The sequence below is a fragment of the Aythya marila genome (genome assembly GCF_965140915.1).
Source record: "Aythya marila genome assembly, chromosome: 11".
NCBI lineage: Eukaryota > Metazoa > Chordata > Aves > Anseriformes > Anatidae > Aythya > Aythya marila.
Window position 1 is genome coordinate 1270967 of NC_139052.1, and position 275536 is coordinate 1546502.

The following is a 275536-nucleotide window of genomic DNA, read 5'->3' on the forward strand; positions in this document are numbered from 1 at the left end:
GACAAAAGCAAGCATAGATAAGTTGACCAAAGATGTACAAATGAGAAAATAACCACTCTTTGAAGAAGTAAATAATATTTTGAGAATTCTACAATGGCCTCAGCCTACCACAGTTCATACAGCTACGCTTAAGGCCTAAGGGCCTGTTAAAAGGATCCACTACTGCTTGTCTCATCAGTGAATCTCACCTTTTCCTCCTCATATTAGTGGAGCTCAAACAGGTATCACAGAAGGCATTGTATTGTAGTTCTTTAAATCTCTTTACAACCACTTGCAAATTGCCCATCCTGATCGTACACCCATAAGGCAGGATGCTCAGTAACTGTAACTCCTGTCTAGTGTTCCAGATCAACATTCTTCCAACAGGACTTTGACTAGATTTTCAGTCCCCAACAGAGTTTAGTTTGTTGTTTTTTTAACCCAACAGTGCAAGTAGAAGACCGTAACCAAAAATTCATTGTATTCTGAAGACAATACTGCACCTGGTCAAGCCACATTGGGCAAAGAGCATGCCAGTGTCCTACTTCACACCCAAAAGGGTTCTCCATTTTCTCATCATGATCACAGTGCAAGGCCCCAGCCACCCACAGAGGTTTAAGACTGGGGTAACTTACTGAGCAATTTTCATTGCACCTTCAAAGTTCTACCAGAAGCCATCCTGGCAAGGCAAAATGATGGCTGTCCTTCATTCTCAGAAACCCTGGATGTCCCTCATCCTTTCCCTCTTTTTCTAAAATTCTGTATAGTATTTCAAGTTCTTCCTTCAGGCAAAAACAGTTTTGGCAACTGACTGGTAGTCTGCAAGTAACAGACATGGCAACAGATAGCATGAATTAACACTAAGTCCAAGATACGGTGTAAACAGCAACACCATTTTAGCTATTATGGACCCATTTAACCATATCTGTTTGTCACCTCCCCTCTGTCAGAGGTCCCCATCTCATCAGCAAAGCTGAGAGAACAGAGTTCAAGGAACCCTCAACCTCTTCAGCTCAAAGCTCAGCAGCATCCCTCTTGGTGTTGACCTCAACTGCTGTGAGAGCAGAAAACATTCTGTGCCGTTGCAACCCATGGCCAAACCCAATACATTTCAGCTTGCACGCTCTACAAATAATGACAATAACCCACAGCTATGCCATTGCTGGAATTTCATCAGAGGAAATTCAGTTTCAAGCAAAAATAAAGCACTAAAGTTGTTCCGTAACAGAGTAAAAAGCAATGACAAAATTCTACAGTCTCCACACAGTACAGCAAAACACAAGATCAAAAATAAAACTTAATTGCAAATAAACACCCCCACAGCAGCCTTTAAAATTACACATCTTAATCACTGTGAGAGAGACAGCTGTTCTAAGTCAGGCTGGGGTGGCAGCAGGGAAAGCTCTATTTTAAAGCCACATTTTTCTCCTAATAAAAACACTCATTCTATCACCAAAACTTCAGTGCAGAGAATTTTATGGATTAGCACCCCTAAAAGAAGCTCTGTATTTCTTTCTATGTACCAGCAGCTGCCACTCTTATTCTCAATTTAGCAAAAAGGCAGATAATTTCAGTTTATCTCACTATTATTTTTCAAAGCCAGCAGATATGCCTAATGGAGAACAGCAATAGTCAGCAGTCAAGAATGCAGAAACGTTGACCAAATAACTGCTTATCTCCAGAGCAAACAACACATTCCCAGCACCAAGGCAAACTTGCTGACACTTCTGTCTTTTCTAAAAACCTGACAGGGGGAAGTGTTGGTCAGCTGAGGCCTTTTTCCTTGATGACAAGATGTTTTGACGAGTTCTCTTACCTGCTATGCAGAGGCTTCCTGACTACCTTACATGTAGCATAGAACCAAGCCCGCCTCACGGAGGAGCCAGGCCGCTCACAAAATCAGTCCTTTTCTGCACTACGATGCAGGATGCAATTGTAACCATTATGAAGTGCTGGCTGTATAAATAACCAGTTATGATCAGACATTAATGTGATGTAACTTCAAAAAAAAAAAAAAAAAATCAACTCTCAATTTGTGAATGGGTTATATCAGAAGTCATTAACTATTACTTTTTTTACTGTTATAACTGAAGATACAACTCAATCTGAATTTAGTAATATTTATAAAAGGCAAGTAAACAGCGCTGGGTGCAAGGGGAGTCTACACTATACCAACACGCACACACGAACATCGAACTTTCTAAATATACAGAACATTGCTTTTACATATTCATAAGAAACCCGAGTATGCCTATGCATATGTACAATCGGAAAAGGTATCAACTGAAACATAAACATGGCAAAGTTTTCCGAATTCCGGCAGGTGTTTAACAAACAATCCTTTAAGTCTATTACTATTAATGTCCATGACTGGGGGAGCATAGCTGGAGTTGGGAATCCTGGTTGAAGTGCTCCCATACCTTCTGTGACTTTTTCATTGGTCACACATTTTTGCCCGGTGACAGCAAACACCCAGAGTCTTCCATGTATACGGGCTGGAGAACAAGCAACCCCAGACGGCATGGCGTCTCTTGAATCACCCTTCTTTGTTCCCTCTAAACTCTTTTACATTCCTGATGGCCTCATCGGTAAGTGTCTGATGTTATCACCAACCATGGGGCTTGCCGACCCCCATGGCCACACTCCCACATCTCCCCCTTCTTTATTAATATCAACCATCTTCTTGACGCAAATTATTACCCCATATATCTCAGTACATATGCATTCTCATTCAAATGGTGATTATTAAGACTAGAAGTGCCGGACAGAAACAACGAAACCCCAAATTGGGATGTTTTTCAAAACACTGTTTTTCAGAGTGCAACACGCAGCAATGGTTTCACTGCCACCTGCCTGCACTTCAGAACGTGACACAGCCAGGAGACACTTGCATACACGCTAATCTTTCAAAAAATGTCATTAGGAGAGGGTTTGGGACAAAATTTGGAGGAGCAGAGAGAACTCCTACAGCCCGCAGCGACGTGCGGAGAGAAAAATACATCCATCCGCGCGGGGAAGCACGAGTTGTGCAGCCGCAAGGCGGCAGGTTCCGATGTCAGCCTACGGGGGGAGTTCGCTTGGCTTGAGGAGGAGGAGGAGGAGGCGGAGAACTGGTACCACGGTTCCTGCAGGGGGCAGCGACGTAGCCGAGCCCCGCCTGCCGCGCACCCGCCATCGCCTTCCCCGGCAACCCTGCAACCCCCGCGGGGTCCGCCCGGCCCTCGGGGGCGCCGCCGCCGCCGTGCCCCGGGGCTGCTCTGTGCCGCATGGCAGGTACGGGCCGTGCCGTGCCGGAGCCAGCGGGGGGTGTCGCTGCCCCCCAGCCCGCAGACCCCCGGCCAGCGGCGGCGAGCGCCGGGAGCCCTGAGGCGTTGCGCCGCCGCCATGGCGGCCCGTCTGGTGCGGCTCCTGCGGCTCCGTAAGGAGAGGACGGAGGGGAAGGGAGGGGGGCTGCGGGGGGGGGGGGGGGGGGGAGGAGGCGGGGACTGAGCGGTTCCCGCCTGGCGTTTTCGCGCGCTTTTTGCCCCGCCTCACGAGCAGCTCGTGTCGCCCCGCGCAGCCATGCCCTGCTCCCAGCCGGCCCCAAGCAAGAGGCACGCGAGCTCGGCGCCCGGGGAGCCCTCCGCCAGGCTCCGCTTCACCAGGCTCTCCGAGAACGCCTTCGCTCCCTCCAGGGGCTCCGCGCGAGCCGCGGGCTACGACTTGTACAGGTGAGGGTCCTCCCCTGGGGAGCGGCGAGCAGCCGCCCTGCGCCTCGGCTCCCTTGTGCCCGGCCCCCTCCCCGCATTTCCAGAGCTCCAGCCGTGCCGCAGCCTCCAGGTCATCAGGCAGTAGCGCTGTCAGGGTTGGCACGGCAGCACGAGCTCCTGCTGGCACCAGCACTGGGCGCTTTCCTGTGAAATAAAAAAATAAAAAAAAAAAAAGTCAGCACTCGTGGGTTTGGTCTGCCAGAGCTCGTTGCTTTGCCACTCTCCTCTTGGCCGCTGGGTGCTGTGGCCAAGGGCGTTGTGGCAGTTTGATAATGGCGCTCAACAGGAGCCCTGGTCACGGCTACGCAGGGCTAGGTTTGTTAAACTGGTAAGTGTTGTTCAGAGGCATGCGTTATGTCTAGGAATGTCTACATGTGGTTGTTTGCATTGCTCAGTGATAAGATACAATCACTAGCTATATCTGCGCTCTACTCTGCCTTCTTCCAATTTCACTTAAATATCCATCCTGTCTTTTTCTTTCCCCTTAACCATCAGACTTCCTCTCAGAGGCTTTATGCGTCTCTGTGCTCTACCACGCTCAATGCTTTATATTGTATTCCACTTTTCTAGGTTTGTTTTTGTCTTGTCTAGTGGTGTACTGTACACCTGGAAAAAGACAGCTTTACAGAAAACTTTTTGTTGCTTCCACATGTTTAAAAATAAGTTCTTCCTGTGATATATGGAGTAATAATTCATGTCAAGAAGATGGTATTAATAAAGAAGGGGGAGATGTGGGAGTGTGGCCATGGGGGTCATGAAAAGGTGTTTGAAAAGGACTGCTGTGGGGCAAAGGGTATAAGAGGGGAGCCTGTCCTCAAGATGAAAAAAGGTAACATGATATAATGGAGTTACGTCATCAATCAAGAAGCAGGAAAAAGGAATGAATAGGGACAGGCTAGCAGAATGGAGACCAGGATGGGAACAGGGACATTGATTGCCTCATGAAGATAGGTTCAGCCAACCTCAGCAAACCACTCAAAGAAGCTTGTACAGAAAGCCACTGGAAATAGGCACTGGAGCTGGAAAGAAGCTAAAGCTGAGAAGTGGAGCTGCACACACAACTGCCCCTCACTGGTAAGCAGTTGTGCATTATGGAGAATCATACATCCTTAGAAACAAAGAGTGTCCTGGTAACCTTACAGCTTATTCTCTTTATTAACAATCAGACAGTTTATGATCCTGAAATATGGGGCCAAATTGTGACTTGTTGAAAATGGACTCTACAATCTTATTGATTGTGGAGTCCGTTTTCAAAGTAGGTATATTTATTCAGCGCTGGGCAGCATGGAGGGTAGTCCCACCAAAGTTGTGCACACCTGATGCAGCAACTTGCCTTGGTTTTATGCCATAAAGAGTTACATATGCATGAAGTTTCACAATATGCCTATACATATTCAAAATCCGTCCCCACTTCATATTAAAATTAGTTCCAAGGAGTTATTTCCACAACTCTTCCCATCTGCGCTTGCGCAGTGTATTCTGGCGGTGGTCATCAGGGGTCATGGGGATGAAGATTGATGACTTCCTCGTCACTGCTTGTTGACCTCTTGTCTTTGTGCAGACTCAGTTGCTCCTTGGCTCTTGTGCATTCGCAGGACCAGTTTCTGCCACTTTCTTAAGATAGGCTCACGCTCTTATTAGGAGACTGACCTTGGTAAGGCGCCCAAGGCTTCTTGCTTTAGTTAATTTGCACAATGCACCATAGTTAGCAAAGACACGAAGTAGCATCCTAACTTAATGCTGTCAGTGCTCTATCGCTACTTGATAAGATTCTCCTAACTCCCTCTCTCCGTTGAGGTCAAGGTGTGGGACTCTACAACTAAAAATGACAAGGTTGCAGTGGGATTGCTCAGCACCTGGTGAGCAATCTCTGAGGCCTTAAAGAGCCATGTGGAGCCACAATCACAAACGTGTGGCTTGCCGATAGTAAGGGAGCTGCGGGCTCCTTTACTGATCCGACTGCTACGCCATGGGCCCCTCTGCTGCTACAGCCATCGCAGGCCTTTGCTGTTATGCCCCCTGTTGACCTGGACGTGCCTTTTGACCCAGGCCCTATTGGCCTTGAAAAGGAGACAGAAACGTTTCCCTCTGATCCGGGAAGAACAGGATACATAAGGCCCAAAGGATGAGTTGCTTGACAACTTAAAGCGAGACATTGTTCCCACGACTAGAACTGGAATTTTCTGGTGTTTGTAATCAAGAAAAGGAATGGAAAATGGAGACTGTTATGTGATCTGAGAAAAATTAATGAAGTCATGGAAGACACGGGAGCACTTCAACCAGGATTCCCAACTCCAACTATGCTCCCCCAGTCATGGACATTAGTAGTAGTAGACTTAAAGGATTGTTTGTTAAACACTTGCCTTTTAAAACTTTGCCATGTTTATGTTTCAACTGATACCTTTTAGTAGATTTTTAGGTTATAGTTAGCTCACCTGATGTAGGAGGCTTAATCAGAAGAGAAACTCCTTAAAGTTTCTGCTTTGGCACACAAAATTGCACATCCTTGTTGACCTGGTTAATTTCAAGTTAATGTCTATGTTTCCTCTCTCTCTTACTAGTTAAAAACAGTTAAGAAACAATCTCACGATTATGCGGTTCAAATGATGCTACTGAAAGCTAGCACTGTGAAAATGGGAGCATCTTGTATTTTATACAAATATTGTCGATCTGTAACTTTCTTGTATAAATTTCACGGTAGGTCATGTTCTCCTACATCCCAGCAGGAGGAATTCTGGGTAATTTTGTACCTTAAAATACAGAGGTGTCTTTTTTCCATATTCTATATAAACTAGTGTTTATTTCTGTAATGCAGTGCCTACGACTGTGTGATACCACCTATGGAAAAGGCTGTAGTGAAAACAGACATTCAAATTGCTCTTCCTTCTGGTTGCTATGGACGAGTAGGTAAGTAAGCAGGCCATGAAAAAACTGCAGTCACTGCAGAACAGGTTTGACATGATTTTTACATTAATATTCTTGTTTTCATATATTTTATGTGTGCAGAATAAATCTCACATCTATGTGTTTGAGCCTAATAGTAGACATTTGTGAAAAACATTTAGTAGATATAACAATAGTAGACATTTTTGAAGTTCGCTAGTAAGAATGTTCATAATCTGTATACAATGTCATAGGCTATGCAATAGTTAATTATTTCTCTGCAGTTTCAGAATTCAAATGACAAAGACCAATAAATAATGGATAAATGGAAAATGCACCCTTGACTATTTAAAAATTAACTCTGAGATAGGAGAGTATGGTAGTATTTTACTACTTTTAGTGACAAAATAATTGAGAGAATGTGTACAAGGTATTATGTTATGTTTTGTTCATTCTTTTTCTGAATTACATATTAGTAAAAACATAGTAAAAACAAACAGAAAAACAGCTACCTCAGTGGAAGAACGTGCTCAGAGTTTGCTGTTTCCTTTCATCTAAAAAGAGAGTGCACGTGCATTTATTTTAATCCAAACAAAGAATTCTGGAGAGAGTAATTTTTAGCACCTCATTAAAGTACGCTAAGATATATATTAAAAAAACAATTGCACATCATTTAATGTGTATAATATTCTTAGTAAATTGCTTGTCAGATATTGTTTTCCATCATAACTAAAATGGATTGACCTAATAATCTTCTGAGATTATTCCAGAATAGTGGAAACAACTAAAAATAAACCAACACTAGATAGTCATTGTCTGCTCCAGCATTCTTTGGAGAAACCTGCTCTGCAGTTGATGGTCTAAACAAGGATATACTTGCATCATTTAAAGATTTCAATCTTAATGTAGCTTGTAGCAGCTGCTTTTTAAATATATACAATAACACGTACAGTAGTTCCCGTAAAATCACATTTATTTTAGAAAGACCATGGAAACAGTTCTTGCTGACACAACTTCAAGCAAACACACTAACCTATAAATGTTTTATAAGAGTTTAAAAACAAAATTAATACACTTAAAATTATTGTTTTCTAGCACCACGTTCTGGCTTAGCTGCAAAGCACTTCATAGATGTTGGTGGTAAGATTTTTGTTATTTTTACTATAACTTCGTAAATCTTGATTGTTATAAGTGCCTTAATTTAACATTGTAATATGTGTAAATAAGTAATCCTGGCTTCATTAGTTGTCTGGCAAAAGGAGATAATTGGGTAATACCCCAGTGACCAGTAAATCACACTTACTTTAAAACTTTATGGTTTATTACTGATTTTCCTATAATAACCACAGAGCACTCATGTAAGCAGTGCATGGCATAGCTGTTATTTTGGGGTTTAGACATTAAAATGATTTTTTACAGTATGTTTTCTTCATTTTCATGAAATACCTGTGTGTGATTCTTTTCAGCATAGTGTAAGATCTAAGTGAATTAAATTAAAGCATATAGATTTTCTTTTATACAGAAGACACAGTCATTGTAAACAAATAAAATGATAAAAAACACTGGAATACACCATTACTGTGGGCAGTTCTTCACTTAGAGAAAATTTTTCATTAGGTTACAAAGAACCTAAAACTTTAGTTTACTCTTAGTGATCAAAATGCAACAAATATAAAGCAAATAAAATTTAAACTAACTTTGTATGTTTATTGATTTAAAATCTGAAAATCTTTTGAAACAAGTGAAGCAAATCCCACTTTCTACAGGTCTTTCCTTTTTTATCATCTTTTGCAACAGATGTGTTTTAAACAGGTTGTCTTTTAATATGCTTTGAACTTTTCCTTAATCTTAATTAGAAATTCACAGATCTCTAAAAACAATTATTATAGGTGTATATACATAAAACCAGAAACCTTTATGAAAGTCTCAGAATCACACATTATAAATATATATATACACTAACACTTTTTGATCTGAAAGTTAAACTAGGAGGTACTCAAAGGAAATAAAAAGTGCTTAACAGGATGACCTGTTCAGTTTTTCAAAAAACAAGAGTTTAAAAAACACAAGTTAATGATTACTAACAGTTAGTAGAGGACCTTTTATGGAGAAAAAAACAAAAACAACAACAATTGCTATATCATTTTAATTTGTTCTGACTAGGTACATTTCTGACAGTGAAAGCCATTACCCATTTAAGTAAAAATACATTGTAAGAAGTCCTGCAAGTCAAGGAGGAAAAAATGGGATCATGTAAGAACACGTTCAGAATTCACATCTGCTAGGTGTGGCTGCTTTCCAAAAAAACGATGTGCCAAAGTTCTGACAGAGTAAGACAGTATGTCAGACTGCCAATTCTAATGCACAATTTTTCCAAAAATGATTTAGATGATTTCCACCCAATAAACGTAATTTAGAAGAGAGTCTTAGTGCTCAGCAGTGTGTATAATTATTGCAGCTTGGTGTTGTGGAATAACAGAATGCCAAGGCAGAAAACTTATTGTTAACTTTTTTTTTTTTTCCCCAGTATGCCTAGTACGTACAGTTTGTTTCTGACCCGATGCAGAAGGAGGACTGTTCATAACTTATGTTGCTGACCAGTTCAGACACAGAAATATTCATCAGTCTTCCGCATTGAATTATCAGACAGTTTTCAATTCCTAGAGAGCTCACCTGTCTTTGTTTTTACACGCTATTTCATTTCTTTGGGCTGGGTCATCTTCTCCAGTGGTAAGCTTGCTGAAACAAAGAAAACAAAGAAGGAAGCCTGAATTTTAAAGTGATATTTACAAATTTCAGTTTTCTCAAATTAAAGTGGCCACTGCTGAAAAGCCACTTTTAAGAGAAACTACCTAATGTTTAAGTTTGAACAATTTTCAGAAGAATTTTACTAGCTTACTGCCAACAGTGGTTAAACACATGGCAAACTTGTAGTGACTGGTGTTAGAACATGATATATATTCATTGAAGGGCAGGATTCTCTTACAAACATATTCAACTTGATCTAGAATTACATATTTGTGGGGAGGGTATGGCCCTTGGATAGCCAGTCTGAAAGCTACGATGAATACAGGAAGGAGTTATGGCAGCCTGATTTCTAAAAGAAATAATGTTAAGATAGGTGTAGAAATAAAAAAACTCAGTGTTATCTGTATGCTTTTAAATAATAGCTCCATAGTATTACCCCAAAACTCATTGCCAGTCTCTTTAGTAGTACTCAAGTAGGTGGTCAAAAGAAATTGGTGTCTGTTCATGACAAGCTTTTCAGCCAATACTTGTAAAATAAATTTTAGTGCCTATACATAAAGCTGAGATTCTGCTAATGCCATTGTTTAAAAGTCAGGGAACACATCTGACTAGATGGATTGTAGATTAGTATATCCATTATAGTCAGTATCACTCCTTTCAAAAAAAAAAATGGTTTGAAGTTTGAGAAAAGATAGAATACTAACATGCAGTTAAGCTCCAGATACTCCAACACAAGCTAAGTTTTAGATACTGTTCTTTTTTTTCCCCTCCAGAAAATGGTAAGAATGACAAGTAGACCAAGAAGCATCATTAGCAGTTAAGCACTAACCAATGCATCAAGTGTGATTTTTGTCATTATGTAGAAATAAACTTGTTTTCTGTCAGATAAAGAGGTAGAAAAGTTAAATTAAAATGCCTTTAAGTTGCACCAATTGTTCTTCAGACTTTCTTTAGATAATTCCAGCAGAAATGTGACAGTATTTTCTTGCCTGTATAAATTTAAGGGTATTACTTCAATTGATACATTCTGTATCACAAAAGCATATCTATTTAAATAGAATTAGACTTTAATAATCACTTTAGAGTATTGTGTTACATCAGAACAGATTATATTATAACAAATAAAACTAGCCCTTGATATGTTAAACTAGCAAATTCCATTATCAGTCTCTAATTACATTATCTGTCCCAGCATATAGTCTAGAAAAATGTTTTCTTAGCTGCACAGAAATGTTTGAGAATGGCTTGTCAAATTAAGGATATATCCAAAGAGCTAATCATCTTTTAATGGGCATTTATGAGCATATGTACACAATTTTATCTGCCAAGCATAAACTCTGACTTTCAGCTCTTCAGCTGATTGATGCACATCAACAAAGGCACCAAAATAATGGGCTACTGACCACAGAACTTGAGTGATGCTTAAAACAGTTTGGACTGGTGTTAACAATTGGTTGAATCTCCCTTTGTCATGCATATATGTAGTATGTATAAATTATATGTGTAGCACTCTTACTAACACTTTGTGTCACCCCTAGTTTAGGGATTATGTGAGGATTATAGATTATTTTGTGTTTTAAAAGGGGGAAGGTAGACTACATTTCTAGAAGTTAGAAGCAGTTTTCACGGTATTTTATAGTTCAGCTGCTTATGCACTGACACAGGCATAAGGGTTCAGTTTTTAAAGGTTTTAAATATTGATTTGTAATACTGAACTGTGGTAGAAAACGTGCAAGAAACCTCTTAGATGTGATGACCAATGTAAGTGATGCATTGTGATGCTCAATTTAGCTGATGACTTTCAGAAAGTTGGTCTAACCTAAAACAAACAGTGCAGGACTTGTACCTGTAGCTTCAGTACATCAAGCTCTTTGAATCAACCAAACCAAATGCTATATTCAGGATTTATTTATTTTTTTAAAAAACTTTGATTCTGGAAAACGTTCATACATAGCAACCCCTAAGGTTTGTTGACTCTTACTTCTGACAGTACTCTGTAGGTAGGATCCCTTTAAACAATTGCACACAAATATCAGTGACCTAACAAAAAAACCCTGCATGTTTTGCTGATTTTCCAGAACTCAGGGATACTCCTGGTCTTATTAGCAGCTTAATTAGGCTGCTTTTCAGAAATGTGGTTGGATTAACCCAAAATATTACATGGGAAATAGAGCTCCGTAGATACCATTCATACCAGAACAAGTGCAGAGATGACACAATAACATTACGTACAGTATATAATGCAGTGCTTTCACACAGCTGAAGAAACAGAAAAAACGTTCAGTTTGTATTCTTATGTGTTGTGTATATGTTGAGCTTCAGCAATAATAATTCAAAGTAAAGTATAGTCATAGTACAATTTATTTTGAAATCTATGATCTACGGGTAGCATTTTGTATGTATGATTCCTTGAATGCCTGGGAAGGACATTCATTTTACTATTTCTGCAAGTATTATGCAAAATACATACTTTGGTCCACAGGGAAATCTAATTTCAATTTTTTATATTAGAAACATATTTCCTGTATCTGAGAGGGGAAAAGAGAACCTGAATGATAATTCTTATATATTAATAAATAATCTGCTGAACTACCTTTCTAAAGATTACAGAATATAGAGTTAATAGTTTATATATAATAGCAAGCTTTTTATACAGTATTTACACTTGAATGTAGCTGGATTTTCCTCCCCTGGATGCTCCCATTGCTTCTGAAACGAAGGAATCCGCCCTGGTATGCACCTTACCCTCAGCCTTTCACAGCAGAAGAACAAGAACTCAGTTCTTCCCAGCCTTTGTGCTTTGCTTTGTGCTTTTAATCCATGAGAAAGGCCTTAGTTCCTTAAAGCTTCAGTTCTTTTAGCTTGCCTGAGATAAGGGACTGGAATCCATGTAAATCCATAAGTTCCTAAATAAAGTATTAGAGTTAAGAAAACAAATTTGTGCTTGACACTGTAGGAGCTGTAGTTAGCAGAATAAATGGAGGCTAAAATTGGTACAGCTGTCTTGATTTCAGATAGGGTATTGCAACTAAAATTAGTAGTACAGTGGCAAAACACTTCTTAATACATGATGGTGCTTTTCAATTCTTTTTGTAAGATTAACTAGCAGTTTTAGTTGTGTCAGTGTTTTCATATATCTTGTTTAATTGCATGAGTAGTATAAAGGATGTCATTATGAGATACGGCATTCACCGAACTAATCTAAACAAGCATTATTTAAAATACTGACAACATTTATTAACAGAGTATCTTTCTTAATTCTTTGTCAGCTGGTGTCATTGATGAAGATTACAGGGGAAATGTTGCTGTGATACTCTTCAACTTTGGCAAGGAGACTTTTGAAGGTATGTGTTGAGCTAGACAAAGCCTGTTTTCAGCCATCGGATGGGAAATGAGAAACTAATTTTGTTTAAAAGTCTACAGAGAGATAAAGTTACCTGAGAACATTTTTACAATTAACAAAAACACGTAAACTTAATGTCCTGTTAAGGAAACCTGAAAAGTTTCTACTATTAAATTAGGTGACATGCAGAAAAGAACTTCTTAGTTAACCTGTAGATTCATGAGCTTTACTGAAATACAACTTTGTATTTTGGTTTCTTTCTTGTTTTAGCAAAAAAGATTTGAGATAAAAAGTCTGTGATTCTGGGAAGTATGAGTAATAAAGATAGAATTTTCCCTTAATCGTGCTCTCCTTTTGCAAATGCAGTTTTAAGCCTCAGGACCCAGTTAAGATATTGCTAGTGATCTGTGCTGTGAAGTGGCAGAAAAGGCTACAAGATTCTTACAGAAGTTCTCTGAATCAAATTGGTACTAATCAGAGTTTTTGTTTTCCTTTTATCAGTTCGGGTTGTTTTTTTTTTCCCCAGGGAAATTAATTCCTGTATCTAGTTCACAAGGGAGCTACATCGTGGAACTTGCTCACAGCATCTGCAGTATTTATGCATAATAACACTTAAGATGCCACGGTGTAGCAGCAGGAATGAGGGGAGATCTCTTGAGCTAGTATTGCTGTTGAAACTTCATTTATGAGGCACAAGCACAAGTTTATCACATCCTGTATATTTCTGGGACTATTAATGTTTGCTTAACTAAGCTTCAGATAAGTATTTACACTTAAATACATTCTCATACTCTTAGAAAGGGATTGTCTAAACTATTTGTTTGCTTTTTTAAAAAAAGGAAATTATAATAATTTAACTTTGTTGCAGTTAAGAAAGGGGATAGGATTGCCCAGCTCATCTGTGAACGCATTTTCTATCCTGAGCTAGAAGAAGTTCAAGTAAGTTGACAGAAGGAAATATTTCTGCTATCTTCAAGAATCAGTAGCTTAAGATAGTTGTATATAAGCTGAAATTTATGGTTTATGTAAATACTTTGTATTAAAACTATTTTCAGTGTTAGGCAGCAACACTATCATGCTCTTTTGAATAAAAATCTTTATGCTTTGCATGCACTTACCTGGAGGATGTTTTTTTGTTTGCTTTTTGTTTTTTATTTTAAGTCTTCAGAGGTAGAAGGCACATGAGAAATATTTTCATTTGGTATTTGTTTAAACTTGCACAGAAAGTATTCAAAACTCTCTCTCTCTTAAAATGTTTTATTTTAGTTTGAGTTATAGCTAGCAAGAAGCTGAGTAAATATATCCTCCTCTATGGTGGATGATATCTGCTGTGTAAAAATTAAAGGCAAGTTAAAACACTAAACCAGCTTATCATCATTGATGTCTTTCAGGCTCTAGATGATACAGAACGTGGCGAAGGTGGCTTTGGTTCTACAGGAAAGAACTGAAAGTTATTGTAATATGCTTTTTGTGTTGTTGCTTTTTTGTTACTCCTAAATATTCATTTGAGTTAGGAGTGGGATTTAGATGTACATAAAAATAACCTCAAGTTTTATACAACATTTCTGTACTTGTTCTCCTTTCTAGGTTTATAGGCAGTTAATTCAGCTGCATTATGGGGGAAATGTGCATGAATGACTTGATTGATTGGTTGATGATTTATTTTTTGTAGCTTTTTGGTCCTCAGTAATAAGTACTTGTTTGTGCTGATTATACTGCAATAAATCTAAAAATAATTTAACAATGTGATTTTATTTTACGCATCTTTAGTTAACTTACCTAAACAGAAATTGCTGATTGTTACCTTGTCAGTTTATATTAATCTTCCGAAATCCAGTTTTCATGTATCTCAGTATTTCATGCTGAGAGCTCATTTCATAAAGAATCAGTGATGATATAGAATATAGCTACCGGTATGACTTCCTGCTCTGACCTAAATCAGAATAAGGTGAAGATATTTACTATTGCATCTTCTACCTGTCAAAAATGCATGTTTCTGCTCAAAGCTAATGTTCTGGCTTTGATCCTTAGCTAGTCCTCAAACAGTCATTTTTTCAGCTTTCTATTAATAGAGCAGGCAATATAATGTTTGATCTAAGTAACACAACTCATCTGGAAATTATTTCTCTATAATAAATAAATGCTATGAAATATGCTGCTTGTTGATATGAATACATGAATAAGGTACTGAATAAGGTACAACATGAATAAGGTACTGTATGAAAGAATGATTCGGAATTACTGCAGCACTCCATAAACTGCCTTTTTTTTTTTTTTCCAGTGGGCATACTTGTTGCAGTAGGTATCTTTACCAAAAAAGGCTCACTTATTTTGAAAAGTAGTATATAGTTGAGTTCCCTTTCATCAGTCTCCTCAGTCGCTATCTAGAGAAGCGTGAAGCATGTAACAAGTTTCAGATGACTGCAAGGTTTTTGTCAGTAGGGTTTCTTGGGGGGGGGAGGGGGGGAGAGGGGAGAAGAGGGAAGTAACTGAAGCACTGGAAATGCTTTCAAGCTCATCTCTACACCAAACTCCTCCCTGTATGCATCAAACCACTGCACTAGATAACATTCTGATAATTCCTTTAATAGAGTTGGGGTCTTGCTTCAATATGAGTAGCGAAGCTGTAGAAGATAAATACTTCCTACAAAGTACCAAGTTACATACCAGCATATTGAGTGTTCTGAAATTGATACTTATTTTTAAGAGTCCTTCAGACTTTCATTTACAATAAACATGGGAAGCAATGCCCTCCAGATTATTTTAATGTTTCCTTGTGAGTACCTGTTAGAGCAGTTTAGTTTTTTTATTATTATTTATTTTAGTTTTCTTTAAAATTCCCCTGGCTTTTACTCATACGACTTACCCTTTCCTATAAGTAGGGAGAAGATAGACTAGTAATTTTTCAGCAAAGTTTAAACTTCATAATTTTAAGCTTTAATTAGCACATTTGATCCTGTTTTCTTAAACATTTTATTTTTTATTTTTATTAATTTCTATACTAGCAAAAGGAAGAGAGGACTACTAACCTTGTTGATCTGGCTCACTACTAACAACTAGTTATAAATTAGTTCTGTAATTCAGTGAAAAGCTGGCTAGGTTTGTCTTTGACTGAATGACATGCATGATTAAATCACCTCACGAGAAGCCAGAAACTAATGTGCAAGTCTTACATCAAAGATATATAGACAGATTCTTCTCCAAAATCTGTCACTGAGGAGTGGTTCCCAAGGCTCACTGTATGAGACCAAAGAGATGGAAAGCTCTGAAGCAACTTGGAAGTAAAATGCTATTTGAAAAAAAAAGAAAAATAAATAAAATGAAATTAAAATGCTATTGGACTGCTCTCCATTGTCTCACAAATAAAAAGCTTTGTCTGAACCTGTTTAAAGTTTACACTGTTAACTACCGGTTATTTGTAGAAGTGGCAAAGCTTGAGGAATGATACTGCAGAATCTCATTGTGTAAAAGGAATGTGGACCTTTTACAATGGGAAATAATTAAATAATTTGGGGGAGGGGGAGTTCTTGTCTACTGCAGAAAGTGGCTTTTTCCTGCAGGGAAAGGAAAAGGATATTGCTGCTAACAGTCTGCCTTCTTTCTGTTAGAAATGAATTTGACTTGTTAAAAATAGAGATAGATCTGACCTTCAATTCCAGATGAATTTGGTGGAGAAGGCTAACCTTTGAATTCAGATTCTTGGGTCCAGCTTCACCACCATCGTTTAGGCACCATTGAGATGTGAGAGGGTTCAGTTTTCCAGTTTGAACTGAAATACATACAACAACTTGGAAGGTTACACATTCCAATAAGCTGATGAGAGTCTTTAAGGAAACAGATGATCACTAAATGATTCCTACCATTTGAGCTCTCCACTTAAGGCTAAAAGCTTAAGAGAAAAATTATGGTAATAACACCATTTATTTCTAGTCCTTTTCTTGTTTCCCCGAAGTATTAACCTGGTCTTTGGTGGCTCTGAATTCAAGCACTGCTTCCTTAGTTCAGCTACAGTTATATTACTCTCTGTGTCACACTCAGTTGTTTTTGGATCTATCTAATGTTTTTCAATAAATCAGCCACTAGATGGCACTTAAAGTTTGCTTTCTTTTCTACTTTTTTTTTTTTTTCTAGAGGTATTTTTCAGAGATCTATTCATCTGTAATTAAGAGGTGATGACTCCCATCGGGACTAAGTTGGCGGAAAGCAAGATGCAGCAATATTTGAGTGAAAGCAGGCAAAAGTATAACCATTAAAGGGGGAACAATGACTGTAATTTAAATAAGATTTGGGTGGTTGCAGTGTTTGCATAATCCCTCCTGGCATGCAAGAGCAGTAGAGAAGCCTGTGGCTTTGCTCTCCTGCTGTGTTTCAACAAAAATGGAAAATTGTAATGAACAGCAACATTTTTCCTATCTTTAATGTTCATTCTGCTCTTATTCCCCCTTCCTCCATTCCTTTAAGTAGAATGCAGTTTACTTAAGGATTGCATTGTAATAGTAGTGTATAGCTTGATAAACTGTATTGGGATTCTCCAAATCAGATGCTTATTGCCGCAACTTCAGGACAAATTAAAACTTAGTTAATGCATGTTAACCCAGTAAAGGCAAGTGACATACAGTAATGTGAATTAAGGGAAATTTTATTAAAATTCCCTAGACAAACTAGGTTGCTACTCTTACAATAGCTCAGTCCACTACTCTTGTATTCCCCCCCCATATATATTTTTATAACTATCATTGTATTTTGGCTTAAAGATGGTTAAATAAGTTTCAGTATTAAGTAAACTTCTATGACCCTGCCTATTTCCTGTCCTGTCAAACCTTTCCTTGTAAGAATAACAGTGTCCTTTTATTTGGTGGAGTGTAGCATGATGTTTTTGGCAGGTCCAACATTTTTGACTTGCATAAATTTGTGACCTCAAGTGCAAGAAAAGTGAATGCTTGCTTCAGTGCCTCATGGTTTCTGCCTGAAGAGAAAAAGTGTCCACATCGCTAATCATTACAGTTTCTGAAGGAAAATTATCAGCACACTTATTCCACCTGATTGCACATGACTGCACTTCCAAAGAAAAGAATCTGCAATAAAAATGAGTATTTTGTACCTAGTTATGTAAGGTACCAAAAGTCTGGAAATATAGGGCAGACTGTACTGACTTACTGATTTCTAGAATTGGCACACAGGGCACTTCCCTCACTAACAGCTATTTGGCAATCTCTACCTCAGTAAGGATGTTATTCTGTAAAGTGTAAAGTGTAAATTTGGATCTGCTGCTGGGCAAAGAATGTCATTCCATGTTTAAAGGTTGTAGGATCAGGTCTGAAGTGAATTAACGTAATTATTTTCCTAATTTTTCCCTCCATTAACTGTGTGGCTATTTGGCCCTTTACTACTGAAGTGGTGTTTTTCCCCTTCTCTATTAGAACACAGCAAGAAAACCTTTTGCCCTGCCAAGTCTGAAAACCTGACAAATTAATTTTATAATTCAAGAGCCCTCATCCAGAAAGCAACTACTGTTTTTAATATACAAAACTATGCTTAGTTAAACAAATGTGAGCTGTGTATGCACATTTGCTTGTTTCACCATAGACTTTAATATTACTGTTCTGTGACATCAAAAAAATGATGACTTTTTAGAAGATATTTGTATAGTAAATTTTGTAACAGATACTAGAGTTTTGTATCAATTAATATTGCTTGTAGCCTTAACATTTAAAGCTGGTGTCCTTGAACTGAAGAAAGTTCTTTTGATCACTACTGATTACTGCAAAGGAATTTGTTTTGTAAAAGGAAAAAGAAAAAACAAATAGTCATGAAAGTATTGTCTTTAGCCAGATTTTTTTAGCGTGAGTATTTTGTGGTTTATGGATTCCTAGCTAGTCCAAGAGGTTGTCTCAAGTCGACAAGACAAAATAACTATGTGTCCTAGTTGGAAGAAAACTTCTCCCTTTCATTTGCAACTAAGCCTGATTGTGCGTACCATGTCTAGAGAGCAAGGCAGCATGTATCTAGTGCTGCCTTGCTAAAACCCCTCAGTCATAACCATAATGTTCCTGCTTGTGCCAGCTTGCACTTCAGTTGCTGATAAATTACAGGTACATTCCCTTAGGATACAGGACAGCATCAGGGAAGCCCACATGTCAGGTTTTCACAGCAGCAAACACAAAATGTAAGCATCACTTTCCTATACTTCCACATAGAAGTTATTGCTGGCAGTGAGTCCAAACTTTCAGGGCTATTACAGCTAATTCAGGCCATTCACAATCTGCAATATGGCTTTTTTTTTGTCCATCCTATCCTATAACAGTGTATCATAGCAATATAGGCTGGCAGTGGTCAAAGAAAAGAAGGTATTATGTTTGGGGGAAAAAATAAGAAATAATCATATTCTTACCTTTCTTCTCAACTTGCCTTAAAACATTAACAATGTGGGAAAACTGAAAAAGGAGTTGTGACAAAGCCGGGAAATCATGGATCCAGCAACAAAGAATTCATTGCACTCGTGATGTGAAGAGGAAGAAACAGCTGTGTAAGAATGGAGTAAAGGCTCCCATTTGTCAGCTTGGTGAGACTCTTTGTTTAATATTAACCATATTAATGTCACTTATAAAAGTGGATAAAACCCACTGCCTGGAAGAGTGCTGCCAAATGAAAAACCAAAACACTGCTCAGGGGAGGCAACAAGGTACTGTGACTTTTGTCAGGGTGTTAGTCCTCACCCAAGTGCAGCCCTCTGCATCTTTTTCTCAGTTTCTTGCTAAGAGAAGCTGCAGAGGTCTTCACATTTCTATTATTTCTGGAACCATAACATAGATTGTGTCCTGCCCCCAGGCCACCTGCACAGAGCTTTCAGCCTCCTGTTCATAGCTTTCCCAAATGCCAGCTGAGTAAGACTGACTTATGCAACAGGCAAATCTAGGCAACCTTTCACCACTGTATTTTGAGCAGGCTGGAAGTCTGATGCGTGGGAGAGTTAGCCATCTGGTTTTATTTGGAAGGCCTTTTATGGAACAGCCCAGACCAAGCAGAAAAACACATCTCATGTTCTTGCTTGGTTCCTACAAGAGGATTCTGGGCACCTGCTTACCAACAGGACCTATTCATTTTTTCATCACCATTTCCCACTAATAAAGTTGACTTTAAAAGTTACCAGCCCACATTAATAATAATAATGAATTGGACTTCACATTAAATTGTTTGATTAAATATTATTTAATAATTACTATTAATTAAATTAATGGACTTTAATAATAATAATGAATTGGACTCCAACTCTTAAAGTTTACCCTTCAGAAGTTCAGAACACATACTGAAGCCATAGCTGTGTATGTATTAAGAAAGCATGCAAATGATCAGTGGTACCAGGATTGCATACAAGCTAATTAAAAATTATTACTTATTTACAATTACTCCAAGAAATTTTGAGTAGCTGCCAAAATACTAAAACAGCTGGATGAGGAGAAGAATAGGGTCCGCCTAAGCTGGCGCTCAAATTCATACGAAGCAATACCCATAGTTGTCTGTTACCTTTATCACAGCGTTGGGCTAGTACAAAACAATGCACACTGATAAAGCTGTTTGCTAGCAATATCTGCCTGACAAATAAGGTATTCCACCAGCTTCCCTTATATTTGAACTGTAAGGGAATACCAAGTGCCACTAGAGCTACAGGTCAGCAAAACCTGATGCAATGCTGAAACCAGAGCTGTCTGGCTGTGGTAAGATTGCTCAGCATGACATGATTCCTTGGGTCTCCCTGGATAGCAGCTTTCCCCCTTATCTCTTTGCTCATTGGTTTCTATGTTCTGGTTTGGCAAACTTTGAGTTTCCAGGTGTACTATTAGCTAGCAAGCAGTATAAGGGGTGTTTGAATAGTTCATTGAAAGATTCATGTGCGACTCACTTCTAATGAACAGTAGAGGAAGTTCTATTTAACCAATGCAAAGGAAGAGTGCACACAAATTAGGCATTAGAAATAAAATTAGGTCTAAGAGCAAACTCCTGGTTTAGTACTCTAAAGAATGTGCCAACAGCCCAAGGAAAACCTTTTCGTTACAACCTTTCGTTACTGCCTCTTCTAGAGCTGCTCTACAGTGAAGTACATTATGTAGTCTCACTAGCCTGCGCATGTTCCTGGTCTGTTGCTGACAAAGCTTTCTTATTATATTACTGCATTACACAAAGCCATCTGCAAATGCTAAACAAAAAGAAATTATATCCAACTGCTAACAAAGACATTTTGGGTATTCAAATTTTTTCCCCTCCTTCATACCCAAAGTGCCAGTCAGACAAACGCTTCTTCTGAATCCTTGTTCATTTTGCAGAGTTCAACTCAAACAATCACAAAAGGATACTAATCAGAGCCTTCTGTAGCTTTGCAGCTATACTCTGATAGCTGTCCTGCATACTGAATAGGATTTTCAGTGGCTACGAACTGCCAAAATACAGCCCTCATCAAAATGTTAAGGGTAGTGGCATTCCTTTAGAGCTATGTCCATAGTCAACTTCAATAGTCTATATGTACATAGATCTTCAAAAAAAGTCAGACCGTTGCTTGTTTTAATAGTCATGGAAGTATTTTATTCCCTTAGAAAAAGAATTGATTCATGTTTTCTTAATGCCCAATACCCAAGGTCAAAAAGCACGTTCATATATTTGGGCAGAAGCATTTCCTAGGAAGAGATCAAGATGTCAGAAAGTTATGATTGATCAACAGCAGGCACCCAGGGAATTTGAATGAAAACATTTAGGAGTCTTAAACCAATATCTGTCAAAAGTCCTCTATCTATAAATGTAGTTGTTTTTAGTAAGTATCTATTGAGTGGTTTTAATTCACCTAAAGAAAATATGCTGGAATAACTTCATGGGTTTCTGGAACATCACATCACTAATTGCCAAAGAACTTTGGCACAATTGAAAGGAGCAAGAGGCAGACAGAACACTTCAAACACTAGTTAGGGCAAATTGTGAACTTTTGCCAAGAGAAATGCAATTGTTAGGGTTTGTGCACTAGTTACTACTGAAAGATGACAAAAATCTGTCTAAGGAATAATTACCGAAAGAGACAGCTGTAGGGTGGGACACTGTTAGCCTCATATGATCTGTACACAAGTAGTGATTAATATAGGATTACATTTGAGATACGCTATAGTCATTAAGACTCAGGGACCTTCTCTCAGAGTTCCTTTCCTCCATCAAAATGAAACTTAGAATGCCTCTGTTATTTCACAAACTCAAAGTTACTCCTAAGGGCAAGAGCTAATCTGCTATGCCATAGTCTCCCAAGGGAAGCTGTGGAAACCCCTTTGGCTTGATACAGACAAAGAAGGGAAAAAGCACATTGCAGAAAACAATCCTGCTTTGGCAGATGGGCTGCATAGATGACCTAACGGGTCTTTTTCATCTATAATTTTATTCTGTGCTTTTGATGCTGAAGGCCCTGTTGACATCCACAGTGCTTTCCTGGAAGCTTCAATCAAGATCTGGTTTTGAACTTGGAATAGCTAACATCACTGAGCAACTAACTCTAGTATGAAGTGACAGGCAACAAGAATGCCAATGGAAACATGCCTTGTCGTGGTAGTTGGGTTTATCCTGGGCCTTAATACCAGGATGCCCTGAAACACTTGTATCAGTGTATAGTAATTGTAATGTCAGTGTTCTGCTTACTTCAGTGCAGAAGAAATGCAGCATGCAATCACTTATTGTACTATTTAACCAAGATTTTGTTTGAATTTATAAGCATTTCTAGTCTAGACTGAAGTACTCAGTTCATTAGGAGATGCAGGTATCCATCTACAACTCCTCAATCCAGCAGCAGTGTTGGTATTTCTTTCCTGTTCTCTGCCCACCTAAGTTAATATAAGAGGCCTTACCTCCTTTTCACTATAGCACATCCTTATGTAAAAACTGGTACAAGCTTACAAGAGCCATTTTATCACGTTTATTCCTTAGTTGAAAGACAAGACTTTATAGTCTACCCTGTTGCCATGGGAGTTACTTCTGGGCCCAACACTATTACAGTTATATCTCAAAGTATAGCAGGAAGATTCGTGATCTCTCTTGTCGCTGAGAACTTGGGAAGGTGACAAGGCTTGATTCTCAGTGTGAAATACACCTCTAGCCTCTAGAGCAAGACAACTTTGTGCAGTGTTTCTGCACATAGAGCAGAGCTCCTCAGCCAGCAGTCAGCTATCCAATAGCCTGGCAAGGTCTAAAGATAGTCTGCCAATACAGAAACTGAGTGAAAAATGGTAGAACATAGCCTACCGCAACCCAGATCTGAATCTGGAAATGTAGCCTGCAGAAGCATGGTGGTACCAGAGTAATATTCTGACTCAGCTAGAACAGTTTCTCAGATCTGAAAGAAATCTTGCCCAATGGGAGCTCACAGCAGGTCACAGCTCTGTTTCTCATGAGGTTGGCTACATCTGTTCCCTTTTATGCAAGAGAAAAGCTTCATTAGGACCCTGTGTAACCTTCTGTTGGGCAATACTGGGCACTCCTGGTTTCATCAAATGATGAATCAGTGGGTTCCATTATTGCTTCATACCTCATACAGTAAATTTTTGGGTGGGTTCTTGGATAACAATCTTGGCTCCAAAAAAACATTTGCTATGACAGCCTTGGAAACAGCCATACTGCTCTTTTGTAAGAAATGTCTGAAATACTGTATATATTTAGTTACATCATTAAGCATAAAATGAAAGCCATCTCTTTTGCTATTGTATAAAATAATAAAAAGCCCCACAACATACTGATATCTCTTCTAGAATTCAGGAGTTATATCTCTTGGAATTCCCCACTCAACCCCACCACACACAAACACACTCCACTGTGTGATTTAAGAAGGTATCTTAGATTTTACACCTTCCCATCTGCTGCAGAACAGCTGTGTTGAGAAGCCTTCTCCAGAGCTGAAAGCAGGGGGTGGTCCACAAAGGCATCCCCAGTACTTAGCAAAGCAAGCTGTGCAGATAGTTGAGGGAGAGTGGAATCTGCCACTTGGTAACAAAAAATAATAATAATAAAATAAAAAAAATGCTATTTTTAAAAGCTATATCAGTATTTTTTTGAATGTTTTATAACTTCAGTAAATTATTAGTTGGCTCTATCATAATCCAGTTCTCTTAAGTTCCTGCTAATGGCAGAATAAATTTGAAGTCTGGAGTGCATTAGAAAGCACGAAGAAGGACTAGACATTACGATAGTATTGATGGTAGCCTTGATTATTTTCAGTAGGAGAAATCCCGACTTTGCTGAAATCAGTGGCATTTAGGCTGGGATTTAACCACAGAACTATTTTTAAAATGAATGAATAAAGAGAAATATTTTGAGTCTTAAGCCCTCACCTGTTATCCTTCTTCCTTCAGTCTGGATTGAGGTGGGGATGTTGGACTAAAATTCTGGTAGTTACTCTTAATCTAGCTGTAGACTAAATACAGCACAAGTGTAAGTGGACACGAGGAGTAAGACTTGCTTCTACCACAAATCAGGATTAGTTTCTTTCACTCATCATCTCACAGCAGTCTTTTCCAGCGACCTATACTGTGGGTCCCCTAAAACTTTTAAGCATGGAATTGAAGGTACAGACAGGACATTTAATTGGCCCAAATCCACTCTCAGATTCATCATCTTGAAGCCTAAAATAGTCATAAGTAAAACAGGTAACTGAACATATCAGCTGAAAACCTGTTTAGCCAACTTGTCCCTCACTGTAGAGAAAAGTTATCGGTGGAGAAATAGGTCTGTCTGTTCCCATTCTTACCTTAATGTAATATTGCTACTATATTTTGTCCTCCAGAAAGCACTAGAGAGTGTGGCATCGCAGCTTTTTCTTCCCACTAAGTGCCTCATACAGATGACACACCCTAGCAGTGCTGGGCCTGAGCTTGGGAACCTCAGCCTGTTCCAAAAACCAGAATTCCCACATAACTACATAATTTGCTGCTATCGAGTTACTGGGTTGGCCACAAATTGACTAATGCAATACTCACTGAGGATCAGGAGGTTGTAGCATGAGTCTTTAATTTCCAGGAGAGGGTGATTTGTCCTTTAACATCATAAACACTTTAATTATTAACACACAAATGCACACTAAGTCTCTATCTAGCAGCCAGGCACAATACAAAAAGGGAATCTACTGGTGGGGATTCACAACCTTTATCTTGCTCTGATGTACCTAGACATTAGGGTCTTCTGAAATCTCTTAGCAAGATTTGTAATGCTAGTGCCACCTCAGCTGTGGGGAACAGGCCAAGGACAGGAAAGCAGCTGGGACTTAGCACTGCAGAGCATTGTTTGCCTTACTGTGACTGGGAAATATAATTCTCAGGTTGGCTACCATGCCTTCTCACTTGGTGTTTTCAGCCCACAAACTAGACAGTGATAGCTATCAAGAGCAATTCATTTTCCCCTTGCATGCTTCACCAGTAAAGAAAAGTTTTCCCTAAAAAAGGATATCAGTCCTAGAAAATCAAATAAATCTTTTCCTAATCTAGGATAGTCTTTTGAAGTGCTCCTTGAACCAAGGCTTCACATCATTCATTGTGATGTCTCAGTCTTTGGTAACCAAACTGATTTATAATCTGCAATTTATAATCTGCTGGAGCAAAAGAGTTTGCTCCAGCTATAACAACACCTTACATTTGAAGGAAACAAGACCTACTTACATATTCACCAGTGCAAAATCCTGGTAGTACTGATAGTGCTTTCTTCACCAGATCAGCTCAACAATCCTACAAGTCTTCAGAAAGTAAATGGGAGAGAACAAGCTACAATTATTGGCTGCAGATATTTACACCAGGTAGTGTCCTGCTAGCTACCTTTAATTGCCAGCATCCTCCAGCACAGGAGAGCTTCATAAACATTTGCAGCTGTTAACAGCCATTTCTTGCTTATGCATGTTCCCAAGGCTATATATATATATATATTCTTTATATATATATATATTTGTACCAAGCAGGAAAGATTCACTCTACAAAAATTTTAAAAACCACAATCTTTAGGTATCATGCTGAATATACAAAACAAACTTCTCAAACTTCTGCAAAATAAATGACCACCTAAGCTCATTGATTGAAAATTGCAGGGCAGGTTCATTAAATGTGTGCCTACCTCTCTGTTAGGGCTGCTAATCATCTCTATAACAATCTACTGCCTGAAAGATTTTTTCCAAATGTTGAACCATAAAATCTGAGCAAGTTATTTTGAAGTAGATCGTTCTCTGGATATTGCAATACCAGCAAGTTTTCCTTAGCATTTGATTTACATATTAATCAATGAAGTCCTTCTAGAGTGACTTTATTCAGTCTATAACTACAACTCACTCTAGGGGCATCCGTAAGAAAAGGAATTAATTTTGGAAAAGGTAATTTTTAATACCACTGGATTGTGGACCACTCTGTGGGTCAAAGGGAATTTCATTGCTCAAGATGGCCAAGTAAGTATATTCGGTTTCTCAAATCAGGCATAGATGACAGGGCCACAAGAGTTGTATGTACTCCCTCTAGACTACAAAGAATATGTTTCCTTTTGCTTAACCTTCATGCTCTCCTACTTTGCATTTACCTCCAGACTTCAGAGCAGGAGCCATTTCAAACAGCTGCTTAAAATAGACTGCTTAGTTATTTGAGCATCTTAAGCTCTAAGTGCAGTAAGCACAGGCCATCCTTATCCATTCATGCATGTGGCATCCATAGATGCTGACTGTTTTCTACATTAATGTCATGAAGATCAGGTGGAACTAAAAAGTCATACATGTATCAGGTCCCAGAGCAAACTGCAGACACAGGGTCTCTTCCTGCCAGCTCTGCAAAGGAGAAGGAGGTACCTCTTGTTTGCTACTTATATTAGACCACAGTGTATTAAGAGTTGTTAAAGATCAGTTTTTACTTGTTTCTATTCTTCCTAAAAATAAATATGATTTTATGCCACCTGCTTCTTCTGACCGGAAGGGGCCAGATACCATAGATTCCACTGAAAAGGCTGAAAGAGTTCTTGTGTTAGACTAGATGTTGTGCTTTTGGACACTTTCATTCCATGAACAGTGATTCTGAAGCCATACAACACTGGAAAACAACATTTGAAGTGACCATAAAAAGTGGAAAGAAACAGTGCATTCAAAAGAGCAAAAGGGGAAATAAAAACAATGGGAGGATTTTCATAGTCCATCCTGATATGTATTTAGCTTTAAGTAAAAACCTCTGTGGTATCCCATCACAAGGTGGTCAAAGGACTCTTTTTTTTTTTTTTTTTCCCCTAAAAAAAGGCATTTGCAGCACTTTAGATTCAAAGAAAAAAGAGCAAGAAACACTTTCCTGATTAGCCTCTATAATGAGGAGGAGGAGTGGAAAGGAACCCCTTCTAGGATAGTGATCAAAACTGTGGCAAATGCTGGACAGTTGAACTCTTTCAAGGTGACTATAATCCATGAGCCAAGTTCAGTACTCAGAGTTGCTTTCTCTGTATTAGTGCCTAAATGTTTCCTTGTAAAAGTGCAAAGCCACTGGTCAAATTGAGCCAAACTGAACCAAGTGGTAAATGTAACATCTGCTACACTCATATAATAAGCCTTTTAGGAAAGCAGGCAGTGAATGACAAGCTGGACTAGTAGCCACCCAAATGAAAGGATGTGGTGTGAGCTTTACCTTTATTAGACCTCAGCAATTGGGAAGGAGCTGCTACTGATGCTCTGCCTGTGCGGGGACTGAACTTGACTGAACCTTGGGTCTTACTAGACATCAAAAGTTCATGTATAAGCCATGCCTTTATGAGAATAGGCTGCTTTTATTTCAGATTTGAAATCTCCACCCAGTATCAGTGTTGAAAGACCTCCACTTATCAGAAATCTCACAGCACAATTTATATATGAGCTCACCTGTGATCAGTGGGAGGGCAACTCTGAAGCATCTGTCAAAGAAAAAACGTCACTTGAATACAATATGGAGAAAACCTTATGGTCAGCTTAGCAAATGAAAAGGTATGAGAAAGTCAGCAAACCAAAAAGAAACCAGTGAAATAACTTAAATAATAGCAATTAACTACCTTAGCTCCATTTTCTGCAATAAGATGTTGTCCTTGCTTGGACATTTACTTGTGTAGGTGGGAAAATATTGTCACGAGGGGTCACACGTGCTGAGGTGATGAGAAAGTGTATGAGCAAGAAGCAAATGGTTGTAAAAAAGTTGTATACAATATGACATAATGCACCAAGTCCAGCAAACACACCTGCCTGGGTTTATAGGAGGATAAAGCTAAAGTTATAGGTCATTTGAGTTCTCAAGTGACAGGTCAGATCTGTGAAGTGGCAAACATAGCATCATTATTAAAATAAGTGTTGGCAAGTATTATGGGTCTGCCCTTATGTTTAATAACATTTATAAGCTGTTTTGGATATCAAGTAGCTGTTCAGTCAGTCAAACACAGAAAAGTCTCTATGGATGCTGGGTTACTGGAACAGAGCTGAGGGTGTGATATCTCTCCATCCATAGAAATTTTTATTTGTTTGTTACTTATGCTCTGGCCCTCTGAGAGCTCAGGGCAGAACTCCACTAACCTATAAAATTCTTCTTATGTGCCAAGGTGTCTCCGTCAGCAACTTCAGATGCATGACACCTATCTCACACCCAGGCCCATCGGTATTACCAAAGTAGTATTCTCAGCACAGCTGGCTGAGCAGGACCCAGGCTCAGCTGAGCCAGCACCAGGACCCTTCTCTGCTCTCTGCCATCTTTTCCCTCGCTGGAGCTGTGGATGGCTGCACTGAGCATGGGTGAGCTCCAGGGGCACTTCAAGGATCGGGGTAAAACCTTGTTCCAGTGAAATCAGTGGTAGTTCAGCTACTGACTTTGGTGGGGCCTGACTTCATTCATAGAGAGTTGACTGTTATGATAGATTTATCAACCCCACAGGCAGCTCGTGCAAGAAGGGTAATAGATTTAGCACTCTTGCTTCTCAAAACAAATCCCCTGGCTTGGACAGAGGTCTGCAGAGAGCTGCTTCCTCTGGGCCAAGCCCTTTATCCAGGAAATTGACCACCGAGTACCCCACAGAAAGCCCAGAACTGACCAGGGCACCTCCACCACAGGAGGACAGGCTCCTGCTGGCACACCAGCCTGCTCTGGGAGAAGTCAGAAGCCCCATGGAGGTGTGGCCCCAGTGGTTCTGCATTGCAGCAAGACAGTCCCTCGAGGAATAGCAGCAAGGGTGGACTTCCTCAGCTTGCACCATAGCCAAGATGGCCTTCAGCAACCTTGGCTCAGAGAAGGCATAAGTCACCGTATGAGCCAGCATCAGTGCAAGCAAAGGGATGGAGTCTGGCCTGTTACAGGGCAGGGAAACTGCTGCAGTGGCCAGCACTGACCCTGCGCCACAGCTGCAGAGAGGACTGTGGTCTGAGTCGCCTGTCATATACTGCCCTGGCAGGATTTAAAAAGAAAAAAGCAGAGAGAGGGAATCCTGCTCTATTGTCCTTCTGCAAGTGGAAAAGAGCTGAATTAATTCAAACCAAACTCAGAACAGAAACTCCTCCCAGGCGGAGACATTTTTTCTGTCAAGTTTCAGCCTTGGGAGAATTTTTACAGCTGAGCAATAAACTCTTGAAACAGAGGTTAAGGGCCTCACTAGCTCCAGGCTTCTAACACAAGGAGCAGCACAGAGCAATGTGCACTCTTTAATCCACAGCAATGTGTCAGGCTGGCAGGAAGCTGGAGCTGCCAGGGGATGCAGAGGGTTAATCACCACAATTGCCCAACAAACATTTCCTAATATTGTCACTTTTTACCCCAAAGTTACAATTTCTCTGTTACTATAGAGGCAAGATGTTGATACTGGATTCATTTTCTGGGTTTTATTCCTTTTTGTCATTTTTCCCATGAACTAATAAGCCACAGTGGATTTGAAAGTATGAGCAAATATGAACATTATACAAAGCACTTTTATGTTCTATTGACATTTTCTTCCCACCCCAATAATTTAGAGCTGTTAACATAAAAAAAAAAAAAAAAAAAAAAAAAAAAAAAAGATGATCATACTTCCCATCACTTTCATTTCCCAAGTTTATGAAAGAAGAATCATGAGTAATTTCCCATAGTTATTGTTTGCAGCACAACACATGGTCTCAATTACCAGGATAGAGAGGGTATTGGTGAGGATAAGTGATTTATCTGTGCATTTCATTCAAAATTCATTTTCCATGCCATAGTTTATGTTACACTGATCAACCATCATCTTTCTTACTCACTTTATAAACATAATCCAGCTATTCTGAACAGGACACTGGGTCACAAGTGATCTGTTTGCTGACACATTTTTGGAGCTGTGAAGCATGCACAGAGTGACCCACAATCAAACCTACCTGCCATTACAGGAATCTACCCAAGGAGAGCAGATCTGGACAAACCTATGCTAAGAGTACCCAAAATAACTGTTGCCCTTCACTTTTATTCTCCTTTCCAAGGAAACAAAAAAGGGGAACAACTAGTATCAGGATCCACATCCACATATAACAGAATTCTGTGCATTCACATGCATTTTCTTTATAGCAGGTGGAGGCACCTCACTTGCCTTTAGACTAACGATGCCTTGAAAATGCCATTGCTGCATTAATGAAACAGCTGTCTCTGCACCCATAGCTTATCTCTGCCATGTGAGCTCTACCTCTGGAGTGGATGCACGAGAGCCTCATGGTACATCGCTCCTGCACAAGTAGCAGGCAGGTATCAGCATGTGACCATGCTGAACCAGCCTGTGCTATAAAGCTGCAACTCTAGCACAACCACAGCAAATCGGATAACAATTATTTTTTCTGGACTTTGTTCTTGAATTAGGTTTGAACAGTGTCCTACTGCCTGGCTGAGACAAGCTGATGGCATCGCTAAAACCCACAGCAAATGGAGTGCTCAGTTTCTTGCAGATTTTGCAGGGCTGGAGGTTTGGCTCTGTTACCATTAAAGCCAGGATTTCTCTCTTTCATCCCGCCTTCCTGTCTGCTACTCAAAGCAATGAGCTGCTTCTCTCACAGGACTGGTTAGAGACCATAAGGGACATGAGGTGTTTAATGCTTAGGGGCCTGCTGGAGAGGTTCCCTTGAGTAAAGCCTTTACCAATTCTCTATTTTTTAAATGAATTCTAGGCTGGTCTGTGGGGAACCCAGAACTGTGCTATTTGTTAGCATGAATGAGCCCAACACAATTAATTGATCTTTATCACCAGAGGGTTATGCAACTCCTGCCAGACTTGGCCTTCAACCTGGGCCCAGCGGTCATGTTGAGACCCCACAATTTCCTTCCATGGTTTTATCTGTGCTGTCATTGTGGAGAATAAAATGTTCTCGTTCCCAGCATATTTAGGGATATAGGAGTATGTAGTAGGCCTATGTATAGATCACAGTATGATCTTTGGTGAATTCAGCCTCATAAATTATGTAATCAAATTACAGGGACAAACAAACAATGGGCAAGTTCACGCAGATCTGACTTAGCTCTAATACAGTTCTATTTCCTAATAGGAAGCATCTTGTCCTTGCTCTGAGAACATGCACCATGGATATTTTTCAGCCTTTTTTTCCCCCTCTCTTCCCCTTCATTGCTGGGTGCCTCTTTCAGTCTTAATCCATGCAAGGTGGACGTGATACGGTGCTTGAAAATAAAGAACATGTCACCCCAGGAGTCTTTTCTCACACTCCTGTCCATCCCTCACCCAAAGTGTGCTGTGTTGTACAGCAGCTTTCTCAGCCTGAGTCTCCAGTCGGGATTCTCCAGCTCTGGCCTCAGATTGTCTCACTCCACAGCTGCACCCCAGGAGTAGAAACAGTTACTGGTTGAACACGTGGCAACCTCTTGCCTCCATGGTGATTTGACATTAGAGCTTTAGGGAAAGCGCTTCACATCTTTTATTGCAGCTACTTCTTTCAAGTGCTGTGAGAACACTTGAAAAAGTATTGAGACATCTTTTACAGTGGCAGATTTGAAAACTGCAGTTAAAATAATGATAGTGAAAAGCTTTCAGTGAAGGGGATTTATGCCTTTGGCAAGTACCATTTCAACAAGGGGAATGGGAAATCTGTTAAATTCTTTCTTGCTTGGTTACCCTTCTTTTGAATTCAGTAAATGAGAAATTGTATTTAAGGACTTAATAATCTATACTCAGTACTTGGGAAGGTCACATAGTGATCTGATCCTGACAGGCTTTGGGGATTTTTCTGTCTGGCTCATTTGGTAAATTCTTACCACCCCACAGATGGACTACACCCTCCAAAGGGGAGCCACAGTCCCACAGCCCCAAAACCACAACAGGCAGATTAAAAAAAAAAAAAAAAAAAAAAAAAGGCCTTTTTCCTGCTATTGCACATAAGCAGTTGCTTGATATGAAAATGCTTTCTAGAATACATTTTCCAGTTCTTCTCACAATATCACAAATATAACTACCCCCAGAAGGACAAATTTTGCACTGGAAGGATGCGCACCAAGTTTAGCTCTTCTTAAGGACTTTGCCTTACACATCAACCCAGTCATGCCTGGATTACATCTCTGTGCTTGGACAAGCTGAAATATCTGTAACTTTCCCAGCTAAGTAAGAGACTATGTATTTTTACTTCTATCTTCTCCAGTGTCTTTGATAGTGCAGAGAGGAGTTGGTAAGTAGGCAAGAGATTTCTGTCCCAGAGCAATGACCTCTGCTTCAGGATTCAGATTAGGTGGGTGAGCCTGAGTCTTTCCTCATCGATAAAAGAATGAGCACAGCAGGAAGGCAGCAAAGAAGGAAAATTAATTGTTTTCAGGACTGAGCACAAAAAGAAACCTGGCCATATACAGTTATTCAAACAACACGGCAAAGAAAGCCACGTTCCTCTCTGGGCATTTCAACCATCTTCCTTAGTATGCTTTTTGCTTGAGAAGTATCCTCATCGCCCTTTTGCCAGTGGACAACCTAGGCCAGTGACATCCCTGTCACTGTCAGGGGCCCACAGCCAGGCAGTTCCAGAGCTCCCCACTAGGCTCCACCTCCAGTCACTGATGGGACAGCGCCCCTGCTCTCCTCACTGGATCCATTTTAGTGCAGACATGGTACGAAAAGCCCTGTGGCCAGCTCTACAGTCCTTCCAAGTGCTCGTTGGTTTCAGAGTGCCAAACAATGGGGAGGGCTTTACATTAAAGCTGGTAGCCTTGTGGAGCTGGCTACCACAAGGGCAGGTGGCTGCGGATTCATCTCAAAAAATCCTTTAAAGAGCTGGCCCTCAGCTGGCAGAGCCAGCGCTGCTGAGTCGCTCTTTCCCTTTCTCCCTTCTCCCAGTTCCCTGTTGTTTCAGCTTTGCACTGATGTGGATGGATATAGACTGACAGTGCGGTTCCTTGTCTGCTCCGCACTGGCACTTTCTTTCTCCCTTCCTGCCCATCCCTCCAGTCATGTGTTTCTCAAAGCAGCAAGTTGTGCTATCACCTTCTACTCTGGACTCAGCACTTACATTCCCAGTTCAGCTGTTCATATTTTGCCTGACAGTTGAAGCCAGGTCCTGCGCAAATATTTTCCAGCTACAGTTTATGTTTGGCGCAAAAAGGATCTCATGATCAAGGGGTTTAATGATGATACATACTTTTTTATTTAAAAAGACAAGTTTATGTCTGGAGATCCCTTTAAAATGCCTGAATGAATCTGAAGAAAACTGCATAAGAGAATTTTCATCTCTTTTTCTTGTTAAAGGTATCTGTGCTGTGGACCACCTGGCAGGACTGGCAAGCTGAGACTTCTTAGACCCTCTGGACATCTCCAGGCTGGAGAACCAGTGCTGCAGTGCTCTGAATCTCAGGAGCTCATTGAAGCAACAGATAGAAAGTCTATTTCCCCATAAGCTTGGTTGCAAGCCATGTTTTAACACAGCATGGGGATGATGACCCTGGGCCTTGTTCCCCTGTATAGATTTCTTAGCCGAATTTACCCCTTAAGACACAAACATGCAGTATAGATTGGATCATTGTTGCACAAGTCAAACCTGAAGTCAGTACACTCCAGACTTAGGAGTTGTACATACAACCTCACGTTCAGAGGCTGGGGAAGGCTAAGTTATTTGGAGGACATACATGAGCAGGACTGGCTGTGTCAGACTGCTGGATGGACATGCACAGTGGACATGCACAGGGACAAGCACCTTCAGGATGGGAACAGCCCCGTGGCTGGTGGAGCATCACAGGTGTGTGCTCAGCGTGGTGCAGGGCTTTGGGGTCCCACCCAGTGAACCCATTTCTGCATTGTTTATTCGCAGGACGCACCTCCTTGTCCCAGCTGTTTTGCTTTTAGGGTCAAAATTCAAAATCAAAGTGAAACTCAGCCAAAATGCCAAGGTTTCCTGGTTACAGATTGAAACGAAGCAAAGACTTCACAGTTTGTATGGTTTCAACCTAAAATCATAAATCATCTCTTATTCACCTAAAATTTGTTCCAAATTTACTCAAAGCTTGGACCAGATTTGCCTGAAACTTGGCCCAGGATTGCTTGAAATTGAGCCCAGCTTCAGAGAGGTTCATGAACCTCAACAAACCTGGCCTGAGCCTTGAGTATGTAATGAAACCCAAAACCAGGGGAGTTTCACCTGTTTTGTGTTTGGTTATAGATGTTTCTCACGGCTCTAATATTTAGTATGATTAACATAACAATGCATTTATACAAAACTGCAAGCATACATACAACATTAAAAAGGAAGAGTTCAGACAGCTTTCCTACCTGTCTGAGCTGAATAACACAGTGTGCTACATCTATAATCAAATCAAGCTCCACACAGACGCTTAAAAAAATAGACTAAAATTCTTCTTGGTTGTCACAGGCAAAAAAAAAATCACCCTGAAGCACCTCACATAGGAATGATAGGAATAAAGAATCAACCTCCAAAGAAAACTCAGCAGTAGCCCTGTTTTCCTGGCTGGTTCATCCAGCAGCTTTAGCGACGAAAAGGGGAAGCTGGCAGAGCCAGGCCCTGCTCACCAACAGTGTCACTTCTGATTACCTCTATGCACTCTGATGACCTGGATGCTCACCCAGAATCCTTTTTCCAGCAGAAGACTACCAGGAACCACCATTCTGATTTTTTCTAACCAGTGCTGCAGCACCTGCAATGGCAGCATCCCATGTGGAGCTCTGTGGGGTAATGGCCAACCCAGAGGACTGGTGCTGGGACATTTTTTGCAGCTGGACAGTTCCCATGGCTTCATGCATGCCAGGGCTGTCACAGAAGATGAGCCCATGTAGCTCCATGTTCTCTGCTCTGAGGACGCTCCAGCACTTCAGAGCTGCTCCAGGCAGGACAGCCACGGCCTATAGGCTCTTCCAAACTGAAACATCTGGTTCTTGGTTTCTGCCCTGTAAAAGACGATGACAAACACATCCTAACCTCACAAGAGTGTAGTGAGGATCAACACGCATGTCTGAGGCACTCATATCCTAGAGCCTTGGGAGCCATAGAGAAGCTCATAAACAAACAAACCCACAGATGTGAGCACCAAGCCAGGGCGAGGGCTGGGCCCGTGCTGCTGCCACGCAGGAGGGAAGGGTCCAGCCCAAGAGAGGGAAGGAGAAAAACCCTTTCCTGGGTACTTAACAAAAGGTTAGCCCAAGTGTGAATTCAGACTGGAAGCACTGAGAGAAAGTTTTCCCTCTAGACTCTTTAGAAATAAAAATATACATTTTTACATACTCCTGTAAGCATGTGTCTGAGCAGGTTTAAGACTTGGCTATGTGCTAACAAGCAGCAAGAGCACCCAGTGGGCCTGCCTGCACCAGTGCAAGGCTTTGACCCAGCTTCACCAGCACGCTCCCAGTGCCCGAGCAGCCTCAGCCTCTGCTCCGTTAGAAATGGAAGGGGGAGCCTGACATTAAACAACACTGCAGTGACCTCTCTGGCCTAAATGCTGCTCCACTGAACTCTGGGGGAAGCTCTGAACTGAGGAGTTGGCTTGGGCACAGTATTCCTCAAAAGCATTTGTTACAAGGGTGTGAAGTATTTGGCAAGTTTTAAGGACAGCAGAAGTAGATGGCTGGAATTTGTCAGAGCTGAAGTCATCAACGTCTTCAAGATTTTGCTGCAAAAGAGATGGTCTCATCTTTAGGCAAACCAAACTGCATGACCCACTTGAGAGAGACCAGCCTTTGTTCTCGGTCTCTCTGGGGGCACCAGGGTCTCAGCAAGGCATTCCCTGAACACAGCAGCAGCACTGTGAGGTCCTGCCTCTGAACACCTCCAAGGTAACAGGGACAGCACAGGTCCAGTCTGTGGGGGAAGCAAAAGCCACGTGCATTGGGGTGTTTTGGGCAACTGAATAACTGCTGCATTCTCCTCCCTCTTGTTACTAATGCACTCACTGCAATCATTTGCTATTTACGTTAGCATAAGTGATGCGTTATTCTTCCCCCAAATAGAGCTGTACGCTCACCCTCTCTGAAAGTTTCCCTCTTTAGCTCTCACAGCACCCAGAGCAAGTGTGACTGTGGGCACTTGGAATCAATCATGATGCCCAGACCAGTGATGTCAACACACAGGCTTGTAGGCAGAGCCCCCTCCACAACAATGTGTAACTGCAGGAGCTCCCAGAGGGGCTGCATGGGTTTCTGCAGCCATCCAACACAGGCCACTGTCAACAATTAGAATCCCTGGGGTTTTTCTGAACGGTTTTAGCTAAGCATTATCCTCCAACATCATGAAAAAATGAGGGCTTATTCTGGGCAAATGTTCCAGTAGGACACTGCCAACCTGGATTTACTGGATTAGCCCACTGTACATTCTATCTTGGCCTTAGCTGCTGGCCACTCCCACAAGCATGAAGCCAACCAAAGCAGACTGAGCTTAAAGACTTGCTCCAGAGAGAGGGTGAAGTAGGCAAGATCCTGGGCTCAGACGTCCCAGCTTTGAGACGTGTGTCTGTCCTGTTACCTCCTGTGCTACCTTATGCAGGTCAGCTGCAGGACCACTGCAAAATGGGTACGCAGCTCCTGTGGCTCCACAGGCAGCCGCGGCCTCAACAGCTGCTGAACTCTGGCTTCCTTCTTTGCAACTCAAAATGCAGGATTATCTTGTCACAATGGTGAAGTTCAGAGGAGGGAAGCTTTCTCCTTCCCCTCCCATACCTACTCAGGAAGTAGCAGTACCACACTGCAACATAAGCTGTTAACCTTGCTCATTTATAACCATTCATAACCAGACTCATTTTGGCAGAAGCCATCAGACCCATAAGAGTACTGTGAGGTTTTGATGATTCCAGTACAGGATTAGTTTAAATGGGGAATCCTAATGATTCTTTCGCAGCTAACATGAATTTTTAAAGGTGGTGAGAAGGCTTTTAGAATGCCAACGCCTCCCCCTCCAGCTTGGTTTAGAGCAGCTGCAGGCTGCCTTGTGCTGCACTTACCTGTCGCAGTGCTGCGGGCAGAGACCAGAGGTGCCCCAACAGGGTCCCAGGAGTTGTAGGCAGCTGTTAGGTGACAGTCATAGTGCCTTGCTCCCCAAACAGCTGACACCTGTCTGTGCTCAGGAGTCTTGCCCAGATTAGCTCTTCCAAAGCACAAAGCTGAACTTGAATCACCATGCAGATAACTTATCTCAGAGAAAACCTGAGTGTGACCCGCTGGGACCTGCTGTAAGAAAGCAAACACTTTGGGTCCTTTGAAAGTCAGTGTTAAAAGGGAGACTGTAGAAATAGTCATGTTCTGCCAAAATACACGTTAGCTGTCAAATTTACAAGATACAGTTACAATACACAACAAGAATGATTTGATATGTACAGTAAGAAACCATCTTAGTTAAACAGTTAACCAAAACCTCTATTTATTATCCATGCATTCATGCATGGATATATCCATGCCAAGTCATATGCACAATCGCAACAGAGCACATGGTTATTTCAAATATTTATTTCCTCAAAGTTGAAAAATAGCCTTTAATTGCAAAAGCATACACATTGGAAAAGACCTCTGCTTTAGTCTACCTAGTACTTAGAGTCTCTCCGGGATCCCACTGCCAAATCAAATACAAGAAAATATTTTAAATCACACTTGTAGCTTACAAACCACTTTTTAATTGCAGGTCTCACTCAATGTTATCATGCAAGCTTTGTGCTTCACTGGGAATTTAAGAAAACTGCAGAAATTCAAGCTATTGTAAATAATTATACATATATGACAACTAAAACAGGTAGGCAAGAGTGTGCCTTCCATTTTTAAACCACTAAAAGAGATGCTGTCAATATTTTATAGCACAATATTGGAATTACTTGAAAATTGACTTTTAGTTGATAGAAAAATAGAACTACTTCAAATTGGTCTCCTCCCTGGAGCACAAAATAATGATACTCCGATTCTCCCTTGTTTCTGCAGCGTAACAAAGGTTACACTGCACAGACAACACTGGGACTGCTGGAACACAACACAACTGAAGGCTTCAGCACAATAAGGTGCTATACAGTAGCTTCAATGCCAAACTAACTCTGCTTGACACAGTCCTGACAGTTCTTTCTAAAACTACTCTTCTCGCTTCCTCTTAATGTTCATGGGCTGGAGAGAAAATACCCAAACCTTAACCAGAAACCATACAATCTTGCACACTGCCACTGGCATAAGAAAACACTCCCAACCTGCTGAAACTGAAGTGGCATGTACAACTGTAAAGCTCTGGTTATACTTTGCCATAGTTATGCAATATTTGGAAAAAGTACACTGTTCAAGATTTTGGCACACTAACAAATAAAATCCAGACATAGTCCATTACAAATATCAAAGTAACCCTGTGCACCAGCTCCTTTCCATATAGTTATATCTGTTATAGAAGAAATCCAAGGCAGCTGAAATCTAATTACAGAAAATAATACAACTCAGGGTAAATTGTTACAGTACATGTCCCTTTCAAAGTTGTTATAGCTTAATGTATGTTCCCTCTGTCAACTACAATGCTATCCAGTCACTTTCATTTCCCCCCCCTAGATTTTGTAGCATCAAACCTCAGTAGAACATCCTGCTGCTGTTAAAAGATGCATCACAGCACTTGCATATACAAGAACATGGGCATCACTGAAAAATTCCTTTGTTATTAAAGCCCACCTACAACTAGTGGTTGCTTTTGGTATTGGATTATCCCTTTTGCAATCAGTCTTGGATCATTTGACAACAGCTGTTGAAGTGGGGGTAAAAGAATGGAATATTTTAAACAAGTTAAAGCAGTTTTAGCAAACAACTTTGTTTTTTTTTTATTTATTTATTTTATTTTATTTTATTTTATTTTGTATAATGATTTAACATCCACTTCTGCACGTTTTGGCAATCAAGTTACTGATTGACAGGATTATTCACATCAAGTCATTGGAAGTGTTCTAACACACTTTTTGGAGCCACACAATTATTTTACAGAGTTCCACTGCTGCTTAGATTTGTGAAGGTTTCTGTATTTCTTCAGTTCTTCGTTTGCATGAAGAATGAACAAATGATAGCACCATGCCTTCAAGAAGAAATCACCTGTGCACAGATACACAACCAACCCTACCAAAAATGTCTGAAACATAAGAACTCAATTTATCATACTTTTAGCAAGAACACAAGGCCACAGAATAAACTAAAAAAAAAACTGTTTTATTGTGACATTTATGACATTGAACCCTTGTTGATATGAATGACTATGGGTACTCTTAACACATTACATAATGTCATGGTGTAGGATGGCACTGATTGTCATCTGACTTTTGAGAATGTTTAATGGTCCCTACTGACCTCAGTGCATTTTGGCAAGTCACAGAAACTTTATCATCAGGTTTGTGTATACAGTTAACAAGTAGTTGGTCTTATAAGCACCATTACAAACCCTCACATTAAGGGTATTATTAATCTAGTTTACAAATGCTTCATTGATAAAAATAACATGATTACAGTATACACACACTTAATTTACATGTAATGTATTATAGGCATAACTGAAATAAACTACTGAGCTAACTTTGGTTGATTGAAGTATTTAGACTGAATAATGGCAATTTTGGCTTCTAAGTTGTGTAAATATTACAGTGCATTTATAAATCTAGGTTGAAAATTTACTAGCACCAAATGGATATCATAAATGGCTGACCTAGTAAGTTGTAGTTGGAGAAGCAAAGTTTAAGAATTACAAAAATAGAGCTGTCCATCAGTTGAAAGCACATTCTTGTACCTCTGCTGAAATGATGATGTGTCTCAGCATCAGTGGCCAACTTCCAATGGTTAAAGTCCCAGTTTTCAAGATTCAACATATCAAGGTAGCTCAGCTACAGTTAAAAGCCTGAGAAAGTGGTTGTTTTGAGCTAGGGTATTCATCCTGTACCTTGTTTATGTAATAATATAATAGTGCTCATTCATACAAATGTACTCATGTACCTATGATATGGAGAATCTGATTGGGAGGAATATTCATTCCTACCTATCTATCTTTGGTTTAATTATTTGGTCTTTGGTTGATGAATTAATGAAGCAATATCTGAATTTTCATTTTCAGATTATCTCCCAGCTCACCACTGAGGTAGTCTTTGTCATGTTTCTCTTCAAGCTGGTTAAGTTCCTTCTTTTTATAGAGTGGAATACTAGTGATTTGTAATGAATAGTTTCCAGGCACTGGCTTCTTCTTTGTGAAATGAAGGTAACTTATCCCGTCCTTCTTATTGATTCTAAAGAAACCATCTTCATTTCCGGAGTCAATTAAATATCGGTTATGGTTTGTCAGTGTTGTGAGGGCAGGAAGCAGTTTCAGGATGCGATCTTTGTTACTGAGATCAGAGATGTTGATAGAAAAGACTGCTGCTTTCTCAATATCCCAGCTGGCAAGGCTGATTGGGGGCTCCGGCTCTTGCTGATCCTGCACAAGAACAAACAATGTTAGTTGGCTTTGTCAATGTTTCACAGGTGCCTGTGTGCGTAGTTCTTGCCCAGTGCATCTGTTACTACTGAAATAACTTTTAAAAGGACATTCTGTAACATCATCTGTCTAAACCACTCTTGGAGTGGTCAGAATAACGTACAGTCACGTATCCACTCTTCAGGGCAAAAGCACTCTCCTGCCTTCCCATGTTAGCAGAGAGCCACTCACTGAGCACTTAATGGAAATGGCTCGCTGGCTCCCAAATCCTCTGTATTCACATGTGGAAAATATGCTCTTCGGCATACACACACGAACAGAGTACACACAACAGCTCAGGGTAGTGATGGTGTGACATCATTTTACAAGAGTGTGCAGAGTCTCTTGGTTATATTTTGAATGGAATGCACGCATTTGCATACACAGACACATACTTTTTCCTACACAGTTAAGACCTGCCATGACCTGCTGCTTCTCTGGCCAGATCAGGGCAGGTCCCATCACCTTTAACGTCATTGTCACCACAGAAAGGATGAAGAACTGGGACGTCCAATGACTGTGAACACTTCTGCAAGCTGTTTACTGTTTGTAAAGTCTAAGTATAATTAGTGTGAACAAGGTTTAAGTCTAGTGACCTGAGTGGGACACTGCACTGTATGACTCAAGCAGAAATTTCTGACCTTATATTACAAGAAGTTAAAATAAGCCAACGTGGCACTCCTTAGGTAATGCAGGGAGTTTTGCTCAAGAGAGATTACAGTAACATGACACATTGTAGGACCATGCCTCTGCCACAACTTCTGCACTCACAGTGGGAGGGGTGGTGCTGGGAGCAGGCAGACTTTGGACACTTGTGCCGCAAGCACAGCTGAAGAACAAACAGCATTACAACCACCTCCGCCATATTGTTTCACTGCTGTGATCAATTCAGAACAAACCCCAGCTGGGGGAGTTACTTTAATCCCGTTTTGAGAAATGTTTTCTAAGAACTAAAGAAAAATATCTCCATACAGGATGAATGAAAAAGGGTGCTTGTTCTTCATATAAAGACAACACACGTCACTTGTCACACAGCAGACCAGTTTTCACCCAGATATAAGTGTGGGCATTGAAACCACTCACTAACTTTTGGTTGCTAAAAAAAAAAAAACAATGAAAACAGATAGGAAAGAGTACAGCTGGGTGAGCACAATAGATTTTAAGCATTTTACTGACACACAGTTACCCACTCAGAGGCAAATGGAAACTGCCACTGTCCCCAGGGACTTCCTAGTGATGGCAGTTGAAGCTCAGCCTCCTGTCTTTCCACTGGGACAAGCAGTGAGCACCACGAGTGACCCCGTTGACAGCTTCATTCGTGGGCTGGCAGCCCAGCCTGAGTGACTGCAAGGGTGTGGACAAGCCCCAGGAAGGCCTGTGGTGACAGGTCCTGCTAGGTGGGGTCCTCACCCTGAACAACAGTGCTGCCTTCCTGGCCACAAGGTCACACACATTTTTTTTATTTTTTTATTATTATTTTTATTTTTTTTTTTTTTACCTATCTGCCATCCTCTAACATCAAGAGCCTGCTTTGCTGGGGAGTGCATTAACCTCTATAGATAGCTGGGTGGGTTGTTTTACTGTTTGACGTGACAGGTAAAGATGAGGGTTGCAGAAGATGACCTTAGTCTAGTGACAGTGAACAATTTCAGAACAGCCTCCCCCCCCAGACACCTGTAGTCCAAAACCAGCTCTTTGGTCTACTTTGGGGTATATTTTTTTCTTGTGGGATTGTTTCTTGGCCCAAGTCCTTCTAAGATTGCTTTTCACGAGATAACACCAAACCCCTTCCCCCTGAAAAGGGTCAATTACCTCTGCTTCATTTGCAGTTTCATTAGTGCTTCTGCGCTTCCTTCCTCTCTTGGGATAGCCATTGATTTTACATTCATAGCAAGCTTCTGGAGAGAGAGAGTTGTCATCTACTTCTCCACTGAGTGAAAGTTCTTGCCCTTGACCTTTGCCTAGCCCCACTCCAGAAACACAGTGTCTGAGGAAGGAAGAAATCCAAAATTAATTATAGTGAGAGACATATCTTATCAAAAGCTAAATTTGGGGACTGCGAATGCAAATAATAAGCAATTATGTTGCACTCATTTCCCAGAAAAATTTTCTGCTGAATTCAACAGGCAAAAATCTCAATGAATCACAGTGCAACTGCCTCTTTGATTTCAAGACTCTGTCTCCAAGAGGCTTTGCCTAAGAGAGACCTGCCAATATTAAACAGTTTTAAAAACTCAGGTTTAGGCTCTGAGAAGTTCTTAGTTATTTCTGTCACCCAACCTGAAACACATTAAAACAGACCAATTTTCAGAAAGTGCTGAAAAATCTGAGAATTGGGGTCTTCCAGGCCAACTGAGTATCCCAAACTTTGAGTCACCTCTAAAATTTAAGCCACAGTCTTTCTGCATTTGAGTGCTTGGTCCTACATGATGCACAGCCCTAACACTCCCACTGGGGCAAGTGAAAATTGGTTTCCTTGATAAGGGAAACATTTATTTAAAAAATAATTAATATGGAACACAGATAAGAATATGGAACATGCAGGAATATAAGAGCATACAAAATTGTTGTTCCAATCAGTAGGTGAAACCTCCTGTATAATATCATTTGTCTTTGGATTTGGAGGGGGATAGGGTGGGCTTGTTTGTTTTTAAAGAGACAAGTGTACATCACAAATCATGGTGAGAGGTGTGAGCTTCCAAGGGGCAAGCTCAGGTAGCTTGTCTAGCTGCTGGGCTACGTAGGAGAGAGGTGAAAACAGTAGTTTAAAAGAGATTATTGAACTTTGTAATTGTGAGAAATTTCCTTAAACACTAAACCCATACAGCTCCCTTCTCTCTGTTAGCTCTCCCCTCCCCCATCTCTAAAACAGGCAGGTGGATCCGTCTCCTGAACACCTCCACGACCTTGTCGACCTTTCAGTGGTGACAACCCGCTGGTTCTGCTGCGCCACACCACAGAGAAGGGAGAGAGTTATGTCTCCTTTATGTCTGTTAGGTTAAAATGAGAATCCCTTACCCTTGTCCTATTCTGAAGTAACCAGGTGGACATCCACAGACGTAGCCACCTTCAGTATTTGAACAACCATAACTGCATGGGGCTTGTGCAGAACCGCATTCATTGATATCTTGGCAACCTCCACTAAACTGTTCATACTGAAATCCGGTAGGGCACATACATTTATAGCTTCCCAAAGTATTGTGGCAAGATGCTCCTCCACAAATGTGTGCACTGAGACATTCATTTTCATCTGGAAAGGAAGCAGAACATACTATGTTAACTGTTTCTCAGGCCCAGCCCAAGCTACCCCTTCAGAAAGGCTGTGCTCGACTTGCTAAACCTGCTGCCCCGTGAGATGTGCAGAAAGGAAGGGAGGACAGGGCTCGGCCTCACCCTGACTACAGCCACACAACCCAACAGCTGGGCTGCTCTAGATGCGTCATGCCACGTCTGCTGGTGCTGAGTGGAGAAGCAGAGGAGGGAACTTTTTTGTTCCAGAAACAATTGAGAAGGATAAAACATTGTACAGGTGACACTCTGGTCTAGTAATCACATGCTGATAATTCTATTCAGCATTAAAGGGAAGAGTAGGGAATTGAGCTCTGACACCTTTTCCAGGCACTGAAAATCCCTCCCTACATGCAGTTAAGTACAGGTGAAGTGCAGGAACTAGTAGTAAAGTAAAAATAAAAGCAGCTGAAGATACAAAGGACTGCCACAGTGAGACAACACTTTTCCAAACTTTCCAAGTGTGGCACTGTAGGAGTTTGAGGTCGGCTCAGGCTTGCTTACTGTAAATGGATGATTTGTTAAATGCAGTTGGTCTCTGATGTGGCAAAATCGCTTTGAAATGTTCTGAATGCTGTTGTTCTCCATTTTCTGTGATAAAGCAACTGCACATGCTTGGGTGCGTGTACACATGCATAAGAAATGTCATCTGGACACTGCATAGATAAAAACATCAAGCCCAGAGCAGCATTTCTGACCTGAGCATCCACATGAGACGGAAGTACTAATTCAGAGCATCATTGTCTCTTCCCAAACAATGTGGCTGTTCTTTCTTTGTTTAAAAGCAGTGCCTTTACTTTTTGCAGTGTGATTACAGAACTGCCTGAGCAGAGAATGCAGTCACACACAGCACGAGGCATGGGAGGAACCAAAGCATTCTTCAGTGATTATCTAAGTCTGTGTTGCAGCAACATCAGAAGTCCCTGAATACTTTATTAAATAAATTTAAAAAGACACAAACTGTTTGCAGAAGTGGGATTGCCAAGTAATAGGAAAGAAGTGTCACAGAAAAACCTATTACATGAATTTTTCCCCTGTGATATGCGCAGGAGATCTTGATAAGTATTTTAAGCACATATAATTACAGATGTTATGATTTGAACATGTGGAAAACTCAATATATTGCAACCTGGGGCTGCATTCTGTATCACCAAAGCCCAGAGGAGCTTTGACATTAAGGTAGAGTGATGTCTCAATATCATACCTAACACAGCTGAATCCATGGCAATGAAGCACACCATAAGCACTTGTTTGTGCCAGAGTGTTGCTGCACCAAAAGACATACTCTACAACAGCTGGAGTGTGGACACTACCAACTCTAGTTCCAGTATTTTGGGTGACCGGTGGAAGAAAAAAAACATGTAAAAAGGAAAAAAAAAATGTACAGGAGCCTTGGACTCTGTGCTAGCTGTGCCATCAGGTGCCAGCCTTCCTCTCTGGTGCTCTGTGCTCCAACACATGCAGCTCTGTCACGCTCAGCTCCAGCAGGAAGGAGAGGTGCCATGAGCACACAAGGAAACCAAACCTCTTGCCCTACAATGCTGGGTTTCTGCCTGGACTACCCTGTGTCCAAGAAGGTGGAAGTACTAGCCAAGTCTGTCCCCATTTGTGGCACCCAACCTAACTTTCCCTAGTGAAGTCTGGTGATTAGTATTTGTTGCACAAAGGTTGAAGCCCTTCTGTCTTTGCATTTTGAAACCGATAATCCTTGTATGAAATCTAAACAGTAGTCAATAGTCTCAAAAAACAGAATAAAAGCGTGGGCCTGGTCTGGAAACCAGGCTGGAAATACACGTAGTTAAATGCTGTCACCCAAGAAGACGTCGAAACAGCAAAGATGACTTGCAAAACTAAAAAGCTGCACTTTTTCACATTACACAATGTCCTCCAACAGTCAGAATCAGTAGTACTAAAAATGCAGGTTCCTTATTACAGGCTTATTTGATATTTTTTTTTCTCATGACAATTATTAGATTCTAATTTGACCCTAAGCTCTGCTAATTTAATTATTATTCAAGGCCACCCTATGTTTGTACTCCCCGCTTGTTCTTTTGTATGTAATAGGCATTAAGTGCTGGAGCACAAGCAAGCAAACATCACAGCAAGGGCTGCATAAAATGTCAGGAATTTTGGTAAGCATAATGAGAAGCAGAGACCTCCCTAGAGCACCACAGTGCTAACAAGCTACGGCATTTTTATGTTTCTGAAAGCAAAGAAAGCCAAACAAAGAGTTACAGAGCTCTTTGTTCTCACAGAGGTCAAACACATCTCCAGCTACCTACATAAGATGAACTTGTATGAGGCCCATTCAATGTCCTACTGCCCTTCACATGCTGCTAACAAAGGTAACATGTATTTCTATGTATGAATTTTAAAAAGTGACTTGCCAACACATTGGTTCCATTGGTAATGCTGGAGATATCCTTGCGGACAGCTACACCTGTATCCTCCAATTATATTTTGGCAGCCATGCTGACACCGGTGGTTTCCATCACATTCATCAACATCTAAAAAGGTGAGATACATTCTGAATTATGGGAGAAAAGCTCAAATTATTCTATATTTGAAAAGTATGTTACAAATAATTGTGTATATGTATAGGTATATTCAAGGATCTTCCAAAAACCCTGACCAGCACACGAACTCACTTCAGGCCTTTCAGGTTTGGGTTTGTAGCTCCACATCAAGTAAATTAGGGCAGAAAACCACCCAAAGATTAAATACAGCCACAATTTTCATAGCTACTGCATTCTGCTGTTGAGCAGAGAGAAGAAAGCCATTTCTATGTGAGACCAACAAGGCCTTCCTAAGGGTCCTAATCTCCACAGCAAAGAATTCCTTGCTTTTCCCTAAGCAAACCCAGGAATCCCAGGATATCTTTTTTCAAAGCAAACAAAACCCTGTTCCTGTAAAAGGCTCGAGGGACCCAGAGAAATATAGCCACCAGCCCTTGAACTCTTCTCAGCAGGTCACCTTGGAGATGCAAGACTTCCTGTCCTTGGTGAGCCCCTCAGAAATCCAGGCAGGATTCAACAGAAGTTCACTGAACTTATGGTTCTTAAACTAAAACATTCCAGACTAAATTGAAGTCTCCTCAGAAGATATCAGCTCTCTAGCATCCTGCAATATATCTATTTATTCAGGCCCATTAGGGGAAATTGTTATAAACTTGGATACCCCACCCTCTCTTCAGTCTGCACATGCTTACCCTGTAGGTTTTGGTGCTTACTCTGTATGTCCCTCCTTGGATAATAGTAGGATAAAAGAAGATGAAGGAAAACAAGACAAGATCAAGTTAAATGTGTTGTACCTACCTTCACAGCTAAGCCCAGTTTGATCTAGTGAGAAGCCACGTTGACATTCACAAACAAAACTTCCTGGTGTATTCTGGCAAATACCCTTCGCCCCACACAGGTTGATTTCAGTAGCACATTCATTATTATCTGAAGGAAAACAAAGCCTAAATGTTACTTTGACATGAGGCATTTCCACGGACCTAACGTGTAACTATTTAAAGGAGGACTATAGAAACAAATGTTTCATGCTTATTTTTTAAAGGAGCCTCAACGTGATGTCTAATGTGGGCCTGCAATTAACTACAGGAAAAGAACTGATTTTTAATTTTTATTGCTCCTTGGGTAAGAAAGGGTAAGGCAAAAATTACAAATCAGTGGTCTTACTGTCTAGTTCTCCCACAAGTGCAAAATTCAAAGACATGGTTTAAGAAAACAAAGGAAGGTAGGGAGGACCTCCACCTCTGTTCTGTGGGCCTGGGATCAGAATCTGGCCTGTTTCCATTTGGTTTCCCAGGAAGCTTATTTCGTCTTCTTGCTACTTTGCTTCTGGAATAAGAAACAGTAAGAAATCCCAAATCTGTGTCTACATTCTCACATCACTTACCAATGCAGGCTGTATGGTGCTGAGTGAATCCAGGAGGACATTTACAAGTAAAACCCCCAATAGTGTTGACACAAAGGAACTGGCAGTTGTGCTGCTTTGTAGCACATTCATCAAGATCTAAAAAACAAGCAAATATCTTTCATTTATGTTCCCTGGCAAGGATGTGACAGTTCATTTGGACTTAGAAGAGATTGCAAATAAATAAAGTATCAAATAAAGGCTTTTGAATCCACACCTCACTTTTCAAGCTGGCTTCCAGTACCTCTTACGCGGAACCCCACATGTTATGATGGGATTTCAGAGCTATGCTAATATTTGCGATAATGCAGGACTACAGACACCACTCTCATCTGCCTGAAAGGTGCTATTATATGTTAAATGCCTGCTCTAGATACAGTCAACAAATGCAAAGTCACAGTCTTGATCAAAAGCAGTGGCAGATTGCAAAATGATTGCACAAAAGTATTGCACTGAAGCCTGCTATAACTCCAAAAGAAATATTTAAATACTAATGACAAAGTATACTGTCATTTCCCACGCCAAGTTTAGAATTGCTGCTCAAACTTGTGTGGTTTCAGTCAGAGCTTTGGTAACAAGATACAGAAATAAATTAAAATATAATGAGCATTTCAAAATCTCTCCTGCAACATTGTCCCCTATTCAGCCTGCTGCAGAGGTGGTTGGTTAAAACTCTGTTGATGCTAGACAATGCACTGCAAACCACATCCATCTTTGAACTGCAGATCATTAGAATTATTATAATTAGCAGTCATAAAGATATATTTATCATTGAAACACATGGCTTAAATCAATATGCTTACCAACATAAGACCAATCATTTATATCATTGGTTCAGAAGTCTTTAAAGATTGACTACTACCAACCTGCAAAATGCCTGTGGTTCCAATGTTCATCCAAGTTAACAAAAAGTACCTGAAACACCAGCTCCATTCTGCACAAGCTATTTACACTATTTATTTATTTTTTTGGATTGGTATGAATTTCTGCAGGTTTTGTGTTTTTTTTTGTTTTTGTTTTTTATATACCTTTGCAGCTTCTCCCATCTTCTTGAAGGATGTACCCTTTTGGACATGAACACTGGAAGCTCCCCTCTGTGTTTTTGCAGATGAAATTGCAAGGTTTGGGGGACTCGTTACATTCATTCAGGTCTGAAATAAGCAAAAACATATCTCCACTGTGACAAACAACATTCATGATGCTTTTTGAAATGCTCCAAACCTCATAAGGAAAGACATTTTAATTTCCTCATTTTTTCAAAGTTTTTGTATTTCCTTCCACAAGCCATGCCTTGTATATAAACTTTATATGTATACAGCATAATAAATTTTATATACATACCGCATAATGAAAAACCCACCTATGCAAAGAGTGCCAGTTATGTCTGTAGTGTAGCCCAGGTTGCAATGACAACGGTAAGATCCCCTTTCATTAATGCATTCCCCATTACGGCAGACATCATGAATAACCTTGCACTCATCAATATCTGCAGTTAAATGAAGGTTAGTTCACAAGAGAACACCATGAAGAGCTGATTTTGTAAAGTTTGTAAAGTTCTAGTAGATTCTTGCAATCTGACATAAAAAAGTCCCTACATTAAAAAAAAAAAAAAAAAAAAAACACACAAAAAAACCAACACATAAAATAATGAAATATTGCCCAGATTAAGGAGAAATATTAAGTAGAAAAATATGGAATGGATCATTAATCTAACTTTCAAGCACTATGAACAAGTTTTAAGTGTAAGTAAAACAACTGGAATTGATCTACATTAGCCTCCGTAAATCAAACATCACTTTACTTACATGTACACAAGTAGTTCTTAATCTGTACCTACAGCACAAACAAATGTGAGCATGCAAATTCCCATTTGAGTGTGTGTCAATCAATGTTTAACTATGCAAAAAGCAAGATTTTCTAACATACTACTCAATAAATTGCATAAGACGGTGTTTAATAGGTAAATTGGTACCTGCTCCATTAGACATATATCCTCGACCATGAGGACAAAGCTTCTTAAAGGCCACAGTGCCTGGGAAGGGGCAGACCTCACAGTTTGGCCCCCAGCCTCGGCCACCATCACAGCAGCATTCAGACTTGGTGACAGAGTTCCTGTTGCTTGATCCGATTTGACACATACTTTGTAAGACTTCAGTGAAGCAGTAGCCTTCCCTGTTGTCTGGAAGACAAATTATGCATCACAGAGAATACTAATGGTGATGACCTCCATAGGGTCATGAGATATTAGGAATTTAGTTAGAAATATAAAAGAAAGGGCATACTTCACCCTGGGACTGTGGAACTGAGAGTGAAAAACTACCAGCAGTAAGAAAGAGAGCACGATGTCTAAGGGAAACAAAGAAGACAGGAAATTTAGCAAAAGGTGGAAGACAAGTTACATTATGCTCATAAAAAGATACACTTCAGTTTGATCCCAGACAAGAAGGGCTGGCTGAAAATCAGAACTAAAGAAAAGGCAGAGCAATTCCAAGCTGACTGACACCACCGAACAGTCAGCTTGCACAGCAAGCCAACCCAACCTGACTAATCAAAGCAGTTAGCAAGTGAACAAAGAAGTTGCAAGAGGACACCTACTTAAAAAGGCCCCTTCTAGAAGGAATGTAAATTGAAACACAGGTTTATTAACTGTTACATTTCTAAGTATAAGCTCCTGAGTACTTCCACAAAATGTAGTAACTCATTAAGCTGTGAAACAGCCTCAACCAATGGTCGCCTCTGAGTGCCAAAAAAAAAACACCTTACAACCACAGATAAAGTGACTCCCAGAAAACAGAATTTCTGCAATCGAAGTGATTGTTCATAAGGGTGTTACTGTTAGACTTACCAAGGCATTCTTTCTGGCTGTCACTGACGCTGAATCCCTCATTGCATTCACATCTGTAACCTCCCACTGTGTTTACACACCGGCCATTCTCACAGATCCCAAGTTTGGTCTGACATTCATTCTCATCTGTGTTTTCAAAATGATATGAGAAAAATCATGTCTATTACTGGATTGAAGCAGGTTATAGAAGTTTACATGGAGTTTTTAAGCTGGGCATTCTGCATTGTTAAACTTGCATAAATATTTTTTTTAAAATAAAAATTCTCTTTATTTAATTTTCAGAGGAAAAAGAGCTGACCAGCTCACAACGTTATATATTTTGTTACTAAATTTTCTCTGCAACATACTTCTCACTGGTTTTCAAAACTGTTCCCAGTTATAGCTGTACTTCTTAATGCTATCCAAAGTTTTAAACTAATTCAGGATCTACACTCATTAACAGAGATAAACAAGCTCACAGCAGTAAGTAGGAAATCCAAATTTCCTACTTACTGCCCAGATGTGTGAACACCTGAACAGTAAAGGGACACATATGGCACTGGTGGATCCACTACGCAATCCACTACTGGTGGATCCACTACGCAAGTAGTTTCATAATTCTTCTCTTGGGTTCTTTAATACTTTGTTAAATCCAAAATCATCTGCTCTGCTGAGGAACTGTCTGTATCAAGAGCTTCAATGCTTCACACTTACCTACACAGCCTTCCCCATCTGGTCTGCGCTGATAACCTGGTCCACAGATACACATATAGGTACCTATTAGGTTTTTGCACTCCATCTGTTTTGAGTCACAGTCATGAATGCCTTCTTCACACTCATCCTGATCTAAAACACAAGGTTTAGACATTATAGTATAAATAGATGCTCCTGAAAATTCACAATAGTAAATACTGACTTTGGAATTTTAATTCTAATCAAATTCTACACACACTTTTATTATGCAAAACTATATACAAGATGTAGTACAGACCAAATTCAGTTCTCCCACATGCCCTTTTTACTGGGGCAAGACAAATCCATACCATCTGAAGTGACCTCACTTTATGTAGATGTATAAGATTTCAGGCAGGATAGGGCTGATACAATCAACTGTGTAATGCAAACTGCAAGCCATAGAACTTCATCCCAAATTCCTTCTGACTTAGTTAGTTCCTGAGGTTAAAACTCTGTACCACTACTGCAGTGAGTCAGGGCCCTACCCCTGCAGGAACTTAAAATCATTATCTTGTAACTGTGAGAATCTGGTAGGAGTTTTACCTCTGCACATTCTCCGGTCTTCTCGCAGAACGTACCCCGCAGGGCACTTGCACTCATAGGATCCGTAAGTGTTCACACAGCGGAAAGCACAGAGCAGAGGGTTCTGAATGCACTCGTTGACATCTAGATTCAGAGCAGCAAAGGCCACATGAAGTGAAAACATGCTTTTGCAATATGCAGCAGACTTGAACATGTAGGCTTTATTTATCGGCAATACCACAGAACTCCGTTTAGCAAGGGCTAAATTTTAATTGTTGAGGACCCACATTTCTACTCATTTCTGTAGAGAAGCAGGCACCAGACATGCTAGGATGTTTAAAAGATACCTGAAGTTTCAATATCTTCAATAGCAAGCAGCCTATAGAAATAATTTCCAGATCTCTGCTGCCAAAATACCATCTAACTTAAAATTGCATCTTTTCCGCTTCTAGGCTCAATTTTTATGACTGGTTATTTTTAAATTCTAGATTCACTATTTCAAATTCTTCATACACTGAATTCCATAAAACAATATTCTCACTAGAAACATGATTTTGAAGTGCATTTACATATGCTCTGGGCTACTAATTACTGCTACATAACAATGTTTATGCACTTGCTAACTCCTCCTCTGCAATTTGAGCTTTGAACCAAGTTCCACAGGGAAGTGAATGAAGCTCTAACTGTATATAAAACTAACATGAGCTGACATAAAGATAGAAGCGTTCTTTTGTATGAGCTTGCAAACAACTAGATTGTGGCAGATAATTTAAGAACAGCTGTGTCAGGTCAGATGACAGTGTCAGAATGTCCTAGGACATTCTTCTCTCTGACTATAATGGGAGGGGAAGAGTATTGAAAATAAAACTCATACCATGTATGCAGAGATCTTTCCCCTGATACAGCCTCCCAGTTTAAGGACTTCCACAGCCAAAATCCACATCCATACTATCAAGTTTAATTTCCATTGATGGATTACCACACAAATTTGTGCAAACTCTTTCAGGATCAATTTATACTTGAGGCTTCACTAATGCTCTGCAGCAGAGTTCCACTACTTAAATAAGTACTATGCATACAAAAATGTTTTCTTTGGTTTGTCTAACATGTTCCTTCTAGTTCTGGTACCTTCACCAGTTGTGGCTTTATAAATATAAATCATTTAATCATATTTACCACACTGAAATATTCTAGTCTAACTAATTTTCTGTGTGCTCCTTCTATAACCCTGATCTTCCTTATTCCTCCCTTCTTTGTGCACTTTCACTTTTTTATGTCTGAAATGAGAGACCAAAGTACAAAAAATATTCAATGTAGGGGTACCATAGTAATTTTATATGGTACTGTGTTTACACTGTCTGTTTGCTCCCTTTCTTTCCTTAAAAACAAACAAACAACAACAACAAACAAGCAGTCCATTTTCTACTTTCACTTTTGCTTAACATTTCAGAAGTCACTGACAGTCTCTCTTTACTCAAGGGCCACCTGGGAGGTGAGCAAAACCCATAGAAACAGTAAACAGCATTTCTGGGGACTGTTCTGGAGAGACCATACTCCCAGATGCTCCCTTCTGGGCGATCGTTTAGTAGATAACACCTGAAAGCCTGTTCACCCAATCTCCAATAAGAAAAAGGTTCAGTTCAAGGTGAGTACGGGAAGGAGGAACTTGCTTTCCCTTTTCAGATAAAGACACATTGCTCCAAACGGCTGTATTTTACTTTTTAAGCTGCTTTACTCTCGTCAGTTGTTTCTGAAATCAGGAAACTGTTTCAGCACACAACTGCAATGACTGTCCTTAACATGTAGGAGTCTCACCTTCACACGTCATCATTGGTCCAGGCTCAAATCCATCAACACAGGTGCATTCAAAACCTCCCACTACATTCCTGCAAGTTCCATTTCCGCACGGATTTCCAACAGCACATTCATCAGTATCTGCAAGCAATTAAATCAAGGCAAGAATACACAGTTATTCTCAAGTATAAGGTATAAAACTCTATGTCATCAATATGCAACCAAAAAAAAATAATACAAAATCCAAGAACTCACTTAAGTTACTGCATTACAGTCACAGAATTCTGTCATAATTTGAGAACACTGGAGGTTTTCTTGGCCAAACCCCCATCCAGTGGAAGACCTACTTGGAACAGGTTGCACAGCCCCTGCCTAGTCAGGTTTTGAACATCAGCAGGGATGGAAACTCTATGTTAGAATAATGTATCTCCGTTATGTCTTTAATGCTTAACAACTCAGCAGATTCTTTAAAATGGAAGATGAACCAGCTGTACTTACCCACACATTGAGTTTCCTGTAGGATGTAACCATATGGACATTCACAGCGGAAAGACCCATCTGTGTTGATACACTGCCCAAATTTACAGTTATCTGGATCAAGGCACTCATCCACATCTGAACCAGAAATACAAACAACACATTAAGAGCAGTTTACTTCATGTGGTTTTAGACTTCTCCCAAAGAACAATGTTGTTTTGGCAAGAAATATTCCTGAGATCACAACAAAAATACAAATATTTGAATTTTGATTTACTAGGATGAGAGCAAAGAATTCAACTTACAGGCTGGCTTTCAGAGTACAAAAAAGAAATTCATTCTAAACATCATATAAAAAAATTGTCTGGGGAGGAAAGGCATAGGGAGAGGAGTACATATGAAAAATAGTGGTCATCCACTGCTCCTTAAATGAAAATTTTTGCCAGGGAGGCTGAAATGTGTTGGGTGAGAACAGAATGTACTGATGGCATTTGGGAAACTGTGGTTTGTACTTCTGGGGCCTCTGAACAGGCTACCCATATTCTTTAAGAAAAGGCAGGTATGCTATGTGATCCATTCTCTAGATTCACAGAATCTAGAATCTTTCACAGAAGTTTCCTAGTAAATTTGCTCAGCTTAAATTAAAAAGCCAAAGGTTTTTTAACTCTAGTTAAAAAAAAAAAAAAAAAAAAAAGTTAAAAGTTAAATTTCTGACATAGGACATATTCAGGCTTGAATTTAAAATTAGTATAAATAAATGAGAAGAATTATAGAAGTTTCCAAAATTTGTGTATTTGGAAATAGTTGCAGAGATGTTATTCTCAATTTAAACTGAGAACGGATTTTGGGTATAAAATGTCATATTGATACAACAGCATTAGCAGTTCAGGCACTTACCCAGTCTTGCATCACCAGGTCCAACAAGGATGCCTATTCCAAATGGACAAATCTGTCTGAATGCCTCTGTGCAATGGAAAGAAAAAAAAAAAAAAGTTCAAAGCACATGATAAATTCTGTCTTGGAGATCAGCATTAGCCATAAGCTATGCAATCACTCATACCAAGTCATCCTTCTCATGGTCAGATCCAGAAATTTAGTATGTACAATTTAAAATGCATAATTTACTTTAGTCTTATATTAATGTGAAAACTGTATGCTTACTTTACATTCCACCTGATCTCCAGTATGTATATATGTAAAATTCTGTGAATAATCAGCATCGTTCAACTTGCTTTAAGGAGTAAAGTAACGCAATATTTCCACTTTAAAAGTATCAATAACAGTGACTGCATTCATTTTTATTGTAAATTGAAGACTTCCTACATTTTCTGAACAAAATACAATCTCATTTGTAGTCACTAGTTAGTAGCAATAGTCTTTTTTATAAGTAGGCTAAGAGTATAATTTCTGGGTTCAGCTTAGAGTGAAGTTACCACCCAGTTTCTAAATCCACAAGGTTTTCTGTGCAGTTTTTGAAGATTTAAAGATGATGTAAATCTTTAGAGAATGAGTTGTTCCCAATTTTTTTGTTGCATATGGCATGTAGTTCCTTACCTATGCAAATCGCCTAATATATTCTGGGCCTTACAGTAAACAAGAAATCATACATTTCCACTCTTTTGGACCAAATTACAATGAGGATTTTGTAATCACAAAGGCTCTTCAGATTCATAAACTACTTTTGGGCCAGACATGCACACACACAAAAAAAAACAACAAGTCTTTCAAATTGAAACTAGCTTTCTACCTCTCTTCTCTAAACTGTATCTTCAGCAGATGGATGGACACATGCCTGTAATTCAAATCATCTCAATACACTGCTGAGCATCTATTCACTACTAACCATGCTCAGAACTCTTCATAAGATACAACTTTTATTTGAAATTGCAGTAGGCTGCAAAGAGGCAGTAAAAAAAAAGTTCAGCAGTAAAATCCAATCTTAGCCACAACAGATGTTATATTTTCTTTCGTTGAAATACATTAGCATACTGTTGCTGAGGTTGAACAAAACTGAGCTAAAATTGTGCTGAGCACACTTGCGCTGAAAATAACAAAGTGACTGGCATGCTGTTGCTCTCTGATTGGGAAACTTATCCCTGTGCTACTCAAAACCCACCTACTGCCCAAGCCTTCAGAAAGAGACTTGTCTATATGCTTGAGTTTACTAGCCTGTATAAGATGGCATGCAGTGGAGAACACGTAAAGATAACAACCAAGTACTTATTTAAAAACAAAACAAAACAAAACAATGGAAACACAACTAATTCCAGTGTCCACAATATGTCAAGACATAAATTTCCCTCACTCTGATATGTTAATACCATTTCTCTTTCAAAAGATAAGAAAAATGCCCTTGATCTCGTCATTTGAGAGCAGCCTGGACTGCAAAAAACGTTATGTGCTGACACTTCAAGGAAATGTTGTGATGTATATCATGCTTTTCCAGCTGACTGGTTCAAATGCTCCTGGGGCAACTGAATTAGATTTGCACAGGCATTATGCCTAGAAGGAGTATTGCAACTGGCACATTTGTTTTCTCTTTTCTTCTCTTGGTTTTTGTGTGGATTGTCTGCAAAACATCTACATGACATATTAATGAAATGAACTGTATTAATGTATTCCTGAAACTAGTAATGCTGTTAACCGCATTTGTCAGTATGAATTAAAGTGCGTTCAGCAAATTGCACTACGATGGTACAAAGGCCTGTTGAGTTGTTTGACGCTTAGTTACTCACAGTCTTACAGAGGATACTCACAAAAGAAAGTATTTCTTTAGCAACAGTCCAGGAAGGCTTTCCTTCATAAGGGCCTCCGTTTTGTCATTCTCTGCTATTTTTGCAAGTCATTCACATTGAAAAGATTGCCAAACAGATTTTTTTTTTTTTTTTAAATAATAACATGAAGTCACAAAATTTAACATGGTGGTTCAGATGAGGAGCTAATTCTATTGTGTTTTTTGTTTGTTTGTTTGTATTGTTTGTTTGTAATTTAGATTTCATCTTTATGGCACCCCTTCCTGTACTTGTAATTAGATGAATTCCATTTGCATCTTGCAGGTATTTCCACATACAGCCTCCTACCTTCCTACTGCAGTATGTGACACCTCCAGAGCAAAATACTCACCAACTAATTATACTAACAAACCTATAAGGAAACATGGAATATGGTTGAGAGATGCTTTTTGAGACCTCAAAGGCATCTACTTTAGAGATAGCAATGGCAACCTCTGGAAAAATATTTTTCTTAATTCCTTCTTATAAGAATCACAATCTTCTTTCAGTTCTGAAAGGCTATCATGATACTAAGGTCACCTAGTCAACAACACACCATCTGCTTCCTCTGGGCAGAGTTCACAGGGATCTCCCCACCCTTGTCCTTTCAAGGCACAGCAACACTCTTGTTTGGAGTGGTTTCGGGACTTCGGCACAGAACATTTTCCATCTTCAAATTTTGTAAAGCAGTAACTCACTCTCAGATCTGCATAGAGAAAAAGTTGTTAGTCTAACTTTGGCAGTTTTCACTTAGAGAAGTTAGTTGCAAAATTACATGAGGTCTCCCTACAGCCCCCCCAGCAAAGCACCCAAATTCCATCTGATTTTAAAAAGGACCATTATTGCCTCTGACAGGAGAGGCTCTGATGGGAACGCTCTGATGAGGGAGAGACTCCTTCCATCCCAGTAAAGGAAAGCTATGGGATAGAGTGTCCTATCTCAGTCAGGGAAAAGGAAAAGATTTTCTCATATTTCCAGCAGAGATGAAAGGGCTGTACTCCCTTCCTATCTTCACTCCTTTTTGTAAAAAACAAACATTGACTTATTTATATTTCATTATGAGTAAGAATCACTTAAGTCAAAAGATTTGAGTAAACTTGCAATGATAATGCTGTGTAGTATTAAACTGAGGGGCAATGTACAATAGTGCTTTCTGTATAATTCTTCCCAGAGGTACATGGAACAAAGAAAACTGGCCCTGTGGCACTACATTTTACTGCTTTAAGCTGGGTAACAAGGATGCTGGAGTAGGGCTGAGATCAGAGACCACAAGCATCCAGCAGGCAGAAAGCTGGCAGCTCCCTGGCTTGGCAGGGGAACAGCAACAGGCCAATTGTGGAAGCAGCTGCTCATCCAGTTTTCTGGCTGCAGCATCAATGCTGGGCAATGTCCAGACTTTACAAAACTCCTAGGTAATGGGAAGTTTTAAACAAAAGTTTGTTTTGCCCGAGATACTTGAAAAAAACAGTCTTCTTCAGTGGATGGGGAAAAACACAGTTCTTAAGGTTTGTTCACACAAGTATGCATTTTCCTCTACTATTCCATGTGAAACAATGGTTGGCTTTTATAAAGAAGAAGATAAAGCTGCATACTTTTTTTGTGATTTTGTTTCTTGTTGTGTTTTTGTTTTTTAGTGTTTTTCCCTACCTGGAGAGAACAATAACCTCAGGGTAAAGAAATCTCATTTATACAAGCTACAAAAACACAGCTAAAACAGCCATGCTACTTTCTTGAAGTTGAGGCAAGTAACTATGCCAAACTGCATGGTGGTTTGGAGACCTGGATGAATGTTTACTGCAGGTTCCACAGATTCATTTAGCCCATTGTGAAGTGAAGAACTCACTATGGTGTCAATAAGCATCACCATTATGTGCCAAGCATAACTACAGAGGTCCTTATAGAGGTCTTACTCATCAGCAGTTACCGATGTGCACACTGTGTATGGGACATTTAATGATATATCTATTTAATAATTTCCAAAGTATTTAAAATAACTCACTCCCTAATTTGCTGTGCTTATTCTTTATCCACAGAATAAACTAACCTGTGGCTTTTCATTACTAGATGTTCAGTTCTCAGCATTTGACCTGTCTCAGTGCCTCTGAACAGTGTATGTACTAATGCCTGAAGCCAAAAGGAGCTTCAGACTTTTTTAAGTAGATGGGTGCTTATCAGCCATGCCACACCACTTGCAAATGTTTTCCATCTTTTTTCCATCCACACATTTGCGTAGAGGAATAGTGTATAACAAATGCTATATAGAATTTGATAAGTGCTAAGAACAGCCTTATTCCTGGAAATGCTGTTTGTAGCACTGCACTGCAGTAGTCTCCCATGTTCATGCTTCTACACCATGTCAAACATGTCACAGTCTATACAGAATCTAGGTAGCCTCAACATTTCTTCCAGGGGTGCAAGAAAGGGCTACAGGGCAACATAATTTTCTCACTTAACCTGGTGCATTTAACATAATCTTCACCTCTTTTATTGAAATGTTCTCTTTGATGACAAACAGATGTTAGAGCAAGACAGAACCTGGCCACAGCTGAAGAATTACCATGTTTTTCTTGTGAAAAACATTGTTTGAGTCCAGAGTCTCCTTATTATATTAGAAACAGGCAGCTAACAAGGCTTTTATAAAACAGAAAACAAATTCTGAAATGCCAAAAAAAAAGAATAAAATTACCTTGGCATCGCCTTCCTGTGGAAGACAACACAAAACCTTCTGGACACAAGCATTTGAAACTGCCTGGTGTGTTGCTGCATGTGCCCAGGGCACAAATTTCTGGCTGTTCTACACACTCATCAATATCTGTAAGAAAAGTAATTACAGAGATGAGAAATAAAAATGTCTGCACTGGCAGATGTACAACATAAAATACAACCTTACATCAACAGTGATATCTAACAGATTTGAAAACACTAATGCCAATAGAAGAACAGACAGAAAGAGGGATGAGAAATCCAGGCACAAAATCTACAGTTAGTTTTCAAAACCTCATGTGGTGGGCACGCCTCAGCAATGTACCATCAGCCAAACAGCCTGGGATCAGATTTTTCTTGGGATCTGATAGGGTAGCTCAGGTTCAAATAAAACTGTGTGAGATTTTCTGAGAAGCAAGTGACTTATCAGTTGCTACAGTTCAGAACTGCATACTGCCACAAAAGAATAAACATTACGTATGTTTAGATGCAGAGAACAGTGGTAACAACAGTGAGTAGCTAGAAAAACAAACAGATAAAGGATTGGTCTATACACACCTTCACATTTGTCATTTTGCAGGACATATCCAGGAGGACAAATGCATCTGAATGACCCATCCAAGTTCTGGCACGTGCCCGGTGAGCATTTTCCAGGATCCAGTGCACACTCATTCACATCTGAAAGAAAAGAGAGACAACAGCAATTATTTCAAATATGTTATCTCCACAAATCTGCTGTAGAGGATGCTTTACTTTTGATTCCATCAAACTAACGGTGGAACTTTCCAGGAGCAGAAGTGTCTTCATCCACTTGCTTTTCTTCAGCTAGCTATAATGACATCAGTTTGACAGTTCTCTCTGACCTCCTTCACTTTTCACTCAACACTGTCATTTCAAGGTTTGTTGCACTTTCTTTTTTTGACCCTAAAAGAAAGTACTTACCAACACAAGTCCTTCCATCCAGAGCCACCTCATAGCCATCATTGCAAAGACACTGGAAAGATCCAATCGTGTTCACACACTGACCATTCCTGCAGAGCATCCCATTTCCACTTGCACATTCATCCACATCTAAAATAACATTGAAAGATACATGAGAAATACTTGCACCAAGTACAATTGCATAGATAAGATTTCTGTTTACACTACATCGCACAGTAACTGAGAATTCATCAATAAACCCTTGTTTCAAATGAAAGTGAGGGAAAAATACTCCTATTGGTCTACGTTATAAAATTGTCAAAGTGAGAGTTAAAAAGAGAATGGCATATTTCACAAGAAAACATTTAAGTGCTTATAGAAAAGCAAGAAGTTTACAATCAGAAGCCTTTTCAGACCAAAGAAATAGCTTTTTGTCTTTAATCACATAGACCATTCAAAGTGCAATTTTAACACCATAGAAATGATGGTACTAATGTTAATTTTATTAGAAGCAGAAAGTCTTAGAAACACTTAACTGGTCTCAGCACTCCTTACCTATACAGTCATTGTTATGTGAGAGGATGAACCCCAAATTGCAGCGGCAATTGAAAGAGCCAATGGTGTTTCTGCAGGTTCCATTGCCACAGGCATCTCTCTCACACTCATTGATATCTACAAAGGAGAAAAAGCAAGCAGCAAGAATTTTAATCTCTAATGGGGAAAGGAAGGCCTGGAGCTATCCCACTGGCATGAGAAATAATCTACTGCCAACACAGAGCAAATAGAAGTAAAAAAGATTTTCCTGTCTTCCAAAAGGAAGATTTTACATGGGTTTATGTATTTGATAGCAACATATGTAAAAATAGATCAAGTGTCCAATGATAATTTATTCTCCTAAATCTATTTTGTATCTATCTCACCCTCCCCAAGGGATTTCTAATTTATCTTTGATCATAAACATCCTGAAATCTCATCCTATCCACAACAGATCTAAACTAACAGCTACAAATGGGTTAAGTACAGAATTTCCTTCTTTATGAAGATGCCTCTGTTTCTGAAAAGGGCACTTTTCTGGCAGGAAATCTACCCTTCGCTTATTCTATTAACGAGTAGGCTGTATACAATTTCTGTATTGCAATATTCATCTATTAGATTTCTTGTCTAAGGAATAAATGAGACAAAATGCTTCAGAAAATTCTAACAAGGAAGGAATATTTTCCTGAGGAATGAAAGCATCAACAGTTCATTAGACAGGATATATATTTTTAAAGGTTCTATCTACAGTAACGAGATGTTCTTCTTTCATTATCAGCTTATCATCTCCATTTACCAGGTATGGTGTTTTCACACCATTGCCAGTGGTAGATGGCTCACAATCAGTTCTTAAAGGGCCACTCCTTATGATACAGAGGATCGGCTTCCATTAAGATAGTCATTAGTCTAAGTACAACTTAATTGGATATACTTGCCTATACACATTGTTCTGTCATCGTTGGTCTTGAATCCGTTGTGACAAATACAGTAAAAACTTCCGACAGTGTCAATACACTGCCCATGGCTGCAGATATTGGGAATTTCTTGACATTCATTCCGATCTGAAAACAAAGAGGCACATTGAAAGTTAAGGCCTCTAAACTACAAGGCTAGAAAGATGTATTAGCATCAACCATGATATTTAGAATTCAGTGCAGGTCTCTAATTTAAAGTAGTATTTTTAATTTATTAATAAGAGAAACATTACTAAATAAATCTCTGGAAATGGGTAATTTGCTTGTAAACTACCTTTACAACATTTGTGGAGCTAGAAAAAGTCTAGTGTAAAAATGATATTGCTGAAACACGAATTCTTGCTGAAAGGGAATCATGTCACTAAATTGTGATTTTCAAATCACTGGATTTGAAAAGCAGATTTAATGACATGAAATTGTGTCAGGAGATTTCTGAGTGTTCTACATTGATTTCACAGCAGATGTGAAAGCCTCACATATATATATTTATATCACAGTTTGTATCCTTCTCGTGAAAGCAGCTTATTGCTTTTAGCCATGTTAAGCGCAATGCTGCTTAACTGACTTACTGAAATCATACAAAACTGAGATTGAAATAAATCCTACGCTCTTTTCACTGAGCTTACAAAAAGATAAAAATGCATTAAAATATTAGGCACTCTGCAGAGATAAAATGAGCACAAGTAGCACCTGTGTCTTATGCAATGTGATGGTCCTGAAAATCAGACAAACAAGGCATGATAAGCTGTCCTGGATTCAGCTGGAACAGAGTTAATATTCTTCCTAGTAGCTGGTATGGTGCTGTGTTTTGGATTTAGGATGAGAATAATGCTGAGAACATGCCAATGCTCTGGTTGTTGCTGAGCAGTGCTTACACTGAGTCAAGGACTCAACTTCTTACACTGCCTTTGCCAGGAGAGAGGCTGGGGGTGCCTCACAAGGAGCTGGGAGGGGACACAACCAGGACAGCTGACCCAAAGTGGCCACAGGGATATTCCATACTGTATGGCATCCTGCTGAACAATAAAACTGGTGGGGGGTTGGCTGGGGGAGGCAGGAGTGGGAGTGGGGAGGCCACTGCTCAGGGTCTGGCTGGGCATCAGTCAGTGGGTGGTGAGCAATTACATTGTGCATCACTTGCTTTGTACATTTTTTTTTATCATTGTTATTTTTCTGTCACATTAAACGGCCTGTATCTCAACCTGTAAGTCTCCCTGTTCCTCCTCCCCCCCCTCTTTTTTTTTTTCTTCCAATTCTCTCCCCCATCTGTCCAAGGGCAGGGAGTGAGCAAATGGCTGCATGGTGCTTAGCTGCCTGTCGGGATAAATCACAACAAAAGCTCAAACAGCAAGAAGAGTTATGCTGTATGTAGCCAGAAAATATTTTGCCAACAGAAGCATACAATCACCTGTATAGTTCTGCAGAAAGAGATGGGGAAAACTATCCTGCTAGCATGGGATTTGCTGCCTTACAATAGCAGGGCATCTATTACACTAGTTCAACAGCTACCCGTTTCCTGCTACTCTTGTTATGAATACTTCCAGGCAGAATGCAGGGTTTTATCAATAGTAAGCGAAACAAAATGTCAAAGAACAAAATGTTTGCTGTCTAGCAGAATTTTTCCATAACAAATCAGAAACATGAATAAAATGAGGTCTTTTTGTTGACCTCATCCACCAACAAAAGCTGGTTTGATTCAGTATGCTTCCTGGCATTTTGTCTGCTGCATCTCCAAAATACTGCAACTGATATGCTCCCATTAGCCTGTATTGGAGTCTAGTTGATTTTAGTGTTCTGTAATTTTATTTCAAATACAATCTAAGCAAAACATCTAAGATGCAGTTTCATAACAAACTGCATTGCAAAAGTGCAAGAGTGAAATTGTTCCTAACTGCAAAGAATTGCGTGTACTAAATCTTGTTTTCCTTTGTCTGTTCTCCACACTCTGCTAAGCACACAGACCATCCTGATAGCTCTCATCCCTAGGATTACTGTACATCAATCAGCTCCATTAGTAACTTTGGATGAACATTTACTGACTACTAAGCTCTGCCAATGCTATTAAGGATACTGCTGCTAACTAGAATCTAAGGAAGGAGAAAGGAAACCAATGCTGGATAGCATGCTGATATAAGAATTCCTAATTTTCTCATCTCAGAAATGTAGAGGGGAAAGAAAAACTATGACTCTCTTTAGTGCTCCGTGAACAGTGAATTCAAAGTCCCAGGGAAAAATCACTTCTTTTGGGATAAACAGACAATAGAACAGAACAGAATGGAATAGTTCAGTTGGAAGGGACCTTTCAAAGGTCATCTAGTCCAACTGCCTGAGCACTTCAGGATGAACCAGAAGATAAAGCAGATTAATGAGGGCGTTATCCAATTGACTCTTTAACACTCACAGGCATGGGCATCAACTATCACTCTAAGAAGCCTGTTCCAGTGTTTGACCACCCTCACAGTAAAGAACATTAGAATTGTTTAAAAACTGGGAGGCAGAATTGTCTTAATTGTTTATAAGAAAAAATACTCATTATACCACGATAGATAGCACCAGAAGAGTGCTATTTTTATAAGATAAATTAAATAGTCATAGTATTGTTGACCATGATACAACCTAGTTACATACAATAACATACAAGCTACTGGGGTGTAATACTATTTAATGCAGAAGCATGACTGATCCAGCATTGCAAGGTGCTTATCACTATGCTCTCAGCAGAGCAGTTAGGATTTTCCTTTCTTTGCTGGATCAAGTATTTTATCAACCACCTTTGACTCTAATTGTTACACTTTATTTTCACTAAGTATAAAATAAGAGCAAAATACAGGGAAGTATTACTTTTGTGCCAATTCATGCTGGGTTATTGTAACCCGTATCAGAACCTTCCCTGGCTCTTCCTGTACTACGGTCGAACACGTAAAAACAACAATTACATTGGTAATGTATTGCATATTTACATATGCCACTGCATAGCTTTACAAAACAAAGTTTTAGTTCTCATAGTAGAGTTCAGGTTGCCCCTACACCCTTTTCCCTCAAGGGTCTCATGAAACAATGAAAAACTGCACTGCAGGAAAAAGTGCACTTCCTAAAAACTCAAGTACTCAGAAGCGCAAACAGAAGGAAAATGTTACCAATTTCCTTTGTAATTATTATATTGTTCAGAAACGTATATAATATTTACAGCTCTTTAGCTCATAGCACTCTAAAATCTCTGCAATTCTTCAAGTAATCAAGATAACACCAATGCCTCTCTGGACTATGATATTAGAAGAAAGACCAACTAGATTAGAGAACTACAGTCCCAGTCAGGGAGTATCTAAAAATAATGTTCAGGGGCCAGTTTAAACCCACGGAAAAGTTAGGAAGTTTAACAGAAAGCTTTTTAAGTTAGTTGTTGCATATGGCTTAGGTAAGTCCACCTTATCAGCAGAGATCCCAGCAAGCAGTGATTTATTCGTGAAAAAACATGTGGCAAAAAAAGTGCTAAAACACATCCAGAAAATAAAAATAAATGACTTTATTCAGATGAAGGGGAAAATATCACATTCTCTGTCAGCAACTAAATTTTTAGTGTCAGAAAACAGCTAGTCACAAAGTAGTGAAGCCAGACATGACATGGACTAAAGAATCACACACAGAGTCACAGAATTTCTAGGCTGGAAGAGACCTCAAGATCATTGAGTCCAACCTCTGACCTAACACTAACAGCAGATCTTTGCAGTTGGTGGTATAAAGTGGAGGTCAAATACCTACTCGGGTGATTAACTATCATTTATGCCTTTGCAGGATGGGCCCATTACTCTTCCGGGAATTAGCAGAATGTTTATGGGATTTCCTAAAAGTCTTTAAGAGGAGGGTTCTTGGAGCCTAGATCACCTCCTAGTATAAAAAATACATCTTACTGAAAAGGAGATATGCTTTTTTAAACTTGTTTTAAAAGGTACTACTTTCTGCAGACATTCATTCATGCAAGGCAGAAATACTCACCAGTGCAGCGTCCGGTTGATGTGAATCTATAGCCAGGTTTACAGTCACAACGGTAGCTACCAGCTGTGTTGACACACTCAGCATTTTGCTGACATACTGGTCCATTTTGGCATTCATCAATATCTGTTATACAAGAAGGAATTTGACTGTTATGGTAAATTGGTACTAGAAAGATAAGAAAACCACATTGTTTTTAGTGTAAAGGAGTACTGTTTTATTAAGTATAGGTATTTCTTTTAATTCTGAAAACATCAATATACCCATTAAATTAGGTACTTGGTTAAATTTAGATGTCTCCTTGAAATGGTCCCTAATCTGTATGTTCCATTTGTAAAACTTATTCCTGCTTAGAAGACTGATATAATGGTTTTCTGAAACTATTGGAGTGCACAGGAAAGGACTGTTGCAACCTTCCACTTGGATAGACTTCTGTCAGACTGCGATCAGAATAAGGAAGTTGCTATGCCCACGTAGATCTGCAGGTGGAAATTATAAGCATCCCCCCAGTCGTAACACAGAAACAAGATCCATGTTGGACGTTAGCAGCTTACAATATAAATATAAACAGCAACATAAAACTTCAGGCAAGGAAAAAAACCAGTTTTCCTTATTTAAGAATGTGAAAAGTAGATGAACATGAATGACAATTTTTTCTTTTGTGATATTCGCCTGTACTTACAATTTGGGAAGATCAGTTTTGGATTATTTCCTGTGGATGGCTGCATATTGAAGGCAGCACACTCACTTGGGAGAGCTGTACTACCACATGCAATTTCTACCAGCAGCAGCACCTCAGAGACCAGTGCAATGACATAAATACATGCACCATTCTAAATCTGAGAAACATAGTCATAGAATCATTTACTAGTTACCCAGCCTAAGACAGTATGAGTAAGAATCTGACAGAACAAGTTAAATTCATGGTCAGAGGCAACGAGGTGTGAAAATAAAGCATTAGCACTGGATTTGATTATGTTTTTTAAGCTTTGAAGATGGAATCACAGAAGTAGAATTTTACTGTGGATGGATTGCTGCTAGCCCCCTCGTTCTCAGAATATGGAAAGGAGAGAGCTGTTTTATAGGTTAGATGGTATAACCAAGAGATAGATGTATAATAGCCCTCTTAGAGAAATACACAGTCTAAGAGAGGTGATTCTCACAATCATGTTCTAACAATAGATATTGACTATAATAAATCAATATTATTCTGGAAAAAAAAAAAAGGCAGGTGAGCGGGGAGAGAAGCAGGGCTCTTAAATGCAATTTTATTCTCATTAAACAGCATTCACAGCACTGGATGGCAGAGCAGAGGCTATCCTCTGAATCCATTCAAGCTTGGGTCAAAGTCAACACAACCCTCATTGTCACTTGGGTTTCTCAAAGCTGCTGCTAACAGAGAACATTATTTCCCTAGAAATGTAACATTTCAAATAGAAGCTGCCTACAGAACATGCTTGTACTTGAAGCTCCTCAATACCTTGCTTTTAGTATCCATTTTGTCAGCAGTCATAAACCACACCAGGGAATGAAGCAACTCATACTACTGTCTTTGGTTTCACCATAAAAATGACTAATAAAACATTAGGAAATGTTTAAATTGCCCTCCCCCCCCCCAGCCCCCCCCAGGAAAAAAAAACAAAAACAAAAAAACAAACAACAACAACAACAACAACAACAAAAAACAACAACAACAACAAAAAACAAACAGAAATCTTTGTCCCATAAGAAAAAATATCTTGGAATAAAAAAATATTATTGTGATTTGACTCAGGATGACTACTCTTGTCTTGGCTTTTCTGTCAAATATGAAAAACAATGTTTCTTCCCATGACTGCTGACTCATGCTCCTCCAAAGCCTAAGACGTCTGATAGAAAATCTGGTATTTTCTATGCAAAAAAAATATTATAAAAGTCTTAATTAACACAGACTTACTACACTGACACCAGTAATTTCCTTTGCTAAGAATGACTTGCAAGTATCTCAAATTTGCCACTGTCTGAATTGTCAGCTGGTGAAATACCATTTCTCTGAATGATATCAACACTCTACCTTCGCAGATCAGTAGCTTGTCATTGTAGAAGAAACCCACAGGACACTCGCATCGGAAGCTGCCAACCATGTTTATACAGATGCCATTTTCACACACTCCAGGAATCTCTCTACATTCATCAATATCTGCAAGAAGATTTTTTTTTTTTAATTCTTGTAAACAGCACTTCATAAAATCCTTTGCTGAAGAACATGTCCTCTTGCATTTATCCTTAATAGAATCATCAAGCGCATGTGATCATCAGAACTTTTCCAACTGCAATAGATTGCAAGTCGTTCCAAACTATGAAAATGTAAATGTTTCCTGTTTCCTCAGATCCTGACTCTTCTCTGTAGCGAAGACATATCCTGCCACATGGGAAGGCAGAGCGCAGCACACACCCCTCCTCATTTCTCCCATCCATAGCACTGGCGAACCTGCTTGTCATTCTGAGTGTTACAATGAAGTTATTTGGAAGAGCCAAATGGAGAGAGTTTAACTGCTTTGAAAATGATATTCCCCACTTCACTAGAAATATTACGATTTAACTAGCCAAACACTGCATCAGAGCAACAGATTAATCCTAAAGCACCTGATTACTGCCCGTATACTGCCTCCGTTTGTTACATGGCACATTATCTGCTTCTTATTTGCATTCTTGTGTGAATAAAAACAAAATAGAGTCCCAGTAGGGTTTACTCAGACTTCAGTCTTTGAATTTCTCATTCTCTCCCTCTTTTTGTTTTGCAATTCGTTACTCACCATTCAAAAGTTATACACAATAACATATGTGAGAAATATTCTAGTTGAACAGAAAAAAGGATTTTTCTGTCAAACCAATACACAGGGGAACTGGTATGAAATGTCAGAATAAATCTCTGGTTTAGTCCCAAGGAAAGACTCCTAATTCTACTCAGAACAAATGCTGATTGGCCTTACTCCCAGACTTTGTAGGCTTGGTATCTGTGCCCTGCTCATGCAGGACTGATGATAATTTATTTAGAGCTTTATATTGCCTTAATAACAAGCAGCAATAAACATTGCTGCTAGCTAGGAGGAGCTATACGGAAAGCTTGCAGGCTCAAAATTCAACAGAAGGTTGATCTCCATTACACTGTTTGGCTTTTCTTCCTCCCATAAAAGAAATAATTGGGAAAAGAAACATCCTCCCTTCCTTGGACAGAGGTAGTATGGAATTTAGTTCAAAACAGAAATCACAACTCACCAACTGGTAGTCCTGTATATATATCAATGAAGAAGCCAGGCCTCTGACTTCCACAGAGCGTAGAGAATTCATCTACAATAGGAGACCAAAGCAGCAATTACAGTATTTTGAATTAATCAACAGTCACAAATTCACTACATCCTTTGCCCAAAGAAATTTCTACTTTTACCCTTTCAACATCTGCAGGGTATGTAGAAGTATGCAGATGCTTCCCTAAGGCTCACTGTGTGACGTGCTTAGTATGTACTTGGGTTCTCATTCAAAGGCCACTGAAATTAGCACATAAAAAGATGAGGAAGGTTTGGGCTCACATCCTGGCTTTGCTGTGCATATGTTTATCTCTGTGCATTACAGTTTCTGCACACAAGTCCAGATCTGAATTTAAAAAAGTCTGAACCATAAGTTGGAACTTATCCAAATAATTGTCTAGGAAGTTTATTCTTATAGCTAACCACCTCAAACCAGAGTGGGATATCCTGGGCTCAACTTTGCAGAGTCTTAAGTCAATGTGGAGGCTTCCTGTATGCCCATACAATTAGCCCAGAAACTGCTACATCTTATTGTAGCTGCTTGACATGGATCGTTCTCAGAAGAGACAAAGGTACCTCAGCAGTCAAGGCACAGCACAGCACACACATTTGTTGAAGCAATGGCAATAAAAATCCGGTCAGTGCCTCAGTACTTGATCAATAATAGGCATTTGCCAAGAGATGGATCAAATTATACAGCATGAAGTCTCCCAGAAAATGAAACTGTCACAAAAGAGGCATGGCCCAGCAGTCTGTACACATACCACTCCAAAAGGATTTAAACATATGCTTTCATTGTGACTAGGACTGATCACATCCAGGCCAAAAGAGGTAAGTGATCTCTTCATTTTAGATACACAAGAGCAGACAAAGTCATAGCATCTCTTTCTCTAACAATGTTACACCTGCTAATAGTATTCCTGTTACCAAGGCTTTCAAATTGCTTCCCAATTCAAAAAAGTACCGGTGCTAGGTATAGGACACTGTTCACAAGGCTTATTCCATGCACGTCCAATGTTGTAGGAACAGCAGCACATTTTCTTGGTCATATTAAAGAGTAGCTCGCCATCACAGGTTTGGTTATCAGCATAGTAATTTCTGTAGCACAGACTTCTTCTCATATCTGTGAAAATGAAGAAAAAAAGGCCAACACATCAGCAACTTTTACAAAAGATGGTGAACCTGAAGGGTTTAAGAACTATTCTTCACATACATACTTTTTAGATGCCTGTCTAGTAGATGTTGTGGTACTGTAGAATACTACATAAAAATTTATCCCTACAAGATTACTTTAAAAGTATGAAAACTTGTCTGCAATACAAACATTTAAGAGTCATAAACACTGCTGTAACACTGATCAGAATCATTAAAGGATTCAGTATTGGCGTTTTGCCTAAAATTGAAAAACACGAGTTTGTTTGTGGTTCCTCCTAAAAACTGTGCACAGGTTGTGATTTCATTCTGTGAAGCCTGAGTCATTTTAGTAGCGTATCACCTGCAGAAGCTTTTAAATGAAAAGCTGAAATGATAACTGGAAAGGATGAACACACAAATTATCAAATCAAAATAGAAATTCTGATGAGATACTAAAAAGTCTGTAATAAAAGTGATCTACCTTGGTTTATGTAATAAGATGAATAAAAGAAGGTAGATCTTTTATTTAGTTAACTCTTGTTTAACTAAATTTAGAGGAATAATTCTGATTTGTGCCAGCTAAAGCCCTGGCCCAAAGCATGAATATAAAGCTTAAAAAAACCCACAACACATACCCATACAGTTGTTCCCTCCATTGACTTGCATGTAATCAGGAGGACAGATGCAGGTGTAGTTCCCAACAGTATTGTAACATGTGCCAGGTCCACATATGCCAGGTGTATCACACTCATTCACATCTAGAAGAGAATAAAAAGGCAGTGAGTGGCCATAGCAGTTTTCTCATTGTGCTTTCAAGAACGAAAATGTCTCAGTAACACCTGAGGTTGGAAGGTACTAACAGAGGACAGCTGAAGGATCGCTGAACAAGATCATGGTGGAGCAATGCCCACACAGTGGAGGAGTTTGTGGCACATGTGGCCACAGAGAGTCCAGCTGTGGTGTGAAGATGGGGACTCTAATGTGTCTAGGCAGATCAAAGACAGTAATTTGGTTTCTGCAATTGCCACACAAAAGTAGCATTTAAAGATCTCATTCATTCCGAATTCCCAAATCCAGACAAGAACCAAAGCTGTTTACTGTGGAGTGCCCATCTCAGTAAGTAATGATGCTAAAACAGACTGATTGGAGGGTTCAAGTCTGTTTTGACTGGGAAAAGTGAGTAACTTTCCCAACTCAAGATGTCACCTTAATTTCATCAAGACATCAAGATCACATGACATCTTACGTGATTCATCATCACGTAGATTTCATCAACATTTGCTAAAATAACAACAGAAAAAGTCCAACTTGGTTCCTAAAAATTCAACAGTAGTTCACTAACCTTAACATTTTAAACAATCTTTGACACATCACTAAGGAAAAATAAAAAGGTAGATCTCCTCTTTAACAGGAAACCATTTGTTGAGCTACATAAGCACAATATGCATGAAGCACTTTGCTTCAGACTTAATTTAGAACCTGAACCTTTTATACTTCTGCAGTCCCTGGAATATCATAAGTACTGTATTAACATTATTAACAGTCTGGAAGGCTGAAGACAGCATGGGCTTTGGGAAATTTAAGGATTTAAGAGGTTGCCTGAAGTTTTGTATCCAGTAAAACCTGATAGTTTCAAGCAATGTGATGAATATATACTACGGACAGTGCTGGGGGAAGAAAAATGTTGTGCAGTCCAACAGATATTTTCAGTTGGACATTGAAATCAATAGGAGCAAAAATAAGCAGTGGATAAAAAGCACAAAGACATTGTAACCAACCCAGGAAACCAAGGGGCAAGTTAGCTCTTTATCTGGCTACCCATAAACCATTCTATTACCCATTAAAGGACAGCTTTTTTTTTTATAACTGGTTATTAAACTATATTTTACATATAAATGGTTGTTTTTTCTGTCTTTGACAAAAATATTATTATTTTGAATATAAATTTGTATATATTTCAACATGGTCAAGAAAGAATTCTCTCTCTCAATGTAAGACTTCAATCTGTTTCAACTTTCCACTGTAAAGCTGCATTGGTCTGCTTATTTTCATTTTCAAAGACAGATCAGTTCTGCTACATGTTGATTTGTCGTCATTTTATATCAATAAAAGCTGAAGACTAGTTAAGTGAAGGCTACGTACCATCACATACTCGAGTCTCTTCATTCAAATAGTACCCTGATGGACACTGACACTGGAAGCTACCAAATGTATTAATACATTTTCCTCCTTGGCAGAGCCCAGGCAGTTCTTGACATTCATCAATATCTGTTCAAACAAATTCAGAGACATTATCTCATTTACACTTTTCTATTAAAAACAACACTCACTCAAGAGTTTAATAATTTTAGGCATGTAAAAATAGGAAAATGTAAATATTACCCTCTAATATAACTGTAATAGGGTTTGGTCGGAATCCTTCTCCTCCAGGGCAAAGAACCTTATATTCAGCTGAAAACAAAATAGATTTATGAACTTAAGATAGCAGAAACATTTTCAGCACAATTATCTTTGAAAATTAGTCAAATTGTTACAGATAATATAAATGTAAAATAACCAGACATCAACATTAAATTTTACTCTATAACATCAACTGCTATTTCATTTCATAATGTTAATTTTTTTGTGTAACAGCAAACTTGCTCAAAAGTGATAATATTCTGTCTAGATAACTGAAAGACTATTAAAGTTTTTGATTAAGACTGATGAGGTTCTTCAAAGACCTCTTTCCTGCAGGTATCCAGTAAATGATCACATTGTATTGTTGTGTCTAACCCAGGAAAGCTGACTTACTTGTGTTCACAGGTGGGCACTGTTCACAGGGAACTCCCCAAGCTCTGCCCAGAGAGCAGCAACAGGAGGCCTTAGAAACACCCACTCCAATCTCATTGCTGCAGAAGGTGCCACCATTATCTCCACGTGTTTTAATGTCCAAGTAACAGTTGCCAGATCGTGTATCTATTCAGAACACACATTAGCAACAAACATTTTAGGAGAGGGGAAATCACAAACAATATCTCAGGATGAGGGATAGCCTCAGACAACTCTAATTTCTTGTGTAACAGCTAAAGAAAGTGACTTGTGTTGTCCAAGAGAACCCATCTCTTCCTGCATGGGTAGGACAGTGGTGCCACATCTCTTCAGCCAGGCCTTTTCTCATTTTGATTTACATTGTCATCCACATTTGTACACCCTTCCAATTTCAGAAATACACTGCTTTCTCCTCTCTATGAGATTAACATGCATGAAAGCATCTACTTGTTAGGATTTTCAAATACATTTGAATTTGAGGAGCATCCCTATGCCCTCTTAAACAAACAAAAGCAAAAAAATATCAGAGTAACGAGTAGTCAGAGCCTAATAAAACAGCATTTCCATTGGTCATGAAAGCTGTACCTATCCAAGCTGCACTCAATTGCTCAAAGAGTGTAAGGTGGCTTTATGCCATAACTTCATTTGCCTGCCATCTTGGGGCAAGCTGGATGTTGGTTTAAGCTTGCTGAAATTTAAAATCATCTCATGCCTGCTGTAAATTGTGGACAGCTCTAACAAGCCCCAAGGGCTTGGTTCTGGCAGCAGGGCATTGCTGGCATGCTGCATCACTTCAGGCGTGTTCTCACTGCACTATTACAAGTTGCAAAACTATTAAAACAGGCCAGGGGCAGTGGGCTGGGAGTTGGTGAGTCTGTTCCAGCCCTCTTCCATGACCTAGGACTTTCACAGAATCACACAGATGACCTAACACTAACAAGTCCTCCACTAAACCATATCACTAAGCTCTACATCTAAACATCTTTTAAAGACCTTCAGGGATATCTACCACTTCCCTGGGCAGCCTATTCCAATGCCTAACAACTCTTTCGGTAAAGAAGTTCTTCCTAACATCCAACCTAAAACTCCCCTGGTGCAACTTTAGCTCATTCCCCCTTGTCCTGTCACCAGGTATGTGGGAGAACAGACCAACCCCCATCTTGCTACAGCCTCCTTTAAGGTACCTGTAGAGTGTGATAAGGTCGCCCCTGAGCCTCCTCTTTTCTAGACTGAACAATCCCAGCTCCCTCAGCCGCTCCTCATAAGACTTGTTCTCCAGACCCCTCACCAGCTTCATTGCCCTTCTCTGGACTCACTCAAGCACCTTGATGGCTTCAACCCCCTTCTTGGGGTTTTTGTGCCCCAGGTGCAGGTCCCGGCACTTGGCCTTGTTGAACCTCATACAGTTGGCCTCAGCCCATCGGTCCAGCCTATCCAGATCCTCCTGCAAAGCCTTCTCACCCTCGAGCAGATCGACACACGCACCTAACTTGGTGTCATCTGCAAACTTACTGAGGGTGCACTTGATACCCTCATCCAGATAATCAATAAAGATATTAAAGAGAACTGGCCCCAGTACCGAGCCCTGGGGGATGCCCCTAGTGACCGGCCTCCAACTGGATTTGACTCCATTCACCACAACTCTTTGGTCCTGGCTATCCAGCCAGTTTGTAACCCAACGAAGTGTACACCAGTCCAAGCCAAGAGCAGCCAGTTTCTTGAGGAGAATGCTGTGGGAAATGGTGTCAAAAGCCTTACTGAAGTCAAGGTAGACCACATCCACAGCCTTTCCCTCATCCACCAAGCGCATCACTTTGTCTTAGAAGGAGATCAGGTTCTAAACGGTTAGCCTTGCAGCCTCTGTGCAACTTCACTTGTAAATAAATATGAGTGGTCCCTTACCAACACAGCCAACACGGGTAGGATTCAGCTCAAAATCTGGAGGGCACTCACAGGTGTAACTACCAGCAGTATTGACACATGTGCCACTGATGCAGGTTGTGGGATCTGCACATTCATTAACATCTGCAAAAAAAAACAGCAGGTGGTAAGCAAATACTCCAGGACAGTGCATACCATAGATATATCAGGTATAATATGCTGACCACCACAAATCCATTAGTTACCAAGTACTGATCTCCAGGAAGTTCTCAAAGTAAATACACGTCTTAGAAGTAGAACACTAGCCTGAGATTAATTCATCATTGCACTAGGAAAAAAGTATTTTCCCTAGAAAACCAATCTATCAATTCACATAAAATATTCAAAAATACTTAAGGGAAAAATACATGACATCAGCTTGCCATCCAGTACTGTGAATGGAAACTACAGGGTGCAACACATCTCTGCCTTGAAGATGTAGACAAAGATGTTATCTCTGCTGTATTTCTCCCTTTCTTCTCTGAAGCCACTGGGAAATCAGAAGTTGACAAAAAAGGTGAAAGAGGAATGTGGAGAAGGCTGCCAGTCTCCATTTGAGTATAATTTCCACTGACATTTCTCTCTGCGCTATTCAGCAGATTTTCTTTATATTCAGACTGATTTGTATAGCATTTTAAAATAATTTCCTAAGGAGCAGATTATAACACTAATAGAAAATTAAAAAGCGTGTTGTTTGAAATCATCTTTACCTGTGCAGTTACCACCACTTCTGTCCAGTTCATAGCCCACTTCGCACTCACATCGGAAAAGTCCAGGAAGGTTATGACAAGTACCGTAGACACAGATGTTAGGAAGGGAGCACTCATCAATATCTGATAGAGAAAGAGGAATGGAAAAATATAAGATTTCTTTATCTTTTTTAATATAGATACAGAAAACTACAAAAAAGTTCAGAAAACATGAATCTGGAAACCGACTGCTCCTGTGCACTATATGAGACCAGACAAGAATAACATGCAAGATTTACGCTTGAAGCCTAACTAATCTAATCTATGGCCTTTTTTTTTTTTTTAATGCAAAATACTCTTTCCAATGTCACTAGAGACCATATAGAAACAATCTGAATTTACTCATGGGCTAACCTGACAAGTAGCAAAATTAAACATGGCAGGAAATATGCTTTAAAAATGAAGTTCATCCTAAATCAGCAGCCATCTCCAGAAAGCTGAACTTCAGCAAAATAAATTAATAATAATAATAGGCAACCCCCCCCCCCATGCTTGTGCACAGAGGTGAATTTGATGCTCATCTTCAGGTTTCTGCACTTGACAGATCTTGAGGTTAGCACCTTAAGCTCACTTCTATGTGCTGTTTGTCTAAATTATTGTATCTGATTCATTATTTACTGAATGCTTTATGTATTAGACAAAGAACAACTAAATGAAAAAAATAAAAAAAAAAGTGTGTGTTTACAAAGGACCTTAAAATACTGTGTTTTGTGTACACATCCGAGACATCAAGGGAAGTCTGTTTTCACAACGGAAGCTAAGCTCTATGTAAGATATTTAAAGTTAGCTAAAAGGTCTCAAAGTAAATTATTGCATGAAACACTATGAAATGTAATATTCTTTTAGTTTATGCACAAATTCACTCTCGTAAATTAATTCTCTTGGTAGATTACTAAAAAAAAATACACAGAATACTTTTCAGGGGAAAAATCCTATTTATAGTGATGTAATTATGAACTCCCTCACATACTAGTTCTTACGAGTCATTAGTATGTCAGATGATACAGCTGCTGCTTCTGGACTGACTGAAGTGATAAGTGCTATACAAACTGGCTTTCATATATCATTACCAAATATATGCCCTTACACACATTGGTAAAATAGGTATTCCTTGGGTTTTGTAAATCTTTTCATATAAAAAGCTCTTACTGAAGAGTGGTAACCAGATCAAAAAGAACAAATACTCTCGGGATTTTTTATTTTTTTAATTTTTATTTTTCCATGGTCATATAAATTTTCTGTAAGGCTTCAATCTCTGATTTGGCATTTGGCAGAAACCCTCAAAGCAGGCTATATTAGCTACCAAACCAGTGTTTTTCAGCTTCATATGCACTAAGGCAAAGTAACTGTTTCTGTTTAACTGTTACAAATAAAATGAAGAACTGTGTGCATACTGACCAAGATGAAATGGCAGTTGACAATGCCGTTTGGATCAGCAATCATGTCTACTAATAATACGTGGAAAAACAGTTTCCAAAAAGCTGTCCTTTCTCTATACAATAGGTAAATGAAGACCCGGAGGTCCATAATAAATACTAGCATCCAAGCACATAAACAGAAAAAAAAAAAACAACTATTGACAGTTTTCATGCAGTTCTCAATAAAACCGCAACTGCAACCAATTGTAAGACTTTTCAAACATAAATTATTATTAAGGCTGAATTTGTTGAGTGTTGTTTAAAGCTTACAGAGAATTACCTTCACATGCTTTCCCATCCGGACTTGGCAAAAATCCCATATCACATTCACAGCGATATCCTCCCGGGGCATTGAGGCACTGCCCATTTTCACAGAGATTTAAGTTTTCTGAGCATTCATCTAGGTCTGTAAAAGGAAAAGAAATTGGAGGTTTACAGTAAACATGGTTTTCTCAACAACATTTATTTCAGCTAACTATGCAGTGTTCCAAGGATTTTAACTATTCTCTTAGCTCTGAACACTTGCAGAAGAAACTACACCCTACTTATAATCAAAAGAAAAATTAGCAACAGGTACAGGCTGCTAAAGTAGCTACAGCTAACAATGGTTGGAAGCCATACACACAGTCAAATTTAAACTCAGAATAAGAACATGAATCTTGTTATCGTTATCATTTCTATTACAGCAAAGCCTAGATACAGCAATTGAAATAAGAGGTTTACTGTGTAATGAGCAAACATATGGTAGTAGACGGTCTCCATGCCAAATAGAAAACACTAACAAAAGTGGCACTGAAGTGAAAATAACTCGATCAAAACCAAACTGCAGTTTAACAGCTGATAAGAAAAACGGCCTTGCTACTGGGCTACGCTGCCCTTCAGATAGATTGTGGCCCCTATTTTCTAGCTGACATTTTATACATTAACAAAAGAGCCTACTTGCTGCAACAGAGTCTAGCTGTCAGTGTGAGTTTGTTGCAAGTCCGTGGCTGGCAAAGCAAAGGTAGTACCTATCACAGTGAATGCTGTATATTTTGGAAGAGAGCTTACAGAATATTTGCATACCCTAGTTGGAGCCCCAGCCACCTCTTGCATCCACGAACAGTAAGCTTTCCTTTTTTTTTTTTTTAAGGTGTTCAACTGAACACAGAATCTCTCTAAGTGCTCTGAAAGATGTAGTTTATAGACTCCTAGAAATCATCATCTAGGAAATTAACAAAAAGCCCTGCAGGTTATGAAGGCCACTAAGGAAGCTGAATCAGATTCAAGACTAAATTATACACACTCCATTAAATGGAATCCCAGGGCTCATTTATAAATTGGAATTATTCAAATTCTGCCTTAAACCTACTGAGCCAGATTCTCAGATGCAATGAAAACTACTGTTGTTGATAAAGCACTACTAATCTGCAGCAGCTGAAAATCTGGCCCACCAACTGTCTTCCCATTGCTTTATCCTCAACATGATCCCCCTGCATTATCAGCAATGCTGAATTCCTTAACGTAATAGCAAGGTTGTGAAAAAAAACAAAACAAAAACATTTTTTGGTAGTTTTATAAAACAATTTTAATAACGTACCCTACTATTTAAATATTAATGTTGGCAGCCAGTGGATTGGGTTACTAATTGGATAAATTATATGATGAAACATTGTTTTAGTAAGTTTGCCACCCACTCCTACTAACAAGAAAAGCTCAATGAAAACTTACATTTTATCAAAAGAAAAAATTGACTGCTTTAGGTATAATACACAGTATCTTTAAAGTTGTCACAACTTAAATGAAGTAGAAAACAATGGAAGATGACATTCGAGAATAACTTCAAATCTTTAAAAGCTTTTTTTTTCTGTATTGAATCACAGACTAACTTAGGTTGCAAGACATCACTGGAGATCATCTTGTCCAGCCTCTGCTATACAAAAGGCTAATTTCAAAATTATATCAGGTTATTCACAGCCTTACCCAGCTGAGTTCTTAGTAATTCCAAAGATGGAGATCTTACAATATCTTTTGACATCTGCTGCAGAGCTTAAGTGCTATCTGCTGAATCAGCAACCTAATTTGGGGAGCACCAGACCTAACGTAACACAATCCTGTAGCTGATCCACACTTTATATTCTAGTTGAATGGGATTCAGAGTATTTGTGTTTAAATTATAACACTAATAAGCCTAAATGCCAGGTGAGTATGCAAGCATGGTACTTGTCTCATTCTTAAGAAAGCTTACCTGTACAAGTGAAGCCATCCCCAGTATAACCTTCTTTACACAGGCAACGATAAGAACCCATTGTGTTCTTGCAGTCAGCATGTGGACTGCACATGTGGGTTCCATTTGAGCACTCATCCAGATCTTTAAAATAATAAGAAGAAAAAGATTTTTTTTTTAATTAAAAAAAAAACAACCAAACAAACATGAATACACACTTTAGGCAGTATATGACATGACCAAACCTCTACTTCAAATAATCTTCTGTAATAAAACCCCCACATATGTGGTCATCTGACGGGAAAAGTAGTCACAGCTTATTTACAGCCCAACAAAGAATGGTGACAAGGTAATTGTGAATGAGGAGGCTGCAGGGCACCCTCCAGGCTAAGATCTTCTAGGATATATCTTGTTTTCACAAGGAGTACTGAGAGACCTCTCACTGTCTCCCATGAGCCACAAACTTTCCTGAAGTACACAGTCTCTCTCCATGGTCCAGTTCACTTCCATCATCTCACTCACCAAATATGAGATAATGCCGATTTCACAGTTACCATGGCAGAGAATTCACTCTCCAATGGATAGTGTCAAATTGACCTAATGAGGATGATAAACATTTGTCTTCTCTATTTGTAGGTGTGGTATTGTTTTTTCCAGGGTCACACAGACCCCGTGTTGATCAGACCTTACAAATAAATGCATACAACACTCACCTGTGCACTTGATACCATTCCCAACCCAGCCAGGGCTGCAGCTACATTTGAAACTTCCTGCTGTGTTCGTACATATGGCATGCCTATCACAGTTATGGGCTCCAATTTCACACTCGTTGATATCTGTAAAAACAGAGACATTTGAAGAGCTCATGGATCAAACTTTCTCAGAGTCAGCCTACTGATATAGGAATTTTTCAAGACAGACAATGTGAACATGAAAGCAAGTCAGCATTTCTTTACAACATGAGATTTTAAAATGACACAGAAAAGAAATAAAAGCAAAGAAAAGCAGAGAAGCATGTAGAATATTTCAAACATGCTGGCCTACTACCTGTTTTTCTGGGAGACATATAAAGCAGTACTTCTGCAGTCCACTCCAAAATCTTTTTATAACTAAGGAGGAAACCAGTAACTGAGGTTCTTCTTCTTTTGCTATCCGGTACATTCACAAAGAACGTGAGGACACAGCCCTTGGGAAGAGGACTAGAGCCCATAAAGAGTGGTAACACTGCAGGTGTTCAGCATCCTGGGATATATGCCTGTCAAGCGGCTTTCAAATAGGTTGTGGTTCAAATCTAGTGACTAAGACGTGACATGTGGACCTGTGCTGCCTTCACAGCTACAAGACACCACTACAATCTATTGGCATATCCGGAGTGTACCTTAACATAAGTGAGGGAAAGATGACAGCTTCCCCGTCTGCCCATCCTGAAGGTACTCGAGTGGCTCTGCACTGCATGGTTTGCTAAAAGATCAGAGGAGTCTCTGCTGCCCATGGACTCTTGGAATGCAGCACATCCCCCACAGTATCTGCAAGGATGCTGATGAACACCAACTGGGTACGGTACCACCTGCAAACTCCTCCTAGCATTATCCCCAGGCAGTTAATGAAGCCAGGTTCTGCTTTGCCAGAGACGGTGGGAGGTGAAGGATGGGCTGTAAAACTGCATATAATGGGACAGCTGATGGACCCAAAGCTCATCAGGCATGCAGTTTAATAGGAGCTCAGGAAACCTATCAGAATGGAAAAAGTCAGCATCCTTGGAGACACCAGACAGCAAGTCATCCAAACTTTAACATATGCATTCATGCCAGCACATTCTATTTCAATATTTTCTATTTTCACCTTATTTTGATTCCCGGGTGTTCTCCAGCAATGTTGAAAAGTATAGACATTAAAAATACAAACAACTGAACTTCATTCTGACTCATCACAAAACAATATTAATACTCCATATAAGTACTTGGAGAATGTGTAAGCTTGAAGACAAAGTTCTTAGGAATTACTACTGGTAACTAAAACAAAGTGGTCAGCAATTTTCTTACACATCTGAGCTATGGATTTTACATTGCTTTCTGTAATCAAGCTCTCTCTAACTGTGCTTTACATCCACACAGGATGTAAATTATTTTGACTTCATATCAAACCACTTAATATTTATATCCTTTTTTTCACCCTCCCAGATACTTTTTGCTGTTGCAATAAGTCAAATCATGCCATCCTGCTAAAAGCTGATGGAAATGGAAATCAAGCTCATGAACTCCACATGATTCCATACACAAAAACCCACCTCAGACCCCTTTTGAGAAGATGATTAAGAGAAGGTATTATCCATCAACCAGTTAACAGTCAGTGGGGTTCTCAGCCCCAAACCCTCAGACCTCATCTACCATTGTACCTAAAAGCAACTACCTCTTTCAAGAGAGCAAAAGAGTGGAGCCACCGGGGAGAGTGTCCAGGTAAGACCTTCACCATTTCCTTTATAAACATTTCTTAGGTTTTCTGCCCACCCTTCTTTAGGCATAAGGCTCTACGTCCTTTCTGTATAACCTGTACATATACCCTGCCTTTTCACAAAGGCTACAGGCAACTCTGAGAAGTAGATAACAAATGTCTTGCATCCTACAACTAAATTCTTGACTCAAGATTATTATTTTTTTTTTTTTATAACTCTGTAGTGAAATTGCATCCAGTCTTGTTTTTCTGAGTTTTTCTAAATGAGGCATTGCTCTGAATCAAAACTCCAGACGTGAGTATCCTCACAATCTAAATACTGAAGTCCAGATACAGATCTAAGTCTGGCAGCTGGAATTTACTGTTAATGAAGGCAGACTGCACCACAAAGCCTGAAAACATGCAAATGGACACTTACTTTTTAGAACTTAAGGGGGGGGGGGGGGGGGAGGGAGGGAGGGGAAGGGTGCAGATGATCTCAAAGAATATTTGCCTTCAGTATGTGCAGAAACTCATGTGAAGATAACATCACCCTAAACAGGAAACTAGTGTCTGTTAAAAATCTTAAGGGTGGTCAGGAAAAAAACCAAACAACAAAAAAAAAACAAACAACCAAAAAACAAACAAACTCATTTTGGCTTGGACTGAAGGGAAAGACTAAAAGGAATTTCTAGAGGTCAGTTACAGTATACATTGACATAAAAAAGCTGAGGCAAACACTCTATATTTTAACCTTCATGTGATTTTTTAAAACCAAACTGTTAGACTTTAGCCAGCATTAAGATTGTCCTGTATTTGATTATTTGATGCTTTGAAACAACCAATATCTTCCTTATACCCTCTGGAGCACAACAAAACAACACAAAGACCATCATCAGTTGAGATATTTCTGCCAAGAATTCTTCTAAACCACCAGCAAACACAAACAGAAACTTGCATGCAACAGCTCCACCGCAATGAAGTCATGTTCAGGCTCAATTTTAAGGCAATCTAAAAGCAATTTTTAGTTCTACATAAACTGACTGTGGACTCCATCTCATTTTGTGCTGGCCCACTAAGAGTTTGCACCCCATTACTATCTCCCAGTGGAAGAGAAAGCAATTGCTGCACTTTCTCACAGCTTGTGAGCTGAGCACCTTCCCCGGTGCCAGCCATCCTGTTCCCCCATCAGCTATTTGCCACAAACACTAAAGAGATTGGAATCTTCTGCAGGATGAAAGTTGTGAGCACAAATCTATATCCAAACAGGGGTATTCATAATGGGATCAACTTTATCAGATATCATCCACTAAAATGCCATTTTACTTGCTTTGATCAAAATCTTAAAATCCTTTTCAGCTTTTATCCACCAATAAATAAACAAATAAATAATAGATTTCACTACTTTTTACCTGGGTAAATATCAAATAGGGAATGCAAAATACATTTTCTAATGCCATCTACCTTCACAGTGATGTTGCTGGGCTTATTTCATTGATGCATGGAAAATCTTTCACATACTTAGATGAAAGCTCATTGAGGCGTATAAAATTCCTTTACCAGCTTCTTCCCAAATTGTACTTATTTTCAAAGCTATCTGCATTTAACTTACACATTGCTTTGTTATAATCCCTATTCTCTCCTTTCACTGCACAGCTGAGGTATAAGCCTAAATTTATTGCACTGCAATTATTTCCAAGGCAGAGATCTCAGACCAAACAGGGTCCTGTGTAAATGGGGCAGTGAAATCAATGGAATTTATGCCTGCTTATACTGGAGCTTAACATGGATTTATGTTACCATAAGTACTGAATTATGACTTCACAGAATGAATCAAAAAGGAGAAGTTGAGCTCTGTAGGGGAAAATTAATTCAACATAAATATCTTTAATAAAAGAGTCCAGATTGTGCTGTCTGCATGGCAGTACAAACAGTACTACACTCTTCAAATAGCTCCAACTATTTTCATGCAATTGTTTGAAGAGCAAGGCATTACTCAGACTGAGTAAAGGTATCACGACCCAAAGAGCACACAGGAGAATGCTGCTCAAGTCAATGTTTCACAGAATGATGGCCTATTCCCATTGACTTCAGTGGGATTTTCATTAAAGAGTAAAGGAGTGAGTCACTGATTTATATCAACCTTCTCTTTCTGCCTCCAGTATGAGTCTGTGACAAGCCAAGGAAAATAAAGACATTCCAATCCAAGACTGACACTGCATCCTCAGCTGGTCCCACTGTGTCCCAGTCCTGCTGTACACATGCTCTCAGCTCTGTAATTGCACAACTCCCATTAATACTAAGGGAGTTGTCTGCTACAACAGATGAGAATATGCATGATAAATAAAATGCAGATCTGACATCATAACAATCCCAAGCACTATGGGGAAAAAAAAAAGTCAGTCACCCTATTTTGTTGGCTCTTTCAGTTCTCTGGACCAATGTTTTTTTTCCCTCAAGTCCTTGGCAATTAATAAAGCATCTCTCTCACTGATCAAAGAGACACAAGTATTTAGGGCTGTGAATGTACAGCAAAAATATATGCCTCACATATACCTGTTGTGTTGGCACTATGCCTGCAAACATGTCAGCCAAGTGCAAGAAACAGCTAGCCAGCACCTGCACAGAGTCCCCACACAGTTTATAAGTGCATCATTAAAAATCAGCCAGAGAGAAGCACAGGGAGAAGTCACTTTATTCTTGCCTATACTCTGGAAACATCCAAATGCAGAGGAATCTCTGCATTTGAACAAAGAAACACTAACCCATGACAATTCATATATCCATCACAGGGCATGAAAGCATCAAAGTATGCCATGTACATTTACTGTTAAGTTTCACTGGGGATTCAATAGCCTATAAAGACTCTTAGCAAAGCGTGAATTTAATTCAGTCTTCACCTATAAATTAGTACAGTTTTTCAAGAATAATGCAAATCCCTCAAGCATTTTCTGACTTTTTTTTTTTTTTTTTAATTTTTGGCACTTTTAATATATATATAAATATATATATATATATAATCTGTGCATTTTATTGCACTGACGTTCCACTGGTATTTCGAGCCTGGCACTGATTCCCACCAGACCGGTCGTCTGGTGGAAGTCACAAGGCATTTCCTCCTCCTGGGATGCTGCCCATGTAATCAGGTGAGGAAAAGGAGCTATTAAGAAGGAATGCTTCTCAGAAGGGAGAAGACAGTGACTTCTGTCTTCTATTTCAACTTAGCACTCGTTTCAACATATGAGTGGAAATATATATGGAAAAATTCCCTTAGTCTGAGCTCTGTACTTGGTGTAACTGTTTTCTTCTTTGGGATTCACTCTCGGATTCTGTTTCGCATACTGCAGTGTAAGCCCCTCCTGGAGTTTTTTCCCATGGGCCAGGTCTAGCCTGCTATTGATCCTTACATAATCAGCCCGGGGTACAGCATGTTGTTGATGGACAGGCACCTACTCACAATGCACTCCTTCTGTAATACTCCCATTTGGCGGGTAACCTCATAATATTATTATCTTTTGGTATTTGGCCTGACACAGCCAGCTCCCAAATTCATAACGGGAAATGTATTTGTTTCACTGATACCACAATTCTCTTGTGCCATCAGACTGAAGCACAATGTATTATTAATGGCCAGAAGCCAAAGGCAGGGGAGAGAAAGTCAAAACAGATTGTACATGCCACAAAGTGTTATGGACCTACTTCTGAGGGCAAATGACAAGGCTCACCTCTTCCTTTCACAGTATCAGTTGTCTTTCTCTTTTTAGCTGTGTTATTCTCAGCCATGCAAGTATTTAACAGCATGCACACACTTCTCCTTTAGCTGTTAATATCATCACTACTGAGTGACAGCAAGTAGCATTCAGGACCAAACCCTCTAATCTCGCCCAAAGGCCATGGCTGAACACCTTCCACCAGCCTTTCTCCAAACAGAGTGGCCCTCACAAAGTCAGCAAGCAGAAACTGACCCCAGTCCTCCAATTCCCCAAGCTTGCTGTGGAGAAGCCTAGACCATTTGAGCACTACTTTTTATCTGCTGACCATCTCAGGTGACTTCTGCCCCAGGGTCACCTCACGCAGTTTGACTTTGTGAAGAGCAGCCTAACCCTGTCCAAGCACAGCTTCACCAGGAGCACACAGCCATAACTAGCCAGGATGGGTGTAAGAGAGTCAGAGAAGAATTTGTTCCTCTAAGAAAGTATCAGAGCAAGTAAAGCTGAGGCTCTGCATCAACAGTGAAATACTGCATCCAAAGCACCGATGAATCTCCAAATGCAAGTGCCAATACAGGATTCCATCTCTGCGCAAATACACGAATACTTTATTGAGAGAAAAAGCAGATAAATTTGTTATAAAGCTCAGCAATCTGGAACAGAGATAGGGGAAAGCTTTGCAATCTTTCCTCTAGTGGCTATGAACCACTACTTGCCTAGAAAAATCTAAAATGAACTGCTCTTGGTCAGTCTTGCCACAGTTTGCTTTGTGAATGGAAATTACATCATTTGTAACATTTTGCCTCAGAAACCTGCATTCACAGTGTATATTTGTGTATAAAACATTTTTAATTTTATTTTTGTTACTAAGCTCTGTACACATTCTACTGAGAACCAAGGCAGGGGGGAGGAGGGGAAGGGGAGGCTAACATCTGTGTGGGATGGGAATGCAAGTCAGTGGGTGGATTCTGAATACTGTTACATGATTGGTGAAATACATGTTTATTTGTTAAAATGGAAACAATCAGTAATGACAAGGGAGCTGAAATATTTAGACAAAACTGTAATGGAACCCAGAGGACGTTATTTAATTGTTCTCATGAAACAAAGAACCTCCCATTCAAAGTATTGTAGACATTTTTGTAATTTTTTTCCACGGGAGTTCCTAATTACTGTGAATGCTTTTGAACTGTCTGCATGACAAGAATCGGGCCCTTGTGTCAAGGTGCTGTTAGTAGGGTCCCTACTGAAGAAGTCTTGAAAGATGCTCTCATGGGTTTTAGTACCTGGGTCTAGAAAATTCAGCTCTGGCACTTAGGCTATGCAAGCATGAGGTGTGGAATTCAAAAGACTCCACCAGTAAATCAGACTTTTTCTGTCAGAATGTGAGAATCTGCACAATGGGACCTGTTTCCTATGCTTTGGTTCCTACAAACAGTCTCCTCATCATGAAACCAGGCTATGAAGGTCCTGCTCTGCTTTCTCCCTTCCCCGAAGACTTACTTAAATCCAAACAATTTTGGTGAGTTGAGTATGGTCCCATCACAGCTGTACCAGCACAACTGATACTACATCATTTTGTTCCTTAGGCCACTGGCCTCTTTCAAATCACAGAGGGTTTCTATAGCATCTGCTGTAAGTTAGGTGTCCTGGTGAGTAGCGTCCTCCCTGGGACACTGACACATAGCCAGGATAAAGAAAGAACAGGCTGAGAGAAAGGTAAGTACATTTGAGGCGGTGAGAAGAGCCTACATGGCAGATAGCATCCATCCAGAGGGCTGGGCTTGGCTGGAACCAGGAGGCAGGGATTTCCCCGCCTCTGTTAACAAAAGAGTATTTATTGGGACAATTGCCACTACCTTGTGTCACATGCTGCCAAAATGGTGTCTGTTTCCAGGCACTTCCCCAGAAGCCATACCTCAGATTCCTCCCTTGCCTCCAGGACCTTTCTCTGCCTTTTCCCTTCTACTAGTCGTTTCATCTTCCCTGAAAGCTCCTTACTGTCACTCATTACACGGTGTGATAGCTGTACCATGTCTAACTGATCAGCATGAGGGATTTCAGGTCTAGAGAACTGAAGATATTTACATAATTTAGGACAGAAACAAAGAACAACGAAATATTGGTCTACAGGGTACAATTAGAGTTTTCTTGGATTTAGATCAGTTCATATGTAAGTCAAAGGCAGCTGTTACTAATGCATAACTATTCGTCCGCAATCCAATATGCAAAGTACAACTTAAGTTCTCAGATTGTTCTATGAGAGCTGTTAAAAACCAGCCTCATATATTTGGGGCACTTACAGTATATTAATAACTCAGTACAATAAGAGCAGACAAAGAATAAAAGTCTCAAAAACATTGCCAAAAATGTGTTTACCTTAAGTCTACATCAAAATTATATTAAACATATGTTTGCTTTCATATTTTGGGCAAAGCCTAAGATTCTCAACACCTTGGCTTGAGACAACAGCATTAGGATCATGCCCTTTAAGTCTGTATATTTGAACCTCGTTTCTGTTAGCTTGCAATATATGAACTAATGCAAATTCTGATTTTGCTGATATAATGTAGTTGGGTAGGTGTATTGTTGCCACTTTGCAAGAACTGAGAATATATTTTGGCACATATTTCAAGCCATTATGTTTGCCAAAATAACACTTGGAAACAAGACCCGTTATTTGCATGCACAGCATACAATTAACTAATCCTAAACCACTGTGGCCCTCAACAGTCTGTCAAATTACAGCCAATGGCATTTTCTGTTCTCTTAGACTAACAACGATACAGTAAGCCCAATTTTGCTCCCAGTGCATATTTTATCACTCATTTCAGCAGAACCTGCATTAAGCTGAAAGTTGTGCCACAGAATGGAAGCAAGTTTGGGTAAGGATTACAATATTTAACACGAGTGAAAAGAATCACAGTGAGGAGGTTTTGAACACTAGAAAAACTAAAAAGGCATATAGAATCACAAGTTCAACTGAAGATTAACTATTAACTTTGTAACATACCTGTGCAACCAGTTGTGCCTTTCTTGCCTGAATATCCCATATCACAATGACAGATAAACGAGCCTTTTGTGTTCTCACAGGTTCCACTCAGACAAATGTTTGGATGCAGATCACACTCATTAACATCTAAAAAAAAACAAACAACCACCACATAATTTAAGATTTATTAAATAAAATTCTTAGAAAGTAACTAGCAAAATCTCTGAGATATGGTTCCTTAAAGACTCAAAATCAGCAGTATTGTCCAAAGAATGACTATGACTATTTATTGAAGCTTTCTATGTATATGTATGCGTGTGTCTGTATAGTTATATATGCATACACACACAGACACTATCTAGTTTTGCTCAAACAGTTCTCAAATATTCTCCAGATTTTTAATTTACATGTGAAAATTTGTTCCGGATTCAAACTGTTTCCTGACTTTGTTCTACCAAAGCACAGTACTTGCACACAGTTTGGTTTAGTGACAAGTTTAATCAGCACTGATGATTTACCTTGCCAGAAATTTTCCAGTGTCACCCATCAGCAGTTCCTTTCTATAAGCCCTCTTTGATCTGAGCTGCATAAGAGCTTATTGGAAGAGGACCCAGAGATACACTATTATAGATCACCACGTCTGCATCCCAACTTGATCTGGGGGTATACTGGAACACACAGAAATTACATCTGCGTTTGGTAAACATAGCTTGTGCACTAGGACTATTCCTGTGGTCAGGTGGCCAAAATTGCAGCATAAGAGCAATACCTTTTAAATACCATTGTCTACCTACTTGGAAATAGTGCCTTAATGAATATTTTTTTCCTTAGTTAAAGCAAAGAGGAAAAGATATATTTTCACTTACCTACACAAGTCTTCATGTCCTCTGATGCCATGAATCCATCATAGCAAAGACACCTGTATTCTCCTGGGATGTTTGTGCACTGGCCTCCATCACAGATGTTAGGATTGTCTTCACACTCGTCAATATCTACAGGGAAAAATCATATGCTTTAGATATGTTATCTTTATGCAGTGCAACTAACCGTAACCATAGCAAGCAAACATTGGTAATCACACTCAAGATTGAATCCTTGAACAGTATATTGCAAAACTGTCTTGATGATTAAACTTGCCATCTCCTGGTAAAGTCTGTGGAAAACATTCCACTCGTGCTCCAACAGGAGCAGGAACCAGCTTTGTAGGTAAAAAAGTCACTAAGAAAAAAATACAGAACCTTTGTCACACCGCATGGCCACATATAATTGTATCTTTTTAGATACCATCCATCATTGTTGAAGTCAATGGAAGCTCCAAATTCAAATACAGGGACTTGATCCAGTCAAGCTCATGATGTGAATAATTATAGCACATACATTTATGTCACTAAGAGATTTTATGGTGGTTTTTGGGTGGGGTGGGTTTTTTTGTGGGCTGGTTTGTTTTTTTGTTTGTTTGTTTTAGCATTTCAGCAGACTGGCTAACTCAGACACATACTTACATTCTCCAGCATATAAGATGCTTTTTCAATTCATGAATCAGCCATCACCGATTTGGGGCAACTGCAGAAGCGGACACTTTATTATATTATTGCAGCCATGCTAAGGTCTGGAATCTTTCAAATTCCCTGGGGTTACGTTATTGTTTCTTGTAAAAATCCCTAGAATTTCCCTGTATCAGCACCAACATAGACCAGCAAGGATAAAAATCAGAAACTCTGCTTAGTGATTCCATGGGAAAAAAGTCAGTACAAAAAGGACAAGATTCAGGAACCCCCTTCTGAGAACAAGGGTGTAACTCATTATCAGACTGGTCTATTGTGGATTGCAGTAATTATGCAGCTGCAGAAAATGAACGCACTTTAACTAAAAATATTATGTTCATTATTCTTCTGTATTTCTAGCAGCAAATGTTTGTGTGGATACACACAGCTTCTGCAAGGAAGAAGGCTGACTCACCCTTGTTCATCTTAATGAGCAAATAACATTGGCATGGACATTAGCCTGGAAATGTTAATTTGGAATGAAATTTGAATTAACATGCAAAATTAAGCTCTATAAATTGGGATAATGACAGAAATGAAGAGCTTTATTTATTAACCTGTCACTGTACTGATTTCACAGTTGGGGGAAAATCATCTGACAAAGAACCTGTTGTTTCTCCTAACTGAGGTGATTATTTATGCATAACCTCACCAATTCAAATCTGACCTACTACTGAACTGAACAGCATTCTCAATAGCTCAATTATCAAGAAATATATTCCATAATAGCTTCTAGCTCTGTATGATGTTAAAATTAAAAGACATGTTCACAAAGAGAGCAAACTGAAAATGTAAAATAGGTGTTTCACATACTTAGGTCAAAATGCTACTAAATCATGTACCTTGCACAAACATACAACACAGTACAATCAGTCATTATGTGCAAAAAGTAGAATATGTTGCAAAAAAAAAAATTTTCTTATTTGTCACTAAGTTTGGGTAGAAGTCAAAATTTCAGCATGCAGACTTTGAATATTCACCATACACTTATATATGTAATTAACTTATCTTCATAAGAAGAATGCAGCATTTTCAGATACTAAAAGCATGGTGAAGGTGGTCTGGGTATTTTCTTGGGTAGAGTTTGACTAGATATCCAAAAGTCTCTAGTATTTCTGCTATCCGTACATGACACATGTGCAGACATAGCTGATATCTTTCTACACAGACTGTAGGAAAAAGCATCCGACTAAAATTTGATCACTGTTATTTGTGTTCACAATTAATTGTATCTACAATCTTTCCTGGATATGCTCACATAGATCTGTAATAATAACAAAAATCTGGTATGTCATCCTTCAAATCCCACCTATTGGCAATAATCCTTAATGGAATTTCATTCATTCTCATATTTTATATTTAAAAAAAAACTAATACAGATGCAGGAAATACCAGAGTTCCTCTATAAACATAGAATTATAATAATATCAAATGGTTTTTGAAGTGAGGATATAAATTATCTTTTAGATTTGGGATAGCAACCTGTTCTAGCATGACATCAGTAGCTCCCCAAAGCTGCAGTCATTTGTTGGAGTGTGAGGCATCTATTCAGTATGGTATTTTGTGTTAAGTACATGGATAGGCCTAGAGAAATCAGCATACTTATGGAAACCTCCTTACACATTAGTTATTGCATCCAAGTCTTTCTTAGGGGAGAATATGAAAATGAATAGCTAGCAGCTATTAATGGCTGTCCTGTAAATGAAATTTTATTTTTCAGAGTCAAGGCTGGATATAAATATTCAAAAATTAACTAAGATCAGATGGTTCCTCACCCAGATCTGACTACAAACCTCTAAGGACTTTTTTATGCTTGAGTGGTCAAAGACATTGAGAACCCACGCCCTCCACACAGCAAGGACAATTGCTCCTTCCCTTTTTAAACCTGAAAAGGGAAAGATGATAGTTTTCTATTCCAAAGGTTTTTGTTTAATAGGCAGGAAGATGCTCTAAACAATCCGCTCTGTTCTTGGTTTTAGAGATTCCTCTGGCTAAGGGCAAGAAGGGCTAAAACAGAGGAGAACTGTTGCTAGCCATCAGACTTGAAATCCCTAAGACTGCCTGAATATGCACTTGTGTTATTTGTACCCAAGTCAAGCCAAGATGAAAACACAAAAGTGGACAACAGACCCCCTGCTCCTCCCCTCCCTCTCATGTATCTGCTAATCCTGTCAGGTTTAGATTCTGGTTGAGTCACAATTTTGATCAAATGGTTTTTATTTTTGCATTCAAAAAGTGCCCAAAACAGCACTGTTGGCAAGTTTTTGCATGTTGGTAAGTTTTTGCCTTCACAAGAAAGTTGACCTATCCCTGCTCACTAAAGTAAAACATTTCTAATTTAAGTATTTGAGGTTTTGAAATATTTAATTTCAGGGTCAAATTTGCACTTTTCTAGTTGACTTCTGTCTTTGTAAAAGGGTCAGATGCTTGATGAAGATTGGCTACTTCACAGCATTGTGACAGTGTAATCTTTCAATGGGGGGCAAGCTGAATTGAACCATGCTTTAAGGCTCTTTTATCCTTTGGAATGGTAGTGAATGGCCTCAGGGTAAATGAGATCTTGTTCAGAGGTCCATAAATATTTACCAATTCTAAATGTGAGTCCTCTCTACTAATTTAGCATAGAAAACTCTCAATTTGTTCTACTATAAAGGCAATTCTATTCCAAGGGATTAACCCTGCTATATTTCTCATGCTCTTCAAGTTCTTGGATGGAATTGGCAAACAGCTGGCAAATATTCACATGCCTCAGCAGTTCAGTGGTTGTGCAGGAAGAAATAAGAAAAGAGCAGAGAATAATTATCTTTCCACTAACCTATGTGGAAATCACTGAGTACAATCCACATACTGGGATTATGACTACCAGAATCCCAAAGGAGAACACCCAACCATTACAGAGATCTGATGACAATTTTCTCACAAACTCTGTTTAGAGTGCAAGAGCAATGTTTCCTAAGAAAGATTTGCACTATTCAAATTTCAGTTTGGCTGAAAGTCATTCCGTTTTGAATGAATGCAGGACACTTGCATTTCACTAAACGAAGAACTAAAAATAGGATTATTTATTTTTTTTTGGTTGTTTAAAAGCAGACAACACTGCATCTCTATTTGTTCTCCAATATAATCATATGGTATACACGTATGGCATTCTGACATATGTTTATGATGATTCTTTCCATTAACTTCAACACATTTTGGATTTGGACCTATTATACCTTAAGGGAGAAAATTTATCTGCTACTAAAGTATCACTGCCTTTTGCTACCAAATATTAATATTAAGAAGAAGTTACATTTTTAAAATACTGAAATCAACCATTTCAGCTGAAGAGTTCCAAAAATCTCCCTTACCAGTACACGTCCTATGGTCTGGCATGAGTGCAAAGCCTTGTTTACAGCTACATTCATAGCTGCCCTCGGAGTTTGTACAGAAGTTCTCACAGCCACCATTCATTATGCTGCACTCGTCAATATCTAAAATGGAGAAAATTACAGTTAATACCCACAGTATCTTTTACTTTAAAACACATTTCACAGACATACTTGGAGTTAGTTTTCCAGAACAGCATCAATCCAGCCTCTACACTTGCTTTTGCATGCTCCTCGAAGATACAAGCGTTTGCAAATACAGGCATTAGGAAGAATGTCAGGCAAACCAGGAAGGAAAAGAATCTTCCCTACTCACTAGGCATCTTGTGTAGGCTTTGTCCTTACCAACACAGTGTAACTTGTCAGGTGTAGACTGATATCCAGGGTTACAAGAACACTGATACTTTCCAATCAGGTTGACACAATGTCCGTTTCGGCACAAGTTGGTGCTTAGATCACATTCATTAATGTCTGTTGCAAAAGAAAAAGACAAACACATTTTTATATCTGTATGGAAATGAAACTATTGCAAACATAATACATGCTAGCACAGTAAAAGATTAGTATAAAGATCTGTGCACAGTATCAATTTTATCTCCATATCTCACCTATACATGCAGAAATATTTGGTGATATCTGATGGCCTGGAGGACAATCACACCGAAAACTTCCCTCTGTGTTGAGGCAGGTTCCACCTCGGCAGAGAAGGGGGTTGCGCTGACACTCATCGATGTCTGTGAGAAGAAGGGAAAGCACATCTGTGGTGGTTTTACTCAGGCGGGCAGCCGAGCTCCACCACAACTGCTCTCTCACTCCCCTTCTCCTCAAAGAGGTAGGGGGAGAAAATACAACACAGAGAACTCGAGGTCTGAGATGAGAAAGGTTTAATTAAAGGGAAAGGGAATGGGGAGAAAAAAAAGAAACAAAAGAAACAATAAGTCCGTGTGGAAGCACAGAGAGAGGGGAAAAAAAAAAAAATCTCTACTTCCCATCAACAAGTGATGTTCGGCCACGTACTGGGAAGTAGGGCCTCAAAACGTGTAGTGGTTGTTCAGGAGGAACAGCCCCCTCCCCCACGAGAGCCCCCCTTTTTATTGCTGAGTGTGACATCAGGTGTTATGGAATATCCCTTTGGTTGGTTTAGGTCAGCTGCCCTGGCAATGTCCCCTCCCCACCACTTGCCCACCCCCAGTGTGCTGGCTCTTGGGGGCTTGGAAGGAGTACTGATGCCGTGCCAGCACTACGCAGCAATAGACACAACGCTTGAGTGATATCAGTGCTGTTCCAGCTACAAGTGCAGAGCACAGCACTGTGTGGGCTGCTGCAGGGAAAAGGTGACTCCAGCTCAGACAGACCCAACACAACATCACCACCAGGATCAGCACTGCCAAAGCACCAGCCCTGGCAATGCCCCAGCAGCAGCCCTAACAATGCCCCAGCACTGTTCCTCTCATGAGCATACCTATGCATCTCCTCATCCAATGCCTTTCCAGGTGCTGACCATGCTAATCTCCCCAGGGTTCCAAAACACGTGTTAAAACAAGGCACGGGACTGCTCCACACACCGTACTCACACAGCCCCTGTATGCCACATCCTACTCCCCTCACTGACATGCGTACCAGGGGAAGTGATCACTGCAGACCAAGAAAAACTTTCCTCTGTCCTGACCGAGTCCATCTGTCCCCTTAGTCTTCTCCCACTCCCAGTTCCATCAGCCCAGATTGATGCTGGAGCCTTTGCTACAGCTAGTCATTCCTTAAAACTGCTTTAACTTCAGAGTTGAGGATTGTATCCCTCTCAACAGATTGTGGGGATAAATTTAACCTCCTAAAATCCTGACCCTTGCACATTTATGCTTTGGCATCCTACAGAAATAGGAAATTAATGTTTGTGGTGGAAACCAAATTAAAGCAAGCTTTAATAAGACTCAAAAATGAGAGGGATCTAAATCAAGGCACAATCAGGCCTTTAAAATAACCTGATTGCTTCACAAAAATAAAACATACGTAAAATACTACTGCACATCTACGGTATTTAAAAACATACCCATGCAGTTTTTCATCATCATAAATCCACTTTCATAGCCTTCAAAACATTCACATTCGAAGTCCCCAGGAGTATTGACACAGATCCCTTGACCACAAAGATCAGGAGAGATGCGGCATTCATCGATATCTGTAACAGAAAAAAACATTCACAGTATTTTCAAAGTAGTCCAGCTTTTCCTTTTCCAAATCAAAGTTATGAGAGGTGTCTACGCAGTTTACCTGTGCAGTTCCTCTCTTCAGAATCAAGGGCAAATCCACTATCACATCTACACTTGAAACTGCCAATGGTGTTTCTGCATTTTCCATGGGTACAAAGGCTGGGGACCATTTTACATTCATTGATATCTAAAAATGAAACAGATTAGGCATTTGATTGTCAAGTGAGCTAGCAGAACATCCAAAAACTTCAAGAAGGACAGATTAGTAAAAATGTAAATTCTGCAATAAGAAGCCAACCGCAATTTATACACGCAAACTTTCATCACTTCCCTCAATGTAATAACAAGCATTCATAAGCAAATATATTATCTTTAACACAGACTTTGGAAGAGTTTTACAGAGAGGTAAGTATCCTTTATTTCACAGAATCTAGAGTGTAACTAAGGTGCTAAGGAAGACCTCTGTTCAGTGCAAAGGTATTCAAGCACTGCATAGACTTCATGCTTCTTGTCCTCAAAGAGGGAATGCCTGAGAAAGAGGGGACAGGTCATGCAAGATCTTGATGATATATTCTCTTAAAAAAGCCACATTTCTCACTCTTCTTAGCTCCCTGTGTATGGATTTAATGATAAGGATATATGATATTATCCCTTCATACAAGAACTGCACACAAAAGAACAACATTGACTTCAGAGATCATTCTTTCATGTGATAATTAACTCTCCTTTTGGGAAACTTGGCCACACTACATAAACTGATAGTGCCTTCCACCTAACCACCAATACAGACACTATGTAGTGGAACTGCATACAGCACTTTTTGCCATAAAAGGGCAAAAGGTCTTATCCTTCCTTTGTCCTACAGGATCTAATTGCAGCTCACTGAAGGAGACATTGATTTAAATGGATGGAGGATCAAACCTACAAGGGCAAAGGAAGCTTCCAAAAGAACCAGTGCTAGTGGTTCTATCTGCTAGTTTCTGAGAAAAAATGTGTCTTTCATGAGTCACAGAAAATATGAGCATAAATAACAGCATGTCTCACTTCTTTATGGATAATTAATGGCTTAGCAAATGTTTATAAAGCTAAGACTGAAACTATTTACAACAATTATCATTCATATATATTTCCCTATCCTTTAAAACTTCAAAATATTTAGGTTTTGGTAACTGGCTTTTAAAAAACAAATTCACGTTCAGTTGTGCTTCTGATATTATCTAGCTTAATCCCACTGGTAACCCTGCAAAGATGGCTTTCAACACATGACACCAGGGTGTCACTGTGTGATGCCCACTAATGCTGGTAGTTTACCAAGCACAGTCATAACAAGACTAAGTTTACAGTAAATTCAATTCTGCTCACTTAAGTTATCATGCTGGAAACATTTTTCTCAATTTCTAGTGGGTCCACAAGAAATTACCAAAATTTTTCATCCTCCCTTGCTTGCTCCACTGTAAAATTGAAGTTCCCATACCCTGTGCAGGTAAGAAAGACTCTGCTCTTAGAATATGTCCAAAGCTAACTGCGCCGTTAGTTCTGGTTTCTTTTATTATGAGGTGCCAAGTTTTCAAAACTATTCCATCAGCCAGAGATGCCATTAGATGCATCACAGGAGGCACGGTCATGCACAATTTAACTTCTCTAGTAGAGACAGGGATTTAGTATTTTGAGGCTGCAGTATAATATAGTATTTAATGGTCTGTGACACAGACTAAACGATCTTATGTTTTATTCTGGCCTTACTTTCCATGAAATCTAATGGGATTTGCAAATGTGCCTTAAGGCAACTGAAGTGCCTAACCACCACTGAAATTTTCAAACCCCCAGGAACTGACCAAGAGAAAAAGGAAAAGGCAGCAGAACTTGGTAGCAAAGAACTGCAAACACATCAGATACCTTTAGAAAAAGGTTTCCCAGTAATCTCTATCTTTGTAGAGAATCCAGATCCTCTGGGACAAAGAGCTTCAAATTCTGGTGATCCCTTCAGAGGACATTCCTCACACTCAAAGCCCCATGCTGCCCCCACAGAACAGCAGCAAGCATCCATTCGGTGTCGGCCTGGTATTTGTAAAGTGCATTGCTCATCTTCATGCTGCAGGTAGCAACTCTCCAAGCGAATGTCTGTTGGCCAATTGAACAATATGTTGAGAGAGAAAAAGAAAATTTAGTTCACTGCAGAGGAATCTCCAGAATCCCTTCTCAAGACAGTTTGCTCTGTGCTTTTGAGGATTCATGGGGCATACCAACCCCACTGCACAGCTCCTAACAGCAAAATATGAACATTAAATTTGAAAATTAACAACTGAATAAAGTTTAAATGTTTTCTCTAAAATGATGCTCAACACTTGAAATACATTTAGGCTCAGAAAAGGGTTTTAAGCATTTCAGCTTATGTAAGGTATGGTAAACCTTTAATCAATACAAGCTATTCCTCATTCTGAGACAAATCTTAGGCATTTACTGTTATAAAGGGACGAAGGTGCTTTGTATGAACTGCATACAAAACTTTGATATTCTGTTGCACTCCCCATTAATGCGTACACTGTGGCTACCAACACCACAGCTCTCATCAGAAGCCTTGGTCCTGGCAACAGTGGTCCCAACACCACCCTTCCAACCTCGGTGGGACTGATGATGAAGAGTACTGAGGGCATGGATGAGCTGTAGGGATTTGTCAGATGAACAATTTGGAACCAAATCTATGCCATTCACCAGCCAGCAGATGGTGATGGGCTTTAGACACTACCACTGGAATCTGTTCATATTCCAGTTGAACAGAGTTTATGTCCTTGATTGATTCCACCTGAAAATAACACATGTGGACAAAAATAATTTTCCTTATTTGTAAGAAAACATGCAGCACAAATCTATTTTCTCATTACATAGATTTGCTATTCCCTAGTAGACCTGTAAATGGAATTAATACTTACCAAGACACGTCCGTCCAGAAGCATCTAAAGTCATTCCACTGGGGCACTGGCAAACAAACGATCCCAAGGTATTGACACACTGCCCATTGGTACAGACTCCAGGGAACACCTCACATTCATTTACATCTATTTCCAATGAAAGTGTGAATAAATGTAATCACTAGCATGCTAAGCATTAACAGGTCAGAAAAAATACTAACATTCTAATGTTTGTGTTTTAGGATAAAATACAAAGCCACAACAGTTTATATGGCCTGACAAAACCGCAAATATTTAGGATTTCCTATGCAAGTCAGCCAGAATCAATTAATTACAGACAAATGTTGATGATTAGGAATATTACATGTTGTTATTTGTTGTTCCTATGAATACCGAAATCCAATTCTAAAATAACTAAAAAACATACAAAATTTCCAAAAAAGAAGAAAAATATTTTCAAATATTACCAATTTTCATATCTATTGTTATTTGGCACTTTCTGGAAAGGATAATTTTATTATCTGTGTTAGCATGGCCTGAGCACAAACAAATGTTTAGCAATCTAAGCATGGGGTCCTCCCACCTGTGTCCTTTGTGAAAACCACATGCTACACAACTGCCTCTATAAAAAAGCCTCCAACGTTAAAGATGACCCAAGATGAAGTATAACAATTTTTAAGACAGTAGGGGATAAGAACAAGGAATCAGAAAGGAATGACTGGTCTATAGCTCAACATTCATGTACAGAGTGTAATCAAGAAGTGGGTGGGTTGGACTCATTCATCTTACAGACAAATCTAGTGTGAACAGAGTCTGTGCAACACTCTGACTGCATAGCGCAGGGTAGAGGATGCATGTGTAAGGGGCATCAGTGGCATCTGCCCTTGACTAGATATTATAGATAAAAAGCCCACATCGACTAGGAGGCATGAAGTAAAGCCAACAGACTATCTGTAACCACTGAAACACAGATCACAGCCTGTGAACCATATTTCAGCTGACAACTCCAGGGCTCACCCATAAACTCGAGGAACACTGCTAATTTAGTTTGCTTATTTCCTTGCACAAGGCCCGTTACTAATTTTACATGGACTATGTATGGGAGAACTGAGTATCACCTTTTATGAACAAAACTTACTCTCTTTCCCTGTCTCTCACTTGCCGGTAAATTTCCCTGAGCTCTTCCCCTGTCTTGAAAAATGCTTACATTGGTTGAAACCCAAATACCACTTTAGTATGTTAAAACCAGGGGAAAGCACTCAGAAGAATCTGGGACCATCCAGGTCCCATTGAAATCAGAAAGATTAAAGCATGTAGTAGATGTAATCCAAAGTGCTGGTAAAGGAAATGCTGAAAACAGTTATGTCTACATCTTGGAAGGATAAACTTTCCATCCCAGCAGTGTTGAAAATGTTCTAAGACTTTCCTTGTGAATAGAGAAAGGTGGGGCTGCTTTTTTTTTTTTTTTTTTTTTTTTTTTTTCCCCTTTTCTTTCACTTACACACTCCAAAAAGTGTTGCTGAGGTCAGATAAGTTATGTACAGTGGGTCTGCAGCACGGACGTGCCAAAGTATTCAGTCATCATTTGGAAAGCGAAGAATATGTGTGAGGGTGTTCCTCTTCCCTTTTTGTTGTTGTTTTATTTTCTTTTTTGTTAAGGAAAAAAATATTTCTTTATGGAAGCTACATATGGGAGTAATTTTTAAAAAATATTTTAACTGCAGTGTCATGTCAGATGTTGTCAGTCAGGATGACCCACAGCGGTTTGAGACTCTCTGAGCTTCTGCATATTATGGAAATATGCAGTACTTTGCCAGGGGTTCAAATCAATTCAGATGAAGATGAAATAGGGTGGGACCTTCAATTCTCACAGAATAGTATAGAGTCATCTCATACTGAGCAAAAAGCTACACATTTAAAAAATGTTCAGCCTGTTCTTTAACCAAAGTTTAACTGTGTCCTGATGCCCATTTTTTATAAGACAATAACTATGCTTTGGAACATTTCTGATTTAATATGTTACATGGAAGAAAGTCAAAGTTAAGAAAAAAAGCTTTCATTTCAAATACAGTCTTTAAACATTCTTATTCTACAGCATGGTAATGGCTTTGCATACCATTGTATTAATAATGCCATGCTTTATGGCATATTTTGCCTGAATAGGTTACTCAGTTAATAGTATTTGAAGAGAGAACCATCTTCTTATACTCATAGATACTGTATTTTCAAGTGTGTACTTTGAGATAAACTATATGTAGGAATGTTAAAAATATATATATAAAAATTCAATCCTGACATAAATTTAATGAAGTTAATGGAATCATACGAGGTAAGAATTTGGCATAATGTTCCTCTATGCTAAATTAACTGCTTAACTCAAAACACTGGCGTTTTTTTCATTCAAGCTCTGATTTATGTTAAGGCAACAATAAATACCTTCACATAATGTTCCTCTTATTCTTGAATATCCCTTTTGGCATATTGGGTCTGTAAAACAAACAAAAAAGAAATTTTAGAATGGTACAGTACAAAACTCACTGTTAACCTCTTGTGCAAAAATGATCATGTGAAATATTATCTCGAGTTTATTGCTGTGAGAGGTCTGAGTACATAGACAATATCTCAGTATTTTCTGAAAAATAAGGAGACAAGATGGGGCTACTACATAAACTGTGTAAAGTGTCAGCCATTGTCCTCTTTTACCTCCAACGCGTCTTAGCTAGCTAACCACAAAGTGGTTATATTATTCCTGCTTTATTCAAATCAATTAATTCATTTAATCTGGTCTCAGCATATTACAGCTCTATTTATCACTGACAGATGAGGATGAATTCTGCTGAGTTATAAAGGATGAATTAATTGATGACTTGAGCAAACTAGCAGCTTTCAGTGTGTGTAAGTATCAACCCATACACATTTGTGCAGTCATCATCTCATCCTTAGGTTCCCAGCTCATTCCACAGTTCAGTCAGGCAAATTGTGATAAAGTGAATACGCAGGCACCTCAACTCACTGCTTGATCAACCATATGATTCTCTAGATTGTCAGTTAATCTACAGAGTATAATAACAAGGGCTACTCCCTCTCCTCCCTCCATTACCACACCAAAGATCCATTTGTTGCAAACATTTTCTTGGAAGCTCTGGGGAACGTGCATCAATTGCTACATCGTTAAGAACTTTAGATCACTTATTATGACAAACCATGCTAAAGTAAGCAAGTTACAGACTGTAGGTGTGGTCCCTTCCTTTCAGAATTTAATTTTGTAAAATGTTTACTATAAAAGCCAATGTCAGAGCTTTCTATAGTTACATGCCACCTCTCAATATTAAGTCATCTTTTTTTCAGACTGAATAAGGAATGAGTGTTGTACAAGAGAAACAGTAAACTTATTTATCTGGCCTGTGGTCAAAGTTCTGTGACAATAATGTGGACCAGCCTCAGAACAAGGAAAAATCCAAGGTTCCTGAGGATACATACCATTTGTTACACTATGCCACCTTCTCAAAATAAAGCAAGGCTATAGAAGACAAAGAACAGTTTCCCTGTCTTCTAAAACTTTATGGATCGATTGAGAATAAAACCAGTCTTACTACCTTATTTTATTTATTTATTTAATGTGGCACCGGTGCCTAGATGGCCATCATCCTTGTTCTAGGCACTAAAGGGTTATGCCAAGGATTTCATAGCTAAATGGTTTAAACAAGCTTGCCTTTTTAAGCTTTTTCCCTTGCTTGGAATGTTACTTTATTCATGAATTCAAGTAAGATGGGAAGGCTCTTGTAATGTCACAGCTGTGAGGTACAAGAGCTTTGAATGGGAATTTTAAGAGAATAAATTAAGAGTGTTACCTCGTTCACACGGTGTACATGGACTACCCCAAGCAGCACCTAGTGAGGAACAGCACTGGGACTTTAGAGTTGCTCCATTGATATTTATTTCACATCTTCCATCAACTATGTTCTGCCAACAGGTACCCTTAACAGTTTCTGTTAGGAAGAAAACAAGGTATTGTCATGCAGATTGTTTAGAATTATACATGAATATATTTGAAAATACATCTCAATTTAACCATGAAAAAGAATCGTCCTTTCATTCTAACTCACCACATCAGATCTGAATTTAGATTAAAAGATCTTAATTTATCCTTCTCTGTGCTGAAGTACAGCCTGTAATCATCCCAGCAAAGAGCCCTTGCAAGTCCTAATTTATGCTTATTAACCTTAACAGGGAATATCTCAACACCATTCAAGACCTGAGTCGCCATCATTTTTTTTATGATTCAGATCTGAGGCCCATGTAGAATGGGGCAGATATGAACCTCTTCTAGATCCTCCATTAATCTCTAAGATACTCCAGTCTGGATATCTGACCCTCCCATCTCCAGCGACAGGAGACAGCTGAGGACCACCCAGAACCATAGCTCCATAATTTTCCTTGCTGACTAGGCAACAGCTATAAATTATTGTCACTCCAGAACAACTCAGGGATAAATTATGAGCCCACATAGTATATGAGTCACAGCATTGTCTGTGTCTGCTCTAGAGTTAGTCTAGACTATATTAGACCTATGCTCCATCTCAAATCAAAAAGGGGCCTTTCTAGAGAGAAGATCTTAAGGAGAAGATTTTAAGATCTTGCAGGAAGGTTGAAGTGGGTGAGCACATTCCTGAAGAACCAGTCTGATCATTCCCTTATATGTTAGAAAAATTTTCATCTCCTTCAAATTTGACATGAAAGCATACCATGCTACTACATGCTAGTCACACTTTATGTACCCATAGTAATGGTGAAAACAAATACTTTAATGTTGTTTCTGGAATATTTTCTACTAAACATATCTACAAAAGTAATTTTAGAGTTTTTTTCGATACTTGGTGTACACTGCTTTTATGTCATTGGACATTTTCTACCAGCAAACATAAATTTTTCAGAAAAATAAATACCTATGCAGATAGTTCTTGTTGTATCCAAAGTACTTTCAGGAGAACATTCACAAGCAAAAGAGCCTGGTGTGTTTTTGCATACCCCATTAACGCAGGGGTTAGATTCACACTCGTCAATATCTAGAAGAGAAACACACTGCTGTTAGTGCCAGGAGACATTAACAAAAATACACATAGCCTTTTGCAGCGTGGGTAAAAATGGAAGCAGCTTTCCTCATGATAGGTTTTCCTCATATTCTGTGTTACAGTTATATAGTTCTTCACAGCAGGCTAATGATGCATGTGCCCTAAGGACACACTAACACATGAGAGCATTAAAACACTGAACTCAGCAGAAACATCTAATTTTTCTGTGACATCCAGCTACTATGAGTTTTGAGTTGGTAGACTGTGTTGATTAAGTGATTTGATACACTGTCTGCAGCTCAAAAAGGATTCACACAAGGACCCATCTAGCTTTTTGCTCTCCACGTGAGAGAAAAGATTTGTAAAACCTGTCAGTTTTCACAATTTTTTCACTCCTGGCACAGTGCAGGCCCACTGGTGGTAGCCAATAAGGAGAATGCTAGAGCAGACCTGATATAAGCTATTCCACAAGGTTACATAAAACTTTGGTTTTGTCTCTCCTCTTTCCCCAACTTTCCCATATTATTTCCCTATGATTGTTTTGTGGTTTTTTTGCATTTTTTTTCCTCTCAAGTTCTACATGTTATATCCTTATCAAGATTCAAAGTATTTCTGACACAACCCCAAAACAATCTCTGTGAATCAAACTAAAATAAAATGAAGTGTCTTCACAATTACCTTCACATGTTTTTAGGTCTGGAGTGTATACAAATCCTTTGGGACAAGTGCAGGTGAAACTCCCAGGCGTATTTCTGCATTGTCCGTTGTCACAAAGCAGCATGTTCAGTGCACATTCATCAATGTCTGTAATGAAAATTAACATTTTTTTTTAAGAAAGGAAACATTCCTGGACTAGAAGCCAAGACAAAATTCCCCTCCTCACAGCCACATTTTATTACATTTTGCGTATGTGAGACAAGGAAATAAAAGGGAGATAGAGAATACTCATACACATGCCTTGCACTGCTTTCCGAAAACACTAAATAGATTTCTAGACTTTTTAGTAAACAACAGACTTGGAATTATTTCAAATGGAAATGACCACTCCAATACTTAAGACCCCACTTCCTTCATCTTCCTTCTTCATGAAAACTTGTTAACATAGTGGAAACAATAAGTTATATGAATTCAAATCACACAAATATTACCTGGAGAAAAATTAATGGCTTTGTTTTGCTTTTAAATGGGGAAAATGCCCCAAAAATATTTGTTCATCTTTTCCCGTGCTTTACTATTTAGGAGGCTATTTTGCATTTGTAAGTGCTCATACTTTCCTTCTACATGAATTCACAATATGTGGCAGCCACAGCACTGTTTAAAATAAAGCTGGGAATCACACTTTTGTCTTGCCTTTATTGTAGAATAGCTCTATGCAGTCTCTGATTCCCTGAACAACAGCCCTCACTCATGGGAAAAAAAAAAAAAATAGATGATTGGTTTGGAAAGATTTGCTGGTCATCCTGGTCCTTAAATCACCATTTTTCCAAATCTGCTCTGTCTTAGATGTTATGGTTAATAAGGCCAATGTGAGTCTACTTTGTTTCAGAGTTGAAAATTTTCAATAGAAATGCCAGTGCGAAATTTCAGGAGCCCTTAGGAAATCTTTGGAAGAGCTGTGGTCATGAGAGAGAAGTTGCAAGAAGGTGGCAATGGGCCATGAATGGCAGGTGAAGATCAGGAGAGACTTCAAGAGCAGACAAGAACAATTGGCTAAGTCAGAGAGGCCTCAGAAAGTGTTGAGAGAAGTTGGGAAAACTCAGAGGGTCAGCTCAGCAGCTGGGAACAGCAGAAGTGCTAGGAAAAGCAGGGAGATTTGCAGAATAAATCAGACCATGTGGGAAGCTTCATAGGAGTTCAGAAAAATTGAGAGAGGGCCAGGTAGAACATTATAGAGGAATGGGAAACAGCTGTGATAGAGCATGGATGTGGGCTGCAGCAGGGTGGGCTGGGGAGCAGCTGGAAAAGTCACAGATGGATGGGGAGAAGAGAAGGGATGCCATAAGCTAGAGGCAGACTCTGAAATGGGACATGGATAATCAAAGCCAAAGAAGCAAATGGGAAAATGGGATGAATTACATCATGACTTTTATCAAAGATCAACTCAGACTTTTTATTTTTAACAAGATAGTGGATAGTTTAGACTGGAATAACACAGATGACTTAAGCTATTTAGATTTAAATAGAGAATACAGAACCAAAATAAAATTATTATGTAAGCTGAAGATAACAGGAAGGAACTTATGAACTTTAAGGTAGATTCAGATCTGGCTGAAGGAGAGATTACAGTAGGTTACATTAAAAAAGAGAGTCATCACATAGGAGAGATGATATTAGCAATGTTTTTCAAGGATAAGTCATGGTTCTATTCATTGCCATATAGAAATAAAAAATGAATTGCATCAAAAATTATGGACAACACTACACTGGAAGTTATTGCTAACACAGACAATCATGCAATTCTTTCAATTGTGCAATTCAATTAAGCTTGACAATGTGAGTAAGAAAAATAAAACACAATCACCAATGTTTGAAAACTTAGGGGCAAGTAACAATAACATGCTTTAAAACAGAACACATAAATTGAAGGCAATAGAGGAGAGAGAGCTCTGAGTGTACCTCCCAGTTAGAGGCTGACTTTAATCCCCAAGTATAATGTGTTTGAGAAAAGAGTAATTCACTCCAAAATCAGTTCAGGCAGGACTTTTATAGGGGCGATGGAGAAGTGCTGGCACCACTGTTTAAGACACTGGTTGGACCTCATCAGAAGACCACATAATGGTTGGATCAGTTGTATGCAATACAAAGCTGTAGCCTTTGCTTTTATGAAACTACCAAAATCATTAATTTGGATAGTCACTTAGGCAACAGAGTTTGAGAAAGGTTACAAAGATTCTTATAGAAATACTTTGGGGATAAGTGCTGACATGGTGCTATGTCAAATGATAATATTAGTACAACATCAACTGGTCATAAAATGGTCACAAATTTTAACAGGAAACTAGAAGAAATTTGTAACCAATTGTATAAAGACATACTGGAAACATGAGCCAATGCAGTAGTGGAAGAAAGGAATTTGAAAGTTTTTAAGTGATGTGCTTTTTGAAAGTGTTTAAGTAATGTGCTTTTGATGGTTCTGTTAAGTGGAACAAGAGAATTACCAGAACTAAAATTTCTAATAGGAGTCTGTAGATATCTGAGCTTTTTTTTTTTTTTTTTTAAACATCCTTGACAGGATGAGAAGAAGCTGAACTACTACTTATTTCAATTCTTTTAATCTAATTCTTTTAAAAAGTGCAGTGCTTCTCTTGTTGTTCCTCTAGAAGTGACCAATTTATTTCACTTTTTCTGTGATGAAAAAAATTGGCTTTTTTTTTTTTTTTTTTTTTCACTTGTACAGCACAGGAAATATCTGTTAGTCTGCTAGTGCTTTCATCAATTTTCCTACATCTGACCAGTAAACTTAGCCCTGTCAGAAAGTTGAAAAGGAATTTTCCCTAAAGTCAGAACTGGTGGAAATCACAGAAGTTTTCTGTAGTATAGGGTATACTCATCTTCTTAGGATCTATTATATGTTTTACATAAACACATTTTTTTACATAAAGTCCCTCTTGGATGTACTTACCACGCTGGTGATCCTAGATCTCTCCCATGGTGCACTGCAATAGCAGGATCTGGCTGTTTCTTATTTGGAGAAACAGTGATGCCATGGAGCACATATTTAGGGGACTTATCTGAACTGCCAGCGATTCAGGTCATTGGTAGCAATGGTCACTTACACTCTTACGCTGGAGGACTTTATAAGCAATGTAAAGCACCAAAATTAAACCAATAAAATTTAGCAAAAACATCCAGAAGAGGAACTACTGGATCTGATGAAACACTGAAGAAAATGGCAAAGGAGGATAAACACAAGCAAACTTCAAAATGAAAAATAGGACATTTCATACCAATGCAGTTTTTTCCAGTTGAATCCACTTCATACCCAGGGTTACAAATACATTTGTATGTTCCATGCAGATTCTCACACCTTCCATTGGGACAGAGATCAGTATCCAGTAAGCACTCATTAATATCTACATAAATGTTAAATAAATAAATAAAAACAAAAGTCAATTGTTGAGAACTGTGGGGGTTCCCCCTTTTCATTCTCCAAACTAGAATAAGATATATTTTCAATATCACTAACATTGGACATTCCATATTTTTAATTATGTAGTTCTGATTAGCAAATTCACACCTAAATATTCACATTCAAGACAAAATATATCCTTTTCACACTGATTTAAGACCATTTCTAGCCCACAAACATTTAAAAAACTTGCAACTGTAGATACAAACTGGGATATTAAACTGGGCTCTTATGTTTATAGATGCACAGGTACTAATAGCACCCCGTATTCATTTGCTCTGATTCACAGCATTTCCAGATGTTATCACTCCCAAGAGCATGAACATCCTTCCTTTCTGAATGCTCTTCCCTCTCTACTGGCAGCAATTCTATTAGTGAGTATTGACTTACTTAAGGTTTGCAATTTCAGTTGTACAACTACAAAGCTTTTATTGTAATCATTTGTTCCTTCTTTGTAATTATCAACCAAGCTCTGTTAGCCAGGTACTTGTGACTGAGATGAAAATACACGAGCAAGCTCAGTGTTCAACATGGCTTTATTCTTCAGGTCAATTTCAATTAAAAAATGTAAATACGACTTACAGATAAGATTTCTAGGTCACGTAGGTAATGACACTATTCACAGATTTGCCACTATTCTATAACAGCACTCACATACATTGAATGGCATAAAAAGAGAGGGCACACTGATGAAATAGCATGCTCCACTTATTTTATCCTAAATTCATCTATTCTTCTGTTGCAAACACCCACCTAGATAAGCCTTCCTCCCACTCTTTCCAGCCATCATCCCATCCAGCATGTCTAACTAATTAAGGATATCAAGGTCATGCTTTCAGCCAGAACTTCCACAGTTTGAAACTACATAAGGTGATCTTACCATTTCCTCCTGCTGTCATGCCAGTTCCACTACTGCACAGAGCCTGATATTCAGCTGGAAAAAATATGAAAATACTTACTGGCATACTCTTTTTCAGTTCATTGCTTTCAGCTTCATTTACAACATGCTAATTAATTACTCCAATTAAATAACATGCCTTTCAATTCCAAACACACGAATATTCTCCCAATGTTCTGAATCTGTGAAACATTTTAGCATTCATCTGCTGATGAAGATGAATGAGTAAAAACTTCAAATGCTGAACCGAGGCATTCAGGAATAGGCATGGGCTTCATCATGGCCTTCCTACATAAATAAATCATAACATCTTCACAGCAAAATCCTCCAGTATTCATATGTCCCAGTCCTTGCTTGAAGTGCACACTCAAAGTGATTGAAAAACAGAAAAAGTTTTCCATAAATCTAGGCCATATTTAACTCCATTTAGTAGGAGTGTCTGCAAATCAAGAATCTGCTATCCTTAAAAAAAAAATAAAAATAAAATATCAAATTTTCTCAAATGTTTCAGTGAATGGTGGGTTCAAGTCCTTTTGAGTTCAGACCATTTGACAGAGTAAGCTGAACAATCACATCTACATCAGGACTACCTGTAAACAGATAGGTCAGTGTTTTTCAATACAGTTGCACTTTATGAACAGTCAAAATAGAATCTTAGAATCATAGAATGGTTTGGGTTGGAAGGGACCTTAAAGATCATCTAATTCCAACTCCCCTGCCATGGGAGGGGACACCTCCCACTAGACCAGGTTGCTCAAAGCCACAACCAACCTGGTCTTAAACACTTCCCAGGGATGGGGAATCCACAGTGTCTCTGGGCAACCTGTTCCAGTGCCTCACCACCCTCATAGTAAGGAATTTCTTCTATCTAATCTAAATCTACCCTCTTTTAGTTTAAAAACATTACTCCTTGTAAAATAATTACACTACTATTAAAAATATATTTATTGAACAGCTGTTTTCTCATCAAGAAAATCATATGCAAAACACCTCCCAGTCTTATCATAATCAGCAGGTTAATACAAATTCAGAAGGCTGTACACTTAACAGATTTTCTGACTTGTAAAACAAACAGATAAGTGGAATCAATTGACCCAAAATCATCTGTTACAAATATATTCTGCATTATACAGTTTACAACAGGACTTTTCAAGAGAAAGGACCTAAACCAGGGCAAACCATATATGTCTACATTGTGCCCAAAGTGATTCAATATCCATGTAGATACACACACAGAGCACATACTGCTACTTGAATCAATTAATCACTGCCAACTTATGTGAAAGCAGACCTGCTCTAGACATGCATCAGCAAAACTATTATTCTCATACTCAGTAGGAACTTCTGCAGAGAGTTTCTGAGGAGAACAGAGCAACAAGCGTCTTCCTTTCAGGAATTCTTTTAAATTTCTCTGATGCAATGCTCCTCTGTAAAAAATTTTCTCCTTTCCTCTCCAAGTCAATTCCCAAAGAAATGCTGCACTTCACCCTTTGTGAGATGGATTTTTTTTCATTTTAAACAGCTGAGAAGGTGGGCAAAACAACACAAAAAAAAATAGCTTTCACATGTGTAAATGTTCTGTTAAAGTAATTAAAATAAACAGAAGTCAATGATACAGACTCCAACATTTAGATCGAAAGATTTAACTCTACTGTACAGAAAGAAGGGCCTATTGATATGAACAGAGGCTGTTGGAAAGGCTCTTTCCTATTCTGCTAACATTTCCGTGGTGTTTTGCTATTCTAAATAACATGGCACATTATAAAATGGTGGCAGCAAGCTCTTGCTGAAGAGCTCTAATCAGCTCAACAAGCCTAATCTGTTCCAATTGCTCGTGTCTCTAATGCTTTTCATAAAGCTATCAGTTAAAACTGAGATTTAAAATACATTTTTGGCCTACAAAGCAGGTACCAAGTTAGTGTGAGATGGTTTAGAACTACTTATCAAATGGCTTATTTGGTTCATATGCAACAACAAATTTGCTGAGTGCAAAGAATCACTTGACAAAGTTGTGCTTCAAACTATCCCCCTGCAGTCACCTCCACAAAACCAGCGTCTCTTTATTTATTGGCTTCAGGACAAGGACTGCATCAACATATTCTTCTTGAAAGAAGTGCTTGCCTAAAAGCAGATTCTGCCCATGAGAATGATTAGGATTGCTGTTTTGCCAAAGTGCAACTATGTTCCAGACATTGCTTGGTGGGGATTTTGGTGAGAGACTCAAATATTCTCAACTGTCTTAATCGGGCTTTTGTTTTGCACTGACTATCCAAAGTCTACTTACTGTATTAACAATTTCAGAACACTGGGGTGATACAGAATTCAGACAGCCAACATGTGACTGACAGGTGTACAAAAGGATTTGCATGAATGCATGAATTACTCAACATGGTTCCATTAATAATTTGAGATCAAAATTATACTTTTAGTAATCCACATCTACCAAAGTAGAGTTTTGTATGTGACAATCTGTTTTCATGTGTGTAATGACTTTCAATCAGATATTGGCATTTACTGTTACCTCAAAAAATTCTCTCCTATGCTATTTCAATACTCAAAATAGCAGATTGCTCAAAATACTTAACATGTTGTATGACAACATAATTCTCCAGTTTTTAGATGCGATGTAAACACAAAGCTGTATTTTACCTTCCTAAAAACAGCTTATTGACATAAAGCTTACATTAGAGTAAGTACCAGTTAATATTCCATACCTGAATTTTGTGCTGGACAGGGTTGGCAAGGCTCCCCAAAGGCATAGTCAGTGCTGGCACAACAACATTCCGATTTTGTAACTGCACCGGTTAATGGTCTTACACATTGCCCTCTCTTGTAGCCACCATAGCACGTGCTTCGCATATGTGTATCTGAAGAAAGAAATTCCTCTTAATCCTATCATTATCAACTATAGTGCCGTAAGTTACAACAGCTATTAAATATAGCTTGGTTGTCATAAATAGTGTCAAAGCTGTCAAAACAAAATATTTTTCACCATTTCCCTATGTTTCTCAACGACCTATACCCTTACTATACTCAGGACAGGAAATTCTTCTTCCTCATGCTCCTTCGAGTTCAGACACACGAACTAGTTACCACATTTAATGACTTAACAAATGAACTACAGAAACTGTTACTATGGGCTCTAACATGCAGAAAATGCAAATGTGTAATGCATTAGCTTAGAACTCTTTTATTGACCCTATAATGCATTTTAAATTCCCACTTCCTTTGCAACAAAAGTAAAGAAACAATTACTATAGCTCTGCTGACCACAGCTACTCTGTCAACCGGGATAAATCAACTACATATCTGAGCAAAATTTAGTGAAAAATCCATATTTTCATGGCTTCTGAATGTCAAAAGAGGTTTCCCTAATGAGAATACTTGTGGCACATTACCGAGATGGCTTTTTAAAGGCAAGTTGTAGACTGAGGGACTGGGGGCAAATATTAAAATATCAGAACACCTTATTTTTCTGCATTTTTTGCATTACTGCCTTTCAGAATACTCAGAGATGAAACCTTACAATTTCTGAGTGTACCATTAGTTTTCTGTTGTTGTTTACCTTTTCAGGATCATGGTTGACATTTCTCACTTTTTAAAACCTGGCTGATAATGGCCATCAGACATACATGTATTATAATTTTAAAATCAAAGATCTCAAACCTCCTTCATTTAATAAGAAATAGATGAAAGTAGGAAAATTGGTATGTCCAACTTTAAGAGATGAAAGCCTAACTAAATCTTTAAGCTTGGTGAAAAAATGAAGTAATCTAGACTGACAAAAACGGGGCAGATTCTCACCTGCTCAAAACTGATACAATTTTCATCCCCAACAGCACTATTCTATATAGTCTACCTGATCTTGTAATTTGGCCCATACATTTTTTACCTTTAAACACAAACAGAAAGAAAAAAAAGTAAAATGGGTCATCAATATAAATATTCCAGAAACCACTAATCCATGAAAATACAGTAAATTCTACGTTCAAATTCCAATCTATCACTTTAACTTTAATGCCTTAACATTGGTTGTGACTCGCCTCACATTGAGCTTGTCTTACCAACACACACACGTCCATCCAGTCCTACTGCAAGGCCAGGGAAGCATTCACATCTGAAAGAGCCATCAGTGTTCACACAGCGCCCGTTCATGCATATTCCAGCTGTCTCACACTCATCGATGTCTGTTAGAGAATAGAATGAGCTTTATTAGAAACTAAGTTACATAGAGTTCAATGCTTGGCTGAAACTTGCATTTGTGCAGCCTATTTTCAGCTGAAACGCATTCACAGCTGCTTTCAATGCATCTTATAGAAAAATATCGAATGAAAATGGAAACTAGTTCAAATAAAGGTCTTATTAAGATTATCGATTAATTAATTCTGTAAAATAAAAGAAGAAAATTTAAAATTCAGGAGAAATGACAACAAACCAGAACAATTTGACTCTCTTAGGATTTTTCTGCTGCTCAGAGGTCTACACTTTCCCAACTTGTTCCCAAGGGGTACATATTCCAAAATAAGGGTCATTCAAGCAAAAACATAACAGAGAAATGAGGAAACTGTGACTGCTAAGACAAAGGACTTCTGTAGTGTGCAACTGCATATTCCCTTTCTGTGTTAACAGTTGGTTTGCACTGTAAGAAATCAGCCCAGATTGCAAATTGGATCTCTCACACCATCACTGTGCTCCCCTCTATCAGGAATGCCTTCATAGGGACACCAAAGAATTTCCCTTCCTCCTGCTGTGGGTTCAGTTTTTGCAAGCTCATATGAATGTTCACAGGCAGACCCTTCCTGCACACAGCATCTCTCTGGTTATCTGCATGACAATTACTTTTTCCTATCAGATGCTCATTACAGCCCATTTTATAAACTTTTAATGGGTGGACTATACTCCAGTCTTGAAAGGAATTTCCTAATGATCTGAGCACCAAGCAATTGCCAAGTACAAGCTATCATCTTTGCCCAACAACAGTACACTAAACAATAAGGCCCTTAGCAGTGAAATATAAGAGTAAAACCTCACAATATTGGACTATCACAAAGGGATGTCAAATTAGCAAAAAAAAAAAAATTACAGGCTTCCTGTCCTAATAGTAAGATCATTCTCTAGACACAGAGATCATGGCATTATTTTATAGGTGATTAAGAAAAGGAGTGTTTAAAATATTGTTTGGAAGTATGTATAACCTTTATAAAATAATCACTTCATAACAACTCTCCATAACACATACAAAAGACAGTGTGTGTGTGACAATTTCCTTTTTTCTGACCTTAAAAGGGCAAACTGAGAGTGAAACACCTCTATGTTTTACTTAGTTTGTGTTGTTTGGCATAAAACATGACTTGTATGATCCAAGATTCCTTTTTCAAACTGCATTTTAAAATAGAAGTTATAGTTGAGTATATGGGCTCAATTCATTTCAACTTCATCCTGCAATCTTTCGTTCTGTTTCAGGCAAATTTTAAATGCTTTTCCCTCTTCAAATGTAGTCTTTACTCAGTCTAAGTAAAACTGACTCAGGAACTCAAAGTATGTCCATATTATTTAAAGGTGCAGACAGTTTTTGCTAAACAATAATGAACTCCTTGGACAGATGCATTGTAAAGTAGTAAGGGATGAAACGTCAATGTGTTTTGTTTTATACTCATTTAAAAATGTGTCTAAAATACCATCATTGGTGTTTTATAGAAATATACACTTGGTCACTCAGCATTGCAGAGGTAGCTGAAATCCTGGCTCCAGTGAAAAAGAGGCAAAAATCCTCTGCTTTTACCAGGGCCTGGATTCCACCCAGTAAGTCAACTGCACATGCAGGCATAAAGTCCAAATTTCTAACCCTGACAAGGGTCCACCGTCCTCTGTGGTAAAAGCCACCATTTTGACAACTTCAGAAACACTCACTTTTCTGACTTTTGCCAGTGTACCTCAACCTAGTTCTGGAAAACGACCTAATATATTAATTCTCCATGTCCAATCAGTTTTTGCCTTTTCTGCTTAGCTTGCTCAGTAGTGCCAGCTGGGTACACTAAGTCCTCTAATTTTAACCAGGAAAAATTTACTCAGACTACTAAAGCTCCCACTTCCAGTTGCCTTGCAAGAGCTTTCAATAATGCTTTAAACCTCTGCCTGCCTGATATAAGTATTTCTGAAAAAGCTTCAGCAAATCATCAGTGGAAGAACCTAATGGTGAAAAAGTTTAATGCGTCTTGTATTACAGGGAATACACAAGACTGTGGTGTAACATTCTTTTTTGGCATGTTACTTCATAAAGACTGAGTGGAATTTTTACCAGACAGCCAAGCATATGCCCTGTACTTAAATTCCAGTTTTATGGAACTGTCAATTACAGTATTCCTAACTTTGAGTTAGAAATTCTTAACATTTCCAAATTCAGCTTACAGTGCATCAAATGAGATGTTTATATGAGTAACATGTTTCACACTGCAATTCTTGCATTCTTTTGTTGATCTCCTGAAGAATTTGGCAAAAATACTTGTCAATTCCATATCAAAATTGCTCAGGCAGGTAGCCAATTTGTTGCAGAAACGTCAGTTTGTGCATACACATGTTCCCAAAATGCGTGAGCACTAACTGCATGTTTAAGCTTGTGTAAGATCTTAATGCATTCACTTCACAAACAAATTCAGGATACACAGTGTGAAAGATGAGTGTTTCAGAACCTAAATGTTCTGTAAGACAGGAATTATTTACTCTGCACATGTGGTATATACAGGGAGGACTCTACAGGGAGAAACACTAACATGTAAAAGGAAAAAACATTATTAAGGATCAATTTTAAACTTTTATTAATGTGACTAGAGACATTTACCAGAGAGTTGTGCTCATTCTAGCCAGTACTTTCTCCTGGGAATTTCATGATGCTTTGGGCGAGTGGAAGAAGGAGGCACATATGGGAATTTGGGAATATGTGCACTTTGGGTGTCAATGTCTCAAAATCTGGTTTGATTTTCACCCAATAGCAATTTCATACTTAATGAATGTTTGCATGCTCGTTCATAGAGAACAAGGCTTACTGTAAGTGTTGAAAAGCAGTGGGAGAAATCCTTTATTTTACTATAACATCTGTTCCAACTTCCAGTAGAAATCAGTTGAGTTGCCTGCAATTTTGGATAACTTTCAAATATTCTCCCTTTGAAGCACAGAAGTAACATTTCTCTAGGGCCAGAAACCCCTTTTTGGCTGTATCCATAGTCCTGTTTGGCCAGGAGGCATGTAAGAGAGGCTATGAAGTCAAGTATCCCAAATTTGATTTTGAAAGAGTCGAAGCAATTTATGCACCAGTTTCTTGGATGGCATTTCAGTGAACAGACTGATGTAAAAAAAAAAAAAATAAAATAAAATAAAACCAACCAACCAACACAACCCATCAACAACAACAAAAGGCCACACCAAAAGGTGATAAAGGCACAAAACAAGGTTTTCGGCTGAGTTTTCATGAGTTAGTCACATCCCTGCTAACAACACAGAGAGCAGCCAGTGAGTGGTCTTTGGGAACAAGACTGTCTGATGTGCCAAGGCCTGATAGGCATTGAACTCTTCCCTGCCAAGTCTGAGGCCAAGTCTCATTGCCTTCCCACACACAGATCAGCTTGAAAATAAGCCTTGGCAAAGCGCAGACATACACCCACTATTTGGAAAACAGGTAAGAATGTAAATACAGCTGATTGCTGTTAAGTGTGTGAAAGTTGCTGCCAATGCAGACAGTAGCTCGTAAACTAATTGGACACATGTACAGATCCATGCATTTGTTTGTCTGAGAAATTAAAAGACAACTTATTCTCCCAATCAAAACTATCCTATTATGAAGCAAGAATGGGGTCTCCTCTTGCTATAGTATATGAATCCCCTGCCTGAAAGCTGGGTAGCCCTGGCTTGCACATTTAGTGCAAAAGGTAACAAATGCAAGAAAATTTCTGGATGTTTTACCAATAAATCACTGTCCTAGTTTGGATCCAAAGTCTAAGTCTAGGTACCATGCAGCTCAGATCTAAGACCCATACAGTGTTCAAGAAGCAAAAGGATCCAGAGAAATTCACCTTTAATGTCAGTAACTCTCAAAAACAAATTAATTCAAACATTTAATTTTGTAACTGGTCCACAAGACGCTGATGTATAATGCAGTGTTCTTTTTTTGGTTTTGTTTTTTGTTTGTTTGTTTTTTAATTTACTGAAGCGTAAAAACTTTCAGTTCAGCTGAAAGATTTTAAATTTTTCAAAAGAAAAATCCTATGTAACTTGGCACAGCATTTGCTTATTCCTTATTTCAGCTTCTGTAAGTAAGTTGGCACAGCACTTGTTTGTTCCTTATTTCAACTTCTGGTTTGCGCCTATAAAATGCACTGAAACACAAAGATTTATACACACAAAACTTGCAGTTCCTGACGGGACAGAACAGGAACTCCAATGACATAACTAGCAACAAGAAGACTGCAGTGTCTCCCACGGGAGCTTTTGCTGAGCTAGTGCAGCAAACAGGAAAGACAATCTCGCTGTGGTGCTCATGTCTGCATCTCGGTCACAAGGGGTACTGCACACTCCTTGGAGATACTGTATTGACTGGAGACACCCAGTCAGGAATGGGAGACAGACCCCAGGAAGGCAGTGAGCCAGGGTGTTTGCGTGGTCAAAGGCAGAAAACTTGAAAATGCCAAGCACAAGAAGTGCTGAAGTGCTGGAGCCAAACTGCAGAAGACCTCATAGGCAAAAAAAAAAAAAAAAAAAAAAAAGAGTTGAACTAGGTCAGATCACACAGTTGTTGATCAAAAAATATTTCCCACTGGTTGGTCAGGGCTGCTGCTCAGCAGTTTGAAGAAGACTGAGTGCTGTCTTCCACAATAACAAATCATTCTAGCTAATTAAAAAAGCATATCTGATGAGAACTCTGCCCCGTGTTTCTTGTCGCCAAGGATCACTGTAAGGAAATTGAAGCTACAAGAGGAATATAACTCTCATGCTTTGGGAATCCATTACTTATAGTGCTTACCTCTGCAATAACGTCCATCAGATGCTAACTGGAACCCTGGTTTACAAATGCATTTAAAACTGCCGTCCTCATTGATGCACATCCCATTCAGGCACATATTTCTTATGCTGCATTCATCCATATCTGAAAATGCACATAACAGATGTAATCCTTATACTGTTTACGTAAAAGAACTCCTACTAATTATATCCAAAAGGTAAACCTTAATTTCCTTCTTGGTTGTCAGGAGTACATGATAAATGGGAACATACAGTGGGACACAGTGCGCTGCCTTAGGTTATTCATGAAAGCAGTAACTCCAGTTTTTCATAATGAATAGTTAGCATACAAAGGTATGCATACAAAAGAAGTAAAGAGAATGAGAAAATAGATGAGAGACTGAACAGTTTGAGAACTGCCTGTTGGTAAAAACTTTTAAAAGATTTTTTAGAAAAAAAGGGGGTGGGGTGGGATGCAATTGAAGAGAGACTGCAATCTTGATGAAAATGGAAGCTAGGTTAGAAGCAGATTGCATTTGGAATGGCAAACATATTTTTATATTACTAAGAACACCTGAATGGGCAGGAGTGGATACCTGTGTTAGAAGTAAAAACTTCTGTAACCTCTGTTTGATGAGTTTAAGATTTCCAGTGTGGGAGACTTCCCACCACTGCATTCAAGCATGCAGAAGCACATTGAACTCTGCTGCATTTTCATCACCAATTTCCATTTAAAATAAAACTCGCACCTTCCTGGATTTGGCATGACAGGTCACATAGTAGAGGTACTTACTAGCTTCATGCTGGTATTATTCACTCTCTGACCTAATGGCATAGAATAAGAATTCAAATAAGAATAGCATATACTGCTATTCTGAACCCTGCACAGTCAGTCAGTCTCTCTCTCATGCAAAGACAAGAAATTTCTGTGCTTGATTTGAGTAATATATTATGTGCTCTTAGTCTTTACTTCATGCTGGTGCAAATGAAATAAATTTTGGACATCACATACAAGAAAATCAGTACTACTTAGCAATTTCGTATAAAGGACTATACACAGTTACATTGAGGGATGGCACACGGTCTTTACCGGTAAGTGTGGGCGTACGTATTCCTAAGAACAAAACTCAATGCATTACAATGCCAGAGATGAAACTGTTTCATAAGCGGATGCAACAGACATTCTGGCAACATGTGCAATGGAATTAAAAATGTTTTACCAGACTGCCGATGTCCTGGTTCTTATTACTATTAGCACATGGTATTTGGTGGGAAAGGAAGAAATCAGAATCAAGTGTTTGTTTTTTTTTCCAAAATATATTCATTTTCAAGTACCTTTAGTCGATACAGATCCATAATTAGATATTTAAAAACTAACCTATAGTGCTAAACTGTGTCTAAAAAAAGAGTCAGGTAAAACAGTCTTAAAATGTCTGTCTCTACCAAGGATTAACAGAATCACTACAAGCACATAAAATCACTGGATCATAATGACATTACAATATATTCGGAATCGTGCTATTTTCCTTAATATTGCAGCTGTCTTGGACAGAAATTACACTTCTAGACATGGCGTGTTTTCTTTTTACTTACAGGCTAAGTCAGACAAAAATAATTTATGATTAAAAAAAAAAAAAAATCATGTATCTATCCCAACCAGGAATTTTGGCATTAAGTCTTTGAGCTGAATCACTGAGATAATATTCTGCCAAAAATGTTTCTAAGAACAGTGCTTGAAATTCCTTTAATGTATGAATAGATCATTGGGAACCCTCCCAAGGACCTTGAGAAGCATGATAAAGAACATTTTCCTCCTCCCCCCCCAACTTTGCTAAAGGTCTGGGAGGTAGGAACACATCAATTATGTTTACAAATTTTTCTTAAAAACAGACTTTATGGGTCAGCCCAGATTGCATCTGCATAAAACACACTGCTAGTCACCCAGTTAGATCCCATAAAGTATGCTGTTAAACATACAGTAAAATTAGGCAGCATGTGACTTGTACTCCATTTTAAAATGTACCACTCCCATCAAAGAAACTGCATTTTGCCATAGTGGTATGTGCTATTTCTCCTGCTGGACAGACATTCTGTTGAGGATTGCCAAGCCAAGGCTCCAGAACTGGCTGCAAAAGACAGTTTACTTGCCCTCCCAGATACAGCAAAAGGTATATAGAAATTTGATTCCTTGCTCCTTTCCTTTCCCTCTCATCAAAGGTTCTTTTCTTTTTTATTGATGTGAATAACCTCTTGCAACTGTATATTATTGCAACTAATATGGAGTAACTTCAGAAAAATCTTACCTTCACAGTTTTTCCCATCAGCTGCCACTTGAAATCCAGCATTGCACACACAGTGAAAACTGCCATCTGTATTTATGCATCGTCCATTATTGCAGATACGACCATTCTGTAAACATTCATCAATGTCTGAAAGCCAAACAAAAAGAAAAATAACGTTTTAGGACTTTTCTGTTTTATACTCAAGAGGATTTTTTCCCATTTTCGTTCCCCCAAGATTTTTAACCCTACATGGAAACAATATTCACCTGAGAAATAATTTAATTTGATTTCCACAACCAAATGCTATAGGTATGGAAAATGTTCTGTCAGCTTGAAATTTTAAGTTCTGTGAAAGAATTTCAGTGAACATTACCCAGCAGCTTGCTCAAACAAGAATCAGACCCATTTAACTGTTGTTGTTTGGTTTTGTTTGTCTGTTTTGTTTGTTTGTTTTTCCATTTTCATTCATCATTAAAATGCTTTTACTGAAATTTAACTTAAGAATAGCTAACTACTGAAGGAAAGACAAGTTTGTTTTTTGATGCTGCTTTGTAAAGTAAGAGGAGAGTTTGAGACTTTTCCACCTCAGAAGGTATTTCTCATGCTTACTTTATATTTGAAACATCAGCTCCTCATTTCCCTCTCTCTTCAGGAGGTGCTTGGCAAGTGCTTTGGAGGACCTGAACAGTGATATCACACAAGGCTGGCAGCTCTCCCTTGCCTCCAAACGAGGGGAGAGGAGATGCTGAGACAGACTGTCTAGACATTTTTCAGATTGCTCAGTGTTCTCCATCAAGGCCTGGACCATCTCCCAGAGATTCCTGCACACAGGGGACTCTGTTCACAGAGATTTCAACCAGCCTATGCAAATGCATCTATAGTACAATCACATCATCTTCCCAAATATTCTGGAGGTGCCCTTCCCCAAGCCCTCTCCACAGAAGAACATTGCTGTGCTTGAAGAAGGAACAGAGGACAAGGAGTCCTCCTGAACAGTGCCCCTGCTCTCTAGACAGGTATCTGAGGGGAAACTTATGTCTCATGAAATTGTGAACCTAGATTTGCCTTCCCAGCAGCATGGTACTTCTAGGAAGCTAATAAGAAAGCCCTTAAAATACCTGTTTTGCCAGCATGCAACCAGACCAGCAGAGGCAAGAGCTGCTTAAGTGGCAGTGGCAGCTAGCATCCCTCTTGACAACCAGCAAAAGCGTACAGGCTTGATAAACCTCTTCGCAATTGATAAACAAGCATCATTGATCAGTAATGCAGAAAGCAAGTTTTCTCTGTGCTCAGTCCCTTTTCCCCACTTTTGTGACACTCAGTTGTACCTGAGCCTGACTTTAGTTACTCTGCCAGCTTTCTTCTTCGGGGTAGGCTGAATGCTAAATCAAGATTTTTCTGGCCTTTTAGTTTTTAGAGTTTGTTAGGATCTCTACCTTCATGGATCTGATAAGGTAACAGTTTTACACTAAAAGAGAGTAGGTAGTAGGTATGGGTTAGACAGTAAGAAAAATTTCTTTACTGTGAGGGTAACGAACACTGGAGCAGGTTGCCCAGAGAAGCTGTGGATGCCCCATTCCCTGCAAGTGTTCAAGGCCAGTTTTGGATGGAGCTTTGGGTGCCCTGGTCTGGTGGGAGGTGTCCCTGCCCATGGCAGGGGAATTGGAACTAGATGATTTTAAAGCTCCCTTCTGATCCAAACCTTTCTATGTTTCCATCTAAATCATGGTACAGGAAATTAACACAGAATTTTGGTGTTCTTTACATTCAGAAAGCTGACTGGAGACCCATCACTTGTTTCTGTTACCTTTAGAATTTTCAAGTTGCAAAATATCATTATGGATTTTTCTTTTTCCTCAGGGAAACTTCTAAAACTCAAAGTTCCCCTCTCACTGAAATGCCTGAAATTGCTGCCACCTCTGTGTGAGGTATGATCTCTTCCTCTTGAAAATATCAGGTAGATTATAAAAAGCACTTAGCTATTAAAGCTTTGATTCCTGAAAATTCATAGTTAATCACCATAAAATTTCATTTTTATGGAGGTCTATTTTACATCTACTCTTCTGCAATTGGAAAGCATTGTTCATTTTGATCATTAATCATAGCTCTAGTAGCCTTATTTATCTAAGTTCCCAATTAACATATTCATTTAGTGGAACTCCTACTAAAATTAAAAGGAATGCTATTAGCATTTATATTAGTAGCTTGTGTTACGGACAGCAATGTTTAATCAGACACCTATCAAACTTATCATGCAGAAAACCTTCCATGGAACCTCAGAGCAAGGAATAGATAAATATCTGGTCATTAAAGAGGTTTCATTTTTCAAGAACGGATGTAAGGAATACATTTGCAAAAGTGTATCACCACAGACACATTTGTATACGCAAAAAATAGAACAATTTACAAAGTAGTCACACAAAGTAATTCTACAGTAAATGCTGATTTTGGCAGGCTCCAGTGCTATATGCATATTTTGCCAAATGTACCCCACTAGCCCTTTTCTTTTCCCTAGACTGGTCCTAAAAATTCCTTCAGAAAACAAAGATTCTGCATATCTTAGCACTTCATGAACTGTCTGTCAAGCAAGTACAGTTCCCATAGACTGCAAAGGAACTGCTAAGTGACCACACGTTAATGCCATTAAGCTACTGGGCTTCTGACAACCATGTGTTTGTGTAATGAATCAGTCATATTAAAAGCGTGTGACAAAAATGACTCATGAGTGAATTCATCACCACTGAGACTCCACTTCAGCACTCCTTCACCACTAGTCAGCTGAACTATGAAGATGCTTCCACAACTTGGCTGTTTGGCAGCAACTAAGTCAAATATTCCCGGCAACATGCAGCAGAGGTGCTGGCTCTGCATGTCCTCCTGGATTGGAATAAGCTTCTGTACCACAAATACCTTTCAGATTCACAAAGGAAAAAATAAATAAAAATCACACATTAATATAGATAGCTTTCTTCTGGCTCTTTAAGAAACTCTGCTTCATGATGACTGCATGTTCAGGGAATCCTTCTTTTACTCCAGAAAGCAAAATATTATAACAAGCTAGGACTTCGAGCATTCAAATTTATCCTACTCCATTTAGATGCCTCCTTTCTTGTGGAATATCAAAGTAGTCATTAATTCTCCTGCCCAAAGTCTCTCATTTTGACTTAACCATAAAGGACTGCATCCACCTGTGTTGCCTAATTACCACCTCAGGGCAGTTTGGAAGTCACAGAGCCTTGACAGAGGGCTGAAAACTGAGGAGCTACACCTTCCCCGCTTCTGAAGACAGGGTGAAGACCATCAGGACTTTTGTTGCCCTTGTTCTTCAAAAACACAAATGGGGATTCTACAGCTTCCCCACCTAGCCTTTTGTATGCTCTGCCACTTCTTCACACCTTAGTGAGCTGAAATTTATGCTGATTTCTTCCTCTGTCAGTGCTTATTTTATCTCCTACCTGTGTTAGTCTTTTAGCAGTAGGTAAAAGTGCTGTTTCAAATAAGGTACGTTTATTTGTCCTTGAGATCCTTGAGATGGAGCAAAAGAAGAAACAGCTGAACACGTTTTTTTGTTGTTGTTGTTGTTGTTTTGTTTTGTTTTGTTTTTATTTTTTAAAAAAGTCTTCCAATTCAAAGCCACAAATGGTTCCAATATACCTTCAGCACAGGACAAAACGTCTGTTTTCATAACCCTGTCTGAGGAAGGCAGGTTAATCATTTTGGAAGAGCTCTTTTTACTGCTGTATTTATTTTCTTTTAGATTTTTTTAAATCATACATAACAAGTGTTAAATGTTGCTTAAAAACTGTTTTCCCTCCTGATATGTATACAATAAAACAGATATGTCTGTAAAACTGTGATTTACCTCGGCACTCTGTTCTCGTTGGTGTGCTCTGATATCCTATACGACACTGGCATATGTAGGATCCCTGGGTGTTCACACAGTCTCCACTGATACATGGATTCTTCTCACATTCATCAACATCTGCAAGACACAGACAGTATATTTTTATTAAGACATTGGTTGAAAGACATTCAGGTCCATAGGGTTATTTTACTGTTTTGTAGTTGGAGAAACAGTGTGCTGCAATCTAAAATGAGAGGGGATACCACTGAATTCCCACTAACAGGATCCCATGTTCTAAGCTAAGCAGGACCTGGGAAACTGGAGTACTCAAGACAAGATATTGTGGTAGAGTTCTTTATCCCACATGTCTGTATTCCCAGCACCACATGACGGATTTTGACAGAAGCAAAATCTTGTAAGACAGCTAACCCTTGCTCCTTTCATCTAACTCCAGCTGAGTTCCAAAATCAAAGGCCTCAAGAGTCCAACAAGGTACTCCTGATCAGCTGAAAGAGGACTTGTTAATTTCACTGAGTTTAAGATCATGTCTGCTTTTATTTATTTTATTTCATTTATTTGTTTACAATAATTCTTTTGCATACTCAAAGAGATCGTAACTTTTTAAAGGTATCATTTTAAATCACTAAGAAACACATTACAATCACAGATTAATAAGAAATCCTTAATTTGGTATAATTTCGTGACAAGTTACAAGATTTGTTATATGCTGTCTTAAGGACAAAACTGCTGTAAAAGTAACTCTGCTGTTGAAAGAAGTTTTGCTGTCTTTTTAAATATGAAGTTATTTTGGTGTGTTGTTGTTGTTTGTTTGTTTGGCAGGGGGTTATTTTATATAAGAACTCAGAGTTACTACATTGTCTAGAAAAGAAAAAAAGTTTAATAAAATTCCCTTCTGTGATTTACAGCAAAAAAAAATCACATACCAATGCATTCCCCTCTAACATCCAATTGGAATCCTTTGTTGCACTCGCAGCGGTAGCTCCCAGGAGTGGGAATACAGCGCCCATTAAGGCAGAGATGTCGGAACAACTGGCAATAGTCAGTGAAGTTCACCGGCAAGATCACTGAAAAAAGTTGGAAAAATATTTTAATAGCTCATCATAATCATTTTTGGTAATCTGCAACTTGGACAGCATTTTCCGTTAAAAATAAACATTTACCTTCCATCACAACATGAATTACATAGTACAATCAGCACTGGAAGAGAGAAGACAGCACTTTGTCTCTAAGAGATCTGTCTGAAACCAGCTAACAACCACTGCCTTTTTCATTGTGGCAAATCTGATACAGTTTTCCTCTTTTGCAGGACAAAAATGGCCTAAAACTGCTTGGACCCAGGGGAAAAGCAGGTGTGTGGAATTGCAGGGACTCTATCAAAGGCCAGCTGTAACAAGGAGCAGGAAGACTGGTTCAGTTATCTTCATTTTCAAACACAACACAATGACAGAGGGCAGGAATAACCTTGGAAGGTATGCCTATACGGACTTTGGCAGACAGACATGAGCGGGTTCTATCCATGCTCCCAGCTGACCAGAAGCTGTGCAGCTACATCAGTGCAGTGTCAGGCCTGAGTTAGTATACTTTGCCTCTTAGGCTTATTAGCTCAGCTTGGTGCTGAACCAAGACTAAATAGTTTCAGCTGGTGTAAGTGCAAAGGGAGCCTGCCTGCATCTGCACAGAGCATGGGTCAAACGAACTTGTGTTTACTTGCAAAAGAAAATGTGGTTAGGCCAAGTGATTTTAGGTGGTACATGCCTACTGCAAACTATCTGGGTACTCAGTAAATTCCCTGAGAAAGGGCAGAATAAGGAATATGTCATTATTCAGCTCTGGCTTCTATGTTGTTCTAGTGAAACCGTACCTATCTCATGTGTATCACTGGAACAGTTCTTTCTTTACATTGGGTCAGCCTCAGTGCCCACCAGACTAGTATTTTTACCTGTATATCACCTGGCCAAGTGAGAGCGAGGAACACAACCTGAAAGAAGCTGCTTTCTCATAGACAAACTCTTTAAAGTAACTATCACAACTTAGTTCAAAAGCTATTCATGTTACATGATGTTGACATGCAGCAAAGCTCACAATAGCCTTAAAATGACAGTAATGTAACTATTATAATACATACATCTCAGTACAGACAGTAAAGATATGATGTTGGAATCCTATAGAAAGGAGGAAGACACTACCAATGAGGTACACTTGCTGTAAGATACATGTTAACCAGGCTACAATTAGAAGGATATCTAGAAACTATATGGCCACATAAAATAAGCGATAACAGCTGAAGAGAACAAACTGCTCCTCAGAAATGCATGTTTGTATATAAACTAAATGCAAATGGTATAGGAAAAAGTCAATACTTCCTTCTTACCATGAGGTGGTGGAGCCCGAGACGGATAGACAATTTCTGGCTGTTGAGGGACCAGAGGAGGATAAACACCAGGAGGGATTGGTGGAGGCATGACTTCAGGACGACCCGGAGGAAGGTCAGGTCTTGCTGGCAGCAGAGCGGCTACTGTGCACAATTTGCGATACTCATCTAAAATGTGAAAAACACGACTGCTGTTTTAGACTCTTGTAGCTTTTCCATTTAATCCAACTCCCCCCTTTTCACAGCATGTCAGATTAGTAATACCAAACTCTAAATAATTTGGAAACTCTGAGCCTACAATTTTCTTCATAACAACAAGCTTTGTTCTGTGAATCACGTCATTAATCCAAAGGAGGGTATTAATGCTGCTTGTCAAAAGACTGCTCGTACAAAGCTAACATAACTGACTTTCTGGATATGAAATTGAATGGTCAAACTGGGACCTGATCTTAATTTCATCTTAATCTGATTTCAATCATCAAATCTTTGATGAACTCAGTGAAAAATTTACCAAAAGAAGGACTTTTGGACTTGATCCCAAGTTAATTTAACACAAAACCTCCCATAAAGCTAGAATAATACTGCACTGGGAAAAAACAAACAAACAAACAACAGTTTCTACTATATTTCTTAAAAGTTAGTCCCCTAAAACAAAGAAATATAAACATAAACCATGAGGCAAAAGCAATTAGAGAAGGAATACACTAGCGCTATTTCATTGTGAAAATGAAGTTTGCCCTTAAAAGCAGAAATCAAATGAGGTGCAATCTAAGGAATGTAGTAAAAGAGAAACTGAGTCAGATCCACACCAAATTCATCCTTCCCTTAAGGGGAAAATGATTTGTTTTGCTGTAAACGTTATCTATACTGAGCGTTACACATTCTTCTATTGTTTATCTTTATTAGTGGCATCTGCCCTACTGACTCACTTTTCCTTGTGCCCCCAGCCCTTTTGTCCTTGGGAAGTGTGGGTTTGGAAGATGTGCTGCAAAAAATGCGCACAATTAAAGACCACATTTCCAGCTGATCTGATTCACACCCACAATTCATGTGTACACAAATAATTACTTGTGCAGCCAGTATATTTGAACTTCAAAATTGTAGAGTTTATGGCAGAACTGGAGGGAGGAATTATATAATGAAAACAAAATGCTAATGATGCATGAATTTCTGAACCAATATAAAAAAATGAGAACTGAAAAACAAATCCAGTGTTGGAAGATCTAGGTTGAGTATTTCAGCCTTCAACACTTTCATCCTGCTTTTATTTTCACCTGTAAAACATATTAGAAATTCTTCCTGAATCACGGAGGTTTTGTTAAATAAATATGGTAGCCCCAAATTCTGCTTTTCCTGATTGTGTTTGTGTTTTGTCTTTGTGTTTATTTTCATACTCTTAGGTGATCAGTTTGTTTCATACATCACTGCATTCCCCTCTACTGTTTTAATGTGACTTAATCTTTAAATCATTCGTAAGACTGTATTGTATTTTGCTTGTTTTGTTCTAGTTTTCTATTTTGCCTATTCATAAGTAAGCTGAATCCATTCTGTCAGTGATCTGTGATAAAATAGACACAGAGACATTCAGAAGGAAGTGTCCACTTAAGTACGTTCACAAACAACAGCGTGCAATTTCTTTCTAACAACAGTAGTTTTAATAGTCAATTTTCTAATCATCCATTTTCTACAACCTAGTGATTAGTTTCTGTGAAAGGAAATACTTTATTTCTTTTTCACTCCAGATTGGTAATGCTCAAGTACCCAAAGGCAATTGACCAAGAGCTGAGAATTTCCACACAAAAAGAAGTCACAGCATTGGGGCTGCCCACGAATGCAATCAGCACACATGAGCAAATGGTTTAGGTGAGAACTGAACACACATGTGGCTGGGTGCCTGACACACCACTTTTGAATTATTTGCAGTGTCAATGCGAAGTGTCACTCCATATAAACAATTATTGCTGTGTTATGCAAAGAAATACAGTGCAAGCCTTTTTTATTGCAACTTTAATCTCCATGTATAATTTCCAGCAATAAACAGCCTATTTTATAGTACCATCTGGTCTGCTGCCCACATTGAAAATGCAGCTACTTGGTTACATTATGCAACCAGTACTCCACTTCATATCGCTGTGTGCTTCCATTTCAGAATTAGAGAGACTTTGGGCCATTGGTACTCTTCGCTGATAGCTCTAAATTCTGCATCTTGCTTTCTCAGGCTATATTGAGGAATAAATGAACATGATTAAATAATGACAGCAATACCTTGCATACAGGTAAGGCTTTTCAAATATTTCAAAGCATCTTTGAAAAGAGAAAGTTCAGTCTCAATCTATATCCCAAGTTAGAAGAAAAAAGTGGAATATAGCCATGATCTTGGGAGACCTTGTATAGATTGTTGGATCAGGAAGTCTGAGTTCTAGCTCTTTTTCCACGATATGTCTCAGTCTGTGGCCTGTGCCAAATTACTTCACTTTTCCACCCAGCTTATTCAGCAGTTAGATATGAATAATTAGAAAGTATGTAAAGAAAACAGGGACTACGTTAAGATTGAGAGTTGTCTCATCCTCTTCCAATTTCAGGTGATCGTCGATAGATTATACTATGTTCTTAGCATTATTCTAGTCAATCGTGGATATTTAAGATGTTTAAATATTATTAACGAGATAGTGACAGAACCAGGAAGATACCTCCCACAGTTTTGATCTTATCTCTCTGCTTCAGTATTACAGTTTCAGTCAAAGGGTTAAAAACAAGAATAATAAGCACTCCCATATGTATTCTTTGACAATTTCTTCAGTTATACTGCAGTAGTGTTATGACCCCAAATTCTCCCTAAACCCTGCACCTCCCTTGAGCTCCTCCTAGCAATCCTTAAGCTTCTTGTGTTCTTCATTTCTAAAGCATTTCATTAAGTCTCCACTCCTGAACAAACTCAAAACATCTTTCCTCTACCCCCTCACACTTAGTTTCACAATCTGCTCACCATCTTCTGTAAATTCCAGATTCATGTTATCTGGGGATCTCAATAAGCAGTGAGGCACTAAAGCACAACACGTTTTGGTGTCAGACAGAAACCATGTTCTGTGTCAAATTCGAGAATGGCACCTCGAACAGCTAGACATACGAGAAAGAAAACCAGTTTTCCAATGAGAATGAAATTGTAGATGGATCTATTAGAAAGCTCTGGACTAACTTGAGCCTAAAGAGGATGTTGAAAACAACACCTCAGTCAGGTAGGGTCAGAATATCCAGGCTACAAAACATCAACTAGCTACTGATAAAATCCTCTGATAACGTTTGCATGCCCTAGCCTATTGGCATTCCTGCCATAGGAGACCATGCTCTGAGCAGCGGGGCTGGATAAAACCATCTCTCAATGTGTCTTCTAGCCTCAACTGTTGTGTGTGATCCTGTGACAAAAATATTACTGATGAAAGAAAATGGCTGCCTAATTCAATGTTCAATCACACTCAGAATACAGGTGGATTCATACCAGTGGATCTGATCGGACACATTTCAGGAGCACCAGCTGCACCAGAAGACCAGCATCGGCCACTGTCACAGCAACACTGCATTTTGGACAAAGGCTGGGGGAGCTGATTGCTGCAGCGCCCATTCGTCAGGGAAGAGAAGCAGTATCCAGGACGCACATCTACCAAGAGAAAAAAATGGATACATAATCATCAGTTCAATGAGGAATGTGACTTTAACAAAAAAGACAGGTCCCATTTTTCTTCTTTGATTACATGATCAATGATACAGCGTTTTCAACATTAAAAAAGAAAAAGAAAACCAAAGGCAGAAACCCACAAAAATCTGGATAAAATTTGGTCTATGTGGGATTCAACACAGGTGAAATACCTCCTGTGTGAAAGCCAAAGTGAAACGTGGTAGCAATGAATTAGAGGAGGAAAAACAGAATGGAAATGGGTATTCAGTATACAAAATATGCAGGGCCTCCAAAGAAAAATTCCAGTGTCAACTCTATAGTTAGTACTATAGATAGATAGATAGATAGTACTAGATCAGTTCAGTTTAAGCTTTATTTCAAAGCCACTGATACATAGCAAAAATTCACAGCATTGCAGATCTCAAAGGAGTAATTTATATTTCATTTGTCACGCCTTCCCCAGCTGAAGTAGGTAGTGATTTGACAAGATATAGGCTTGCAGGCAAGAGAGAGCAGCACAGCTTTAACTAGTACCGTCACATTGTTTAGGGAAACATACTGTCTTCTTATCTGAAAAGGGTAAGCATGTGCTGTACAATGAACATCCCATACCCAGATTTCGTACACTCAGCTCTAACAACATTGTACAGAAGATACCCTACCTTAGAAATGGGAAAGAAAATGTATATGGGAGCAAAAAAATAGAATAAAGTAATCTTGTGATAAATACAAAGCTCTGAGCAATTGTTTCACAATACGTCATACCACGTCAAATTCAATAAAAACTGTAGAGTGATTTGATGCTGCATGATAAACCAGATCAAGTTTGTTTTTAAAATGCACAAACATTTGCTGTCAAAATGTAGTGGAAAAAGTTACAGATAAAACCTTACAACAGCAGACACCATGCACAAAAGAAACAGTATCTCAGTTATACAAGGCAAGGCATTCATCTGTCTAACCAGTGCTTTCCAGAGTTTACTAGATATTCTAGTGGACAAGTAAAAAAAATAAATAAATAAATAAAAAAGAAGCAGGGAAGTTTCTTATTATTTTGAGGAAATTGATATATAGTGATATGTTGGGAGAGCCTGTGATGGTTCTTTGTTTTATTAGCTGGAACCATGAACACGGATATTACTGGCAGTACAGCTAAAACAAAAACAAAAACAGTTGGTCTTTGTTTTCAAACTTCAGTTTACTCTTGTTATGATACAACGGAATTCTGAAATAGACCAAAAAAAAAAAAAATCTATTCAGTTCTGTTACTGGCCTCCTGGTACCGAACTGAACTGCCAAGCACACGTAGTCCTTGATCTACCATTTTGAAATCAAAGAAAGCTCTGATGCAAACTGTTCTCCACTGCATTTGTTACACAGTCTCCTCTTCACACAAAGGAGAGGTACATTCAGATGTTTGGCGTGATGGTGGGGTGCATGGGCAGGAAGGGAGGACTGTAACCATCCCTAACCCCTGTAATTCAGTCTTATCAGTTTTGGTCAGTACGAAGTTCTGAAACAAGTGAATGCAGTAATGGACAGAAGTGGGAAAAGTGTCTATGTGGGTTCTGTGCAAGCACGCAACGTGCCATAAAAAGATAAACAAAGATAAACAAAGAGCAAACATCTTTGTCTGCCTACAGGCATACGAGCTTATCCAAAAGCTACAACACTTTCAGAAAATGAAGGTAAATTTGTGAGTTTTTACTTATTAGGAGTATTTTCCATATTCTGGAATAATTCTGAATTATGGAAATAATAAATTTATTAATATTAATATTAAATTTATAATATTATATCAATATTAATATTAAATTTCCATAATTCTTTCCTTATTTAGTTCTTTTTTCTCTTTTATTTTCTGTTGCAAAAGGGAAAACACGCGTAAGGTCAAAAATAGAGGGAAAAACATTTTTCTATTCACAAATACATTTTCAGATTTAACAATTATAATATTTTTCACTAAAAACTATTTCGAAATTTAAAAAAAAAAATAATCACTGAATATAGCTTTCAGGAATTTTTGGAAGGAAAAAAAAAAAAGTAATCTAAAAGTAACACAGAGCAAACAAATTTATGAAAGCCAGAACCAGGTTTATAAGCTTTCTTAATAGCACTCTCGATGTACTTTGGTTGAGATGTTTCGCTTTTATTTCTACTCTCCAGCTCCATTTGCTTCATCTATTCTAATTTTTAAGATTTGTCATAATGGAACTCCCAGTTCTCCCTTTGGATATTTGGCTTCAGTGCTGCTCCATTTGAGTCCCATAAGGGATACATTTCTCAGAAGCATTTCCTCATCTCTAACAGAATAGACACGTTCAGCTAACACTTTTCACTTAAGACAGGCATGTTGTAATTAAATCAAGATTACATGTTTTGCCCATCTCTAATACAGATTTGGGTTCCATCCCTGTTAATATAGCAAGTAAACAGTCTGCGTATTAGACAAAATCCAAAATATCTGCAGCTAATTAACAATGCTTCCCATTTAGCACGTTTTGCCTTGGACACGAAGCCAAAATTTCAATGATGGTTCATGGTCTGGCATATTACTTAACATAGCCTGTCATCATTTAAGTACCCCATTCTTTAGCTAAACTATTTCAGACTGCAAATACAGTGGGTAAAAAAGGCTGGAAAACTGCAGGAATGGAGGGGAATGTTGGGCAAACCTGACTGAGCAATGAATATAAAAAGTAAAATGCAAATAGCAGTTGAGCATCTCCACAGAAGTTTTTTGCTACATAAAAGTGCAAAAACATCCTTCATAAATATTAACTACAAATGGTAATCAATGATTTAATGATTGTCATTTAGGAGCTATTCATCTGAACCAATGAGTAATGCTCAACCAGCATTTTAAGCGTATATAGTACACGTCTAATCTACTAAAATTCTGTTCTTGATAATGCAAGAAACAGTCTATTTCTCACAACCCGCAGAAATAGAATGGCACTCACATAGAATGATTCAAAATGAATCATAACCCAAACTACTTCCAGAACTCTTGGGAAAATTAATATCATTTGGTACTTTTCTCTGTGAAGTTATTTTTGTTCAAATTTTTCCCAAATCATTATATACCAAAGGTACTAAACAACAAAGAGCTCAACCTGTTCCAATGCCTCACCACCCTCATAGTAAAGAATTTCTTCTGAATATCTAATCTAAATTACCCTTTTTGAGTATCAAGCCACTACTTCTTGTCCTATCACTACACTCCCTGACAGAGTCCCTCCCCAGCCTTTCTCTAGCCCCCTTTTAGGTACTGGAAGGCCACTATAAGGTCTCCCTGAAGCCTTCTCTTCTCCAGGCTGAACTACCCCAGCTCCCTCAGCCTGGTTTCACAGGAGAGGTGCTCCAGCCCTTAGATAATCCTCTGGATAATCCTCTGCCCATTCTGGACTCACTCTAATATAACTAAATGGACTAAACCAAGTACAAACATAAGAGCAAGAATATCAAGTATAATTGTTAAATATGTTCTGCCTACTTAAAGAGAACAAATGTGACATGACAGAAAAATTCTAATACAAAAAATTAAACAGAAGGTCACAACAAAGAAGGAAAGAGGAAACATCTTGTAAATGAAAGCCTCATTTTGTAATACAAATATAGGCACATTATGTACTTTTATATAAAAGAAGGATTTAAAGATCACAAGGTGAAATATATTTCTGGTACAATGTTACCCATTTCTGAGATTCATGAATGCTCATGACACCTACTGTATTATGATTTACAGTATTTTACTCACCTATGCATTTTAAGCCATCAGGAGCTGTATAAAACCCTGGAGGACACTTGCAGAAATAACTGCTGACTGTGTTTGAACACTCTCCTCCATCACAGATTCCAGGAATGGTGCTGCATTCATCAATATCTTAAAGCAAAAAAGAGAAGCAGGGTCAGATTAGCTGTATTAGGCATGAGAAAAGTTGTTTTATAATTAACATTAATGATCAAATTCATGATCAAATTGATCATTGATGATCAAATTCAAGTCTGATACCCCTCTCAACTTATGTACTAGGGACACAATCAGCAGTTTCAAACCAGGATCAGGATCTTTTGTTAGCTATCTTATAAATGCAAGTGACACAGAATCTAAGGTCATATTATATCTATAAACTGCAAAAGGTCAGTTTGTTTTGCTGCTTAATAATGATGAATGAAAATCTAAAGCTGCAGAAAGGATTTACTAACTGTAAGTAAGCAATAACTGCCAATTTGAATTCTGCACACTAGGATTAAGAAAATTGGTAGTGATCGGGAACATAACTGTTACGTCTTTTGGTATCTCCAGCAGCACAGCATCTTCTGGCACCAGACAGGCAACCCTGATTTAAAGGGATCTGTGGCACCTACTAAATTGCCTACCCTTACTGTATTTGTTTTTTCCTTAAAAATCCCCCATACAAAACTGACCAGATAGGTACTAGTTAACTAATGCAATCCAACAGGATTGTAGCACAATGACTACAAGCAACAAAAACTACCTTTCTGTTCCTCACCTGTTTCTCTGGCAATAAAAAGCCACTAAGTGAATGTACTGAAATTTCAACAAATTGCTTGACACTACAGATTTCTAGAAACTGAAATATCTACCACAGAAAGCACGTCAGATTTTTTTCTCTCCAGATTTTGTCAGTAATTAAAAAAAACAAAAACAAAAACAACCATACCGTACCATCACTAACAATTTTTAAACCATATACTAAATCATCAGCATATATCTAACGCAGAAATTTTTTCAATTTCTGTTGGAGAAAATAACACACATCTTATACCTGATCATTGCTGCATACAGGAACAGAGGGAAGGTTTCTTCCATGCTTAGGAGTTCATGTTATTTACAGTCCTGCAAAAAACAGCCTATGCCAGTCTCAGCTGCTCCTTAATTACCATCAATAGCCCGCCTGTGCTGTGTTGTTACTTCCCCCCTGGTTTTCAGTGACTGTCTTAACATTACAGCTGTATCTACTTAGCACTGCTCTCATCTAGGAACCTGGAGTCCAGCTGAGCTTGAAAATAACTCACTTTTTTCTCTGGTACCTACAAGAAGAATCAGTAAAGCAAACCAGAAAGGCAGGTTACTTTTAGAGTGATCGGTGACAACTCGCTGTCACAGCCATCTAAGATCACTGAGCAGCTAGCTCTCCTGAAAGGGAGAATCCTGCCAGAAATCATGGTATCACAGGACTCTCTCTATACAACCTCTTCTCCAGAGATGTACAAACAGATAGACACATGGCTAAAATAATGATTTCACCAACCACAAAAATTTCTGAGATGAAATACTGCAACACCACCCAACACACCAAGGCAAGGAATGAATAATATTGTAGTCATTATAAATGATTTGAAGAATTTAAATGTAACGCCTAAATTGGAATTTGGCCCCAACAGATGGGGGAACACCCGAAGTCCCACAGGCCCATTAATGTGCTTTGTATCAAGTAGAGAGGATTTCTCTTTTCCTTTTCCTGGGAAGATAGTAATATAAAAATGATCAATTCTTTTTTCCCTAGGTAAAGAATTGGATGGTCTGCTATCTTTGTGGCCCCTTGCCTTTCCGGGAAAGGAGTAAAGGGACTGGGGTGGCATACAGATGGCCAAACTTTGCAGATTGTCCCATCCCAAACTATGCGGGGCCCTGGACCCCCTGTGCACACATTCCTCCCTAGCATCTTGCTAGCTGTCATGATGTGGGTCACATTCCTTGCTTGGGTGTGTGAGAGGGGTGTGACTTTTTGTTCAGTGCTACTTCAAGGGTGTTGCCAGAGCCTCCAGCCTTACTGCCCTGGGAGCACTGCTAAGAGACTTCTGGCTTCTGATCCAGGATTATACTCTGCAGGAGTCCCAAAAGTCTCAGTGACAAAAAATGTGGAAATTGAATTTCGGTCTGAATAGAGCCCTTAATTAACAGAGAAAAATGCAGTTGTAAATGGATCAGATTCAAGCATCTTCTGACTCAAATTCACCAATGTTTATCTAAAAGTCAGTGTTGCCACTGTTTATATAGAGTCTGACCTTTTTAAAAGCAAAATCACCACTCTTTATTTTAGGGTTGAGCCTAATCCAAACAGTATTTCACTATTTATATTAGTGTTGACATTCATATAAGCAATATTGTCATTATTAAGCATGCAAGGTAAGTATACTCAATGTACTCACAGACATGAATGTCACTCTAGGAAAAATTACTCCCTTCAATCGCCACAAAAATATATCTATCTCAGCTTTAATGCAACTACTGCAAGAGGAATACTGATTTGAAGCAGTGAAATAACATAACACCTAAAATCTAATTTTCCACCAGCTTTGATAATAAAGAGGACTTTGTCTGACACTTCTCTTTTTCCCATCTTGCTCTGATGTCTCACTATACCTTATGATTTCTGTCATGATCTTACTTGAGCTGGGACCCACAATAAAATGGTGCTAGTAATTCAGCAGGTAGCTCCCAGGTCTATGAAACCAGGGACCAAGGAGATGTTACACCTGCCAGAAATCCTATCTGCTGGACAAGAAGTTAAACCAAGTACATGATCATATGTTTATTATTATGTGATAGAATTAATTATAATTAATTGCAATAAGCCAAACACCTTGTCTTATAGTGGAAATTTCAACTTAAAGGGATAATTCAGGAAAGCAGAATGGATATTCAGCTGTTACATGACTATGTTCTTAACTATCGAATCACTGTCCTATTTCATGATGCTGGTATAGGGCTGCTACTTTCAATTCTTTCAATTTTATTAATACCTACAAGGCTTTCACGAAAATTGCATGGTACATTTTATATGAAAATGTACTGGAGGTAAATCTCTGTCTGCTGAAGTTCAACAATGCACAGGTATAAAATAAAAGAAAGTCTATCCCATCTTTGCAGCTAAGAAATTTCACAAAGAGATTTCACATGATGGTGCACAAAATTTGTGGCAAGGCTTGGAAATGAACCAAGTTATCCCAGGTTCTTGGGACAGTCAATCATTCTCAACTGTTAGAAGAATTGCAGGCTCTGAAGGTGTTCTTTTCTTTTTATTTTTTTTTTAAAATATGATTTCACAATCAAAAAACACCATAGCAATGTTTATACAATGCAGCAAGCCTGAGGTTCTCAGTTTTAATACTTAACAGTATTAACACTAGATGTAAAAGAACTCAGTATTAATACTTAACAAGGCACATGTTCAGTCTTTCCTATTCATCCTGTTCTTGATACTTCATCCACTGAAGGAAATACTTGTAATGTTGTTCTACCATGAAGCTGGGCTACTTTCTGCCAAAACCATTGGCAGTCAATATGAAAGCCATGCTATGTACACACTCTTCTGAAATTGCTTTCCCTAACACGTAATTGAATTATGATTTTTTTCTTGAAATACGGATTTTCCTTTTGAAAGACTGTCATAATTCTTCCAAAATGACTACAAAATTTTGAGTACTTCCTTAAAGGCACCTGACATAAGAAAGGGTGGTGGATGCACACCTCCCTTACACAATCACCTTAAGCTGTAGAGGTCATTCTTCATCATTTCATCTTTCTGAAGGCTTAATCTGCAAGGTGCTAAATGCTTGTCAAGTAACAGAAAAGCAGGACATTCAGAAAATACTCTGGGGACAGACCCTCTGCCACCAAAGTCAGTGGAACAGTAAAGAAGCCAGTGATTATTACTCAGATTTTCCCTTCAAAAATTAGAATTGCAGTATCTATGCCTGATTATTATACTACAGAGAAGAAAAACCATTATCAAATCACAGTTAAAAATTCTCAAGATTCAATAATCATGCAGTGCAAATCTCAATGCTAATATCTAGCACCTGCTAAACTTCCAAATTAGGATTACCAATAAGGAAAGACAAAATGTTTGCCCTTCTTTAATATCTGCAACCATAAGGATGAGTTTAGACCATAGTCCTGTGGTCTTCACTCAGCAGTGTAAAATTCTCATTAATGTCACATACAGTTTAACTGAGTAGGTGGGGATGTGTTGAACCTTCCAGTCATATATACTTTTTGGTTAAAAGATCCACAGAGAGACATGTGCCTCAAGCATTTTTAAAGTAACATATCAGTTAAAAACATTTTCAGCTTTAATGTTTAACTCGTTTCAGATGTACCTTTAAGTCTGCAAAATGTTACATGAATAAAAGGCTGGAAAAAGCTGCAGGGCCAATATTTAAGATTCTCTGTTTTAGAAGGAGAAATGACTGTTATTCATATTTGCTGTGAAGAATGCTGTTTGCATGTTCATGGCAGAAGAGACTGGAAAGTTTGTAACAAACTCCTAAACAAAGTTGGCCCCAAAAAGAAGACTTCCCCCCTTTAGTTGCAGAAGAAAGTTCTGAAAGTTCTTACCATCACATTTTTGTGTCACTTCATTAAACTTGTGTCCAGCTGGGCATTTGCACTCAAAAGATCCAACAGTATTAATGCAATTTCCCCCTTGACAGATCCCAGGGATGGCTTGGCATTCATCCACGTCTATCATATAAAAAAGGAAAAAACACCCACTTTAAATTCATTTCTCAAGAATAGCCATAATAATTTGTCTAGATAGAAATTAAAGTAAATATGCCTACATCCATCATTCACCCATGATAATATTATGATACTTGCTTGTGAAGTCAGACACTAATTTTGTAATTACTCTATGCAAAGTATGATTAAGTACAGTAATCTAAATATTTTCTGCAAGAAATTACATGGTTATTATTGTTACAGACATTAAACATCTAACTGTTATTGCTTTGTTTTTCCAAAACATCTGGGGAATGGTGATGCAGAGAACACAGCCTGCCACAACCCAGGTTCCTTTGCGTGTCTGAAGCTGGGCACCCAAAATCACTTGCAACTTTGAAAAACTTGGCAACTCCATATAGCATATACCTGAGTGCTGAGATGCAGGAGCCCCAAATCAGTGGAGGAGCAGTGTGTGATGTGCATGGAGAGGCCTTACAGAGGGAATTGCATGGTCATTATTGGTGGAAATGATTAACTCCTCACACTCCAGTAAGTTCAGCATCAATGACCTTAAGCTGTGGTTAGGATTTGACTCAAGGAGTTCCATAGCCATAATTAATGTCTCCAGAGGCATTATTAATCACCTACTTAGACATTCATAGCTTTGTCTATTTTTTGTTGTTTCTTTCTTTCTTTATAGCTTTTTCCTTTACTTTTCTCTTCCTTTTAATTTGTCACTTAAGAAAAAAATGACAAAGATAGTACCACAGGGTAGGTAGGAAACACAAGACAAACATTTTCAAGAAGCCCCACTTTCTGGCCTGACAGCTATTTTAGCACAACAACGTGTGTCATCACTAAGCTGCAGAAGTATTGCAATGGCTTAGTAATAGCTAGAGAAAAGAGATTAAAGGAGGAGCACTAACGTTGCCATAGGAGACAAGGGAGGTCTGGCTCCCAGTCCCCTGAGGGCTGCCCTGTGTCTGTGGCTCCCTAGTCCTTTGGGAGCAAGCAGAGCAGTCACCACTCTGCACCCCAAACACCTGTGCTTACACACAGCTTCCCAAGGGGTACTAGCTGCTGCTGGCAAAACCCCATTTCTTGAAATCTTGGGCTTCAAGCTAGGATCAGTTTCTACACAGGACCACAGGCTGAAGGAGATGACGCCTTCAAATCTCCCTGTATAAATCCCAGAGAGTCAGCTGCAATGTGTCTTGCAGTCTGAAAAGCAAAGTATTATGTCTGTACAAAAGGCCAAGAGGCAATTTCCCTGGGAGCCACAAGTAGGAAGTTTCAGCAACGCCATGGGGCATATCTGTACCACATTGCAGAGCATTATGTAAAGATCCCCCAGTGATGAACTGGGTCACAGAGTGCCACAGCAGAGCCACAGCAGCGCTGTGCCTGAGCTAACCCAGGTGCTAGGAGGCACAGACAATCAGCACAGCACCCACTGACACTGTCATACTGCTGCTGGAACCTGAGCTAAACCCAAATGCTGCGCTACAGTAACAACAGTCAAGCCAGACTTCATGGCATTGCCCTGAATTTAAAATAAAAAAATAGAACTTATGCTCCTGAGTCACAATGTCTGTTTCAAAATCCCACGTTTTGGCTTTCATTTTCATAGTTTGTATCTTTAAGAAATCTCATCTGTAATACTAATTTAACTTTTAGTCAGACAAAGTCAAACTGTAGGCAGTGATATTCTATTTATTTTTTAAAATAAACTTGTCCTCCCCTCCATTTTATTTCTTCTGATTTCTCCACACAATAATAATGGTTTCTTTTCTCTTCAGAGAACCTGGATTTTATTTAACCTGCTTTTATTTACTTAGATTGAATATGGATGTGAAAGCCCTGAAATGTCTTCAGTCTGAATGGATGTTATCTGATTTCAAAAGGATTGGATTTAGTACAATTGTATGAAAAATAAAGCTAATATGTGGTTCCATAGCAGATCTGTTGAAATTATGAACACATTACAAGAGAAAAGAAAACTGGAAAGTACAGGTCAAATATACATGGCCAAAACTGTGCTGGCACTGCATACGGATTAGCATAAATGTAGCTGCATGCAAAGAAATGTGCAGCAAGCGGAGGTAGCCTTATTGTGAACTGCACAAAACCATCAGAGAGGTCACCGCAACTTTTCCATGACACAAACAAGTGGGCTATAACTAGGTGTGGCATGAGGTCAGGGGTGTGGGCCACATATTTATGCACATACAATCACAGAACTGTCCAGAATGTTAATTTACAGATTTCTGCACAATTTAGTTCTGACTTTTAACAGTGAGAGGAGAACAGATTGGCTGAGGTCAGAATATGTACACGTTATGCAGCATACGCAAACATGCCCATGTTGAAGTTCACCATGCCTGTCTGCAGGCACCAACCAGGACTTAGCCTGTGACAGATATCTACATTTTTTAATACAATGGAATGTCTTGAAGTCCTTCACAAGAATTTGATGATTAAATAAAATTACTTGTAGATTTATAATCTTTATCTTCCCTATTTTAAAAAATACTGTAACTTATTAGAAAATGTTAGACAGATCGAAATAAACTAGTCCCAAAGATACGGCCCTGGGAATTTATAATCCACATCAGTTTAATACATAGCTGCCCCTGTTAACTTTCTCCTGTTTCCTGCCAGACATCCAGACAATAAAAGAATTTATACAGCTGGAAGTACTAGAATAAAAGCCAAAAGCAGAGTAAGGACTTTCTATGGTAAGGCATGCTTAGAAAGAAGTAAGCAACATCTGGGTGGATTTTACGATTTGAAACAAATGCAAATGCATTTCCAAAATTGTATAAAATTTACAATAAGTATAATAAGGCATTTGAAAATGTCATGATGTGCACTTTTCTCCAGGTTGAAGCAGTGTAGCTCAAGAGATAAGACACCTAAGATGAATCCAAACCCAACAAATTTTACCTAAAAAAATCCCACACCAGATAAATGGAACAGTATCACCACAGATTGATGTATGTTTTGAGCACTTCTTGAAACACAATAAAATCCTCCGTGGAATGGCTGAGTGGTATACTCTGAGAAACATGCTACAGAACCAAGGGAAAGGGCTCCTGGCAGTGAGAAATTCGTTAAGATGCTAGCTGCTCTCACATGACCTAAGTTACTAATGTACTCACTTGAACATCAGACACTCACTGAATCATGAAGTAATGCATTTGACAACGTTTTTCCATACTTCACACATATAGCCGAGAATGACTTAGGACAGGTTATTCACAGCAGTGCAACTCAATTAAGATTAATCCAGTAACAATTTCAGCAGCTTTCGGGTAAGCTTTGCTGCTAACTTACCTTGACAGGCCCCCGTTCGAATGTTTGGAATGAAGCCTCGGCGACAGGGATGCGGCTGGGCAGGACACATTTCACAGGGGTGGCCCCACGCTCTTCCAACAGTTGCACAGCAAAGGGTTTTTGTGCAGACTATTCCACTGAGCTGTCCCTGGCACATCTGGTTGGTTACCAAAGTGAAGCAAGGGCCGGTCCTGTAATCTGTGCCAAAGACAGGAAACGTAATCAGCATCACAGTAAAAATACATAACAAAACTTATAATAACTTACAATAAAGCAACAAGATTTAAGGAAGACTTCTGCACATAAATTCCCTACTACCCCAATGATTTCACTTAGCAGTGCTCTGCTACAGGTTTTTCTCAGATTTACTTCTTATTCAAATCCAAGGAAAATACGCAGCTCCACAAATACACTGTGACTATTTTACCAGGGGTATTATATATTTAAGATTCTCCACATCCCCTTTGCAGCTTGGTTTAATCTCTAGTAACACTATTTGGGAGGTCTTTACACTACTTTGTTTTAAATATTCAACACATTAATTAAAATAATACTGATAAAAAGTTAGGATATGTTTATTTCCACAAGTGTTATTCTCAAATGAGTCTCAAGGGACAAGAATACAGACTGCAGGAAGTTTTTCAAGGACAGCTTTCACTGTTATTGAGGCATATGCCGTACCAGATACATGGGTAAGCTTTGCCTACAGCTGAATGGAGGGCATGTGGAACACATCTGCTTTGATTTGTTTATGGTAGGACAGGCCACTTATCCAACAGAAAGAATTAAACTAAGATGTTAATAAAATACTGGTAGACTTTATTTTGTTCCTTTCTCCAAGGGCAACAACCAAACAGTGGTACTGCCAATTCAGCTGTCTCCTGCACATCCGGGGTGCGCACTCCAGCTAATTCTTCACAAGTGACCCTAAAATGCTTTTCTGTTATGGTGCACCAGGACAGAGTCCATCATCCTGTAAGCACAGCCAGCAAATTCTAAGCCTGACGTTCATCTGTACTGAAATAGTTACCAGCTGCATAAGCCAAGGTCACTAAGCAATCCACACTGCCTTGTAGAGATGACATTATAAATGCCTTCAATTTTCATGCCACTTCCAAACGTCGTTAACAGTAAGATGTTTCCATTAAACCACTGATAAAAAGTGTTAAATAGGGCAGAAGTAAGAATGGACACTTTTTCCATCTGTCCCCCAGTACTCTTGTCAGACAAGTACTCCAGGATTGCTCCCCGAACCAGGTGCACCTTGAAACTGACCACAAGTCCTATATGCCATAAAACAGTGCTGTATTACTACTGCTATCTTCAACAATTAAACATGATCCTCTCAGGAAGGATAGCAAATTAATCTGAAAGAATTATTTCTGATAAACGTGTACTAAATGCCACTCACTATCAGTGACCTCACATTCAGTAAAGGATGGAGATCCTCCTTAATCTTCATTTTGCTCTTGGTGTATTTATAAAAGCATTTTTCATCGTCTTTCACTGCACTAGCCAAATGGAGCTCCTGAGCTTTGGCCTTTATGATTCTGTAACTGCACAGCTTGCCAACAGCTCTAGAGTCCTCCTGAGTTGCCTGCCTGACTTTATATTAGGGGAGACACTGATTTAATGTCATCCTTATATGCTATTGGATTGCTAACACAAAATTTCTGTCCTATCCCCTCCAAACAGTGCGGCTACATTTATTGAACACTTCTCCATCGCCTTCCCCAGCAATTCTGTAAGACTCATCTTGAAATGGGTCAGAATCTCTCTTACCTCTGATTACTAAATTCCATTTCATCACCCTAACTTTTTTTTGGGTTGGCATTTCTCTTTCTACCCCTTCAATTCCCATATTTTTCTGCTCTACAACTTCTCTCCAGTTCTTTTCCTGTTTTTAAGCATTTTTGTAGCTACCTTCATTTTCCTAGTTAGATGGCTTTGTTTTGCGTTTGTCAAAACTAACACAGCTTTCTTTCTCATTTCTCATAGTAGACATGAAGCTTTGGAATCACACAGTATTACTAGCTTTATCATATTTCTTCAGCCCACAATGAATACAAGTGAGTCAGAACAAATTACACCTAACCAATCAAAAAATTTTAGTTCTGAGATCATTCCTTCAACCTAACACAAACCAAGGTCTACGACAGGTAATCTACTTTACTGTATGCAAAACTTCTGATACTAGAACTCCTAATATTAAAACAAGAGATGACAATTTATTTAGAAACACCACAGTTTTGTGTTGGCAACATGAAACCTCCAGCGCACCTCCTAAGAATGAAATCCCTTATTGTAGATTGCCCCTATACAGTTTAAATATAGACAGTTAAAAAAGGAGGCATTTTGTTCTCTGTCACAGTGGGAAGCAAACGTCAGACAGCCCATCTTGTATTTTATGTTATGTTATGAATGGATCAGCATTTACAATTGTTTAATTTCAAATTATAAATGGCTTATCAGTGGCTAAAATGACTTAGAAATATTGTGAACCCAATGAAGATCACTTCATAATCATGCAAATTTCCCTGAGGTTTGAGTAACAAGAAGTAGGACAAATATGGACTCAAAACCAAGCAAATCCATCTCCTATTTGTTATTATCCGATCAAAAGAGCTCTAAAATTAAAGTATTCCTAATGTTGTGTTTAATATCTTTTACATATTAAAAGAATAAGGCATACAACAAGGAAATGTGTTTCCGTTAAAATGATGGCAGAATAAAAATATAATAGTATAGCTAGTAATGAGGTACCCTTGGATTTACACCATCTTCTTTAAAACTGTTCGGATTTATGAATTATGTTGATTTTAGAAGACACTGTAACCCATAAGGCCTATGTTACAAAGCACTGATGTGGAATATGAGCTTAAAAAATCGTTTCTATTTTGTTACAATAACATTCCCTTATGCATTCATGATTACTCAAACTACTTTATGAGTAAAGCTCAATCAAGATTCCAAGTGATCAGTAAGGAGCTGAAAAAAGAGGCATGGATACTACCAGAAAAATTTGCACTTTTCCAGAGTAATTTTACTTTAACTAAAAAAAAAGTTGAGGTTTGAAATTAATTTAGTAAAATTATTTTTTAAAGATGTGCAACTGATGGTTCCAATGTTCCACATAATTTCTAATGCAATTTTCAGCATGTGCAAGCAGCCTTCAATAAGACATTAATCACGGTTATCTAACAATTTTATCTGCTTCTTCACATACTTTTTAGCCATTTCTACAAGGAATAATTCCTCAGGGGTCCTCAGACAACTGAGAAAACAGCACAAACTGAAAGCACTTTAAGTTCATATACGTCAAAAAGAAAACAAGGGCAATGGAATGAAGCTGGTGTATACCACATAAAATCCTGTTTATTAAGTCCAAGGGAAAGAAGCAAGGTGCATTTTGATCCGCAACTTGTTCCTGTTTTAGCAATAATGATCGGATAATTTTAGTTATCCTTTCAAAAGATCCCTTATATTCCTAAATCCATCAGAGAGGCTGCTGAAATATGTAGCACAGGAAGGCTTTGATCAAAACCAAGTACAGCAATAAATAATGGTAATTGTTCCAAGTAATGCTGGACAGCACCAAGGAGACTCAAACACTTGGTCAGTGCAAGACTTTCTACAGCATGCACGCTTCTTAAGTCCTCAACTCAGAAAACCCTTAAACCTTTAGCTCCCGCTAACCCCTGTTTTCAAGAACAATACATTTTTTAATGTTAAGATACAGTTTAAACATAATTTTGAACTAAGGGAATACAGATTAAAGAATTATGATAGTGCAAGGATGCTGGATGAAATTACAGTCACTCTCTCCTCAATATTCATTCCATAGAAACATCCTAGAAAGAGTTCTTGATGGTTAAATTAACAGGCTGATTTCACAAACTGATAACCACCTATTGTAGAGGTTGACAGACTCTTCCAGCCCTGTTAGAATGAACTGCAACTGAGTAAGTGCAGAGAGAGCAGGATCGGATCGGAAATGCAAGTCAGCATTTACCTTACTGTGATGCTCATTTGGAACCTGATTTCAAACAACCAAAGAATAATGCTAGCTAAAAGATTGCCAGTCTGATTTTCAAGTAGCAGAATCCTTTCGACAGTACACAACTTCACAGGTAAATAAAGTTTCAGGTATCTCCAGAGTTATGGATACCATGATACAAGTTTGTGCTTCTACACCCAAGAAGGTATTTGGAAAATTATCTTCATATTTTAGTAGCAAATGAAACTAAATACACCAGTCTAACTGAATGGAGAGACTACAAGAAAGGGTTTACTATGGTCTATTGAGAAACAAGATAGACAGAGGAGACTGCACCATATAACCTGCCTAGTGCTGTATTGCAAGGAAGAAAAAGAAAGAAAAATTGAAGCAGAAGCGAAACAGGTCACTTAATTGTAAGACTGGCCAAAAGCAACTGCTCACCAGATCATCAACCAATTTTTTTCAGAAGGAAATGCAGGTCTACATTACGATTTATTTAACAACACCTTTTGTAACCTGGACCGCGAGTTTTCTATCATTATCCAATTCAGTAAGGAAGATACCACACTTATAGACTCCCATGTAATGGTGTCACCAAAAGCTCTGTAAAATGTAACAGACTGAACAGAAAAGACAGAAGAAGGTGAAAGGAAAAAAACAACTGAAGGGAGCGTCTTCAACTATTTAAGAGGTAAATTTCAACTTTATTTTATTTCAGTTGTACAAAACACATATTTCTAATGGGGAAAATGAATTTTACAGTGATTCTGTTTCTCAATGGCATTCCTAAAGTACAAGAGGGAAGCACAAATTTCAGATTAACAAAAATTAGGATCAGGAAAACAGATGATGGGAGTTCCAAAGGAGTTTCCAAAAATGTCCCATGACGGGACACTTGCATATAGCAAAAATTAATGGGGGAGAAAGGAACTCTGAATGCATCAACTCTAGCGTCACCAGTAAGAAAGGTATGAAAATCACATCAAGCAAATTATGTTTTTGAGACATAAAGACAGTATTTTATAAAATTAGCTTTCACTGAACCATGAATGAAGAATCTTAAATGAATCCTAAAAGTATGCGCACATAATCTTATTTACCCACATCAGAGATTCTAGGCTGATCCAGCTGTGCTTGCACAAACAGAGCTCCTATCATTTTCCCAAGTCTAAAAGCTAGGAATTGAATAAATGTATGTCTGCTACTCTGATATAAAATTTGAAATAAATGGTGACCTCACAGCAGTAGGGATATAATGAGAAGCACCAAATCTGAAAGTCTTAGTTCTTTGAGGAAGCCATGTTCCTTGACAGGATCAGAAACCATACAATACCTCCACTTCAGTACACTAACAACTACACTGCTGACAGTTAAAGAAAAGAAACAAACAAAAAAAAAAAAAAAAAAAAAAAAAAAAAAAAAAACCTGCTTCATTCACTGTATGTTTCAATGTACTTCCATCGTTTCACACTCTTCAGAGTGTGAAATGCAGTTAAAGATGATGGGGAAAAATATCACACATTCTGCCTCATCTCAGGAGGCAGGATGCATTGTGCCCAAAATGAGTTTTTTTTGCAGTAAAGTTCCAAGAATTACAGGGAGACTCCAAAGTGGCACCAGACCACAACAAGGCCACGCTCACTGCAGCAGTCAGCACCACCATAGCACAGGGAGTTACTGAAAACAGAGGTTCAGCATTTCAGGCTCAATTTCCAAACGTCCTTCCAAGGAATTCTAGTATTTCTATGCAAAAATCTCCTCATAAGGACAGAGGGAATAAACAGACTGCTTTATACACATACGACTCCCAAGACGCTAATGCAAACTCACGTGTGCCACTTTACCAGAGGCATAGGAAAGGCCAATGTGCTTGGACTCTATTTGCACTTGTCCAACGTTCCCTTTCCATTGTGTGTAGGCTATCATGAAATCATGTTTTGCATTTATACAGGATTTCATGGCTTTTAAGCACCAGGCAGAAAAGTGAATGACCACTGTCAGGAACCCATGGGATAACAATTATTTACCTCTATTTTTCTTAATAGGGGACAGGCCACATATCTCGCTTCACAGACTGAATTGAGACCAGACATACAGCATCACGTTCCCATGTTAGCTTGATGCACTGACTTCCAACCATTTAAAAACTCAGACACCGTAAGTCTCAGTTCACAGGTGAGACGGAAATGCCAGTTGATAAATGCATTCAATCCCAACACTTTTTTTCCACATGGGCCATTTCCTCAAATAATTACTCACTGTTAAGCTCTCCCCTGTCCCCTCCTCCCTCCAGTCAGACACTATTACTCATCCCAGTCAGATCACAATGTGTCATCACTGGAAAGTACATGGCAAAGATATCTGAGGGTGTTCAGAAGGAAAGAAAACAAAATTTTGTAAACATTTTAAACACTACTTCCTACAATGTCCAAAACTTCTTACTAATGAGGCTTGGTGGATTTAGCTGTGGTATGTGAAGAAATTATCACCATGTCACTTCTGTCTGCTGCTTTGCAGTGCCAGAGGTGGTTTCACATATTAACAAGACTGTTTCTTGGTTGCTTCAGTGCACAGTCCAGCCCAGAACTTGAACTGCTGAGATTTAACACTGGTTAGTACTGCAATGTCACTGGATCTGGGGACTCAGAGTGCACTCAGTCAGCACTGTGTCTGGCAGGGGTATAAATCTGGCAGCAGAAAGGGCTCAAAATACCACAGCTGTGCTGTGGACAGATCAGTGCTCCAAGTTGCCTCTCATTATTTTAACGAGAGTAAAAAACATCCATGGAGGCATATCCAACACTTGCAATAAATAACTTCCACTGGTATCATAACTCTTTATTCTGTATTAGTCAACCACAAAAGTTAGTTCCAGCCTCATATATTCCAGACCTAGGAATACTATCCCCTCATTCATGAATCTGATGACCCCATTTCTGCATGTCTTCCTCACCTTTGGTTGTTGCAAATTGTTCTCATATATTGACTTGCTGGCACACTTCAGCCCAAATTTATTTTCCATTCCGTAAGCTTCTTCACAAATCACTTTCTGCACAGATAATCTGTTTAACATGTCTATCTAGCAAATATTATCTAGTCTTCCTAGGATACTGGTTAAAGAACGGGACTTTTAAATAACAGTTTGCTAACCACATCAGACTAACATTATCAGTTGCACTGGATGTAAAGAACAATTCAGGCTGGCCATTTAAAAAAGTATTTTGGCAATTCATTTTCAAGAACAAATATACAACTTTTTCATGCCAATTTTGTTCTTGCAACTGACCCAGTTCTTGAAGTCTGTGACTGAAAAGTAATAACATTACAGTAATAAAATAAAAAATAATAATGTTCAAAAAAATATTATAGAATTGGAGTGATTTGTTGCACACATTTTAATCCAACACGCAGACTAAGCATTTCACCAAAATCAAGGCTTTAGCTCTGTTGTTCCCAATTATGTGCGGCAGCAGTCCAAATACAGAAAATTGTTACCACATTTTATTCTTCTCCATGATGAAGAAAACAGTAAGCAATGCAGCTAAATGCAGAATAACTTCTCATTTCTGAATAATCAGTTACCTGACAAACTCTTACCCACCCTACTTTGCTATGTAAGCTACAAAGGAACATTTCTTCACAGATTTTAATTTTTCCAATTTCTTTCACAGGCTAACAAAAATGAAATAAAATTCTGAATTGATTTCCATCTCTCTTTTTGCAAAAAAGTAACTAACGTTGGTGACATATTTATTGTCAAGACCGGATGATTATTAAGGAGAATGGATTCAATTGAAGAACTCTGGAAGTTTCACTTAAAAAGCACAAGTTGGCTGAAGTTTATTACTACTTTTTTAAAAGTAGAGCTCTTAAGAAGTGCCACGTTATAATAACAGTCTTAACATACCACAAAGTATTAACCATTAAATAACAAGGTAAGGACAAAGCTAGTAGATGGGCTCTGTAAATTTTTTCTCTTTGGTTCCAGAAGACACTGACTATAAAATAACTAAGACTATCCAAAAGTAGAGCAAACTGCGTAAGAAAAATAGATGCTAATGAGTTATAGTATATTAAATAGAGTGACATCCAAAGACAGGGCAAATGCTTTCAGACAATGCAACATGCAGCATTTAAAGACATACTGCTCATATTTTAAAACAAGGAGTGGTACAATATATTAGGAATAACTGTGTGTGTGTTTTTTTTTTAATGTAAATGTTTCTCTGCAGTGTCATGAAACAAAATACAATTGCAGAGCACTGGAATGAAACTCAGTCCAGGACCGAAGACGGGTTATAAATAAAAAGGGGAGGTGAGAGGAAGGAAGAGAGCCAATTTCACTGTTCAAGCTAAGTGAAATACAAAGAGTAAACATACAGCAGGAATGGCAAGAAGTCGACTCTGTTTCAGTGTGGATAACTTAAAGGGAAAGCAGTAAATGTAATAATGGTGTTTTGGGTGTCAGTAAGTATATATTATCATAATGACACATGGACAAATGTTTGTGGTCCTAACAGAATGCAGAACTTCTAGAGTCCTGGCAGCTCTTTAACGAGGTAATTAGAGCAAACGACAATTTCTCCTGACTTGGTTGTAACAGCTGCCAGGAATCATCTAGCTTGTCCTAAGAAAGCTCTCTCTTTTCCATAACTGAAAGGGACCAGCACTCCTGAGAAATTATGGCAGTGGAAAAGCTTCCACCCAACACAAGCAAGGATCATGTTCTTGTGAAGATACTCGTCTCCAAATGGCTGCCAGCTCCCTGACCAAAGGGTCTTCAGGCAGCCACTGGCCTGGCTTTTTGTATTTTCAGTACTTCTTGGGTAAGTGTAGTTTTAGAGTTATGATTTTAGTTATGACAGATTTGATATAATGTAAATATTGATTTATTTATTTTACTAGTCTGAAGACTTTCAAATAACTTGCACTTTTCTTTTTTGAATAAGTTTATAATATGGAGTTTTATATTGCAAATAACCAGCTTAAAGCATTTGAAGTATCTGAAGAACAGTGATAATATACAGTACTTTGATTTTCACAGAAATATTTTAACTATGATTTTCTTTCATCATTGCACTATACTCCCCTCAAATCTCATAAAGTGTTACAAATTTAAACTGATAATTACCAAAATAACTTCAGACACGAATGACTCACCTCGAACTCTGCAGCGAAACACATCAACTACTTAATTGAAATACCATGCAACCCTTTGTGTTAAAGGATCTGATTCCTTCCTCAACTAAACTGTGGCATCACTCTGTGTTTACACCAATATAATCATGACAAGAATCTGTCTCATTTTGCATAACCACATATATGGGATTCACATTAAGACCATGGTTCCAAAAATAAACACGGTAATAGCATGCACTAGTTAACTCTGAGTAAGTCTGACAGTATCTCTGTTGAAATGTTATAGAGTACATGCCATAACTCTGCAATTATCACATGTACTTAATACCTATTTCTAGAAGTAGAAAGCGTCGCTCTCCAAGAAAGCAAATGATCTAATCTTGACTGACAAGTATTTTCAGCTATGCAAGTATAATTTTAAGTGTTTGTGTGTATGTAAATGGGTGTGTGTGTATACATATCTATCTATCTATATATAACACCTACCAAAATACATTTTTTTTTTTTTTTTGTATAATCCTGTAGATATCACTATGAACTCTACTTCTCAGTTGCCATTCTTCTGGTCTTTTGATTTATCAGGTTTTCAGAGAACCTATGGTTCTCTCTTCTTTACTGCTTTCCTGTATTATCTACTAAAGCATTAAATAGTTGCTATCTGTGAATGAACTGCAGAAAATCTAATATATTCAGACAGCTTATAGGCTTCTATATTTATTGGAAAGAGACAATGAACATCAGTTATACTAGTATTTAATGAAAAGAAGTAAAGTCATTCCCTTCTTCATTGACAGCTTGGTTGGAGAAGTGTTCTTGCATGGCACTAACTAGGAGGTGAATATCGCCTCCAGTCAATGAATGACTGGCCTCAAATGACTGAGGACTTTCTGCATATACTACGTTTTTAATCTAAAGATCAGAAAAACTATTTATGGCAATTCTCCATTAAATAGCCTTTGCCAAAACCATATCAAAAGTCTGTTTTTCCCAAGAAGTAACAAAATACAATGCTAATTATAATTAAGTATCCTAAAGGAGAGAAATAAAAAAGAAATAGACCATTAGCACACTTAGGGTCAGATTTTTTTCTTGCATGTATGCTGCAGGTAGGAAGAGCAAAAGGTCTTTACTGACTAAGATTTCATTTGCCCTCCAATATGTGGCATAGCATGAAAACTTGGGAAACAGCCAGTGGTCTTGAACATTTAACATTCAAGCTCTGAAAGCTTAAATCCAGGTTTCTGTTTCCTCCCTATTAGAAAGGACATGATGGCTTTGTAGGTACCCAAATGTGGACATCCAGAAGGAAGTCCAGGTCTCAAATACAAGTAAATGGTTAGACTCACTGACTTTGGTGAGACTGACAATTCTGGAAAGAGCGTAGCAGAGGGACACCAAGATGATCAAGGGACTGAAGTACCTCTCCTATCAGGAAAGGCTGACATGTTCAGCTTGGAGAAGAGGAGGCTCAGGGGCGATCTTATCAATGTGCATAAATACCTGAAGGGAGGGTGCAAAGAACACAGAGCCAGGCTGTTTTCAGTGGGGCCCGGTGCCAGGACAAAAGGTGGTGAGCACAAGCTGGAAGTCTGAGCATCAGGAACCTCTTCTGTACTGTCCAGGTAATGGAGCACTGGCACAGACTGCCCAGAGAGGATGTGGAGTCTCACTCCTTGGAGATCTTCAAAAGCTGTCTGGAGATGGTCAACCTGCTCTAGCTGTCCCTGCTTCAGCAGGGTTTTGGGCAAGATGACCTCCAGAGATTCCTTCCAACCTAAACAATCTTGCAACTCTGTGGGGAATCCCATTGCCTGTGATTGCACATGCAAACCCACACACGGAAAACAGCCATCACTGGGAGGTGACAGTAAGAGAGAGATCCACCCAGCATCAAAGGCCTCTTTCCAAAAGCTAGTCGATACTGGCTCAACCAAAAGTGACACACTCCAGTTGTATTTCACTAACAATATGCTCACAGGGAATAGCATCAAACTCTTGGAAACTTCAGTTTGCACTGAACCAATCATTGTTCCATTTGGGGTGATTTCTCACTACTTATTTTAGAGATTGTGTTGAAAAACAAGGTTTCTCTCACCTCCATTCTGCATAAATCCCAGTGATTTTTATTTTTTGACTTGACAGTCACTGAAATTTATCAATGTGAATGCACAGAACATCTGGAATTAATAGTTTCAATTATCTGAGTGCATAACAGTGGTGCTCCAGAACATATGTCAGTGAGAATCAGATAAGTAATTTTTATTTGGGTGCTATGGGAGAAAGGAATCAGGGGTTCAGCAAATAAACCAGGTGTCTGTGAATACCTAATTATGGCACATAGGGGAATGAACAGCTCTGGCCTCTTCTTTGTGTGCTTCAGCAGAGCACTGCTGATTTCATAAAAAAAAAAAAAAAAAAAAAAAAAAAAAAAAAGAGGGTGGGAGGAATATCCCTGTTGAATAAGGATGATAAGGATGATGCATGTCCATGGAGTTGCCCCCTCACATACTTGCACTTCCATCTGAGGTACAAAAGAAGTTTTATAATACTCTGGCTACACAGAGATTCTCCAAAAGATAAGAATATACTCAATATAATAGGAATCTCCCAGATGTAGGTCAGCTAACTGCTAGCCTCACCAGCTCCCAACACAGGAGTCCTTAACTTCTGAGGAACAGGGGTGCGTTAGCCTGTTATGCCCCTGTACCCCCCCCTCTCAGTTTACGCTGCACGGTGTAACACCCCACAGCCTGGTGCTGCACATCACTGCCAACACATCGTGATAAACGAGTAGGACCAGAACCTAAAACATATGAAAATTAAGAGAGCCAAGGAATGCAGAAGTCCTTTAAATATGTTTCTCATTCTTAAAAATCACTGAAATGCCTTGTAATTAAGGATACTATTTACAGATTTAACTACGCAATTTATAGATAAAATAATAATTTATGTTAAATTTACAAAGCCCTTACAGGCTTTGCTTCTGTTTACAGATAAAAGTATCTGTAGAAACTGCTGTTGATCCAGATGCCTGTCTAGTACATAATACCTCACAGCCTTACAAAATGCTGTGTATAAAAGGATGGAAATTGCTTTTTGGCCTACTTTCTACACTGACATACAGAAGAGGAGGGATAGTCTTGTGGTTGAGACACTTGGCTGGGATTGAGATGACCTGGGTTCAGTTTCAGACTCTGCTACAGACTCCCTGTATACCCTTACACAAGTGACTTAATCTCCCTGTATATTAGCTCCCCACATGTAACATGGGGCTGCCAATACTTCTGGACGCTGTTGGGTTTTTTCCTCTTCAGACTACACAGCCTTTGGGACACAGACTGTGTGTTTTGTGAATGATAAAGGGAGCCTCAAGCCAAGTTCAGGCCTCTTGGCATTACTGTAATAAGATGAGAAAAGATTTTTCACATAACGTTTTTTGTACTATGACCCTTCAAGTTATTTTATATATATATATATATATATATATATATATATATATATATATATATATATATATATATATATATATATAAATTAATTGTCTGTTTATAGTAAAAGACCAGAGGAATTAGCTCCTGAGATTTTCTGTGCTGGGCAAGCGCAACAGCAGCAGAACAAATTCCACAGAGGAACTCATGCACAATCAATTAGGTCGTCTAATTAATTTTCCAACTCAATAGATGCTATGAACTATTTTTTATGCAGAAATATGTCTTTACGGGACACACATGTAAAATCAATCCAAAAACTTTTAAAATCTTAGAGGAGAAGGATAGATGCTATTCGCTTGAAGGTAACAATGCCCTCTCACATGGGATTCATATTTCTGACATGAGAGGAGAAAACACATACGGGGAATAACAGTATTTTCCAATTGACAAGGTTGTGTATTTAGCATTACAGACTGACTTGTTAATCACTATTTAGAATGATTTATGATGTTATGTACCCCATAAGTAGGGAGAATGAAAACACTGGCCACGTGGAAAGAAAAAGCAAAAGATGTGCTTAGAAAATATGTCTAAATACAACAGGGACAAAATGTATGGATGTTTATGGGATTTTTAAGCTGAGATGACATGAGGCTACAGCATCTAACAACAGAGATCTGTTTATCCAGTCCTAATGCAGACAAACCTTCAATTAACATCAGCAGGAACTGTGTCTGAATAAGGACTGCAGAACAAAGTCTGAAACAAGTTGAAGAAGAGTGGCCACAGAATTTTATGTCTTTTCTCACAGGGTCTTCAGCAGCAAAATTTTAACTGCTGTGTGTTTCTCCTGCACTGCTTCTCCCATCATTGTGATTACCCCAAAATACTTCTTCCCCACTAACAGAATAAAGCGTGAGACTACAGTTATAACTGTGAAGTCTGGGTTAGAAATGTGAGTTGTGGTATTTCTAGAGTCCTAAAGGAAACAACGTAAGTTATACACATATACTTGGTAATCCATAATTATAGGAAAGGTGGCACAGAAGCGCAGCAAGACACATCAATCATGGTTTTATCATGGGCATTTCTGTGTAAACATGCACTAGGTTTATAAATGAACTTAAATATCCTATAGCAAATAAAAAGCAATAACCCTAACCATCTCTCCAAACTGTAACACTAATCAGTTTTCAGTTAGTGACTCTACAATGTCCTCTGTTTCAAATGAAGCGGCTCCTACATCAGACAAGTGGACAAGAATAAGAAACAGCAAGCTCTGGAAAAGATGCACACTGCCAGTAGGAAAGGGAGAGCCAGTGCAGAAAACTTTTAGGGAACAAGTGTGAAGGGAACAAGGATCCAGCAAATCAAAACAGCAAAAAGAGAAGAGGGAAGAAAAACAGGAAGGCAGCAAAGACAGGGTGGAATAAAGCAAATCTAACACATGAGTGGGAGGCACAGAGACACAGAGAGATAAACAGTGGGAATCAGCAGACACCATGTGTGAAAAGGGTTGGAAAGGAAGGGAGGGAAAAGGCCGGCCGGCAGAGAGTTTCATCAGCCAACCAGGAGAGGGAGGTTTGCCAGGACAGGCCAGCCAACTAACTAGTTAAAAAGGAGGTCCAGGGAGCCAACTAGTAAAGAGCAGCCAGCCAGGCAAAGACATCCAGGAGAGCAATGTCTATCGAGTAGGATGGGAGCAGTCCCGGCTCCACCCAGGATGTGGGCAACCTGCCACCAGCACCGTGACTTGCAGGGAGCGGCAGGTGTGAGCGGCGCTCACCTTCACACTCTGAGATGCAAAAAGATGCCTGGGAATTTCATAGCTGTGTGATAAGAGTACCGCTGATGCAGTACACAACAGCCTCCCATCTGGCAATAAACTCTGAAATATTATGTATTAGCTACCACTAGGTGACTACATGAATAAACAATGATTACATAAATTACAGATATTATCCTCATTTTTTTCCCAAATGGCTTTTTCTCCCTGCATCTTTTTCATATTCCATATTTCCAGTTGATTTCCATATTCTTTTTTGCTTTGATATTTTCAAGCTGCTAAGGTAAGAAGTATGTACCCCAACATTATTTATATACATCAATGTCATAACCCTAGATCAAGCAAAACAAATACCAGGCCAGTGATAAATGAGGATATTAGATTTAAAAAAGGTTAGAAACCATGTCAAGGATGGCCTAATCCAGCTGCACTGACAACATACTGCTTAGCTGTTAAATTAGGCAGCTCTTATGTATCCATCTCAAAGAATAAAATTGAGGCAAAATTAAAAGCTGTAGCTAATGGATTGCCAATACTTGTGCTGTTTTCTGAAACATTTTTATACCGAAAGAATAATTGTATAACTGAGTTGGAGCTGAATAAACCATGGCAAGACCTAATCATACGTTTTAAAACTCATATTTCAAACCAACAGTCACCTTCTCCTTGGGAGAAGAGAACAGTACAGAATGGAGAGCACCTCAGGGTTTCCCTCAACTGCTAAGAGGGGAGAGAAGAAGGGAAGCAGGATGGACCTCCTGTCTGCTGCTGGGAGTTAAGATGGGCAAGCATACGCAGTACAGCACAATGCAGTTTGAAGTTCCTCTGTGGGAGCTCCTGCATGTATCTGAACTGCACGGTTTAGCAATTCCAGTGCCAATTTTAAGCTGTACCTAAAAATATAGGAAATATTTTCTTTTAATATTTGATAGAATGGGTGTATTTAAAAATCTAGGTTGTCACAGATACACATAAGCATCACTCCCAGCAATGTTAAAGGAACAGCAAACTGTTCTGAGAGGTGACTAAAGCTTCAGCTGCTTGCAAACCAGAATTGTGGAAAACTTTTAGGTGGCTTTAAAAAAATTCCCATAAAACAGCAGAAAGCTCATAATTTAAGACACGTTAGTGGGAGTGAAAACTTCCTCACAATTATCAGAGGTATTGTGCACTATATCCAAAAGGTAAGTAAGATTGTTTCCAGAAATAATGTCTTTCATCCACATCACCCTTGTAAGGAAATATTTGTTTTAATAATTAAGCTTCAAGTTTCAGCTACACTTACAATAAATAAAATTTGAATTAAAAAAATGTTTTTAAAGCACCAAATAGTTTAGTCTTATAAAATAAAATAAGACTGTAGTGGTTAAGCTGCCTTACACATGAATGTTTTATTAGTGTGTGAATATACTATAAACCTAAATTATAAAGATAATGTAAGGTAGCCCTCATATTTCAAATGAGATAACCACTGGAAGGAACTCTTGCCTGGCAGCACACTGGTCTCCTACTTTCCTCCATCTCATTTAATTAAGAACTGCAAATTGGATCCGCATCTTTTAAACAGCTGATTAAAAGCCCTGTTCATAAAAGCGATATTGTTCATTTTTTCACACGAGCATCAAGCTAATGCCCTGCAGGGCAGAGTGCCTGCTGCCCACCTGGGATCTGATTCTGCTTAGAACGAGGTGCAGAGAGCTGCTGGCATCCTGTGCACTCCATCTGCACAGGATGTCATTCCATGGAAAAAGAAAGGATGGCCCAAAACTCTTCCCCATCTACTCAAATTTGGGTACAACCTAAATCCAGCTGAAGCAAATGAAGAGCCCCTTTGGATTTGAAAGAGGCTATTGGAGGACATGTACACATGTATTTATCCATGCATTAACCAATGTATATTGACACATCTTGCATTCAAGAAACATTGTAGAAATGAGAATATCAAAGAAAGATTGTGCATACAGCACATAAGCCCAACTTAGGCACACTGCATTTTTAAATATAAAGAGACATAATATATTTTGTTTCTTACTCTATTAGAACCTCCCATATTCATCACCTTGAAATTCAAAATTGCTGTTAAATAAATACTATTCCAAATAACAGTATTTCTGTACCCTACAGCCAGAGATAATAGCCTTCTTTGCTAGACCTTGTTCATATTTGTGGCTTATGTCTTTGAGCACTTCTATCCAAAATTACTGATTGATAGTAATGCATGGTACTACAGCACAGAGCTAGCCACTTTCTCAAAAACCTCTTGCTCTCTCTTGAAACCTGTCTGAAAAAAGCCTGCCTGTGTCAATTCTGAGGAAAAGGAAGAGAAAAAGAAGAATGATAAATGAATACACAAAGTGATGCACAATGCAACCGCTCACTACCCGCTGACTGATGCCCAGCCAGACCCTGAGCAGTGGCAACCCCCCACCAGTTTTATTGTTCAGCAGGACGCCATACAGTATGGAACATCCCTGTGGCCAGTGTGGGTCAGCTGTCCTGGTTGTGTCCCCTCCCAGCTCCTTGTGAAGCACCCCCAGCCTCCTCACTAGCAAGGGCAGCACAAGAAGCTGAGTCCTTGACTCAGTGTAAGCACTGCCCAGCAACAACCAGAGCATTGGTGTGTTCTCAGCATTATTCTTGTCCTAAATGCAAAACACAGCACCATACCAGCTACTAGGAAGAATATTAACTCTATCCCAGCCAAAACCAAGACACCCACCCAAGTCTTTGGGTGTCCCTTTCTTTGACTTCAGTAGGGTTTGGATCACTTCCATAGTTACTGAGAAGTTTAATCCAGGCTTTGCTTCCCTGAACAATATAAAATTTTCACCCCCGAATCTAAAATACTGCCCATATATTTGGATGTAAAACCAATATGCTTTTCTTGTTATTGTTGTTATATGTGAAATACATGCATAATCTACCCTCTGGTCATAACAAAATGCAAAGTTGTGGAATAAATGTAATAAATGCATCGCCTGCAGGGTTTTGGCAACATTTTACAGTAAGTGGCAAATCATTACTGGTTTTGACATTCCCTGTGAGGTTAACCATCTTGACCTCTGCTGATATTTTTTGGATGCAATGGCAGTTTCATAGAAATTTTTTTTGTGCTCTTTAATGCAGAGTCATTACATAACATTTTATAAGATTACCCAAGTAATTATGAACAGGGAACAAAAGTCACACATGCGTATGCACAACAAACATCCTGTTTGTTTGGATGATCTCAGACACTAAAAAGCACTATTCTCATGTCAAGACTTCCTTCAGAAGACAAACACAAAGAACAATGGCAGTCTCTCAGCAGCGGCAGATGTCAATAATGGCTCCTGCAACCATCCTCTAGGCAACTGTAAGTAACAAATCAAAACTATCTCCAGTCTTCTAAATCTGTCCTAAATCTGTCCTCCATCACATTGAATTCAAAGGAAGTGTTTCCACTGATTTCAACAGGACTGGCACACTCCTGGTATATTTCAAGGTTAGTTGAATCATTGGAACAGCAGCAAGACTTTGCATAGGAGTAACAAAAAGAAATTCCTCCCAGCTTGAGACTGAACCAGACATCAACGATATAAGCTGAAGGAAGTTGTTATTTCTATTCAAAATTCTAAACAGCTGTTTTCAAGACAAATTAAAAGATTTTTCAATGTTTGGATTCAACTCAAGAGCTTTATCTAATGCATACTTTGTATTTGAGTATTTGTTGAATTAGAAATTTAATAGAGCAGCTGAGTATTTTAAAATCTTTTGGAAGATGTGAAAAAGGGATGTGAACTCTAGCACACCCTGTAAAACATAAATTTCTTAGCAAAATAATATGTTATTCATGTGCTCTGTACATTAGGTCAATTATTACTCACTTTCTTTGGAGAACAACCAAGTGCCTCCACCCTTTATAACAGAGAACTGTAATCAACTCTAGTAAGAATAGCAGAATTATTCTAATACACATTGGTGGCTCAGGCCCTAGCTGAGGAAGGCTTGAACAGTGAGAGACTAAGATTGATTTCCAATCTTTTTATTTTTTTGAAATTGGGAAAGAAATTAATGTTTTCTTATATACCCTAGTAAATAATTTTAATTTTTTTTTTTTTTAAAAAAAAAAAGCTTCTTAAAAAAAAAAAGAGGAATGCTTTAAATTAGCCCTCCAATTTAAACACTTGTTACTTAATGACAAATTCCATAAACATTCTAATACCAATACTTATTCCACTGCACGTCTTTCCATTCCGCTAACCCAATTTAACCTCTCATCTTCCTTGGAGTCAGCAGCTGTACAAAGAAATTTTTTAATACTGGCATCAGCAAATGACTTAAGTGCTAGTGCTAGATTTAAAATGTCTTCTAAAAACATGACTTTTTGTATTGAATTTGGAACTGAGTCTGATACAACTTGTACTGTTAGTTTAATATAGTATCACCTTTCATGAAGCCATATCTTGTTGGGTTCCTGCTGGGACCTGAGAGCTGAAATAGCAAAAGGTTTAATGCATGGCACTTCATTTTGCCCAGCCTGGCTCAAGCCAAGAGAAGCATTTCAAATTATTTAGATAACCACACAGATTAAATACCCAGCAAGGTAGCTTGCTAAGTCATTCATCATTTGCCATTCCTGGACTGTGCTTGCGTCTAGCAATGTTTTTACTAGAAAAGCCATTCAGATGAATGGAATGCACATCTCTGCTGGGTTTCCCCTGCCTAAGAAGCAGTCTACACTTCTCAACCTGCCTTCAATGCTCTCTTCCTGAGTGAAAGCATTTGAGGTGGCAGAGGGGCTGGACCCCCTCTGCCACCTTCCTCTCTCCTATCTTCTTCCCTCACCTGCTTCTCTTGTTTTTCTTTGTAACTCCTCATAAATTTATGTATTAAGAAATACCTTTTCTTATTTCAGCCCCTCAAAAAGCTCACAATAAATTGTCCTCTTATTATTCCTTTTCTTTTCACCTCAAGGAACAAGTAACTGGGATAGTTCACACTGCGTGGTGCAATTCAATTCCAGACACAATATCTGCATCATTAAATTATACCTTAAAGGTTACTGGAGTGAAAGTGATCTAACATTGACTCTCCTTTCACAGCTACATATCAGTTCTCTCTTTTTTAACTGACCATTTCAATGGTAGGTCTTTTTGCCTTTAAAGCCTGCAGTCTGGAAGTCATTTTTGACCCTGTGGTTTCTTTTGAAGCCTGTATTAATCCGACTGTAAAGCTGTCACACTACCATTTTGTGAATCTCTCCAAGTTACCACCCATACTGTCCCACCGGGATGTGGAGGTTCTCATAAAGACTTTCATCATATCCCAGCAGGACAATTATAATGCATTGCTTGCTGGTTTTACTGTTACCTCTTATAAACATTTCAAGCTCAAGTAGGACTCTGTCACTGTACTGCTCAGCTGAACTAAGATGTCTGGACATACTATTCCAGAAGAGACTAGTTCAATGGCCCTTGAAGAAGCAGTTCTCATTTGAACACCGTTGAAGAAGGTGTCTCACTTTAAGATCCATTTTAATTGCACTTTAAATAAATATTAGTGTGCTCTTCACAGCAAATGTTTACCACTTCATTTTTTGTCCTAGTTCTCAGAAAGTTACACAGACAAAGGAGGTTTTGAGATCTTAAAATCCCCTCTTACTAAGGGACCCAGTTTCCCCCTAAATCCAATGAAATTGTCAGTGAAGTTGGGAAAAAGTCTCAAAGCATATCTTTGGTTCTGCTTATTTGCATGTTATTTAGCTGTATCAGTTACAACATATAAGATTTCTAATTAAAACCTTATAGTGAAAAAGAAATCATGATGGTGAATTATTTAAATGCAGCATTAACAATGTAATACTGCAAGCGCAGTAGGCATAACATGACAAGCATGAAGAATTATGACTGAGTAAATTACCTCTGGGGATTTCAACTAATCAAACAAGTCAATCAATAAGCAAGAACAAAGAATATTTTCCTCACTTTCTTGTTGGCTTCTAATTTTAACTTCTTTAGAACTTGAGAAAAGCTGAAGAAAGTAACTAGTCATATTCCTTTGTGCAACATTTCATCTTTTCTGATTTGTGATAGGTTTTCTTGTGTAACAGGCAAAGGTAGTGCATTACTAAAGGCCTGTGAATTAGGTTTGGTCTCTCTATTCTTAGGGCTAGGACCGGAAGTAACATCAAAGCTCTTACAAAGCACCACTGAGTTAGCATAACAGATCTAAAATCACTGAAAAAAACGTTGGACAGAAGACTTTATTTTCCTTATTCTCCTCTCATTTTTGAAGAGAATAAACATGAAGAAGTTTTTTTGGAAGTGTCTAAAGCACAAAAGAAATTATTCTTTAAGCATATATGACTAGATTGCAGCAGCGTCAGTATGAAGTCTTACATAGGTTTGATTCTAGATTGGACTCTAGAATCTTCCCATCTTCTAAGTGACAGACGTATAGCGAGTATCAAATGAAAAGAGGAAAATCCCCCTGCTAGTTTCTCTGTAGTTACTAATGCTACTAGAAATTAAAACCATTCCCTATCCCACACCCCATAAACCAGTGCAATTTTGTCAGCTTATATTTTTAAATAAACTGTTCCATTTTTAGAATTTTAGTAGGCAAGTCCACTAGAAATTATCAGCGTAACATGTGCTTTCATTTGATAGCTCTCAGTTAATCATTGCCACAGGACAAACACTTCCAGACAGCAGAAAGCACAAATAAATAAAACAGACAAACAGAAACAAACAAAACATGCAAAAGATCCAGGATTATGAGTGCTTTGACGCTGTTAGCCCTGGATCTTCCTTAAATCCCTGGCAGCCAGGAGGCCAACCACATCCTGGGGTGCATCAAGCACGGCATCGCTAGTCAGTCGAGGGAGGTGATTATCCCGCTCTACTCTGCTCTGGTGTGGCCTCACCTTGAGGACTGTGTGCAGTTCTGGGCACCACAAGTACAAGGACATTAAACTGTTGGAGAGTGTCCAGAGGAGGGTGACAAAGATGGTGAAGGGCCTAGAGGGGAAGACACATGAGCAGCGTCTGAGGTCACTGGGCCTGTTCAGCCTAGAGAAGAGGAGGCTGAGGGGAGACCTCATTGCAGTCTACAACTTCCTTGCGAGGGGGAGCGGAGAGGCAGGTGACCTGTTCTCTGTAAACATCAGTGATAGGACCCACGGGAATGGTGTTAAGCTGAGGCAGGGGAAGTTTAGGCTGGACATCAGGAATAGGTTCTTCACCGAGAAGGTGATCACACACCGGAACAGGCTCCCCAGTGAGGTAGTCACTGCACCAAGCCTGTCTAAATATAAGAAGCGATTGGACTGTGCACTTAGTCACACAGTCTAAATTTTGAGCAGACCTGTGTGGTACCAGGAGTTGGACTTGATGATCCTTATGGGTCCCTTCCAACTCGGGATATTCTATGATTCTATGATTCTAAATGGCTAACAGGTTTGAATGACACAATTGGAGGTGCTACAAATCACAGCTTAACACACATTTTAACACATTTTCCACAAGGTGATTGGATATAGGCCTAGGCAACCTGCTCTAGCTGATCCTACTCGAGCAGGGGTGATCTCAAGAGGTCCCTTCCACCCTAAAGTGAATCAGTAAGGTGAAAAAATCTTAGAAATTATCCCTTCTGTCTCCAGTACTTCTTAGTAATTCTTCTCCATCCAGCCCATGGAGTAAGGAGGAAATAACAGCAGTACTGAAACTCCTGGGGATCACCAGGTAAACTTGGCAAAACTTAGGTGATGAAGACAGGGCCATTATAAAACAAGAGCAGCACCATTCAGTAAGGCAGGCCTACTCGAGTGAAATGCTCTTTAAAAAGTCACTCACTAAATTAAACATTCAGAAAAGCAGTGCGAGGCTCCTCCTTCTTAATGGGACCTGAATTACATCGCCATGAAAGAAAATTAAGACTATGGCAGAGCAAAGTGAAGGTGAGGCTGCAGTTATGTTAACCTACCTGTGCTAGTATAGCATGGTTAATACCAGCAACAGACACATAGTAAATGTGTAAGATCACAACCAAAAACCAGGTGCCCACAGGTTTCATATTTCTGTTCTTAACATACCTGAATATATAAGTACGTATATGTGTATATATACCCACACACTTTTAATAACTTTCATGCTTTTTAAAAAATTGCTTCTCCATAGCCTTTACATATCTTTTTTACAAAGAGAAATGTTGAATCTTTGTTTCTTACATAAAGAAATTCCCCCCTTTTCCAAAAGAGATTTTCTGGATAAGGAGTGCAAAGCTAGACTCCGTTTTACAGCAGAGCAGAGTTTGGAAAGTGATTCTTTCTCTTAAGGCTCCTTTCTTTTCAAACCTTATTTAGGCCTCTTTTCTTTTCCTACAGCGTTTCTCCAGAGTGCCAAACCGTACAAGCTGTCACAGAAAAAAAATTATGAAAACCACTCAGTCATTATTCCTGAACTTCTTAAGGCCAATTGGAAGCGTGAATGTGACTGTCCTTACAACTGCTCTTAGGTAGTTATTTCCTATAACTTTTTGCCACTTTCATGCTGAGATAGAATATAAGATACCTTTATAAATGTAACAGAAATTTCAACAATTCTGTTAAGAACACGTTGCAAGAAAAAGTATGTGTGACAAAACAGTTACACTGACCATTTTGAGCACCTCTGCTTAAGATGTATTTTCATTAGCATTTTGTACCTGACCTACATAAAAGAATTGTTTTTCTTGGAAATGCCCTTGTCAGTTTATCCTTACATTATGTATGATCTATGATGTTTTAGAAGAAGTTTTCTTTTCTTTGTTAGCACTGAGCATCATGAAGGCTTTAGCACTGAGCATCATGAAGGCTTAAAAACAAACAGAGGAAAAACAAACTCCCAACACAAACTTGACTTAAGGAATCCTATGTACTGATATTTCATTTTTGCTGTTGCAATTGTAACAAATTTTTTCAGCTTACCAGCTGAAAAAGGGTATGAATGGAAAATATTCATAGAAATTTTCAGGGTGATTCACAAGGAAAACATTTGTTTTCACTTTAACAAATCAAAGAATTTTAGCTAGCTCTGCTTTCTTGTATCAAAATATATTGTGGTCCAGACAAAAAGGAACACTTTTCTCCATAAATGGCTAAGTCGGCACTGTAAGAATGAGTTCTCAACTTCATTTACTCATTCTTTGTATCATGTTCAGCTCCAGGGTCACCATTTAGGCAGTACCTCCTCTATCGAAAGCTCCATGAGAAATTGTTTGTGCTCACTACTTTATGTTCTAAAAGTTTTGTAGTGACCCACTGTTGTGGTTTAACCTGGCTGGCAGCTAAACACCACACAGCCATTCGCTCACCCTCACCCCTCCCTCTCTTGGATGGGGGAGAGAAATGGGAAAGAGATAAGAAAGATAAGAAAGAGTTGAGATAAAGACAGTTTAATAAGACAGGAAAATAATAATAACAATAATAATAACGATAATGATGATAATAGTACTACTAATAATAATGTGTACAAAACAAGTGATGCACAATGCAATTGCTCACCACCCACTGACCGATGCAGTCCGGCCCTCCTCCCCCGGCTAGCCACCCTATTGTTTAGCATGACATCGGATGGGATGGAATACCCCTTTGGCCAGTTTGGGTCAGCTGCTCTGGGTCTGTCCCCTCCCAGCTCTTGCTGCACCCCCAGCCTGTCCGTTGGCAGGACAGAGCAAGAAGCTGAAACGTCCTTGGCTTGGTGTGAGCACTGCTCTGCAACAATTAAAACATCAGCATGTTATCAGCACTCTTCTCATCCTAAGCCAAAACATAGCATTCTACCAGCTACTAGGAAGAAAATTAACTCTGTCCTAACTGAAACCAGGACACCCACAAATTGGGAAATGGCTGAAATTTGAAAAATGGGAATGCTTCAATGGCACTAAGATCAAGAATGGTTTGAAGACACTTGTTCTGAAGGCTTTAAATGCAACGTTATGCAGCAATGATAACTAAAATCAATAAAAGCTGACTCAGTCTTTCAGCACAGAAAAAAAATCTCACTTTCATGATACATCAGACAGATTCTTCCCATTTCTCCTTGGAGCTCTGCAGAGTGCAAATCTGGCAGTGCAGGCCATTCAGGGAAGTTACATCTTTCAACTGCCTACACTGTGTATATAAAAGTCATATATGTATTAGTGTAACATCCCATAATCAAACAAACATAGACATCTCTTTGTGTATGTAACTTCAACAAAGCCTTCTGATGAAAGCACGGGCCTCCACTCTTTATTTCTTAAGACACCACAAGGCAGCTTGCAAGCACCATGCATGAGCAAAGCCAATGCAAGGTTCTATCTCTGACTGCAGGAAGCAGAACTGAATTTCTTGTGCAGCAAACATGTGCCCGCAGGCTGCCAGCACACCTGGAGGTAGGCGTTGGTTGCAGCAACCCAGCTGTCTACAGGACCGGGAGAATGATCTCAGTGATTCTCATGTGAGTCCCTTCAGGACCTACACGCAAGACTCACATCTCACAGATTAAAACAATGCAACTATTTCAATCAAGCATTTGCAGTGTTAGTTATGCAGTGTTTGTATTAACATATGCCATTACTACTTGAAAAACGCTTTTAGTTCTACCTCAACCAAAGCATGGGCTCCTCAATTTGTCATTAAATTTGTATGCATCTCCATTGTTACAGCTAAAATCAAATCAAAACAAAACACAAAGTCCAAGTAATACCTTACTGCACATCTAAAGGTCAGTGCCCTTAGCAGCCAATCAAGAAGGCATGGAAATACAGAGAGGGCTGCCAAATAGTTGAATGAAAACTTTGGATTTGGATTTGTTTGACTAAAATCAAAACTCAATTTGGAACAAAATGTAAATGTTCAGCTTCGTGTACAAAAGTTGGAGTCCTTACGTCTCACAAGAGACCTAAGCCCATATGTACTGAATCATTTATGGATCTTGATTAAGTTTTAAGCATATATCCAAAGGAACGTTTTAAAACATGCTATGTGGTATTTTCAGATGCACAAAGGATCATAACATACAGCTGGTTAGATAGTGTATTTACAAGGAGCAGAACAATGAATAAAAGCCTTCACATACAAAAGACCCTAAAAATGCTTTTTGGTCTTAAATAACAGACTGAGCTTAGCACTGAGTTCTGATCCAAAGATCTATTGATTATATTGCTAAGCATTATAAACGTCCTTAAATCACACACAGTAATTCTGTAAAGACTGACTTCCACAGCATTAAGCTGCAGCTTCAGTTTTAAGACGAAGAAAAACTCCTCATCCATTTAATTCAACTTCTTTTATAGGAAAGATAATCCTAGGTGCTGATACTGACTTTTTTGTTTTAAAACTCAAAGATATCAAGGGTGGCAACATGTATAAAAATTGTGTTAAAGAAAGTAAAACATGACTGTGACTAAACATATTTAACTTCAGCCTGAAGCCATGTTTCATAATCAGGTTATAAAATCAGGGTGAAAATAGTGTGCAAGAATACTTATTCCAGGCCTTCAAGCTTACGCATCTTTTAGTTTGCTGTTATAATACTGTACACACTGTATTCATGTTACAGGGCTGCAGAAACTACATGTCTGTGTCAACAGATGTGTTTCTTGGAAGACATCTACAAAAATCAAGTTTATTCAAATGTTTGCCAGCTACCATATGCTGCAATACTACTTTAAATGCAACATAAGGCTTTGGGAACATACTTTTACTGCTATCTACACTTTGTTATTTACTTTCCATTTAGACTAAATACCAGAGACGGGGCACACTAAGGGGTGCAGTGTCCTCTTTGTAAAAACATTCTACCCGTTGTAGTATTTAGAAAGAAAAAAAATATACACGGCTCTACACTGCTCTCGACCACTTTCAGCGGCTGCACTTTCATAGTGAGGCTCTGGGAAAGATATTTTTACATATGGCATTAATTCTGGGAACTTTTAATAATGGCCAAATATAATTAAAAATTAGGCAAAAATTCCTGCCATGGAGAGAGCAGTACAGAAACAACTCTGTTTGAAGAAAAAGCAATCATTTGCTCATATTCTGAGTCCAGAAAAAAAACAAAACACACGTGGTACATTTTTAATATTTGAAATGCATCAGGCCCAATTCAACTCCTATGTGAAGCGAGTGGCAAAACTCCAAAATGCAGCAGGATTGAGCCCCTGATGTTGTCACAAGCATTCAGATAAACAAACAGGGCTGCAACACATTCTAAGCTTCCACTGTGTTCCTCTAACTGGATCCAGACAGAAAAAGAAAAGCACATTTCATTGCATTTTTTCAATACCAGAACAACAACAATATACAATTTTATATTCTATGGAAGTGACCCTATTATACTATAATTATCCAAATGCCCAAAGAAAAACAGATTTGAAGAAGTCAAGTTTTTATGCACTCATTTGAAAGACATTGTTCTATCAAATCCAATAGGGATTTCTGATCTCTCTGAGGTTGGTAATATCAATTCTGCCTCTGGACTTTTATCAAATGCATGATATAGCAATGTTTTAGATGCCCACTTTGGGGTCATTTGAATATGGCTAGCAAAATCCCCCAGACTCTTTTTACAGACAATAAAAAGTGCTGTCAATGTTCTGAATTATCCTCATGGGAACCTAAGCTAAGCCTCTGCCCTCATTCTCTTCAGAGACTCTAAAAGGGACTGCAAAATCCATAAGTAACGCATGTTATTCTGTGTTAAAAGACAAATGGTGTAAAGAAGACATCCTTTTTTTTTTTTTAACCAGCAGAAGAAATTGTGCTTTGCTTGCATCTTAGTTTTTCTATTACCTGATTTCTTTTCATTAACAATATGACTAAATGATATGCTTAAACCTGAGTGCACCTCTTGAAATTTAACTGACTCTGAAAGCTTTGGCCAAAAGCCATCAAGACCCTTAAGCATTTGCGTTATTTTAAGAATACTGACATCTCAGTTTTGCATTTAAATGCATGTCAAAGCCCGTCATTGGATCACAGCCAGAGAACTCAGCACCTTCCAGAATGAATAGTTGAAGTTCAAATTTTAACTGAGTCAATATCCATGAAATATTTTCCTTTCTGTACTAGGCATATTAAATGTGTCTTAAATTGCTGTAGGAAGCATTTCCAACTCCACTATATTCTTACTGTATAGTTTACATCAAGTTCACCTTTTTGATGAACACTATCCCACAGAAAAAAAAGAAAAAAAAAAAGAAAAAAAAAAAAAGGTCTATTGTATTTATAATACGCCTGCACATACTTGATGGTATGCCCAAGAAGCTTCCCCTACTCTGGAAAGGCACCAAACACCATTCGTGACAGTGTAGGAATTACTGATACATGTGTAAGACTTGACAATAGCACAGCTAGGGATCCAGCTCTGATACCATGTATCACTGGTAACACAGTACGCAGTCTCCCAGAACTTGAAGAGGAGTTCCACTGATACTAACGACTCTAAATATTCATTTTGCTCATGTAAATAGTGTTTTATGCCATCATTAACACTTCTAAGCCACACAAAAAGTAATTTGTACGCTGAAATTGTACCATGCTACCCTCTGAAAGAATGACTGAATAGATACATAAAAGTACTCAGGCCACAGATTTGATGTCACTCGCAGCACTGTGAAAGAAGCAGGTCTTTTACCAGATAAGCTCTTTCATTACACATGTATTTGAAGCTACTGACCTACACAGAAGTCCTGCAAATCTTCATCAACAACCATATGGTCAGCATTTACTGAGGTAATACCAATTAAGCTAATTTGTATTACAAATATGGGCCAAACATATGGAAAAACTAGTTAAAACAGTAGACAGAACACTGTAACATGCTGCTGGACTTAAGAAGCTGGCTCAAACTTTGATACAAGCAACTGGAACATTTTCATTGTTTTCTGTATTGGATTATTAGAATAATTCCTATGAATTTGGTTGTCTCAACATTGTTTTATTCAAGACAGTTCTAAGCTATGACACATGCAGCAATGGCTGGAATATTCCTTGGTCTGTGACATACGTGCCACAAACACCCTGTGACTGTTACTATTAGTCAATGTTCACAGAGAAAAGCACTGCGTGATATGCAGTAGTAAATTACTTACATCACTGTTAGCATGTGGCATGGCACAGCCTAGAAGTCAAACCACAGCCAAACACATGGGGAATGTGTATGCCACAAAAGCGTATCACTTCACATTACATTTATATCCAGAAATGGTATTTTCACAATAATCTGCCTCTCCTACTTCTCCCAGAAATGGGATAACTTAAGAGACTAATTCTTTTATTTATTTTCTATTTTTTCCCCGCTCCACATTCAGAGAAGCTTTAGTTTTGTTTTGTTACTTTTTTTCTATTATCTATTTACTGGATAACATCCATATACACATACATCAGAAGCCCACTAGGGAATGTCACAAATCCACATAACATTCCAGAGCTAGATTCAAAATATGGACCTCTTTTTTAGCTGACAGATGTGTAAAATCATACGCAGCCAGACAAAGCCCTAATGACTACACAGGTGCATGTGCTTAACAATGCAAGTTATTCCTACTAAAATCAACATTAGTTTATACTTGAAGTTATCTTCAGAAAACATTTTTCTGATGGCATAATGTGATTCTGCAACCAAAAACCACCACACCCTTTTTAGAGGAGGGGAACATATTAGCTCAGCTAGGTAGAGAGGCCGGAGGAAATCTCTGTGAAAGAAGCCAACTTTCAGAGGTTTTCTGGGAAGATATCACAGAATCACAGAATTGTAGGGGTTGGAAGGGACCTCGGAAGATCATTGGGTCCAACCCCCCTGCCAAAGTAGGTTCCTTAGAGCAGGCTGCCCAGGTAGGCGTCCAGATGGGCCTTGAATATCTCCAGAGAAGGAGACTCCACAAACTCCCTGGGCAGCCTGTCCCAGTGCTCTGTCACCCTCACCATGAAGAAGTTCTTTCACATGCTGGTGCCGAACTTCCTGTGCTTCATCTTGTGGCCATTACCCCTTGTTCTGTCCCCGCAAACCACTGAACAGAGGTTGGCCAAATCCCTCTGTCTCCACACCTCGGGTATTTATACACATTGATGAGATCCCCTCTCAGTCTTCTTTTCTCCAGGCTGAACAGACCCAGGTCTCTCAGCCTTTCTTCATAGGGAAGATGCTTCAGGCCCCATATCATCTTTGTGGCCCTCTGTTGGACTCTTTCCAAGAGATCCCTGTCTTTCTTGTACTGGGGAGCCCAGAACTGGACACAGTACTCCAGGTGAGGCCTGACCAGGGCAGAGTAGAGGGGGAGGATCACCTCCCTTGACCTGCTGGCCACACTCCTTTTAATGCACGCCAGGATCCCACTGGCCCTCTTGGCCACCAGGGCACACTGCTGACGCATGGTCAACCTGTCGTCCACCAGGACCCCCAGGTCCTTCTCCTCAGAGCTCCTCTCCAGCAGGTCATCCCCCAGCCTGTACTGATACATGCAGTCGTTTCTTCCCAGGTGCAGGACTCTACACTTGCTCTTATTAAACCTCATTTGGTTTCCTCCTGCCCATCTCTGCAGCCTGTCGAGGACTCACTGAATGGCATTACAGCCTTCTGGCGTGTCAGCCACTCCTCCCAGCTTTGTGTCATCAGCCTGCTTGCTGAGAGCAGACACTATTCCCTTATCAAGGTCATTGATGAAGATGTTGAACAAGACCGGACCCAGCACCGACTCCTGGGGAACACCGCTAGTCACAGGTCTCCAGCTGGACTCTGCACCACCAATCACCACCCTCTGAGCTCAGCCAGTCAGCCAATTCTCAACCCACCTTACTGTCCACTCCTCTATCCCACACTTTCTCATCTTTGCTAGCAGGATGTCACAGGAGACAGTATCGAAAGCCTTGCTAAAGTCAAAGTAGGTGACATCCACTGCTCTTCCCTCATCAACCCAGCTGGTGATGCCATCATACATGAAGAAGGCAAAGAGGTTTACTATCATTTGGCTTCAATACTGCAATGAGCTTTAACCAGAAATACTACAGCTCATTAATGCCTAGTTATCAGTAAAAGAGAAAATATAGAATAAAAAAATGTGTTCTAAGTAAAATCTGCTTATGGATGATGCATTTAAAATACAGATTTCCACCTCATTCCATGGTGGTATGATTTGGCTCAAATTGCTTTGTGCCATCAGTTTCTTGTTCCACCTGACACAAAGCAGGAGCCCTGAGGGACAGGACTGAAGCTGATAGCAGGCTTCAGCCTTGAAACTTGCCCTAAGTGGATTGAGTGAAATCAGCCCGAATTCAGGCAATGTAAAAGCAGCTTTAAACAATCCTTTTTAGAACTTGCGCACTGTAGCTCCTCACCAGACTGAAGGCTCAAACCCTTCACCCACGGAGAACAAACAAGCACTCACTGCTTGAATTTCAAAGCCTTTGCAATAATATTCAGTACAATCATTACCTATAAAGATTTTATTCTATGCAAATTTCAGACTTCTAACCAAAGACACAACATTTTCCATTCCTCTTACTCCTCTCTCCACTGATGAGATCACGAGGGTCAGAACACAGCTGCTCCTCGGTCTTCAGAAAAACTTCAGCACTAGTTTGAACTACTACAACATCTGAGTGGACAACTGGCAAGACTTCAGACAATGCCAACAAAACAATTTTATCTGCTGTAGGGAGTGCAGCAAATACCTGCTTCATCCTACTGTCTGCTCCAGCTCAGAGCGAAACATTTCTGTCCCCCACTATTTGTTATTCTGCATCACCACCTACGCTGCCCTTTTAGAAATGCCAGCCATCACTCCAGCTGCAGTACCAACAGCAGTGAGCACCTGGCATACTCACTGCCAAAAACTTTGTGTGCTAAACACATCCTGTACATGCAAGCCCAAAATCAGGTCAGTACTACCCATACTGTCCCAGGTTTGCAGATATGTAACACAACCTCTTGTATGGGTAGTATGTATGAATTTCCAAAGAAACAAATCAATCAATAACTCTATCAAATTAAGTGTTATTTTTAAGATTGCAAAACTCAACAGAAAGCTTATACCTAAACCTTGATTGCTGTATCTCTCTCAAATGATCCCTTAAATTGGTTTTAATTCCATGGAAAAAAAAAAAAAAAAAAAAAAGAAAACAATATACCAGGTGAGGTAGTTGGTATATCTGTCAGCTGTTATCACTATGGATACATACACACAAAAAAAAACAACAACAACAATAACAATAAAACTGTACAAGATGGAAATAAGGATTGAATGAACTCTGCCAAAAGACATGCCAAACACAGAGGCAACATGCTGCTTACCACTGGTAAGTAAATGTATCAGAGAGATATGAGCTTTTCTGATGACTTAAAAATTATTCAAAGTTTGTACAAAAACACTTATCAATATATATATATATATATTTATTTCACAGCTCTCCCACTGAAATGTTTTCATAGCAAAAAATAAACAAAACAAAGACCCTAAGCAGTAGCATGTTTGTTTCATCCCAGTGTATTACATCTGTACTTCACATTCTACAAGAATGCCAGTCCTATTTTACCTTACTGATAGACAGCAATACAACATTACTACCTAAATGTGTGGTGGCACTGGTATTTTCAAACTATTATTAAGCAAGTTTGAAAATCAAAATTTTTTCCACTGTTTTAGGGCACATACCTCTTTCACACTGGGGTCCTGTAAAGCCATAGGTGCAAGCACATCGGTTCGGAGCCACACATCTCCCTCCATTTAGACATCCACTTTCACAGACAGCTGTATCAGAGGGGAGGTAAGAGTAGTCTTTATTGAGTTATTTCCAGAAAGACAGGAAACTACATACTTGACCAGCTCAGGTAAACTAGCAAACACTGTAAACATAACAGGCCAGGATACATTTTTTCCAGAATCTGCTTCTGATCTTTTGCTATTTCCTGGTCTCATTAGTATAATGAATTCATCTTTTCAAGGGAGCATAACATAAACATACTAACAAGCACAGCTTCTCCAACCTCTCAGAGCCTCTTTGATGACTAGACAATACCGTAACTGCAAAATAACATCTTTCAAACTTTCAATGAAACAACACTGAAAATGTAGAGATTGCAGATAGGAACTTAATTTCTGAATCCTCTAAATTGTTGCCTATTCAAACACATTAAGAGAAGGGCGATGAAGCTGGTGAGGGGCCTGGAGAACAAGTCCTATGAGGAGCGGCTGAGGGAGCTGGGCTTGTTCAGCCTGGAGAAGAGGAGGCTCAGGGGCGACCTTATTGCTCTCTACAGATACCTTAAAGGAGGCTGTAGTGAGGTGGGGGTTGGCCTGTTCTCCCACATGCCTGGTGACAGGATGTGGGGGAATGGGCTAAAGTTGCGCCAGGGGAGTTTTAGGTTGGATATTAGGAAGATCTTTACTGAAAGGGTTGTTAGGCATTGGAATGGGCTGCCCAGGGAAGTGGTGGAGTCACCATCCCTGGAGGTCTTTAAAAGACGTTTAGATGTAGAGCTTAGGGATATGGTTTAGTGGGGACTGTTAGGTCAGAGGTTGGACTCAATGATCTTGAGGTCTCTTCCAACCTAGAAATTCTGTGATTCTGTGATTAAAAAAATGTATTTGCTCCTCTACCATAATAAAAAAAAATAACAATCCAGTGTTAAAAGGCTTGTTGCTGATGCTTAATAATTCATGATATCAACTACAACTGCAAAACAATATCTATTTTGATTTAGTTAATCCAAGATATTCTTCCTTGTACTACACTGTGATAAAGTACAATTTTTTCTCATAATGAACTTCAAAAGCAATTGCTCTCAAAGATAATCAGAAAAAGGAACATTCACATGAAAAAAGGGTTTTTTAATACAATTTGATGCTCTTTGAGTAATGTTATTCTTTGTTCCATTTCACATTTCACTTTAGTAGAAAGAACGTTTCCATTTGTCCTCTTTTATCCACTTGATATTTCACAGAGAAGGCAGAAATACAATTCTTAATCCTTTCACCATGTGATCCTCTTCCAGATTATTAGCGTAAATTCATGGTCTCAGTGAAGTTCATTTTAAGTGTGCCATTGACTTTGACAGAGCAGAGCACAAAAGGTTTTCATTAAATAGGCTAAACACATTTTCCCTGTCAGACCAATAGTGCACTAGATAGCAACATGACAGCCTTGGTTAAAAGCAGCGCCTGCATCCTTATTTGAGTTTCTTCACAGCATTCCAGCCAAGAAGAACAACACTACCAGAATCAGGCTGGTAGAGGGTTTATGCAATGGATCCAAGAATGCTCTTGGCTCAGGATTCATTGACGAAGTAGATCAATTTGAGAGTCTTGATAACTCCATCAAGATAACATCAAAATAAGCAAGATTCCTAAAATGTAATAGCTAACTCTGAGGCAAACCCTTGAAACAAAAACAAGGATTTGTATTAAGGAGCTCAATTTTGTCTATAAGACAAAAACTGAATCCTATATAAATTCTTTATTCATGGCCTATTGCCCTAGAGAATGTAAGGCCCTGTAGATCAATGGGAATTAATGTAGAGTGAGAACTATAGGATCAAGTTATATCCCATTATTATGAATTCAAATGATGTTTATTTTAATAGTCCTGATCAGAAAGAATTCACTCGGCACTCATTACAAAGTCATGTGTTTTCCTGTAAAATTCCACTGCACCCGATCAAAAACAAGCTCAACATCAGTTGAAATTTAGCGTTAAAGGGTGCCCAGTTCACACATCCCTAAATTATTTAACTGTATGAAGTATCTATACAAATAAAATATACTTACGCTGTCCACAGTGTGTTCCTGTATATCCCTTCTGACAGAGGCAATGGTCATCACTGCAGCTACCTCCATTCATGCACCGGATGTTACAGTGTTGTACTTGAAAGGAAAAGAGATTTTCCTCAGTTAAGCCAAGACAGGAAGAAACACTTAACTATCTGCTAAAGGATTTTTAGGGATTGATTATATGAACTAGAAAGCAGTGCTAGAAACAGAAGATGCATATTTTAAAACAGATATTTAAAATGGCAGTACAGAAAACAATACGAATTTACAGTTCCTCAGGAATACAGGTCATTGTGCAAGAATTTGAAACCACCCTTATCCATTGAAGTCAGCAGCATTTCATATGAGCATAGATGCACAGAACTCATCTTCTAGTTTGCAATGGTAAAAAAAAGACCATCAGCAAGGGGAAAGTATTAAACTTCTGGCAGATACCACCAAGCAGAGAAACTTATCATCTGAGCAATGGAAAAAGGAAGCATTAAAGGGAAGGAAATAAGAAAGCTCCTGAGGACAGCCTGGCTCTGCCAGGACACATAACACAAGAAATGGATCTGCCCAGGTAGGACTTCTTGCACAGAAAGGAAAAGTAACAGGGCACTTTCTTTCTGTGGGCTTACCCCATCACCACATAATGCTGCCACCAGGTCAGTGCCCGTGGCCTGAGGAGCTTACAGATAGCGCTTCCCCTAAGTCCTTCCTGCAAAGAGGAGAGACCAGGGTGCGACACAGCTCACTCTCCTCAGCAGCAGCCCCACCATTTGTTATGATTAACAAACAGCCCAAGTCCCAAGCCAATAAAACATAAAAGCACGTGCTGTGTTTTTCTAATAACAAGGACAAACATATTTTTCAACCGGAGGTCAGGAACAACTTAAAGTATGTCAGACTTTTCATCAGGCACAGAGAAACACACAGGTCTCCTGATGAAGTCCTCCTCACAGCTCCTGCTGCCTGACACAGCTGCTAACAGGGGCAGACACTCAGTACACAGCTGGGAAATGGTTTCCCTCTTAACAGGAACCACATGAAAGGCTCCTCCCCAGACAGGATTACAGGCAGATCGGCATTTTGGTAGGTTGTGATGGAGTGCTGGATACCTACACCATGCTGTCTGAAATGTTCAGGACTGAAAAATACAAATCACATGTACTGCCAGAGCCTGTTGTTAACAGGTGCTGTGCCAGCCACTGAATTTTTCCTGTTGCACAAAGCCCTTAAGCATCATTTGGCTTTTTACAGTTCAAAAGTACGTGCATGGAATTTAATTTTAATTTTTAAGCAGAATTAATAATTTTAGCAGTATTGCCATCTATAGCAATATGAATCCACAAAATATAACATGAACATGCAATTGTAGAAATGATTTTAAATAATCTCTAGCATTTAAAACACTAGTACACTTGATTCTTCAGTTATAAAAGTAAGACTATCATTTCTTATGTGTCTCATATTTATGATACACCTTTGTTCTGCTTTGGATGTACTTCAGGAAACAAAAATGTGCTAACATTCCTTAAAAAAAAGTAGAATTGTCTGCAAATACAGAGTAAGTATCTGGTGAAGATTTTTGGACAATGTCCTAAGTAGGTCAGAAAAAGGTATATAGTTACTTTAAAATGTGTAGTTCAACTTAGCTTTATACAATCTTAGAAAAACAGAGGGGATTACAAAAAGCATAGGAAATGATATCATCTGTGAAGCAGGGAAGGAACTTGAAAACCACAAACTGATTTCAATTAGAGCAAGCTATGCCAAGAGCTAATTTCCATTCCCACATGAAGACCAAAGCCATTTAAATACTTAGAACTACATTTGAGATAAAAAGGTTAACAGTAGCTTATATGATGATTTTCATATTATTTGTTCAAGTAACAGTAAAGTATATTTCCCCATTTTGGGATAAGGAAAGGTTTTGCACATAACACACACGCACGTTTCCATAATTTGTCTTACTGCTTCTCAAAGGAATTTTTCCAAGGTAAAATATTTCTTCCTCCTTTTTAAACTAAAATCATTATGGGAGATTGCTGGGATACCCAATCATAATTATTAAAATGAACCATTCAAATCAGTGAGCTTTCTACCTTATAACTATGTAATAAAATCAGTGACATAAAATCAGTAAGCTATTTATTTTCTGTCCTCTTTCATGGGAATGTTGAAAATAGTATTTCCAAAATCATACTGACTATTCTGAAATATTAGCCTTCCAGAAGTTTATAGAAACACATGCGAAGGCTGTCTGGAGCTTAGATGAGGATTTTAAGATTGCATTTTTGACAAGTATCATATGAATGCAGGTGCAAAGTCTATTCTCAGTTATATGAACAACTCCATTAATGGCAGTGGAGATATTCCATTAAATGAAATAACCTATTCCAAGGTATCACATTGACCGAGACTCAAGGAAAAATCACAGGAATCACCATAAGGCTGGTAAGTCAATTCATACAGCTTTGCACATATAGGAAATATTAACAACATTAATACATTATTGCTCTTAATAAATTTTCGTTCTCTTTCAGGTCCAACTTGTAAACAGCCTGCACTGGAAATTTCTGAAGTCAAAACAGAGGTAACTGCAGGAATGTAACTTTATAAACCTGCAAAAAGATCCAGCAAGATCTAACATACACATACACTTGGTGTGTGGGCGATGTTTGTACTGACTATCCAAAGTGAAACAAACTACAAGCTGCACACTTAAACATAACGGTTTCTGACTTTCTTAGTAAATTCTCAGCAAAATTGAGTAAAAACTTCATCATACGGAATGTACCACATGACAACCACTCATGAAACATTCATGAGCTCACTAAGCAGCCAACAGGTAAGCTGCACACTGTCAGCTCAGCAGTCCCAAACTAAAAAATACAAGGGTCTGTGATCATGACATGAAGAAACATAATGGAGCAGCACTCTGGCACCTGGGGCCCAGGGCACTCTGCAGCAGAGGGTACTGGCAGGAGCGGCCGCCACTTGTCTCTCTGTGCCACTGAAGAGGAAATGCTCCCAAGTCTGGTCGTGCATGACACAGAGCTTTGCCTGCCAGGAGCTGTAAACAAGGAATGATGGCCTCATCACATCCCAGATGCTCAGCGTGCTTTCCCTGTCGAGTAACTGACTCAGGAGATGGCAGCTAGCAGCAGGCTGGGATGCTGAGCTGCGTCCCTGTGAGACAGCAGCTGCCTCACTGCCCAGGGGGCTGTGTAAACCCACAGCAGTCTTGAAAACTCTGGAAATGTTCAAAATTCAAGACCTTTTACCACCTCTGAGAGCAGCAGTATAAGTGAAGGGGCTGCACTCTGGGGTTTTGATCAGATGTCTTACATCCCATCCCAGAGAGTGGCCTCCTGGGGGTACAAACCTTATGGCCTGGGCTTGGGGCCCCCAGAAATGCTGGGCATTCCCATTCACAGCAGGCATTTTCTGAGGAAAACCTCAGTACTATGGCTCCACCAGCGCTCATGGACTGACCACCCAAATTGGCTCTGTTCTCAGCTGGTGCCTCTGAAGCCACTGGCAGGGGGAGTGGGGCAGGCCCCATTTTACATTCAAGCGGTGTAACTGGCCTGACAGGAGGCAGCTCCCCTCAGCTGCTACCCTCAGTGTCCACTGCAGCCCTCACTGCCTCTGCCATGGCTTCCACCTTCCGAGGCAGCCGTGTCAGCAAAAGTCTGCTCTGCCTTGGCCAACCCAGGCCATTCTAACTTGGAATACATTTGGAAGCAAGACCAGTCTGACCTGACCCATAACCCTGTGAGCAGCAGAAGGCCTGCAGCCAAAGGAGAGACCATTCTGTTCCTCACTTCTCCCCTCCCCCCCCCACCCAGCTTCCACAGGAACAGAGCAACTACTCTAACAACAGGGCAGGATCTTGGCATGTGTCTGCAGCACAAGGAGGTGCCAAAGCAGCCACGCCCTGGGTGGTTTGGGAGACAGTAGTATCCATCACAGAGCCAGCACCAAACAGGGCAGATGACTTCCTCCATCGCTGCCGCATCAGTGCCACACACAGCAGGTTGGGGGATGCCTCTACACATGGCAATTTTATCTCCATGCCTACTGTAAACATACCCAAAATATCAAGAATTACCCAGAGATAACCACTGCCCAGCCAGCAAGTTCACTGATGTCATGAAAATCTATGCTGAGAAAACCATGCATTGATCTTTTCAACCATTAATCAAATTCCTAAAGCTGATTAGTAACAGGGAAGTCCCAACAGTTGACCTGTGTAGGCATCAAAGTTGGAGGCTATGTTTTGCTTTCCAGTCTGCATTAATTATTTGAGTTCAGCAGGCTGTCAGAGCTATCGTGCATCTGGTGTCTGCTTGCAATTGTACACAATTTAAAACCTGTGACCATTACTAATTCCTTAAGTAATGAACACAGACATAGCTTAAAATATCCAAAAGAAGACTCAAACACGTCTCACCTATCAGGACCCATTATTTTTAATTGTGCCAAGTCCCATTATTTTCACTTGTACCTGTTATTTCTATTTTAAATGTAACAAACTTGTTGAAACCTGTGCTGTAATGTAATGTCTGCACACAGAAAAAGACAATTGGCATTCATCTATCTGCCAGTATTCAGGACAACACATGTAACAGCACTCTTTCCATAGTGTCACCTTCAGGTCTGAAAGAAAAAGAAAAAAAGTATCTATGGCACTACCCAGATTTTTATGCTGGATAAAAGGAACTGATAGATCATTTGACGTGATTCATTCAATCTGGTAATCACACTAACATATTTGGTATCATTCACTTTAATTTTTTGTATTACTTTAGAAGAACTTTTTCCCATTTGTTAAAACATAATTAATAAATTGGTTTATGAATGCATATTCTGACAAAATATGAGTTGTGGCCAATGCAAGCTGACAGTAACCCTTTGATGTCAAACAGAATTTTTTTATGTTTATGTTTCTTTTGTTTCCTAATACCATATCTAAGCCATTGTGGTCTGTTGTGTAAATATGTATTCATGGGTTTTGTCTACAGTGCCAACAGAGCAAATGACTTTCAAAAAGTGTACGTTCTGTAAGTCCTAATGAGGTGTTGGGTAATAAAAGTTATTACACAATAGTGCACAGAGGCAGTACAGTCATTTCTGTCTACAACAACTGAAGACACTTTTCTTTTTAGAATTGGTTTGCTTTACTAAATAAAGGATGTGACCACACACACAAAAATATCTTAAGCTATTGCATATATAAATGAGAAATAAACAATGTATTTTTTACACCAACTGCTGAATGTATTGGTATAGTGTACAGAAAAGCAACATCTTAATGTAGGCCTTATAGACCTAGGCAGCAGTATAAGGAAGATGATCTTAGCACTGATTAAAGCATTTCATTGGTAGAACATCTATACTTAGAAGTAATTAACAATTACCGAAATAGCTAACAGGTATAATCTTTAGAAGCTGCTTCATTAAGAACTGTAGTGAAGTCATTTTGGGACCATTTATCTATGCACGCAACTCCAATAAAAGCTAAAACTAAAGAAGTCAATGGTAGAATAAGCCAGAAGAAGAACCACAAGAACAACTTTATCTTTACTCATACTCTATTTTTCTTTTTAAGTCTTGACTCATAAAATACTTCATTGTGACCTAAAACAAAATGAGGTAATACTAAGGCCCACTTATTCCAACCTTTTACAAAGGTGCCAAAACACAAAATAAACATAGTAGAAGGGATATATCTCTTCTGTACTCTGAATGGGACTTGGGAGAAAGTCATGCTTTCCTTTACTAGATTACAGGCCTAAGGATTGTGCACCTGGTAAAACAGTAGCTGCAAACCCAGGCAGGAATGAACAACATAGACGTTTCTTCAGCATTTTGTACTCTTTCTCCTTCCAGTACTCTATGGGAGCTTCACAGCTCCATACCCTCCTCATGCCAGCCTCTTACTAACACACATCACAGGAGCATGAGAAAGGGGTTGAACTATGAACAATATTTACCATTTTAGTACATGCCATTCCATTACATTCCACAATTGTTATAGTTTTTCCACTGTTAACTGCATGAAAAGGATGCTAAAGCCTCAAACTGAAGTGGTCAGTTATATAGGAAAGCTTTTCAACCAGGAAAGCAGAAAAATGGCAAAGTAAAATATGGGGACAAAGCAGACTACACACTGAGTCTGAAAAGATATTCAAAATGAAAAGGATGACAGCTTTTCATAATATTACAGATGTCAGTTGAGTGCATTCCTCACTGACTTTAGTCAATATCTTGTTCAGATACTTATGGACATTTGCACCAAAAAAAATTCCCTCACTTTTCATCCTCAAAACTACCTAGTTTGTACAAAGATCAAAGACTTCTATATCTAACAGATAAACACCATATTTATATGAGAATACAATTGAGATTACAGCTGGCATCTCAGATACAAACTGAGACACTATCCCAACCAAGATCCTACTTCATATCAGATACTCTACCCATGATTAACCATTGAGCTCTTTGTTTCATTGTATTAATTGCATTTAACTTATTTTATTATGGATCTAGGAAACCTTCCTTGAAAAACTGAAATTCAAACACTTCTAGACAAAGTCACCTCTGAAAATTCTCATTTTCAACATATCTGTTTTTTTTGTCAATGAAAAGTTGTTCCACTCAAAAACTTTGCCCAGTTCTGTACCTCCAGCATCTACAAAACCATCACTTCAGTAAGTTCAGCAACATTAGATTCAGAAGATGCATACTGAGCCTGGCAAGGAAATGCTATAATACTCGATTAATTCATTGCAAATTAGTAGGCCTATGTCTGTAAAAGACGGCATAGTGTCTGGCTTAGTAACCCCCAAAATTATAGAAGAATTACAAAGCAAGATAAATTTAGCCAATTGCCAACAGTGACCTCTCTATTATTACAACTTCTAAATGGTGTATCTATGCATATCTAGTGTTGAATAAAGATAAGAGATTTTCCAGAAAGCAAACAAAGACTGGAATTAGTGTTACAAAATGGCAAAAAAATATAACATCTAATAAAACTAATTTGGCAAAGAAGAGCATCTCCAATAGCTAGTTTCCGAGTCATTATTCAGTTTCGTCATAGGAGGCTATACTTTCTTTCCTGTGATCAAGTACATCTGGTAACTCAGAAGTAATTTGTCCTAAATATTGAGCACTGAACTATCTTACATACCTTACTAGTTTCACAGACACAAAACAGTATCAAAGACACAGAAGAAATACTTACTAGATTTTGAACCACAGGAGGGGGCTATCTGACCATTTGGGCACGTGCACATGTTTGGTCTAGAGCAAAATCCATCCCCACAGGAATGTCTGCAAATTGCTATAAACAAAACATATATGCCTTTAAAACATGCTTAAAAAAAGCCCAGACACATTAAAAAAAAAAAAAAAAAAAAAAAAAAAAAAAACTCATAGAAAATATTCATTCAGTTCCATGACACCCAGTTATAAACTCATTAAATTGTGTACAACAGAATCCAAAAGCGTTCCTGCCATTCATCTCCAACTCTAAAACAACTAAAATTTAAACATCCAGTCTCTTATGAAAAAGCCTGGGAACATGCCACAGGCTATGCTAGATATGTAGGGAGATTTCCTTGGAAAAGGAAAACCGTGGTCCATTTTACCAAATGACTCCTGGAGGAAGGATGGCTCTTATGCAGCATTACAATGCTCTCTTTATTGCTGCACCACAGACACAGCAGTGTAATAATTACCATCTGAGAGCACATTGCCTCAGTATCTCTTGAGAGGGTCTTATCAGGCTTATGGAATTATCCCTGGGACAGTGTAATATTACAAGTGATATGTATACAGCAACATGATGTACCTATGTATACACTTACGTTTCTACATATATATTTCAGGGATATGGTCCAAACAAGCAGAGCAAATCTACTTGCTGGCCCAGTGCTGTTGCCTCCTTCCATTTACTTAAATAGATTAACGTATTCCACAGCTACTCACTCCTGAGAGTCCACACACCCCTTGAATCCCTCTACCACAGACTTAAACAGAACATGTGGATGACATTAATCCTTTGTGAAATATTGGTATCACATCACTATATTGTAGCCCACAGAACTCTGTATATTAGTTTAATATATTTGAAATGGTAAAGAAATGATGTGCAGCTGTTATTGAAACCATACAGAAACACATTTCCATTCTAGTATACAATTAAAAAATATCCTGATACACAGGGACAAAGATAAACCCTCAGTCATAACATATAACTAGATTAACTTACGGACTATGCATTGGTTCCCACCAGGTAAAGTTTTCCATCCAGGGCAACAGTAAGCATTGTAACGTGATCCACACACATTTGGTCTGGAAAAAAAAAATATATATATAACTTATTTTTACACAGAAGTATGCTCTGTAGTAGAGTTATAAACATGGAAAAAGTAAATCATTGTAATATACATTTCAATAATTAAAAGCATTGTTTTTAGCAGGACTGTATGCCTTAGATTGTTGTGCTTTTTTTATGTGACACACTGTTACAAATTGAAGATGACATTATAAAGCATGAAATCAAATCAGTAACAACTGAACAACAGGAACAGAATGGACAAAACTTGCCTCCTATCAATCCATATCTGAAAAAGTAACTCAGAGTTTTCTAGCAAAACACCCACTTAAATACAAAATGAGGGATCATAACCATCATCATTAATGAATACAGAGAAATCCAGTGCCTTTTGAACAATAACTTTTAAGCTTATTGTTGTCTTCTCTGCTTTAGTCTAAAGCACTGTCACTGTTTCCTGTTTTATCCCTGAGCAAAACTACATGTCTATGTATGAGTGAGACATGCCAATCATGACATTAGCCAAATGAGCCAAAATATGCAAACGCTTCATTAGCAAAACTGACTTACTGTCAAAAAAAATCAAGGATGTGGGTGTATGTAGACAGATAGTGCCACATGAAATAAAAATGAAGGGCTACTGCAATGAGTATTTCTTGCAGTTCTTAAATTATGGATCCATAGGAATTTTTCTTTCCATCCCATCCCTCTCACCCATATTTCCTTTTTTTAAAAGTATACAAAAAGAGTTTACAACAAAAGCTGAAAGGATGTGGCAGTATTCCTATGATTTCATTGGTAAAAATAGAAAAGTTTAAACTGTTCTATGCCCCTCACTAATAACTTTTTTTTTTAATGTAAGTTGTCCCATTTACTTAATGCATAAAACGCATCCTCGCATGTAAAGCTAGTAAGGCATAGCAACAAAAAATGAAAAAATACGCCTCCTTTTGTTGTATGTCTCAATCTTATCAGATGAAAATTTTACAATATATTACTATTGTGAGCAATTACTCAGTAGATTAATGCAACTAAAGCTATCTATAAACTAGTACTTCCTAGAAACTGCTTTATTAAAATATTATACACAGATTAGAGACAGATTTAAAGTGTTTATTGTTTTAGGAAGGAGTTTTATTATTGTTTTGTCCTTGGTCGTTCAGAAAGTTTTTCATCCCTAGTATTGCAACTGCTAAGTAAACAACAGTTACCTCATATGGTGAGGCAACTTAAGAAAAACAGTCTTAGTGTACACAAACATTTATTTATGCACATTTTCTAAATAACAAGATTTTTATACTGTATTTATTTAGGGATTTGCATTGTTAATATAATTTCAGGTATTCTGATTACAGCAACTTCAGTGACACCTAGTCCTCTCATTAAGTGCTTGGCCAGAAACTACTCAAGTCAAAGCAAACTACCATTATCTTTCACGAGATTTGTATAATAGCTAAGTGGTAACTGAGGCCGTGAGCAACACAACTGGGCATGTTGCAGGGCCCTTTTTCCTTCCTGCACTCTTCTTATTCATATTATTCCAATGTATTCAGTTTTAGTAATGTCAGCTACTTCCCTGCAGGGCTATAACCATGTAACTTTCCTAGAGTTCCCTGTTCATCAATGCCAAATGTTGCTCCATGATCATCTGCCAAGTAAGACTGGCAAGCAGACAAGTGAGATTGCTTTTCACCTTCTCCGGTCAGAAGAAATAATGGAACTTACTAAGACAGACAGAATGGGTTTGTTGCTACCTGTTACAACCACAGGTATAAACCACCCATTTCTGATCCAAGTTGGTAATAATCTATAACCAGCTGACCATAAAATGATACACAGACACTCTGTCAAATTTCTGTCTCAGCAAGCACATGGTTTTGGGGACCATCTGGACCAAGTTAAGAATCAGGAGCAGACATCTGTGCCATGAAGAAACACAACTTTTAAAATCTGTTTCCAAAATGGGGTTCTGGAAAACCTAGATGTGCCAGCAACCGTGAAGTCAGAGACCCTGAGAGCCTTGAGGCTGTCCACATGGTAGACTACACCATATATCCCAAAAGCTCCAACTCTGGGGCAGCCTGCTTAGCTTTCAAAAAAGAAAAAAAAAAAAAAAAAAAAAAAAAGGAAGAAAAAGAGTCATCAAACTGTACTTCCATGGAACAGTTTGAGTCTGACAAGTGCATTTTCCAGTGGAACAGTTTTTCGTCAGAAAGCTGCTGTCTAGCTCATAAAAGAAACCTGTATTAAATTCTAAGCTCTACTGTAGGCTCCTTTGAGAAGGAAAGGGTTGTTCTTTACTTGTGTCTACTTGTAAAATGTCTTCAAAAGGAATTAAGTTTGAAGGTTAAATTCATTGATATTTCTGAGGTGATCAAACACTATAGCAATAAAAGCCTGTAAATAAAGTATTTGAAAGGATAACAATTTACCTCATGTAAAATCATGGACACTACCAATCATATTTCAAAAGGTTCTATCATAGTATTTAATTTAAACAGTTAACCACCACTGGGTTTAATAGAACATATTTTCCTGCTGATATTATAGGCTATGAATAAAAAAGAAGCATTTTATATTGTTATAAAACTGATTTCCTGAACAGCACTACAGAGCTCAGTAATAAAATAAAACCTGATTTGTAATGGTAAAATAGGTAAAAACGCACCCACAGCACTTCCTGTCACTCCCAAGCCAGAAGAGGGATGAGGAGAGCTGAGGGATCCTGAGATCCTCTCAGGACCAAAGGAGGCAGCAGCCCTACACCCACTTCCTAAACCCCAGCCTCGCTCCTCTTGCAGAGTAGAACACATTTCCCATAACACAGCGAGCTCTCAACATGGTGCCCGTCATGGAGACAGGGATGGCAAGGGGGAGCAAATTCACTATGTCTCACTGGGTGTTTATTAAAGCTCATGGGGTCCTGACCATTGTAGAAGTTTTAGGAGACAAGGAGACAAAACACTGAAAAATACAGGTTCAACATGCTCTCAATTTTTTTATTTTTTTTTTTTTTTGGGGGGGGGGTAGGTTGAGGTAGGGAGAGGGAAAGGAGGAAGGCTTTCCCTTTATTTTGGAGTCACTTCTGAAGTTGTAAACCATAAAGGATTTCTGTAATGGTACAGTGCTGAGAGACACTGACTGATCCAGTTTCATCAAAGGTTTCCAAAATAAACAAGATATTATATCTTTGATGACATGCAAGTACAAATTCAGTAGCAAAATGAGTTAAATAATTATCAAAGGGTGTTAGTCATCAACTAGAAAATGACTGCAACAGTGAAAAGAAAAACATTCATCCAGAAATTCCAGTAATTAATGCTTGAGAATGACAGGTTTGGCTGACAGCATCTGCATGCATCAAAGTAGATTTCTTCAGGAACTACTACAGGGAACCTCTACCCCTGTTAAGAAGAAACCACCCAGCACAGGAGCAGCGGGGACACCTCCACCATCACGGCTGTCCTCTGCAAGGCCCCGACAGACACACAGCCAGAGTCCAAGCTGTAGCCTGCCTGGGGCTGTGCTAATGCTGTGCATCCCTCTTCACCCTGCCTGTGACCTCTCGAAGAAATGACAACCCACTCCTGAAGAAAGCATCACCCCCCAGCTGCTCCCACGGCGGAAAGAGTTTCCAGCATTGCTGCGAGCAAGGTTTCAGGCCAAAATTCCGTCAGCAGCACTGCCATGTACTGACCAACGCTGGCGTAACCCAGGCTGAAACAAACCCAAAGCATGGGTCTCAAATTAGGCGGAGAGAGGAGACAGCGTGGGCAGGAGACAGCTGATCTCCAGATACAGCTGAGTTGAGGTGCAGGGACACAGAGGAAGGTTTCTCATCACTCCCTCAGCCCACTTTTCCTCTCCCTGTAGAAACGTGCAGGGATTCTTCACTGCAAGAAAATTCCTAATGAAGGACTTCAGTTAACTCCTTGGCTGCAGCAGCTGGCCTATGTTTAACATAACATAGGGTCACAGTTTTCTGTCATGAGATAGACAATTTAAAGCAATATCATCAGCCATCTGTTATTTTCAAAGGCTTTGCCTACTTTTCTTCTTATGTGGCTACAACTGTACCCAGAACTATTTGCTGATGATTCCCACCTAGAATTTGGGTGGTGTTTCCAAGCTTGGACCAGGAGTTCAAAAGAATGAGAAACAGTACCTGAAGAAATGGTAGTGTAGTCTGAAACACGTGGTCCTCTAAGTCTGGAGATAACCAACATACCAAGAAATAGTAGCTAAGGCTCCAGAATGTGAAAAGGAGTAACTTTCACAAGCTTTTTTCCAGAGAAACCATCAGATCTATACCTTTTGTCATAAAGCAGCTTTCCATACCTCCCTAAACTCCTCAGCACTTCAGAGAAAATGCTGACAGCACAAAATGGCCCCACTCCGTTGACTCCACTGGAGCTAACACAAGACTCAAGAATTTCCATCCTTAGAGATGTCCTTGACTGGACAGAGTTAAGTGTCCAGTCAAGTCCTTAGAGATGTCCTTGACTGGACCCAGCCTAAGTTCACCTGCCCTGAGCAAGGGTTGAACTGCACAATCTTCAGAGGTCCAATCGCACCTAAACAACCTAGAAGCCAGATATTTGGTGCACAAATTAGAAATCTTCTTGCTGCCTGACTGCTAGGAGGAGGAGTCTGGAAGCTACTTATTTCATCTGCCTAAAAGGAAACTCTAGGAAACAATGCAAGACTCAGAGTAAACAAACAAAAAAAAATCATTCCTTTTATCCTACAAAGGATAAGTACACATTTTTAAGCAAAATATGCTTTTTATATAGAAGGGATTGCTTCTGATTGCATTTTTGCCATGCAATAAATGAGGCTGGATGTTTGTGCCACGCAGAGAGCCTAACATGATAACTATTTCTTACTCTGACAGACAGGATACCACTGTCCCAGAATCCTGGCTCAGTTCAACTAAAAAAAATAACATGCTGAGGAGCTCTACGAGTGTCTTTGGCTCTGGCCTATGTGCATGTCAAGAGTTCAGAATGACATGCAAGTTTTCTGCAGCAACACTGAGCGCTTTTCTAACCCTAACTTCCATCACACTGTGACAGCTAAATACAGCATTTTAAAACTGTCACAACCTGACAACAATATTTGACATTAAGTGAATTCTTCTGCACTTGCTCTGAAGATCTGCCTGTGTCTTTTCCAGGGAAAGACCCATCTAACTTGACAGCCAGGCATTGTTCTCAATCATAGCCAGTGACAGACGTGCTTCTGGCACGTACTCCCTCCTTGTTCTGCATGAGAATGTCAGTGGGTCCAGTTTGACACCCAATTCCCATGGCTGCGTAAGACAACAAGTATAAGGCATGAGTACACCACCATAAAAACTATCTGCTGGGCCAGACAAGGATGGCTAGTCAGCAGGAGGGATCCAGCAGGTACTCTACTGTGCTACCCGCCATCCCCACCTTGGAGCACATCCCAGCACTTATGGAGAGTCTCATGAACCCGACAGCTGTATCAGTGCTTGTCAGCAAATATCCTCAGGTGTTAAGCAATGCCTCTAACTTGTCTTTTAAAATGCTCTCCTTTAGGCTACTGGAAGATTTATTTTAGCTAAGACAGAAGTGTTCCTCCTCCTCCCTCCACATCATTCTGTCTCCTACCCTCTGACTCTTTCCTTGCCTGGACAGCAACGCTGTTATTTCAAAAGGTCAGTTAACTGTATGTCTGCTGTCATGCAACAGGAAAACTGATCCCACTGTTATAGCTCACCTTGTCCCTAGCAGTCACTCGTAATTTACTCTGTATACAGGGAAGAGAAAAAGATGAAGCATCAGAGAGAAAAAACAAAGAAGGAGAAAAGAGACAGGAAAAAAAATGTTCCTGAAAGGAAATAAATCTTATTTTGAAACCCCAGCTGAACATCACTGGATACTCTGATGTCCTCCAGCAAAACATGAGAGGGAAGCTTGAAAAAGGGGATGAAAATGATTAAGACTGTAGACAAAAGAACTGTGGCTTTCATTTGGTATTTCTGAGGCTTTAATGGTCATGAATCATTTCACAAAATGAGAAGTAGAAAGGAAAACAACAGATTCTCCAGCAAGTCAACATTCAAAGTATTGTTCCAGATAAAAGCTAGAACTACTTCATACCTCAGTGAAGATATACGTGCATAAAGAGAAGGCATGGGTTTTGATTTAACAGGCTTCGTTTTACCTTCCAATGTACCTTCCAGAGAAGAGCCCAAATATTACAGAACTGTCACAAAACCAGAAAATGATTCTTCTCATGTCTCTATTTACACATCAGCCTTAACATGAATGAGGTTGTTCTGCAGGTCTGAAATCCTAAAAATAATAAAACAACACTGAAATGGGATAGTCAGAATTGATGTGAAAACAATCAAAAGAGATGTCCACAATACAAGACTGAAGAGATACAAACATATTTTCCAGCCCAGTGTGATGGATAATCAGAAACACTCCAGGCCACAATTGTTTCATTTTACAAAAATATTTACTGAGTCTGGGGAGAAAGACCAAAGTGACACACATGCATCTATGTCCTGTTCATCTTTAAGGATCAGGAGGGAGATAAAGAAGAGGAACGAGATGGAAGGTGATCTTACTGCAAGCAAAAAAACTAATGATTAATCGCTTACTATTTCCATACATACACAGGCAAAGATCCCTTGCTCCCAAGCTTTGTTTAAGGAGAGAGGGCCTCCAGTGAGCCATTGTCTACTACACATCTATCAAGAGGAAGTTTTTCTGGTGATCCATGTAGCTAAATCGTGTAGGTCTTGGGTACTACTATTCTAATAGTCAGAGGCTTCAAAGTCAACATTTGCAGGATGGAAGATGAATGACAATAAATAAGACTGTCCTAAGTGAGCAGCACCGCTGAACGACACATTGCAGGAAAGGAAAACAGGCATCCAGGAAAACAGAAGCTGCAATTTTATTCAATAAGAATCACTGTAAACGAAGCAGACAGATAGACTGTTCCTGCCAAACCCTAACCAAGTGATCCTCCCATTGCTCCCAAAGAACTGAGAGAAGCCCTGTGCCTGCTTCAAAGTCTGCATTGTCAAGCCCAGCACAGTCCCAAATGTTCTGTCACTGCAGTACTGTGCAGTTGCATGTAGAGGAGCTTATCCAGGTAACACGGCAAACACACCCAGATCAGACTGAACCTGGCGAACAACTTGCAGAACTGCCACTGAACACAAAATGTATCTTGTGTTGGCTAACAAGAAGTTTAGTTTTGCAAGCCTTAAACTGGCCCTTTACTGAAGAAAGTATTTTCAGGGCCACAGCTTGGCTTCTTTGGTCTCCTCCAAACAATTCTTTTTGGAAACCTGTGCTGCAACCTGAGGATTACTTCTCTGCACTGTGCTGCAATCAGGTGCGCTCTCTGCAGGTGCTCTTCTTCCCCCCAGTCCTTTAAGTATCCGGTTTCTAAAGAGTGAATACCACCTGTCTCCCTCAACATAAGTTCAACAGAACAACTACAAACTGAGAGGCTCCAAAAGCTCCAGACAGATAACACCACACAAAATGTTAGATAATCCCATCTTATAACTGTGGAAGAAAATGATTACCTGGAACATGTGGGAAGAAACTGTGCTATCCACAGCATCTCTTGTTTTCTGAGTAAGAGCTGTAGCATAAATCTCCTTCTAACTGGCCAGCCAGGTAGTCATAGCCACAAACAGCCTTGCACTGGACATCTCCAGAATGGAGAACAGCAATGCACCCTCCTATGATGAGACACAAAGTGGCAAACCCAATGGGAAATTCTTCTCCCCTCTGGACACAAAGTACAAACCGATTACACCCCAGCTGTGACTTACCCTGCAGCACCTGGGTGGTGTATCAGGCCAAGCTGGTATAGCTAAGGACTATGCAGGCCAAAATATCTAAATAAATACATGAATAAATAAAAGAAGGAAAGAAAGGAAAAGAACTATATCCAACTCCCGATTTCCAACATGTCGTCTTGGCAAAGTGGGGCTTGGTGACAGGAAACTTGTTTCATCCGAGCCCCCTAAGCCAATTTTACAACACAAACCATGTTCCAACACAACCATGTTTTATACAGCATGTCAAGAACATTGCTATATCATTTACTGTAGCCTTTTCCACTGTCTGCTCTAGCAGGGACTTGCTATCATCAAATGGGAAATAAATACTGAGTACATCAAAAGTACACTTTTCTGATGACTACTGCCAGACAGCTTTCATTAAAAGTATCAAATGTAAATAAGAATTTACATGTAGTGGTTAAACTAGTATATTTAAAAACAATTAAAACACATCATGGCATTCAGGAAGACATCTATCTATACAACCAGAATTGAAAATCATACATTATTCCTTCTTTAAGCATTAGCCCTTCAGCAAGCATTGATAACAGCTAGTACCACCTGCAGAATAAATTGTGTGCTGGCTTCTTGCTAGTCCTAGTCCATACATCCCACTCCCCAGAGAAAGTCACACCTACATCAAATCACATCATATGGTCCTACTGGGAGACAGGAAACATGTACACGAGACACAATGCCAAGATCTATGAACTCATTTAACTTTTGAATTAGATTTCCATTTATGTACAGGATAATGTAACAATAATGATAAAAAAATAAAATCATGGCCATTGGAAAATAAACCAGAAAGGTGCAGAACCTTACGCTGCGTGTAGCTGCCAAGAAGACCTCCACAGAGGCTTTATGCCGTAAGGTGCCGAAAACTGGAAGGAAGTCTGCCATTCCACCTGGAAGCCAGCTATTACAGTAATTTACATGTATTCTTAATTGCCCTATATTAAAAGTTATTGGCATTGCTTTTATATCTGAAAATTCACAGGGCTGGCAGGTGGCAATCCAAAGGGCTCTGTTTCTAGTGCATTTTTAATTACTTTTTATCCCCAAGTATCCAGGTTCCCTCCTGCTCCCGCATGACACGGACAAGGTGTGGCACCAGCAGCCAGTCAGAGTGGCAAGAAAAAATGTTTGAGGTTTTTCAGTATAAACCAATATTTACCGGTATGGAAAGTCTGCTTTTCTTCAGCAAGCTTTTAGTGGTAAATATTGGTTTAAAACGAAAACCAGAAGCCTTAATTATATAGTTGAATACTGGAATTATATTATAGATTTAGAAGATTTATTTTATTTCAGGGAGCAGTCATGCATAAAAAGGATCAAATCCAACCGAGTTTACTCAAGCAAGCCTATCAGTAAACCTGTGAACTTTGTTTTGTGAGTACAACCAACAGAAATTGTTCCAAAAGCCCAATCCCCTGTTGAATAGCTTTAATCCAAGTGTGTTATGAATCTCACTGAAGCCAACTATTATGTTCTGCAATATTCACTATCATTTCAACTTCATAACAATTAAATTAAATCACTTTTACACATATGTATTTAATGGTGTCTTAATTAGAGTCGTGCCAAAATTTGGATATCTTGAAGAAATTTTAGGTCTCTCAAAATTTCTGCTGAGCTATCTGTTAGACAAATAATTGCTTTCTTTGGTCATTATACAGATAAAAAGGCAGATGAATGTGCTTAAAATATTATTAAGAACTGATTGATCATCATTAAATTTGAGGTCTTTGTCTAGTGTCATCAGAAAAAGGGAAATCCTAATTAATTCTAAGATATTCAAGCACAATATTTCTTGTATGCAGTAAAGCATCAATCAAATCACCAGTAAATTACTTTTGGTTTATATTCAAATGATTGAAATGTATATAAGTGGTTTACTTCAAGAATGTATTGCTTAGAAAGAACTTCCCATTCATGGCCCAGTTTTGTAGTTTTTATCTCTTCAAAAATTGATGCTATATTTTTTGGTGTTTAAGGAATAGGGGGATAACAGTTTGATGCCACATTAATGTTTGTGTTAAAGCCTTGGGGGGTCTGTGGATAAAAATGTCTCAATAAGATGCTTATTATTTTAACTTGCTGAACCACACCAGATTCCAGCAACATTTCTGTGAATGGGGAATATCCAAATGATATATCTAGTTACATGCTGAAATTAATTACTGCCTTCTTTTGATTGCTTTCTGTTCACTTAGAGGCAGCAGGTACCCGCACATAAACACACACTGCCTCAGACCAAATGTACCGGGCACTACAAAGACTTCAGTGCTAATGCCTTCATAGTTGGATCAGTTCTAACTACAGAAGCAGCAAGCTCCAAGCCTTAAAGTGAGTACATAAAAGGCTTTCCCACATAATTCATAATTATTAAAGCTAAAAATACTTATAGAACCATATTATGTGCTCAGACAGCTAACAAGTATAAACAATGAGGCAAAGGTCACAGGGAAGAAAGCAAACATCTCCTGTAATCAACAGCTTGCAGTAAAAAATGTTAAGTGTGAAAAATCACCAGAATCAAATCAGATCTTAGACTTCTTCATTTTTACATAAAAGACCAGTATTCACATACAGGCTTTCCCTGATATATTAAAATGCTAAGACCCTTTCAACAGTAATTACAATCAAGCAAATAAAAAGTCTAAACTTAAAAGAATTTGTCTAAAAATGTAACTCCATGCTCCTACAATCAGGGCAAGAGTTCATTTCAAAAAAAGAAGAAAAAGAAAAGCAGTCTTAGTCAACTACAATAACATCAAAATAAAGTTTCCCAGCATCTGTTATGATTTGCATTACAACTCTCAGATTCCCAAGTGTATTTGTACTGATGAACAAGTTAAAAAAAAATAAAAAAAAAAACTTGTAAAATCATATTTTTAGTGTTTTAGTCCATTCAATAGCAATGAATTTTCCCTGTCTAACATATGTACAGTTCCTGTACATTCAAAATACATTTTCCATCTGGGTTTCCAAAGAATTAGTTCCAACCTTGTCTGATAAAATGACAATTCTTTTTATTCATACTGTACAGTACACTACCACACCTAAGGAAGCACTCGCAATTTCTGAATTGGAAATGTCCTGCAGGGTTCTCCCAACAAAGATAAAGATGACTGGATGTTAACAAAGGGATTTCCATCTCCTCCAAGCAGCTTATGCACTCTACTCTAAGCCTCGAATGAGAGTTACAAAAAAAGTTATCAATCAAACTAATGGTTTGTTTTGTATTTACTGTATCTCAGAACATCTGGCAATCATATTTTATTTAAGAACTTGCCTTCCAAGGGCACTCATTCAGAACTCTAAAATTCCAAATATTTGACCAAGACATAAAATACCTAAAATTGATATTAGCATTAACTGTAGATTTTCAGATCACTAAGTTGATATAGAACTCACAGATAATATACAATAAAAGGATGGGAATGAATCACTGCAAAGTACACAAGCTGAAGGTTTCAGTTAAATATACAAATCAACCCATAAGACTGAATACTTATCCTAACCCATCCTGGACTTCAAAAATTATTAAAATTGAAATACCATCTATGAAGCAGTACTATTACTATCTAAACAGCACAGTCATATTCAACAAAGAAATTTTATCCTCAGCTGCTTGCCTCTAACTCCCACTAAGTCCATCAAGGCAGCACACATGTTCTAGGTGGCATACTTTATCCCATTGATCAGAAAGTGATGCTTTTCAGCCTGATGTTAACTCAGAGTTCTAAAATGAGAAAGTTTTTCAAAACTTCATGAAGAAAAAAAAGGTTCGTTCTAGAAAATACTTTTCCTTATAATTTTTTATTACTTACAATTAGTCCCCAACTAGCACAACCCAACAACCCCAATAGCCCCCGACTTCAAGAACAGCTTTTGTCAAAGAAAAGACCTACTCTGTCCAATTGTTCCTCTGGTGACAAGGTTTGAGGAAATGAAATAAGAGAGTCTGACCCTACAAAATCAGATCCTTGAAAAACAATACTGACAGCTTGCATCCATTTTTGCAGAACAAGGACCCTAAAACTTAAACCTTCTCCAATTAGGCAAATATTAAAAAGGCCAAGATTTCCAATCTGTATATAAATAAAATGTACTACGTAAGTGTGAGGAAGTTAGCAAGAAATTAAAGCATATCCATCAAGGCCTCTAAAAATAAAGCTGTAATAGCTCCTCTTGGGGAAGTCAGGAAAACAGAGAAAAAGTCTTGCATCCCTTACTGAAACGTAACTATCTCTGTGTAATTTTTGCTACATTTGCTCTCTGCCTGATGAGTGAAAAAATCTTGCTATGGGCTGAAACAGGGCACCGGAACCCCTCAGGAAGGAAACCTCCTTTTTCCTTCCAACGTTGCAACCTTTCACCTTTACCGTGAACTATGCTTCCAACTGCGCACACATGCAATGCCTTTCAGCTGTCTTAACAATTATTTTTGCTCAGGAAAGGTGTTCTATTAGGATTTGGAAAGCATTTTGCCGGATCGGATTTGCCCCTCAAAAAAAACACCCTGCTAAGCGTGTGCCATGATGCCCGATCATGAGTTTTCACTCTTGTATGCATTGCTCGCTCGCTCGCTCTAGGTACCGGATAGCTCTGACACAAGCAGCAGTGCCGGGGCCAGGAGCAGCAGCGGAGAAGCAGCACAAGTCCAGAAAGCAGAGGCGCAGCGCACAAGGTTTAGGGGGTGACGAGAGCCGGCAGCAAGCAGCGGGCCTCCCCGCTGCCCTGCTTTCTGCAGAGGGGACGCGCGAGGAATGCAGGAGCCTGCAGCGAGCCTTTATCTGCGCCCTTCCCTCGAGCCACCCGAGCAAAGCCCAGCCGCAGCCCAGCGAAGCCCTCATCCCCCCGCACGAAGCACGGCTCCCCGGTGATGCTGCGGGCAGTGCCCCGGCCCTGTGTTGGGGGCATCCCCGAGCCTCCTGGGGGCCTCCCCTTTCTCCCCTTCTCTCAGCCACCTCCGCGGTGCCCCGGGGGGCCCGGCCCGCACCTACCCTTTGAGCGCGTCGTGCCCGCCGCCGCCCTGCCCTCGCCTCTTGGCCCTGCTGGCCCGCAGCTCCTTGCCGCTCGCCCCCTCGGCGTGCCCGGCGGCGGCGGCGCCCCCCTGGGACGCCCACAGCACGGCAACTCCCAGGGCGATCCCCAGCAGCCGCCCCCGCCACATCGCGTCCCCAGAGCCCTCGGGCTGCGAGCGGCCGTCGCCTCCTCCTCCTCTTCCTCCTCCTCCTTCTCCTCCTCCTTCTCCTTCTTCTCTCCGCCGCCGCCGAAGTCCGCCGATGCCCGCCGCCCTGCCTCCGCAGAAACGTCTGCGAGGCGAGCTGTGAGAGAGAAGGGAGGAAGGGGCGTCAGGGGCAGGGCGAGAGCGGGCACGGCCGCCCCGCGCCCGCCGGCGCTGCTTCCACCTCCCTGCCACCGGGACCCGCTGGGAGCCTCCCCCGGCCGCGACCCCTTTCCTTTTCCCGGCTCCGCCGAGCGGGTACCGGCGGCTGGGAGCGCCGGGGCTCGCCGGCAGCCCGGGGGGGAGCCCCGCGGGCAGGAGCCTCCCGGCCAGCCCGCCCGCCCCGCTCGGCGCCCGCACCCGCTGGAGCCGCCGCCGGCCGCCGTTCCCGCTGCTGTTCCAGCTGCGGCCGCTGCACCCACCGCGGTTCCAGCTGCGGCTCCAGCTGCCCCCTCCCTCCTCCTCCTCGTCCTCCTCCTCCTTTTTCCCCTCCTCTCACTCCCCCCCCCCCTCCCCGTCCTCTTCAAGGACCGCCCGCGCACCGCTTTCTCGCGAGAGAGGTGACAGAAAATGTTCCCCCCCCCACCCCCAAAACGCCACCCCGGGGGGCTCCGGGGCTGGGGCCGGAGGTGCCTCCCCTTCCCCGAGGTGGGAGTGATTCGGGCAGGGCACCTGCGGCCAGCCGCCCCGCTACCCCTGGGCCGGGGGCTCTGCCCGGACCCCCCAGACCTCCGGTGCCTGCCCGGGCTCCCGGGGAGCCCCCGGGCTTGGAGCAGGGGGCAGCAGCTCAGGGTGTACCCCCAAAGCGCAGGGACAGGGACGGAGTCCTCCATCTGAACCTATGTAGGCGTCAGAGAGCTACAGCATAGCTGCGGCGACTTAGCGGCTTTAAAAAAGTAATGCAGAACATCTCGGTTTCCCTTATAAGGAAAAATTGCAGCGATGCTAGCTTCACCTTAAAGGCTGCTGCAGGAGGAATAATATGCTTTCTAGCAATTAGCAGGGCAGCGACTGCTGCAGGGATTCAAAAACCCTAGGGCAAGACCTGAGCCTGGAAGCAGTGACAGACCAAACTTGCAACGCCTGCAGTGGTGGGCTAAGAAAGAGGCCTCATTTAAAGGGGAGAATTCAGTTATTAACTGGAAGCCCTTAATTTCATAGTTCCATTATTGCTTTATCCCACTCTAGGAAGCAGCATAAGCATAGATTTGATAGATTATTTTTTGTTAGCCCCTATCACAAGGAAACTGATTTTGGAGTAAAAGAGGCATAGTGAATATTTTGTGAATAATTGCTGCTTTGTGTCTTATAATTCTGAATTTCTCTCTCTCTCTTTTTTTTTTTTTTTTTTTTTTTTTTTTTTTTTTATCTCTGGGAACTCTTTGTCATTGACAAGAAATTGTAAATCCTGTGTGGAGTGGAGTGGAAGTTATGCACTCCACCCCTTGCAAGGGAAATTCAGTCACTAGGATAACAGCTCATCCTTCATTACAGAAAAACAAAAACAGTAAATGGGGATACTTCTAGAATCAACACAAATAAGTCCAAACTGTTAGCGGAAATCCAGTGGAACGACAAGATCTACACCAAGGAATACCCAGTTGAAACTAAAATACCTGCTAGATAGTAGGGGTACAAGGAAGCTCCAGGAATCAACTTCCAGATTTCAGCAGGAGGTGCTTTTCTGCTTTCAAAACTACAAAAGTACACAAAATTCATGATAACATAGCTAATAACTTGCCTGTTGCTAACATCATCTTCTAGACCAAAACTTACTTAAGTCAATGAAAAACTCTCCTCAAACTCACTGAACTTCAGATCAATTCTTACAGGACTAAGGAAGCTTGAGCCATAATCCAGCCTTAATAAATAACAGATTGGTAGCATTCTCATGGAGAGCCTGTACATGCACCTAATTCTATACAGCCAGTTCCAGAACAACTGCATGTCTCATCCGGAAAGGAAAGGAAAGGAAAGGAAAGGAAAGGAAAGGAAAGGAAAGGAAAGGAAAGGAAAGGAAAGGAAAGGAAAGGAAAGGAAAGGAAAGGAAAGGAAAGGAAAGGAAAGGAAAGGAAAGGAAAGGAAAGGAAAGGAAAGGAAAGGAAAGGAAAGGAAAGGAAAGGAAAGGAAAGGAAAGGTCATGCAGTTTTTACTTGTACTTTTGTGGTGTTTTTTGAAATTCTGAAGAACAAACCCCACTATGACCCTGGAAACAAAAAACTGTAATATTGAAATTAGTGAGTGGTTAATAGAATTCAATCCCAGACTACCTACACGGGTAGTAGTCTACCTACGGGTAGACACATATGAGAATTATCCTATTTCAATGTATACAGAAAATACAAAACAAGGAAAGCAAGCATTGTGGACTGACGGTAAATTATATTTATGCATTCAGCTACTCTTCACTTAGAAGTATTTTGGCAGAAATGCTGGATTTCTTAACTTACATGTATTTTCAGCTTTTGTTAATTTCAGGTAGGTATTGATTGTGAATGGTTCTGTATTAGTGAGCCGATGTTGCAAAAGCTTAGCTGTATGATTTACAGAGTAGCTGACCATTCACCCACAGCAGCTGCCAAAGCACTTGCCAAAGGGAAATGGAGAGTATATACAGTGTGCCAGATTTTGATGCTATTTGAAATAAGTAGTTTAAATCTTTTTTTTTTAGCAACTTTTTGTTTTAAAAGGATAACGCATATCTATCTATCTATATAAATGTACATAGTATTTAAGCTAGCACAGGAAATGCAACGTGTATACTCGACCCAGTAACAGCATTCTGAGTATTTAGGCTGATTTTTATCATCAAGAAAATTGGCAGATGCTGTAAATTGTAAAATGGTTATTTGATTTTGGCCATTCCAGTGTCACCACTTAACATTTTAATGTGACAATACAGGTAAAATGTAGATACACAGTGAAATAATATGGGATATTGACAAAAGAAATAAGTAATGGGATTCAGAGTGTGGCTCTTCAGTTCATGTGAACAAGGCCCAAGCCAGTAGCAACCCAAAACTTATACCCCTGTTTTGTAGCTTGTACAAAAGGAAACAATGGAATTAAAGTTGATTTTGCATGCAAAATAGAATTATAGAATTTACCTGTAAGCAAGTGTAAGTTATGAAGGGAATTCTCGTCTACTATTTATTTAAACATTCTTTTGTTTTCAACATTTTCTTTTTCAATTGCTTGAATTTTCTAGATAAAGTACCAGAAAAAAATATCCACTCTATGTAACAGGTTAATAGGGTGATTTTCTCATATCTTCTAGGACATTTTATGATGTATTATTTGGTATCTTGCATGGTTGCAGAAATATGGATTACACTATGTGAAGTAATGCTACATCATATGTGGGCTGTCCACTAATTAATCTAGTGAACTATGCAGCACTTCATCGACTTCTGGTGTGTCATTCTAAAGAACATGTTTATATACTAGAAGTATTTAAATTGTTCACATCTTTAAAATATGCCCACCTGGGTTCTCAAACCACTAAAAATATACTGTCACAAGCAAAGGATTTAAAACTTCTGCTCTCTGCTGCTAAACAGAACTACTACTAAGGGTCATCCACAAAAGTTCCCACAGGCACTCGAGTGTTTTCAAATGTTTGGACTCTGAAAAACATCTGGACAAACAGATTCCTATATGGCCTCCAAAAGATTGGTCAGCCATTCAGAAGTTTCATTCAAGAAGACAAAAGAGTAATTCTTTTCATCCAGTTGATAACCATTTCTAATGAGAAAAAGCTGAACTCTTGGATTAACTGAGAATCAGAAGTTCAGTGATATTATAGCTCCTTGGTCAAATATCGGGAATCAAATCCAGAAATAAAAGATACTGAAGCAATAATGTTATATTCTTCATTTATGTGCCTAGAGGAGTTTGACATAACATAAAAGCAACTGTTTTCAGTGAGAGTCCCAGAGGATTTTATTTGAAGAGTAAGAAGATATGTATGGTATGGCATATCTTGGAAGATATGAATGGTATGGCAGGGTGGCAAGGCCCAAAATCAGTGGAAGCTAATTACAGTTCAATGAATTACATTAGCAAACATAGACAGACCACTTTTTGCAGTTGGGTATCAACTTGGAAGCAATGATCCTAAGATTTTCCATAGGTGCACATACCCTTTAAAACAAATCAGGTACATTCCTCTAATAAAAGACAAGTCCAGAAAGCAGGCTTGTATAGCTAGCCATGCCATAGAGCACCGCCCTGTGCTTATCAACATTAAAGACAAATACGTTAGTTAATTTTATACAATATGGGAATTATTACAATTTAATTGATTTTCAGAGGAATACCTGTTTATCCTGCTGTTTGATTTTCATAAAACCACAGAACTGAAGTTTTCAATGCTGATGCTCTATGTTCAGTAGCAGTGATATGACGGTTCTTACCTTTTCCTGGCTTTTACCAACCTGATCCTTTTTCTGTTAGGCAAATACTCCTCCCTCTTGTTCTGTAGGATGCTGATCAGAATTTTCATATTCATTAGACATTTAAATTGTTTTGAACTTTTGCAAACAAAATATCTTACCATAATGAAGTACTAAGATAGAGCTGGGAGTTTATTTCAATTAGAGTTTATTTCAATTATATGAACTTTTGCAGTAATTGTAATTTTTAGATCTGTAAATTTACTCCAACCCACGTGAGGAAAAAATATGCCCATCTTACATTTTTCTTAATAAAGTCTTAATTATGCCAATGAAAAGAAATAGTGTGGGAAAATTTTGGCGTGCATATTTTTTTAAGTACCTTACAAGCACAAACAGTAATTGCATCCAGACAAAAGCTGAGACCAATTAGCTGGTTTAAATATATTAAAAAAAAAAAAAAAAAAAAAAAAAAGTAACAAAACAAACTATCACTTTTTTTTTTTTTTTTAAATGCTGTTTGGTCAGATAAGCTGTGATAGCTAGCTACAAAATCTATTAATGATATTAATGATAGATTTTGGGGGACAAATTTCACTTAAGACTTTTATTTTATTTTTATAAATGAAATATATTTACTCTGTAAACTGAGTTTATACATGTAAGGGAGGAGGAAGAAATCTAATCTACATTAGAATGTAAATCCATAATTTGTGAGACTGTGTGCAGTGTTGGGGTAATATTTCTGTAATACAATAAGAATTAAATGAAAGACTCTTTTGGCTCAGCCACTAGGGGCCTATGTGCTCCTGGGGAAATTCCAGCATTTTATCGCAGTTGCATCCTAGATGACCAGAAAGCTACTCATTTCATATATATTCGGTACATCTCTCTCCGATTTATGCAAGCATAGAACAGTTTTAGTACAGAATTTGTCACCTTAAACAAGACAATTCCTGTAATCTATAAGAATAAAGCAAAATTTTGGTATCACCCCACTAGTTTGGAGAATAATTCAAACAATAACTGGATTTGTCCTCCATGAGGTCTGAATGAAAGGAATGTTCTTAATTCTCTAAAACACCTAGATTTTTAAGTATTAGTGACAAAGAAATCACAAGGAAACCGTAGAGATGCCCTAACTCAGACACCCCTTTCTTAGTACTAACTTAAGGATAGTTCTGTACCATACTCATAGCTCTTTTCTTTTCTAGAACTGTATTTTATTTTAAATCAATCTTAATATCTCATATGAGTGACCCTTTTACACTATATCTCCATTTGCTAAAAGTATATGAGATAATGTTAACATGTATCTTTTCTTTAGGACACATACAAACAGCTAAGTTAACTATAAGAAAACCTGTGGCTTCTATTCTGTCCTCCAGGAAGGGGAAGCACAACTTATTTTTGTAAGACTAGTGCTGAATAGCAATACAACTAAATTAAAATGGAATGGAAATTTTTAATAAAATAAAAATACCAGCGTAATACAATACATACATGACTTATATTTAATTCTATACATACAGCTCGAAAATTTTCAGTTTAAAATAGCATTTTTTCTTTGATTTAAATATTAAAAACCAAAAAAAAAATCCAACTCTGCAAGAAAAGGAAATACACATTCTTGTTCTGTCAGCTATAATCCTGTCAAATTTAATGGGAATTCTGCCAGAGAGTAATGATTGCAAGACTAGTTTCTTCAATCTTACGTTTGTCCCTAATGACCTTTTAAATCCCACCTGTAAACTCAGAAGCAAAGTGGAAGAAATTTCATGGTTTAGCATGATATGCCAACTGCTGGGTGTATTCTGGGGCCAAGACATTAAGCAAAACGGATACAACTTTTTATGAGAATTAGTACATTCCAAGTGGGTGGAAATCAGTAACTAGGAGCCTCTTCTTGTAGTTCTCATTTATGCACAACTCCCTACTGACTTGAACAAAGACAGCTGAATCAGGCCCTACATTCCTTCAGACATTGTGTCAGCAAGGGATTGGGTGGCTCTGCCTCTGTTTTCCATCCCAGTGTTCCTCTAGCTATGAGATGTCTCAGTTGATAGGGAGTTCCCCCATGATGCAGTTGAAATAATAAAATAGGTAATAAGAGACCAGGGATTAGACTTAACCCACCACATTCCATTTACAAAGCCCTTCCATTGAGAAATAACACTATCGTAGCATCACTTATGGACTTCTCGTAGAACCAAATATGAATTTAGATGGTAGTGACTTGTGGAGGTTACCTGGTCCAGATCCCTGCAAAGAGCAGGCCATTCAGGCCCAATCCAGCCAAGTTCTGAGCATTTCCAAGGATGGAGACTCCACAGCCCCTCTGGCAGAACCTATTACAGTGTTTGACAGCTCTTATCGTGATGAATTTCCCTCATTATAACTTGTGCCTGTTGCCTCTCATTCTATCACTGCTCACAATCACCCAGCAGTCAGGCTCTGTCTCCTCTAAAGGCGTCACTAAGATCCTTTTTAACCTTCGCTTCTTAATATTGAATGGGCCCTCCCCTAAGAGGTCCTTGCTTTAGCTCCTAAACATCCTGGTGGCCCTCTGCAAGGCTCACTTCAGGTGCCAATGCTGTTGCTTTGTTTTGTACTATTGGGGTGCCCAGCACTGAGTGCACTACTGCAGATACGGTTTCCCAAAAGCCAAAGGAGTGGAAGAATCAATTCTCTCCACCACCTGGTTATGTTCGCACTAACACAGCCCTGTCTGCAGTTGGCCTTCTTCACTGCAAGGGCACACTGCTGACTCATGTATGAGTGACTCCAGCCAGTGAAAAGTTCAGTACAGCTCTGCTCTGCACTTTCCTTTATTCAATAACTTTCCAAAAGGCTGACTTCATTTCCTCAGGTTTTCTAGATACCAGTAAACTAAATGAGACAACCTCATCTGGAGTCTGTGACTCCTTACAGGGTATAATATCATTCAGGAATTCCTTTTTTTTCCACCCCGTCTGTTCAAAGTACTAAGATTTACTTACTGAGAATCACTGAGGGGGCTGCTTTATCAGGCTCACTACTATCAGCAGCCAGTCTTCATTGCTTCAAAATGCCCATCAGCTGTAAAGTCTTTTATACACCACACTGTATAGAACACAATCCATTTATTAGTGTATACTTCTTTAATATACTGCATGCCACAGTTCCAGCACTATTACTTGGGTATATTCAGCTCACAAAAGTCAATAGGAAATGTCCTATTACCTTTTAAATTGTTTCATTATAAGCCCCTTCTCATTTATGTACTGACTCAGTGGGCAACAAGCTGATCATGTCCTAAGCAAGCAGCTATAAAGCACTTAAATAATACAAATAATCTAGTTGCCTTTCTTTGTAAGGAAACACAGGAAATAATAATTTCAGTTAACCCAAAACCATTTTACAAGTAACCAAAGAAGTTAAGGAAGCCATTTGAGTAGGAAATTGCAATAAATTCCAAATACTGCAGCTCAAATTGGAAACAAGAAGGGACAGGAGGAAAGCTCTATATGTTTTTGAAATAATTTTTTTCTTCCCTACAAGGAGGATTAAGATAGAAGGATAGCTTAAAATTCATTATTTACAACACTTGAAATGTGAATGTTTACTTGTGTTTCTAGTATCAATTACAATAGACTACAGTTTAAAAGGGGGAAGAAATTCTAATATTAAAAAAAAAAAAATCTTTAAAGCTTCTTTTGTTTGTTTGCAAGTTATCAACACCAGTCCACCCAAAATTGTTACTGTGGTGAATGGGGTGGAGTTCAGAAAAGATTGCTTTGCTACTTTTTTTTTTTTTTTTAATAAGATACAAGCTTTTGACACTACAAATTTTAAATAAAAATGTTGAAAACCATTTTTAGCTGTGTGAACTCCTTTCCACACACACACAAAAAAAAAAATCCGCACAGCTACAGACAAATAAGAACAGAGGTTGAACAGGCACACAGTCAAGTAGAGGAAATGTCATCTGACACCCATAAGGGAGAGACAAGGAAAAATACTCATAGCCAGGAGATGGTTAGGAAAAAATGGTATCTATATCTATCTATCTAGAGATATATGGATATATAGTAAGACTGACTTTTCCCACTCCTGTTCATCAGTAAGAGGAAGGAAGTCTAATTTTATGGATGAAACAGTAGGTGATGTAAATAAAGAGATTCGTGCTGCCTTTTCAAGATAAGAAAATCTTTCAGAGGCTCCAGTCTGGACGCATTTTATGATAAACTATTGGGAAAACAGTTTCCCTGCACTGCAATGATCTGGAGAAACTTCCGTTGACAGTATAAACCTAGTCCAAAGCCTGAGATCATTTTTTTCCCTCCATTTATTTCAGTGGTCTACAGAGCATGCTCTGACTTCAGTGTGGTGAATGCCATTCCATCCAGTTAAGCTAAAATACAGCAGTGAAGTTTCTGAAAACAGCATTACATGGATTCTGATGCATTATGGAGAACTGGAAAAAATTCCCTTCACACAATTGGCTACAAAATCTTTCTTCCTTTTCTACATTCTTTGGTCTACAGATGAGACTCTTTACCTACCTGACTTTTTGTCACTAATAGCAAAATAGCAACAAATCACAGAATCACAGAATTTCTAGGTTGGAAGAGACCTCAAGATCATCGAGTCCAACCTCTGACCTGACACTAACAGTCCCCAATAAACCATATCCCTATCATCTAAACGTCTTTTAAAGACTTCCAGGGATGGTGACTCCACCACTTCCCTGGGCAGCCCATTCCAATGCCTAACAACCCTTTCAGTAAAGATCTTCCTAATATCCAACCTAAAACTCCCCTGGCGCAACTTAAGCCCATTCCCCCTTGTCCTGTCACCAGGCATGTGGGAGAACAGACCAACCCCCACCTCACTACAGCTTCCTTTGAGGTACCTGTAGAAAGCAATAAGGTCACCCCTGAGCCTCCTTTTCTCCAGGCTGAACAATCCCAGCTCCCTCAGCCGCTCCTCGTAGGACTTGTTCTCCAGACCCCTCACCAGCTTCGTCGCCCTTCTCTGGACCCGCTCAAGCACCTCGATGTCCTTCTTGTAGCAAGGGACACAAAACTGAACACAGTACTCGAGGTGCGGCCTCACCAGAGCCGAGTACAGGGGGACGATCACTTCCCTAGCCCTGCTAGCCACACTGCTTCTTATGCAAGCCAGGATGCTGTTGGCCTTCTTGGCCACCTGAGCACACTGCTGGCTCATATTCAGCTGACTATCCACCATCACTCCCAGGTCCTTCTCTGCCTGGCAGCTCTCCAGCCACTCATCTCCCAGCCTGTAGCTCTGATTGGGGTTATTGCACCCCAGGTGCAGGACCCGGCACTTGGCCTTGTTGAACCTCATGCAGTTGACCTCAGCCCATCGGTGCAGCCTATCCAGATCCTCCTGCAGAGCTTTCCTACCCTCAAGCAAATCGACACACAAATACATGTACATGTGAGATTTAGCCCAGGAAGATGCTAGGAAGTGCAACAATGTGTTAATCTGCAAATCCCAGCTATAAACCTGTTGAGTCTGCTTTGTTCAACCCTACCGCTAAGCCATCAGCAAATAGCCTTGTTTCAAGAAAAACAGTTGCCAGGTGTGTAAATTGCTGTTCTTCAGGTGATCAGCAAAATACATTCCACAGTTGCCAGCACTTCCGCAAGAAAACATTTAGCAGGCAATGTGGAGATTTAATTTATAGGGTTGTTCATATTCCAGAAGCTCTAGGAATATCTTACCTCCTTTCCACTTGCAAACGTGAATGATTTTTGTTTTGTTTGAAGAAGAGTTGAGAACAAGTTAAAGTCCCTGGCTGATGAATTGGTCACAACTTCCCCCAGAGACTGCTCAGGCATCCACAATAATAAATAGAGTCAAAGCCTTTACTGGCTAAGCTGATGTTTATGAGTACTATCTGCTAATGACCTAAAGGCAACAATGTTGAGAAATGTAGGAAATAGCTTCACCAGCTATTGGTTATTATAACATACATCACTGATAGGCAAAACATCTCTTGCAAGAGCAGGGCAGGAAGACAGAAGTTATGTTTTATGACGAATTTTACTTTCTACATTTGATTTCCTTCCAGCTTGGAAGGAAACTGAGGTATTTAAGTTTTCCACAAAAGAAAAATCATGAAGGAAAAGAAGACGGCTGTGGGTCTCTTAAACTGACTCATTTCAATTTTTACTTTTTTAAATTTGCAAAGGTTTACAAGTTGCGACTCATTTTAAAACAAAAGGTTTCACTCAGATCACGTTAAAATGTTTTGATACTTTGAATGTTTCTATTTTTTCCATAACTAAATATGAAGACAAACAATTTTGTGAAGTATTTTAAGAGAACTGTATTTTCTATTAATAAATTGACAACATTTTCTTTATTGACACAATGCCCTTTTGATTCCCCCATATTTTCTTCCAAATAGTTCAAGACATTCTAGAAAAAAAAAATGGAAAAGTTCCAAATGTTTGAAAAAAGTTCCGAATAGTTTGAAAAGAGCAGCTAGCTTCTGAAAACCAAATCCTCTACATACATTTTTAGTATATTCCTGATCAGAAAAAGAAGAAAAGAGACAAATGTTTAATGACATAACCTATCCTGTAATAGCAAGCCATTTCAAAGCCTTTAAAAACAGACCCTAGAATGCAAAGCACTTAACCATTAACTATTGCTTAATTAAGTCTGTGCTGAACAACTCCATTGTGTTGATTACAACCTCAACAACTTGAACAAAGAGCAGCAGTTTCCATTCTGATCTCAGCTGTTTCCTAGCTAGTAGAAGCGACATCCTACATGAAAATGGCTATTGGCTAGCTTAAAGGCAGATAAAAACTAACCTGTCTCACGACGGACAGTCTAATCCCAGCTCATGTTCCCTATTAATGGGTGAACAATCCAATGCTTGGTGAATTCTGCTTCACAATGATAGAAAGAGCTGACATTGAAGGATCAAAAAGTGATGTCGCTATGAACATGTGGCCACCACAAGCCAGTTATCCCTGTGGTAACTTTTCTGACAGCTCCTGCTTAAAACCCAAAAAGTCAGAAGGATCACGAGGCCCCGCTTTCACAGTCTGTATTCATACTGAAAATCAAGATCAAGCGAGCTTTTGCCCTTCTGCTCCACGAGAGGTTTCTGGCCTACCTGAGCTCACCTTAGGACACCTACGTTACGCTTTGACAGGTGTACCACCCCAGTCAAACTCCCCACATGATGCTGTCCCCGGCGCGGGTTGTGCCCGGCATGTGCTGGACACTTGGCGCCAGAAGCGAGAGCCCCTCGGGGCTCACCCCCCCACCTCACCAGGTAAGTGAAAACATGATCAGAGTAGTGGTATTTCACTGCCAGCCAGAGCCGCGGTGCAGTCATGTGAGCACAGAGCCTCCCACTTATCCTACACCTCTCATGTTTCTTCACAACGCCAGACTAGAGATAAACTCAACAGGGTGATCTTTCCCCACTGATTCTGCCAAGCCCATTCCCTTGGCTGTGGTTTTCCTGGATGGTAGGTAGGGACAGTGGGAATCTTGTTCATCCATTCATGCACATCACTAATTAGATGACGAGGCATTTGGCTACATGAAGAGAGTCAGTTACTCCCGCCTATACCGGCGCTTCATTTGGTGTACGCTTCATTGGGTTAAAAACTGGCTGGATAGCCAGATCCACCATGAGTCGTGGTGAATGGAGTCAAATCCAGTTGGAGGCCAGTCACTAGTGGAGTCCCCCAGGGCTCAGTACTGGGGCCAGTCCTCGTTAACATCTTTATTGACAATATGGGTGAGGGCATCAAGTGCATCCTCAGTAAGTTTGCAGATGACACCAAGTTAGGTGTGTGTGTCGATCTGCTCAAGGGTAAGAAGGCTCTGCAGGAGGATCTGGACAGGCTGCACCGATGGGCTGAGGCCAACTGTATGAGGTTCAACAAGGCCAAGTGCTGGGGCGTGCACCTGGGGCACAACAACCCCAAGCAGAGCTACAGGCTGGGAGATGAGTGGTTGGAGAGCTGCCTGGCAGAGAAGGACCTGGGAGTATTGGTTGATAGTCGGCTGAATATGAGCCAGCAGTGTGCTCAGGTGGCCAAGAAGGCCAACAGCATCCTGGCTTGTATAAGAAGCAGTGTGGCTAGCAGGGCTAGGGAAGTGATCGTCCCCCTGTACTCGGCTCTGGTGAGGCCGCACCTCGAGTACTGTGTTCAGTTTTGGGCCCCTCGCTACAAGAAGGACATGGAAGTGCTTGAGAGAGAATAGAGAAGGGCAACAAAGCTGGTGAGGGGTCTGGAGAACAAGTCCTACGAGGAGCGGCTGAGGGAGCTGGGATTGTTCAGCCTGGAGAAGAGGAGGCTCAGGGGTGACCTTATTGCTCTCTACAGGTACCTTAAAGGAGGCTGTAGTGAGGTGGGGGTTGGTCTGTTCTCCCACATGCCTGGTGACAGGACAAGGGGGAATGGGCTTAAGTTGCGCCAGGGGAGTTTTAGGTTGGATATTAGGAAGATCTTTACTGAAAGGGTTGTTAGGCATTGGAATGGGCTGCCCAGGGAAGTGGTTGAGTCACCATCCCTGGAGGTCTTTAAAAGATGTTTAGATGTAGAGCTTAGTGATATGGTTTAGTGGAGAATTGGTTAGAGTTAGGTCAGAGGTTGGACTAGGTGATCTTTAAGGTCTCTTCCAACCTAGACGATTCTGTGATTCTGTGAAGGCAGATCCCACTCCTTCAACAGCCTCTATATGTCCCACAACTTGCATAGGCCCAAACAGTGTTGAGTGCACCACAGAACTGTCATGTCCCTCAGAACAACCATATAGCACTACACATGCAATTAGTTTCAGCTGATGTAAATCCTTGGCTGCAGTTTGAGTAACTAACATGGACACGAACACTCCTTTGGACCAGGTTTCAGGGCACAGAAAAAAAGGCTGTGGGTATAGTTTGGCCTTTAACTAAAGTCAACATATAAAGAACAGTGATTTACAGTGGCAAGAAATCCAGTCACTATGAACTGGTTTCTCTATTGGAAGAGAAGATGAGTAGAAGGAAGAAGTTACCAGAAGACTTTTTTTTTTTTTTTCCTTAACAGATTATTACCACCGTCCTTAAATCTATTGTGATGTGTTATATAAAAGTACATATGGCAAAAGACCACTAGAGGGGAGTAAAGTAACTTAAAAGTATTTCCTCTACTCGGTTTTGTTGTATAAACTGCATTTGCATGTTAATTAACAGCTATAGTAAAACCAGGGTATTAAAGAATTGCATTTGCTTAACATTTTAAAGCAAAGTTGATTAGATAAATACAGTATTTCTGTACCTTTGTCCCTTCTCACTAGGCTGCGGGCTGACAGGGAACATTCATCATCTGGATGAAGCCAAAACACCAGGGATGGCATTGAGCCAGAACATTTGGCAGTAGACATGAATTTCTTTATTTGTATTCAGATTTACAAAGGAGCATCATTACATGATGGAAACAGACTCATATTTATCAAGTGTTAAAAAGGCACTGGGCTTAAAAGCTGTCTTGGTAGGTAAGCATGTACAAGAGGCAGGAAAACAAGAACCTTGGTTCTCACATTGATCACTGCCCCAAATCTACACAACACTGAAATATTTGCCCGAGCAAAAGGAACAGAGAGAGAAGTATGATTAATTTTGAAGTGTGAAGTATTCTGCATCAGAATGCTGGATGAAATCTCACTGCAGCTGCAAGTAATGTGCTCCTGTATCACTGCCAGGTTACCATAGTCTGTCTCCATTGTAACCCATCTACACCATGGGAGAAAAGACTGTGCAGTGAATCTGCACAAAAGAGCAAATGTTTAAAATAAATGTCAATGAGAAATCTTAGCAACTGCCACAGAACAAAGTGAAACATGAGAACAGAGTTCCAAAAGCAGAAGAATGGCTTTGACAGCAAATTTTAAGCATGAATGACTGAAATATATATATATGTGACTGTGTATCTTACTACTGCTGGGAAGTATACCCAGCTTGAGATTTTTATGGGAAAAGAGATGCTATATGGCAGTAAGTAGATCTCCAAACTTCACTGGAAAGTACCAACTTATCAATACAAAGGTAAAATAAGAGATGAGGGGGCAATGAGATACAAAATTCCAAAGGTGCTAAGAAAAGCCTGTAAATGCAAGCTGGAGTTCTTCTTAGTCACATACCCACAGATAATACTTACTGAACCTTGATTTAATCATAGCAATCTTGAAAGACTTTCATCATCACAGATGGTTGTTTTTCTAACATTGTAGTAATTCTGCAGAAGAACTGACCATCAGTTGAACCAGTCTGAAAATTATCAATCATGGCTGGATCAATATTGTTGGGTCTATTTTTTTTCCATCTACTATTTGCTGTCATTTGGACTCTTTCCACATTTGCATGCAACAATAGACCTATAATACATCTTAAAAGCTGACTTATGCAAGAAAGATTGGTGTTACTTAAGTGAAAGAAAACTGAGGAGAGTAACAGCAGTTTTTAAACACATGACATACTGACAGATAAAAGAAATCCCTATTCCACGTACTTGGTACATTGCAGAAGTAGTAACAGGCTTAAACTGCAGTGTAAGAGCTCAGGTAAGACACAAAGGGAAAGGGGAAGCAGAGGCAGCCTTCCAGCATTAAGGAAAACAAGATACTGAAAAGCATTTGTCAGGGCAGTTGTAGAGTCTCCGTTACTGGAAAACTAGAACACCATATTGGACAAACATCCATTAGGACCAACATAATAACAGCTGATTAAGTATTGTGGCAGGAAAAAGGACTGGACAACTCTTTCAGAATGCTAAAGGTAGAAATCTGTGATATGTAACAGTAATTCATGAATATGACAAATCACGAATCATTTAAGACAAGAAAAAATGGTATCTATCACTCTGGTGAAGAAGTTTATAATGATAAATGTATTTCCCACAACAGAAGGTGGAACAAGGGGATGAGGAGGGGGTCAGGGGAGGAGAAGCAGGGGGCAAGGAATTTCAGAAATTACACGACGTTCAAGCAAACTTAAAAAAAAAAAAAAAAAGAGTCCATACAAAGCCAAACACAGGCTAAGATTAAAACTAGGAAAAAAAAAAAAAAAAAAAAAAAAAAAGAGGGTAAGAAAAAGAGCTAAATAAAAACGGCAGAATTAAAGTCTAAGAATTAATAAAAAGTAAAGAAGATAAACTCAAATAGAATAGAATATGAATCAAAGAAATATAAAAGCATAGTAAAGTGTTGAAGAAATTAAAAAATGAAGGTAATTTAGTGGTTAAAGCACTAACCTACAATTTAAAATACCTGTTTTTAATTCCCTGTTCAGGCTTCCTAACTTTCTGAACAAGCTAACTAATTTCTCCTGGCCTCAGGTCCTACTCATAACTACTCTTGTACACAGAAACTTGCTGTGGTAGGAGACAAGGTTTCAGTTGTGCACGTATGGGGGTGTTAAAACTTGAGTAAAATGGTATTAAACTGCAACATCATTAGAATAAAAACAGAATTCAAGCTAATGCAGCATAAATACAATATTAAAACAAGGAACCATCTGAATGAAAAAGTCATAATAGTATGTGATGAATTCTTGAACAAAACAGGTAAGTTCTTTTAGAGTATGACTGAGTTTGTGAAAATAAATGGCAAATTTATTTTAAAAAAATTATTTAGTGGCTATGTTACAGTCCTGGGTCAACTACACAAGTCTAACCACATAGATTGTGACAGTACACATCCCCCATTCCTAATGTCAGCTATCCGATTTCAGGAGTTGCCACCCTTTATGCTACCTTGTCCTAGCTTCATTCTCTCCTGCTGATGTTAGAAGAAGGAGGCTTGAGAAATGCTGTTGACCAAGTTGTTGATTCTTGGGCTAAGTAGCTAAAACTTAACTCACCAGAGAAAGACTGACAAAATTTGGGTATGGATCTTCCCATCAGGCATCTGGAGATGATTTTCATTTTGAAATTCCCTCTGCAACTTCAGAGCTCTCCACAGACACACAATAAATATTAGGTGAGCAAGGATTTAACTGTTTTTTGCAATCTACATTCACATTCTCACATGCATTGAAGCACTGGTCACTGATGTTGTCTGGTACTGTGTTGTGATACAAATAAAACAGCAAGTGTCTAGATTTAAATATTATCCCTTTTACCAGGTGGGATTGGAAAGACTCCACCCCTCCTCCCTCCTTCACCTGTCTGTTTAATATCTTCTACCTGTCCCACAGGAGAGAAAGGGAGTGCAAACCCAGCAAGTTTTTTAAAAGCTACAGAGAAACAACAAAATAAAGTTACACTTACAAAGAACGCTGAGCAACACAACAGAAGGAAAACATGTGAAGGAAAACGTGCCGTAAAAGGTTACATTCCAGAAAAATTTTAAGAGCAGTTCATGTATAGGCACAAAGCTCAGCACATTTCGGAGCACAGAATCATGGAATCATTGAATATCCCAAGTTGGAAGGGACTCATAAGGATCATCAAGTCCAACTCCTGGTACCGCACAGGTCTACCCAAAAGTTTAGACCATGTGACTAAGTAAGAGTCCCATCGCTTCTCAAATTCAGACAGGCTTGGTGCAGTGACTACCTCACTGGGGAGCCTGTTCCAGTGTGTGATCACCCTCTCGGTGAAGAACCTCTTCCTGATGTCCAGCCTAAACCTCCCCTGCTTCAGCTTGACACCATTCCCTCGGGTCCTATCACTGGTGATTAAGGAGAATAGGTCACCTGCCTCTCCACTCCGCCTCGCGAGGAAGTTGTAGACTGCAATGAGGTCCCCCCTCAGCCTCCTCTTTTCCAGGCTGAACGGGCCAAGTGACCTCAGACGCTGCTCATGTGTCTTCCCGTCTAGGCCCTTCACCATCTTTGTCACCCTCCTCTGGACACTTTCCAACAGTTTAATGTCCTTGTACTTGTGGTGCCCAGAACTGCACACAGTGCTCAAGGTGAGGCTGCACCAGCGCAGAGTAGAGCGGGACAGTCACCTCCCTTGACTGACTAGCGATGCCGTGCTTGACGCACCCCAGGATGTGGTTGACCCTCCTGTCTGCCAGGGCACACTGCTGGCTCATATTCAACTTGCTGCCAACCACAACCCCCAGATCCCTCTCTGCGGGGCTGCTCTCCAGTGTCTCGTCACCCAGCCTGTACATAAAGCCAGGGTTGCCCCATCCCAGGTGGAGGACCCAGCACTGCAGAGCAGCTACAGAGAAGCTACAGAACCTATCCGGAATGAAAGATTACATGGAAAAGTGTGCTCTGTACACACTTGAGAGATCTGGGGGCCTCAGCTGCTCTATCTGAGCCATCGGTGATGTCCGACAGGATGACTGCATGGTTTCTTCTGTAAGCTTTCTTCACCCGACAAAGGTTTCTGGACAAGGCCAAGGAATGAGTCTGTCTGATCAGTTGGTTCAAGCACCTGTTCAAGCACCTCAAACAGCAATAAATACATCTCTTTTCCTTACTCAGGAAAATGCTTGAGCAAACCAGAAAAGCCACTCCACGTTGGAAAAAGAAGCCTCCACTCAGGGATTAGAGGACAACCAGCAAAAGCTTTCCCCTGCACACAAGGCCACAGCTATTTCCTCAGTTTAGAGCTAGGAATAAGGCCCTTGAACTTAACCACTGCTCATGTTTCTTTAGGCACGAGCAGTCTCTCGTGGCTTTGTTTTGCTTCCACTGACAATGACAAACCCCAAACCTTCACTAAAGAGGAAGTGGGGTTGCATTTATGGGCAACATTAAAGGCCACCAAGAAATGCAGAGCTTTCTCACTTGATCATCTCAGTCTCCAGACACAAACCAGTCTTGAAGACCAAGAGCTGTAACACATTCTGCCTTGCCAGCTGGCCTGAAATATAAATAGGCAAGGCAGTTTGGTAAAGGAAGTTAAATACGTTTTTCTCCATATGATCTCTCCTCAGTCTTGTTCTGTTTTCCTCTTAATCAGAGAATCTCCTCAGTGTTTAAGTGTTGCTGTTTGACTGCGACAGACCAGCCTTGTAAGAGATGAGTGTTGTCGCACATAAAATGCTTATGTATCATGGAGGAGAATATTTAACCTTGGTTTTGTTTCTTCTAATAACACACAAGCATAACAGGCCAAAATAGCAGGATGTTGTTTTGTGTTTTTGTTTTTTGTCTGTGTTTTTTTATTACCAGCAATATGAGTTGCTGAGCCATAATCATCTAATTAATTGCAACAAGCATTAACCACACCTTGCACACGCAACACAGATGGAGTCAATAAAGAAAGCAGAAAAATGTTTGTTTTCATTACTGTATCCCTAGAAATGAAATCCCACTCCAAGAAAAATATTAAAATAGTATTAGACACAGGTGAAACATCTAAAACATGTATTTCTTTCAACTATGAACAGGCTTTTAAAGGGAATTTTTGAAACCATCAAAAGAAAAATTACTACATTTTCAGTTTAAAGTGATAGCTATTTAAGAAACACCTGCTTGTGGTTAATTTAACCTATACTTTCTTTCATCCAGTAGAAGCTTTGTTTTTGTTGTATCCAAGAGAAGATTACATGATAGTTGACTTGATGGTTGATTTGTTTTAATAATTAAGGTAAGTATTTACACTTTTATTATGAAGACACATACAGAGGAAATAAGGGGGGGTTCTCCAAAATGAAATAGAAATTTCATTTCAATTTCATTCAGCTCAATTGAAAAACTTGTTTCAAACATTTCTCATTGAGCTCTGAAGGAATTTTCACAAGCATTTAAAAAGTTTACCACAAGTTAAAGTAGGTTTGCTTTAAATAAACACTGCACACTTAATATAAAAAAATAAATTATATTTAATAAACATACATAATACACTATAAACAGCTGTGAAAGTGTTATTCCAAGAGTAAACAGAAGTCTGCATTTGTATTTCAAGCAATTACATAGAATTAGTTCATGCAACACAAATTCTGTAACATTGATCACGAAACAGTTTTTTTCCCCTCTCCTCATACTTACATATATATTTTTTCCTTCAAATGAGGAATCATTGTTATTGGTTCAAGTTAAAAAAAAAAAAATCAAAACCACTATCTTACTGAAGAGACTGGGGATCCCATGACATTCTTTTCCAAGTCTTTCTCGCAGCATTTTTGTGCATTTGAGTTTGGCAACGCACTGAGCTGTGTGACAGCAGAGTTTGATTTGTCAGATCTGAGGAATGAAGTACACTCTGGATTTGTTTTCATCTGGCCTCTACTGTAAAACTTACTACTGTTTTTCACTTTGAGATTCTTGACATGGCCAGTGGTGAGTTCTCTCCAAGTACCACCAACACTTTCATCGGCAGTGCAAAAAGATTCTTCACAGGATACAAACTTTGCCTGGATGTTTGCATTGGGTTTTTGTTCAGGATGCACCACAGGCATATTACTACTACCCAGACACTGACTTCCATTCACAGAATTCCATTCACTGCAGCTACTTTCATCCCTTCTAGGGATTTTGTGAAAATCTGAGTTTTTTGTTCTTCCAGTTGTAGTTTTCCAGTTTCCACACAGTGGTATACATTCATCTTCTTTCAAAACTAATCTTTCATTTTGATTCTTCAGCACTTGATGAGATGGCTCTGAGACACCAAGGCCATCTGTAAGGCTGGGTGCATGCATATTATCTAACTTGACACAAAAGGCAGATGGAGAGGCATTCTGATGTCCTAAATTACTAGTTGCACACAGGAGTGGTTTATTCACATTTATGATAGGGCTGTATTTTTCTCTTCTTCCATCTTCATTTGGATAGAATTCTAACAGATGATCTCTAGTAAAGTCAACCAGATTTTTGGTATTATTCCCATTCTGAATATTTGAAGCATCTGTTTCAGGAAGCATATGTTGTGTTTCAGTCTGCGTTGCATCAAATTGCTGTCTCAAGTCACGTGGAACACACTTATGAACAACTCTATCATTAGCTTTTTCAGTAATACTTTCGCCACAAGATTTGCTTTCCATGTAGTTTAGCCGACTTTGAGATAGGCCATCACTTTTTGAGTACTCTCCTCCGGTTGGCAGATCAGAATTTAGCAGCAAAGCTACAAGGCCAGGGAAGGAAACAGATTAATAGAAGGAAATGTTAACACTGGAAGAAGAAAAGGGCAGGGGGTTATTTGTTTGTATGCCTTTTTAAATAAAAATTTGTCAATATTAGCACTGTCAGAATGAGCAGCGTATATTTACATATCTGTTCAGAACTTATCGAGAACTAGTACATCACCATACGCCTGCCTTTTCATTACTGCATCCATTAAATCTGTATTGCTAAGAAGAAAACAGCTATAAAACACAACTAACCTGAGTGGGTAGTTTTGCACTGGGACGTGTGTCGAAGAGGGGTTTCAAGCCCTTTAGCCATTTTAACAAGCTTGATGGCAGCATTCATTATTTTCTTCTCAGCTCTGACAAGAACCACAGAACATGAGAAAAAATTAAAAAACAATTCCTTTCAGATTGTACTTGAAAGTATTGCTAGCAAGAGCCAACAAACACTGAGAAGACAATATGTCTGACTGCTCAGCAATACTCAGGCATCAAGCTCAGCAGTGACCCCGTGACAGCCTTATCAGACTGGCAGCACTTCAGGCTGCACCACTGTTTCTCCAACACAGCCTGAACTGCCAGCAGACAAACAATGCTAAGCTAAAATTTACGTAGCTCTTTCAAATATAAATTTCCAAACGTGCTTGAGCTTACCTTTCATAGTTCCCATTATCAGTAAGAAGTTGCTGAAGACATGTCAAATAGTATTTCCGCATTTTCCGTGCCGTCTCTTGGCGCTCTCTTAAAACCTCTGCTCTAATCATAGCAGCAGCCCTCTCCTTACTTCCACGGATATAATTAAGCATATCACCTACACAAACATACTTGATTAGCGCTAGTTTTAACTGGGATGGGGAGGAGAACAAAAAGCAAACAGAAGGATTTTCGAGCACACTTGGAGCAAGGCAGCAATGGCCCACATTTACCTGCCAACCTTCTTCCCAAGTCTCTGCACCTACTGCCATTGATTGGCTCTATGCCACTGGAAGACCCAAAGCCAACCAGTACCAAATATCAGACACAGAAATTAAATTGGCTCGCTCTGCATCTTCAGCACAATTTCACCAGCAGAAGGGGCAGGGACCAGAGAAGAATGTTGGCTGGCATATCCAGCACCAGGTATTCTTCCACAGAGGTACAGCTGGCACTCAGGGACCCATTGTCCTCCAGTAAGGCTTGGGGCTGCACTTGAACCCTCTCCTCAGCCAGATGCCTGCTGACTAAGCCAGAAGGGCCAGAAAGCAGGACACAGAACCAGAGAAAAGCAGACGCCCCCTCACAACAAGTTGCTGGGCTGGCAGCTGCTTTGCGAGAGAAAAAAGATCAGCACTCCAAATTGCCTTTACCATTTAACAACACATAACGTAGTGCAAAGAAATGAAGGCATAACGAGGCTTTGCCCCTCAAAATGAAGCTTGCCCAGCATCATGCCAACAACTTCATTTCTTACATTCACTCCAACAAGAAAGCAGACAGTAGTTCTTAGGTGACTTGTCTGTCAGACTCCTGTGCAAGCTGGCTCAAGGACAAGGAGGCAACTGAGGGAGTTATTTTGCTCTCCTACCATTTTAGTTAAGTAAGACTCCAGGACTTACTCTTAATCTTGCTCACAGTTGTAATGTACAGAGCACGCATTTCTTCCAGCCCTTTCACAGAGCAGGACGTACAGGGTTTTGAGACACCTCCATCTGACAATGACCTGAAAAGCATACAAGTCACACAGCATTCAAAAAGTAGCTTAGACCTGGTGAGCATCAGCTATTAAATCTTCTAAAAAGATCTTTTTTTAAAGACCTTGGCGGTGTTCCCAGGTCTCTCAGTTTAGCCTTCACCTCACAGTTTTCGGCAGTCAGAGCTTCAAGAAACTTCTCGTTTCCTAAAAAAGCAAGTAACAAACCATAAAACACTGTACTTGCCTATACTCCAGTCAAGTTCAACATCAGACATCACAAAAACTGCTGCCTCTGGTAGAAGAGCTCCAGGTCACAAAGCTTCACCAGACAACATTCAGCTGTGGCAGTAACTACCATGCAGAAATCAAACATCACACATTTTAGTAAAGCCTCAATACAAAATCATCTCAGACTAATTGTCACTGGCCCTCAGCACACAGCCAACATGGCCAAGCCGTTCTGAACTTCCCTTAGCTGACTCCCAGTGCGAACCTTTGCACCGTGCTGATCTTCAACAGCAATTCCTAAACGTGCCCAAAATGAATCTAACCCAACCCGGCTACTTCCAGAGCTCTACTGCAATCTCCTTTTGATGAGAAAGCATGCACGCACTGTCTTCGGCTAATTAAAATAAACACATGAGGCTGGAACCCCATTGCAGAATGGGGTGGCAGCACCGATCGAGTCACTGAGCCCTCGCAGTCTCAGCAAACTCCTGTCCATGATCATCTGAGTCTTCACAGAGATCTCCAAACAGGCAGCAGCAGGAGACTCCTAGGCTGAATTCTCAACTGTTCACTTATTTATTTATTTTCCAAACCAACATCCAAACAGGGGCTTCTGGAGTCAGCTGGAGGAAACTCTCCCAGCTGGGAAGACTCACATGCGGCTGACTTAAGTTAAGAAACTCACAAAGACTGGGCCTCTTCCAGGAGAGCAACGGCTGCTTTCCATAGCCAGGACAGGGAGCTCAAGAGACAGAAGGGCTGCACTGCTTGCATTGTTTGGTGTTTAATAGATGGTTTGTTATTTTGGTGTTGAAGGAATTTCAAGCCACATTACAGGCATAAAGCCAAAGGCTCTTGGGCTTTCTCACTCTATGCTTTTTGGTTGCACAAGAACTCAAGCTAAGCAGAAAGCCCGAGAGAGATTTGCATGCCTCCCATGAAGTTTTGCCACAGCTACACACTCTCTGGCTTAGCCGTAGCACATGTGACAGCTTTGGGAACAGCTACAATGCTCAACCATGCACAGATTACAAAAGAGGAGGGAACAGGAGAAGGTGAAAGGGAGAAGCATTGCCCAGGGGAGTCACATTTCCTCAACTAAACTCTTCATCAAAACACACGGAAAAACTACCAGGCCAGGTGAAGTACCATTCCCAATACAACCATGTCCTTGACATGACAGCAGAATTCCCTGTCTTGTCTAACAGCAGCAGCATCAAGAAGTACGATTTGGTCTTCAAAGCTCTTGCTGAGTACTTACTCATTTCAAAACAGCATCTAGACCATACCCTGCTCAGCAGGCTCAACACCTGCTTGCTTACAGAACTGTCACACACCAAAGGTAGTCGCATTCCTCCATCTATAATGTTAGTCAGAACAGCTACCATTCCCTCTACCAGCCAGTGGCTCACCAGCCAAGACTGCTACTAACACGCTTAGTTGGATGGCATAGTCTGCCAGAGCGAAAACAAGCCCAATACCTCCATCTGTTCCAGTCCTCTGCAGGGGCAGACATCTTCTCAGCTTTCTTTGCGTTTCTGCTTGGTGACCAATGCCATACAAAGGAGGTGTCACCAGGTCTCCAGTTTCTCCTGTGCCTCGGGGCATGCTAGGGTATGCATTTTTACTGACATTACTCAGTAGCTCTCCATGTTTCTGCAATTGAAAAACACTCTTTGAAAACCCAGCACAGAGCCACACAAAGAAGAACTAAAGGCGTGCTACAGCATACTGCTTAACTGCTTTAACTTAACAGGAATAAAAGCAAGCAATCCAAAGGAGACCAGTAGACCAAATAATTGCATCCTTGATGCTTTAGCCCTGCAGAAGAACTGAAGACAGCAGCTCAGATCAGGACATGAGTTTTGAACAGGCTCCCAGACTTAAGATGGCACGTGCACCTCCTTAATTTATCTGTCTCAGTACTAAAAAGGAATGCTCCTAACCTACTATTCCTCTTCTTCAAACATTGAGAGTGTTAACAGATATGCTTAGCCTCTTCCTTTTCACTTGCTAGCCATGCCTTAGCCCTCCCTCACAGGTCTAAAGGACTCTTCCTACCAGTAAATGTAGGTACAAGTCATCTGACTTCTCAAAACCCTCTTCTGGGTGGCACTTCTCACTTACAGAAAAATTACCTCTTTCCATTCTCGCTTGTCCTTTTCCAGAATTGTGTGAACTGTTCTTCTGTAGGCCTTCTGTAAGCATGCTTTCAGTTTGCCTTTGCACTGATTATTTAATTGATCAGGAGCATCAGAACACCTGTCCTCCCAGGAACACTTACTAGCTGCGCACTCAACTAGCTCTTCATGGACTTCTTGCAATAAGTGCTCAAGCTCAATCAGAATCTTCTCCTCACAACGACTGAGCTCATCCTGAAGTCTCTTTGTTTCCTGAGCTTCCCACTCCCGCTGCTTCTTGTCCAGTATCATCTTAATTTCCGCCTCTTTCTGAGCGGAGAGATTGTTCTTCTGCTTTGCAAGATCCTCCTTTGCAGTGGCAAGTACCTCGTTAATCTTGTTTCTGTGGTCATCCAAGAACAAACGATAGTCTCTCTCATTCTGCTCTTGTATCTGCAAGATTTCTTCTTGCTTTTCTTTGTTCCACTGAGCACGGGCTCTGGCTAGTTCTGCTTTGATAGCCACAGGCATTTCTTCTTTCTTTAGCTCCAGCTCCTTCCTGAGAGAAACCACCTTTTCCTCCAGTTCTTTCATTCTTGCTCCAGATCTCTCTGAATTCTCGTGTTCTTTCTTCCACTTCTCTTCGGCAGCTGAGAGAATCAGGGCTAACTGATCAACACATAAAACAGACCCAATCAACATGCACAGCATTCATATCAAAGCATAACTGAGTAAATTATTAAGTGTACCTCAAGTAAAGGAATAGCTGAATATCATCACCCATATGAAAGTGTTTTCAGCTACCTGCTTTGCTGCAGTCCCTTTGTGTTCCTTTTCACACTTTTCTTGTTCTGTCTTCAGATTTACTTTGTACTCTCTGAGGTCTCTTAATACTTGCAGCCACTTGTCATGAGCTTGGGTTAAAGCCTCCTCTACCTGTAAGCGGGTAAAGAGCCTGCTTCAGTCACCACTCCAGGAACGTTTTTATTATTACTTCACACAGCAGTGAAAGTTGTGCATGGCAGTTACAAAGGATCCAGGCAAATTTAATTAGTATTTTTTTGTTACCTGGATGGTAAGGTGTTTACAGTATTTATTTTCCAATTCTATTTCAAGTTCTCTTAAGGGCTCTTCAGAGGACATATTTTCTTTCAGAACCTTCTTGATCTGCAGCTTCTGATCTGCAATGATCCTTGCTAACTCTTTAAATGAAGCATCATCCACTACTGTCACTCTGTCAGTTTGACTGCCACAATCATTGCAGTCAGCTACAGTTCTTCTCACTTCTTCCAGCTTATTTTGCCATTCTCCTTCTATCTCTCCAATGACTTGTTCTATAATCTAAGGAAAAAAACAAACAAAACAAAACATATTTTTAAGACAATCTGCCCATTATTCAAATATAAACACACCTACACTGGCATTTAACAAGCAACAGTCAGCTTACACTAGTAAGCTTCCCTGACAGTGGAACACCAAAACCATGCTCTGAGAGCACCGAGGTTCTTCCAAGCCATGTCTCTATATTTCTGAAAAATCTGAAAAGCATCAAAACCTAACGCTTTGTGGTGCTTCTTAGTCAGTGGGTCCCATCACGCTCTCCCACTCCCCTGTGCCCTCCAAATACACACTTCCCACTATCTGTTTGGTAAAGGAGATGACTTTTCTTCCTCCTCCCAGCTTTATTCTGTGGGGAAGGAGACAAAAAAGCACTTTCTCAGGATAACCAAATCAAACAGAATACAAAGCATAAACATTCATCACCCAATTAGTGTGGAAAACTCCAGCATGTTATAGTTGTGATTACGGTCTGCATGCTGCTTTACAAGGTCTAATTCTGCAAAGCATACATCATACCTACTGACTTCATCAGAAGCGCCTGAAACAGCAGACCCTTAACACCCACCTCAAATGGCAGAAGCACAATGAGTAAGTCTAGCGTACATACATACAAGTCCTCCTTCTCAAAATAAATTGGTTGCTTCATTTGGTTCATTTGAAATCCCCAGGTAAAAGCTCCACACCTTTTTTTCTTCCTTCTCCCAGTGGGCTTTGGCTAATGCAACCTCCTTTTCAACCTGCTCTCCTTTTTCTTTCAGCCACTGCTGCTTTGCTGCTCTCATAGAATCACTGTATTTCTCTTCAAGCTTGCTTCTCAGAAGGCTAAGAGACTCTTCTTTTTCTTCTAGAAGATGTTTCTTGAGCTTGGCCAAAAAAAAAAAAAAAAAAAAGGCAATAAATAATAAAAACACACCACAGATGAAGCATTCTCCAACATATAGCAAATTGCCAAATTGCTCTGGTACAAGGCAATGAGAATGCATGAGATGCACTATACACTCTCTAGAGCCTGACTTTAGCAACAACCCCTAGGACAGGAGATCTGGCAGCTCTCAGAAAGAGGTATAGTAAGGCACAAGATCAGAGGTTACTACAGGCTATTGCTCTAAAGCAATATTCTCTTATCTAGCATCTGCATCTTTCAGCACTTCTTCAGCTGCATCTCTTTGCTATGCTGGACAAGCAAGACAGCTGGCCTCCCTTCAGTCATTCTGCACTCATAGCTTCAGAAAAGCAACACTCTTAACCAATGCTGCAGACTCCATTCGCTATTACTTACAAAGAAAGAAAAACCCACAGCATTTGCACATCACGTTTCTACACAGAGAAGAAAACTTGCACTGTCACTAAGGTCTTTTGGAAACAAGCTCGAGATTGCAGTAGCTCACGCTGCTGGCTGAATGGTGTCCAGGAGTCCACTTTATAAGAAGGACACCTGCGGGAAAAGGCATTGCCACTGGAAAGGGTTACTGCCACTGTATGTTAAACCACACAACACAGCAGTAGGCTAACTTAACAACCAATAGGTCACACTGCTTATCTTGCTGATATGGCTGCATCTCTTCCAAGGCCCCACTCCAAACAAAGTTCAAGCCACTCCTGCACATTACATTTTTAAAACAGGATGAACTGAGAGTGGTGTGTAGGTATGTCCAGTAGTACCTTCTCTTCTTTCAGCTGCTGCTCTTGCTCAAATTTCTGCCTTAAAGTAGCTTCCAAGGTGTCCTTCTCACCACAGACTGCTATGTAACATTCCTTCACCGCAGTCATCTCTCTGTTCAGCTCCTCTATGGTAGCCCTTCACAGCACAGATTACTCATTAGCAAACAGTCTTTACACTCACAGGACACTCAGTCTGTTTTATAAGAAGTTTAACTAGCACCAAGGGCCAGACAGGAGTGGGAATGCTTCGGGAACAATGACAATAAAGAAGAGGGGAAAGAAAAGCCTTACTTCAGCTGCAAGACCCTCTCTTCGTGACTTCGTAGAAGCTGCTGTTTTTCTGCAGCATACTTCTCGGTCAACTCTTTCTCAAACTGGGCTTTCATATCCTCATGATGTCGCTGATAAGTTCTTTCACACCTACAGTTCCAGGAAAGGAAAGGAAAACACTCTTTAGTCCCCCTTGTAAATGGAGTTCTGCTCTTCTTTAAGAAAGCAGAAGAAAGGTTTCTTCTTTAAGAAAATAGATTTCCAGTGCAGACCCCTCCATACAAACAGCTGGTACACACATGCAGGATAAAAATATCACAAAAAAAAACAAGACAGAGTTAACAGACCTACCTGTCAAGCGCTTCTTGCTTATCCTCATCAAAATCTTGAACCATCTTTCTCATCTGACAGCAGAGATCCTGGTTTGAGTTTTTCAGTTTTTCCTCATTTTCTTTCAGTTCTTCAATAGTCAAAGTATGTTTCTGGACAAAGAGAAGTCAAGTAACAGGCCAGTTTTAAGGAACCTTTTATAATGCAGGCTTTGGCACTTTTTTTTATTTAAATGAAATACACAACATTTTTGTCTCACCTGAACTTCTTGCAGCAAAGTTTCATTTTCCTTTCTGAGTCTCCAAACTTCTTCTTTAAGATTATCAGGAACTAACAGATTGGCCACCAAAGGATCATTTATATTCTTCACTGCCTACAAATAAATAAAAAAATAATAATTTATGATAACTTTCAAGATTTATATGCTATGAAAACCGGTACTTTAAAAACAGTTACAGCTGTTGAATATGTTGAATATTTTACTTATAGAAACTAAAAAACAAAAAGCCCGAAGTAAATTATTGCAGTGCATCACTGCAATATCACTGTTATCCTTGAGAAACAGCAGTACAAATTTTTTAAAAAGCATGTACTCAACATTGAGTTTAACAAGTGTTACTATCCGATCAAGAGAGTATGCTTATGAAGCATACATACTATATTCCTGTCCCACATCCCGGTCACAATGTACAGATTACAAAAGCAGAAATTATAAATCCAATCATATAGTTGGAAGTTAATTAAGCAGTCAAGAGAGGCATAGTATCAGTGATTTTTCACGGATCACAGAATGGTTTGCATTAGAAGGGACCTTTAAAATTGTCTAGTCCAACCCGCTGCCACGAGCAGGGACATCTTCCATTAGACCAGGCTGCTCAAATCACAGCACTCTCAGACATATAGTTTGATTTTGGGATGGACTTGTTCAGAGTTGGATTTCATGATCCTTGTGGGTCCCTTCCAACTCAGGATATTCTATGATTCTATGACTTGCAAGGATGAGACATCCACAACTTTCTGGGGCAAGCTGTTCCCGTACCTCTACACCTTCATAAACAGAGAATTTCTTCATTACATCTAACCTCAATCGACCCTCTTTCCAATTCAAAACAGTTACCCCTTGTCTTATCACTACATACCCTTGTAAAAAGTCTCTCTATCTTTCTTATGAGCTCCCTTTGTACATATTTGGAAGGGTCCAGTAAGGTTTCCCTGGAGCCTTCTCTGCTCTGGGCTAGGAATCGCCAGCTTTCTCAGCCCTTCTTCATAGGAGAAGTGCTCCAGCCCTCTGAGCATTTTTGTGGCCCATTCTAACAGGTTTGCATCTTTCTCATGCTGCGGGCCCCAAAGCTGGATGCAGTACTTCATCCAGTAGTGGAGCAGAGGGGAAGAATCACCTCCTGGGACCTGCTAGCCACACTTTTTATGCAGCCCAGAATACGATTGATCAAATTACAGAGTGAATGCAATGAGAAGGCAATCTATTTAATGTCTCATCAACGATACCATCAGCTTTCTCACAGAATTTACAAGTCTTTTGAGATAAAGAAAACCTACTTTCTCCAGTGAAATAAAGTTCTTCTCGAAAAGCAAAGTGGTTATTAAGTGTTACCAAGCAAGTAATCCATCATATCAGAACTGACCTAATAAGATATATTCTGCTGAAGTTCTGCTATTCAATTCTTTTTCAAAGATACAAAAGAAGTAATCATGAAAATGACTATTTTCCTTAAGATCAAAGACAGATTTGCTTAACTGCTGTGACCATAGCTCTCATTAAATTCTTTGACCTGTTTTCATAGTAAGTTTAAATGATTTGGCTTGCTAAAACCCAGTACATCTTTACAAGGACTTAAAAACATGTAAAAAGAACAAACCTCTGACTCTTTTGATGCTTTTTCTGCTTTCAACAACTGTTTGAGTTCCTCTAATGTCTTCTGGCAATCCTTAAGATCATTTTGTAATTGAGTAATCTGGTTTCTCTTCATTTTATTACTGCTCAATAAGCGTTCCAATTCAGCTTTTAATTTTACAATAATTTCATCTTTAGAGAGTTCTTCATCCATGCCTCTGGTCTGTATTATACTGTTAGGGAAGACATAACCAGATCAGCATTTAAAAGACAAAACACACTTACCTGAAAGGTAGTGCTAGCAGAAGAACTAACAGTACCAAAAACACAGAAGTTCACGTTACTTGTATAATTTCTTGGGGATTTTAGATTTTTCTTTCAGTAAGAATCATTTAATACCTGCAGAACCCTGAGTTTTTCTGGGTGATTTTTTTAATTCCCAAATCTACATAGGAATCACTGAGGTTTGTATGCTGCTCTCCATCTGCATCATTCAAGAATACTCCAAATTTGGCAGCAGATTCATACAAAGTTATTTCTTCTTTCAGTTCCATTAATTCTTCCTTAAAGTAAGAGACAGAAAAAATAATACTCAAAGAAACTACAAGTAAACATTAAGACTATTAAGCTTACATGTATTACTCTAGCACCTACTAGGATTCATTACTTCAAGATGATAGGTTTAGAGATGTCAAATACCTGAGCTGAACTGGAAAAACAGATTTGCATTGATATTTTAGAGGACTCCTTAGCATTCCCTCTTGTTGGCAAAAGGTAAGTTTCAGAAGATAATACCTCCAAACATCCTTATAGGCCCCCTATATCAGGGCACTGAAATTACATTCTTTTTTCAGAAGCAAGTTAGACAGATGTATGATATGATTTGTGCTGTTATACTCCCCCACCATGGTTTTAATTACAAAAATAAAAAATAAAGTTCCAGACACAATACTGGAAGATAAAGTAGTAGTAGGGAGTGCTAGCTTCCCCAACAAATGAATAAGAATTTCAACCACCAACCTGTTAGCTATAACACCCTTCCCTTTAAAATCCAAACCAAATTAAAATCAAACTAAACATTAGATATTTTATAAAATAAATTAACCTGCAAAGCCTTGTTCATTTTATTGCTTATCATATGTGCAGACTGAGCTTGTTGCAACTGAAACCGTAACTGATTTGTCTCCTGTATTGAGCCTATTGCAAGGGGGGAAAAAAAAAAAGGAGAGAAAAGGTAAATCAAAAACTTGCAAGAAAGATTATGCAATCTGAAAAAAGATCACTGTTAAAAATAGCCATGTTGACTCTGGTAATAAGTGTTACTCTTTCTCTTTCCCTGAGCTTGCTAATACAAAATACAAAGAACAAAGGCAAGAATACCTCTCACTATATCAAACAGGTGAACTTGCATTACTACAGTTCTCCAATTTAAATAGCAATTTGTTTTAAACTTTGAGAACTATGGTGACTGTTTTTTTCAAAAATTTTATAGTCACTTTAAAATTAATGACATCAGGAACAAGATTTGCCAAATATTTGCTGTGCCAGAAGTTAGCAAAAACAGGACCATCTTAGAAAACAGGCCTCTTTCACCTCCTCCACAGGCAAGGAGTTTAGCTTATGAGCTTGCAAATTTATTATTGGTCTAAGGCATTTGATAAACATAGCATGGAGAAAAGTCATGGTGATTGGCCAATTATCATATGTATTACTTATGCTACATAGTACAGATCTAATATGTTTTTTCCCCTCCATCCTCACTACCAGGCTCTCTCTAGAGACTTTTCTTCTAGACTAACACAGTTCTCAAGCAGAACATGCTGGAGTTTATTAAATATTTGGACAGTACTTTCAGACATAGGATTTCTTTTTTGGGTGGTCCTGTGTGGAGCCAGGAGTTGGGCTCAGTGATCCTTGTGGGTCCCTTCCAACTCAGGATACTCTATGATTCTGTGGTAATCCATTAAGAAAGACATTTTATTTACTTAAGATGTTTGGATCCTAAGAAAGGACATACCTAATTAGAAGACTTCAGTGTCTAAACGTAGGCACAAGTCACACACAAAATCAGCAAAAAATCCCACACACTATTGCTACTAATATAAATTCTCAAGAACCAGCCTCCAACTACAAAAACAATTATTTTCAAATTAAAATCTCTCAGATTTGAATTTTGAATGGCAATTCAGGGTTGTTCTTTTACTGTACAAGAAAACAGCAAATCTTTGCTTCTCAAAGACTTATCTGTTGAAAACCACTTTGTCTGTTTATACTGAAACTTCTCAAAATTAGGAGCTTTAATTCTGCTACTGCTGTATTTAAGTTGTTGATTCCATTTCAATAGGAACGCAGATTTGCAGTTTCATACTTCAGAAAATTTGAGTCGTATCTGCAAGAAAAGATAAGGTATGAGTACAAGGCTGACCTGTTTGCAGTAAGTTTGCACACTGCTTTTGACTTTCTTCTAGACTTCTTGTCAATCTATTTATTATTTCAGTTTTTTCACATTTGGTTTCTTCAAGTATTTTCTCCAGTTGGTTAACATGCTCTCCTAGATTTTTGCAGAGTTCTTTCTAGGAAAAAATATTATTTTTATTCATGTTAAACATCTACCAATCCAGGACAGCTCCAGATACAGAAAAAAAAAAAAAAGAGGTAACACATAAAAGACATTGGAAAAAAATATCAGTCCTAAGGGGAAAGAAAGGCCTTCTTTCATGGGAAAGAAGATGACAATTTATCAAGGTCTGCTCACAGTACATTGTTTGAATATATTAAATAGCATGATGGACTCTTATGACATAAGAGGTAGAGTAAGTTGTATAACTATGTGACACAAGGTTAATTCTTTTCTTTCCCGGATAGATTCCTAGGTAGTCAATTTAAGAAAAGATTGCTCACAGAATGAAAGCTCAAGAGGGACGCTAAGACACTGAATTCTTGCTTCCCCCAGTAAAACAGAGCCTCTTCTGCATCTGCTACTAACAGTTTCAAATTACAACTGCCTGGAAATGTTTACAAACACATACCACACAGGCTTCATAATATTGAGACTTACACAGAATCTTCTTCCCATTCAGCAAACACCTTCCATAAGGAGATGTTTGGATTATAGGCCAAGAAGTACAGTTTTGGAGATGTGGAGTTCTGCAGCTTCTGCCGCAAAGCACTCAGCATCCTATAATAATTTCTCACCTGCTCTCGGAGTGCAGATTTTGTAGCATCAAGGTTCTGCTCTAAGGACAATACTTGATTTTCATGCTTCTGCTTGAGTGCTGAAATAATAGCATCATGCTGTTCTCTGGCTCGTTGAAGGGCATCTGACCGCTGAAGTTCTAGCAGCTGCTTCTGCATGCTTTCCATGGCTACCTCTGCCACTTTGGATTGCTTCACTATCTGTAGGAAGAGTATTAGAGTAGCTCCCAATTACATTTATTTTGCCTTTGCTCCAATATTCTGTATGTCAAATCAGTTTTTCATGCAAGAGTTGCTGAAAATCCTCAGATATTGCCTAGATTTTAATACAAGTTATTTTTCCACCAATACATTCCATTCATTCACCATATATTCATGCTTCTGCAAGGATTATGAACAGTGTGCTGCGAGATCAGCAATTATATATGTATTTAATGCAAATGCACTACAAATATCCTGTATAGATCTTCTACAATAAACAGTTTAAAAATATTTATAGTACCTGCTCTTCCTTGGCAGTAAGAGTCTGAATTTGAGTTTCAAGTGCCTTTATTTGACCTTCAAGATGCACTTCCCGTTCTTTTCCATTCTGATAGAGTTTTTGAGATTCATGAAGGCTAACAGCCAAACCATCCTTTTCATCTGAAGAGAGAAACATTGCATGAGAAACGCAGCCACAACACGGAATGTGGCTGTTCAGTACCCTAGCTCTACAGAACTATTCTGTGAGCCCTCCATCTGATACTACAGGCAACAAGCAGAATTCAGAACAAAGAAGTTCAGTTAGTCTCCATCTGGCAAACACTTTCTTCCTCTGATAGCTGGAAGCACTCTATGTTGTACCCTCAGAAGTCAGGTGGAAACCATCCTGTTAGCACTCAGAACTATCATCATCCCTTAACACTTCTTAAGGGAGAAATAAAGTAATTCCCCCACAGAAACAGTCAAGGCATCAAAGTGGTTGACAAAGTCTTCTCTCTCTGACACTCTAAAAATTACATTCTTAATTCTGTAAGTTCTTAGCATGTTTCTGTAAGAAAACAAGAGAACAAGACAACCACTAATCTCCACTACAGCTCTGATCACTTTGGAAGGCACATTTCTCCTGTTCTTTGTTGTTTGTACTTTAAGCACACTACTTTTGAAAACTTCTCATTTTTCTGAGCATTTCTGATGCCAAACACATGGGAACCCTGAAATACAATGGTAGTCTTGAGAAACAACGCATTGTAAGTTCAGACAGTTATGCAGCCAAGCACTAATGAAGGGAATTTTCTTTAAAATAGTGTTGTGAGAGAGGGTTAGATCTCCATAATCCTGAGTTGAGCTTGTAAACATGATCGATACTTGCAGAGACACTACATAAATCATAGTTGCTAAATATTATAAATAAGTTTGCTATAAAAAAGTTGCTAGATATGGATAAAATCTAAAAATCAGAGATCAGTATAATATTTTACCTTTGACAATTGAAAGCTGATGACTCAGATACCTAATCTGCTGCGCACTCTTTTCTAGCTTTTCATTAAATTCTTCCAGTTGTCTTTCTCTTGCTTTATTTAGAGCTTGAAGCTGAAGAATCTGAATATTCTCTGAAGAATCTGCCAAATTTCAAATACAGTATTCTGACAAGTCAGCACAGTCAATGGTCACAACTTGGTTGGCTCGTAAGTAATTACTGCCCCAAGGCATTTCTTCCACATAGTGCCAAATTCAATATTAATCCACAGCAGTATATGATGTTTTATCCATGTTTGATTCACATCACCTGAATTGCTCTGTTAGGTTTGAATTTCATTGTTAGCACCTCAATTCTCCAGCCATCAATAATAACAAACCCAGAGAAATATTTGCATGATGTGAATTCAGGCCCAGTTTAGTGGCAACTGTAAATTTTCAAGATGGCCAACGAGCAAAGCAGTTCTGTCATTTTAAGTGGACTTAACAGAAAAGCCTCAATCTGGCATCGATCAGCGCATGACTCATCCAGTACAACACCTTATTATTTTCCAGAATATATTATGTTTTCTATCGAGACATAGAGCACCAGCACAACTTGAGATCAAGCCATCAGAAGGATAAAATGTGTTGGGGTTTTTTTGTTCTTGTTGTTCAGTCTCACCAGTCAATACTACATTTAAGTAGTCTGAAATTCAAATACCCCAAAGAAAAGCTGATTTCTAAATAAAGAGAAAAAAATCAAATAAAAATAGGCTATCCCAATATAAGTTCAGAACAAAATAAAAGATCATATATACACACATATCTCAAAATACTGTTAACTGTTCTCTAAAACTTACTGAAACCAATAGGTTTTCTGTTGATGATTTCCAATGGACTTTTCACACAATCTTATTTCAAGTCTAAATAAGAAGCACTTACTTTCATCATTGCCCAAGAATTCATTCTGCAAATCTTCAAACATTTCATTTCTTCTCATTCCTTCTGGGGTTACTGGAATTTTTTGGTGAACTCCATTTTGGTATGGTTTATATGTCACTTTGTAAGTTTCCACTGACTGGCCACTAACAACTTCAGATGCAACAAACTGCTGTTTTGACAATATATAAGAACAAATAAATGAAAGCTACAACTGTAGTTTTCCATCAATTAAAATATTTTTCCTTTCTGCTTTACAGAAAGGAAATTCAGCACACATCATTTAACTGAGATGGAAATTTCAATGAAGGTTTCTGCTTTAGCAGATTGGTGAGGCATCAACTTCAACAAAGTCATCACACATTTATGTGCATCACATTCATTCTACCTCATGGACTTTTAGCTAGCCTAAAAGAGCAAGAAATAAATAACACACACATGCTAAAATCTAGATATCTAATGCTTTCTTGTTTTCATACACAAAATTGATCACAGAAGCCTCCCATTGCTGTTTTACCTGGTAATAACAGACTGAAAACATTTGGAAATATTACTTACCAGCAGCTAAAGACCTATGAAAATTTTCACAAGGACAGAAAAATACGTAAGATTCTGAAATACCTTAAGATGTTCCTTTGAAGCATCTGGGAAGTTTATTATTTTACTTTGTTGACAGTTAAATTCTGGTATATGGCCATTTGTATATGGTCTAAAGTTTTCAGGAAGATGATACAAATTGTTCTGTTGGTAGCACCTTGGACCATTAAATCCATCTCTACCAAGAAAGACATTATCTGGATCCTCTTGAATGTTCTGGTTACAGTAATCTTCTTTAGCATCATATAAACATTTTTTCTCTTCATTATGTAGGCCATTCCAATTCTTGGCATGTTTTTCAGCATGATCATCTTGCTGGTCACACAGATATTTTTCAGGATACAGATTTTGTCCTTCCTCATAATTCTATAAACGGATAAGAGGTTTAGAATTTGCTCTCTGAAAACTCAGGTTTTTCTTTGTGGAGTTACCAGCCCTCAAGGTCAAAATACTTCAGATAAATAGCAAAGTAAGCCACCAACACAAGAAGAACTCCTCTAGTGAATTCAGAGAATATTTAGTGTGTTACTACTAACAAGCAGTTCCTACTCATTACATCTCTGCTTAGACAAACTTACATTTTGAGGATCAACGACCAATGGATGATCATTCCACCGTCCATCAGGCTTCTGAGGCTCAACTGACCTAGAGAAAGACAAGACACTTACCTAGGGTACTCACAACCTCAATGAAGCAAAACAAACAAACAAAAAACTACTTCATTAAAGTAAATGGCATCTACTTTATTTCTCAAAGAGCCCCTGCCATAACTGCACTACAGCACTCCTTTTACGTGCAGTGCTCTCATTTACCCCATCAGCTGAGACTTGGTTCTGCTCTTAAAAGCACAACTTAAGAATAACAAAAATAAAGTACAAAGGGACTTACTGCTCCTCACTCTCATGAGTGCTACTGTCTGAATAGCTGGAGAGCTGGTCTCCACTGTCCTCCAGCATATCATGGGGAAGGTCTGTCAAGAGTTGTTGCAGCTGAAGCAGAACAAACCATATGCATTTCAAAAGATCATATACGACTTCATGAAAAGACAGGCATACACAGATGAAAGAGGCCACTTGCACAAAACCCTGACTTTCTTCCTCCATTGAAAAGGACATCATTCTTTGACAACACTGGAATTCACAGAGATTTGCACCACACAATGCTTAAGAGACTACAGTTACCAACCTAGAAATTTTTCTGGCAAAGTCCTGTGACAAAAAGAATCACACCCAGAACAGTTAAGGGAGAGGCTACCAGAGAGATGTGTCCTAGGATAATCTGTTAGTGATCATGCTGAGATATCTCCTCCCTTTACGCCGGGTAAGAGGTACTGGATATTCAAAACCTGCTCTTACTGAGAGAAATACACGTGTAAAAAAGTGTTTCCTTACTCTTAGAAACTCCTATGTTTCAGTTTGTGCTCATTGCCTCTTGTTCTATCTCTGGGCAGCACTAAGAGCGCAGCTATGTCTTCTTTACACCTTCCCTTCAGATATTTATGTACAATAAGATCACCCCCAAACTTTCTCCTCTCCAGGCTGAACAGACTCTGCTCCCAGCATTTCCTTGTAGGAGAGCTGCTTCTCTCAACTCCCTGAACAATATTCTTTATCAGAGTAGAAAGTTTTGGGTCTGAAGTAAGGTTCTCTACCATGTTTGCAGTAACATCTTTAGAAGTCATACATCTATTGTTCTTGTACATGTTTTTGTGAATTTGTCTTTACATTACCTATGCTAAAGAACGGGACACCATCTCAGGGAAGCTACCTCATGTGAACATGGTTTACCAACCCATACAAAACCACTTCACATTCATATCAAATGCATATTTTTGCTAATTTCCTTTATGAAACAAACAGAATAGAAACACCTAAAATATTTCCAGTAAATAAAAAAAAAGAATATATTTTTCTAGGTATTGGAGGATCTAATTTATAATCAGTAGCTTATAAAAGTGGTTACTCGTTTTTTTCTGGGCTAAGTAGATTTTCACAGAGAGCAACACTTTTCTTTCATAAGTAAGCATAAAATCTGTGGGGAAAAAAAAAAGAAGACCAGAAGAAGTAGAGCAACTGCACCTTTTAGCGCTCTATCTACTGCCTCAGCAACAGATTACAGCCTTCCAGTCTCTACATATGCCATTGCTTAAGATGCACCATCTCGTTATCTCATACTTTATATGCCCCTTTTGCAAAAGTCTGTACCCTGTATTTTGCTCACATCAAAGAGAATATAAATCTAAACCAAAACGGCTTGTTATGAAAACCATCACATAAACTTTTTTTTGAAACCTCTTGTTCTCTTGCGTAGTCCTCTTGGTCATAGTCTTCATCATCATGTTGAGTTTGTAGAGCTCCACTATCAAAGTCAAGGGACATCGTGGTCTAGCAGTGTTTTTGGGTATCCAGCAAAGCCTATCACAAGACAAAACAATATCATACACGAGTAAAAAAGTAGGGAGGAAAAAGTTATATACTGAAAAGTACCACACTCCCCTCCTAAATTAAGGATCCAAACACAAATATTTTTGGCACAAACACTGCAAGTTATCTGTGTGGCTCGCTTGAGTGGCTTTTTGTTTCTAGGTGAGAGGGGTATTTTTCGTTTCTGAGCACCTCCTAGGTGACGCCATGAAACGACCCCAAACCGCGTGCGGCGCGGGGCCTCGCTCGGTGCCCTGACGCTGCGTTACAGAAGCCCTGCGGTGACGACCACGGCCCCTTCCCGCCCTGCCCCGCCCCGCACGGAGCTGTGGGCACACAGCCGCCGGGCCGGCTCCCCACCGAGCTGCGTGACGACGAGCCTCGGCCGCCCGGGGACTCGCCGGCAGCGCCCTCCTCACGGCACCGGGAGCAGCGCGGGGCGGCGGCAGCCTCAAGCCCGTGCCCTCAGCGCGGCCCCGCCGCCGATACCCGCCGGACCCCGCAGCCGCAGCCTCCGCCGGCACCGCCGCTTTTCCGCGTGACAACCGACCCTGCGCCCGCCGCCTCGACTGACAGACGAGAGGGCCAATCACCGCCGGGCTGCGCGGGAAGGAGGCGGGATGACGGGCACGCGCTCCCGCCCCCAGTAGAGTTGGGCTGCGCCGCAGAGCTCCCGTCCCGCCCGTTCGAAAGCAGGCGCGGAAGGAGGCGGGAAGGAGGACGGCGCGCCGATTGGCTAAGCAGTCGGCCAATGGCTCGTGTGCGGTTTGCGGAGGGGGCGGGGATTCTGCAGTGCGCACGCGCGCGGTGCGGAGCTTGGCGGGAGGGGGCCGGGCGCCATCTCGCAGCAAGCCGGGGCGGTTGCCAGGCAACGCGCCATGGCGTCGCCGGAGCGCAGCTCCCGGGGCTTCCAGGCAGGCCCAACGGGGCGGCGGCTCGCTATCGCGACTTATGTCGTGACGGCAGCTGGCAGCGCAGCCCTAAGGGGGGATCTGGAGGGCCTGTCGTCGTCCCGCTCCTCCGACGGGTGTGCCAAAGCCGCCGCCCCTCGTCCGCTGGCCGTGCCCACGCCCACAGAGCGCGGCTGGCACAAGATGGCGGCGGCGGCGGGCAGGGGGAGGTAGCCTCTGCCCCGCCAAGCTCCAGCCGGGAGGGCCTGTGTGGGCTCCCAGGTCTCCCAGTATTGTAATCTGCTTAAATACAATAAAAATAAAAAATAATAATAATAAAAGTAAAGCTTCTGGACTCCCAAACTCCCTCCACAGAATAGCCTGTAGCAAACGTTCCAAAAAAAAAAAAATCAGGAAGGTTTCTCAATGAGTGTTCGATGATTAAGAAGATATATAACATCTCCATCTGGTGACACCCTCATCTGTAAAAGTGCTTCCTGCCCTAGTGATTGAATCATTTGTTATAATGTTTTTATTGATGGGTGCAAACAGATACGTATGTTAATGTGTTTCAGTGAAATGTATAGACCCCTTGTAAAAGAATTAATATGCTAAGGCAAATTTTCCCACAGCATTCTCCTCAAGAAACTGGCTGCTCTTGGCATGGACTGGTGTGCACTTTGTTGGGTTAGAAACTGGCTGGGTAGCTGGGCCCAAAGAGTTGTGGTGAAAGGAGTTAAATCCAGTTGGAGGCCAGTCGCTAGTGGAGTCCCCCAGGGCTCAGTACTGGGGCCAGTCCTCTTTAACATCTTTATCGACAATATGGATGAGGGCATCGAGTGCACCCTCAGTAAGTTTGCAGATGACACCAAGTTAGGTGTGTGTGTCGATCTGCTCAAGGGTAGGAAGGCTCTGCAGGAGGATCTGGATAGGCTGGACCGATGGGCTGAGGCCAACTGTATGAGGTTCAACAAGGCCAAGTGCCGGGACCTGCCCCTGGGGCACAACAACCCCAAGCAGAGCTACAGGCTGGGAGATGAGTGGTTGGAAAGCTGCCTGGCAGAGAAGGACCTGGGAGTGATGGTGGATAGTCAGCTGAATATGAGCCAGCAGTGTGCTCAGGTGGCCAAGAAAGCCAACAGCATCCTGGCTTGTATAAGAAGCAGTGTGGCCAGCAGGGCTAGGGAAGTGATCGTCCCCCTGTACTCGGCTCTGGTGAGGCCGCACCTCAAGTACTGTGTTCAGTTTTGGGCCCCTCGCTACAAGAAGGATATGGAAGTGCTTGAGAGAGAATAGAGAAGGGCAACGAAGCTGGTGAGGGGTCTGGAGAACAAGTCCTATGAGGAGCAGCTGAGGGAGCTGGGATTGTTCAGCCTGGAGAAAAGGAGGCTCAGGGGTGACTTTATTGCTCTCTATAGGTACCTTAAAGGAGGCTGTAGCGAGGTGGAGGTTGTTCTGTTCTCCCATGTGCCTGGTGACAGGATGAGGGGGAATGAGCTAAAGTTGCGCCAGGGGAGTTTTAGGTTGGATATTAGGAAGATCTTCTTTACTGAAAGGGTTGTTAGACATTGGAACAGGCTGCCCAGGGAAGTGGTGGAGTCACCATCCCTAGAGGTCTTTAAAAGATGTTTAGATGTAGAGCTTAGTGATACGGTTTAGTGGAGGACTGGTTAGAGTTAGGTCAGAGGTTGGACTAGGTGATCTCGAAGGTCTCTTCCAACCTAGATGATTTTGTGATTCTGTGAAACTAGTTATTATTCTCAGGGTGTACTAGTAACCATTACAACAGAGATTAACCAGTTCTTACTATTTCCTCAACATCTTCACAAGCATTTTTAAATGAAGTTTAAATTAAGTTGTTTTTAAAAGAAGACTGCATGTGCCTGGAGGTTATATTAACCTTTTCAAAACCAATACTTTTTTAAACTTTCCAGAAATCAAATTATTTTAATATAGCATAATTAATTCTAAGACTTCTACATGGGAGATAGTGTAGTTTACATGAGATGGCTGGTCCATGGAGAAGAAGCTGAGTAAAGGTGAAGCCAGCAATAGAAGAATGGGGGCTTGTTTAACCACATTAATGATTTATAAATAAAAGAATTGTTATTATGAAAGCCAGGAATGGAAGAATGGGGGCTTGCTTAATCACATTAAAATAGATGTTGCTGAGTGTCTTTGCTTACTACTGTGCAAATTAACCAAAACAAGGAGTCACAGGGCTCCTCACAGAGGATGTTTCCTGACAAAAATGGGGAACCTGTCTCAAAATCAGCTGAGATCGACCTTGTAGTTTGGACAAGAGCTAGGAGCAGTTGAGTCTGGCAGGGGGTCAGCTAGTGGTGATGAAGAAGCATTATTAGCCTTCATTCCCACAACCCTCTGACGACCACCACCAAGCGCAGATGGAGGACTTTATGGAAATTACTTGTTGGAGCTAATTTTAATACAAAGCAGGGATAGGTTATGCATATGTATAGGCGTATTGGGAAACTTCATGGATATGTAACTCTTTACTGCATGTAACTAACGCAAGTTGCCGCGTTAGGGTGTGCATGCCTTTGGGGGCTATCCCGCATGTACCCAGCGCTGAAACAAACCACATATCTACTTTATAACTCATTTGCTTTGAGTTGTAGAGTTCTTCAGCAAATCAAAGGCACATAAAAGTTAGGAACTCTGAATCAAGTTCCTAGTTCCATTCCAGAAAAAAAAATATGGATGGAATTCATTCTAGGAGAATGCCTGTATTTGTTTTGATTTTTTGTTTTCTCTGTTTTGCATCAAGAGATTTTGAGTTACTTGTTTATTTGTATTGGGTTTATGTGGTAAGGTTCTGGTAGCAGGAGGCTGCACAGGTTGCCTCTGTGAGAAGAGTCCAGAAGCTGCCCCATGTCAGACCAGAGCCAGCTACAGCCGGCTCCAGAAGGGACCCCACCACTAGCCAAAGTTGAGCCTATGAGCATTGCTGTTTACGCCTCTGTGAGAGCAGATTTAAGAAAGGGAAATGGCACTGTGCAACAGCAGCTAGGAGAGAGGAGTCAGAAACTGTAGAGAAACAACCCTGCAGTCACCAAGGAGGGCAGGAGGTGCTGCAGATGTTGAAGCAGAAGTCCCCCTGCAGCCCATGGGTCTCACATGAAGCAGATCTCCATGCTGCAGCCTGTGGAGGAGCCCCCGGTGTAGCAGGTGGATGTGGCCTGGAGGAGGTTGCGGCCCATGGAGAGCCTCTGTAGGAGCAGGCCCCAGGTCATAGCTGCAGCCCGTGGAGAAGAGCCCACACACAGGCAGGGAAGCTGGGGGGAGTTGCAGTCCATGGGGGAGTCATGCCGGAGCAGTTTGCTCCCGAAGGATGGACCCTGTGGTGTGGACCCATGTGGGAGCAGCTCTTGAAGAGCTGCTGCCTGTGGGAAGCCTCCGTAGGATTAGTTCATGAAGGACAGCATCCCATGGGAGGAAGTTCATGCTGGAACAGGTGCCAAGAGTGACCACAAAGGAGCAGCACAGACAAAGTGTTATGGACTGACTGTAACCACCATTTCCCAACATCAGTCAGGGATGTAGGAAAGGGCAGATGGAAGGAAGGCATTTTTAGTTTGCTTTTAGTTCTCACTGCTGTAGCCTGTTATAAACAGGCAATAAATTACATTAATCTCCCTTATGTTGAGTCTGTTTTGCCCATGACAATAATTGGTGAGCAATTTCCCTCTCCTTATCTCAATCCATGAGCTTTTTTTTCCGTTGATTTTTCCCTCATTCTGTTGAGGAGGAGTGAGAGAGCAGCAAGATGCTGTTTAGCTGCCTATCAGTTAAATCACCACATTATTACATTAGCACCCAGTTAATTAATTTTTCTTCCCTTTTTCCTTCAGAGTTTTATTTCACATACAAAAGAATTGGGAACAAAACAAAGATTCCTGTCTTGCTTCTGTTAAAGTTAGTGATATTCAAAGAGAGAGACTTGGACTGTATTGTACTGTGATCCAAACATCATATAATCGCTGTGGCTGTTTTTGCCCATTGGTAAACTGAAAATGGTGAAATGCAAACACTATTTTTCTAGTTGTCAGTAGCTTTGATTTATACTAAAAATAGAGATGGAGCTTCACACATTTGCTTTCTATGACCTGTCATAAAATTCAGCTTTGATGAAAAATATCAAAATTACCTTATGCAAGTCATTCTCTTCTCATGACATGCCACAGAAATAGCTATCTTTGTTTTGTAGTTTGCTCAATGAAGTCATGTCAAGCATTGTACACTAGTTTGGTAAGATGTATGAAAATGTATACTATGCAGGAACTCTGTATCCCACTCACAGTTTCTTGCCACCTGTCCTTGCTGTGGCACAAAATTTGAACATGAATTGCTATAGGGGCCTTTTTTGCAGGTGGGAACCTTGGACATGATGGAACAGGCATAAACTTGATATGTTCTAAAGCCTTGAAATATCAGTAATGCCAGACTATTATCAAAGAAATGAGTTACCAACATTTTAAAGCTTCTCACCACTTCAGTATATGCAAATAATTTTCTTTAATCACATTGTTATCAAAGAATGAAATATATTTTGTGCCTACTAGTTGAGGAATGGAATAAAGCTGGTTTTAGACTGCTCTAAATGTGGCTCTTTACATCATATTCTCCCCTCTAAGAAAGTGTGTCTTAAATTATTTTATTTTATCTGTATGACCCCTTTTGTTTTCCAGAGGAAAGAGCTCTTACTATACTATCCCATATAACATGAACACAGGCAAAATAACAGAATTTATTCTTTTATAGTCAAATCTTTTCTTCCAGCAATTGGTGACTATCCACAATTGTCTGCCTTATGGCAGACACAATTGTCTGCCTTATTGTCTGCCTTATTTCAAGGGAGGCTGTAGCGAGGTGGGGGTTGGTCTGTTCTCCCACGTGCCTGGTGACAGGACGAGGGGGAATGGGCTAAAGTAGCGCCAGGGGAGTTTTAGGTTAGATATTAGGAAGAACTTCTTTACTGAAAGGGTTGTGAGGCATTGGAACAGGCTGCCCAGGGAAGTGGTGGAGTCACCATCCCTGGAAGTCTTCAAAAGACGTTTAGATGTAGAGCTTAGGGATATGGTTTAGTGGGGACTGCTAGCGTTAGGTCAGAGGTTGGACTCGATGATCTTGAGGTCTCTTCCAACCTAGATATTCTGTGATTCTGTGATTCTGTGAACTAAGTTGGTGGGCTGGGAGACAGAGAGAATGTCCCCGCTGGTGCCAGAAGACATCACTTATTGGGATAACTTTCTCAGGGTATCACCCAGGCTACCAGTCTCATTCTTTAGATTCTCCTTCCCTTTCTTAAGCTGCTTACTAAATCACTGTTTCTTCAACAGGAAACCCAAGAAACCTCTGTTAACTCTGAATATAGGATTGTTCATATTGAGAGTATTTATTGTGACCAAACAATTCATATGTTTCCTTTAAAAGGCTTTTTGGGAACAAATGGACTCCACATGATTACAAGTAAAATCATATATTGTTTTGGAAAGAACACTGAATAAGGGCACATGCAAAATTCAAACAGTCCTTTAAATAGCTCTCTCTCAAAATGTATCATTAGTTTTGTTCAGCTTTTCTAGTTTGTAAACAACTATTTAAGCAGTGAAAATATATTTTAGCCTACCTTTAAAAAGGGATGTCTCCAGTATTGATTAGTAGTAATACTAAAATCATATGCAAGACAAAAATATTAGGATCTAGCATGCCTGTCCTTGTAACAAGTTCTATTCCAAAATTATATTACATATATTAATTTCAACTTTGTAAATGTTGCATAATCTCAATTTTTTGAGTAGTCAGACAGTGATAAAAAAAACAATTAAGAAACCAGACAAACCTTTCTGTATTGTGAATGCCATTCATTTCAAATATTACTTGCTAGTAAAGTGCTGTTACAAGCAAAGTGAAATTGTTAGTGTCTATCGAAAGCAGATGACATTTTAGTAATATTCAAATTGTATTTGTTTTGGCAAACAGTTAAAAGCTTTGACATGTTTGTTTAACCACCTAAAATTAATTCAGTATAAATAATATTGGTTTCCAATAATTCTATGCGAAAAGGCACATACTAATGTTCCAGTAGTTCATTCAAGTGAGCTTTTGCATGTAGAGGTTTAATTGTGCTTTTAAAACGTTACTGATTCAGTATGACCTTGAAAGTGACATTTGTGCATGTTTAAAAAACCTTCTCACAAATGAATCTCACATTCTGAAGGTGTAATTTTGCTAAGATTATATATATCTACATAACTATGCTTATTGATCTCTATAGATCTACATAGATATACACATATACATATATTCATACATACATACACAAAAGAATATCTTCTGGAACAGCAGCAAAAAGTGCAGTCTATACTTTTTGAATTGGCTTCATAATATAAAGTTTTATAATAGTCAATGCAATTTTCAGATACAAATTGTCTTGGGATTTGTGAAATCCAAGGGGATCATATGTGATATTGCATGTGTCCCATGTTATTCTCTTTCCTTACAGGCTGTTTCAAGCTCACTTCACTTCCAGAAGAGATGATTGGCAAATTATTTTCCATGTGATACTGAATAAGATGACTCACACTATCAAATATATGGTCTTTGGTTCTCACCTAATGAAAGAAGCAAAAGAATTTAAGATTATATTGTGCTTGTAAGTGGTTAAACATGACCCTAGCCCACTGAAGTCAAAAAAACATTTAAGCTACTGAATTCAATGGAGCAGGATCATTAGGCTATAGCAGTAATTCAGATTTATCCTTTGACTTACCATTAACTGACGTGAAAATTGGAGGACTGAGTTAAAGGAAACAAAATCTTTTTTTTTTCTTCCTCCACAGAAGAGAGATATTTTTTCCTAAATCCTACTAAGAATTTTGCTTTCTGATTTACTGTCTCCTCTGAGAAATGTCACTTCAGAGCACTCTTCTAGTCCTGAGCAGAAGCAGGTAGAATAGAACCGACATCAAACCACCTCTACCTTTTCTGTATCCAGAAGCATGTTAGTAAATCAACTTCATTATTTAGCATTAGGGCTATTTTTCCAGAAATTTAATAATGAATCAAAGGATGTATTAAGTTTGTACACTAATTATCAGCACCTGGACTAACAATTATATTTAAGCACCTCACTTCTATTTCCATGGTGTTTAGGTGCTTGTAAGTTCCTGAACTGAACTTTTAAACCTACTTTAGTCACTGGCTCAATTTAAATTAACCTGAAGGGAATCAGATCATTTCCACGTCCAGGAATGCATCCGTGCATTCTGACTGAAATACCTGAGCAGCCTTGAAATTTCCATGTATGAAATGTTCATACCTTGCCCTCAGGATCCACCAAGAGAAGATGCTTTGCTTGCCCTCCCTGAAGCCCACTGAGGACGTACTGCCCAGGTGATGTTGCACTCTCTCGCACCAAAAAATCCCCATCGTTGACTAAGAGACTCTCTGCTGCTTTCCTGTTTAATTTGCCATGGTAACAATCTTCATTCTTTAGCTGTTTTTTTATTTGTGGCAGAACACAGACACCAGCTGTGTTGCTTGTGGCACTCTGCTGAACAGCTTCTGGTAACTCTGAAATGAAAGGGAACATACTGGATACTTCACCTAGAACTTCACTCTAAAAGGAAGTAAGAGGGTCGTTCTATGGCTTTTAAAAATTCAAATAATTCAGTCTTGAGGCTATGATCAGGCTAACCTTACAGCCTGTAATAACATGCATACATGAATGCTCATAACCCTCCAGAGCATTAGGTAATGTTATCATGAGATCTCCTCCCGTACCTTATATGGGTAAACCTTGTGTCGCTAGGCAACAGGGATTGGAAACTGGATTTTTTTTTCTGATGCTCTCATGCTTTTGTTTTGTATTTCTTTGGTTTAATTAAAAAGTCAAATCTTCCCCATTAAAAAAAAAAAAAAGAAAAGAAAAAAAGACTGCTGTTGTTTTTAGCCTCTAAGATCTAGTTTTTCCTTTTTCCTTAACAAGCTCTGAAGAGATTGTCACGTCTTGTTGGGAGAGTCGTGTTGAGTGGCTCCAGCTATGTGCAGGAATGTAAGACAACATGGCCAGTGTAGCCAGAAGGGAAGGATTACAGCATGATGCATCTGCTGTGAAAAAACGAACAATTACTGAATGTACTAGCAACTGGGTGGTTTGGGATATAGCCAGTCAGACTGCAAATGATTCACAGGCAGGATTTTTCTAAGAAAAATAAGAGGATACCACTTCTTCAATGAAATTGTGCAACATAAGGCTCCTCAGGATATAGCCAGTTCCTTTTAGAGCATAATACAGCCCTGGGTTGGAAATGCCTCAATGGTCACAGATTTCCTTTGCTGTAGAAAGATCTATCCAGTCCTTAGCCCACTGTTTTGTATGGAGCCAACTCTGACAGAGAAAACACTCAGTGAGAAACTATAAAAGGTAAAGCTCTTTCATAAAGTGTTTTCAGTAATAAGAAAAATCAGTAGCAACTGTATAGTCATGGATATCCACCACTTGGAGTCTTTTAATCAAGACTTAATTGGACATATATTTAATAGATACCATTGATCAAACAATTTGATTTAGAAGTTATTGGTTGAGATTCAATGGTCACTTATGCAAGAAATGAGGAAGTGTTCATAACGATCCCATGTTGACCTTGCATGCTATTGCCTGGGAAACAAAAGAATCTGAGGTCATTTCTAGCTTACAAGTGAGATAAGCACAGAGGAGAGCCCTCTTCCTTAAAGCAAAGTGCAGTCCTAAGCTTCCATAATATCTTAAATACTTGCTTATTACCACCTGTGGAATACGGGACACTATTTGTTGTCATCAAGCAACTACAGAAGATGAAAGGTTACTCTATGTGCTCACACTCACTGTCAGCACTTTTCATCTTTGTCTTGAATTTGAAAATCGTTCTTGAATTTGAAAACACACACAAACTCTGTATTTCTTATGGGGAAACCAAAAGCTTTCTCTTTGCCCATGGCTGAGAAGTCCCCTCTTTTCAAAGCATAGGAAGATACCATATAGCAACAAGCACCTACTTGCATGATGCAGTGGGCTGCCGTGACCCTGTGCTGCTGCTGTAGCACGGGCTGTACAGGCTGCAGACTGCAGGGCCTGTGTGTTGATGTAACATGGATCATCAAAAAGATCTGTTTTGTAGGCAGGCTTCAGTAATGTCACATCTCTCTTTGTCTTCTGTGATCTTTCACCACAATGGCCTGCAATTAATAAACAGTATGCATAGATCATTATTTTTATTTTTGTTTAAAGAAAAAAACTCAAGTTAAAATAACTGCAAAAGCTAAAATACAAATATTGTTGTTCTTGTATATCCTATTAAAATCACTCAGAAGGAAAACAGAAATTGGCGGATGAACTTTTTTTCTTTCCTTTTTTCCCCCCTTATGGCTACAAGGCACAAGGTACACTATTCAGAATCAGTTAAAATGTTTTCAAAAATGTGCCACACTGGTTCAGTCCTGCTTCATTTAATGTCAGCAGTAAAACCCACACTGATTGAAAATAAATTACTACATATGACTCTACAGAAACACAAGCTGTATGCATTGTTTGTTGCAAAACCCCTTCCTTCTCCTCTGCACCACAAGCTTTGTGGGAAGCTGAACAATTCTCTCCCTTGCTCTTCTGGTGGAGCATGGAGATGGAGGAGTTTGGTGCTTTGTGGCTCTGTCTACAGAGCCAGAGCCACATCTGTCAGGTTAGGATCCAAGCCTAGGAAGAGGCTAACAGAATATCCCCTGCAGGGTATGAAAATAATGCCACTTCAGCTAGCCAAATACACACATACTTTTGCTCTTTAGCAAACATTTTAGTCATAGATCTATTCATTCATTCATTATTTTTTCACCCTCTCTTTGTAGAAACCATTTGATTTTTCCTTTCCTTAAATCAGAAATAACATAAGAAATTGCAGTATCCCCTGTAGACAGTAATTGATCTCCTTATAATAGTGGAAGTGGGAATTCAAAAAGGATGTCATTTTTCAGTGAAAGAGATGAGCTGAGGAAACGTCCTTAGGGCATCAGCTGTGGCAGGCAAAGTCCAGAAGGGGATGTAGGGTGGTAATCCCTTGGGGACCCAGAGAGCAGATTTTGCTAAAGCAGGATTGGGGGCACAAAGCTCCCCAAGGGAGGGGAAGGACACAGTTAAACGCAGAAACTACTGACACTGGAATCAAGGCCATAGACTCCACTGGAACAGCAACCCAATGTTGACAGCTGGGTCTCCTAATGTATTTGTAGGGTGTAGGGGTATTTTCAGAGACTGTTAAAGCAGAGAAATATCTTTCTTCTTCAAAGAGTAGGAAAGAATAAAACAACAAAGAGCTACTGTACAGTATCATGACAAGTAAAATGAATAAGTCTGCCAAAAGACATGAAGACAGAGTAGTGCCCTTTTGAAAAGCTGTAAGGCTTTGTTGTCTGCCCTTCATCTAGGGAATCAAAAATGACCCACTAAGCAGGACACTTTTCACCATTGTATGGAAAGCAAAGGCACAGCCCTTCCAGTCAGATTGCCTTGGTTATTTTATGCATACAGAAGTGAAGGAAAATAGAGTACATACCCACAGTTTTGTTTCCTTCTGGGCAATTTTCATATAAATTGATGAATGTCGGGCTGCCTGTCTGCACAGAAATCATAAAAAGAGTCACATACAATAGTCCCTTGGAAACCTCCGATAACTATAACATCCATGCACTAGTTAACTGTGATCCGGGTAACTTAACAAATCTTCACAAAAAAAATCCTATCTCCTCAATATTTCATGATGATACTTTCTCCAGGATATCACATCTGGACATACTCCAACCCCCACTGAGACTGTTAACTGCCCAGTAATGTACCTAAGGCTTAATGTACCTAAATCCTATGCCCTAACTGTCGGTCCTGTGCAGATGCACCAGGTGTAGGTTTCAGCAGCTGAACTGAGTCCTAATTCTTCTTTGATGGATAACTAATTTTTTCACTGTCATTTCTACAGATGTTATCATGAGGGTGAACTCTGACTTGCTCTGATACCAGGTCTGATTGAGCTGGAGGAACTTTTTTTTTAATCAAAGTCACAAAAGTAACAGTTTCAAGGGAGATAGTTTTGAAGTCATAAACTGAAATATGATGGTGACGTATAAAGAACATGCAGCAGGAACAGATTAACTCCTAGGTAAAGTTCCTATTTCCCTATAACTGTTCCTTGCAATAAAAAAAAAAAAAAAAACAAGGAAGAAAAACTACAGACAACCTGGTGTGAGTGAAACAGTCACCAAGTTGTCTAAGCAGCACTGAAAGAACTGAAGGGAACTGAGAAGAAAAAATTAACACCCCATGGAAAGAAGGCAATTGCAATTACATGTTGCAGGGTAATTCCTTGCAACCCTGGAGAGCTTTGAATGCAAACTCAGGATAGAGACACATACCATTTAGAGAATTGTTTGCGGGCCAGGGATGGAGTCTATCAGGCCCACAGCGGACATGTGGACTATGGTTTAAGTTAACATACTGGAAAATTGATGGAGCGGTTGCTGCCAGAGACAAACCACCACTGGGAGCAGCAACTTCTGAAGCGGCACTAACTTGCTGCCAGCAGGCATGGCCAAGTATGCACCCTCTTAGCAAAGTGATAGTGCCTGCCTGCTTCCCTGAATGAGGAAATGACGGTGTTTCCTGATTTATTTATTTTTTAATTTGTGACTATCCCAGGCAAAAACCATGGATATTTGCATTTTTGCTGCCCTTGAAAGCTGAGGCTGATTTGACAGAATCTCTTCAAACATTCCAAATGTAATTGATGTTGCATATACATTGCAATCAGTTAATGCTGTATGTATAGATTGTAGAACATAATGGACAAGATGGAATACTTATCAGATCACAGAATTTGGAGCCAGGAAGTCCCAGATTTTATAAATGTTCTGTTAGACAAGCTATTCAAGTCTGTATCTATTTCCTTCTCACAACTAAAAAGTGAACAAGGGAATATTACATGGTCTCCTAAAAGAACTCTAAAGACAAACTAGTTAATCTTCAGAAAGTGCTTTGGGATTTAATTATGTACTAAGCATCATTAAATCTTGCCTAAAAAGAACTTTCCCAGGATAATCAGGACCTGGTTCTGATGTTAACACCATGCTTTATACCACAATAACACTTTATTATTCATTCCCATAATATGTAGTGAATAGTTATTCCAGAAGATGATGTACTTACTGAGCAAGGCTGCTTTCTGCACTGTATAAGACAGCAAGCCCTTTGGCCTGTTTGCACTTTCATTCGCATGTCTAATGTTCCACCAGTGGGAGGCTCTTTCCCTGGAATTTCATTGTAATATTCATGATCCTCCCTCTCCTGTAAATTCCCAGCTGATCCATTAGTATTTGCTGCCTCACTGCAAAAATATGGAAAAAAAAAAAAAGAAACTACTACTGTTACCATCTGCTTTCTAATGCAGGCAAACGTCCCAAGTGTTTGTGCATCACACAATACACACATTAGCCATACAGTCTATAAAGGGGTTTGGGTCTAAACTTTTAGAGTTGTTTATTTTTCCAGGTACATCTCTCCAGATTAAAAATGGAGTCACCATAGATCAGGCTGCCAGGAGATGATCTTAGCACCAGACAGCCCAGATCCCTGAGATGCCAATGTGTTGTTCGTTAAGGTATCCAAATTGTTGACCATAAAATTGATTCCTCTGGCTTCTCATCTCACCTGTATAAATCTAGGGACTTTGGGGCGGGGGACGGGAGAGAGACATGACTTGCAAAAGAAAATTAAAACCTCATGCATTTAGGCAGACAAGACTGACACTGTTTTAGAAAACCAAACATTGCTACAAAAAAAAAAAAAAAGTCGTTTTCCCAGGTGGAATGCACTCTGATTTTAATAATCAGAATCCATACAACTATTCTGTTTCTGCTTGAAGAAAACACTGAATGACATGAAGGATGGTGGCCGAAGTTTTTCTTGAGCTAAAATAGAATGATGATAGCTTAAATGTACAGCTGATACACTGCAAAATAACTAGGCGCTTCCTGTATTGTCTCCGGTCCTGAAATAAAAAGCTCATCTCAAATCTTACTTCTCTGTTTAACAAGAACGTAATTGGATAAAAGGCCTTGAGCAGGAAAGAGATAAAGTTCAAGTAGTTGATTATGTGATATGCAGTGCAAGTATTTGATTATGTGATTCATAGTAGTTTGGAGGTGGGTGACTCATTCGCACAGCAATATCTGAGTTCTCTGTCTGAGGACCATTCTCAAAGAATGGCTGTGGTTTTGGCTCAAGGAGGGAATTTAATTAGCATCTTCCATTTCTCCTTTCTGCAATTTACTTGTGGCATAACCTAGCAGAGTTTCATAGCACAGACTCTTCCTCTGGCTATTGTCTCCAGGGTAAACAGACTAGTATTAGCAGTTGAATGGCTAGAAACACTATATAACGAGATAAATATAACCTGGAGGTGGTACTGCTGTCATGGAATAAAACCAGTTTTGTTGCAGTGTTAGGTACTGTAGCAGTGACATCACCTGCACACTAACTCCAGGGTTTCAGGAAGCAGCTAAGCAGTTTTACAGGTTTACCTGTTTGCAGGAGGTAGCAAGGGATCCAATTCACTAAAGAAAAGCCTGAGAAAAATAGACGTGGCTAACCTGTGAGGAGAGCCATAAGTCAAAGCAAGAATTGTGTGTCCAGTGCAATGGGAAAAGGGTAGCTGAAATGGGGAATTGCAGTCTGAAATTTAATCTGGGTCCTGTAATTTGAACAATGTGCAGAGGACAGAACTGCATACTTTAAAATGCCAAGTAGTAGCTGGGCTTATTTCAGTATATGATGCTGATTCAAGTCATACCAGGTGGAACTGTAGGCCCCTGCCAGGACACAAGCAGAACAGCACAATGGTGAACTACAACTGCTTTTCTCCCCCCACCACATACTTTCCACAGCTGCAGTGAGCTTAAACTTGGCATGGCTTGGGACTGAGCTCAGTGTGTGTGCATCATATTTATAGAGCAGAACTTCTCCACTTCATTTACTCTGCCCTTGCTTGGGCAGAATAATTTGAACATTTGCTCAGTTTACTTGCATCATTTGAAATAAGGCTGTTCCAGCTAAGAAACAATACAGCTGAATTCTGTCTTGTTATGCACCTGTACAAATGTCAGTGGAATCAGTGACATTTACTGGAATAAGCTAATTTTCATCTATTATACTCTGTACATGCAGCATATCTTACAATTAGCATATGTCCAGAATGCATATCCAAAGCATCTTATATATGGAGTGTACTGTTTTCTTGAAAAGTAGTAAGAGAAGAAAACTGCCAGTGAAGTGACTGAGAATATGCTGACCTTTCATTAGATGTAACCAGGCTGGAGGGATTCTTCAGGTACTGCTTAAACCGGAGCTCAAAAGCCTGCCCTATGGTGTTTATTACTTCCTGCGCCATCCCATTGGGACATTCCAGTATGTGGCATGCTGCAAAGAGACACCTTGCTTTAACTAGGTAAACGCACTTTATACCAGAAAATAGAGCCAAGCTGTAATGCCTACAGCAGAAAAGCTGAGCATGAAATGATGCATCTGGATAACTTTAGGACATTATGCACTTAGGAAGTTGCACTGGGGGTATCTTAATCATAATACCAACTTACACTTCAATAAAAGAAACTCTCCATTTATGGTTTCTTCATGGAGTGCTCCTGCACCTTCCTCCCCAAGCAAGGCAGAGCCCTGATCTTTGGCTGCCTGGGGAAGAATCCTGCCCCAGCACAGGGTCAGCACCTGGCACAGGTGTAGTCCAAACCATGGATCCTCACTTAATTGCACAAAGAATATGACATCTAAAGCCACAGTCTGCATACCATCACTCCCATCCATACATGGAAGATGGAAATTGTATAGACTATTGGGCTATTCAGTAGTTCTGATTTTGAAACTCAAGGAATTCCTTGGTACAGATAAAGCAATTGCAAAAACATGCATGATAATCTGGAAATTGTTTCCATACCTCTCTGATTAACGGGATCTTTTGCTACATATGCAACATAGTCTGTCGTATCCTTTAGGAAAGAAGAACACAAGTACTTTAAAATTATCATCATGGACAGTAAGGATTGTTCAGCTACCACCATAACAAAGCAACTGAGTATACACGGAGAGATTTTCAGCTTTCAAAAAATACTTCATTCAGGAAAAACTAGAGGTTCTAGCAAAGGGGGCTAAGGATTAGTGATACACTGGTGGATCACACAGTCATTGTGCAGGAATGTTTTTCTTGTAATAAATGCAGTAGACCATTTTGCATTCTTTGGGTTTCCAATAAACTGTGCTTTTAGTTCCAAACTCTGCAACAGAAGAAACTCAGCTGGTGCCTCATCAGCAGACAACACTGCTCTCTTCTGCTGCTCCCACAAAGCTCAAAGCCTCTTCTGTGGAAAGCATCAGAGCTGTGTGACCCCCAGTCACATCTTTTAGCTGGGACAATCCTTATCAATATCTGTGGAATATTAAAAAGTGCAAAAATACTGCAAAGGGCAAGTTAGAATTTTCCCAATTTGTAGCCTGAAGATTGACTTTCAAAGGCATCTTAGAGAAAAAGTTGATCTTTAAAAAATTGCAGAACACGATGCAGATCTGATCTCAATCACTGCTGCCTGATTTTAGATTTTAGGCTGGCTAACATCAGGTTAAATTACCCTGGACCTCAAGGCTGCCGCTGAGATCAGACAACCTCAGTATAATCAGTTGTCTGTTTCAGATTTCTTTTTCCAGTCAGCACTGAAATAATAATCACTTTTTCTTGTGAAACTGAAAAGGGAACTGGCATGGAAAAATTAAAATTTCTGGTCATATTGCAAAAGCAAAGAGTCACTTGATGATTTAGTGTTATAGTAAAAATGGTGAGGTAATGAATAACATTCTTTTAATAATTAAAGATGCATTTTGTTATTTTGGATCTTTAAGGCCGAATGGGGAAAGTGCAATTCGAAGCTTAAAGGCATGGCTCTCTTGAGGGAAGATGCAATCAGCTGGCAGGAAACAAAGGCCCCCATTTGCAATATGCACAAGAACAATCATTTAATAATTCACAATGAATGACACAGGAGGCAGATCTCAGGGTCAGCAGATCTTGCCCTAGATCATTAAAAGCAAAAAAAAAAAAAAAAAAAAAAAAATCTCCAAACTTAATATCATTAAAGCAAAGAAAGCTAAATATTTCTCATGCATTTATTGAACACAATTTCCTTCCTTTTCCTCTCAGGGTTTTCTTAAGGCTCATAAATATTTTAGCATACACTCTCAAAATAAATTAGATCTTGAGAGCAACTCAAAAACTAAAGCAACTACAGCAGTACCTGCTATTTTATTATCTTTACAATGTTTAAGTACTTGCATGGATGGCTTTGCTTTAAAATAAAGCCCCCTCTAGAGCAGAATACTGCCATTCCTTAACAGTGAAGAGCAACAGTGAGCTGTGTTCAGGCCGTGAATGTGGAGATGGGTGGAGAGACATGTCCTATGGAAACCATAGCTAGCACATATAAGGGGAGTTTCTGAAAAAAGCTCAACAAGCCACCAGAATTGCCCTGTGTGAAGTGCCACACATAGTTCCCTCCCATACCAAGATCTCTGTTTTACACATTCTCTCAGCTGCACCACCAAGAGCCTGTAGCACATTGTTGTGATAGCACATTCCTTGGAGGTCCTACCACTTAAGCGCTGACCCAGCCCTTGTGTATCCTGTGAGATCTGATGGGATCACTATGTAGGACCAGTGCAGGATAATGATAACAATAATAGTAATAAAAACACCACCACTATAAAAAGGTAAACAAGCCCTGTAGAATTACCCATCCAGCCCACTGCACGTAAGTCACTTAGCATAAGTCTGAAAATGTATCCCTGAATTTTCCAAAGTGGAGATGGTATATAAAGACAATCTATTTAGACAGCCAGCATCTAGGACATAGTACATACTTCAGAGGCAAGACAGATTAAGTGACTACACACATGCTCCCTCCTCACTTCCCACCCCAGCTCCAGAAAGCTCCTGTTTTCAGGCAACTTTGGGCAAAACCTCTCAGAGGGCTCCTTACATCACCACGATGGCCCTCCAGAGAAGATCCATCAATCACACAGGGCTGGTTCCCAGCTATTTTCCCTTGCTTGGTCCCAAATCCAGAGGGGCAGATTTGGTATTTTCCAGTCAAAGCTAGACCTGGCTTCAGCCCCCACGTTATCAAGAACATGACCCAGAGCCTTCTATTTTCCCTGTTTCATAACACAAGAACAAGGAGACATTTAACAAAACTGAAGGGCAGAAAATTCAAAACCGATTAAAAAAATACTGTTTTCACAGAGCATGGAGTGTGAAATTCAGAACACTGGCAGAGCTAGGAACTTGCTGACATTGGAGGAAGGAACAGGTCATGTTTATGGATGACAAATTCTTCACTTACAATCATTTCCAATAAAGGATTTGGAAGAGGATAGAAAACTTCTTGTGTGACAACATCAATGAGTTCATGACTATAATACTAGGAGAAAACCGCATGTCTGCAAGCAAAATAATGCCACGTTTGTCTTGTAGGAGTTTTGACTGACTTGAAATTTGTTTAAAATTTACAGGCACTGGTGCTGACCACTTTTGTGACTCAACATAGAACTGATATAATTCCTATGTTTGTGTGTTCTTACATTTAGGGCCCCAAGTCTGGGGACTTCTGAGTGAACTGAGGCTCACTGATGGACAGTGAGAGAAGTAACTCTACCTAGCTATCAAACAACCACTGAATCTCTATTCCATGTGTCCTTTTCCATCTCAGGCCCACTGTTTTATTGTTATCCTGGTCATGATGCAGAAGCATGGCATACTGTTAGTGCTTGTGGATAGGACAGGATGAAATAAAGTATTTGCAGGTACTTCTGTTCTCATAATAATTTCATTATACCTGTGGAAATATATCTTATAAATCAATACTTACTGGGTCACCTCCAGAAGCAAATGAGATGGACTGCATGTGATGGTTGGCAATAATCTGAAAAGCATGACAAAGTAGTTAAACATGCTCATGTGCCACACATTTGGAAAACAGCAGAGCAAGCAAAAAAGTTCATCACAACCCAGTCTATTAATACATGGACACATTATTTGTGAATGAAGAAACTAAAAATAGGAGTATTTTTAGAGACATCCTGTTCACGCTTGGAAACGTCTGATCAAACTTCCTTAAAGCGTTTTCAGAATGAATTCAGCCAACAGCTTCTAACCTGGTCTGTATAAAGCTACATGAGTCTCTTACAGGAGAAAACTGGAAACACTGGATGCTTTTACAAATTCTTGAGAAATTAATTTAGTTTAAAATGACCAAAAATTTTGTTTAAATGCATGGAGTATATAACAGTTGCATTTTTACGAACAGTAACAGTACAAACACTGATACTCTGATCACGTTGTCTCTCGGCACTGGTATCAAGCTGTTATCTGGTAGAAATGTTGGTGGCCAGATCATGCATCAACTTTTCTACATTTCAAACACTACCTCATCTCTGGAGACAAACCGCAATTTATTATAAAATCAAGTGCACAAGATTACACAAGTGGGAACACAGTGAAATGTGGCAGCAGCACAGGAATGGAATAAACAGAATTTCCAATTTGCAAAGGCATAGCAAGAGAAGATCTAGAAAGAGCTCCAAGACAGTCCCCCGAACACCCACATCTGCGGTAACAGGGCACATGAGTGCCTTTGCAAAGAGATCTGTCTGTCCAGCTTAGTCCTGTATCAAACAGGAACAGCTTAGAGGGCCATACTTTAGCTGCCAAACCCCAGTGCTTCGTCTGGCATAGGGAAGCCCTTTGCTGCTGTAGCTGAAAGGAGGGGAAGCCTCAGGCCACGGACCCTTGCTCCTCCTAGCACAGGAGAGCCCCAAGTGCTCAGCCTGGCCTCAGGGCAGTACAACAGGTCCTTAGAGTCAGTGAATCAAAACTACCTCCCCGATGCTCCCCTGCTCCAACTTGGAAGAAAACCCGCTGCTGGCCCTGGGTGAGATCATGCTGGGAGCTGAAGCCAGCAGCTGAAGGAGGAATTAGGTGGGCAAGACAAAGCTCCCAGCTGCATCTGCCACGGGGGGTGCACGCCCCAGTCCCACAGTCCCAGGGCAGACCCAGTCTCTCAGGACCATGCCTCAATGGAGCCCAGGGAATCTGTATAGCAAAACTGATTATGCACATATATTGCCCAGCTGTAAAATAGCTTTGAACGACTGCAAAGCCAAGCTCTGACTCATTATTTATGTCAATTTTTTCTTTCCCCTAGGATTTGTCAGAAATTCCAGGAAGGACTAGTGCCTTGTTTATTAGGCACAGTACAGACAGTGACACATTGAGAGAAACAGTTTGCCGAGTGCTTAGAGATCCCTGGACACAAAGGACACTAACACAAACAAAAAGAGCATGTGCCACATCTTGAATTCCCCCAAAATACTCTCATTTTTAAATTCAGAGGAATCACACGGTTCAGCTTCATCAGGCATGCATGGGAAGACTAGAGGGTGCTGCTTTCCACTCAAGCACCCAGCCCTTCTTACAGACATCACAAAAAGAGGAGAATATAGTAGCACAGAGAGAAGGACACTGATTTACATGTATCCTACCTGCTGTGTGTCAACATTAATCAATGTGAGGCTGTTTGTTGAAATGGTCAGCTTTATATTCACGCCAGAAAACTGAAGATTACTTTTGCCAAGTACAGAAGACAGAAACTTAACTGGAGGCTTTGAATACAAACAAAAGAAAGAGACTGTCAGCTGGGTTTGTCGGGGCAGAAGTATATCTGAGTCAAGTAGATTTTACAGCATTTTATTGAGAATTTAAAGGGAACAGGGATAATGTCATGGTCAAACACAAGTAGACTTTCTAACAAATATCAGCTTTGAGTATGACGCGTGTACATGTTTATTATGTCAATAATCGGGAAAAGTTTTAAAGAAACAAAAAAACAGGGAGCTAAATGTTATAGCTGGCTCAGGAGTTCAGAATGTGTAATTTTCCCACCAAACTCAGCCTCATTTCCTGAGGATGAAGTGTTTTGGAGTAAATCAAGAAATTCTCTCATGCATTCATTTTTCAGGAACATGTTGGTTCACCCTTAGCTCCACGGTTACAGGAGGAAACCAATAACCTCCTGTGAACACTGCCCCACAGCAGCCACTTGCACTGACTCCCCCTGCATGCTAGCTATTAAATAAATGACAGGCCCATTAAACACTGCCTTTCTCATTGTGCTTATTTTTTCAATATAAATAAAAATCGGGTAATCCTCTAGTGAAGGAGCTCTCTTTCACTGTCCAAAAGAGCTCCTACATTTTACCTGCCAGAGCCTAGGATTTGCTAAGCACTGAGCCCTGCAAAGGCTGATAGAAGCAGGAGCTCCAGGCAGAGCACTAACCCTGGTGAGAAGAGGTCCAGCACAACCTCAGCACCCAGAAAAAGCAGGCTAAGCATCCTGCTACAAACACTTCCATGTTATACCAAGCTCACATGAATTAACATGCACTCCACCATGGGCTGAATCTTGTTGGGGTATCACGTATCAGGCTTATCAGAAGCAGATACAGAAAAGTAATCATTCAGCTAAAACTGTATTTACCTTCCGCTTCTTTATCGCTCCATTTGTACCTGATACGGCTTCACACAGTCGACTTATTGCTTCCCTACAAATAGAAAAATACAGCATAAACTGTTGGATCATTTAACATGCATCAGCTGTAACAGGGCCAGCAACCTTGTGATTTATTGTTATAATTCCACTTAGAAACACTTAAATCTTCCGGAAAGCCTTTCACAGTTGTTTTTCCTTCTTTATCCCAGGGTTAAAAAAAAAAAAAAAGTATTACAGTATTTAATGAAACACAATAATTCAACAGCCTGCTTTGGGTTGATTCTTTTTCTTCACAAAATGTACCAGTGTCACCTAATGAAAATTCTTTGTTAAAAAAACAACAACAACAACAACAAAAAACAGCTAACCACAATGAAACTCCAAGGACCTCATGCCTTCAAGTCCTTTTTCTCAGTAAGGTTTTCTCAGTAAGGCAGAGCTCTTATTGTCAGGGAGGGCTCCTGCCTGCCTTAATCCATTTGATTTAGAGCACCACGGGTGTGCTGAGTGAGCCCAGCTGGGTGCTCTTATGGGCTTCCTGGTGTTTGGGGTTTCTCTTTAAAAAAAAAAGAAATATTTCATCTGCACTTCAGCCAATTTCCCACACTTTTCTCTCACAGGAACATTCTTGCTTCCCAGCCTACCCTGTTTGGGAGTTATGCATGAACATTTCCCAGCACTGCCCTTGCTAGGTGTGACAGTCATTCCAGGATTTGGTACCTGGGCTGCTGATAACACATCTCTTTGTCAAACTGTGACATTCTTGGCCAAACCACTGGTTAGATATATACATGCACACCAAAAATAAGAGTGTCTTTGAGTGTTGCTGTCAACAGTTCTATATCCCTCCATGCAGAAGACTTTTCTTGGGGAATACTGCATAAATCTTTCCCTTTTTAAGGTGCAGGTGCATGGTTTGCTCAGCTGAAGCTAGATTTCAAGGCCACTTCTCCAAGGCAAGGGGTTTTATGATAGTGTTTTGAAAAGTCATGGTTCAGGGGGGGAAATTTGGTGCTGTAATCAGCTTTGCAACTTCTGTTCCAAATCTGAGGTCTCAGTTTCATATCTTTCCATCTCTAGCAGGTATTTCCCAAATCAGATGTCCTTTCCCAGACACACAGTCATCTCTGTGGTGCTTCTTAGGAAGCATAAGCGTAAGGCATAAAGTACCAGTGGTCTGTACCAGAGACAGCTAAATTACTCAATATATCTAAGTGTTGTGCTGCATCTATTTCCCATGTTTCATGAAAGCAAGTTCTGATACACAATCAGTCAGGCGACTGGCTTCCACATATAGAACACTTGACAGTCCTGATGGAGGTTAGCATGGCAGCTGGGGAAAAAATCTTTTATTGGCAGCCATAGACTTTTCCTGGACTGACACTTATTGTTTTGAAGCCAATGGAAAAATGGTGACTGACTGGGTTGGGATGTGCTTAGCAGATTTCCTTAACTTTCCTGGACATCCTGGAGACAAGGAAAGGCTGGGTCTGCTGCAGCATGCCACAAATTCCAGGATCCAACCCAATAGCCTTATCTTGATAATCCAGGAATCGCAGGTGTTACTGGTGCAAATTTTCCATGTGTCAGCCTTGGACAATGTCTGGGGAGCCAAAGACACTGCTAACAGCACAAAGCCACCTTGATGGGTCTGACCTGCAGCCCGTGACCCTTCTGGCCACCCAGAACCTGTGCCAAGGTTGTGGAGGGCATCCCACAGCCCCGTCCTGCAGCCAGCGCTTCACACTGTACCTCCTGTATGGGCTGCCTTGGCCCGAGTTCAAACTTGGGCTTTCACAGGTTTGGATTTCATTTCATGCTTGAGGGGAAAGGAATTAGTTTGTTTAATTTTTTTTTGTTTATTTTACTGCGTTATTACCCAACAAGCTAATTAGGAAACAAGCTAGTTAAGAAAGTCCATCTATTTTCAGATACTGGCGGGTGCATGGGTGGAACATGCTGCTGGGCTTTTCCAGAGAAAGCTTCCTTTCAGAAAGGCTAAAAATTGCCAGGTACATCCCAAGCAGCACAGTCAGCCTGAGGCCTGTGCTGGGCCTGAGGAGCAGGGGTGGGCCGCAAGCACCCAGCATGGTGCCGCTGACCCCTGGCATCTCTGCTGGCCCCAGCACGGCACCCCACAGATGTAGCTGAATTATGTGAGCATAAAGCACTGGAGATTGCTGATATTAAATGGAGTCTTCCCGTCAGATGAAGTCCTGAGAACCTGCAGACTTCACCAAGGGCAAAGTAACAAAAATGTAGTGAATATGTTCTGAGTGAAACCAGCAGCAAAGAAGATGAGCATTGTAGTGGGCTACACAAGATGTTTCAGATTCAGTTTACAAACACAGACTTTTTTTTTTTACCCTTTTAAAGCAAAGCATTTCCCCCTACACAACCAAAAATATGCTTTTGAAGTGAAATCCTGGCATCCCTCTCATTTTGTTCCTTTTTTATTTCAGTGTTACCCATAGAAAGGCCAAAGCTAAACAAAATGGGAACAGCATCCTGCAGGATGATCTTGCAGATTCCAATGATCTGTTTGGAAAATGAGAGCTCATCTTCTCATTCAATATTAAAGGAAATTAAAATCAGAGCCAAGACATTAAGGCATTGGAGCCTTCAAGTCTAGCTCCACCTAGAAAGAAAACCAGATACTGAACAAATTGGAAAAACAGGGAAGTCTTCTATTTTGGTGACAAATGAGTTCCTGCATGCTTCAAGCAGCCTGTGCAGAATAAGGAGTTGCAGGCAAAGCTGTCCACAGCTGATCCCATTCTGCTACAAGAACATCTTGTCACTGCCCACTTCACCCTGCTCTGAAGCAATTGTCCAGAAAACAGGAACAAAAATGTAGGCAAATCATTTCTACTTAATAGTTTCTATTTTCTCTCTTTACAGAATCACAGTAGAGGAAGTCATCCTCTCACAGCTATTCCTTGCTGTTTATCTGTGGATGGTTTTCCAGATGATCTAACAAACCTCAAATATTATTTTAAAGATGTGAGAAGCGGCCATTTGATAACACCTTGTCCTGGTTTCAGTTAGAACAGAGTTAATTTTCTTCCTAGTAGCTGGTAGAATGCTATGTTTTGGCTTAGGATGAGAACAGTGCTGATAACACCCCAATGTTTTAATTGTTGCAGAGCAGTGCTTATACTGAGCCAAGGACATCTCAGCTTCTTGCTCTGTCCTGCCAACAGGCAGGCTGGGGGTGCAGCAAGAGCTGGGAGGGGACAGACCCAGGACAGGTGACCCAAACTAGCCAAAGGGGTATTCCATAGCATCTTACGTCATGCTAAACAATATATAGGGGTGGCTAGCCGGGGGGAGGGGGGCCGGACTGCTCGGGGTTAGGCTGGGCATCGGTCAGCAGGTGGTGAGCAATTGCATTGTGCATCACTTGTTTGTACACATTAGTAGTAGTAGTACTATTATCATCATTGTATTATTATCATCATTGCATTATTATTATTATTGTTATTATTATTGTTGTTATTATTATTATTGTTATTATTATTTTCCTGTCTTATTAAACTGTCTTTATCTCAACTCACGGGCTTCACTTTCCATTTCTCTCCCCCGTCCCAGAGAGGGAGGGGGGAGGGTGAGCGAACGGCTGTCGTGTTTAGCTGCCGGCCAGGTTAAACCACGACACACCTTGCTGCTATAACTGAATACCTCTCCATTTCAGTCACTCCCATGGGGCAGGCAGGCCTGACCTGGACACTGCACACTAGGAAGAAAAGAAATTCTGGAAATAACCGTGATAAACTGAAATAGGATTTTCTGTGCCTTCTTCCTGGAAACCTGCTATTAATTTCTTCATACAGCTGTTTGTTTTCAGTCACTTGCTTGGGCAAGTCTCTCCTTTTAGATCTGCCAGATGGCATACACCTGTGTAGGCCTTGTAGTTGTTCTCAGACGAATGTGCAGCTTCATGCGTTCAGGCATTTGCTTGTCCATTTTACACTTGCCAAATCGGAGACAGCAGCAGCAGATGTGGCCTTGTTATTCCAGTCATGTTGCTACTTTTCCTTTCTCTCCTCCTTGTCACTCATCCCAAAGCAAAGCACTTTGCGTTTGTTTTTCTTTTAAATCACACTGAATGTGATAACTCCACTGACATACTGTGTGGCAATTCCTCTTGACCCGGGAACCACAGAATGAAATCAGGAGAGCTGTGAGGAATTTAAATCGTTCTTCTAGGCTAAGGCAAAGAAAACCTTGCTCCTCGACAACTTGGGCATCTCTTGCCATGTGGAGTGGCATCACTGTCTGTCAGTCTTGTGGTGCCCATGCAAAAACAATAAACCAACCACTGGTAATTTGCACAGAAAGTTTTTGCTTTTCATAATGAAAGGGAGAGATTTGGGTCAGCTCCTGAGCGAGCAACCATGGTCAGCTCCACAGCTCCGGGGCTGAGCTGGGCCAGCACCACAACCCCTTACAGCCAGTGGGCGCTGCAGAAGCCGGGGACAGAGTGGACTTGTGGTTGCTCACCCAGGCCCAAGGGCTCTGCAGCCCTTGTCACTCCCATTTTTGGCACTCGTAACCTTTAAATCAGCTCAGCTGTACAGTCAAATCCAGACTTCTACTCTGGGGCTGCACCTCTGGAGTAAGCCCCACCACAGACGCTCCTTCGAGCGTGCGTGCAGGAGGGGAAGCACAGTGCTGACAGAGAGCCGCTTTGTTGATTATTTCCCCAAATGAGAGCAAAAGAAGAGTGAAGGGCTGATGTAAGCAAGTAAGCATGCTGCTTAAGATTTGCTTTTAAGCATCAAGGGCTCTGCCTACACTATCTAACAGAAAGGGATTGTGTGTCTCAACAAAGTTGAAATTAATCTCCCAAACAAAGTCAGCCTTCTTCGACCGGTTGCCCCACCAGCCTGTTTCAGCCACCCCTCACCCCAGCCTCACTGCCTGACTACTTCCAAGATTGCAAGTCAGTGCCCTGACCTGGGATACAGAATCCCCTTTCCCATAAATGTCCAGATACCAAGCTTGATTTAACAGAACTGGAAGATGCATAAAAGGAAAAAAGCTGGACAAGGGGAGGGCAAGTCAGGGTCCGGCTTAGGTGTGGGACAGGCAGAGCTGCCACCTCCACAGCACAGGGGCTCCAGCCCCAGTGCCTTGTGCTGTCAGCAGAAAGCACGGCGTGCTCACAGTGACCACCCTTAAAAATAAAAAGCCTCTCGAGCAGAGGAGCCTGCTACCCTTATTGTTATTTGTTGGCACTGCTCTTGTCATCTCCATGTAACTTGGGTTCGCACATTTTTGAGAAACAGAAGGGACATAATAAGAGCAAGAGAGTGCTATGATGAGTCTCCCACCCTCAGTTAAACAAAGATGTGTGGCACAGCGAAACCGCCTGGGCAGGGCTGACCTGGAAAATTGACAGCATCAGCCTCACATTGTAGCCCTGGGAGCCAGGCACACAACTCGTGGCTGGGTTTGACATGGCGTCTCCCTGCACAGCACTCAGCAGTGCTACATGTGGGTCTAGCCCATCCCAGCAAGGCTTCAGCTGAATGCAAATGACCCTGAGTTTACTACAGACTGGATTTAAAACCAGCTGATCCAACTGGTGTGGAAGGGAACAAGGATTTTCTTAAATTCATCTAAATCTGGAGTATATTTTCCCACAATGGACAACAGTGAGGTATAAATCACAGTGAGATGATTCAGAGCCACCCACCCTTGTCATTACGTCTTGCAGCACTGGCGGGTGAGTTCTGTGAGCTTTAGCTGCAGGACTTCAGGATGTTGTCACCCCAGTGCTTGGACCAGCCTGTCTGCTAGAAGTCACCAGCCCAGACTGCAGCTCTCACCATGGGTGAGGGCAGCATCTCAGTACTGCATTAGCCTGCTAATTTGGGTTGCAGACTGTCAGAAAGCTAGAAGAGAAAACTGCTGCAGCGAAACCTCCTCTGCCAAGCTCCTCACCACACAGCTGCCAGGGCCAAGGGTAAAGAGCATCCCAGTGCCTGGCTCTTCCCTTGCTGCACTGCAGTCATTCAGCCTGAAGGCCCCCACGGTCTCACAAGTCATTCACATCACTGGGGAGGCCACTTTCACCTTCCTTCGCCCTGTGCCAGGTCCGAAGGTAGGTCTGCATGCTGCCCAGAAACATCACACTTATGTGCCCGGACAGAACGTATTTTGGAAGTCCCAGTTCTTACCATCTCTGGTAAGTGACTCTGAAAGTGCAAGTATGGCAATAAACTGGAAAGTAAATCCTTCACGTTCAACTCCTTTGACTCCTCACAACACTTCAACAAACATCAGTTTGTTGATTTTTCCAACATGCGTGTTAGGTAGGTAAAAAATAGCTTTAATTTTAGAGATCAGGAGACTAAGAATGCAAATAGACATGCAGCAAGGCAGGGAAGAGACATAATTAGAGACCTTGTCTGCATTACTTTAAAACAGAGCATGGCCCTTTGTTTACTGAAATGCCATCAGAGAAAAATACGGTTTTACCAGTACAAATAACACAAATTATTAAAATTGAACCATTTCCAGTAAGTCTTTGGTTGTTGTATTGAGCAGACCATCTATAAAGTTACTCGCCTGGGAGAACAATAGAATAATCAATGCTATTGTCACTTAGTTTGTAATCGATCAAACTTTAAAGTTCACATGCATGAGCTCAGCACTTCAACATTCGGTTTGCAAACAGCTTAATTTTGAATTTCTCATACACAAAAGAGCCTCTTAAGGTCAGCAGTGGCATTTTTTGTAGGTGATGGAAATATTTCCATTGTTAAGTTTTCACATAGCCCTGTTTAACAAAACCTTACTATTTGGGCCAAATTTAAGTTGGCAACTTCTCTTTAGGCAGTAATTCATATTCATTATTTTCCAGACAAATCGTCCAAATCTCTGTTTTCTAAGTGTAGCAATACACACAGTCCATATCTTACAAACAGGAGATAACCTCACTTTCTGGCTTATGCTGTTGATGAATATGAGTGGGTCTGAACATGCCAGCCTGATTACTCTGGGCAAAAAACTACCACATTTCTGGTTTTGGTCAGTAAACAATTAGGGTGAGGGAACTATATTTGTATCTCAGGCACTTCTTCATATACATGTGCAGGAACTGGGTCAGTGTGTGCTTGTGCTGATTGTAATTGTCAACAACTGCTGATTGAGTGCAATATATAGGCATTTAAGGACTCCAGTTTTTCAGTTTCTTCCTTTTAGCTGATAACTCTGGGAGCCAATAGGTAGAAGTTTAACACATAGTTCTTCATGCTCCTTTCCTGTCTCCAGACCGTTTGATATGAACACTTCAGGAAGCAAAAGAGCATCTGTAAATCATCTGCCAGCAGGAAGGAAGAGCTGGGCAGACACAGGAAGCCTAAACCACACTTCTGGCATCCTCAGCATGAGCCATGCCAGAAGAATGGCTGAGGGGAGGAGGGAACATGTACAAGGCAGTGCAAAAATACTCTGCATGCAGCCAGCCCTCCAAGAAGCATTTGGAAGCACAGGGGCCAGGGTGCTGGGATCCATACTGCAGGACCATGAGTGCACCCCAGTAGCATGCAGCTCTGAGCTGGGAAAAAGGTGTTTATTTGGAAAAGTACTCCTGCATGCACTTACAGACACAGGGACTATATGAGTAAAAATAAAGCTGGGCTGCTCTGTTCCTGACAGGACATTTTAAGAACCCCACACATGCATACCTTGATAGTCTATACCCAGTGACTGGCAGCAATGCAAGCTGCAGAAGTTGCAAGCTTCTTGAAAGACCACCAAAATATTTCATGTTTAAACTAATTTCCAGTGTATCTGAGACCAAAATATTCATCTTTTTCTGATTTGCAGCCTGGAAGCTTAGGCTCAAAGTACTTCTGGAAATTACTGCATTTCAGCATGTTTTCCCTGTGTCTCCACTTCCAACTGAATCTGGCCTTGGTGCAAACAGGGCCAAGCAATGTCATATCTGACAAAAAATCATTAGCCACTCTGCATCAGGTGTGAAGCAGAGAGAAGGCAGCAGCAGAGATGCCTGTGAGCACCCAGGCTCGGTGTCTTGGCCACCCGCAGCAGCACCAGGCTGTGGCAGCACCCACAAATTCACCCTGCACCCCAGGTGAGCCAAGTGGCAGTGCTGAGCCCACACTCACGGCCTGGCTGCTGCCAGAACCCAAGTTGCTGGGTATGTCTGTACCATGCTGCGACTGCAGGGGCATTCTCTCCATATCCAAAGCAAGAACTGGGAGAGAAATGAGGTCTGTGGCTGAAACAATTCAGTCCCCAGTGCAAATAGCCTATTGTAATGATCAAATATTTCAAGTCATCACTTGGGGAAAAGAAAAATAAAGCATGCAAACTCCTATTCAAAAGAGTCTATGAGCTTGGCATGAGCCTGTGGCTTTATACAGAAATCAGCACTCAGGCTTTTAATTCTTGTGCTGAATTTCAGTTTGACAGTGCCTACCTGGTGACTTGCGTTCGTGTGCCAAAGTCCAGGGACCTCATTGACTGCAGCACTTCAATGCAGCCCATGTACTAGGGAAAACAAAGAGACAGAGAGAAATGATGACTGTGTTTATATCTGCAAAACAGGCAAGAGGAAGGGTCACAGAAGAAAGCAAATGTGATTTCAGTCCACTGAATATATGCAGAATCAGAGTCTAAACAGAAAATCAAATCAGCCATTCTAAAGCAACTTCATAATGTATCTAGTTTTACTGAAAAGTGTACAGAACAGAACTTCCACAACAGAGCACAAAAAAGAAGTAAAGCACTCTGGAGACACAAAATTCAATCCTTCCTTTTTCCTAATTCAGGTTATTCTCACTGATTAGCCTGAGTCATTGAGCTGGGAGGAATACTGGAGTGAAATTCTCCCACGAGCAGAGGATGTCTGGGTGTCTGCAGGACCACTGCACTCAGCCTCTGTGCAGAAGAGCTGAACGTCCCTTTGGGCAGTGAGAGGCATTACTAGGCATGAGGAAAACCACTGGCTCCATGCTGCTGCAGGTCTGATGACAAATAACCTCTGCAGAAGATGAAGGAGGTAGGGTTGCAATTCAAGATCATAGCAACAGCTCTTAAGAGCCTGCACTATAAACCAACCTGCTTTGAATTAGAGGTTGAGTCTCACACTTCTCTTGTATGGGGCACAGCTAGGGGCTCTTTCTGTACTCATTTGGGATTTGCATAGGACAAATTTTCAGAAACATTGTGACGGTGTGTGAGCCCACAGACTCCTTTGACATTATGCACAAACCTGTGGAACATTTTCATCTCAATGAAGTGCACCAGGCTAAATCTATCTGCTGAGTTTACCTCTACTAAAACACAGCTTACTAGTTCCTTCAGCATTTTTGTTGATAGCCATCTCTGTTATTAAAGTGCTCAGATATCTCCATTCCACAGGGTCGGCATAGGTCTGTGCTTCCCAGTTGGCACCCCCTGCTCCATTATGAAATATTTGCCTGGGAATGGAGCTTTTGGGAGCATCCCAATCTGACCATGGGCTGCAGCAACAGCCCACCCCTGCAGACCTCTCCTGCAGAGAGTCAAAGCTTCTGGGATACATCAGAGAGACTGGAAATCCCAAGCAGACGTGCACACTCTGTCCTCTTGTTCTGAATGGACAGAGGAAGCACTGTCTGCCCATAGAAAGGCCCTGTATTTACCTCCTCTGCACCAGGCTGCCCGTGAATTGATTCTTCTGCTGGGATGTTCAGGCGGGGTTGGATTTAGGTATCTGTTTCAGCTTTGTAGATTTTCAGAAATGACTGTGTTAAAAAGAGAACGTATGTCTGCAGTCAAGCAGGGATTCCACAACAATGGTATTATCCCTGTTTTGGTTTCTTTCCAAATAGCAATGCAACCCTTGGGAGAACTCCAGAATTAGGTCAGAGCCCTGGAAGGACATCGATAAGAATCTGAAGGGTTTGCAGAACTGCTTCCCTAATGAACATTAAATGACTTTGTAAAGGACTCAGAGAGCTATCTTACTTGTTAAAGGTATTCCTGCTTAACGGGAACAAAGCAAACACAGAAAATATGTCTAGAGCCTCAGCTTATAGCATGGCAGAGACCTCTGATCCTATAGGATAAGGTCAAGCATCCTGTAAGCTGTTTGGGTGCTCATTGAGAACAGAAATATTTAGAGGATTAGGTGAGTCATATGCTGATAAGTGAGTCCCCACTGCATCCTGAGCAGATGCGTGGGAAGCTACTCTAAGCAAAGATGTAAAATCAATATTGTTTTTTTGCATAAGTGACCCTGAGTGAAGCTGAACTTATCAATGATTCACAAAAGACCTTTTTTTTCCCCTTAAAAGCCTAAGCAGGGGAGTGCATTACCATGGCACGTCACTGCATCTCTCATTTGTTTTTGTTGCCACTGACTATCTAAACCAGCACAGCCAGTAACAGCCAAACCTCCCCATCCCAGCAGAAGGAGTACAGCAGAACCACAGAGCCCTGGGCAGGGGGAAAACAGGCTCACAGAGCTGGGGAGAAGCCTGGGGAGTGCTTAGAAAAGACAATGGGATACTGGAAGCCTATTAAAGAAAACAAAAGACATCTCTGAGGAAGAAACAAGAATTAAAAAACACAGATGGACAAGATTAACCCCACCACAGAAGGCCCTGCAGAGACCAGCAACACAACCAACGTACCAGAGTGTGGCAGGCAGCTGCAGCAGCACTCAGCCGCACGAGAGCCGTCCGCCCCATAAGGGGCTACAGCTACCTGCAAGGCGTTTTTGTAACATAGGGACAGTGGTATCGAGGGTTCAACCGTGGTTTGAGAGGGGAGGGAAAGGCGACTTGTGCCTGGGCTCCTGAGCACATGAGGTGTGGTGTCCAAGCAAGGCATTTTGCCTTCCAAAGCCCACAGATCTGACAGCAGTGGGATCAAGAGGTCTTGCCAGGATGAGCAATGGCTCTCAGGAGAGAGAGGAGACACTCACTGGTCCCTGCTGGCAAGGGAACAGCTCCTCTAATGGCAACATGTGCCAAGCTCTGTTCCCCATCTCTCTGCTGGGGCTGAAGAGAGCATCTGCACTGGGGGAGCTTCATCTCTCAGGGTTTGAAGGGGATGATGATCTGGGTATGTTTCTGTTTCATCATGCCGCAGCGTCGGGGGGAGAGCAGGGTGGTTCCTGGAGATGCACATCTTCTCACATCTCTTTGCAAGAGATGATGGAGAACGACTGCAGGCAGGATGATGGCTGTGTGGGAGGAGATGTGAATGCACCAGGCAGGGCTTGCATGAATAAGCTTTTGAGGCGCCCTCTAATAGAGCCCCATGTCTCGTTTCATTCCTTTCCATAACACAGTGGCTCCAGCTCCAGCCTAAATGTCAGCCAGTGATTCACCGGCACCAACAATACCAGCAGCAGCTGATGGAGCTCCTGATTAAACAACGCGGCTGTAGCCGTGCAATTGGACTTACTAGTTAGCAGGCGCTAATTCATAAGTAATGCCTAGAGCAAGTACTACAGACCCTAGAGCCATCTAATGAGGAATCCAGGTGACAAGTTTTGCTAGCAGAGGCAACGAGGTAACACACTGCTGCTAAACAGCCTCTGCCCAAATGTAGGTTAGGCTGCACTCAAATTCCCTAAAAACAGTACAGATGCCAGGGCAGAAACCCATCTCGAGCAGCAGCATTGTGTGCAAATGAGCATGGCGGGAATACTGCTCCCATCCAGACATTTATTTTCCCAGCACTGCTTTAACAAGGCATTTCTGAAGTAATGGGACGGGATTTCTGAGCCACCTACCCCCCTTTTCCCTTGCAGGGTGAGGGCTGCCAGGTGGGGAGCACCTGGGTGTGCCCCTGGGCAGGGGCTCTCTGCTTCTCAGGGCTGGGGCTGTGTTCTGCTGTGATGGTTTTGGGCAACTCACCGAGCTTGTGATGGATCCGGCAGGAAGGGAAACTGGGCATAAATGAGCAGCAGCCAGCAGCACGTGGCAGGAGCGTGGTGCTGGAATTGAGACTGGCCTCTACCTCTCACACCAAGGAGAAACAGCCCATGCCTCTAACAGTAAGAGTGTGGCATGATTGGTTCGCTTTAGCACTTGCTGCTGGCGCGAATCCCACCACACTTCTGGCTCCCTTTCCTTTCTTTCTGATAGGGTGCCCCAGGTCGTGGAGGGGCCAGCTACCAGCCAGGGAGCAACACAAATTGCTGCAGACAAGCACCTCGCTCCTCAGCATCAAGCATGCTGCCTTCCCCCAGCAGGCAGCAGCCCCTCCCCACGCTGGGAGCAAACTCTGCTCTTCCATCCCTCCTGAAACCAGCAGAGAGGCAAAGGCAGCCCAGGGCAGCAGCCATGCACAGCAGGGCATTGGTACCCTCTGGACCAGAGAGCACAAAAACTCTAGCAGAAAGAGATGGCTAACAGCCTGGACAATGTCACAGGAGAAAAAAGCTCATAAAAGCCCATTAAACATATCAAAAGCCACAACCGGTTTGTCAGTGTTGGCTTAAGCTTCTGCACTGCAGAAGTTTCTGGGGCTGGTGAGTGCTGAAGGCCCTCCTTGCGTGCCTGTCCTGTGCTCATCTTCTTCCTGCTAGCAGCACATGGACAGACAGGTCTGTCCCACTCCTCCTGGCCATGTGGCACTCCTTCTTCAGGGGCAGCAAGCTGCAGCTTTTGTATCAAAGAGTGGCTTTTGCTAAACAGAAAATTTGCTGGAGAATTTGACCCTTCCATTCAAGGGTTTTCAATTTTTAAATAAATGTTGAGAAAAAAACAGGGGAATTTTAATGAATGTATATATGTGTGTGAGTGTGCACATATATACATATATACACATTTTAAATGTATGCACACACTTTTTTTTTTTAATATATACACACATACATTTTCCCTTTCTTTTTAGTTTTGTGCTGAAAAAGCACTAAAGCACTTCCTGCACTGGGGCCAGGCTGTGGCAGACATGGCTCAAAAGGAACCTGACCCAGCAAATGAGTGTGGGCCACGAAGGTGCTGTTTGGTGTTAAGGGATGATTACCCAGAGAAGAGCATCGGTTTCGGAAGCCATTATGGCTGTATGGCTGTAGGACAAGGGGTGCCCCAGCAAGTGCTGCACCCCTGAGCCCCCAGCCTAGCCCAGCATTGCCATCCCAGCACCCCAAGCCTATGGTTCATGATTCATGGCTGCTGCCCTGAAGCCATGAGCCACCAGAGCTGATCTCCTTCCTTCAAGAGGAGCACAACCACAAGTCCAAGATCTGTTTTTAAAGATAACTGCACGGGGATAACTGCACTGGCTCTGTTAAAATACCGATATTTGGGCTCTTTATTATTCACACAAGCGGTTCAGGGGAGCAGGCACAGTCAGGGGTCTCGACATCCTTGACAGAGCCCAGGTGACGTGGCTGAGAGACAAGGGGCCAAGACACCAGTGGCCATCTCCACCTGGAGATGCCACTCCTCAAAACCAGCCCCAGAAAGATGATTTCTGCCTTGCTCTAGTCTGTAGGTGACAGCTTTTGATCTTTTTATTCAGCAGATCATTGTTTTTCCAAGATACCTACAGATGCTCTCCATGTAAGCATCAAATCCTCTTCAGACTCCACTCAAGATTGTAAAGCCAAAGACCTCTGGAGAAAGGAAGCTTGGGGAAAGGAGTTTAGTATCCCTTGCTGTGATGATAAGGCTCTGAAGCCCCCAAGCTTCTTCCTTACCTACCTGCTTGTCATTAAAGGGGCTGTTTGAAAAACCACAGTGTTTTGCCACAATGCATTTTGACTCACATTAACAGCGCTCCCGCAGCTCTCGTGGGCTGGCTCATGCAGCCCCGCACCACCCCGCCAGCAGCAGCAGCAGCAGCAGCAGCAAGGTGCAGCAGAGTAGCAGGAAAACATTTCCCTGCTGTCCTGGGAGGTCCCTGCCAGCAAAACCCTTTCAGAGAGATTTCCCCATGAAACATCGTGACCCTGGAAAGACCAGCAGAAAAACATACTGGACCTGCAGCCTGGGGAGCAGCAGGAGGGGACGACCCCTTCCTCACATCTCTTGACCTTCCTGTCAAGCTGGGCTCTGGTTTTGCTTCTCCTTCTGCGTTTTTTGTTTGCCTGGTCTCTGGAGGGTAACACTTCGCTACCTCTGCTCTCGGGTCTGGGCCACCACAGAGACCTGGGAAATCCCCCTGCACATTACCTTCTCCTCCCCGTGCCAGAAACCTCCTTCTGTAGGTGCGCCTGTGCCAGTAGCACCTCATCATCTGAATCCCTGCAGCTACTTCAAAGCCTCAGATGTGGGCGCTGTAATATCCGTACCACGAACAGGCAGGTGCCACAAGCCTGTGCATCGTGACACCGAGACACCATGACACGACACCGTGTCACCACTTCAGTCAGCTGAGCAAAAGCCCAGCACCAGGAGCCACATTTGGCACTTATGCTATCAAGTCAAGTACTGGACTTTAAAGAAAAATAAACACAAGAGGACAACCACAATGATAGTTCAGTTTGTGAGAGACTCCCCCCAAGCGCAGGCCCTCTCCTACTTCTGTCTTTAACAAGAAGACAAATGCAAACAGCACTTGTTGCCATTTCCCATGGCTGGTTTTCTGCTGGTGCCAGTCTCACAACTAACGCAAGCCAGAGTGACAGGAGCCTTTGGCCTGCCCAGCCATTACACTGTAGTTTTCAGACTACACTCTCTGCGCTGCACTGGCTCTGGTTCCCCCATGTGAGCAGCGGGCAGTTTTCACCTGGCAGTGCCTTTGTCAGATGAGACACAAGCACTGAGGTGTGCAGGGTCAGAAGTTCTGAACACAGAGTATGGGCAGTGGTTTTCCAAATGGCCAGTTCTGAATGCAGAAACATAAAGCCCAGTGATAAGAAAACAAGAAAGCTCCTGAGTGTGGCACAGGCAGAGGGAGTGAAACCCTGAGCCCAGGCACTCATTCAGGCCACCTGGTCCCCTCTCGGCCAGCCACTGCTGCTCAGAAGGTGGCACATACCAGTGCCAGCACACAGTGCTGAAAAACCCAGAAGTCTATTCCAGGGTGTCTCATGAAGGAACAGGCAGGGTTTTCCATACCTGGAGAATCACACACAGCCCTACAGCACCAAAGGAGATGGGCAGCTGGGGCACCGTGCACCCTGGGAAGGTGCTGCAGGGAGCAGCACAGGTCCTCGAACCCACCCTGACAAACATTTCAGTGCTGCCCGCCAGCACCGATCTGATGCCTCGGGGCTGCTGGGAGGGCTGGGAAGCCCTCGCTGTGGTCCTTTCCACTCCAACATGCATTTTATGACAGAACAACCCCTGTTCGAGCTGCAGCTTGGCTGTGTTCCTCAAAGAGTCTGCGGATATTCTTTTGGAAATGGATGCTGTGTTAGCTCTGGGGGTGGCCGCTCCTTTTAACTCCCTCAGGTCAAATACACAGCCCTACATCCATCAGGAAACAGGAGATACAAGGGATGGGGCAGTGGCTTGGGGCTGCAGATGTGGGAACACAGAGGTCACAGCGCAGCCTCCTGCCCCGTTTGCCCCAGAGAATAGCAACCTCATGCCAAGTACTCACCCGCACGCCATACATCGCACCTGGCTCCCCCGCGCTCTCACTGCTGCGCACGAGGGCCCCATCCTGCCTGCCCGCAGGAGTGGCCTCCTCCGCTCCCCGCCCGGCACAGTCCCCCACAGGCTTTGGGTTCGGGTGCAGCTTGTCCAGGTCAGGCTGTGGGTACGATGCTGAGAGGCAGCTGATCTCAGGTGAGGTGGGGCTGCTGGGGATGGTAACGCACTCCGTGAGCTTAATCCTTGGCACCTCTTTCATTCCCAGGCAGAAGCTTTTCAGCACAGGCAGGCTGGAGGGGTTGGCGAGTTTAATGTTCGCCATGCGGGGGATCAGCGTGCACAGGGTGGTGCAGGTGTCCTGCGGCCCCAGAGGGCTATCTTCTGCCAGCAAGTTAGGTGATGAGGAATGGGAAGAGGAGGAAGAACCTTTGATGTTTAAAGATGTATTTTGTGGACCTTCATCTAGAGATGTTATTGAGTCATTCCTGAATCGGCTGTACTTAGCCCTGTGCAGCATTCCTGGATGTCTGAACAACCCTACATACAGGACGTGTCCACTGAGGCTCTGCTGGCTGCGTTCTCTCATAGCCTTGACAGTTCTGTAACTGGATACTTTTGCATAAATTGCTCTTGTAGATAAATTATATGAAAATTAGGCAAGTCAACCGATTTTAAAAACAGAAACCTATTGGATATTTTTGCTGACTCTGTTCTGAGTGGCTTATTTTCCTCAATGCGTGAGGCTTAAAATTGCACGGACATCTGGTATTCTGTAAGCAGGAATAAAAGCAGTGTACAGGAAAGCACATCGGTGGTACAGCTGCTTAGGCCAAAGTGCTGCTACCCCAACCTGCCTTCGTTCCCACCTCAAGCCGGACACTAAAACACAGCCAGCTCTGGAGACTCACAGTTGTAGCATCATTGATCGCGGAGTCCTGGCTGCAGAAAAAGCCCAAGCATATTCCACACAAAGCAGGGCAAGGCTACAAGCTCAGACACATTTTCAGACCAGCAAGAACCCCAGAAGGTACCCAGTTCTTGGCATCTTCAACTTCGGCTGCCCCAATGGAAAAAAAAAAAAAAAAAAAAAAAAAAAAAAAGCAAGCATCCGTGTGCTGCATCGCTCCTGCCCGGCAGGCAAGCACCAAGCCGGGGGTATTTCAAGGGAGGCACTGGTGTGAGCAGTGGCAGCGCTTCTCAGCATCGCCCTCGTTAATTCTTGCTCCAAAGCCCTTCAGCGCCGGAATCCGGAGCGCAGGGACCGGCGCCGGGACCATCGCTGTCCTGTCCTGTCCTGGCCCGTGCTGTCCTGGCCCGGCCCGGCCCGGCCGAGGCAGCAGCTCCGCAGCGCGGAGCCGCCGCGGCTTTTATGAATGAAGTTTTTTTTTTTTTTTTTTTTTTTTTTTTATGAATGAGCCTCGGCGCGTGCAGGCGGGCAGCGCCGTGAATGGCGCTCGGCGGGCGGCCGCGGCCCGGCGGCCCCCGGGGTGCTGCCGGCAGCCAATCGCCGTCCGCCACCGGCTCACGCGCCCTTGGCGCGCGCGGGTTTTGGGGAGGGGGAGAGCGGGCGGGGCTCCGCGGGGGGCGCTGCGGGGCCCGGCTCGGGCCCCGGTCCCGGCCCCGTTGGAGCAGCGGGGGCCGCGGGGCCGTTGGGCTCGGTTCGGCGCCGCCGTTTCCGTGCGGGCACCGGGAGGCCCCGCATCCGCAGCGCGCCCGCCCGCAGCCTTAAGCCTCAGCCTCGCAATTTGCACGGCCCGGATGCACGCAGAGGGGCTGAGCGAGGCCGCGGGGCCCGTCCGGGGCTCGGCTGCTGCCAGCAGGGGTGCGGGTTGCTCAGGGAAGCCCGAAAGACTGCAGCCAGCCCGCCTAGGCCTCTGTGTCCTGCGAGACTGGCCTCCCCGTCCTTCCCACCAGTGAGGGGCTTCCTGCCTTCCAGCAGCCCCCCGATGAGGACAATGGCACCAGGAAAGGGGCTCAGGGACTGGGATGCTGCCCTGCACCTTGGCTCAGGCAGGGATGGATCCATGGGCCGTGGGATGGCCTTAGCCAGTGCTGGTCCTCATCTCAGCCCTCTCTCCTGCTGCCTGGGGAGACTGCAGTACCTTAAACCAACCTTTCTGGGATGCAACTGGAGCACCTTACCGAGGTGTGAGGTCCCTGCCTACCCCAGCAGAGGTGCACAAACGCCTCCAACCCCGCTAATGGAGGCTGGGGAACCTGGAAGTTGAAAGTGCTGAAAGGACTGGCCATAAACCAGAGTGGCAGAAGGGGACACTGTCAAGAAAAAGATCCCACAATGCTGCAGCCCACTTGTTATGAGGAGCCTGAGATCTGTGTCCCAAGGCATGCCTGGGGCTGGGGGCTCCCCACGGAGGTGCAGTGTAGCACTTGGCAGCCCACCAGTGCGGTGGTGGTGCGGGAAGCGAAGAACTGGCTGTGGAAAGTTCTGATTTCAGCAGCACTACAGAAACACAAGCTTGAGAACAGAAGCCAGCAAAGAGCAGCATTGTCCAAGGAATATTAGCAATGGCAGGGAGGGGGAGGAGGAAGAA

The 275536-nt window shown here is 40.1% G+C and overlaps 4 protein-coding genes across 10 annotated transcripts; 1 reads left to right on the plus strand and 3 right to left on the minus strand.

Annotated features, from left to right (window-relative positions):
* The first annotated feature begins 3108 nt into the window (after positions 1-3108).
* DUT (deoxyuridine triphosphatase) lies at positions 3109-15140 on the plus strand. 3 transcript variants are annotated; one of them, XM_082768896.1, is made up of 7 exons: positions 3109-3252; positions 3539-3689; positions 6544-6635; positions 7707-7751; positions 12629-12703; positions 13571-13641; positions 14094-15138. In XM_082768896.1, exons 1-7 carry the CDS (start codon positions 3246-3248, stop codon positions 14148-14150), a joined length of 498 nt encoding a protein of 165 aa, XP_082625022.1. In that variant the 5' UTR covers positions 3109-3245; the 3' UTR covers positions 14151-15138. The 3 variants fall into 3 exon arrangements, with proteins under 3 accessions (XP_082625022.1, XP_082625020.1, XP_082625021.1); XM_082768894.1 differs by having other exon boundaries at positions 3134-3378; positions 14094-15140; XM_082768895.1 differs by having other exon boundaries at positions 3199-3397.
* Positions 15141-39279: 24139 nt separating this feature from the next.
* FBN1 (fibrillin 1) lies at positions 39280-197780 on the minus strand. Of its 3 annotated transcripts, XM_082768900.1 has the most exons (66): positions 197777-197780; positions 197131-197454; positions 184210-184292; positions 183181-183279; positions 175941-176036; positions 173829-173924; positions 141818-142015; positions 138377-138502; positions 133766-133891; positions 129829-129987; positions 126333-126500; positions 124885-125025; positions 123959-124078; positions 120118-120243; positions 117837-117959; positions 112888-113010; positions 111538-111690; positions 108806-108859; positions 107744-107869; positions 104475-104600; positions 103671-103790; positions 102576-102713; positions 101161-101211; positions 98746-98871; positions 97712-97936; positions 95877-96002; positions 95656-95784; positions 94217-94342; positions 93954-94079; positions 93591-93713; positions 89563-89688; positions 88718-88843; positions 80278-80400; positions 79586-79708; positions 77639-77764; positions 75902-76024; positions 75174-75296; positions 73254-73418; positions 72843-72911; positions 72603-72728; positions 71096-71218; positions 70291-70449; positions 69298-69369; positions 68093-68218; positions 66043-66165; positions 62011-62136; positions 61097-61213; positions 60563-60691; positions 60179-60298; positions 59604-59729; positions 57474-57623; positions 55044-55109; positions 54168-54284; positions 53691-53810; positions 51897-52019; positions 51333-51464; positions 50640-50765; positions 49767-49973; positions 49155-49280; positions 48823-48945; positions 47777-47893; positions 47191-47319; positions 46264-46383; positions 43607-43838; positions 42401-42575; positions 39280-40549 (listed from the first exon to the last, which is right to left on the minus strand). In XM_082768900.1, the coding sequence occupies exons 2-66, from the start codon at positions 197298-197300 to the stop codon at positions 40160-40162; spliced, it is 8607 nt and encodes a 2868-aa protein (XP_082625026.1). In that variant the 5' UTR covers positions 197301-197454; positions 197777-197780; the 3' UTR covers positions 39280-40159. The 3 variants fall into 3 exon arrangements, with proteins under 3 accessions (XP_082625026.1, XP_082625025.1, XP_082625027.1); XM_082768899.1 differs by lacking the exon at positions 197777-197780 and having other exon boundaries at positions 197131-197637; XM_082768901.1 differs by lacking the exons at positions 138377-138502; positions 141818-142015; positions 173829-173924; ... (3 more) ...; positions 197131-197454; positions 197777-197780 and adding an exon at positions 134799-134882.
* Positions 197781-216558: 18778 nt separating this feature from the next.
* Positions 216559-236382, minus strand: CEP152 (centrosomal protein 152). Of its 3 annotated transcripts, XM_082769268.1 has the most exons (27): positions 236231-236382; positions 235739-235861; positions 234336-234436; positions 234026-234092; positions 233472-233813; positions 232854-233022; positions 231932-232072; positions 230974-231113; positions 230472-230672; positions 229702-229849; positions 228382-228473; positions 227676-227839; positions 227302-227509; positions 225684-225797; positions 225446-225576; positions 225116-225244; positions 224825-224960; positions 223846-224025; positions 222890-223162; positions 222626-222757; positions 221840-222490; positions 221183-221357; positions 219596-219677; positions 219397-219500; positions 218456-218612; positions 218057-218160; positions 216559-217797 (listed from the first exon to the last, which is right to left on the minus strand). In XM_082769268.1, the coding sequence occupies exons 2-27, from the start codon at positions 235823-235825 to the stop codon at positions 216797-216799; spliced, it is 5229 nt and encodes a 1742-aa protein (XP_082625394.1). In that variant the 5' UTR covers positions 235826-235861; positions 236231-236382; the 3' UTR covers positions 216559-216796. The 3 variants fall into 3 exon arrangements, with proteins under 3 accessions (XP_082625394.1, XP_082625393.1, XP_082625392.1); XM_082769267.1 differs by lacking the exons at positions 235739-235861; positions 236231-236382 and having other exon boundaries at positions 232854-233019; positions 234336-235007; XM_082769266.1 differs by lacking the exons at positions 235739-235861; positions 236231-236382 and having other exon boundaries at positions 234336-235007.
* A 5783-nt stretch (positions 236383-242165) lies between these two features.
* On the minus strand, positions 242166-274400 carry SHC4 (SHC adaptor protein 4). The gene is made up of 12 exons (XM_082769232.1): positions 272992-274400; positions 265919-265989; positions 257452-257515; positions 256457-256576; positions 254785-254838; positions 251808-251859; positions 251149-251275; positions 249008-249185; positions 247368-247428; positions 245821-246000; positions 244103-244356; positions 242166-243395 (listed from the first exon to the last, which is right to left on the minus strand). The coding sequence occupies exons 1-12, from the start codon at positions 273568-273570 to the stop codon at positions 243240-243242; spliced, it is 1896 nt and encodes a 631-aa protein (XP_082625358.1). The 5' UTR covers positions 273571-274400; the 3' UTR covers positions 242166-243239.
* Positions 274401-275536: the final 1136 nt, after the last annotated feature.

What these genes read in the sequence shown, in the direction of transcription:
- DUT (XM_082768894.1), top strand. Translation starts at nt 3,246, where the DNA reads ATGGCAGGTACGGGCCGTGCCGTGCCGGAGCCAGCGGGGGGTGTCGCT. An exon ending in TGGTTGCTATGGACGAGTAG is followed by an intron (nt 6,636 to 7,706) that starts GTAAGTAAGCAG and finishes ATTGTTTTCTAG; the next exon opens with CACCACGTTCTGGCTTAGCT. An exon ending in GCACTTCATAGATGTTGGTG is followed by an intron (nt 7,752 to 12,628) that starts GTAAGATTTTTG and finishes ATTCTTTGTCAG; the next exon opens with CTGGTGTCATTGATGAAGAT.
- FBN1 (XM_082768900.1), bottom strand. Translation starts at nt 197,300, where the DNA reads ATGTGGCGGGGGCGGCTGCTGGGGATCGCCCTGGGAGTTGCCGTGCTG. An exon ending in GGGCACGACGCGCTCAAAGG is followed by an intron (nt 184,293 to 197,130) that starts GTAGGTGCGGGC and finishes TTTTTTTTCCAG; the next exon opens with ACCAAATGTGTGTGGATCAC. An exon ending in GTGTCCGATCAGATCCACTG is followed by an intron (nt 126,501 to 129,828) that starts GTATGAATCCAC and finishes TTCACATTTTAG; the next exon opens with ATGAGTATCGCAAATTGTGC.
- CEP152 (XM_082769266.1), bottom strand. Translation starts at nt 234,565, where the DNA reads ATGATGTCCTTTTCAATGGAGGAAGAAAGTCAGGGTTTTGTGCAAGTG. An exon ending in AAGCATCAAAAGAGTCAGAG is followed by an intron (nt 225,798 to 227,301) that starts GTTTGTTCTTTT and finishes ATTTATTTGTAG; the next exon opens with GCAGTGAAGAATATAAATGA. An exon ending in ACAAGCGAGAATGGAAAGAG is followed by an intron (nt 221,358 to 221,839) that starts GTAATTTTTCTG and finishes TTTCAATTGCAG; the next exon opens with AAACATGGAGAGCTACTGAG.
- SHC4 (XM_082769232.1), bottom strand. Translation starts at nt 273,570, where the DNA reads ATGAGAGAACGCAGCCAGCAGAGCCTCAGTGGACACGTCCTGTATGTA. An exon ending in GCAGAAAGCAGCCTTGCTCA is followed by an intron (nt 247,429 to 249,007) that starts GTAAGTACATCA and finishes ATTTCTGTGCAG; the next exon opens with ACAGGCAGCCCGACATTCAT. An exon ending in AGAAGGAAACAAAACTGTGG is followed by an intron (nt 246,001 to 247,367) that starts GTATGTACTCTA and finishes TATTAATTGCAG; the next exon opens with GCCATTGTGGTGAAAGATCA.